The 288,358-nt window shown below is 43.4% G+C and overlaps 1 protein-coding gene across 1 annotated transcript; it reads left to right on the plus strand.

The window, feature by feature from the left end:
* The first annotated feature begins 44,580 nt into the window (after positions 1–44,580).
* Positions 44,581–236,739, plus strand: LOC126285089 (protein O-mannosyl-transferase TMTC1-like). Its single transcript, XM_049984414.1, has 13 exons — positions 44,581–44,697; positions 82,196–82,403; positions 90,975–92,195; positions 103,564–103,735; positions 117,886–118,116; positions 121,347–121,495; positions 128,317–128,675; positions 140,524–140,638; positions 172,065–172,150; positions 180,481–180,737; positions 194,915–195,007; positions 222,614–222,787; positions 236,612–236,739. Exons 2-12 carry the CDS (start codon positions 82,318–82,320, stop codon positions 222,695–222,697), a joined length of 2,853 nt encoding a protein of 950 aa, XP_049840371.1. The 5' UTR covers positions 44,581–44,697; positions 82,196–82,317; the 3' UTR covers positions 222,698–222,787; positions 236,612–236,739.
* The last annotated feature ends 51,619 nt before the right edge of the window (positions 236,740–288,358 follow it).

A 288,358-nucleotide genomic window follows, 5' to 3' on the forward strand; every position in this document is an offset into this window, starting at 1 on the left:
GTTTATTCTTCATGTTTTACCATCCATGTTAATACATATCACTAAACCGAATATCGCACTCAACTAATTTGGGACTGCTGTATCGAGTATAGATTTATGTACCAGGAAGTCGTTTCTGAAAGTATTTGTATGGAGTGTAGCCGTGTATGGAAGTGAAACATGAATGACAACTAGTTTGGACAAGAAGAAAATAGAAGCTTTCGAAATGTAGTGGTACAGAAGAATGCTGAAGATAAGGTGGATAGATCACGTAACTAATGAGGAGGTATTGAATAGGATTGGGGAGAAGAGAAGTTTGTGGCACAACTTGACTAGAAGAAGGGATCGGTTGGTAGGACATGTTTTGAGGCATCAAGGGATCAAAAATTTAGCATTGGAGGGCAGCGTGGAGGGTAAAAATCGTAGAGGGAGACCAAGAGATGAATACACTAAGCAGATTCAGAAGGATGTAGGTTTCAGTAGGTACTGGGAGATGAAGAAGCCTGCACAGGACTGAGTAGCGTGGAGAGCTGCAACAAGCCAGTCTCAGGACTGAAGACCATAACAACAACAACAACAACAACAACGTATCAAAATGGCAGAGATTTTGTTTGTATCGGGTAACAAACTGATGCTATCCGTTTAAATATGAAAGACGTAGCTATAAATTGCTAGTGCGAAACTTGAAATATATGGGACAAAAAGCAATCCGTCTTCAGGCCACAAGTGGCCCATCGGGACCACCCGACCGCCGTGTCATCCTCACTCGGTCATTATGATGGTTTTCTTTGACCGAAGCTGTTACTATTCGGTCGAGTAGCTCCTCAATTGGCATCACGAGGCTGAGTGCCCCCTGAAAAGTGGCAACAGCGCACGGCGGCCTGGATGGTCGCCCATCCAAGTAGCGGCCACGCCCGACAGCGCTTAACTTCGCTGATCTCACGGGAACCGGTGTATCCATTGTGGCAAGGCAAGATATGGCGAAACTACGGATAAAATTCTCCTGACGACTCTATGGCAAATACGGAGTAGGATAACCGTTGCCATTCGAAACAGCTTGAAGTCGTTTCGGAATGGATAAATGCAGGTCGTATATGATTTTCAAGCGAATCATATCACTCTTCATGCAGAATAGAGGCATATGCAGGTAACGATTATGAATAGCACTTACGGCATCCTTCACTCCAGAATAGACCACAAAGGATCGATAATATTGAGATACGGTGACAGGAGACCAGGGGAGATGAGACATTTCATTTCCGTGCTCACAAAACCAGCCATGGACGATTCTGGCTGTGTGAACAGGGGTTCTAGAGCCTTGGAACACAGCGTCAGCCCTGTGGAACAAACGTTGTTCCATAGTTAACTGATGAGCTAACATGATCATATGATCATTGCAGCAGTTGTGTGACCTTGCAGATTAACCACAGGGACCATGGAATACTGCGTGTGGCTGCCCAAGTCGTTACTCATCCCCCAGCCATTTTACACTCGTGCGATGTAATGTCAGCCAGATGTCATAAACACTCATCCTGCACAATGGCAGTCTTCCCTTGATCTTTAGTCCATGTTTCATGGCTTTGGCATCATGTTTTCATGTTACGGCCATTTTCATCATGAGTAGATTTGGAATTCCAGCTCACCCTGTACTTCTGTGCTTCCGGTGCTCTCTCCGTGCGCCGGCCTTTGTGGCCGAGCTATTCTAGGCGCTTCAGTCCGGAACCGCGCTGCTGCTACGGTCGCAGGCTCGAATCCTGCCTTGTGCATAGATGTGTGTGATGCTCCTAGGTTAGTTAGGTTTAAGTAGATCTACGTCTAGGAGACTGATGACCTCAGATGTTAAGTCCCATAGTGCTTAGACCCATTTGAACCATTTCAATCTCTTCGTGCTACTCTGGTGCCAACAGAGTTCATAATATCCAGCTCTGCAATGTATGTTGCAGCTGTTGCCTTCTTATTTTACATCAAAATCGACAGCAGTGGCTGTCTGTTACAGTAACTAAGTATACACTTTCGTCCGGATTTTGAGACAGCAAGTGATACTTTCCCACTTTATTTGCATGTAGTATAAGCCGTCAAGCCAGTGCTTCTTGAAACATCCAACATTTCGGCTACCTGGGTATGGAAGCACCTGCGATACGAGAACCAACATTTTTTTTCACGTTCGAATTCACTTAGCTATGACATAATGCACTCATAAATACACATATCCTCTTTCTCGCCACTGCTGACGCTCGAGACGTATTGACGACATTGCACTGGAGCCGCTCGTGGTCAGATACAGAAGTGCAACCTACAGGCTTGGCTGCGAGCGAGATTTATGTTCAAGAATATACTTCTCGCAGTCTTTCCACATTCTTGTCTAACCCTTGTACACATACAAGGTGATGAAGTTGCCGCTACCGAAGTCCTTTTAGGCGACACGCAGTGTTACACTGCTCTTCAAGAACCATGTGCTAAATTTTCATCTTCTGTCGCTCGCTTCGCGCAAACTTTTGGTCCTATAGAAAATAAAACAGGATCTTTTTGTCTGAAATTGAATGTCGTTAATTTTGTGTTGGGGTTCGTTTTCGCATCCGGGAGCAGTTTCCGAACTATTCAAGAAAAACGTAAAAAAATTGACCTTCAAACGCACCCCCATTCCCACACTCATTCTCCATCAGCCAGGTTTTCTAGTGTGTTGTTCATGACAATCCCTCTTACCATGGTACAAAATTATTTCTCACATTAGACGTTTCTGGGTTTTCATTGGCTGGCCTAATTACGCCATCGGCTTAGTCGATCTCTTACAAATCGTAAAACTGAAGTTTTTTTTTAAATTGTACCTAACCGTTTTGTGAATTTTAACAGCATCTAATCGACAATCAGGTCTTCTACCTACGATACTACCTTGCTCGTAAGGGTTGACTTTCGATCGAATTGTCGACATAATTAGTTTTAGCGTAACTTTTACAGAAGTCGTTTTTCTGTATTGTTCTCAAGGGGAAATTTAAATTACTAATGTTAACGAAACGTTCTTGAAGAGACTGTAAGTAGGCTGTTTATGTGTTTGTACGTTGGCAGCGCTATGTAGCGCTCTGCATTAATAACTCTGACAGCGCTGTGCGCACTCTGTTAGAGGCTCTGTGGCTGGTTGGACTAGCAGTTGGAGGTGAACAGCCAGCAATGATGGAAGCTGGGAGTGAGTAGTCAGCAGCGATGGACGTTACAGGTTAATAATTAGCATTGATAGAGGTTTGCAGTATTAGCGTGAACGTACGATCTGGAGGTGTCCCACTTGGAGACTGAATATTATTCATGATTATATAATTTTTGGAACTGGATGCCGCGGACGATTATATTTTTTTGTACTGGATGTCACATTAGTAAGGTAAAATACATTGTTTGCTTTGCAACAAAATCTTTCCTTTGCTAACCACATGTCTATCAGTAGTCATGCCTTCAGTAGTTTCAATCTTTTATTTACCTGGCAATGTTAGTCCTTGCGGCATTCGTGTACTTCGGGTAATGAAGATTTTTGTGAGGTAAGTGGCTTATGAAATGTATAGGTTGTTGTCAGGATTTCTTCTAATTCAGGGTCATTCTTTTGTATTAATTATTTGAAGTCAGATTATCATTTTTAAACAGTCACATTGCGTTACGCTAGGATATTGTGGGTCAGCGTTGAAATGATTAGAATAAATAAAGACAAAGTAGGCTCAGTTCGTTCAGTTTCACTCAGCAGTTTAAGGACGAGTAATCAACAGCAGTTTAAGCAGGGTCACCTGTATTCAGTTTCACTCAGCGGTTTCAGAATTAAATAACGTAGAAGTTTCACCATCTCAGTGATTTATACACTCCTGGAAATGGAAAAAAGAACACATTGACACCGGTGTGTCAGACCCACCATACTTGCTCCGGACACTGCGAGAGGGCTGTACAAGCAATGATCACACGCACGGCACAACGGACACACCAGTAACCGCGGTGTTGGCCGTCGAATGGCGCTAGCTGCGCAGCATTTGTGCACCGCCGCCGTCAGTGTCAGCCAGTTTGCCGTGGCATACGGAGCTCCATCGCAGTCTTTAACACTGGTAGCATGCCGCGACAGCGTGGACGTGAACCGTATGTGCAGTTGACGGACTTTGAGCGAGGGCGTATAGTGGGCATGCGGGAGGCCGGGTGGACGTACCGCCGAATTGCTCAACACGTGGGGCGTCAGGTCTCCACAGTACATCGATGTTATCGCCAGTGGTCGGCGGAAGGTGCACGTGCCCGTCGACCTGGGACCGGACCGCAGCGACGCACGGATGCACGCTAAGACCGTAGGATCCTACGCAGTGCCGTAGGGGACCGCACCGCCACTTCCCAGCAAATTAGGGACACTGTTGCTCCTGGGGTATGGGCGAGGACCATTCGCAACCGTCTCCACGAAGCTGGGCTACGGTCCCGCACACCGTTAGGCCGTCTTCCGCTCACGCCCCAACATCGTGCAGCCCGCCTCCAGTGGTGTCGCGACAGGCGTGAATGGAGGGACGAATGGAGACGTGTCGTCTTCAGCGATGAGAGTCGCTTCTGCCTTGGTGCCAATGATGGTCGTATGCGTGTTTTGGTGCCGTGCAGGTGAGCGCCACAATCAGGACTGCATACGACCGAGGCACACAGGGCCAACACCCGGCATCATGGTGTGGGGAGCGATCTCCTACACTGGCCGTACACCTCTGGTGATCGTCGAGGGGACACTGAATAGTGCACGGTACATCCAAACCGTCATCGAACCCATCGTTCTACCATCCCTAGACCGGCAAGGGAACTTGCTGTTCCAACAGGACAATGCACGTCCGCATGTATCCCGTGCCACCCAACGTGCTCTAGAAGGTGTAAGTCAACTACCCTGGCCAGCAAGATCTCCGGTTCTGTCCCCCATTGAGCATGTTTGGGTCTGGATGAAGCGTCGTCTCACGCTGTCTGCACGTCCAGCACGAACGCTGGTCCAACTGAGGCGCCAGGTGGAAATGGCATGGCAAGCCGTTCCACAGGACTACATCCAGCATCTCTACGATCGTCTCCATGGGAGAATAGCAGCCTGCATTGCTGCGAAAGGTGGATATACACTGTACTAGTGCCGACATTGTGCATGCTCTGTTGCCTGTGTCTATGTGCCTGTGGTTCTGTCAGTGTGATCATGTATCTGACCCCAGCAATGTGTCAATAAAGTTTCCCCTTTCTGGGACAATGAATTCACGGTGTTCTTATTTCAATTTCCAGGAGTGTATTTAAGTAAAAAAAAATATTTAATTAGTTTCAAGACGAAAAAATGTCGAATGGCGGGAATGGTTCGTGTAGCCGGAAATTTATGTCCAATGTAGGAGGAGTTTTTCTGGCCTAACTCCAGCAAGAACGCAACCCCGTACAAAATTTAACAACATTAAATATCCCTCAAAGGGGACCTGTTCTTTTTTTCTGTAGAACCAATAATTGGCACATAGGGAACGAGAGGATACGAAAATCTCGCACGTGGGTCGAATATAACATGCGGGTTGCATAAAAAGGCATCGGTAGGGGTGACTGAGTTACTCTGTATATTGAAGCAACTAACTTTTTCAAATCAGACTATTTTTGTCCCGTTAAGCTGTTAAAGATTCAGTGCCTTAACCATCCTCAGTTTTCATTCAGGATACTAATAAGGATCGGCAGTAACCACGGGGAAGCGCAGGAGACAGTAGCGTAAGTCTTTTTCAGTTTTTGTAAACAACAAATCATTTATAAAGATTTGAAAGAATACTGTACTCCAAGCATGGTTCTGACGAGAGAGAGCACGAAACAGAAACACTATCAAGCAATAAGCAGCTTTCGTTATCCATCTTGCATGATGGATAGCGACTGGAGTACGGACAGATATTCCGGTTCGATTTCCGGCGGGGTCAGAGATTTTCTCTGCCTCGTGATGGCTGGGTGTTGTGTGATGTCCTTAGGTTAGTTAGGTTTAAGTAGTTCTACGTTCTACGGGACTGATGACCATAGATGTTAAGTCCCATAGTGCTCAGGGCCATTTGAACTATTTTTTACATATTCCCGGAGTCGGAGCTTCAGCAAGAGAGATTGCACTTTAATGTAAAATACTCACCACAATCAGGTCTTCGCTACTGCTCGTTAGATATGTGACAGGCAAAACCTAAGAATCGCAATGTATCTTGAATCGTTAGTGCTGATGTCGAATTTAGAATTCGTTAAAGTCTTCTCCAAACAAAACGTTTAACTGCTTTTCGACATTTATTTAGTCTTACCTGTGTTCCTATAGCTCACGTTTAGTGCTTGTGATTGATGCTATTGAGTCAAAAGATAATGCTTTAACTTAAGACTGAACATTCCATTCAACGAGAGTTTCATAGGTAGCTTTTACCTATCTTTTTCCATAGTAATCTAAACAACAGACATCAAAATTTTCGGCTATGAATGAATGCGGTTGTTTCATTTATTTTATTCCAAATAAACATTTGTTGGAATCTATAACCGTATTTATACAAGCTACTGAATTTTTTAATTTCATACTCGTGTCACTCTTACTTCTTCAGAGCCTCTGCCGCTTGCTGAGAAGTTTTCTTTCTTAACCTATGAATAATCAAATTGTTCTTCCATAGCAATAATCTTCAAATTTTTTAGCATACGCTATGTCCTTAAGTTCCTCTTCGCTTATCAACCACCGATGATCTTCCAGCATGATCTTTCAGTTGCCTATGTTGTTGATGCAAAGCTTATAATTATTGTTGCAGTTTCCCTGAATCTGTGCCGGAATAGATACTTTCTCTCAACACATAATCACATTACAGTGAGTTAGTGTCGCACATAACTTACACGTACACACAATATAAACTTTTCTTTGGTAACTGACAGCTTTATAAGTTTCATTTGAGTAATACGCAAGTTAATATATCATCTCCTGTAACCAAACTGAAGATGAAAACATTGTATATGTTACGATTGCTACCTTCCCTCAAAATTCAATACAGTATAAGACAAAGAAGAGAGACCCAAAACGAAGGAGTCAACCGAATGGGACGAAATTGGTAGACGTGATGCACATGTAGAGACAAAAAAATGATTACGGTCTCAAATAAATCGGATTCTTTACACAAGCAAAAGAGCTTCACATACTGAGCAAGTCAATAGTGCGTTGACCCACCTTTTATCCTAATGGAAGCAGATATTCGGCTTGGCACTGATGATAGAGCTGTTGGTTTCCCCTGAGATATAAGCTGCTAAATTCTGTTCAGTTAGTGCGTTAGATCGTCAAAATCTCGAGCTGGTGGAGGGTCCCTGCCCATAATGCTCCAAATGTTCTCAGTTATGGAGAGATCCGGTGACCTTACTGGCCAAGATAGGGTTTGGCAAGTACGAAGACGAGCAGTAGAAACTCTCTCCGTGTGCGGGCAGTCATTATCTTGCTGAAATGTAAGCCCAGGATGCCTTACCATGACAGACAACAAAGTTCCTCGTCACTTATCAACCAACATCGACCGTCCAGCATGGTCTTGTAGTCTCCTATGTTGTTGATACAAAGCTTCTCATTATGGTTGCAGTTGCCCTGAATGAGTGTCGGAATAGATACTTTCTCCCAACACATAATCAAATTCCAGTCAGCTAGTGCCGCACATAAGTTACACATACACACACTGTAAGCTTTTCTTTGATAAGTGACAGCTTTATAATAGTTTCATCTGAATAATGCACAAGTGAATGTATCATCTCCTGTAACCAAACTGAAGATGAAAACATTCTACGTGATACGATTTCTACCTTCCCTCCAAAGTCAAATACAATATAAGACAAAGAAAAAAGATGCAAAACGAAGGAGTTATCCAAATGGGACGCAAATCGGCAGATGTGATGTGCATGTACAGAAAAAAAAGATTAGTGATTCAAAAAAATCGCATGATTTACACAAGCAAAAGAGCTTCACATATTGAGTAAGTTAATAATGCGTTGAGCCACCTCTGGTCCCTACGAACAAACCCACACACCCATGCCGGAGGGAGAACTGCAACCTCCGCTGGGTCCAGCCGCACAGTCCACGACTGCGGCGCCCAAAGATCGCTCGGCTAATCCCGCGCGGCAAATATCTCTTTCTTCGTCTCAGCAACCCGTATGCATTCTGCGCCTTTAGCAAGATAATGCACAGCCGTGTCATTCTTTAGTTGTGGTAAGGTACATTACACCATCATGAAGGTGCTGCTGTTTGCCCCTAAGGTCTGGTGGTTTAAATGTTATTGTGCGCCTACGCCAAGCCATAGAAGATCAGGAAGAGCAAGACAGGCCGAGAGGAGGAGAGAGAGTTGCTCGCCTTTGACGGACATCCATCTAGTTTCAGTGAGGTGTGGGCAGCATTTACGCGGTTAGGTGGATTCTCCAGTGCTTTCCTTACCTCTACACACCACTGTGCGTGCTGCGTGTTATTAGGTTCCAAATGGTTCAAATGGCTCTGGGCACTATGGGACTTGACATCTGAGGCCATCAGTCCCCTAGACTTAGAACTACTTAAACTTAACTAACCTAATGACATGTCACACATCCATGCCCGAGGCAGGATTCGAACCTGCGACCGTAGCAGCAGCGTGGTTCCGGACTGAAGCACATAGAACCGCTCGGCCACAGAGGCCGGCTATTAGGTTCCGTAGCTAACAATGTGACAAGGCTTATCTGGCAGGATCTCACAACTGGAAGACAAACAACATATGCATCAATGTAAATAAGAGTTGATACGTATTTTATTTATGATCAGTTTAGAAAATGTTAAATTATTGAGCATTTACAATGAAATGGGAAGCCAACCACAGTATTATTCCTTTGAAAGCAACCGTTTTATTCTTGCATCACAGTCAGCTGTAGGGCGCGTTGTGAGCAGGAGACTACGATCGAGTTTCAGGATGAGTGGTCCAGTTTATGTGTGTAGGCGTCACTGAGACAATAACACCTATTTCTCGCACTGAGTTTTCAGGCTGGTGGTCAGTCAGAAAGCATAAGCGAGCTGCATGGAGAAGTGCGCCAACAAGATGTCCCACCTGTCAGACAGCTACATGTTGTGGGTTCTCGCAAAGATCACATCCTGGTCATACATATTGGATCAACAAAGGCTGCTGTACCCTCGTATGTTCACGAGTCTGCCTGGGGGCTGCGCGAATGCTCCACGCCTTGTCGGTATGGAGTTGACAAGTTGCTAATCATCTGTGTTGGCCCTTGGTGGAGGAGGGCTGGCTGAACACCAATCGTGCCATCCGTTATGTCCCAGAGGAAGCAACAGCAGACGATGGCTATGGCATGCACCAAGTTCGCTGGGTCTCGCTGTTGAAGTCAGCAAGAAGGTCACCGGCAGAGTATCATCCACCGGCCTGAAGTCGTTTCACTGAAATACAGTAGATTGTCATTCTCTATGGTTCTAAGGACATAGACAGAATGGCAGAACGTATGAATGTGTGTCTGAGCTCCGAATGCCACGTTATTTAAACGGCCGATCCTACGCCTACGACGCAGTGGGTCTGAGTGTACGAACGTATTTGCATATGTTTACCGGTCACTTCAGCGCTCCTTGCTTAGCTACAGCAAGTCAGCAGATATTCTAGGTAGCCGAGGTCGGGTCTTTCGGCCAACGTTTGACACTGCAGTAGCGTTCTGACGCTTAAATTACGGCCACCACATCGGAAGCAGCGGACATACGGACTTTTAGAAGTCTCGCGTACAGACGTATGACACAAGTGACACCCCATCAAGTGATGTACGTTCTTAAGCCGCGCGGGACTAGCCGAGCGGCCTCAGGCGCTGCAGTGATGGACTGTGCGGCTGGTCCCGGCGTAGGTTCGAGTCCTCATTGGGGCATGGGTGTGTGCGTTTGTCCTTAGGATAATTTAGGTTAAGTAGTGTGTAAGCTTGGGGACTGATGACCTTAGCAGTTAAGTCCCATAAGATTTCACACACATTTGAACATTTTTGTACCTTCTTAAGTAGCACTACGACGTCTGTGTTTGTGCCTTCCTTGATCAGAGATTGAGACAATCCTGACGTGCGTTACGTGGGCGATTCGTATTGTTCACATTCTGATCCGCACATCGACCCAGGCCTGCATTCCCTGTATTCAGCTCGCAAGGTACAACTTTAAAATAAATACAATAAAATTATTCTGGTGTGCAACAATATATTTCTAGAATGTTGTACGTTTTGCTGTACTAGTTACGTACCATCGGTTTAGAAAAATTTATTACAATTCTAATGATGACGCTGAATAGGATACTGAAATGAAATATTGCTCTTTTCAGAATTAGTCTCTTTCAGCTCCTACTCGTTCATTCGCAGAACTAGCATAGATATCAAACTAGAAAGAATTAGCACAAAACAAAACACAGTGACAGATGATGTCGATGGCTGGCAAAGTTATTAAAGGGGTAGAGGTCCTAGTTAAAACGATACCTTCCTCAGGGCGATAGCAACAAGGCTTTCTGACCATATATGAGGTACTGACCGAGATTGTGACCCACCAACTGATTGTCAGTATCACAAAGGTTGATTGAAATAAAGTGCTATGGGTCAGACACGCCCACTGCAATGAAGATTAAGTACTCAGATAAACACTGCTAACGGGCCCCATCTGCCGATATGCTAACCTCTGAACCGCGCAACGGGTGATGTGGAGACTGGCAGTAGGTTCGCGACTGCAAAGGTCGCGGCCGGCGCACGCTCGCGCCGAGATGGGCAGATAATCGCGGCCGGCGTGCCGGAAAAACCAAGACTGTCCTCTGTGGCGGCTCTCTGCCAGTTTGGCGGGTATGCAGCGTGCCTCGGCCAAAGTGCTCAGATCGACCTCTACGGTGGACATCCGCTGAATACCACGAAAGCTTCTCCTCTCTTCCTTCCTCAAATGCAACTTTTCATGGAGTCGCCCAAAATTATTTCCTCTAATAGCCAAACTGCCCTCAGAAATTGCGCCAATGGTGTACGTATAACACCACACCAGAAATCCCCCGTAGGCATGGCATAGCATTACTCCAATGTTAAAGTTGGGAGCCAAAATCTAAGTTCTCCCCAGTTAAATTTGGCGCCAGAGAAAATCGTGTGCATTCCACTCACTCCTGCGGTGCACAATGCTCTCCTCTATAGAGCAAATCACAAAACTCTGTGAGTTGCACACATTCCTTAACACCTCCGTTATTTGATTTTTAATTCTAAAGGGAGTGGAAGGGCTGACCAAATAAAGTGAACATTTCAGTTCCCATGTATCTATTAACTACCAAAAACAATCTCACATAAAAAGTGACAGACACCACTTTGGCAAGATTATTTACGGAACACTCATTACATAAAATCATAAGCAATTTAATAAATCATTATCCAGCTATCTCAAATAAACATTGAGAAACGCCACTCAGGCAAAATATTTCAGAAATTCTCTCACTGCATAAAATCATTAGTAAATTAATAAGCCATTAGCATCGATCTCATATAAAAATTGACAGAAGCCACTAAGGCTGAATCTGACCATAACTTTAACAAAACTGCTCTAGTTAAGACACGTTATTTAAGACCCTTTCAATACCAATACTTTAACATTATATGTAAAATAACGGTGGATAAACAGCATCAATTTTTACACTAATACTTAGAACATATTTATTACAACGTAACTTGGACAATCTTGCTAATTGCTAGACTAGAGAACATTTCAGAGCGAACCACGAAATTATTCAAATGTCCATTGGCTTGTAAAATGGGCTTTTAGGGCATAGGAAGTTACAACTTTGTACAATCATAAACGTGTAACAACAGAAGTTAGGCCGAAACTTGTAGGACCAAATTTTAACCACGAACGGTGGAACCGACTGAGGGAATTAATACTTAACTTAGAACCAAGACGTAGCTACGTTTGTGACCTCACATTGAGTAGGCCACCGAAATGTGAATCCAGCAATCGCTACCGAAGAGGAACACACGAACTCAGGCGAAGTCGACAGCCCGTAAGCCAAACATGTAATCTAAATGGAAGCTCTAAGCTTTTGTTGCCCACCTCCTCAGTTCACTGAAACACAGACCACAGCCGACAATAGGAACCCAAAAAGCTTTTCATAACTTCAACATTCAAGATTAACCAGTACATTAACACTATACAATCAAGGCTAAACAACAACTAATTTCACTCGCAAGTCCTTTCTTTAAGTAAAACAGTACCTGATAAGCAAACGCTAAGAGAGGGAAATGAACCGACACTCACTAGAACTTAATGACACACATATTGGCAACCTTAAGTGGGCCTGCAAAGCTCAAAACTGCAACCTTCAGGAATAAAATTGGTTCAAATGACTCTGAGCACTATGGGACAACATCTGAGGTCATTAGTCCCCTAGAACTTAGAACTACTTAAACCTAACTAACCTAAGGACATCACACACATCCGTGCCCGAGGCAGGATTCGAACCTGCGACCGTAGCGGTCGCGCGGTTCCAGACTGAAGCCCCTAGAACCACTCAGCCACACTGGCCGGCCGTAGAAATAAAAACTCACTTCTCCCACTGAGGACATATTAACATGGATTAACCGATATCGTAAGCAAATTAAACACTTGCTAGTAATAGGTAATGAACTAACATTCTGCAAATACATCAATATTACGTGGAAGCAGAGCACACACTTAGTAAGAGGCATCAAATGAAATCGAACACACATAACAGCAGGCGTCCTGCAACGTCTTGCTGTAGCAAGAGCGACCACAATCACAGTTAACTAAGCGCTCTTAGTAATTAGAGTACTTACTTGGCTGTCTTGATTCTGGGGCGATTTTGCGAATATGTCAGACCATCACTTCACAAGACCTTAACAGCGTGTCCTTCCAAAGAAGCGGTCACATCCACAGCTCACGGGGTTGCCGGAGAATCCACAGCGCCGGCCAACTCCCGCAGCCTCCAGTATAAGGGTTGGGTTGTTTGAGGGAAGATACCAAACAGCGAGGTCATTGGTCTCATAGGATTAAGGAAAGCGTCCGCGCCCTTTCAAAGGAACCATCCCGGCATTTGCCTGGAGGGATTTAGGGAAATCACGGAAAACCTAAATCAGGATTGCCGGACCCGGGGTTAGCCCGTCGTCCTCCCGAATGAGAGTCCAGTGTGCTAACCACTGCGCCACCTCCCTCGATCCTCCAGTATAACCACGTGATAACCGCTGCCCGGCCTAAGGCACTCCACATCCGCTTCTGCCCGCCAGCCAATTGTCGACTTGCGCAAGGCCGCCTTTCGTTCTCAGTGCGTTGTTCCCGTTACTCGCAGTCGGCATTTACTTACATCCCGAGCGGGTCCAAGCCCCAAGACAAACCTCTGTACTAGCAAATCGATCGTACTCATTTCACAGATAGTACTGTCTCCAATCCCGCCACTGCTCATCTGGAATGCAGGCGACTGTCCATTGTCCTGCTGAAGACCGCCCCGCCGTCGTGGGCCGACTTTGTGGAAAAATGACACCACCTGTGCTCACGAGCAAAGCGGCCAAGCTTTTGTAAAGGCCCTGATGCTTTCCTGGAAGAGCCTACGGCTGTTTCTACCACTTCTGCTGCCCTGGCCACGTCTCTCTGCCATCCTCAAAGACACAGAAAAAATCTAGTGCCACGACTATTACTGATAACAGCAAACAAACTCTGCTGTTCCCTGTCACAGCTAAAATTACTCATCCTAATGGCTCATACGAGCTGATGTGGCTGCAGTGCATCTGCAGGGAATATATAATAAACAGTGGTGGAAGATCGCGTGCCCAGAGAGTACCTGGGAGCTACCAACTTCAGAATCATGTATTTTTTTTATTTCGAACTGTAAAAACAATTGTACTGTTATTTCAAAGTCATATACTTTCTCTGATGATGTGTGTATTTCGATTGGATTGACTGTCATGTGTTCGCAGCTACGAGATAACTGAATCAACATGCTACCAAAAAGATCTTCCTCGTTCTCACAGCAGAACGAACTTTGGTATTGGCGTGATCTGAAATCTACTGTCTCCACTAGAACACGGTTTTCGAGGGCCGAGATTTCAGAGAAGAAGAATCGAGAACTGTGGCACGTCTTGCGGACAACACAAAAAATTACAGTGCTGCCTCCTATCAAAGATTTCAGTTTATAAATGTTTACCAGAGTTTTTCATCAATTTCTGGATAACAGATGTACGTGATAGAAACGTTTATGTGACAGTTGGGACCACCTTTGGTAGTTGCATAAGTGTACTTGGATAAAAGATAATTGCTGCCTTCCTTTATTTTTTTACGTTCCTTACTAATTCCAGAATATCTGAACAAGCGAATTAGCTGTAGGTAATGCGTCAACAAAGAAGCAGCATTACGAGTAAAGGAAACAAAGACAATCATTCATGAAATAATCAATATCAGTATTGCTTATGTAAGACTTATTAGCAGCAATCGTAGCATCCAAGCTCAATCGTTAGTGTGTTTCTGTTATTAAATTTCGAGGCTCACCAATAAGCAACAATCTGATTCCCCACTCCAAGTCTCCAAGTCTTTAGACAGTACTACAGGTCAAAAAATCTTTTTGGATTTTTAAAATAGTCTTTACGTTGTGCTCTGTCGCTGTTATAAAAGACGTTTTATGTGTAGCGCAAAAAAGCTGCTAAAATCTCCATTATATTGCAACTGGTTTTAAGAATTTGTGTCATTGTCCGACAGACCTTGGCACAATACGTGATAAGAGTATACAGTTTATTAAAGCAAAAAAAAAAAAAAATTGATGCTAAAAATTTATTACATAATTGACTCCTTAAAGGTTTAAGTGGAGTATATCACATGTCATCTATCCATATAAATAAAATATCGTAAATTTCCAAAAGCGTTTCATCGGTTGCTTTGAAAAAATGTTCAAATGTCTGTGAATTTCTAGGGGATCAAACTGGTTAGGTCATCGGTCAGACTTACGCACTACTTAAACTAACTTATGCTAAGAACAACACACACACCATTGCCCAAGGGAGGACTCGAACCTCCAGCGGGAGGGGCCGCGCAGTCCGTGACATGACGTCTCAAACCGCTCGGTCACTCAGCGCGGCTGATTGCTTTGAAAGTTTGACTCAACTTTGCTATGGGATATGCGCATGTTTTTCCATACCTGCTAGACCATAGCATATAAATTATAATTATATGTGTATTAGTTATAGGGGCAATGCATAAAAACGTACACGCTCTTTTGATTATAATCTTAACTCTCCGAAAGTTCTTCACCGATTGCTTCGAGATTTTGAAAAACCGTTGCAGTCGAATAAGTGGGAGTTTTATATACTTATTTTCAATGTGCAGTTCACATAAAAAATATGAAATATAAAGAGGGGTAACATTATTACGTGAAACCTCGGTAAGTTCTAGACCTGTTTATTTTAAATTTTCATCCAATAGTTAAAGAAACATTTGGATGGACATAGGTTATATATTATCGGATTATTATTGTTGGAATACTACTGCAGAATCTGCATTTGCAGAAATGTACAAGACTCAAGATCCACGAGAGGGGCAAGAGGAGATGAACAGAGGGCTGGGAGGACGCTGATAAATTTGCTGCCGACCGCCTGTAAACTCTCTCGGATGGGCGGAAATTGAGACAGAAAGCAGAAAGGAGTTATGGAGAGGGGTCAGGAGGAAATGCTGAGAGACAGGGAGGAGGAGATGGATAGAGAGAGGAGTAGAAGATGATGGAAGGGGAGAGGTTTGTCGAGGAGGAGATGGATAAAGACAGGGAGAGGAGAAGGGGGACAAACACAGGGGAGAAGGAAATCAATTCTTATATCCAGTTCACACACATACACACACACACACACACACATATATATATATATATATATATATATATATATATATATATATACTCCTGGAAATGGAAAAAAGAACACATTCACACCGGTGTGTCAGACCCACCATACTTGCTCCGGACACTGCGAGAGGGCTGTACAAGCAATGATCACACGCACGGCACAGCGGACACACCAGGAACTGGGGTGTTGACCGTCGAATGGCGCTAGCTGCGCAGCATTTGTGCACCGCCGCCGTCAGTGTCAGCCAGTTTGAAGTGGCATACGGAGCTCCATCGCAGTCTTTAACACTGGTAGCATGCCGCGACAGCGTGGATGTGAACCGTATGTGCAGTTGACGGACTGAGCGAGGGCGTATAGTGAGCATGCGGGAGGCCGGGTGGACGTACCGCCGAATTGCTCAACACGTGGGGCATGAGGTCTCCACAGTACAACGATGTTGTCACCAGTGGTCGGCAGAAGGTGCACGTGCCCGTCGACCTGGGACCGGACCGCAGCGACGCACGGATGCACGCCAAGACCGTAGGATCCTACGCAGTGCCGTAGGGGACCGCACCGCCAATTCCCAGCAAATTAGGGACACTGTTGCTCCTGGGGTATCGGCAAGGACCATTCGCAACCGTCTGCATGAAGCTGGGCTACGGTCCCGCATACCGTTAGGCCGTCTTCCGCTCACGCCCCAACATCGTGCAGCCCGCCTCCAGTGGTGTCGCGACAGGCGTGAATGGAGGGACGAATGGAGACGTGTCGACTTCAGCGATGAGAGTCGCATCTGCCTTGGTGCCAATGATGGTCGTATGCGTGTTTGGCGCCGTGCAGGTGAGCGCCACAATCAGGACTGCATATGACCGAGGCACACCTGGCCAACACCCGGCATCATGGTGTGGGGAGCGATCTCCTACACTGGCCGTACACCTCTGGTGATCGTCGAGGGGACACTGAATAGTGCACGGTACATCCAAACCGTCATCGAACCCATCGTTCTACCATGTTTGGGACTGGATGAAGCGTCGTCTCACGCGGTCTGCACGTCCAGCACGTATGCTGGTCCAGCTGAGGCGCCAGGTGGAAATGGCACAGGACTACATCCAGCATCTCTACGATCGTCTCCATGGTAGAATAGCAGCCTGCATTGCTGCGAAAGGTGGATATACACTGTACTAGTGCCGACATTGTGCATGCTCTGTTGCCTATGTCTATGTGCCTGTGGTTCTGTCAGTGTCATCATGTGATGTATCTGACCCCAGGAATGTGCCAATAAAGTTTCCCCTTCCTGGGACAATGAATTCACGGCGTTCTTATTTCAATTTCCAGGAGTATATATATATATATATATATATATATATATATATATATATATATATATATATATAACGAGCGCTTTCTCTTTTATTTATTCTCCATATAACCAGACTAAGCCACAGCGACGATGGCTGGGAGTAACTAGTTTTATAATATGTTATATATGTAGTTCATGTTATGGTAGCAAGGACGGCTATAAACACAAACATAATACAAAGCAGATCCATGGAACGAGTGGACTATAAGAACATGTCGTCCCACATTAAGACCATTGCATAACATGATTTGCACATTGTCAGAGAGAGCACTTGTTCCGGTTTTGCTGCAGACACAGCAAAGGAAATGGTGCGGCAACTGGAAAGATGCTAAAAATTTGGCGTATGCGACACAGTATGACTCTTGTGGGTGAAACGTCAAATTGCACACAGACTCACCGCCAAATTCTGGCAGTATATGTCATGCACAACTCTAGCCGAATAGTGCGAACGATTTGACCAAAGAGGTAGGCCTGGCTGATCGGTAAGGAAAGCCATCGACATCGCCCGTAGACGACAATATATACCAAGTCGAGGAACTGATCTGCAGCTATCGTAGATTTTCCGATCATGAAGAAGTTCGTGCAACGGATCTCGAATGACACCGTGACTGTCGTAGAGAAACTAAGCAACTGGTGGAGCGCTGCGACCGTTGTTCAAAGAGACTAGGTGACTAACTTTAAGAACAAAATGGCTCTGAGCACTATGGAACTCAACTGCTGAGGCCATAAGTCCCCTAGAACTTAGAACTACTTAAACCTAACTAACGTAAGGACATCACACACATCCATGCCCGAGGCAGGATTCGAACCTGCGACCGTAGCGGTCGCGCGGTTCCAGACTGTAGCGCCAGAACCGCTCGGTCACCAACGGCCGGCAACTTTAAGAACATTTTCATGTACCTGTATCACTTTTAAGTGTACTGCAGCATTCAATTAAAGCTACATGGTCTGCTATAATACTGTATAGCTTCAAATTACTTTTGAAGAACCGTCGTACTACAAGCCAGTAACAGCTACAATTCACACTGAGTCACAAACTAAACGCACTTTGGAGAAAACATCATCAAGTCCGAAACACTACTGAATTGATGCTCCATAGTCAGCCTATATACCAGACAGGGTTTATCAAATTACCATTGTATGTGAAGTACTGAAGTTGTTTTACTCAATACCGACACATTTCATTACGAACATTATTTGCAGTTCTGATGTACACGCTATGATATCAGAACAGAATTTAGGTTTTATAGCATAAAAATATGAAGTAAAAGCAGTGAGCTGGCGCGTTTCTGTTGCCAGTTTCCATCGATCACCATTTTGATCTTTGAGTCGATTTCGATGTTTATTTGTTCAAAATGGTTCAAATGGCTCTGAGCACTATGCGACTTGGAGCGTGGCCGGCGGCTACGGCGCGTTGAGTCGAGAGTACAGATCCACCGCCCATGGTGATTTGGTTTTCCTAGAGGACAAGCTCCTTTGAGTCTTTGATAAGCTACACCTGCCGATTGAATTGGAGTTGCTGAGTTGCTTCGGTGGGTTGCATGAGGTTTAATTGAATATGCCAGTGTACTAAAAATCCTTTGGAATTGTTTTAGTTGTTTATCACTTACCTCGGTGTCATAACTAACTATCTTGACGGCGGTTGAGGAAGTGTGGCTACGCCCAACCAACCGACATGGAGAGTGGTTAACGACATAACTAGAAGTGCAACGATTAGTAAGTCCGGCTCTGGCGTTTCAAGACACGCCGAGATACGTCCTCCAGTCTACCTTGTAGTTAATTTGGTAGTTTGGCGTGTAAACGAGCGCCGAGATAAGTCTTGTCATCTTAACTTTAGAGCATGATTTTTAGTGAACTTATTAATCAAAGTTTAAGGGCTGGCACTGGTCAAGTAACTCACGGAGGCTAATTTGTTTTAATTCAGTTGTGCTTATCACCTGTTCTCTACATAAGATTGTGCAGTTTACGTCTCAGAATATTGTCAGCCGTTGATGTGTGTTGTGTTACAGATAATTGGCAGTGGTCGACGTGAGCAATCTGGGAGCAGAGCACCACGGTGGCAGACAGATATTTAAGGCCCTGTCCTCTCCATTACATCTGGGGTTATTTTGTCACCGTTGCGTGATTCCATCTTTCCGGTGGAGAATTATAGCATCTGAAGTTCAACTGCAGTGCAAAGTTGAGTACATTCCTATATCATTTCTTGTCTCGTGAATCTCTCGTATTGATTTGAATCCTTGGCCTGCTCGCGTGTATCGCTAATTCACACGCAATATTGAAGAAACCTCATTTTAGGGGTATTGTCATATGGTCATGTACTGGTTGTAATCATTCTAAGAACATTGTCGATTAATCAACTGAGTAAGTAAATTTGAAGAGTAGTTTGGTCAAAATTAATCTTTTAATCATTTGTATATAGTTTTGTTTAGGAAAGTTGGCTAGCCAAACCTTAAAAGGTCTGTGTTCTTACCCTTAATCTGTTCCTCAGCTGATGGGAATTGCATGGACATTTGTACTATTTAAGTAAAGATTTGCCTGAGTATATTTACCTAGTCATATTTCAATTTCTAGTTTTGTAGGCCTTGTTCCGGTTAAAGAAATTTATTTGTTATTTGTAAAAGTGATCTGGCCTTGTAAGGCAGTCCCCTGTTTTATTGTGATTTTGTAATGCTTTTGATTGTAATAAAATATGTAGTAACTGCGACGGATTACTATTTTTTTTTTTTTTTGGATATTCGGATGGTTTATTTAGTTTTCTCCAGCCTGTTATCGCAACAACGTATCATTTTTTTTTAAGTTCGAGCGTTGGAACTTAAATAGTGGCAATTATTTATTCACAGTCGATACAAAAGTGTTACATGTTTGCACCTGTTACTGTCCTTCAAAGTAGTCAACAGCGCTGTGTAGAACCTGTCGCCAGAAACGTGGAGGGCGTAGAACACCGTTGGCAGAGCTTGTTCTGTTGATGGTGCGAATGGACCGGCCTGTCGAATCTCTGGAACAGTTCTGAAGCAAATGCCACGAAACCAAAACTGAAACGCCAATCCAACGAATGGCGTCATTGTGTGTCACCGCGAAACTCGAAAGTGCGTCAGAGCCCCAGTATGGCGAAAGTTATAGTGACGCTCGTGTACGACTGTGATGGTGTTATCCTAACGCATTACGTTCCTCCACAGCAGCCCGTCAGTCCACAGCGTTACTGCTCGATTTTGGAGCATCACCTGAGACCAGCTTTGCGAAAGAAGTATCGACACTTACTGTGCAACCCACCCATCAATTTGCACGACAATGAGCGGGCCCATACAACGCCAAGCTGTGGCTGCTGTATTCGGTCGATAGCTCTGGGAAGTACTGTACCATCCACCATGCTTCTGGTATTTAGGTCCTTCTGACTTTGATTTTATTCCAAAGTTGAAGGAACCACTTCGTGGCATTCGCTTCGGAACTCTTTCAGAGATTCGACAAGCAGTAGGCCGCTCCATTCGAACCATCAACAGAACAGGCTCTGCTAACGGTATACTACGCTTTCCACATCGCTGGCAACGAGTTCTACATAAGGCTGCTGACTACTCTGAAGGACGTTAACAAGTGCAAACTCTTCTATATAGATTGTGAATAAATAATGGCCACTATTGGAGTTCCAACCCTCGTATAACATTACTTTTTCTATCATGTAATTAATGCAATTAAACCGAAAGTGTTCAAGTCTATTTAAATTAAATGTCCATCGATTTGCATTATGGAGCCACATACGGTCCGTCTCGCAGCGATGGATGCTACTTCCTGTCCGATGCACTGTTTGAAGTTCGGTTAGACTGTAGAATGTATTCTGATACTGCAGTATCCACGGCAGGCTGGAATATAGAAAGAAACGAGATTCAGTCTGCCACGGGTATTGACGTGAAATAAACATGGCGTACAAATCTGACGAGTACACGGGCATGTTGCTCACGCTCTGCGAATGCCATCACGATGCCAATAAAGCAGCCATAACTTGTGCCGAGAGATATTCTGATAGGAGATCTCCGTCATCCATTACGTTCGTATATGCTGAACAACAACTTCGAGACATAATTAGGATTCTAAGGCACATTGGTAATAGACGAGGACCAGCAATAAGTGAGGACATGTAAATGTTTGTCTTAGCGGCAATACACCACGATCCGCATCTCGGCCTACGAGAAGTTGCTGTAGTCACTGAGTTCAGCCTTACATCTGTCTGGCGAACAGTACACGGTCACAAGTTTCACCAGTACCAAATTGTAGTGACACGGGCTGTATGGGAACGATTTCAGTCACATAGCTGTTTTGTGTGGGTATGCTATGTATAATTTCAATCTAAACACCTTACAAAATGTTACGTAATGAACGCACGAATTACACAGACCAACGATGGAAGAACTATTTTGCTATAGATACCATATTCTTATGCTCTTTAGGATGGAAAATCCGAATATGATACTTAAAAAACTGTATCATTCACCATTTCTTCATATTTTAGAGTTAAATTTATTAAATTAAGGGATTTTTTTAAAAGAATTTAGCAGCTTTTATATAGTTTTAAAAGGAGGTGTAATGAATGTAGATAACGTTGGTAGCTCTGCAGAAAAGCATTTGCTGGCTAAAAAAGGTCGATTCTATTTTAATGTTATCAGTTGGTGTTTCGTTTACTGCCAATCCAATCTTACTATCCCGTTTCCTGTAAATATGCTCACTACGATGTCTGATCGTGGCTGTAAAATCTCTGCTGACAGCTTTTGTTATATTTCTGGTGAATTTGGGATTGGAAAACACCAACGAAACATTACAGACATTGTGAAGAAGATTCACATAACATACTTTGGATCTAAACTTGTTTATCAATATATATCTTGGGCCCTGCGTAAGGTATCTGAAGTGTCTGTTGAAGGTCTGAGAAAATCGTCGAAAAAAGTGAAAAGAGGCTTTAGATTGGCTGTTCCTATGATACGGAGTGACCCAAATCATTCTGATTGCTACTTTCTTAGTGTTGATATTACTGGTCATAATTCGAGAAACAAGAATTTAATAAGCTACCATAATCATCCGTCGGGCATCCGACCAATAGGGCGTCGTGTAGATTTGCCGGTCCCTGAACTATCAGATGATTTAAAATCTATTCCAACAGAAGTATTTTGTGATGTTCAGTCTGATTTAGATGAACCAGATGATGATGAATTCCATTGTAATACAGAGAGTCTACAGCCCAAAATTGTTTACTCGACCAAGCTTAAAGATTTGGCTAGGGATCTGACCTTAACGAAAGAAAATGCTGGATTGCTTGGCTTTAGATTAAAAGGAAAGAACTTATTGGCAGTTGGAGGCAGTATACAGGGTGTTACAAAAAGCTACGGCCAAACTTTCAGGAAAGATTCCTCACACTCAAAGAAAGAAAATATGTTATGTGGACATGTGTCCGGAAACACTTACTTTCCATGTTAAAGCTCATTTTATTACTTCTCATCAAATCACATTAATCATGGAATGGAAACACACAGCAACAGAACGTACGAGCGTGGCGTCAAACACTTTGTTACAGGAAATGTTCAAAATGTCCTCCGTTAGCAAGGATACATGCATCCACCCTCCGTCGCATGGAATCCCTGATGCGCTGATGTAGCCCTGGAGAATGGCGTATTGTATCACAGCCGTTCACAATACGAGCACGAAGAGTCTACATTTGGTACCGGGATTGCGTAGACAAGAGCTTTCAAATGCCCCCATAAATGTAAGGCAAGAGGATTGAGGTCAGGAGAGCGTGGAGGCCATGGAATTGGTCCGCCTCTACCAATCCATCGGTCACCGAATCTGTTGTTGAGAAGCGTACGAACACTTCGACTGAAATGTGCAGGAGCTCCATCGCGCATGAACCACATGTGGTGTCGTACTTGTAAAGGCACATGTTCTATTAGCACAGGTAGAGTATCCCGTATGAAATCGTGATAACGTGCTCCATTGAGCGTAGTTGGAAGAACATGGGGCCCAATCAAGACATCGTCAACAATGCCTGCCCAAACGTTCACAGAAAATCTGTGTTGCTGACGTGACTGCACAATTGCGTGCGGATTCTCGTCAGCCCACACATGTTGATTGTGAAAATTTACAATTTCATCACGTAGGAATGAAGCCTCATCCGTAAAGAGAACATTCGCACTGACATGAGGATTGACACATTGTTGGATGAACCAATCTCAGAAGTGTACCCGTGGAGGCCAATCAGCTGCTGATAGTGCCTGCACACGCTGTATATGGTACGGAAACAACTGGTTCTCCCGTAGCACTCTCCATACAGTGATGTGTGGTCAACGTTGCCTTGTACAGCAGCAACTTCTCTGACGCTGACATTAGGGTTATCTTCAACTGCACGAAGAATTGCCTCGTCCATTGCAGGTGTCCTCGTCGTTCTAGGTCTTCCCCAGTCGCGAGTCATAGGCTGGAATGTTTCGTGCTCCCTAAGACGCCGATCAGTTGCTTCGAACGTTTTCCTGTCGGGACACCTTCGTTCTGGAAATGTGTCTCGATACAAACGTACCGCACCACTTCTATTGCCTCGTGTTAATCGATACATCAAATGGGCATCTGCCAACTCCGCATTTGTAAACATTGCACTGAATGCAAAACCACGTTCGTGATGAACACTATCCTGTTGATGCTACGTACTGATGTGCTTGATGCTAATACTGTAGAGCAATGAGTCGCATGTCAACACAAGCACCGAAGTCAACATTACCTTCCTTCAATTGGGCCAACTGGTGGTGAATCGAGGCAGTACAGTACATACTGACGAAACTAAAATGAGCTCTAACATGGAAATTAAGCGTTTCCGGACACATGTCCACATAACGTCTTTTCTTTATTTGTGTGTGAGGAATGTTTCCTGAAAGTGAGGCCGTACGTTTTTGTAACACTCTGTATACATGTATAGAAAGAGAGAGAGCAATTTTCCAAGTTTTTTCGACAAGGTGATTTAGTGTAATGCTCAGACATTCCAAGTCTAATGAGTGTGTTTGGTATTTAATAAAAAATGGAAGAGTGGAGGCTGTTTATTGATTCATCGAAAATTAGTTTAAAGGCTGGTTTATTTCACAATGCTAACATGTATGCATCTATACCTGTTGGACATTCTGTACGTATGAAAGAAAGGTATGAAAACCTAGAAATAGAGCTAAATAAAAAAGGCTACTCTGCTCATGGTTGGACGATATGTGGCGATCAAACAGCTACATGCATGCTCCTTGGTTAGTAAGATGGCTTTACCAAATTTCCATGTTTCTTGTGTGAATGGGACAGTAGAGCTACGGATCAACACTGCTCAGAAAGAACTGGTCTGTGAGGAAGTCTTGGAAACATGGTCAGAAGATTATTCTACGCAAAAATCTTGTAGATATTTCTAAATATACTCCTACCACCTCTACATATAAACTTAAGCCTAATGAAAGAGTTTGTGAAGGCTTTGCCTAAAGATGGACCATGTTTTAAGTATCTCTGCCAAACGTTTCCACACCTTTCAGTAGCTGAAATAAAAGAAGGCGTCTTTGTCTGACCTGACATTAGGAAAATTGATGTTTGTTGTTAACTGTGAATCCACAATGACCTTAAATGAGAAAGAAGCATTGGTATCATTCACGTAAGTCGCTGAATATGTTTCTATTATAGCTACAATGTTAAATAAGTTTAAAACTTTACGATGTTTAATGAACCTGAAACATCACTTTTTGAACAGCCACTTTGATTACTTCCCGGACAACATGTGTGATGCTAGTGGGGAGCAAGGAGAGCGTTTTCACCAGGACATTAAAGTTATAGAGAAACGCTACCAAGGCCGCTGGAACACCAACGTGATGAGGGACTACTGTTGGTCACTTCACCGACATGTTCAGCAAGCGACTCATCGTAGAATAAGCTACACAAGAATCTTGAAAGAATAAAGAGAAAGAAAATATAAACCCATTCCAGCTGTCAAGAGAAACCTCTGTTAGCACTTATCATTGTTTTAAGTAGCTTACTGTAAATACAAACCATGCTTATGTTGTAACAAAGCATTTCATTAATTTACCGTATAGCATAGCATTTTTATACTGTATAATAAAAAGCATATTTTTCGAAAACTATGGATGATACAAAAAAACTAAGGCTAGATTTGGATTCAGGTCAAAAAAATCTATAAAGATCAACTATCAATGTAAAAATTGATTTTCAAAAAAAGTTTTCATTGCCCTGTATTATCCTCGGTGGGCTGCCGACGTCAGAGAGGGTGGTCCTTTAATGTATAGTTCGCAATCCTTGGAGATACAATCTTCTATCAACATTACTTCGCATGTACTCTGACAGGTGAGATGTATCGAACCTCCGTCATCGACAATTTAGATTCCCTTTTTGAAAATGTCACGCTAGGCACTAGAGATCGAACACTGATGCAACACGATGTCACCCAGCCGATCCTACGCATGACGTTGTGCAAGAACTGGTCGACAGCTTTTCTGGAATATGATTATCATGCCATCGTCCTAAGGAATTGCCCACACACTCTCCAAAATTAACGTCACTAGGCTTATTTTTGTAGGCATATCTAAGGAATCGTGTTTATGTTGCAGAACCCACAACCCTAGGTGACTTCAGAAAGCGAATGAATGAAGTATGTCGCCCTCTGACTCCGGCAGCCCTTGCATGTACAGTGTTTTACATCCACCACCATAACTTTGAGCGTTTAACCCTAACTGAAATTGACAAAAATTTGATTTACATTTATTTGCACAGTTTGACTAAATACATTAAAAAAATTATAACTCGTTGCTGTAAAGGTGTGCAGAATAACTAAATAGACCGTTTTCATGGCTCTGCACAAAGATTAAGAGTTCTTAAGTTTACCTCATCATCTTCTTAGGGCCTTTGTCCCTTTTCAACACGTCAGCCTTGTTACTATAGGGTCGCCAGATGCCTTTCCTGTGCCCACCCCGTACCCCGAAGGATGGAATTAGTGTCCCCCAGCTGTCAGCATCTAGTGTACGCCATGAAATAACGAGAAACTTTTTAAGTGGACCACACCCTACCTATCTAACCCATGTTAATTTAGGCAAGTATTGGACCCATTTTTGAGAAAACTATTTGATGCAGGACCCTAATATTTATACTGTATGTTACATATTGCTAATAGAGTCACCTGCGCGAAGATCTACTTCATTCATTTTATAGTTTTAAGAAACACTTTTTTTAATTTATTACCAAAAATTAAGTTTTTTTGCAGAAAATACTTTTTATGAACTTCCTAATGGAGTAATATTAATGAATTTAGTACCAGAGGTGGCTTTTTATGTTATGCAGAGTCTCTGAAAATTTCATTCATTTATCTATGACAGTTTGTAAGGTGTCAGGCAAATCCAACACCTTACATGAAAACCCTGACATAATAAGCAAATCTACTAGTATGTCACATAGCTCCGAATAAATCGTGACATTAAATTTACCAAAGTAATACGAGTAACGAGTGAGCAAATGGAATACCACAGAGTAACACAAGAATGCCTAAATGCATGTCGTACCTTCCCACCGTGAGGCAGACGCAGTTCCGATGGGAGAAACGAGGACAGAAGCCGAGAGCAGAACCGTGTTAAGCTAGAAAAGAGAGGGGCTGGGCACCCACGCCGCGAGCCTACCTGTACAACTATACAACCCGCACGTTTTGGCGTGAGGCTTTTTCGCGTCTCAGGTATGTCAAGGACAACCCCCAGCCCATGTTAAAAGCTACAGCCCTCCAGAAAAGCAGTATAGATCTTACGATAACACAAAAAGGGCCACTACCACCCGCAAGTTTTAGCGTGAGACTTTTTCGCGTGTCTGTTACATTAGGATCACTCCCCAGCCCATGTTAAAAGATAGAGCCCTCCAGAAGAGCAGTATAGATCCTACGATAACGCTAAAAGGACCACACTAGCTGCAGGTTTTAGCGTGAGACTTTTTAGCATCTCTGTTACGTTGCAAACTTTAAAAACATTGCCCCACCACGAAAAGTATAACGTTTCTCATTGGATAGACAGAATTTTTGTAGGCGGAGCTAAAGGTTAACATTGAGACCCTGATTGGTCAAATGAAAACATAGCCAGATAGTTTTTTTAAACTAACTTCGGAAAATTGTAGTAAGGAGAAGTTAGAAGAGAGTTGGTTCCGAGACGGCGAGCTGGATGGCTGGTGCGCCGGCCGCTGTCGCCCTGACGCTGCCTAAACACGGACAAGGTAATGAACGCACGCGATGACGCATTTTTGAGCGCATAAGGCTTCACTCAGAACTGCAGAAGTCTCATCTGTTACACCCCCTTTTTTTGCGTAATACTAGTGTCGATCGTTAATTAAAACTCATGATGTTCACATTTGCCACTTGAAGTAAAGTTCTGAAACGCGATGATTTTTCTTTTATACAGTTATTGAGAAGCCACATCAGCCACTGTAATTTACGACAAGTTAGATAAGTAATTAAAGATAATTGAGGGTCACTGTAGACCATTTTGATAGTTTTTTCTTTTGTGAAACTTAAATTTAACCTAGATTATAGATGTGATATGGCATAGGTCATCCTTCGATCGATTGTAGAACTTGGAAACCCATTCAGGGAATATTCGTTCACATTTTTGTTGAACGCAGTTGGTTTTTACCATCCTGTATTAAAACATTTCCTTTTATCAATAGGGCAATTTATAAACGATGTTTTGTGATTAGAATAAATTTCCAATGGTAAACTTAACTGCTTTTTCGACGTTGTCTTACCAGCTAACTAAAAATAGGAAAGCCTTGAACCCTTTCCACTAAATTTAGTTAGTATTAAGATTCTTTTACAGGGAGTGCAGTGGAGCTGACGCTGAGATCATTTAGTACTTGGTTATATCATCGCTAGTCTCACTGAACTCTTCTGAATTCTACATGTCATGTGTGGTCTGGCGTCTCCTTACCAGCAACAGGTCCCAGGTTCAAACTAGTTAATTCCCTAAAAACACTCTCAGAGCGTCGTTGCGCGAAAGTGGTAGGGAGACACGATATAGTACAACAGACACCACCATGAATGTTTAGAAGTTTCCGGTATAATGGTGCATATGTACTGAAAATTTTAGTTTGTGAGAAATTGATTTAAAGAAAAAACTTATGAAATTTGTTACTTACAGTTAGTTAAAAATGTCTTGCTGCATATGACGGCCCTTATTTGGGCTCTAGCAGTTCTTCCAGCTTCTTTACCACCTTCCTGGATGTTTGTCTTGCTTTCTTCGCCATGTTAAATGCAGACCTGTCTGCATCGGCTATCCTCATTTTATCGCAATGTTGCAGCCCAGTGATCATATTTTCGCCAGGATTAAATCACAGCTTTTTCAGTACCCAAAATTTTCCAATATTACCACAACGAATGTAGTAACAGTATCATGAACTCCTAGTTTCATTGTATTCGTGCCTACAAATACAACTGTAGGAAGGCGGTTACAAATTATGCTGTTGAAACATTCATTTGGGTTCTGCGTCTGCCCATGCAGACATATTCTTGGAAGGTCAGGATTAGCCAAGTCTCTGAAAGTAGGTTTGATTGTTGTAATAACAGCAGTAGGACGAGAATGCTGATGAGAATAATATTCTCCAATTGCCTGAGCCCTATTGTATTTGCACCACGAATTTTCTCCTGACGGAAGCAATCCATGACATAGATTATCATCAGTAGAAGACTTACAGAAGAATATGGGCCAAACATATCTCTTCAATGCCTCCAGATTTTATTTATTTCTCCTAATTTCCTGCCCACAGTATACCTCCAAGTTTTCTATTTGTTATAGTTAACCAACCCTGCCTGGTCAACAATTTTTTTTGCCTCTCATTTCAACAATTAAGTTTCTCATCCTTGCTCCCAAATGTTTTCGAACATGGCCTACACATTCTATTTTGCTAATAATGGCATCTCCATATGACTTAAGATTTCACCAGATTGTTGTATGCCTTACTGTCACCATCTTCCAAATATTTGGTGTACCGTACGCCTCTTGTTTCTTCGGAGCGATGAAATATTTGTTGTACTTCATGAACTTCCATACCACCACTTATTCCTCTAAAATTAGCCACACACTTGCGTGGTTTGTGTTCATTGACTTTACAACACTTGCAATATTTAGACATTATCTCCACATTCAACACTTTACCGGTGTCTACACTCGTGGCAGTCACTACTCCATTCAGAGAAGTATGTCCTCTTTTCTGCCAGCTTCCATCAAATGCAACTGCAATAACCGAACACCCATTATTTTCTTCCACTGCTTTCATAGCAGCCAGTTTCATGCTTTCCTCACTGATTTCACAGACAGCTTTCTCTAATATTGCAGTCAGTTTTTCAAATTTAGTTGGTGGTTGGTGTAAGTTCATCACTGAACAAAATGTTCTTCCTGGAGCGATGCCTTGGCAATGGGTCGTAAGGCATTAACTAATCTAGTATTGATTCCATAAGGGCCACTTGCATATGGTTTTGAAGAACTCATAAATGAAATCACAGCTGAACATTTAGTGCAAATTAAATACAAATCAATTGCTAGGCCTTTTCTTCCACTTGCACTCTCACAAATTTTCACACTCTGTGACTTACCACACTGTCTACATCGTACAAATTTAGAAATTACATCTGATAAGATTCTCAAACTTATAATAGTTATTTCACCCCTTGTCACTTACAGTAAATTCTTTATAACGTTCTTGAAATGGTGAGAGCTTCTTTGATGATGCTCTTGTTAAAGAATTACAGTTAGAAACATGGTTGCCAGGCGACATAGCCGCTCGTAGAGAAAGCTTTTTAAACTTGTTTCATCTAAACTGTCGTTTCTTCCAAATGGCTTTACGTTTCGTCATCTTCAATAAACATAACAAAACACACGTAAACAAGCACTGCAAACGTAAGTATAACAGCTACCCGCAATCACACATGAACAAAACTAACCACATGTTTGAAAGCGCGTTGTTTACAAACAGCAGAAACCGTTACATTCCAAGGATAGTCGACACACTCGGGAGTAAAAAAACACAACCCTAATGTGCAATGTAGGGGATATAAAGAACTAAAATATATGCAGAAAAGTGGGTGACAGATAGGTTGGCGTGGCACACATGTCTTAGGAAAATGCTCTTTAAATGCTGGCAAAAAAATTATTTTGAATAAAATCCTTTTCAGAGTGCTTAAATAAAACCTTAAACTACCGAAATATGATGAAAACCGAAAATCGATTTATTTCGACCTGAGCCTCGGTGTGGTCCCTCAAATACCTGCAAGTCGTGTAACTGAGGCGAGACGTAAGGACAAGCCCGGTATTCACCTTGTGGAATGTGGAAAAACAACATCCAGTCTGGCTGGCACACCGGCCCTCGTCGTCAAGCGGATGGGCGGATTCTACACTCCTGGAAATAGAAAAAAGAACACATTGACACCGGTGTGTCAGATCCACCATACTTGCTCCGGACACTGCGAGAGGGCTGTACAAGAAATGATCACACGCACGGCACAGCGGACACACCAGGAACCGCGGTGTTGGCCGTCGAATGGCGCTAGCTGCGCAGCATTTGTGCACCGCCGCCGTCAGTGTCAGCCAGTTTGCCGTGGCATACGGAGCTCCATCGCAGTCTTTAACACTGGTAGCATGCCGCGACAGCGTGGACGTGAACCGTATGTGCAGTTGACGGACTTTGAGCGAGGGCGTATAGTGGGCATGCGGGAGGCCGGGTGGACGTACCGCCGAATTGCTCAACACGTGGGGCGTGAGGTCTCCACAGTACATCGATGTTGTCGCCAGTGGTCGGCGGAAGGTGCACGTGCCCTTCGACCTGGGACCGGACCGCAGCGACGCACGGATGCACGCCAAGACCGTAGGATCCTACGCAGTGCCGTAGGGGACCGCACCGCCACTTCCCAGCAAATTAGGGACACTGTTGCTCCTGGGGTATCGGCGAGGACCATTCGCAACCGTCTCCATGAAGCTGGGCTACTCTCCCGCACACCGTTAGGCAGTCTTCCGCTCACGCCCCAACATCGTGCAGCCCGCCTTCAGTGGTGTCGCGACAGGCGTGAATGGAGGGACGAATGGAGACGTGTCGTCTTCAGCGATGAGAGTCGCTTCTGCCTTGGTGCCATTGATGGTCGTATGCGTGTTTGGCGCCGTGCAGGTGAGCGCCACAATCAGGACTGCATACGACTGAGGCAGACAGGGCCAACACCCGGCATCATGGTGTGGGGAGCGATCTCCTACACTGGCCGTACACCTCTGGTGATCGTCGTGGGGACACTGAATAGTGCACGGTACATCCAAACCGTCATCGAACCCATCCTTCTACCATTCCTAGACCGGCAAGGGAACTTGCTGTTCCAACAGGGCAATACACGTCCGCATGTATCCCGTGCCACCCAACGTGCTCTAGAAGGTGTAAGTCAACTACCCTGGCCAGCAAGATCTCCGGATCTGTCCCCCATTGAGCATGTTTGGGACTGTATGAAGCGTCGTCGAACGCGGTCTGCACGTCCAACACGAACGCTGGTCCAACTGAGGTGCCAGGTGGAAATGGCATGGCAAGCCGTTCCACAGGACTACATCCAGCATCTCTACGATCGTCTCCATGGGAGAATAGCAGCCTGCATTGCTGCGAAAGGTCGATATACACTGTACTAGTGCCGACATTGTGCATGCTCTGTTGCCTGTGTCTATGTGCCTGTGGTTCTGTCAGTGTGATCATGTGATGTATCTGACCCCAGGAATATGTCAATAAAGTTTCCCCTTCCTGGGACAATGAATTCACGGTGTTCTTATTTCAATTTCCAGGAGTGTATATTAGGCCGGCGCGCCTACCTGAGTCCAGGAAGCAACGCATTAGCGCTCTCGGCTAATCTGGTGGGTTAAAGTTTCGTAATTTGACCTATTAAATAAAAATCCTTTCACTTTTTATTGTGTAAGCTACGAAGAAAACCGTCTTACGTGAAACATTCTGTATATATTGCTGGCTTAGTCGTCTAGATTACCAGACACTTCATACTCTGCTTGCCATTTTCCACGTTTACTATGGAAGATAACGTCCAGTACTGGCAATAATGATATTCACCTCGTGTGTCCATTTCCACTCTCAATAGTAGAAATAGTCTCGCCAAAATTTCGCAGATAGGGGTCGTATCGCCTGCCGTTAAGAGTTCTTCAAGTACAGTCGAAGCGAATAAAACTTGACCTGCACCAGCAAAACAAGTAATAATACCTGCAATAAGGTATACGCTCAGCCGCTCCTTCTTTTTATCCTGTTGTGCGTAACAGAAACATTGACATTTGGACTGTACCGGTACTAGCTTGCGCGCGCCGTCGGTATCTCGTAAAGGCAATTCCCTCTGTAAGCGACAGCCGACGATAGCCCACTGCATATTCAACAGGAGCGATCCCATCGACGCCAGGCTCCAGCACACGAGATGAGAATAGCAAATCACTAATTAACAAGAATTCTCTGTTAATCGCACAGCAGCCGGTAGAATTACAATTCTGAAAGTCAGTGGAAATGAACAGACACAGTTTCCCTCCACCACAGCAATAAGAGACGATTTGTACGTGGAAAATTTGACACTTGGTACTCACCTATAAAATTAGCTTCTCCGAAACAATTTAATGGGCTTCATTTAGAAGACACTGACAGAAAGGAAACGAAATTTAAAATGGGAAACTGAAATCAAAATAAGCTCACCCCACCACACAAAAAATTAGTCCGCTCTAGGGAAATCATTACAAACACCATTTACTACGGAGTAACACTGTCCTGGATTTTATAACCGCCTGGATGTAGTTAGAAAACTGAGTCCACAAGGTTGTGGTCGTTCTTAGCCTGCAGGTTCAGCTGAGGATCTGAATGCTTAATTCCACCAAACTGCTCGAGTTTTACCCGCTATTCCAACCTGTCCCACAGAGTTTCTATTTGGTTCAAATTGGTGAGTTTTCAGGCCGATCAAGATTTATTAGGCTAGAGGAGTGTTTATAAAACCAACCACAAATTCTTCCAACCTGTCCCACAGAGTTTCTATTTGGTTCAAATTGGTGAGTTTTCAGGCCAATCAAGATTCATTAGGCTAGAGGAGTGTTTATAAAACCAACCGCAAATTCTTCCAGCTCGATCAACTTTGTTCTTGTTGTCTTTATGAGCCTGTAAGAGCAACTGCCTCCTGCGAGAGACTAACTCGAAATATTCACTGCATGCATTTCTCGTCGTAATGTTCTCTCGCTAACCTTCATTCACTGCCTGCAGCAATTCCTGGTGGGATTGAAAGCGCGTTTGATTCATAAGTGGTGAAACGTGTCTCCGGTCATTCTCTGGATCTCTGTTTGATCACCGTTCTGAAGTTGTATTTCGTGGCTCAGTGAGTTACGCCATTATTTGTAGACATGATGAACAGTTCACTATGAAGCACCAAGTGTGTGGGAATTTCTAAGGGTCATCGTTCCCTAGACTTACCCGCTACTCAAACTATGCTAAGAACAACACTCACACCCTTACCCGAGGGACGACTCGCACCTGCGGCAGGAGGGGCCTCGCAATCCGTGACATGGCTCCCCTAACCGCGCGGCCACTCCGCGCAGCACAAAACACCAAAGAAATCTGGCAGCTCCACATACCGTACGGCCATGAGCGTGGCCACACAAGACTGCCCCTTTTCGCCACTGTCACGTCCTTACATTTAGCCATATTTAGGAACAATGTCCGCGGGAAACAACGTACATATATCAGTTATTGCTACAGCGTTACGCTCACGCAGAAGCTGTGTTCGTGCGATTGAGCATGTGATTCGATCACTGCGCCATCTGTTAGGGCTTAACGATTCATTTGTGCATGCGCACACGAATGACTAAGTTTTGGCTGGTTAGCTGGCATTCTCCGTGCAACGTAACTAGTTACGTAGAAAATAAAGTTGGTGCGGCAACATGCAAGAAATGTCAGGCAAGAACCGCAAAACATTATGTCTTGACCATTTTATTTACATTATATTATCATGGCAGTAGTGGGAAAAAGTCATATGGAATTTTAAAATTTTCCTGTGCTATCCGCACGAAATAATATTAGTATTTTGTATATTCGTTGTTGGGCAACTATTACCTGTTTAATGGACCTATGTAAACAGATTTACTTTGTAATAACCGATTTTGGTATGTTTTGAGATCATCTTCAGGTCATAGAAGAGATAATAAACTGGTTGTGATATGTATAAAATTTCTTTTGTAGAATCTGAACCAATTCATGGGTTTACAATTACAAAATCTGTGGATCTATATACCAAAAACAGTTCATTTTTCTGCATGCTGTCGGGAATTGATTCACACTCTCTGAGACAAACCCTATATGTATGACATCCAGGTAATTACTTTTCTAATAACCTGAAGGTGGTCCTTGAACGAAATTGGTTATTAAAATGGAGAACAAGAACGGACCTACAATCATAGTAGGTATTTTTTCAATTCTTTTCGAAGTGCAATGCGGACGCTTTCACGTCCGTAAGATTTATTATCTTTATGGACAGATGTATTTCATCTTAAAGGTGTCAACTTCAGATTGCGGCTACAGTTACGTATTACTTCCTGCCACACAGAATGGAGGAAGTTCAGTTTCTTCAGAAGGCAAACCGAAAATCTGGCTTCCCGCATATCATCCAAAAGTGGAGTGGTGCTAGATAACGTAATTGTGTGCAAGTCTAATACTTCGATCAACTTGGTCAGGAGCAGTTTCTTTGAAATTGGACTGGCGGTGACGGGTTATGGAGGGTGATTAACCGTTTGGGACCTTGCAGTGGCGAACTGTTCAAGCGGGAAGTTGTGAGGCGCTCTCTAAGATAGCGGTGTGTTTTGAAGTAACTTAGAACAGCCATGGGAAAAAAATGTTTTTGTTATTCAGTGATCACGATTGATTGCCACTACCGCCAGTGGACGAAATGGGGCCAGCTGCTGCGTGCACAGTTCTTGTTTCTCCTACGAATGCGACGCTATGTTGTTTTGGTGGATGGCTGCTTCGGACACAAGCTGCCGTCTGCAGTTTATTTTTTTCCTGTGTAGTGACAAAGACTGGAGATTTTAGAGGATTCAAGAAGAAAAATAAAGTGCACATGGAAATCAGTGTCGAAAATTATTATCCACTGAGGCATCAGAGCATTGTACTCATAGGAGATTAGGCCTTTCGCGCAGCAGCTGGCCCCATCTTCTCCACAGTCGTGGTCACGGAATAACAAACAACACTGCGAAACGTTGCCTCTACTGTCCGCAGCGTACAAAGTCACGTTTGTTACCAAATTTGTCGCATCATTTCTGGGATTCCCTGTATAACAAATCGTATATGCGGGGCAGTAAAAAAGCCTGAAAATCTAGTAAAGCAGTTGCAATGCAGGTTGTGCGGGGAAATAATTAAGAAAAAAAATTGGTGCGGTACGGAGTTTCCGAGTTAATTAATTTTGAAGTTAGATAGTCACGCCGTTGTCCATGCGAATTTAAGTGGCCAAACAGAGCTGACTCTGGACTCGCATTCGGGAGGATGACGGTTCAATCCCGTCTCCGGGCATCCTGATTTAGGTTTTCCGTGATTTCCCTAAATCGTTTCAGGCAAATGCCGGGATGGTTCCTTTGAAAGGGCACGGCCGATTTCCTTCCCAATCCTTCCCTAACACGAGCTTGCGCTCCGTCTCTAATGACCTCGTTGTCGACGGGACGTTTAAAACTAACCACCACCACCACCAGAGCCGATGTCATCAGACTAAAAACGAACAAGAGAGAATTACAGATAAGGATAAGCGGCCATAGTAAGACTCATCTACGCTGTGAGAAGAACGCACACCAATTGTATGTGGTGGTCCAGCTGAATTTGCGTGCACAAGAGCTTCATCGGCTAACTTCAATGCTAATTGACTCCAAAACAAAGCAATGTATCAATTTTTTCTTCAGAATTATTTGTCAGGACAACCTCCCCTACAACACAATTACAAGCTATGCAGACTGTTTCTGACTACCCCGTATACCTAAAGAAACAGAGATTAATGTTAACTAAGCAGTGCGCTAGATGACGATCAGTTTGACACGAGAGAGGAAATTCTGACGATGCGGTTAATAATGGAAGCAAGGAAAATTCTGAGAAAAGTATGGATACGCTACAGGGAGACACGGGTCATAAACAATATGAACAACAGCCAAGCGGGAATAATAATAGTAGACGACCAAGAACGAAATGCTCATCTTTAAAAGGGTGTAAGACAAGGACGTAGCTTTTGGCCTCTCTTGTTCAATCTGTATATCGAGGAAGCAATGGTGGAAATAAAAGGAAGATTCAGGAGCGGAATTAAAATTCAAGGTGAAAGGATATCAATGATACGATTCACTGGTGACGTTGCTATCGTGAGTCAAAATTAAGAAGAATTACATGAACTGCTGAACGGAATGAATATTCTAATGACTGTACAGTACGGACTGAAAGTAAATCGAAGACAGAGGAAGGTAATGAGAAATAGTACAAATGATAACAGGATTGATGATGGTCACGAAGTAGATGAAGTTAAGGAATTATGTTACGAAGGCAGTAAAATAACCAATGACGGAAGGAGCAAGGAGGACATCAAAAGAGACTAGTAATGGCAAAAAGGGAATTCCTGGCCAAGAGAAGTCTACTAACATCAAATATCGACCAAAATTTGGGGAAGAAATTTCTGAGAATGTACGTCTGTAGTACAGCAACGTATGGTTGTGAAATATGGACTGTGGGAAAACCGGAACGGTAGAGAATCGAAGCATTTGTGATGTGGTGTTACAGAATGTCAAAAGTTTGTTGGACTGATAAGGTAAGGCATGAGGAGGTTCTGCGCAGAACGGAGAGGAAAGGAATAAGTGAAAAACACTGAAAAGGAGAAGGTACAGGATGATAGGACATCTGTTAAGACATGAGGGAATGACTTCCATGGTACTAGAGGAAGCTGTAGAGGGCAAAAACTGCATACGAAGACAGCGATTGGAATACATCCAGAAAATAATTGAGGAAGTAGGTTGCAAGTGCTACTCGGAGATGAAGAGACTGGCAGAGGAGAGGAAATCGTGGCGGGGCGGCATCGAACTAGTCAGTCAGAAGACCGATGACAAAAAACAGGATGCAGTGCATAATGCCAGAACATAGCTTATCGCTTGATCTGTTGGTAGGGTGGAGGAGGGGGGCGGGTTGGGGGGGGGGGGGGCGGCCGTTATTTGACGAATGCCGATTCGCTATATCTTAGAGCCACGCGAGCAAAGATCGGCAGACTTAAAATCTTTACGTCCACTTCTGGATGTAAATGGGTGAGGCAGGGCGCACCGTGCTCTCTTTAGGTTCTGGGTGAACTAACCGTATGCTTCAAGAAAAATTCCGTGCAAACATATAGCAGTAAATTGTTTGTTTCTGAGTTTTAACTAAATAATTTGAACTGGGAGCATGGGAATAGTCAGTGGGTGCCTAAGCTTCAGTTCGGTGTCCGGGGCCCTACTTGGCGCCCTGGAAGACCTTGTTTCGCACTGGCATGGCTGGCCTATGGAGCAGCCACGGTGAACTGCGTTTGTCGTAAGGAGTCGCAGCAGCTGGAATCTGCAACCGAAGGAACAGACATTCTGAAGAGAGTTCAAGAGTGCTGCGTGGTGTCGGAGCGAATAGCGTGGCAGTGCAGCGAGGACGGTGTGGGGCTTAGGAAGGCGAAGACTGGGTGTGGTCTGCTGTCAACATGCGGGGAATAGAATTGTAAGGATAAGCCTTCTTGTAACTGATATTCTACCATTCTTGTTATGAGATTTCCGGTATTGTGCTACACCATATTGTGAATATCTGTCTGTGTTGTCTGTATGGTGTTTTCCTTGGTGTCGATTTCATTGGATGTCCTTGTGCCTGTTGTCTTGGTCATATTTACTACACTTTGTAAGGTTGATTGGTGAGAGGCCAAACAATATATTGTCTGCCTTGTATTAGGCACAGATAGGTTGACTTTACATTCATTTTTGCCCCTTTAAATGTTTTATTATTGCTGTGGGATAAGAGTCCACTGTACTGGCTATTATGTTACTACATAATATGTCAAGGTCATTTACTAAAACTGAGCGTTATTTCTAGGTTTTCATTACTGTTAATGTGCTGTCATTATTGTGTGGCACATATTGTTAATAAAATTAATTTGTGTTTCTCTACACTCTCATAACCTACAACCACAGCACTCCCTTAAAAATACTGCATCATAACAATACGGTGAGTTTTGCAACACTGTAACCCTCTGACCACAATATCGCAATCATGAAATCTTGTTTGCTCTACATATGTGCTCAATAATTTGGTCTCAAAAAGTCACACCTTATCAAAAATCCCCAGTTGTTGATTTACTGGTTTACAAGCTTCCATGTCTACAGCGACAATTTATCTCTGTGTTAGGGATGCCTGCTGTACTTGTAACGGTCTTAATGGGAAATCCTCTTCCAGTAGCATATCCACAAATTTAAGCCGCGTATCGACATACGGAGACAAACACTGTCTGCTGCTCCAGCCAGACGATGCCCCATGTTAACAGCAGACCACAACCAGTCTCAGCCTTCCTAAGCCCCCGTAGGTATCAACACAGACAATAATAGTCAGAGAGTTTGAAGCTGAGTAAGTGTGAAGGATATATTCTACAGTATGAGCCCACATATTAATTTGTAACTGCAGCTGGTGTCTAGAATAATTTCTACCTTAATCATATACACAGGAGTATAAATATTACGAGAGTGATTGCTTGTGCAAAAACGATCTAAGAACAATTTAAACTTTTCTTGTCAAATAAAAAACCATTTAATTAATAAGTTAAGAGGAACAATTTTCTAATATGCATTTATATGGAGGGGTTTCTTGTTTTGGTGTGCGAAATACTTTCACCAAATGTCTAACAGTATTTATGACATAAACCTAACACGAGAAGAGAGTAAACAAATAGTTACTAGTGAAACTCACCTCTAAAGATATTAGTTAAAAATGTGAGAATGTAGACAGTAGCATTCAGAACACAGCTCTTGGATCAGTGGAACATGATTTAAAACATATAATAAAAAGTGGTAAATAACATGGAATGAAGAATTGGAAAAAGTAATAAGACAGGAAAATAAAGCATATTTAAAACATCTACAAAGAAAAAGTCCCGAATTTAGATCAGAGTGTAATCGAAAATATCAGTTGCTAAACGAGACTGTAACAAAACATACAGAGAAAGTTGATTCATTAAAGAAATCAATCATTTAAACATAGAGGAAAATATGCATTAAACATTAACATAATAAGCTAAAAATAACTGGAAGAACGTTATAAAAATTTGTTGCATGCACAAAACTTAATGGAAAAGCAGAATTGGGTAAAAGTGGGAAAGCGTTAAATGTAGTTATATTAGTAGCATTAAAAGAAGCTTTAGATACAGCGGAAAACAGAAAGGCAGCTGATATAGTGGGGCTTAACAGTGAGTTATTAAAATAAAGCAGAATTCCTAAATTTATGCTATGAAAACAGATACTGTTACTGAATTTTTAAGAAAGGGGATCGAAAAGACTTACCATTATAGGAGAACAAGTGTACATATAAAATACACGCAAATTTTTAACTGTTAGGGTAAGACTAACAGCCGAAAAACTTGTAGCTCGAGACCAGAGCGGATTTAGATTCTGATAAACAACAATGGATTATAATACGTTTATTTCTAAGCCAAATAAGAGAATTTAACAACGAAACGCAGTAGCCTTTATTGATTATGTCAGTAGCTTTCAGATTGAACAGAAGGAAACTCTGGTTAACATTGCTGGAAAATGGAGTACCGTGACACTGGATATATTCTATAAGAAGCATGTACAATGACAGTAAATGTTCAATAAAAACAACAGTAAATATGATGGGCATTATAACTGATGAGTTGCAGAGGGTTGCAGTCTTTCTCCAGTTATATTAAATTTATATATAAATGACATGATTAAAAAATGGATTGAGGAAACAAAAAGCCATAAGACAATAAGCACCAGTACATAAGACATTGATCTAATCTGAGTACCAGACTATGACATATTTACTAAAGCACCAGCAATGATTAACATCATTCCTGCATGCACTCATTATCCTTGTACATATTTCTTTCCAACCAGATCTTCGTCATTTTACAGTAATCGCAGCTGGTGGAGTCTCCTTAAACAACCTTTAACTGAATTCACTATATTTGAAAATTTCTATTTAGAGCACGTATAAATTCTTTTTATACCTGCCACTATCATTATTCTTGTTATTATTATTATTAGTAGTAGTGGTAGTATAATTATTGCAATTACCAATATTAGTGGCAGCAGCTGTGGTAGTACAAGTACTCACAGTACTAAATTTGTTTGTTCTAGTAAAATTACTATCGCACTAGAATAATTTGGGACTGCACTATCGGATGGGCTCAAAAAATTCCACTTGAGAGTGATGTTCTGCAATATATGTTAATGGCAGATACTGAATCACTTGAAAATGGCATAAAAGGCCGAAAACAGGGTCGTAATTAAATTAGTACAGTCGAATGGCAGTGTGTTTATTTAAAAATTATTGTATGATTGTTGCTCAACAACATCAAAAACTGTTTCTCGCACAATTGTTTGCTTACCTAATTTGTTTTTACGTAATACACAAGATTTATTTTTCTAATGAAGTCAGACAAATGTCCTGTTTGGATCATTATGTGACGCAACTGTATGTGGGGAAATCTTCTGTATCTGACACCAATAAGAGGAATTAAACATAACTGGTCTTTTGTCACACCAAAAATAGTTTCGTGCACGATACTGCACACTACCAGTATGTTCCTAAAAGCCGCTTGCATAAATCTGATTTGTAGGAGGTCATGTCTTGGATGCTGTTGACCACAGGGATAAATGATCAAGTGTTCTGGAAAGCCCTCGCCGTACCGACCATTTGTATATCTACGGCAACTGTAGCTACCCCGCAGTACAGAATGAAAATGTAAACATTACACAGTTCCTTCACCCCAGGAAAACTGAGAAAGTCGATTGGTTCTTTCTGAACAGGTGTGGTCTGTGGTGGGCCATATGCGGCAGACGACCCATAGAAATTTTGATATTGGGTACAAAAAGTACCAGTTGTTCTATTCATGGCAAATCCTCGGAGTTTTTACCATAGGTTCGTAAGATAACATTCTCAGAAAACGTCGAAACGTTTCCGACATCATTATCTGTTACCGTGATCCAGAAGTTCAAAGTTACCTTACGTAGGCAGAAAACAGCAAACACTGGTCTTAATCCGTTTTTGCACAGTGAGTCACAACTAGCACAGAAAATAGGTAGATTAAAACTATAAATTCTTTAGACATTCGTCCATAACCGCCATTTTCCGGTTTCGGTGCCAGAATTAATAATTGTAGTGTGGCCACTAATACAAATTCTATTCATTGCAAGTTCTCGAAATTTTTACTTTTAGTTGCTCAAATGATGTGGTCTGATGCAGTGTAGGGCATAAATGTAGTTTCAGCTGACATAGGGCTCTTGATTCACCGTCACTCTTCTGAGGTCATTAAAACACGTTTTTACTAAACATTTTTTCGCCAACAAAGTCTTATGATGATTGGTTTCTGTAAATCCCTATAATGGATGCTTCACGCCTATATAAACATGGCCAACACAGTCCCACAGTGAGAAAAAAACACGCTCAGAAGGTCTTAACATGCCTGAAAGAAATTTAAAATGACTGAGAAAAATTATGCAAAGCATGAAAGATGGCAAATTTGGTAAAACGTTTCTAATAATATGCAAATTATAAGCCTGGCATTTTCAGTGATTTGCGATCAATGAGCGAAATGTCCAGAAAAAAAGTAAAGCAAACGATTTTGTGTGTAACCTTGTACCATGTGTAGTTACTATTCGATTATATATGGTAAAGTTTATAACTGTATATAAGGAAATAAATAAACTGTCAAAACTGTACTGACATATAGAATTGGTTTTGTGTAAGCATCAGAAATAGAAAGGAAGGGGAAGGGTACCTGGAAAATCCTCCTGTTGTGGGGAAGGGGGGGAGGAGGGGGTGGGAGGTGGGGGGGTTGTGGGAAGGCGAATACGCTCCTCTTTAGAACACTGACCGAAACGTGGGAACCAATGCCTCAATCCTCATTCCGCCTTCCTCGACAGAAATTTTGCAGATTTTCTATGCAGAAAGAGTGTGGCAAAGAGACAGCGACGGTGGCAGAAGAGAAGACTGTGCCAGTGGGAGAAAAAGAGAAAGGCGTTAGTGACGATGGGAGAGAAAAAGCTTCAGTGAAAGAGAAAGATGAAAGAAGACGCAGTGGAAGCCAAAGAGAGAGGGGATATTGATGGTCAGTGAGAGACAGTGGCAGTAAGGAGAAAGAGAGAGGAATGGAGATAGAAGCAGTGAGAGCAGAAAAGATAGGAGACAGTGCAAATGAAGAAAACAGGAAAATCGAGGCCATATATGACGTTGGGGAGAGGTGGAGGGGGGGGGGGGGTCTTGAACACGTAGGTATAGCGGAAAGGGCATTCTGGCCAAAAAATTTAAATACGTAGGTGTTGCAGGAAAATAATTTGGACCCCCAGGAATTTTTGAGCAGCCGAGGTATGTTGGAAACAGTGGCATGGGAAAGGAAGACAAAGGGAGACTGTGTAAGCCAGAGAAGAGACAGTGGCAATGCGACATTCTTGAAATCAACAGAAGGAAAAGGAGGCAGTGGAAGACAGACATATACTTGTATAAACAGTGACTGTGAGAAGATTTACCGAGTATGAATCCTTAACTATAAAGAGTGATTGAGTAAATGAGCGCGAATGTGTTCACATGTCAGAATTTTTGCCGAGAAAGGCGTAACGAGGATTCAGGCACCCAGTTCATCAGTCTTGTAATGAGGAGCATATTCTGCCTTTTTGTGCTCCGACATGAGCATTTTTGCGCTATTGTAAGTTATTAATGATGATAGTCTTACTGGATTATGTCAAACGTTACAACAGGTGTTCAACCTGGTCTAGATTTGATTTATAATGAGGTGATTTTACCACTAATGGCAGCTGTCACTGTTGTCATTTCCATTGTTGTAAAGTCAAGCTCAGCTAAAAAGGTTTACCATTGCTTATATTTTATTTCAGTGTCGTGACATGACACCATTTATTTGCGCTTGATAAGCGTGTAAACATCGAGGCTGCTGTGGCAGAAATTAAATCCTAAACAGCCATAACTGTAACGTGAGGTTCTCTCCAAAATAATATCCTTCTCAGACTAGGACAAGTGTTACGGGTGCATGAGCATCGTTTCGTAATAAATGAGAAGCGACACACAGACAAATAAAGGAGACATTGGCTTCCAGCTACCGAATATAAGACAAGGAATTTTTTATACATATTTGTTATTTTCTTAAAACAAGACTCATTGAGATGTCATGCTTGTACGCAGATCGATATTTCACACAACATTTAACACACTATAAATCTAAAATCACTGAGTTCTTTCGTTTAATGTTCCTTAAAAAAATATTATTCTGATGAGTGGGTAAGATACCCAAAACAGTTACTTTTACTTAACTATGAACATTCCCGGTAAACAGAGGAAGTAAGAGAAGATAAATTGTACCACCTTACTTTATATTCAACACATTAGAATGAGATGTATATATATATTCGACAGGGATAATTTACTAATGGCGAGCCTTTGTACGTAATCATGTACGAATTTTCAAACATTAAGTTATTCCTGGTTCACGCGACATAGTCTACAAAAAGTACAAAATAACAGGCACCGAGTGATTTTATAATTAGAGAAATCGAACGAGTTACTGTGTCAGCCATGACAATGCGCATTAAAACCGGTTTCTGATTCACCCAGATATACAATAAGTCGTCCCGAAACAATGACACACTTTTCACAAAGAAAATTTCGGGAACTAGCTCCTCTCACAGCAATAAAAAATTAAATCATCAATTTAAGATCTGAACTCTGCATTGGAAAAACGGAATATATTTCAGTCATATACTTGCTAACTGATGTACGCGGTTATCTCTTTAACTAATGTTAATAGTCATGCAGATCTCCGAAAAGAAAAGAAATTACTGGTTACGGTTTAGAAAAGAGCTCGCATAAATTGTCATGTATCAAATAAGTCCGTTTCTGGAACAAGAATCGAGTATATCAGCCACACGTAACGGACAGCAGTGTTACATGTTCCCTCCTCGGCAGTGGAGACGCAACTGAGAGACAACTGCGCGGCGCAGGCGCGCGAGCGTGGCAGATGAACAGTAGAAAGCGAGTGACGCTGCATTCCGGCCGTATCCCCCCAGGATGGGCGCAGCGCATGCGCTGTGGTATGCACGAGTCCTCGTATATAGCGCGACGTAGCGCGGGTAGCCTACGTCAGAGTGAGCAGGCGAGCGGCGCCGCGAACGTCGGAGGCAGCAACGAGGCGTCGCTACGGTTTTGACGCACGACACGTGGACACATCCTGCAAAAGCTGCGTCTGGCTGCAGCGGAACTGTCAGCGGGCTTCTCTTGTACAGGTATGTGTTTCTGGCAAACGGTTTCAGTTTTCGTTTTGAGTTAGTCATATACTGTTCTTCCTTGCGTCCACCTCGATGTGTATACAATAAATTTTAATTAGTGCACGCTGTTTTGATTTATTAATGCTTCTTGCTATGTATTAGCAAAGAAGAAAATGAAAGTACTGTACTTAAAATTTGTCTAGCCATTGTTCAACCTTTTTAAACTATGTAGATGCCCTACCTGTTGAATGTCATTCAATATTTCCATCAGAAGCAACATATGTTTTGTTTACAATATGTGTGTGTTCTTTTCAAAAACGAAAACATGTGCATACCTGCTATTTGTGAAGGAAATAGTGAAGACTTTAGTTAAAGCTAAATTTTTGTTTAGTTAATGATCTCAACACACATTTTCAGTTAATCTAGATTTATATTTGACGGAACCATAATATTCAGTTACTAACATACTAAAACTAACTAACTTCCTTTAGAAAACAATTTTTGCAGCCGATTGACGTGTAGTTATATTTATAGACAGCACTATCGACAGCAACGAAAACAGTATAGTTGGCTACTGGATTGAATTCAAGGATAAGAACCTATGGAGAACAATACGGTTACGAACGCTTTTAGAAATGTAAAAACATATCCCAGAAGTAGATTATCAAACATAATTTTCAGTGAAATACTTCTTTCTATTGTTAACTAGTACAGTGTGTGAAATGTTTCCGGTAGTTTTTGTCATTCTTAATAAACAGGTGTAGAATTTCTGCACTTTTACATACAGTATTTACTGCAAAAATAAGTGCATTATATCTGTCACAGAGAAGTGCTTAAACATACAGGAATACTCACAACTGTTTTGTGGTATATGCACTCCATCACAAATATCATTGTTAACTGATGGCTAACAGCGTTCATAGATACAACATAAGCATAAAACTGATCTCCAGCATCCAATTTAGAAACACAGGGAGAACTATGCAGCCATAGATATAAATATTTCAATTTGTTCAAGGTAAGTCAAATCTGTTTACACATAAAAGGACAGTAGTAAGTAGCAAATGCAGTCATTTTTACTCGATTTTTACCTGTAACAGTGTTTGATCAGGTAGTGTTTGTATGAGTGTGTCTGTGTGTGTGTGTGTGTGTGTGTGTGTGTGTGTGTGTGTGTGTGTGTGTGTGTGTGTGTGTAAGTACGTATCTGGGTAGGTTTGTTTCAAAACATCATTGTAAAAACATCACGTATTAGGTAAACACATGGTAAACTAAGTAGTGTAAATGGTTGATGAGTAGCGATATTCACCGTTAAAAAAATTATTTTTTGGCACATGAAAATAAGTAAATATTTACTCTGTAGTTTGTGTACACCTATATTCACACGTGTAGTTATGTACATGACCCTCCTAAAACACGCACACACCTTTAGAAATATGAGAAGCTACTTCAAGTGCGCGCGAACTTTATTGTTTATGTAACTTAAGCGTTTGTTTCGTAAATAGTGCTGATATCATAACATAAATTCCTATTGTAGTGAAACAATACACGATTAAATATTGACATAAAACGATCTGTCATTAATGAAACGATCTGTCATAAATAAAATAGTGTGCCATTAATTACACAGACATACAGAACGATCTTCTGACGTGTTCTGATAATATATAAAATGACCGTAGCCCATAGATGCATATGTGCCAGCAACTTAAGGTTATAGAGAATACAATAATAACTCGAAGCTGTTTCGAGATTGTGAGAAGTTCTTTCCACAGCCAAAAATACAAAAATTAACTGTTAGCAGCTCCCTTTGTCTAATGTACATGATGTAGCAAAATCACTTGATCCTTGGAGAAACTCTTAGAGCAGTTCCCCCACAACTCAATGCAGTTTCTTTCTGTATTAGCACCGCTTCATAAATGTTTCGTTTACGAGTTATTATTGAAAAATTTATACTATTTCGCTTTTCACAGGGCAGTTAGCTATTTATAAGTTGTTTACTATATCATCAGTTCACAGCAACTCATAGCAACTGTTCAAAATATTGTGCTTTTGTTTCTAGATATGTGTGAACTCGTCTCATCAAAGACTGTGATACTCTAAAACTACCAGACAACTGCGGATAGGTTCTCCAGAATTCCATGCCCACTGGTACAGTGTATTCACAAATTCATTTTCCATTTGAAAAATTCTGCCTTCTATGATTTCTAAGAAACCAGAGAATTGAGACTAGGCACGTGTACAGGCCATCCATTCGTTTTGACGTCTGTCGGTCAGTGCCTCTCGACAGTTACGAGTATAATTCATGGTGCATATGCCAAATACATCATATGATCTTTCTCACTGGTAGGGACACTTAAATGAGAACACTTGATAAAGTAAGTTACACGTTATTATGGCAGCACAAGTAACTTTTATTGCATGCTACTCTATACTTCAAAATAGCCTGATATGTCACAATGTACGGGGAAGCACAAAAGGCCTGAAAAGCTTGTAAGGGTGTTGCAGCGTAGGTAGTGCTGAGAAATAGTTGTTAACGGTTTCCGACTTAATTAGAATTACACTGACTGCATCTGGCGGTCCGTTTGAATTTGCGCCCGCGACAGCCTGATTCGATGCTAATTAATCCGAAATGGGGCAACGTGTCGAATTCCTTTCTTAACAATTATTTTTAAGTACAAGCTACCCTGAAACACACTTAATATCTTTTTAGTCTGTTTCTGACCTCAATATCGCCATCAAGTCTCTCAAAACAGAGGTAGGAACGTTCTACTAAATGTTACCTTCCGCGGCGACAGAAATCCACTCCAAGATCACGGAGCCACTCGAGAACCCCTGTGTCAGCTTCCTCATCGTTGGAAAATCTTTTTCTCCAAGATGTTCTTCCTATTTGCAAAATATACTATTTGATCAAAAGTATCCGGACACCTGGCTGAAAATGACTTACATGTTCGTGGCAACCTCCACCGGTAACGCTTGAATCAATCGATCAATCGATTTCGGTAGGTTACGCCGGGCACGAAGTCGGCGTTCCAAAACATCACAAAGGTGTTCTATACGATTGAGGCCAGGACTCTGTGCAGACCAGTTCATTACAGGGATGTTATTGTCGTGTAACCATTCCGCCACGGGCCGTGCATTATGAACAGGTGCTCGATAGTGTTGGAAGATGCAATCGCCGTCCCCAAATTCCTCTTCAACAGTGAGAAGCAAGAGGGTGCTTAAAACAGCAATGTAGGCCTGTGGTGCCATAGTGCCACGCAAAACAACAAGTGGTGCAAACCCCCTCCATGAGAAACATGATTACACTATAGCACCACCACCTCCGAATTTTACTGTTGGCACTACATACGCTGGTAGATGACGTTCACCGGCCATTCGCCATACCCTCACCCTCCCATAGGATGGCCACGTTGAGTACCGTGATTCGTCACTCCACACAACGTTTTTCCACTGTTCAGTGGTCCAATGTTTACGTTCCTTACACCAAACAAGGCGTCGTTTGGCGTTTACCGGTGTGATGTGTGGCTTATGAGCACTCGCTCGACCATGAGATCCAAGTTTTCTCACATCCCGCCTACCTGTCGTAGTACCTGCAGTGGATTCAGATCCATTTTGGAATTCCTGTCTGATGGTCTGGATAGATGTCTACCTATTACACATTACGGCCCTCTTCGACAGTCGGCGGTCTCTGTCAGTCAACAGAAAAGGTCTGCCTATTCGCTTTTGTGCTGTAAGTGTCCCTTTACGTTTCCACTTCACTATCACATCGGAAACAAAGGACGTAGGGATCTTTATGAGTGTGGAAATCTCACGTACAAGTGTATGACGCAAGTGACACCCAATCACGTGACCACGTTCGAAGTCTCTGAATTCCACGGAGCGCCCCATTGTGCTCTCCCACGATGTCTAATGGTTACTGAGATTACAGGGTACCTGGTAGTATGTGGCAGCGTAATGCTCCTAATATGAAAAACGTATGTTTTGGCGGTGTCCGGCCACTTTTGATCAGAAAGTGAGAATAGGTATTGTATGCCACAAATTCTGGACTTCCAGATCACCACAACCTATTCTTTTTCAGCCTTGATCAAATTGTTGACACCATTTTCCTACGGATGGACGAAACATTAAAATAGGTCCATTGTAGTTGTTGTTGTTGTCTTCAGTCCTGAGACTGGTTTGATGCAGCTCTCCATGCTACTCTATCCTGTGCAAGCTTCTTCATCTCCCAGTACCTACAGCAACCTACATCCTTCTGAATCTGTTTAGTGTATTTATCTCTTGGTCTCCCTCTACGATTTTTACCCTCCACGCTGCCCTCCAATACTAAAGTGGTGATCCCTTGACGCCTCAGAACATGTCCTACCAACCGATCCCTTCTTCTGGTCAAGTTGTGCCACAAACTTCTCTTCTCCACAATCCTATACAATACTTCCTCATTAGTTATATGATCTACCCATCTAATATTCAGCATTCTTCTGTAGCACCACATCTCGAAAGCTTCTATTCTCTTCTTGTCCAAACTATTTATCGTACATGCATCACTTCCATACATGGCTACACTCCATACAAATACTTTCAGAAATGACTTCCTGACACTTCAATCTATACTCGATGTTAACAATTTTTTCTTCTTAAGAATCGCTTTCCTTGCCACTGCCAGTTACTTTGCTCCACAAATAGCAAAAGTGCTTTACTACTTTAAGTGTCTCATTTCCTATTGTAATTCCCTCAGCATCGCCCGACTTAATTCGACTACATTCCATTATCCTCGTTTCGATTTTGTTGAAGTTCATCTTATATCATCCTTTCAAGACGCTATCCATTCCATTCCTCAAAGTTTTTATTTCTTCTCCATGGCTTTTAATACCTACTCCGAATGTTTCTTTTGTTTTCTTTACTGCTTGCTCAATATACAGATTGAGAGACTACAACCCTGTCTTACTCCCTTCCCAACAACTGCTTCCCTTTCATGTCCCTCGACTCTTATAACTGCCATCTGGTTTCTGTACAAATTGTAAATAGCCTTTGGCTCCCTATATTTTACCCCTGCCACCTTTATAATTTGAAAGAGAGTATTCCAGTCAACATTGTCAAAAGCTTCCTCTAAGTCTACAAATGCTAGAAACGTAGGTTTGCCTTTCCTTAACTTTCTTCTAAGATAAGTCGTAAGGTCAGTATTGCCTCACGTGTTCCAGTATTTCTACGGAATCCAAACTGATCTTCCCCGAGGTCGGCTTCTACTAGTTTTTCCATTCGTCTGTAAAGAATTCTTGTTAGTATTTTGCAGCTGTTGCTTATTAAACTGATTGTTCGGTAATTTTCACATCTGTCAACACCTGCTTTCTTTGGGATTGGTATTATTATATTCTTCTTGAAGTCTGAGGGTATGTCGCCTGTCTCATACATCTTGTTCACCAAATGGTAGAGTTTTGTCAGGACTGGCTCTCCCAAGGCCGTCAGTAGTTCCAATGGAATGTTGTCTACTCCGGGGGCCTTGTTTCGATTCAGGTCTTTCAGTGCTCTGTCAAACTCTTCATCCAGTATCGTATCTCCCATTTCATCTTCATCTACATCCTCTTCCATTTACATATACCGCGAAAATTTAACGGTTAACCAACGTTCGGTTTAGAAGCGAGGCCTCAAGAATCGTTCTGCTCTGCTTCCTTGATTTTTGGAGTACGTTTCCAGATGTGCCATTTCAATCGCACACTGTGAAGCACCCGTTATCTGTACCGCAGCAGAACTGTGTCTGAAGAAACCACGAAACATGTACCCTCTTTTGACAATCCACCACCCTTGTTACACAAAGGTGTAAGCGTGCGGTGACATGCGTAACGTACTTCCTTAAGTCCCCACACATAAAATTTGGAAGAGCTCGTCAGCTGAGAGACTGTCAGTAAAAACATCACTTAAATAAGTTTGCCGACTAACATGACAAGAGTCCGCGGCTCGTGGTCGTGTGGTAGCGTTCTCGCTTCCCGCGCCCTGGTTTCCGAGTTCGATTCCCGGCGGGGTCAGGGATTTTCTCGGACTCGTGATGGCTGGGTGTTGTGTGATGTCCTTAGGTTAGTTAGGTTTAAGTAGTTCTAAGTTCTAGGGGACTGATGACCGTAGATGTTACGTCTCACAGTGCTCAGAGCCATTTGAACCATTTTGAACTAACATGACAAGAAATGTATTTGTTCCCGTAAAAGCGGCCGTTCACAGCGGCCCTCACTTCCGCAAATTAAGTGTTAATGTTTGATCATGCCTACAAATACAGCAAAGCGTTTTTGAAGTAGTAAGAACTGTGTTAACCCTTGTATTGGTAGTACCCAAACATATCCACGTGATTCATCTCTCGTCTACGCGTCCATTACGCACAAAAAATGAAATCCCCAGTAATAAGGCGTGCGAAGGGGGTGTTCGAAGGTACATCTGGAGTAAGACCCGGATCACGCAGTCGGATCCTCTACACCTACGAGTGTAGGACTCGTCTGAAGTATGGTGAGCACAGAAGACAGTGTGCAGACGGCACATCTGAGGAATATCGTCCGACGTGACGTGACGAGCACGGAAAGTGGGTCTTCAAGATACGGACTGCTCTCTTTTACGTGTGGCATAGCACTGCAAACTACCGGGAGACGGTATATGGGCGATATATACTACAGTCAAAATTTCGACGATGGGTTCATATTTCACGACGATAATGCTTGAGCACATTGTGCAAATATGATCAATACAGGTACAAAACCTCCATCCAGCCATCCGTGGAGCAGTATGGCGTTGCAGTTGTGACTCAACATCCCAAAGATGTTCGGCCTCACATGTGGGTCCTCTTCGTTGAAATGTCTTTCCTCAAATTCGTTTGGAGGTTGAACCGTCCATGCCGCATTACACGCCGTAAATTAGACACTTGTGATCCTTTGGTTAAATTGTCAGGCTTATGGCAAGTTTTCGGAATACAATGTTAACATAACATATAATAACAGTAATGGTAACATCAGGAACTAAATTAACGACCCATAAATGATGTAGGCCACACAGTTGCGATTTGGTTAGAATAATGTTTATTCGGAAAGAAAATTAATAGTGTAAGTGATCGTATTTAGAGTTACTGTTACACTCGAGTGCATATCCATTTGACACAGCTCGATCATTCACAATCTCATTGCGAGATACAAGTTATCTACGCGAAAACTTAGAGTTCACACCAGGCGCGCGGCTGCTCACCGCTGTGAGACTAAGTACCGCGACACCATATAATGCGAAATTTTCTAAGTCGTTTCACTTCCTAGCTGCCCAAGGACCGACGGTCCGCTTTCGAGTCTGCATCCGCTCTGTCTTCTGTCCGTCCCCGGCCACGTTTCCCGTGCTCCGAATATCCTCGCTCAACTGACTAGGGCAGTTACCTTTCCTGAAGCAGTCAATCTGATTGGCTGCAGCTTATTCTACATTATTTTACATTTTAACATATTTCAATAATCAAAGCTTGACCACTTTCACGTCCTAAATAAATTAACAATAATATCCATTACATAATAAAAGTTAAATTATTTTACATAATACCAATACAATTACCTTCTTAGCTTTGAATGGCACGGCCAGTAGCCTTGCACCAATGCGCTATCTGATAAATAAATAAAGAACAAAACTAGCTGATATGCACTGAACTTTACAACACATATTCTATTACCTAATGATCGAATAAGGTGTCATGCTGTCATCGTTCAGTGTGTTTTGTGTGGAAGAAATCATGATCTCATGCTTTACTGTAAGTACTGATAATTGAAATTTACTATACCTTTTAAACAAATAAAGTTATAGAGTTGATATTCACAACATTTTTCATTTTAATGATGCGCTTTTATATTAAATGACGATGCTTAATATTCAAGTTTTATTGGGATCACCCTGAAAATTTATGGAGGATGGCAGATTAAAATTATGGTGGCATCATTCCCTGCATTACTACAGAATTAAATAGTTTCTATAATTGTTTCCCTTTATAGCCGATCTTAGATCCGCCATATTTAACACTACTACGTCTGCTCGGCCACCAACGGCTTCTGTTGAGTTTCTCTATGACGTAGGTTCTCTGTCTGTTCACTCTCACACTACAGCTCTTAGGCCTCAATACATAATAGACGCCTCTGAGTCTCTCCAACTCCTGGTGATTCTACGCCGTTTGAGACACACGGTCCTAGACGACAGGGTTCGTTTCACAGTACCTGTTGGCTGACTCCTTAGACCAAATATTTAAATGAGAGCGCAATGCTCGTTATCTCACACAGTTGAAGATAGCAAAACGAAAATCCAAGTTTTCGATTTCGCGTTTAAGAAATCGTTCACGCAAGAGAATCGAACATACCGTCCTTTGCCTATCGACTCCATTATGGACGATATAGAAATAAGCATACCTGACGTACAGAAACAACTGATAGAGTTGGAAACAAGAGTATTCGCGGATGGAATCCTACTTTCGTTTTACAAAGAGAAGTCCACGACATTGGCCCCTTTCATCTCGCCCTGTAGGATTCATGCCCCAGTGCAAAGTCCCAAAGCACTGGAAAAAAATCGTAATTGTCTTCTGTCTATAAGAAGCGTAAATAAACGGAAGGCAAAGATTACACTCTCAATATAGGTTTGTTACAGTATTTTTGAATATATTCTGAGTTTGAATACAACGAATTTGCTTGAGACCGGAAAGCTGATGTCCACGAAACAGTTCGATTTTAGTAAGCTTGTCCTCTGCTCACATGTCATACTTGGAAGGGCAAGAGCCAGATTTTAAATTTCTAGTTTCCAGAAAGCATTTGACATGATACCCCAACTCGAGACTGTTAACGAAGATACGAGTTAATAGAATAGTTTCCCAGATATGTGACTGCCTCGAAGACTTCTGAAGTAATTGCGCCCATTATATTAGCCTTGACAGTAAGTTTTCATCAGAGACAATGCTATAATCAAAAGTGCCCCAGGGAATCTTGATAGGACCGCTGTTATTTTGTACGTACGTAAGTGATCTGGCGGGCAGAGTGGGCAGAGGTCTGCAGTTACTTGCTGATGATTGTGTGGTGTACAGGAAGGTGTCCAAGTTGAGTGACTGTCGGAGAATACACGATGACTTAGACAAAATTTCTAGTTGGTATGATGAATGGCAGCTATCTCTAAATGCAGAAAAATGTAAGTTAATGCGCACAAGTAGGAAAAACAAACGAGAAAGGTTCCGATAAGCATTAGTAACGTCCTGCTTCACATACTCACTTCGCTTAAACATCTGGGCGTAAGGTTACAAAGTGATATGAAAGACAACGATCATGTGAGGAATCTGATAAGGAAGACGAATGATAGACTTCGCTTTATTGGCAGAATTCTAATAAAGTGCAAAAAAGACGCATATACGATGCTAGTACGACCTATTCTTGAGTGTTAGTCTAGGGTTTTTGAATCAGATCCAGGTCGGATTAAAGGAAGACATCGAAGTAATTCAGAAGCGGGCCACTAGGTTTGTTTCCGGTAGGTTCGAGCAACGCGCATGCATTAGCAGTATCCTTTTGCAACGCAAAAGGGAATCCTTGGAAGAAAGGCGATGATCTTTCCCAGGAACGCTACTGAGATAATTTACGGTACCTGCATTTGAATCTGACTGCGAAGCGATTCAAAGCCGCTAATACGTACCTCGCATACGGATCTGGCAGCTTCTGTAATAGGTACCAGAAATGGAGCGGTAGGGAACTGTTTAGGTAGTTGCAAGGTACTGAGATCACAAAAGAGATTATACTAGAAAGGTAACTTATTAAAAAAAAAAGATCTTTTACTATGGAAAAACACGCTATTAGATACAGTCCTTGAAATACGCGAGAGAATCGTGATGAAATATAAATAAAAATATAGGAGATTTGAAGAAGTGAACAAAGCTGCCCTATGTTGTCAGTTCGAAACTAAATTATCAAATAATTCAGGTACTAACCAGTTAATAGGTAATACAAGAAAATCAGTTGAATATTCTTAACATCTACACAAACAGTTTAAGGCCTAATTACAAGTATCTTTCACGACGAAGGGAAAATAAATTAAAGTATTGAGCAGTTGCAGTGCAAATGGTTAACAATGAGTTAAAGGTCAGGAAGAATTAAATAACTGCTCTTAGCAGCTGCGCAAACAGCTTAAGGTGCAATAATAAGTATGTCACATGGCAAAGCCATGTGAATTAATATTTTATGCACACTTTTCACTAAGGGGTATGATACCTCGCCCATAAATATCAATTTACCGGTAACACAAATGAAGCTTAACAGCTCGGAACTACACTACAAGGACGCTTTCTAGCAATTAAGACATATCAAGGGGAACAGAATTAACCGTCGGTGATTCAGGATTTACAGAAATTAGAAACTATTCTGGAAGATCTTAATCTCAGACACAGAGAGCTTTACAGTGGAAAGGCATTGCCGAGAAAAACATCAGGTTAAATGTATACTAAAGGCCGCCTCTAGACGATATCGCTTAGATTTACTCAGAAACGATTTAGAAGAAATCAGTTGATTAAATCATATACTGTTGATATACAAAAGACAAATGCAAGGAGGGCGCTTAATTTGAGTGTCACAAGAAAGCAAACAGCGGTGATAGCCAACCAAAGATATAGATGGAATCAACTAAGCCAGGTGGGCAGCAATGGTAAATAAACATAGACAAGGTAATTATCATTCAGTCGACTAGTTTCGTAATCAGCTGGCCAGCTAATTTAACAAAATAGATACCTTTTCCTCAGATGTATTACAATATCGTTTGATGAATCCCAAAGGGCAAAAGGCAGATTCCATATTTCTAGACTTCCGTAAAGAGTTTGACGCGGTACCCACTGCAGGCTGTTAACGAAGGTACGAGAATATCGAATTGGTTCACAGATGTGTGAGTGGCTCTAACAGTTCTTAAACAATAGAACCCAGACTTTTGTCGTCGACGGTGAGTGTTCAGCTGAGACAAGGTTATCGTCAGGAGCGTCCCTCGTAAGTGTGAAACGATCACTGTTGTTCTCGATATACATAAATGATTTGGCAGACAGGGTGGCCAGCAATCTGCGGTCGTTTACTGACGATGCCGACGTGTACGGAAACGTGTCGAAGTTGAGTGACTGTAGGAACATACAAGGCGACTTAGAGAAAATTTTCAGTTTGTGTAATGAATGGCAGCTAGCCCTAAATGTGGAAAAATCTAAGTTGATGTGGATGAGTAGGAAGAACAAACCTGGAATGTTCGTACACAGTATTACTAATGTCCTGCTTGACCCAGTCAAGTCGTTTAAGTATCTAGGAGTAAAGCTGCAAAGCGACGTCAGACGGATCGAGCATGTGAGAACTGTGGTAGGGAATGCAAGGTTTGACCTCTGTTTATTGGGAGAATTTCAGGAAAGGGAGGTTCACCTGTAGGACGCTGCTCGGCTCTATTTTTGAGTACTGCTCGGGTGTTCGGGATCCGTACCAAGACGGAATGGAGGAAGATATCAAAGCACATCAGAGGAGAGCTGCTAGACTAGTTACAGGTAGGTTAGCACAACACGAAAGTGCTACTGAGATGGATGAGGAAATGGGAATTCCTGGAGGGAAGGTGAAGTTCCTTTAGAGAAACGCTACTGAGGAAATTTAGAGAACCGACACTTGAAGGAGGCAGCCGAACAATCTCCTGCCGCCAACGTACATAGCGCATAAGGACCACGAAGATAAGATACGAGAAATTATTGCTCTAACGAAGGCATATGGACAGTTGATTTTTCCCCTGCGTATTTGCCAATGGAACAGGTCGCACCAGTGTTCAAGAAGGGTAGTAGGAGTAATCCATTTAACTACAGACCTATATCATTGACGTCGGTTTGCAGTAGGGTTTTGGAGCATATACTGTATTCAAACATTATGAATCACCTCGAAGGGAACGATCTATTGACACGTAATCAGCATGGCTTCAGAAAACATCGCTCTTGTGCAACGCAGCTAGCTCTATATTCGCACGAAGTAATGGCCGCTATCGACAGGGGATCTCAAGTTGATTCCGTATTTCTAGATTTCCGGAAAGCTTTTGACACCGTTCCTCACAAGCAACTTCTAATCAAGCTGCGGAGCTATGGGGTATCGTCTCAGTTGTGCGACTGGATTCGTGATTTCCTGTCAGGAAGGTCGCAGTTCGAAGTAATAGACGGCAAATCATCGAGTAAAACTGAAGTGATATCAGGTGTTCCCCAGGGAAGCGTCCTGGGACCTCTACTGTTCCTGATCTATATAAATGACCTGGGTGACAACCTGAGCAGTTCTCTTAGACTGTTCGCAGATGATGCTGTAATTTACCGTCTAGTAATGTCATCCGAAGACCAGTATCAGCTGCAAAGCGATTTAGAAAAGATTGCTGTATGGTGTGTCAGGTGGCAGTTGACGCTAAATAACGAAAAGTGTGAGATGATCCACATGAGTTCCAAAAGAAATCCGTTGGAATTCGATTACTCGATAAATAGTACAATTCTCAAGGCTGTCAATTCAACTAAGTACCTGGGTGTTAAAATTACGAACAACTTCAGTTGGAAGGACCACATAGATAATATTGTCGGGAAGGCGAGCCAAAGGTTGCTTTTCATTGGCAGGACACTTAGAAGATGCAACAAGTCCACTAAAGAGACAGCTTACACTACACTCGTTCGTCCTCTGTTAGAATATTGCTGCGCGGTGTGGGATCCTTACCAGGTGGGATTGACGGAGGCCATCGAGAGGGTGCAAAGAAGGGCATCTCGTTTTGTATTATCGCGTTATAGGGGAGAGAGTGTGGCAGATATGATACACGAGTTGGGATGGAAGTCATTACAGCATAGACGTTTTTCGTCGCGGCGAGACCTTTTTACGAAATTTCAGTCACCAACTTTCTCTTCCGAATGCGAAAATATTTTGTTGAGCCCAACCTACATAGGTAGGAATGATCATCAAAATAAAATAAGAGAAATCAGAGCTCGAACAGAAAGGTTTAGGTGTTCGTTTTTCCCGCTCGCTGTTCGGGAGTGGAATAGTAGAGAGATAGTATGATTGTGGTTCGATGAACCCTCTGCCAAGCACTTAAATGTGAATTGCAGAGTAGTCATGTAGATGTAGATGTAGATGTAGAAAGGAAATGACCAGTGGTGGCTCAGAGTACCCTCTGCCACGCTCCGGTGTATGTACGTAGCTGTTGTAGATGTAGATGTAGAAAGCATTAGATGAAGCCCCTGATAAATAAAACATTAAATAATGGATAACCTCTCCTGTAACGTACATGTACAGCCAGAATCGAACATGTAAAGCCAATACATTAAAAAAATTGAATTTTATCATTATGACGATATTAAAGGGCGACCTGTTTTAATCGTTGAAAACTATTCAGAAAGTAAGACTATACAAAATGCTTTTTATTCAAGCTAACCGGTTTCAACAGTCTCAGCTGTCATCTTCAGGTCTTAACATTTTTTGTAGTAAAACAAGATCATTTTACGCTGAACCCCATGCACAAGATGTCAAGTGGATGCAGAGTTTTACCAGCTTACATCTTGTCCATGAGGTTCAGCATAAAATGAACATGTTTTGCTACAGAAAAATGTTTAAGACCTGAAGATGAGGGCTAAGGCGGTTGAAAGCGGTTGCCTTGAATCAAAAATATTTTGTGTGATCTTGGCTTTTGAATGGTGTGACTGAATTAAAAGAAGCGTGATAAGCACTGATCGAATTTAAAGCGATTGTGATGAAGCACAGGAAGTTAGTGAATTAAGCCAATTGAGCAACCACTAATGGAATGCCGAAACCGTCAATGAATTAGGCGCTGACGAGCATCGAATGAACACTCTTTTCATAAAATCAAGACACTAGATAATATCTCAGGTAGGGAGCTTACAATTAACATTATCAGTAAGAATCATAAACACTACAGCAATAAGAAACTCTATTTTATTAGAATACAAAACACTTTAAAGAACGCTGGCACTTATGGAGTAGGTTAAAAAAATCAGGCATATAACCTACAGAATGATATGACAAAATGTGCATCTTGGACACACCAACAAGTCAGTCATCCTGCTCAATAGCGTGGCGAGTAGACAACAAAATTTATTCACAGATCGTGAATACGTGTCCAGAAAATCGACCAGACAGAGCCAACTAGCAAAACACAAACGAACGCCTTTTGCTCTCAACGGCGGGGCGCAGGAACAACATCCATAACATGGGCATATAACAGGTCCCACAGTACGCTCACTTCGTTAAACAATCGAGCAGCCGACAGCTAAACTCCAACCAGCACGCAGGCGCCAATGGCACTCTACCGGCCGGTCCGCCTTCGAGCTGTATTCGACCCAATAGGGCCTTCACACGTTCGTGGTAAGTCAGAACCTCCAACTGTTACTGACTGCTAGCAGGAAATAAATTCCCACCTGATACAAAACTTCAACAGTTTTGCTCCTCTGTTGTGAGTTATAGAATCCTGACGCTGGGATTTCAATTTCAACTGGGCTGTAGACGTGTAAGTTGATATACACTGAAAAGTCAAAGAAACTGGTACACCCGCCAACACGCAGAAGTGCCGCAACAAGACTCGTCTAATCTAATGTCTTATTAAGTAGTGCTGGAGGGAAACGACATCAGGAATACTGCATGGCTGTCATAAATCCGTAAGAGTTCGAGAGGATGGAGATTTTTTCTGAACATCACTTTCCAAGGCATCCCAGACATTCTCAATAATGTTTTGGAGCCACTATGTAGAAATTCTAGACGTGTGGTGTGTAGCATTGTCCTGCTGAAATTGTCCAAGTGTGTCGGAATGTCACCTGTCAAAGTCTTACCTAGACGTATCAGGTGTCCCATACGACTACAACTGCACACGCCCGACGCAATTATAGAGCCTCTGCCAGCTTTAACAGTACCCTGCTGACACGCATGGTCCATGGATTATGAGGTTGTCTCCATATTCGTGCAAGTCCATCCGCTCGATACAGTTTGAAATTAGGCTCGTCCGACCAGGCTGCATGTTTCCAGTTATGAACAGCAGGATGTCGGTATTAGACGGGCCTAGCCGAGACGTAAAGCTTTGTGTCGTGCTGTCATCAAGTGTGGGTCTTCGGCTCCGAAAGCCATACCGATGATGTTTCGTTGAATGGTTCGCACGCTGACACTTGTTGATGGCCATGCATCGAAATCTACAGCAGTTTGCGGAAGGATTTCACTTCTGTCACTTTGAAAGATTCTCTTCAGTCTTTCTTGCAGCATGTTTTTCCGCCCGCAGCGATGTCGGAGATTTGACGTCTTACCGAATTCCTAATATTCAAGGTACACACATAAATGGTCATACGGGAAAATCACCACTTCATCGGTACCTCGGAAATGCTGTGTCCCATCGCTCGTTCGCCGACTACGATACCACGTTCAAAGTCACTTAAATCATGATAACCTGCCGTTGTAGCAGCTGTACCCGATCCAACAACTGCGCCAGACATTTGTTGTCGCCGGCCGCTGTGGCCGAGCGGTTCTAGGCGCTTCAGTCCGGAACCACGCTGCTGCTACGGTCGCAGATTCGAATCCTGCTTCGGGTATGGATGTGTGTGCTGCCCTTAGGTTAGTTAGGTTTAAGTAGTTCTAGGTCTAGTGGACTGAAGACCTCAGATGTTAAGATGGCTTAGAGCCATTTGATTTGCACCACGTTTACACCACTTCATGACTCGCAATTCAGAGTGCGAAGAGCAATACGCAGTGGCGTCTTCAATAAAAATTTACTACCTCTACACCAGGTACCGACACACCTATCATACAATTCAGGTTCTGTACGTAGAGTCGAAAAACGCGCATCACATATGCGTATTAGGTAGCTGGCTCCCAAGACGCCAGAGATTACACGCACTTCTGATGAGTAGAGTATTAGTTGCCCAAGATGAATGCAACTCTGATAACTAGATGATGAAACATTGCATAGATCCGCAGTCTTTATTTTCTAGGCCTCTATTGAATTGTGAATTCATATCAAGTTATTGCGTAATACTATAGCTATTACTCTCTGTTGAGGCTTATTACTTCTTCATTTGTCGACGAATCTTCCGCCCCCATAGTTCGTTTGCTTATCTGAAAAACCTCCCTCGACGCTTTCCGTAGACAGGGATTGTACAGAAAAATGGAAGCATCTCAATAAATGCATGATTGAATACAGATTGCCTCTTGAATCGTTAAACCATTTGTGAACAGCAGAGGGCCTATAATACTTCCTTGTGGAAAACCAGATGTCACTTCCGTCTGACTAGATGACTTACCGCCAGTTCCTATGAACTGTGACCTCTCAGACAGGAAATCGCAAATCGAATCGCACGATATTCTGTAAGCACGCAATTTAATTAGAATTCACTTGTGAGGGGGGAACGCTGCGAAAAATCTTCTGGAAATAAAGAAATACGGAATCAATTTCAAATCCTTTGTCGATATGACTCATGAATTTATGAGAATAAACAGCTAGTTATGTTTCGCAGGAAAGGTATTTTCTCAACATGTGCTATTTGTCAATAAATCGTTTTTCTCGAGGTAATCTATAACATTCGACTGCAATACATGTTCCTAAATCAAAGTGCAAATCGACGTTAGGGGTGTGTAACTTGCCCATCGTGATACTCTTTGTAGAACAGGGGCCTGTCTGAAAAGGAGATATGCCGCCACACTTGTGTCCAACGTTGTTCGAGAGCCTCTTTCTGCTGCCACGTCAACAAAAGCCGAAACTCTAATAGTCGTACAGTCCGTGATGTTCAGACGTCGTCGAACTGTTTGCGTACACACTTTTCTAGCTGCAAACGAGTCCAGCTACTGAATCACAGGTACGTGACGTTGCAGGGCCATCCCGTTAGTCGAGGAAACAATCTGTTGCCTTCTAGGGAACTAGTCGCTTGGGACACTTGAGATCCTGCATAGGATTGAGTACGACCTCCTGAACCTATCGATTCGATATTCAAGGTGAGATCCCGAGCGACACGGGCTTCAATATCGTGGAACGAGAAACCACAGTCTCTGTCTCGTTAGATTAAGATGGTGCCGCCGTCGAATGCCATCACATGCTGTACTTGAATCACAACACCAACTTCTCACAAACCAACAACATTCATGCGTCACGTCTGATTGATAAACCCTCTGTATAGTTATCTACACTCCTGGAAATTGAAATAAGAACACCGTGAATTCATTGTCCCAGGAAAAGGAAACATTATTGACACATTCCTGGGGTCAGATGCATCACATGATCACACTGACAGAACCACAGGCACATAGACACAGGCAACAGAGCATGCACAATGTCGGCACTAGTACAGTGTATATCCAACTTTCGCAGCAATGCAGGCTCCTATTCTCCCATGGAGACGATTGTAGAGATGCTGGATGTAGTCCTGTCGAACGGCTTGCCATGCCATTTCCACCTGGCGCCTCAGTTGGACCAGCGTTCATGCTGGACGACGTGCAGACCGCGTGAGACGACGCTTCATCCAGTCCCAAACATGCTCAATGGGGGACAGTGCACGGTTGCACTATTCAGTGTCCCCTCGACGATCACCAGAGGTGTACGGCCAGTGTAGGAGATCGCTCCCCACACCATGATGCCGGGTGTTGGCCCTGTGTGCCTCGGTCGTATGCAGTCCTGATTGTGGCTCTTACCTGCACGGCGCCAAACACGCATACGACCATCATTGGCACCAAGGCAGAAGCGACTCTCATCGCTGAAGACGACACGTCTCCATTCGTCCCTCCATTCACGCCTGTCGCGACACCACTGGAGGCGGGCTGCACGATGTTGGGGCGTGAGCGGAAGACGGCCTAACGGTGTGCGGGACCGTAGCCCAGCTTCATGGAGACGGTTGCCAATGGTCCTCGCCGATACTCCAGGAGCAACAGTGTCCCTAATTTGCTGGGAAGTGGCGGTGCGATCCCATACGGCACTGCGTAGGATCCTACGGTCTTGGCGTGCATCCGTGCGTCGCTGCGGTCCGGTCCCAGGTCGACGGGCACGTGCACCTTCCACCGACCACTGGCGACAACATCGATGTACTGTGGAGACCTCACGCCCCACGTGTTGAGCAATTCGGCGGTACGTCCACCCGGCCTCCCGCATGCCCACTATACGCCTTCGGTCAAAGTTCGTCAACTGCACATACGGTTCACGTCCACGCTGTCGCGGCATGCTACCAGTTTTAAAGACTGCGATGGAGCTCCGTATGCCACGGCAAACTGACTGACACTGATGGCGACGGTGCACAAATGCTGCGCAGCTAGCGCCATTCGACGGCCAACACCGCGGTTTCTGGTGTGTCCGCTGTACCGTGCGTGTGATCATTGCTTGTACAGCCCTGTCGCAGTGTCCGGAGCAAGTATGGTGGGTCTGACACACCGGTGTCAATGTGTTCTTTTTTCCATTTCCAGGAGTGTATATAGAGAATGTACAAGGCGTTACATCTACCTACTTGATGTAGCTGCGCTGGAATGTTAGTCGTACAGATACGTCTATCCTACAAGGTCTTAGGAAAGCTCACAGCGCCTGAAACTGATTATAAATATATTTGTTTGTTATAACGGTGATGTTCGACTGCTTCATATTTCTCCACCATATGCACAGCACCCTGCCTGTGTGCAGACAATCGCAGAGAGTTCCATATCCCCTGTCTACTCTCTTATGACACGTAGGTAACCATCCTGGCCGGTCGCGGTGGTCTCGCGGTTCTGGGCGTGCAGTCCGGAACCGCGCGACTGCTACGGTCGCAGGTTCGCATCCTGCCTGGGGCATGGGTGTGTGTGATGTCCTTAGGTTAGTTAGGTTTAACTAGTTCTAAGTTCTCGCGGACTGATGACTTAAGATGTTAAGTCCCATAGTGCTCAGAGCCATTTCTTTTAAGCATCCTGTCTGCTCACCTGCATCCATTCATGTCCATTGTGCCTTTTTACGGATTTGGGCAATTCTAGCAGGGCATTGCTACCGAACAGCTACAGAGCGGCTCCAGGAACACTCTTGTAAGTTTAAACACTTCCGCTGGCCACGAAACTCTCCAGATTTGAACATTATTGAACGTATCTGGGATGCCTTGCAACGTGCTGTTTAGAAGAGATCTCCACCCCTTCATTCTCTTACGGAGTTATATACAACCCTGCACGATTCATGATGTCATTTACCTCCAGCACTATTTCAGACATTAATCGAGTCCATGCCACATTGTGTTTCGGCGCTTCTGCGTGTTGACGGCGGCCCTACAAGATATTCCAGTTTCTTTGGCTCTTCAGTACATTTTTTACAGGTATGAATTCCTTTCACATGTGTTACTACTATTATTGTCACTCTTATTATTACAATTACTGTTATTATTATTATTATTATTATTATTATTATTATTATTATTACTATTGTTATTTTTATTATTATCCATACTAGTGGCAGCAGCAACAGCAGCAGTAGGAAAAGTACTGCCAGTATTAACTTTATCAGTTCGTAGCCGGTATCATTTACTCACATCGTCTTTATGGAAACAAAAAAATTTAATTATATACGTAATTTTTATATTGTTATTTCTTTGGTAATTATAATGTAAAAAAGTACTGTATGTGTGAAACCCTGGTCCGATCTAAGAGAGGGCCTATAAGGCCTAATCAAATAATGTTAAGTGACTGAAAAAAATGTAGGATGCGTCATGACTATATGACGTTTGTTGCATTCCACCTTATTTTAATGGATAGTAGCTTTATTCATTGAACCAACAGAGTGGACCTGAGTTTTATCGAACAGCTGTTGTGTTCTGTTATATCTTCGCATTAAAACCGGAAGAGAAATGTAGCAGATACTGTGACCGTGTTAGGTTCGTGGAAATGAAGACGATTACCAGATATCGAGGGGAGCAATGTTGATCCCTGGGGACTGATGACTCTTTCTTGTATTTGTTACTGGGATGTAATGTGACAAGACTTATCTCGTAGTCTAATACTCGAAGTCGACAGAGGTTGGAAGATTTAGAAAGTATTTAGATGGGAGGAATATGAGGCGATAGATGAGGTAAAGTATCAAAAGGAAAGTTAGGTTAGAAACCTTAGGAGGTTCCTATAAAATTTGTGTGTAGTACTAGGGCTTTCTAGAAAGTAAATTACGATCAGTCGCGAAATGGAAACGACTATGAAAATCCGATAAAGCTTTGCAAAGATGTGTTGGACAGTGCCTCTAGGTAGAATTATGTCGCTCTTTTCATTCCTGAGCTCTTAGTGAGCGCGTAAAGATATTATAGAATAGTGTCTCCCGCCAAGTACGAGGGCCTGGTGAGAATTTTCCCCTGAAGCTATGCAACCAACATTACATAACCGTAGTGCGGTTTCTTCTTCAAGACAATTCTCAGCCTCATTCTGCAGGGGCAATGAACATGTTCCTGCATCGTTTCAATTGGAAATGTTTGGTTACCCACAGTACAGCCCGTAATTGTCTCCCACTGAGTTTCATCTCTGCTCAAACGAACCGCTGACAATGAAGACAACATTTTGGTTCAGACAACGAGCTTTAGGCCAGCGTAGAGAATTGGCGGAAAGCACTGTCGGCTGCCTTCTATGATGAGGGTATTGGGAAGTTGGTATAACGCTACGACGAATGTCTGAGTCAGAGCGGCGACTACGTAGAGAAGTAGCTGAAACGTGAAGCTAACTGTTACAAATGAAACATTTTTGATTTTCACTGTGATTTTCATTTCGCGATCAATCGTATCTTACTTTCTGGACAGCCCTCGTATATGGTATATGTATGCGTTCATTGTGATCTTCGAAAGAAACACTTTACTTTTATTTTACTTTTAATTACTACATCACTATTCATTAATTGCCACGTATTCACATTCGAAAACTTTCACGATGACGGCAGTTTTCCTCCTTCAGATCTCTCTTCCTCATTATTCCAATTTCTCCCGCTCTCCATACTAGTCTCTCCCGTCGACGCTTACTTCTTCCTGGCGGCGACCGTTCCACTATGGCTTTTGGCCAACTTCCTTGCTCAATTCGTCGTATATGGCCATACCATTGAAGAATATTCTTACTTCTTTGCGTGGCTGGTTGTTCCACGTCCATTAGCTTCTAATTTCCTCATGTATTCTCCGCTCTCGCCTGGATGTCCTGGTTAGCATCCTTATTCCGTTCACCTTTACCTTCCGTACTCTGCTCTCTGCCACTGCCTCCGGGTCCATCCTTCTGCACTGTTTGCACAATCCTAATCTTTCTTTCTTTTGTTATTGTCCAACTCCATGGAACATTTAGCTTTTTAATTGCTCCTCTTGCCTGCTGGATCCTGCGTTCCTCGTCTTCTCCACGGCTTCCCGAGGAATGATAATCAGTCCTAAGTATTTAAACTACTTTACATCTTTAGTAATTCCCTGCAGAAGTACTGTATCCCTTCCATCTGCCCCCACTACCAGATACTCTGTTTTACTCATATCCATTCTAAGGCCGACTCGTTTTAATGCTTCCATTAATTTCTTCATCATATACTTGACATGCTCTCTACTTTGCGCTGTCAGTACATGATCATCGGCAAATAATAATGAGCAAATAGTATCATTCTGGAAAGAAAATCCCACATCCCCGTACAACTGATTCCACCGTTCCTATATATATTGCGAATATGTTTTAAACAGGTGGGTGACATGCTGCAGCCTTGTCTAAGTCCTTTCGACGTTTGAAATGTCTCATTCAAATTTCTCCCTATTTTAACTGCTGCGTACGATTGGTGATATAATCTTTGAATTAGGGATATCTGTTGTGTTTCTACACCTATATACTCGATTGATTTCCATTGATCGTTTACGGGTACAGAATCATACGCTTCCTAAAATTTCACAATTATTAGGAGTACTTCCTGATCCTTAGAATACACCTTTTCACTTCTCGAACACTACAAATACCATACATACAAGTTCGTCCAAATGTAAAAACTGCCTGCTTCTCTCGCATCTTTCCCGCAGTCTTATTTTACAACCTGTTTTCCAGTACAGTGGTTAAAAGTCTGTCGCCAGAAACCATGACATTAACAGCTTCCTCCTCCGATTCCTTAATTGACTGTTTCAGAAACCGTGTAGCTCATCAGCACTTCAGTCCTCTTCCGCTACATCCAATCTTAGGTTTAATCTGAGCTGATACAAACTTTTCACACTTTCTTCTTGTAGCAGAGGTATCCTATAATTTGGATCCTCTGTTGTTGTACTTCCATCATCCTCCTCTTTCCCCTCGTGTTTCATCCTGGTCTTAAGGGAAAATGCTTTTGAAGTAACTATAAAATAATCGGAGTAACACTCTATTTCGCGTTTTACCCTTATTATCGCACCTTAATTACTCGCTGTTTTCGCAGTATTACAAGGACTATAATTTATTTTAAGTCCCTTAACGGACTGGCCCAGTTTTACATATATATTTCTTAATGCTTGAATTGTCCATCATAGTAGCAAACTTCTGAACCATACAGAAGTTCATCAACCTCTTTCCATTATCAATTTCTATATCCTCTCCCCACGATCCTACAATGTCTGATTTAATATTCTTCCAATTCGTACGTTTAAATTCCCCATTACTAACATCTCACTTCTGTATTGGTCAATTCACCCTAATCAGCCAATTGCTGCTGAGCGGCAGGGCCGGGCCACATAAGCAACATTCACAGTTTATAACAACAAAACTTTTATTAAACTTTTTTTGCCAAAATAAAATTTTATCTTTTTAAATTTTTGTGGTACTGTAGGTTAGCAAAACATCATTACAAGCACGGGCAACCGCCCTATTCAAACAACAACATTAATCTTTAAACAAGCATTAAGTGATTCGCAAGTTAATTAAATTCTATACACAGTAATGTTCCCAGCAGGAGACTACAGTAATGAGATACACATTAACCAAAAATGGATTTCACAATTTTTTTTAACACAGAATAGAATACAAGCAGATGCACCCCTTCGTGGCACATTTTCAATTAGGTGACGTCACATAGTCACGGGCTAATTCAAGTAGCAGAAGTGGGGCCCACTGGACCCAGACCAGAGGCGATTAGACCCAGAACCCACAGCAAGCGGGCGAGTTGGACAGGGTGCCGCACACAGTACACTATAAGACACAAATCTTTTACGAAATCCTTCACAGATCCAAATAAGGGCCACACGACTCGATTCGGGGAATGCGGCCGAGTCCAGTTCCCACACTACGAGCCAGGTACAGTCTTGCAAACGTGTCAAACACACCACAACCTCTGAGTCGCGCCCCGGGATGCTCAAGCACGCTCGCTTCCGATTCTCACACGCCGCACGGCTCTCCGGCTGTCCCTCTCTAGTGCCACACGCCCGTCGCGGGCAAAAGCCACGTCAAACGGCCCAGCTCAAAGATCACACCATGCCAACCCGGTCGATCAATCGATCCGAGCCGGTACGGCTCAACGTCCTTCTGGACAATCATCAACCACTTCTTATAAGTCGTCGTAGAAATCCCCCTTCTTCTCGACAGGCGCATCTTCGGTAGGACCATACACCACAGTTAATTCCAATTTTATTTCACGAATTTTTATTGTTACACTGATTATCCTTTAAGTCACTTTTTTCCTATTAATTGTTCCTTATTTCCATTTTCCTTTTATGAGAACTGTTGCACATGATTTTACTTTCTTTTCCACTTCACTTCAAAATGGGATATATTTTCCAATTGAAACTTCCTGCCGGATTAAAACTGTATGGCGGACCGAGACTCGAACTCGGGACCTCTGCTTTTCGCGGTTAAGTGCTCTACCATCTGAGCTACTCAAGCACGACTCACGATCCCTCGTCACAGCTTCAATTCTGCCAGTACCTAGTCTCGTAGAGCAGTTTCCCGCCAAAGGCAAAGGTACCGAGTTCGAGTCTCGGTCCGGCACGCAGTTTTAAACTAGCAGGATGTTTCATATCAGCGCACACTCCGCTGCAGAGTGCAAATCAGTTCTTTTCCAGATCTCTTCTTTCTCGTTTCTGTCGTTACCAGAGTATCCGTTTTTAATACTTCCATTTCTTTAATTATATTCTGAACTTTTTCAGCTAACCCCTGGACATTCCATTTTCCACAAATCAGAGTCACTGCTCTTAACTAGAGTCTCTTCCTTTTGAGCCTCCCAGTTTTTTTTTATTTTGTTTGGGAAATGTAGCAAAATCGATTTTTACCCGAGTATGATACCAGCCCCCCGATGAACCCCCAACCTGGACGACTGGGTTTCTGCCTTACGGTTTACTCCTCTAAAGAGGTTTTTTCTAAGGCTCCCTACCCTATGGTTCCCTACCCCAAGCTACCATTTCAACAAAATGAAAACTCAGGATTGGAAAAGATGAGACGTTGTGAGACACTCTTTGCCTGGGATTCTGAACAGAAGCTTGAAGCGAAATGGAGTATATCACGTTCCAGATTGCAAGAAGATTGTACTCGTAGAAGTTCAAGGTTGCAGAAGTCCAGATGATGTTAGAAAAAAGCTGTGAAACCCCAGCTTTCAGCCGGATTTCTGACTCTTGCAAGTTAATAATTTTTATAGTTTGTTAATCTCGTTAAGATTTACTTTCAGTACAGAGCCGTTCTAGCAAGATAACCGTGCCACTATTACCTGCTGAATACTTACGTAGCATATCTCAGGATTATTTGAATAACCGGTACGAGCCGGCCGGTGTTGCCGTGCAGTTATAGGCGCTGCAGTCTGGAACCGCGTGACCGCTACGGTCGCAGGTTCGAATCCTGCCTCGAGCATGGATGTGTGTGATGTCCTTAGTTTAGTTAGGTTTAATTAATTCTAAGTTCTTGGCGACTGATGACCTCAGAAGTTAGGTCGCATAGTGCTCAGAGCCGTTTGAACCATTTTTTTGAATAACCGGTAGGAAACGTGGGTTCAAATGGCTCTGAGCATTATGGGACTTAACTGCTGAGGTCATCAGTTCCCTAGAACTTAGAACTATCTAAACCTAACTAACCTAAGGACATCACACACATCCATGCCCGAGGCTGGAGTCGAACCTGCACCGCAGCGGTCGCGCGGTTCCAGACTGTAGCGCCTAGAACGGCTCGGCCACTGCGGACGGCGGAAGCATGGAGGCAGGGGCGAGAGCGGGGGGGGGGGAGGGGGGGGGAGGGGGGGAGGCCGTATGGTGATCTCCTTCGTCTGCCTGCAGAGAGGTTTATGAGTTACACTCTCTCGTATTTAGCATCAGACAGGCCACCTGTCTCTGTCTCTCTAGTATTTTCCATCTGCCTCAACTCCCTTTAGAGCTCCGCATTCACCCTGTAACATCATTGCCGCTTTTGTAAAATATTTTCGGGCACACACCCCTCTCACACATCCAACTGGTATATGTCAAACTACATTCTAATTGACGGGTTCTTTTATAAACAGTAAAGTGCAATAAACGCAGACATTTTCTTTTAATTGCTAATATTATTTGTGTAGATAGCCAGCTATAAAATGATATGACCGGTTTTGATTGTGTTAACAATCGTCTTAGGATCATAAAATGTCGTTACAGAGTGTAACACGACACATGTTGCACAGTGGAGTATTCAGTGATTAAATTTAATGGCTGTACAACATATGACGTTGTAAATTAAGTTCTTTCACATTCTTTGCCATCTTAAGTCTTACTTATAAAAGTATAGCTTTCAGTCGCCCCTAACTGCATCATCTCTTCTACCAGCCACAACCTACTCGCCGTCCTGAACAAACCCGCAGTAACTGTGTTAGTATAAATAATGCACACCTGTCTCACTTGATTTCTTGTATGGAATTTTGTGTATACTTGTAGTGCATTCTTTCTTAGCGTCCTGTTTAATAGGTCACAAAATTTCAAAGCTAGGCTAGAAATCTACTGAGTGGGATAATCAGAGAGTCTTGAATCTTTGATACTATCTTCTCTGCATATTCAACATTAAGTGCAACATACTTGTGCTCGTACAAATGACACACATGTATGTCACTACATGTCTTGCATCACGTTTTTAAAATCGTACAGCTCGCTGCTATACTTACAGATTACTTTTTCTCAAGCTGTTGTTACGCTTTATGCAGGTTGAGTAGATAGCTAATTGTTATTGTATTTGTTCTTTCAAACTAAAGCACTTATTTGTACTAAATTTCAATTAGACAGACTAATTAGCCGGCCGTTGTGACCGAGCGATTCTAGGCGCTTCAGGCTGGAACCGCGCGACCTGTGGCCGCAGGTTCGAATCCTGCCTCGAGCATGGATGTGTGTGATGTCCTTAGGTTAGTTACGTTTAATTAATTCTAAGTTCTAGGCGACTTATGACCTCAGAAGTTAGGTCGCATAGTGCTCAAAGATATTTTTGAGACAGACTAATTACAGAAAGTTACTTTCTGTGCCAATTATGTATGTGATTTCCTTAGGTTGGTTAGGATTAAGTAGTTCTAAGTTCTAGGGGACTGATGACCTCAGATGTTAAGTCCCGTAGCGCTCAAAGACGTTTTTGAGACAGACTAATTACAGCAAGTTAATTTCTGTGCCAGGTACCCACCCAGATAGCCATGCGTCTTAAAGGGACGCTAGGAAACTTTTTTTTTTTTTTTTTCATTTACAAAGGAATGAATCGTTTTGAACCACCCGCGAACTTCAGATACAATCTGAGACAAAAAAAAAAGCGATGCAAAACGAAGGCATTCGAATGGGACGGAGATCGGTAGATGTAATATATACGTACAAACAAGGAAATGATTTAAATTTCAGAAAAAAAATTGTTAGTTGGGTTCAAATGGCTCTAAGCACTAAGGGACTTAACGTCTGAGGTCATCAGTCCCCTCTACTTAGAACTAGTTAAACCTAACTAACCTAAGGACATCACACACATCCTTGCCCGAGGCGGGACTCGAACCTGCAACCCTAGCAGCAGCGCGGTTTAGGACTGAAGCGCCTAGAAACGCGCGGCCACAGTTGCCAGCTGATAATTTGTTCAACAAAAGAGCTTCACAAATTTAACAAGTCAATAAAACCTTGGTCGACTTGTTGCCCTTATGAAAGCAGCTATTCGGATAGGCATTTGGGCTCAGTTCGAAGAAGGTCTCTTCACTGAAGACAATGATACTATCCAATCAATGCCAAGTCGAATAACTCCTTGCATAAGGCATTATTGACTTACTCTAAATGTGGAGCTGTATTTCCTGAATAAACAAACCAATTTTCAGAAATTCTCAACATTTGTTTGTCTGTACATGTACATCACGTCTACCGATCTCCGTCCCATCAGGGTAATTTCATGGAGGTGTGGCTTTTTCCGTAGAGTGTGAAACGTTAATTATATAGCCTGTATCACAACAATATTTTTCAAAGAGATTCATCCACTTTCACAATACTAATGTATCTAAGACATTAATGAAGACAGAAACACCGGGAGGAGTTAAAGTTAGGCATCGAAACTGAAAATTCACCTCGGTGCTAGTTGTAAGTTGCCGGATGCAGTTGTTCTACTGCAGCTAACTCGCTGATCAAATTTACAAATTTTGATATTCCCAAAACTGCGACAACACTGGGAAAATTTCATTTTTCAGCAGTACATAGCACATATCAACATGATGTCCCAGCTAATCAGAAAGAATATTGACACTGGGGACAGATTCTGCGGACATCTTCACGGAAGCCTTTGAGCAAACGGCCCTAGTTTCTGCTTCGTTACGTCCCAGTTTTTGGCTACGATATATGGACAACACATTTGTTTTCTGGCTTCACGATGAAGCGGAAATTTGCAAACTTCCTCCAGCAAGTAAATGGCCTGCACAAAAATATTAAGTTCACACATGAGACTGATGTGGAAGTATACAGAGCTACAGACGGTAAACTGGGACACAAAGTGTACCGGAAACCAACGCACACTATTCGGTACCTTCACGCGGAGAGCCACCACCACTCAGCTCAAAAGTATTCTGTTCTGCATACGTTAACTGCCCGAGTCTACCGGATAAGCGATGAAAATAGCATCAAAGAAGAATTAAAGGAGCTACAACACACGTTTCGTGCCAACGGCTCTGATGACAACATCATAAGAAAGGTAACTAAAACCAAAGGGAGCAGAACACGAGAAGAAGGCAAAGAAGAGAAGCTTCCACTGGTACACGTACCATATGTAAAAGGCATCAGTGAACGGCTAGGCAACGTCCTCCGCCGACGCGGTTTCAAACCGATTTTTCGTAGCAGTCGCAGAATCCACGAAATGATAGGTTCCACCAAGGATGTAGTCAACAATATTAACACTGCAGGTCTTAACGAACTACGGTGTGAGTGCGGAGCTGCCTACATAGGAGAAACAGGGTGACCTGTTAGCTTACGAGGAGCAGCACACGAACTCTAAGTACGATTACAACAACATAATAAATCGGCGATAGCGGAATACCACCTTGACTGTGGACAAGCTATCAGGATCCAGGAAGCCCGAGTCCTGGCAAAGAGTCGTGGATGCGAGAAGAGCAAAATACGGGAGGCGATCGAAATTATTAAGCAGCCTGACAACATCAACAGAGAAGCTGGCTACAAACTCTTAGCGTCCTGGCTGCCGGCCATCCCAGTCCAACAGGCCGCGAGCGGTAGCGGGGCAGAAGCTACACGGGACACGGACGTATCTGCACAAACAGCTGTAGAGCAACTGTCAGTCCACTTCCGCGCACACCAGGAGGAAAACTCGCCGACCAGAAGCCGATCGCTGATTGGCGGACAGCTACCAATCGTTGACGACATGGACATCCACGAATAGCCTCTTTCCTTCCATCTTCCCTTACGTCATGGCTAGCCAATCATAATAGAGGGCCGGCCGGAGTGGCCGTACGGTTCTAGGCGCTACAGTCTGGAGGCGAGCGACCGCTACGGTCGCAGGTTCGAATCCTGCCTCGGGCATGGATGTGTGTCATGTCCTTAGGTTAGTTAGGTTTAATTAATTCTACGTTCTAGGCGACTGATGACCTCAGAAGTTAAGTCGCATAGTGCTCAGAGCCATTTGAACCACAATAGAGGGTCAATTAAAAGTTTTACAACCGTGACGTCAGACGTCGATAGTCTCTAATAAATAGAAGCACCTATCCCCATGCAAAACCAGTCATTCCCTGAGAAAGGCCGTTGCAATTCGGCCAAAACGTCGGTTTTGGTTTATTATTGTTGTTAGATTTTAGCAATGACGCGACATAAAACCCCGAAGAATTTTAATCTCTATAGCTTGAAAAAGTCTGCTGACCGCGGGTGCAGTTCGTCACATTCTATTCTTCCATGTTCTGGTCTGCTCACGTGATCTAAATTATTACCTCACAAAATTAGATAAGTGCTTTCTGTATCGCCGAAGGGTTAAATTTTTGGGGAAACCAAATAGGTGAAAAGGATGGAAAATTGTGCAGTAACTGTCTCAGTTTGACATTGCAAGACTATTTTTATTACGTTTCAAGAGAACACACAGATGGTTGTGTGGTGTCACCGCCAGACACCTCACTTGCTACGTGGGTAGCCTTTAAATCGGCCCCGGTCCGGTAGTATACGTCGGACCTGCGTGTCACCACTATCAGTGATTGCAGACCGAGCGCCGCCACACGGCAAGTCTAGAGAGACTTCCTAGCACTCGCCCCAGTTGTACAGCCGACTTTTCTAGCGACGGTTCATTAACTAAAAACTCTCTCATTTTCCGAGACGATAGTCAGCATAGCCTTCAGCTACGTTATTTGCTACGACCTAGCAAGGCGCCGTTATCAGTTATTATTGATATTGAATCATGTACCGTCAAGACCGACGTTCGTCATTAATGGATCAAAGTTAAGTATTCCACCAGCTACGTCCGTTGTCTCTAAATTCGAATTTCCTTGTCCTGTTCCAGACCTTACGCCAGCCTGCGTGAGCTAAATCGCGTGCCTTTCGGCCTCCTCTAGTAACACAGTGTTGTCTCTCTTGCCAACCACAACAGGTTGTGGGAGCAACAAGTGAACAAGTAGCTGCTTTAGATGTTTTGTAAAAGTCAGGAAAATAATTAATCTCTACCATTTAACTATTTTCGTTACAGATAACGGAATAATTTCGAAAGATTAAACAAGATTTAAAGCGAAGGAAACAAAATAAGTGCAAATGTGACTAAATCGCATCAGCTCTGAGAGAGTGGCACATGGCTTGCCTTATATACAGGATGGCCAACGGCTTTCCAGCAATGGTAACACCGTTTACCGTTAGATCACCGAAGTTAAGAGCTGTTATCTTGGATGGGTGACTATCCGGTCTGCCGAGTGCTTTTGGAAAGCGGGGAGCACTCAGCCCTTTGAGCAAACTGAGGACTACTTGACTGAGAAATAGCGGCTCCGGTCTCGTAAACTGATATACGCCTGGGAGAACGGTGTGCTGACCAAATGCCCTCTGTACCCGCATCCAGTGACGCCTGTAGGCTGAGGATCACACGGTGGCTGGTCGCTACCGTCGGGCCTTCATGGCCTGTTCAGCCGGAGTTTAGTTTTGGGGTATAAATGCAGGTAATGCCATCAGTAGTACTTTAATAAACAATACCTTCAATGTGATAATTGTTGTTTCTCCGTATGGAACTGTTTTCCCGCAACCGCGTTACATACTTCATTCACTGATATTTTCTGTACGGTCGTTGCTGCACCATCAAGCGCACTACGTCTATCTGTATACACTCACTATTTTGCGTCCACGCATAGACGTTTCAACGAATGACATGCAGCCGCCCCCCTCCATGTTCGACCCTCACAATTTTCGCGCATTTATGATTTGCTCTTCGCACGTGAGCTTCCACGTACAAACCAATCTAGAAACGTATTACTCCCAATATCTACACTCCTGGAAATGGAAAAAAGAACACATTGACACCGGTGTGTCAGATGCACCATACTTGCTCCGGACACTGCGAGAGGGCTGTACAAGCAATGATCACACGCACGGCACAGCGGACACACCAGGAACCGCGGTGTTGGCCGTCGAATGGCGCTAGCTGCGCAAAATTTGTGCACCGCCGCCGTCAGTGTCTGTCAATTTGCCGTGGCATACGGAGCTCCATCACAGTTTTTAACACTGGTAGCATGCCGCGACAGCGTGGACGTGAACCGTATGTGCAGTTGACGGACTTTGAGCGAGGGCGTATAGTGGGCATGCGGGAGGCCGGGTGGACGTACTGAAATGCTCAACACGTGGGGCGTGAGGTCTCCACAGTACATCGATGTTGTCGCCAGTGGTCGGAGGAAGGTGCACGTACCCATCGACCTGGGACCGGACCGCAGCGACGCACGGATGCACGCCAAGACCGTAGGATCCTACGCAGTGCCGTAAGGGGACCGCACCGCCACTTCCCAGCAAATTAGAGACACTGTTGCTCCTGGGGTATCGGCGAAGACCATTCGCAACCGTCTCCATGAAGCTGGGCTACGGTCCCGCACACCGTTAGGCCATCTTCCGCTCATGCCCCAACATCGTGCAGCCCGCCTCCAGTGGTATCGCAACAGGTGTGAATGGAGGGACGAATGGAGACGTGTCGTCTTCAGCGATGAGAGTTGCTTCAGCCTTGGTGCCAATGATGGTCGTATGCGTGTTTGGCGCCGTGCAGGTGAGCGCCACAATCAGGACTGCATACGACCGAGGCACACAGGGCCAACACCCGGCATCATGGTGTGGGGAGCGATCTCCTACACTGGCCGTACACCTCTGGTGATCGTCGAGGGGACACTGAATAGTGCACGGTTCATCCAAACCGTCATCGAACCCATCGTTCTACCATTCCTAGACCGGCAAGGGAACTTGCTGTTCCAACAGGACAATGCACGTCCGCATGTATCCCGTGCCACCCAATGTGCTCTAGAAGGTGTAAGTCAACTACCCTGGCCAGCAAGATCTCCGGATCTGTCCCCCATTGAGCATGTTTGGGACTGGATGAAGCGTCATCTCACGCGGTCTGCACGTCCAGCACGAACGCTGCTCCAACTGAGGCGCCAGGTGGAAATGGCATGGCAAGCCATTCCACAGCACTACATCCAGCATCTCTACGATCGTCTCCATGGGAGAATAGCAGCCTGCATTGCTGCGAAAGGTGGATATACACTGTGCTAGTGCCGACATTGTGCATGCTCTGTTGCCTGTGTCTATGTGCCTGTGGTTCTGTCAGTGTGATTATGTGATGTATCTGACCCCAGGAATGTGTCAATAAAGTTTCCCCTTCCTGGGACAATGAATTCACAGTGTTCGTATTTCAATTTCCAGGAGTGTATAATTACTACTCTCCAAATGAAGTAAATACTGATGTACACTGTTCTCAGTCACTAATAGAAATATCTGCACTTAGACCGCTAGCATCCTGTATTTCTGACTGTTATGAGATACATAAAACCTTTATGTAACAGGCCCTCAATATATGACGGTAAAAGTTATAACTGCGAAATGTAAGCGTTACTACTGCACAAAGTTAAACACTCATCCTATTCTATATACATGCCCTAGGCAAGCGGACAAATATAGGTTTCTCGTCTTTGAGCGCGTGAAATTCATTTACATTAAGATTTATTGAATCAAGTAACATGTTTTGGAAGTGTAGCTCAATATCAGTCGGCAAACAAATAAATCAGTTGTAACGAGAGGACGTAAGCAATAACGACTATAGTTGGTATAAAGCTGGAATCACGTTTTTAATATACGAGTATGTACATCATTCCACAATGAGATTTTCACTCTGCAACGAAGTGTGCGCTGCAGAGAGAAAATCTCTTTCTGGAAACATCCCCCAGGCTGTGGCTAAGCCATGTCTCCGCATATCCTTTCTTTCAGGAGTGCTGTTTCTGCAAGGTTCGCAGGAGAGCTTCTGGGAGGTAAGAGACGAGGTACTGGCAGAGGTAAAGCTGTGAGGACGAGAGTCGCGGTCGGGCACGCAGTTTGCCGGCACGGTAGCTCAGCGTGTCCCGTAAGAGGGTTTAGCTACCCTCTGTAATAAAAAAAAAACTGAGTAAACGGTTCAACGAACAACCTGAACGGGTGTCATGAGACGTCAGCCCCGATCACATACAACGAACAAAATAGAACAAAATGAGATAAAAAAAAGTTGGTAGAGCACTTGTGCCTCAAAGGCAAAGGCCCCTAGTTCGTGGTGGTGGTTAGTTTAACGTCCCGTCGACAACGAGGTCATTAGAGACGGAGCGCAAGCTCGGGTTATTGAAGGATTGGGAAGGAAATCAGCCGTGCCCTTTCAAAGGAACCATCCCGGCATTTGCCTGAAACGATTGAGGGAAATCACGGAAAACCTAAATCAGGATGGCCGGAGACGGGATTGAACCGTCGTCCTCCCGAATGCGAGTCCAGTGTGCTAGCGACTGCGTCGCCTCGCTCGGTCCCCTAGTTTGGGTCTCGGCCCGGCACAAAGTTTTAATCTGCCAGGAAGCTTCATGTACATCATTTATTAATTATTGCGACTGCTATACGTTTGAATCTATAATTTTAGTAGATTAATTTTCATACAATATGTGTTAATAAATTGCTCATTAGAACTCCCATTATATATTTTTCTATAAAATTCTCTGAATGTTCGATGCCTGTCATGCTTAAGGTAAGACTTGAGCCTTAGAAGATATTAGCCATCTCCTTTGTCATGATCTGAGTGTCTAGACCGACGCTTCTCTCTTGTATAGTACAGCTCTGGCATACTTTTGGTTGTCGGACGGGAATTGTTTGGTCAGACACGGATAATGGGCAAAAAGGAGGATGTCTCCTCTGAAAAACTGCGCCTCGCCTCCCCATCCCCCTCCCCTCAACATTTTCGCACATCCAGGGCACAATTGTGGGTGGTAAGAGAACGAAAATCACCAACATTCTTTTGTCAACGCTCCGTACGAAGGGCCCGGTCCCAGAGTAATATTAGCAAAGCAAGGGTGATGGGATGTAGTCGAAATTAATGAATCGATCTGGAGCGACCGAGCTTAGGAAGTGGGACAATACAAGTTATAGATAAGTTCTGTCATTTGAGCAACGAAGTAATTGATGATAGCAGAGGGAGAAGAGACATAAAATGTGGGCCGGCAACAGCAACGTAAAAAAAAAAAAAAAATGGCTCTGAGCACTATGGGACTTAACTTCTGAAGTCATCAGTACCCTAGAACTTAGAACTACCTAAACCTAACTAACCTAAGAACATCAGATACACCCATGCCAGAGGCAGCGGTCGCGCGGTTCTAGACTCTAGCGCCTAGAACCGCTCGGCCACCCCGGCCGGCAGCAATGTAAAAAGTTAACAAACAAGATAAATTTGTTAACACTGAATACATATTTAAATTTTAGGTTTTTTAGTGGAAGTATTTGACTGGAGAACCACCTTGTCCTTAATCCAACGTAAGGCGATAAACGGCTCAGATAATAATCAGACAAGAAGAGAACAAATTGTACACTACGGTTCAGAGTCTGCTTAAACATTAGGGTAAAAGGATATTCTGTTTTATAATATAACCATCTCATGGTCAGCCAGTTGATGCCACAACTATCAACGAGTTTTTCCTGTCCTTCACTGAAATTTCCAACTTGATGAATAATAATGAGTCTGAGGATTTCATTACATTGACGTCAAATACGAGAAACCTTCACTTTGCTTCTCCAACGATGTCCGTCCAATAATTTAGTGTGTACATGTGAGAAATTTTCCCCACTTACTTTTGCTTTCTCCACTAGACCTATCATTAGGTAAGTAAAAGTGTCCTGATGGCAAGAATTCATAATAAGTGGCTGAGACTTCACATTCGCATCTTGACATAACTTCATGAGAGACAATGATATATACCGTTTTGGCTGGTACATTATTCTGTTTTTCCCTCTACTTTCTTTTAAATATTGTACTCGCTGTCCATACAGTCCACTACCACACCGATAACTCATAACTTGGAGGCTACAAGAGATGGAACATTGTGATATGCTGTGAAACCGATAGCAGATTGCAATTTTTTTTACCTTGTGTGCCCCAATGTCAGCGTGTGCCCCACCCGTAGCTCGTAGAACGTCGAGGCGGATATTCGAGTACTGCTTATGTATGGTTACCACAGCTGAATCAACAGTTCTAATTGCTTCATTGATTCGCGCACGAAGGATAGTTGATTGGTGTTGCGTACGGGCTGGCCTTGACGCAACCTGACAAGAAGATGTCTAATGGAATGAAAATATGGAACTATCACGACCCATCTACCTCTCAGAAAATTGTCATACAGCATATTCTGCAAGTTCAGAAATGGTTCAAATGGCTATAAGCACTATGGGACTTGACATCTTAGGTCATCAGTCCCCTAGACTTAGAACAACTTAAATCTAACTAACCTAAGGACATCACACATATCCATGCCCGAGGCAGGATTCGAACCTGCGACCGTAGCAGCAGCGCGGTTCCGGACTGAAGCGCCTAGAACCGCTCAACACAGCAGCCGGTTTGCAAGTTAAACGTCATGGTACAAGAACATTCTGGAAGACAGCGGACGCCTGCAGCTCTTTGGTCTGTGCTAGCGGAAACTGTTCGAGCACGTTCAGGTATACATGGTTTGTTCTGTCAAGAAAAATTAGGTCTAAGACCCTATGGCGTATTAAGCAAAACCAAAGACTAATCTTCGGACAATCGCGGATGTGCTTACGTTTGTTGTGTGGATTTTCGGACCTTAAAATCCCAATCTTGTGGCGATTTACGTGTCCTACAATTTGTAAAATTGCTTCATTTGAAATCATGTACTTTTTCAGGTAGTCAGTGACAGCTTCTATGGAGGCCAACTAGGAATATGCCACTGCATACTGAACAGGTCAATCGTTCGGCTTTAATGCTTGAACCATGTACGCTTCGTTCTCGAAAGGCGTAATCGCTTGTATACGGTGATTCCGTGATGCCGTTACAAACATTCAGGAACGATGAAAAGAGTAAATACATCAACAGATCTGATAAAAACGGGCTCTTAAGCGCAAAATATACACGCCGCCTTCTTCTGGCCTGTCGCCATTGTGATGCACTGAAACATAAAAAAATATGAGATATGTTAAACGCTTTGCAACAAACCGCGGACTCTATCTCTATGTTGTTGTTGTTGTGGTCTTCAGTCCTGAGACTGGTTTGATGCAGCTCTCCATGCTACTCTCTGTGCAAGCTTTTTCATGTCCCAGTACCTACTGCAACCTACATCCTTCTGAATCTGGTTAGTGTATTAATCTCTTGGTCTCCCTCTACGATTTTTACCCTCCACGCTGCCCTCCAATACTAAATGGGTGATCCCTTGATGCCTCAGAACATGTCCTACCAACCGATCCCTTCTTCTAGTCAAGTTCTACCACAAACTTCTCTTGTCCCAAATCCTACTCAATACTTCCTCATTAGTTATGTGATCTACCCATCTAATCTTCAGCATTCTTCTGTAGCACCACAGTTCGAAAGCCTCTATTCTCTTCCTGTCCAAACTATTTATAGTCCATATTTCACTTCCATACATGGCTACACTCCAAACAAATACTTTCAGAAACGACTTCCTGATACATAAATCTATATTCGATGTTAACAAATTTCTCTTCTTCAGAAACGCTTTCCTTGCCATTGCCAGTCTACATTTTATATCCTCTCTACTTCGACCATCATCAGTTATCTTACTTCCTAAATAGCAAAACTCCTTTACTACTTTAAGTGTCTCATTTCCTAATCTAATTCCCTCAGCATCACCCGATTTAATTCGACTAAATTCCATTATCCTCGTTTTGCTTTTGTTGATGTTCATCTTATATCCTCCTTTCAAGACACTGTCCATTCCATTCAACTGCTCTTTCAAGTCCTTTGCTGTCTCTGACAGAATTACAATGTCATCGGCGAACCTCAAAGTTTTTTTTTTTTTTTCTCCATGGATTTTAATACTTACTGAGAATTTTTCTTTTGTTTCCTTCACTGCTTGCTCAATATACAGATTGAATAACATCGAGGAGAGGCTACAACCCTGTCTTACTCCCTTCCCCACCACTGCTTCCCTTTGATGCCCCTCGACTCTTATAACTAGCATATGGTTTCTGTACAAATTGTAAATAGCCTTTCGCTCCCTGTATTTTACCCCTGCCGCCTTTAGAATTTGAAAAAGAGTATTCCAGTCAACATTGTCAAAAGCTTTCTCTAAGTCTACAAATGCTAGAAACGTAGGTTTGCCTTTCATTAGCCTTTCTTCTAATATAAGTCGTAAGGTCAGTATTGCCTCACGTGTTCTAGTATTTCTACTTAATCCAAACTGATCTTCCCCGATGTCGGCTTCTACTAGTTTTCCATTCGTGTTAGTATTTTGCAGCTGTGGCTTATTAAACTGATAGTTCGGTAATTTTCACATCTGTCAGCACCTGCTTTCTTTGGGACGCTATCTCTAACAGTTTCCAAATTATGAATTTTAGAAATGAAAGAGGGATTTTATAGACACTCTGTATATTATGCGTCGTAGTTACACAAAAGACATAAGAAAATTGAAATTACTGACCAACGCATTTCCTAAGTGTGCTTTCCATTTTGTTTGTCGGCAGTCGTCCGCCTCCGTGAGCGCGCCTGTCGCCCCGCTACCCCTGTCGGGGTGTCTGCAGCCAACAAGTGTGGGCGCGAGAGGCAACAGGTAGTCTGCTGGTGTGACGCGGCCGCCCTTATCTAGATGGACGGCACGGCCGCTGCGTGCGCGCTGCTCGCCGCCGCCGCCTACTACAACACGCTGGACGCCGGCTTCGTCTACGACGACAGGTACGTAGTCCACCCGTGTGTACGGAGCTTGTTGCGAAAAAGTGACATGTCGTAGAGAGAGAAAGTCTGTGTCACTTGTTTCTATAATATTTCACTTTGTTTCTACACTACTGGCCATTAACCATTGAAATTGCTACACCCCGAAGATGACGTGCTACAGACGCGAACTTTAACCGACAGAAAGAAGATGCTGTGATATGCAAATGATTAGTTTTTCAGAGCATTCACACACCTACACCTACAACGTGCTGACATCAGGATATTTTCCAACCGATTTCACATACAAAGATAGCAGTTGTCCGGCGTTACCTGGTGAAACGTTGTTGTGATGCCTCGTGCAAGGAGAAATGCGTACCATCACGTTTCCGACTTTGATAAAGATCGGATTGTAGCCTATCGCGATTGCGGTTTATGGTATCGCGACATTGCTGGTCGCGTTGGTTGAGATCCAGTGACTGTTTGCAGAATATGGAACCGATGAGTTCAGGAGGGTAATACGGAACGCCGTGCTGGAGCCCAACGGCCTCGTATCACTAGCAGTCGGATTGACAGGCATCTTATCCTCATGGCTGTAACGGATCGTGCAGCCATGTCTCGATTCCTGAACCAACAGATGGGGACGTTTACAGTACAACAACGATCTGCACGAACAGTTCGACGACCTTTGCCGCAGCATGGACTATCAAGAGACCATGGCTGCGGTTACACATGACGCTGCATCACGGACAGGAGAGCCTGCGATGCTCTTCTTAACGACGAAACTGGGTGCACGAATGGCAAAACGTCATTTTTTCGTATGAATCCAGTTTCTGCTTACAGCATCATGATGGTCGCATCCCTGTTTGGCGACATCGCGGTTAACGCACATTGGAAGCGTGTATTCGTCATCGGCCGGCGTGATGGTATGGGGTGCCATTGGTTACCTGTTTCGGTCACCTCTTGTTCGCATTGACGGCACTTTGAACAGTGGACGTTACATTTGAGATGTGTTAAGAGCCGTGGCTCTACCCTTCGTTCGATCCCTGCGAAACCCTACATTTCAGCAGGATAACATACGAGAGCATGTTGCAGGTCCTGTACGGGCCTTTCCGGCTACAGAAAATTTTCAACTGCTGCCTTTGTAAACACATCCTCCAGATCTCCCACCAATTGAAAACGTCTGTTCAATGGTGGCCGAGCAACTGGCTCGTCACCATACGTCAGTCTCTACTGTTGATAAACTGTGGTATCGTGTTGAAGCCGCATGGGAAGCTGTACCTGTACACGCCATCCACGCTCTGTTTTTACTCAGTGCCCAGGCGTATCAAGACCGTTATTACGGCCAGAGGCGATTGTTCTGGGTACTGATTTCTCCGTGTCTATGCACCGAAATTGCGCTAAAATGTAATCACATGTGAGTTCTAGTATAATATATTTGTCGAATGAATACCCGTTTTCATCTGCATTTCTTATTGGTGTACAAACTTTAATGGCCAGTAGTGTATAATATCCGTTGAATGCCACGGCGTTACACCACCTTACTGGGAGGGCCCGAATGCCTGTATGGTAACACCCTACTGGTCGACGTCGAAGCCAACGTCTTGCTGCATCAATAGCATGCCCTTCATCTAAATACTGCTTCCAACAGAGTGCATCCTTCATTGGACCAAACAGATGGAAGTCGGAGGTGCGACATCCGCCACGCACCTTGGACTACCAAAAGTGATGGACGACTGTTTCAGCACTACCAAGAGAGACGTCCGACTGACCAGCGAGGTGTCTGTGATCCCTCAGTGACCTCGAATGAAAGTGTCCGCAAGTTCCAGGACTACCGGAGCCACAGCTGTGAGCGGCCGGCCGGGTTTGCACGACCTTGTTCCGGTGATGACAGATGCCGCGCCCAAGAACTCACCTTGCTTTCGCTTACTGCCAGGTCTCCGCAGACATTCTGCAAGCGCCTATGAATATCTGCGGTGCTCTGGTCTTCCGCCAAAAGAAACTCAGTGACAGCTCTCTGCTTCGAACGCACCTCTGTTACACAGGCCATTTTGAAGGCTATTGTAAATTCATGAAACTATAGGGGTTGAATCGGGAATATTCCATAATTCCCCCTTCAAAGTCTGAAATATTTCCACCGAAACTTGGAGGGGAAAAAGGTGTTGCATTATTTATTTAATGGTCTTCGCATTTTTTTACTGAAAGGCCTATGACCGAGCGCTTCCAGGCGCTTCAGGCTGGAACCAAGCGGCTGCTACGGTCGCAGGTTCGAATCCTGGCTCGGGCGTGTGTGATGTCCTTCGGTTAGTGAGTTCCAATTGATTCAAATGTCTCTGAGCAGTATGGGACTTAACTTCTGAGGCCATCAGTCGCTTAGAACTAGTTAAACCCAACTAACCTAATGACATCACACACATCCATGCCCGAGGCATGATTCGAACCTGCGACCGTAGCGGTCGCTCGGCTGCAGACTGTAGCGCCCAGAACCGCACGGCCACTCCGGCCGGCTGGTTAGTTAGGTTTAAGTAGTACTAAGTCTAGGGGACTGATGACCTCAGATGTCAACTCCCATAGAGCCATTTTTTTCTATTACTGAGTGACAGACAGAAATACGTAACTGAAACAGTCCACAGATGGTACAGGTATAGGAACACAGTGCGTTGTAAGTTGTAGAATCAAAACTATAGCAAGTGTGTATGTAGGTATGTATGCTACAAGAAATTTCTTCCGAAAACATGGCCTTATTAGAAACACTGATACAAATAAATTTTAGCACAACTGCTTAAAATGTTTCGATAGTCAAAGTTCTCTTAACTTCGACCACCCAAGAGTAGATGCTAGTAAAAGTTACTCACTATCAGAGACAAAGATATCGACAGGAGTGCCCCAGGGAAGTGTGACAGGACTGCTCTTGTACTCCATGCACATTAATCGTTTGACAGATATGGTGAGCAGCATTCTACAACTGTTTGCTGATGACACTATGGTGTACGGGAAAGTTTCGTGGCTGAGTGACTGGTCGAGGACGCAGCATGACTGAAACTGAATTTCTATTTGGCGTCATGAATGGCAGATTTCTCTAAAAATGAAAAGCCAATAGGAAATGCAAACGAGTTTGGAAAACATTCCTGTAATGCTCGAATACTGTATTAGTGGTCTGCTGCTCGAAAGAGAGACAGCGGCTAAATATCTAGGAGTAATGTTGCAAAGTGACATGAAACTGTACGAGCGCGTTTGATAGTTTGTAGCATGGCGAATGGATGGCTTCTGTTCGTTTGGTGAATTCTAGGGAAGTGAAACACATTCTTGGAAGACACCGCTTACTGAACGCTGTGAAATAGAAGTCCATGGGTCGGATAAAACGTGGCGGCAGCACGGTCACAATTCATACCAGACTTCGTTGACATACATTAACCGTTTTACATTACCTCAATATAATTGCTTCGGTCAGCTTTCCCCACTCGGATGGAAGACACCGTACACCGTCAACACATTCATTAAGGATCCCCCCCACACGACACAGACGATGTCCTCCCTTGTGTTTGTGCTACGAAGAGTTACCTTCATTATGGCGAACAGGTCGTAACAGCACTGGCTGATGTCGGCTGAATACAGTGAATGTTCCAGTATCTTCCACCTCCACGTACGCAGGATCTTTTGCACGGGATTCACCGTGTGGCATCGTGCATTGTCATGAAGGATGATTGGAGGCAGTGCGGAAGGAAACACTGTTCTGAGCTCCGATGAAGTGCCAGTCAGCACGTTTCTCGTGTTTTCCAAACATACTTTTCGTGTAGGTGAAGGGGTGTACTTACGTGTTCTTGCTTAAATTGCTCTCACTGGTCAATGTGTTTAGCAAACAGTTGACCAACCACCATTAATGTTACGGTGTCAGGTGAATCGGTATGTATGTAAGATGTGAGGAAAAACTGTTTCATGTGTTTCTAGTTGCGGACAAAACTGAACAATGTGTTTAAATAATGAATTTGTAAAAAATCACTACAGGCGAAAGGATCTGATGATTTTCCTGCCCCCTTCCGTCCGTCTCTCTCTCTCTCTTTCTCTCTCTCTCTCTCTCTCTCTCTCTCTCTCTGCCTCACTTTTCACCTGTAACGATTTGTCACAAATGTATTTATTACGTTACCATGATGTTATTATGTTGGGTCCGCAACTGAAAGCTCATGAAACAGTTTTTAAGAAAGTGGTCATTTAGACACAGTTGCTTTGGCATTAATGGAAATTGGTCAGCTATTTCTTAAGTAAAATGTATAGGAGAAACAACCTGAGGAACAATCACTAAGCACGTGCCTTCAACCACGGATAAGGAATCCTAGTAGTTTATGCTCCTTTGCATATGTTTTAACCTACTCGTGTGATACAGCAATCTAAATTCATTAACTACTTTATCGTTGTTTTAAGTATCATATAATAGGAAACAGTAGAAGATAACCATAATTTATTTACTGTGTGACAAAGGTACACAATAGTTTAAAAAAGTTAACTCAGAAGCTAAGACTGTAAACAAGTTGTAATTTCAAATAGAATATTATAAAAGTTCTGTACATCGAAACAAACTAAGCTTTATGAACGTTCCTCATTAGATAAATCCCCTCTACCCCTCTCCTCCCATTAACTGTGATCCACTTTGAATGTAGTGATGTTATCCGGTAATGGCCTCGTGACACTTCAAAAGTTATTCACTAGTAGTTCCAAACAAGTAACAAATTGAAAATAAATCAGTCAAATGGTTTGAAAACGATTTGTCTAAAAGTAAGAACAAAAATAGTTTAGAGAAATATCTGAAACACCCCATTTGCTTTACGTGATTTCGATCATCATTCGAAGGCGTGTAAATTGCTTCTTTCTTTCTTACTTTTAGACAAATCGTTCCAGAAAAAAATCAGGTCCACTTATACTGATTCTTTTATATATATATTCAAGTTTTGTTCACTCAGAATGATTTTATTATTGTCACATTTGCTTTCCCAGCATCTTCATTTATATATACAGACGTTTTCTTCGAAATGAATGTCTTCTTCCCTCCAGGGATTCTCACTTGAACGTAATAAATACATTTGTGACAAATCATAGCAGGTGAAAAGTGAGGCCAAGAGAGAGAGAGAGAGAGCGAGAGAGAGAGAGAGAGAGAGAGAGAGAGAGACGGACGGAAGGGGGAAGGAAAATCATCAGATCCTTTCGCCTGTAGTGATTTTTTACAAATTCATTATTTAAACACATTGTTCAGTTTTGTCCGCAACCAGACACACATGAAACAGTTTTTCCTCGCATCTTACATACATACCGATTCACCTGACACCGTAACATTAATGGTGGTTGGTCAACTGTTTGTTAAACACATTGACCAGTGAGAGCAATTTAAGCAAGAACACGTAAGTACACCCCTTCACCTACACGAAAAGTATGTTTGGAAAACACGAGAAACGTGCTGGCTGGCACTTCATCGGAGCTCAGAACAGTGTTTCCTTCCCCACTGCATCCAAACTACTGGACAGTAAACAGCAGAAATATGAGAAGAAGAAGTCGAATTTATGCTGCTGCACGCCAGAAATTTTATGGAACTACTGAGAAAGCTTAGAGAACTGGCATTTGAAGCTGACAACAGGAAGATCCTACTGCCGCTAACATAGATTTCGCGTAGGGACCGTGAAGGTAAGACACGTGAAATTACTGCTGATACAGACGCAAGTTTTTCCCTCGCTTTACAAGAGGTTTGAAGAGGAAAAGAAACGACTAGTCGTGGTACAGGGTACCCTCCGACACGTACGGTACGGCGGCTTGCAGGGTATATATGTATGTAGATGTAGATGTAAATGTAGATGTAGAAAATCAGTTCTTATCAATCGGACAGACAGACAGACTGACAGGCAGACAGCAAAGAGATGCGGTAAGGATTTCTGTTTTACAGATAGAGGCACAATACACAAAAGATTAAATATGCGAGGCATATTCGGAACGTAAGGTCCGGTTAGGGGCGAAATGGGTACCACTGTGGAAATCCGCTGGACCTTTGCGCAAACGTGTAGGGCAGCGTCTTCCGTCTGCCTGTCGATCGCTTCACATCGCTCTTTTCAGTTCATGGTCCAAAGTGACCACTTAGATATGCCTAACATAACAGTATGTGGATGTGGTGTAAATTTTGCCTGAAGCTATGCAGCCCACATAACATAAATGTCATGCGTTTCTTTCTTCAAGACAATTGTCAGCCGCATTCTGCCGGGGCCGTGAAGACGGTCCTACAGCATTCCTCCGTTGTTCGTTTCTGCTCACACGAACTGCTGCCTACGAAGACAACATTTTTGCACAAACAGTGAAAGGGAGATCAGCTTAGAGATGTGGAGGAAAGCATTGGCGGCCGCTTTGTGCGACGAGGATACTGGAAAGTTAGTACAATGTCACGACAAATGTCTGAGGCCGCGACCTTCGTAAGCGACGGAAGCGACCGAGACCACGCAATAGCTCCAGAAGACGAAACACCACCGTAGGCATGGTTACGGAAGTGTCTACGTTAGCGACATCAGTGGCGCTGCGTGTTCTCTGCTACAACTAGCGAGATTTTAATTCAGACGTGTTAGAATATTGCCTCTGCAGCACGCGCAACACAGAGTGACAGCTACGAGTCTTCTCGGCAAAGCAGTGGAGCGGACACGATGGCAGCTATGAAATACTCATCAGCCGATTTTAAAAAAAATATTCAATGAAAAAATTTTATTCTTCCTCATCTTAGAGCTTGATATCTTTGCTCGCTAAAGATCTGAATTATTTTCGGTACTCGTCATGTACCAAAGTTAGGATTTTCTAGAACAGAAGTCGTTAGGAAGGCAAACGAGGAATCTGTAATATCTTGCTTCATGGAAAAAAAATTGAAAATAAAAAATTAAAGAAATCGGTAAAATATTTTGTGAAATAATGTGAGTAAAATAAAAAAATAGATGAGAGGAAAGTTTTACCTGCTTTTTAATTATGCTCGAAATCATGGACAGAAAATGAGGTGCATCCAGCGTTTCCTTAATACTTTTTTTTTCGTACTTCAAGGCAAATCATTTTCCAAAACATCTGACTTTCTTTCCAAAACATTGTGTACTTTACTTTTACAGAATATTTGGATTAACTGATTCGCTTGGCCTTAACTCTGACTGCTGATGAATTACGTTCGCAACATCAAATATCTGGAAAATTTCGTGATTGCTCATCGTCGTTTGTTAGGAATGTAATGCGTGTGACATAATGGGATAGGTGTGTATACACTTAAAGATCAAGACTTTGACAAGACCTTAAAAATATACATATTGATGCAGTGTAAGCAGTATACATAAAACGTAGTACACAGAATTGTAGGAAGGAGCTCGGATTGGACCCAGAACCCTTTCGTAAGAATATTCACAAGTCGTGTACGGTACCGTTACACCAGTCTTATTTTGTGTGCGCATTCTTTATACTTCCGATAGTCAGTCATTCTTCCGTATTTATCTGCATTTGAAAGTTCTTGATCATGCGAAAGATCGTATTTAATTTATTGATGAGATAAACGAATGCTCCTCTGCTCATTCACGTTTATTCAAAAATTGTTATGGTAATACTCGCAGTTGATAGTATAAATTATCAAATTTCCCATGGAAAATGGAAACGCCGAGTGGCACTCTTTCGAGTTGACGGCACTTCGCTGTCTTGCGTCTCCACAAGGATGAAACGATGACGATAAGGACAACACAACACCCACTTCCTGAGCGGAGAAAGTCCCCGACCCAGCCGAGAATCGAATCGGGGCCGTTAGGCGTGACATTTCGTCGCTCTGACCACTCAGCTACCAGGGACGCATATGAGATTCTCCATGAAGATTCCTCTCTTTGTCAGTTTCATGCACACCATTTCTTTGCTCTTTATTTCCCTAAGTAAATATAACTTAGTAGTCTTACTCCCCAACGTCAGTATTCTACAGTTTAGGGGCACCGTTTTATAGAAAAAGCTTGTCGGCTCTAAGCACCCGTCTTGTAGCGGAAGATGGTTGCTCGCACACAGGACACCCGAGCTTTCCGGCCGGTGCTGTCCGTTACCGCTAGAGTGTAGCGTATCCAGACGTCACTCGGTGTCGGTCGCTTCTAACGCTTACGTAGGACACGGCCTACGTCGGAGTAGCGACTATTCAGAGAGGTAGCCGGAAGATGTGGCTAACTGTGGTGAATAAAAAACTTTTGATTTTCACTGTGGTTTTCATTTCACGACCTACCGGACCTTACTTTCCGAAGACCTCTCGTATTTCTGTAAAAGTAGGGATCATGTTGATCTGTTAGACGAATTACTTGTCCATTTTCTGCTCTTTATTTGGCTACAGGAATTGGTAGAAATATTTTCCCCCAAATCACAAATTATATTTTTCTTATTTTCTGATGCAAATGAACCTCTTCTTATAATACCAGACTTGCGCTGGTCAATTTGATACCGCCTTTGATGCGTTTCACATTTTCGTTTGGCTATGATAATGCGTACGAAAAGGCACTGTCTTATTTTCTCTCCGTTGAAACATCTGACGCCCGTAAAGTTCCGCGGGCATTACAAAGCCGTTTCGGTGCCACACAGACGGGCCATCCTCGGCAACCCGGACGTGACGGGCAACGAGACGTCGCTGTGGCGGCTGGCGACGTCGGACTTCTGGGGCACGCCGCTGCGGCTGGCCGGCTCGCACGGCTCGTGGCGGCCTCTGGCGGTGCTCAGCTTCCGCGCCAACCACCTGCTGGGCGGCGGCTGGCACGCCGCCAACGCCGCGCTGCACGCGCTCTGCGCCGCGCTGCTGGTGCGCGTCGCGCGCCGCCTCCGGGCCGCCCCCGGCGTCGCGGGGGCGGCGTTCGCGCTGCACCCGGCGCACTGCGAGGCCGTGGCCGGGCTGGTGGGCCGCGCCGACGTCGCCGCCGCCGCCTGCTGCCTGCTGGCGCTGCTGTGCTACGCGCGCCACGCCGACCTGCGCGACGCCGCCGACGCCCGCCTCCGGCGCTGCCGCGGCTGCGGCGGCCCCGTCCACCGGCCGCAGGGCTGCTCCCTCCGGCGGGCGCTCGCCGCCGCCAAGGGGCTCCTCGGTAGCGCTCTCTGCTCGGCGAGCGACCGCCTCTCTTGCCAGACCCGCAGCTCCACTCACTCCACTGCGACCGGCACAGTCACGATGAACGGCACTGCTTATAAATCCGGCGACTGGTTGGGACCAAGTTCCAAGTCAGCGCGAAACGACATCGTCACTGAGTCCAATGACGCCAACAACAACACCAGTACGGACGCACACGCTTGTCAACAGGCTCCTTTGAAAACATCCGTTGACTTCGATACACCGCCATCGAAAGCGATCACGGCACAAATTACTCGCATTACCGCCTCTCACACCACCTGTTGCAAACAACCTCGCACTTCAACGCAACACTACAATGGAACTGTTCCTCTCGCCTCTTGGTCGTCAACCGAACCGACGGAAAATGACGTCGCCGAAGGCAGTGATGCGACACGAGACGCTAATCACAACACTGAGTTCGTCACTTCATCGCCGTTGTTTTCAATGAGCCAGAGGCGCTACGAGAACGCCTTCGACAATCATCTTGAAGAAAAGGTTGTGAGACGCAGCCTCTTCAGAGCCAAAAGGGAGGCGAGCGGCAGACTCGCAAGTAATGTGTTGAGAAGGAGGTGGAAGAAGTGTTTCAAGGACAAAAATTTAATCACAGACAGCGGTGAAGATCAGAAACGGCTTCTGAAGACGGCAGAGAGGAACACCTGTTGCACAGCGGAGGGCAGCAACAAGGAAGAGTCGCACTCCTGTCGGTAAGTGACTACCTGCAGAATATACAGGGTGTTTCAAAAACGACCGGTATATTTGAAATGGCAATACAAACTAAACGAGCAGCGATAGAAATACACCGTTTGTTGCAATATGCTTGGGACAACAGTACATTTTCAGGCAGACAAACTTTAGAAATTACAGTAGTTACAATTGTCAACAACAGATGGCGCTGCGGTCTGGGAAACTCTATAGTACGATATTTTCCACATATCCACCATGCGTAGCAATAATATGGCGTAGTCTCTGAATGAAATTGCCCGAAACCTTTGACAACGTGTCTGGCGGAATGGCTTCACATGCAGATGAGATGTACTGCTTCAGCTGTTCAATTGTTTCTGGATTCTGGCGGTACACCTCGTCTTTCAAGTGTCCCCACAGAAAGAAGTCACAGTGGTTCATGTATGGCGAATAGGGAGGCCAATCCACGCCGTCTCCTGTATATTTCGGATAGCCCAAAGCAATCACACGATCATCGAAATATTCATTCAGGAAATTAAAGACGTCGGCCGTGCGATGTGACCGGGCACCATCTTGCATAAACCACGAGGTGTTCGCAGTGTTGTCTAAGGCAGTTTGTACCGCCACAAATTCACGAAGAATGTCCAAATAGCTTGATGCAGTAATCGTTTCGGATCTGAAAAATGGGCCAATGATTCCTTTGGAAGAAATGGCGGCCCATACCAGTACTTTTTGAGGATGCAGGGACGATGGGACTGTAACATGGGGCTTTTCGGTTCCCCATATGCACCAATTCTGTTTATTGACGAAGCCGTCCAGGTAAAAATAAGCTTCGTCAGTAAACCAAATGCTGCCCACATGCATATCGCCGTCATCAATCCTGTGCACTATATCGTTAGCGAATGTCTCTCGTGCAGCAATGGTAGCGGCGCTGAGGGGTTGCCGCGTTTGAATTTTGTATGGATAGAGGTGGAAACTCTGGCGCATGAGACGATATGTGGACGTTGGCGTCATTTGGACCGCAGCTGCAACACGGCGAACGGAAACCCGAGGCCGCTGTTGGATCACCTGCTGCACTAGCTGCGCGTTGCCCTCTGTGGTTGCCGTACGCGGTCGCCCTACCTTTCCAGCACATTCATCTGTCACGTTCCCAGTCTGTTGAAATTTTTCAAACAGATCCTTTATTGTATCGCTTTTCGGTCCTTTGGTTACATTAAACCTCCGTTGAAAACTTCGTTTTGTTGCAGCAACACTGTGTTCTAGGCGGTGGTATTCCAACACCAGAAAAATTCTCTGTTCTAAGGAATAAAACAAGTTGTCCACAGCACACTTGCACGTTGTGAACAGCACACGCTTACAGCAGAAAGACGACGTACAGAATGGCGCACCCACAGACTGCGTAGTCTTCTATATCTTTCACATCACTTGCAGTGCCATCTGTTGTTGAAAATTGCAACTACTGTAATTTCGAAAGTTTGTCCGCCTGAAAATGTAGTGTTGTCCTAAGCATATTTCAACAAACGGTGTATTTCTATCGCTGCTCGTTTAATTTTTATTGCCGTTTCAAATATACCAGTCATTTTTGAAACACCCTGTACATACAATACTGTTATCTATGCTGCTAATAACGTTTCCACAGAAATCCGCCTTTTCATTCTTCAATGCTCCACATACTTTCCCCATATCACAAAATACAGGGTGTTCCGAAACTATTCGTTCAAATTAATACAGGAGGTAGACAACATCGTGACATATATATATATAGTTAATGTACATATTGCTCCTGGCGGCGATTTTTGATGCTAGAGACGATTTACGAGTGTCGTGACAAAAAATAAAAACACCTACAGTCGTGCTTATGATTTTATTTTATTTTGTCGTACCAGTTTTGACGCTTCCTTGCATCACCTTCAGGCTGATTTGGTGAGGTAGAGGTTGATATGATACCCATGCATAAATCATGAGTTGCCTAACTTACTGGATTCGCAGATAATGCGTCAGGACTCCAACCACCAACTGTCAACGGACAAGGGAACCATTCAGATACGACATCCAAAGATATGTTGGATGCATGGGGATCGTATCAACCTGTACTGCATCAAAACAGCCTGAAGATGACGCAATGAAGCGTCGAAACTAGTAGCAGCAAAATAAAATAAAATCATAAGGACGGCTGTAGGTGTTTGTATTTTTTGTCACGATATCAAACGGCTGTCGTCCCAGAGACGTCCTGCTACAATGATGCACATACAAGAGATTTACACGTAAGTCAGTTTAGCATGCTAATTACAAAAGTGGCATTCATAGCTACTGCTCCAGTGCACACAGTAAATTGTCGCGTGCGTTCGAAGATTCCTGGCGTGTCAGCAATGGTACCAGCAGCGACGGCAATGCTACAGACGAGATCTTTTTGTGTTCCTACGGCGCTTTCACGTACCACCTGATTCATAACAACCCAGCGGATGAAATGCTGGCACGTGAGGACAGGTGAGCTCAGTGGCCAGACAACAGGGCCACTTCGGCCCATACATTGATTCCCGAACGTGGCTATCAGATGATTTCTGACAACAATGCTAAAATTGCCTGTCGCTCCATCGTGTTGGAAGTATATCCCTTATCTAACATTGAGAGGGTACATACCTCAGAAATTCTGACAACACCTGTTCCTAACATAGTGCAGTTCTGAAAGTCAATACCCACTCAGTGACACCAACACAACAGCTCACGTCAGCTTTCCTAAAATTGCAAATCGACCTCAGAGCTCATCCGTTCCTAATTGAAATATATTTTCTTTTTTCTGTACCTCCTGTATTAATTTGAAAGAACATTTTCGGAACATAGTATTTTCCTACTATCGCTCCTCGAAATACAGCTAACATTTGCCAGATTCAAGGACCTTTAAAGACGGTACGATGTGTTGAAACTCAAGGGGCCTGACAGTAGGTAATCTATATACATATTACGGTTCCTCGAAGCTTCAGGATTATTGCCATAGGAACAAATTCTTATTGGCACTTACACCCAAATCTTCAGCGGCTGATCCCGGCGGATGTTCGAGTCCTCCGTCGGGCATGGGTGTGTTTGTCCTTAGGATAATATAGGTTAAGTCGTGTGTAAGCTTAGGGACTGACGACCTTAGCAGTTAAGTCCCATACTATTTCACACACATCTGAACATTTTTTTGAACCCATGTCTCCAGATGTTAAACACTGAGATCGGTACCAAACGCTGTATATTGACAGAGTATGAACCAAAACTCCGATTTAGTTCGTGCTATGTGCTGTCGTCAAGCGAAACTGGCGTAAACGTTACTTAAACGTAACACCAGAACTACGGACCACATTAAAAGTATAACTGTGACGATTTAACAAATATTTCTACCGTGGGGAGGTTGGTACAGCGTTACAGCTTCGTACCTTGGGTTCTGTGTTCGAACCCCATTACCAACAAATTTTTTAACTGTGTTATGCGTGAAAGTGTTAGATGGGACGAAGTGTTTATGACATATAAAAGGGTATTTCGGAGCTTACAGTAATGTTCTATTGGCAATCTGTTTTCGTTTTTTTCGTTTTTTTCGTTTTCGTTTCTTTTTCATGAAGTAGTAAACCTATGTGGTACATTTGTAGTTTCATGGTATGCACAATCAGAACAGAAATACAGAGAAACAATTAATTGCATCACACACGCAGAAGTAATAATAATAATAATAATAATTAATAATAAACAAAATAATAAGATCAATAATAAGTACATAACGTTCAACAAAGGAAGCGAAAGAGCACTGCTACAAAAGCGGAAAAGTTTTCTTACATGTCAAGAAAATGTTCCATATAACAGTTTCCAGCGTATAAAGTTGAAAAAAATTGTCTTCAGTGGGGTCTGAGCGCTCTACTACCTCACCCAGGCGATATCTACAATACTGTCACTCACAGATTCGCTTTTCCTGTGCTCCGTAGCTCTGGTGAAACTTTTAACTAACTTTTACGACCTTCCCCACTACGAGAACTCACAGAAGGAACTAAATTGGGGTTTTGACTGATACTGAATCAAAATACGACGTTTAGTACCGATCTGAGTGTCTGAAATCTGGAGGTTTGGATGTTAGAAGCAGTCAGTTCACTGGTAGGGCACTTAGAACTTTCTTAATAAATTAGTTCTTCTTTTTAATTTGTCTTATTATATTCTGCAACGATGAGGTGAGCATGAAGTCTATGGTGTATGGATACCTTCACAGTATTTTGGATACAAATAAGCTATATACAAAACAAGATACATTGTATATTGGTCCTCCTGGCAAATGTGAGATTTAGCACATAAAACGTGTCACATTAGGCTCTTCATATCCGTACCTTTTTATCATCATAAACTAAAATAGGCTATAAAATACTTTAGATTTCTTTGTAGCTTTGTTGACAAGCATGCAACACCGTCTGCACGCTCACTTACCGTCACTAAAAAACTGTCATAACTAGGTTAAACATTTCATTGCATTTGGCGCAGAAACATGAAGTATTTACCTGTTTTTATGTCAACTTACAAGGAAATTTTATGTATATGCAAACATTGGAATTAGACGTCGTCAAATCAGTATTAACTGTAGTTAACATACATTGCGCGCAAAGTACAATAACGTGTCACTATGGTTACCAGATGTACGGAAAATTCTCGTCGTGCCTTACACTCTCACCTGCGGCCTAACTCAAGAAGGAACACAGGAAAATTCTTGAATGATCGGAACCATGAGGAATTTCATTATTACCCTCCACAGTATTAATGGATTCTCAGAAGAGACGATGAATATTACGTACTAGGAACTTCGTAGGTACTCTAATACTCCCTGTACTTGGCTACGGTGGTGCTTTTATTCAAGCACTTCCGTACGAAAGTACATGCAGGCGAGAGCTGGGGGTGGATGCTTGTGCATGGCACATCTGCGACGTACGCTTTCTCGACCATATCACACTAGCCTACGACCAGTTTTCATGGCTAGGCGCCGACAAGAGTAGACACAATCGACGTCTGTGTTTGCGCTATCATCTTCTCAGTCATTGTACTATCTCTTATTTGTCTTCAGCTCTCTGCTCTCTGAGCAGCACAGCAAAAATGCTCGTTCTCAACAAAATAAAATTCTCTCTGTACCGTCACCTTGCTATCATGTTTTATAAATAATTTTCTGTGTCTGATCTAGCTAAATAAGCAACATACAAGGTGAACCAACTAAGCCTTGCACCGCAGATATTGCGGAAATGGAAAATACTATTGATGAGTGCTTTCTACACAAGTGATTAGTAGTCTGGCGTTCGTGTAGTTGGCCAGTAAACAATTTGCGGTAACACATAGAATGTGCATTTTTGGGTAGCCATACACTTTTTTTTAAATGGAACATGTCTGTTGATATTAACAAACGTACTGTAAATTAGATTGACAGTGGTGTTTGTTGCAGAACTCTAATGTGTCGCTTACGAGATGTCGTATTTTGATAAGTTCCAGCACCGACACTTGTACAGTACTTGTGGTGCCACACAGGTGCATAGACGAATTATGAGGATCCCGGCCAATAAGGAGACAACTGACTATCAAATGACACCCAGAAGCGGTAAGATACGCTTCCTGTCTGGTGTGAAACGACTGCTGCACGGGCGCTAGCATTTCAGCGGAGACTTCAGAGCAGGACACAGTAATGCGTCGTAGCTTATCTTCAGGTATAGTTGACATCTCATTGTGGATAGTCTCTGTTGGCAGGAGAGCCAACACCGTTACTAAAGGAGGCCGAAATGCACGCGTTTCAGCTCACGCAGGCTGGCGTGAGGTCTGGAACATGACAAGGGAATTAAAATTGAGAGAAACGGTCGTAGCTGGTGGAATACTTAACTTTAATCCATTAATGATGAAGGTCGGTCTGGACGGTACATGATTCCCAATATCAATAGCAACTGATAATGGCTCTTTGCTAGGTCGTAGAAAATAACGTAGCTGAAGGCTATGCTAACAATCGTCTCGGCAAATGAGAGCGTAGAAGTCAGTGAACCATCGCTAGCAAAGTCGGCATTACAACTGGGCGAGTGCTAGGAAGTCTCTCTAGACCTGCTGTGTGGCGGCGCTCGGTCTGCAATCACTGATAGTGGCGACACGTGGATCCGACGTATACTAACGGACCGCGGCCGATTTAAAGGCTACCACCTAGCAAGTGTGTTGTCTGGCGGTGACATCGCAGTCTCTTTCAGTTTTCCTCATACAAAAATTCTACGCGCGTCAAACCCGGTGAACGAGAAGGCAAAGGGACATGTTCTCAGTGCCCAACGCAAAGAAATGGCTCTAAGCACTATGGCACTTAACATCTGAGGTCATCAGTCCCCTAGTCTTAGAACTACTTAAACCTAACTAACCTAAGGACAGCACACACATCCATGCCCGAGGCAGGGTTCGAACCTGCGACCGTAGCAGCAGATCGGTTCCGGACTGATGCGCCTAGAACAGCTCCGTCACAGCGGCCGGCTGTCCGATGCAAACGACTTGGAAACAGCTGCAGTACTTCGTACACTTTGGGCTGAACAGCCGTCATGTTGATATCACAGGTTCCTCCCAGGCTTCAGAGGAACGTCTTCCAGCATCCATGGAAGATGGTGTGTAAAGAGGCTACGATTCGTGCACGTGTAGTGTTCCGACTGTGAAAAATAGGCCTACGAGATGATGGTTCATTGTCCCACACTACACGTTTACATTCCATGCGCGCTAACGTTCCACTTAATGAAGCCAATGGAACTGTCAACAGAGCACTAGAGCATAATTCTGTGGCTTATATGATCATGATACATCTGAAGTGTCCTATCGTACTACCCATGTACAGAAATTAAGACAATTCTGATAATCGTTTCCATGCAGTTCTTCATGGAGACAGATATGATAGGAATGGAACCTGTGTTGATGGAGAATGCTACAGTCGCAGGTTCGAATCCTGCCACTGGCATTGGTGTCTGTGATGTCCTTAGGTTAGTTAGGTTTAAGTAGTTCTAAGTCTAGGGGACTGATGACTTCAGACGTTAAGTCCTATAGTGCTCAGAGCCATTTGAACCATTTGATGGAGAATGCATAGGACACTTTACTGACTGTTATCACTTCCTCGTGCGATTGCGCGGCAGCTAACGTACGGATCAACTGCAACAGAAGCAAAAACATGAATTTTGCCCTCTTCTAGCGTCACTTGTTTTCTTCTGCCACGCTTCTAGGTTTGGAATACACTTTCACGTAACTGGTTAAAGTGAATGATAAATACCTGTCGAGATTGTCTGTTGGCATACCTTGCCAGGTACACTGTACAAGAACGGACTGCGTTCTTCCTACACTCTGCATACACCATGAGCACGTCGGCTTTCTCTGCATTGCTAAATCCCGCCATCCACTGACGACCTGCTGCTGGGACTGTCACATAGTAACTACCGACTCGCTATGAACTCAACCAACACATAAGTACACCGTAAGGGAACATAACAACATTGTACTTATCAACTACGTAGATTCTACAGCACGAACAAGTGGCGGTGTGGAAACTTTTCATAATACGATGTCTCGTAAACAGCATGTACTAGAATCCTGCAACGAACACCAATGAAATTTAATTTACCCTAACTTTAGCTCTTTAATGTCAATACAAATTGTTCCATTTAAAATTTTGCATGTTTGCACAAAAATACGCTTTCTATGTATTATTAATTAACTAACAATAAGTGACCCAATCTGTGGAAACCTCAGATCAATAGCACTTTACACTTTCGCAATATTTACGGAGCAAGTTTATGGTATACAAAAATGTATAATTAAATACCATCAAAGCTTTTAAGGCCATTTGTAATATTCGCTAGTAAATGTTCCTCTTCTATATTCGTGGTCCATGAAGCTTATTTCTTCTTAACGTTTCGTCCAAAGATGTGTTGGGCACCTTCAGAGGCGCTCCTCTTCCAGTAGAGTCTTGGCGACTAACGACATGCATAACGGGGAGATGTGGCATGACTCACGGACATAACCTTTGTCAAAAGCAAAACTTGTCTATTCAACTGTTGTCTGTCCATTTTTTAAAGCTGGAGCCGTTAAGAATGTCCCTATGTTTATATAGTTCCGTTGCTTCTCTATACAGTTCTGGTTAATATTTCGTCATTGTAGATTTCTTTTTTCGGAAAACCTCACGTTATGGTATGCTGACTTCCCGTTATGATATGCTGACTGAAGTGCTTGCTGCACTACACCTGATTGTTCTAGATTCCCTAATCGCAAAAGACTTTTGTGCTCCTTCAGATGTCCATCCATGCTTGTCTCCATAGCTCCGATGTGAACCTCACGACACAGGCATGGAATCTTATATAACCCGCATGCCGTCAGAGGAGGACGTTTATCCTTTACTGATGTTAGGACCATAGATTTTTTTTGCGGGGGCGGAGGGGATTCTGAAAATTATTTTCAATTTTATATTTCTGGAAAATCTTACCGATGTGTATTAGTTACTGTATTCTGTCATCATTATTTTTAGCGTTTACGTAGCTCAGTCCGTAAGAACGGAACCAACATAGGAAAACTTTGTCATCCATCAGTCTGTCTCTCCAATTATAAAAAACCGTTTGTCTCAGGAACGCGTAAACGCGTCAAGATGACATTTAAGTGTAAAAAAATGTAACATCAAAGTCAGTGCAATCAAAAGCGAGAGCCCACGAGGGTGAATCGCTGCGTGGTGTGGTAACTGGGATCTTGAGCTGCAGCACCGTGTAGATCCCTCTGCTGGGGACCTGTTGTTGTTGGTAAGAGCTTTCTATCTGAGCTCTTAATATTCATATACAATTAGTGAACTGTGTGGAATAAAATCGTCTTAATTTCTGAACGATTTGCGCCAGGACGTTCAAACTACGCAATTGACCGCGGTGCGTGTTTTGAATTAATATGTGCGCATGCATGCTTTCGTTTAGCGACGAAGCCTACTTTTATTTGGCTGGGTTCGTCAGTAAGCAAAATTGGCGCGTTTGGGGGACTGAGAATCAGCATTTCGCGATCGTGAAGTCTCTTCACCCTCAGTGGGTGACGGTGTGGAGTGCAGTGTCCCAGTCACGTAATTAAAGGTGCGATATTCCTTGATGACATGTTGCCTCCCGAACGGTACGTGAAGGTTTCTGAAAATGATTTGTTCCCCTTTATCCAAAGCAACGCTGGTTTCGAAAAGATGTGGTTCATGCAAGACGGAGCTAGACCCCATCGAAGCAGGGGAGTATTTGGAGTCATGGAGGAGCACTTTGGGTACCGCATTCTGGCTCTGGGGTACCCAGAGGCATCAATTAACGCCCCCCCCCCCCCATCTCACCGGATCTGACCACGTGCGACTGCTTTCTGTGGCGCTATATTAAAGACGAGGTGATCATCTGAGCTCAAAATAGCCATTCAGGAGGTCATGACAGCATCGATATTCTGGCACTTCATCGGGTCATGCAGAATTTCGCTATTCGTCTGCTCCACATCATTCCCATTGACGGCAGTAGTATCGAACGTGTTATAACCTAAATCCGAACATACACTCCTGGAAATTGAAATAAGAACACCGTGAATTCATTGTCCCAGGAAGGGGAAACTTTATTCACGCATTCCTGGGGTCAGATACATCACATGATCACACTGACAGAACCACGGGCACATAGACACAGGCAACAGAGCATGCACAATGTCGCCACTAGTACAGTGTATATCCACCTTTCGCAGCAATGCAGGCTGCTATTCTCCCATGGAGACGATCGTAGAGATGCTGGATGTAGTCCTGTGGAACGGCTTGCCATGCCATTTCCACCTGGCGCCTCAGTTGGACCAGCATTCGTGCTGGACGTGCAGACCGCGTGAGACGACGCTTCATCCAGTCCCAAACATGCTCAATGGGGGACAGATCCGGAGATATTGCTGGCCAGGGTAGTTGACTTACACCTTCTAGAGCACGTTGGGTGGCACGGGATACATGCGGACGTGCATTGTCCTGTTGAAACAGCAAGTTCCCTTGCCGGTCTATGAATGGTAGAACGATGGGTTCGATGACGGTTTGGATGTACCATGCACTATTCAGTGTCCCCTCGACGATCACCAGAGGTGTACGGCCAGTGTAGGAGATCGCTCCCCACACCATGATGCCGGGTGTTAGCCCTGTGTGCCTCGGTCGTATGCAGTCCTGATTGTGGCGCTCACCTGCGCGGCGCCAAACACGCATACGACCATCATTGGCACCAAGGCAGAAGCGACTCTCATCGCTGAAGACGACACGTCTCCATTCGTCCCTCCATTCACGCCTGTTGCGACATCACTGGAGGCGGGCTGCACGATGTTGGGGCGTGAGCGGAAGACGGCCTAACGGTGTGCGGGACCGTAGCCCAGCTTCATGGAGACGGTTGCGAATGGTCCTCGCCGATACCCCAGGAGCAACAGTGTCCCTAATTTGCTGGGAAGTGGCGGTGCGGTCCCCTACGGCACTGCGTAGGATCCTACGGTCTTGGCATGCATCCGTGCGTCGCTGCGGTCCGGTCCCAGGTCAACGGGCACGTGCACCTTCCGCCGACCACTGGCGACAACATCGATGTACTGTGGAGACCTCACGCCCCACGTGTTGAGCAATTCGGCGGTACGTCCACCCGGCCTCCCGCATGCCCACTATACGCCCTCGCTCAAAGTCCGTCAACTGCACATACGGTTCACGTCCATGCTGTCGCGGCATGCTACCAGTGTTAAAGACTGCGATGGAGCTCCGTATGCCACGGCAAACTGGCTGACACTGACGGCGGCGGTGCACAAATGCTGCGCAGCTAGCGCCATTCGACGGCCAACACCGCGGTTCCTGGTGTGTCCGCTGTGCCGTGCGTGTGATCATTGCTTGTACAGCCCTCTCGCAGTGTCCGGAGCAAGTATGGTGGGCCTGACACACCGGTGTCAATGTGTTCTTTCTTCCATTTCCAGGAGTGTATGTAGTGACGTTTACATGTTGAGTAAAGTGTGTGAATGCCGCAGTTTGTAACTAACTTACATTTTTTTCCTTCAAATAGTTCAATAATTGCCATCCTGTGTTTGCCTCTGTTGTCTCCAAATGTCTCATTAATTTTCCTTGTCTTTCCGCTAGTGCATGCATATCCACCCTTGCACTTCTCGCCTAGTCACTTCTGCTTGGCCATTTTGCACTTCCTAGCAGACCCATTCTCTGTACGTCTCTATTCCCTTATTCCTGCTGAATTTTTAATTGAGGTCGGTTAATATTTTGTTCAGGTTTGGACTAAAGTTTAGTTTTCAGTTAATAACCAAACTTATTAGCCCAGACAGGTAGTGGAAAAAGACGCTGGTGACGTAGAGACGCCAGGCTACTGTGCGTGCGCCACTTGTTGCCGGCAGGAACAGAGCCAGAGGCGGCCCGCTGCTGCAGCTGGTGGCGAGCGTCCTGCTGAGCGCATGCGCGCTGCTCTTCAAGGAGACGGGCATCGCGGCGCTCGCCATCTGCGTCGCCTACGACGTGGCGCTGCTCGCAGAGAGGGGCGTCGCCGGGCCGCGGCAGCTGCTCGCGACTGTCAGTACTCAACACTCATCTTTCAAACAAAGTCGCCGCCTTAGCGAGCCTTCTTTTTTTGGCTTTGGCTTTTAGCTAGAGTTAGCTAGTTATATGTTTAATACATGATCTGAATGGTTCTATTATCAGAATGGGGCGGAATGAGTCAGTTCGCAGGATATATATGTACGATTAGTGTTAAAATTAATGAACACATTACCAATTTCAACCCTACTGATAGCTCTATACGTTTCTTGTTTTTTTTTTTTTTTTTTTTACTGGCTACTAGTTTTATATAAGTTTTTTTTTATTTTTTTTTACTGATTACTAGTTTTAAAGTAGAAATTCGTTACTGATAAGAAGCAGATAGCAGAAATGGTTTTAAAATTAGATTTAAAATTTTCTTCGCTACTTGTCAGGAATCTTATTTTCTTGCATATTGAACTCTTTTCTGTACCACTGACAGCTCGAAGTGGGTAACAAAGCTCATTTTACGCTCTAATGTTGTACATGTGGACAACTTTGCTCTTCTCAAAATGCGATAGACTATTTGCGACGAATTTTATTAGCGAATATATGCATTGCAACGGCGCAGATAAAATGCCTAGCTCCTTGAAAAGGTACCTACAATACCGGCCATTAAATTTGCTACACCAGGAAGAAATGCAGATGATAAACGGATGTCCATTGGACAGATACATTATACTAGAAATGACAAGTGATCACATTTTCACGCAATTTGCGTGCATAGATCCTGAGAAAACAGAACCCATTACAACGACCTCTGGCAGAAATAACGGCCTTGATACACCTGGGCATTGATTCAAACAGAGCTTGGATCGCGTGTACAGGTACAGCTGCCCCCTCAGCTCATCAAGAGTAGTGACTGGCGTATTGTGGCCAGCCAGTTGCTCGGTCACCATTGATCAGACGTTTTCAATTGGTGAGAGATCTGCAGAATGTGCTGGCCGGGGCAGGAGTCGAACATTGTCTGTATCCAGAAAGGCCCGTACAGGACCTGCAACATGCGGTCGTGCATTATGCTGCTGAAATGTAGGGTTTCGCAAGGATCGAATGAACGGTAGAGCCACGGGTCGTAACACATCTGAAATCCACTGTTCTAAGTGCCGCCAAAGTGAACAAGAGGTGACCGAGACGTGTAACCAATGGCACCCCATACCATCACGCCAGGTGATACGACAGTATGGCGATAACGAATACACGCTTCCAATGTGCGTTCACCGCGGTGTCGCCAAACACTGATGCGACCATCATGATGCTGTAAACAGAACCTGGATTCATCCGAAAAAATTACGTTTTGACATTCGTGCACCCAGGTTCGTCGTTGAGTACACCATCGCAGGCACTCCTGTCTCTGATGCAGCGTCAAGGGTAACCCCAGCCATGGTCTCCGAGCTGATAGTCCATGCTGCTGCAAACGTCGTTGAACGGTTCGAGGAGATGGTTGTTGTCTTGCAAACGTCCCCATCTGTTGATTCAGGGATCGAGACGTGGTTGCACGATCCGTTACTGCCATGCGGATAAGGTGCCAGTTATCTCGACTGCTAGTGATACGAGGCCGTTGGGATCCAGCACGGCGTTCCGTACTACCCTCCTGAACCCACCTATTCGATATTCTGCTAACAGTCATTGGATCTTGACCAACACGAGCAGCAGTGTCGCGATACCATAAACCGCAATCGGGATAGGCTACAATCCGACCTTTATCAAAGTCGGAAACGTGATGGTACGCATTTCTCCTCCTTACACGAGGCATCGCAACAACGTTTCACCAGGCAACTCCGGTCAACTGCTGTTTGTGTATGAGAAATCGTTTGGAAGCTTTCCTCATGTCAGCACGCTGTAGGTGTCGCCACCGGCGCTACCTTGTGTGAATGCTATGAAAAGCTAATCATTTGCATATCACAGCATCTTCTTCCTGTCGATTACATTTCGCACCTGTAGCACGTCATCTTCGTGGTGTAGCAATTTTAATGGCCCGTAGTGTACATTACGTTCGTGGGTGAAAACCATGTATTGTTGTCACTGCTCGCTTATGTGCAATCAATATATTCTTTCTGAGTGATGAACTATGCCAGATGTCTCAGGGCGGCATTATTGCAAAACATCCCAGGAGGGTGAGAGGTTTGTTTTCAAGATTAGCAATTATACGAACAGCAAAGGTGGCTAAATTGTCTGAGAACCTGAGTAATATGCTTCTTCCAGTTCAATTTTTCATCAATATGTACACTCAAAAATTTGAAACTTTCTGCCCTATATATCGGCTTCTGCTCATGTACTTCATCAGTTGTTGGTATGATTCTATTTGATGTACAGAACTGAATGTAGTGTGTTGTTTCAAAATTTAGGGAGAGCCCATTTTCAGAGATTCACTTACTGATTATTTCGAAAATATCATTTTCCATTGTTTCTTTACTTTTTCTCTAATGGGATTTATTATAACAGTAGTATCGTCTACGAAAAATACCAGTTTTTCTTGTTGACTGTTAAATAGAAGGCCATCTACAATTATAAGAAGCAGGAGTGAACCGAAAATTGAAACATGTGGGGCTCGCTTATTAATTATTTCCCCAAACACTAAAATTTTCTTCCTTTTCGACATTGTTTGAATTACTGAGCACAAATTTTGCATTCTGATTGTCAAATATCATTCAGACCAGCTGTTTACACATCCAAACGCCTTGGGAATGTAAGAAAAAAATACCAACTGCCGATACATTATTATTTAAAGCTCGCACTGTTTGATGAGTTAATGTATAAACAGCATTCTCCCTTTGCTGTTTTGATGAGAGATAGCTGCTACACTAGTTAGCAATGGTTGATGAGGTATGGTTACCCGTTGCATGAAATTAGTTTGCTGGTTTGGACACAACTTACATTTGAAATTAATTTGATTGATATCTCTTTTTGTTACCTCATCACCTTCCCAAAAAAGGTTATCTCGAACTTGAATTTGGTGAAGATGACTGGGCACTGAACTACGATCAATCCGACTGTTTTTGAATCATCAGCCTTGTGGCTCAAATGGGTCTGAGCACTATGGGACTTGACATCTGAGGTCATCAGTCCCCTAGAACTTAGAACTACGTAAACCTAACTAACCTAAGGACATCACACACATCCATGCCCACGGCAGGATTCGAACCTGCGACCGTAGCGGTCGCGCGGTTCCAGACCATCAGCCTTGTGACTGGCCTGATGTAGTCCGCCACGAATTCCTCTCCTGCGTAAAACCTTTTCATCGCAGAGAACCACATGCAACCTAATTCCTCGACTATTGGCTGCATGAATATCAAGCTCTGTCTTCTTCACAGCTTTTACACTCTACGGCTCTCTCCAGTGCGTGAGAGGTTGTTTCCTGATCTCTTAGCACACGTCCTGTCATCCTGTCCCCTCTTCCAGTCAGTGTTTTCCGTATGTTCCTTTCTTCGTCGATTCTGCGGAGAACCTTCTCGTTTTTATCAGTCCACTTAATTTTCAACATTATTCTGTAGCACCACATCTCAAACTCTTCGACTCACTTCAGTTCCGGTTTTCTAATTGTCCATGATGTACCACAAACGTACATTATGGAAAATGTATTTCTCAGATTAAGGCCTATGTTTGATACCAGTGGACTTCTCATTGACACAAATGCGCTCTTATCCTTTGTTTGCTTTTTATGTCCTTGCTTCGTCCGTTATATGTAATTTTGCATCCAAAGTAGGAGAACTTCGTCCATTTCGTGACCACCAATTTTCGCATTAAGTCTTCTTCTATTTTCAACTTCTATTTTCATTTCTTTTGCATTTCATTATCTTTGTCTTTTCCGGGTTTACTCTTAGTCCGTATTCTGCACTCATTAGACTGTTCATACTATCCAACAGATCATGTACTTCGCCTTCACATTCAATGAGAGTAGCAACATCATCGAATCTCATCATTGATTTCCTCTTACCCTGAATTTTATTCCACCCTCGAACCTTTCTTTTATTTTCATCATTTTTTTAGATTTAGAGATTGAGCAGTAAGGGTGGAAGGCTACATCCCTATCTTAGACTATTTAAGTATGACAACTTAGTTCTTGATCTTCCAGTCTTATTGTTTTCCTCTTGGTTCTTGTGCATATTTCATATTATCCGTCTTGCCATTCAACTTAATGTTATTTTCCTCAGAATTTCAAACATTTTGAATCATTTTACGTCGTCGATCGCTTTTTCCAGGTCGACAAATCTTGAAAGCTTATCTTGTTTTGTCCTCAGTGTTGCACCCACTATCAACCGCAACGTCAGAATTGTCTGTCTGGCGCCTTTTCCTTTCCTAAAGCATAACCGATCGCCATCTAGTTGATCCTCACGTTTCTTTTCCACTCCTCTCTTTATTATTCTTGTCAGTAGCTTCAGATTTCGGAATCTCTGTCTGACTATGATATTATACATCGGGAACCTTCCCGTGTCTCCGTGTTTCTTCCTAGTATACGTCCTCATCTTGCGATGTTTGAACAGAATATTCACTATTACTATCTGAAATTTATTGTCGAACTCAATTATTATTTCACCCCTCTCATTTCTACTGCGAAACCCATATGTCGTGTAACAATTTATTCTTGCTTTCCCCTACAGTAACGTTCCTATGCCCCATGACTAATCAATTTTCATCTCAGTTTACGTATTGTATTACCCGTATCATATCCTCATTTCCTTTCTCTATTTCTTTATCTCGTGTTTAATACCATTTCGAAGTATACCTGAACTATTGTTGTCGACGTTGCCTTGTTGTCAAATTTGATAAGAACAATCCAGTCACTGAGATGTTCACAGCAGCTGACTATCTGGCCTACTTTCCTATTCATAACGAATGCTACTACCGTTATACCAGTTTCTGCTACTGTTGATATTACCTTACATTCGTCTTGTCTTCTTTCTAATTCACGTCACTGACTCCATTTATAACAACACTACGTACGAACTTCGTATATTCTATGCTCCGCCTCGTAGAATATTATCCTGCCGTTGGTTATTCTATCTTTTCCTCGTTGTCTCCTCCCAGAGATTCGAGTAAGGGACTAAGCCGGAATCTTTTGCCAGTGGTGAGATCATCATATCACTTTTCTCATTACAAGCCACATTCCTTGTGGATACACATTATGTGTCTGCGATGCAATTTATTTCCATTGATTTTCGCATCGCCATGCTGTTGATCACTACTAATTAAGGAACATACTACATTTTTATTTGCCTTAATTGTGTGGCAACATGATTTCGAGGAAATAATGGTATGTTCACTGGTGTGCAAAGCTTCACGGAGGAAGTTATTTTCAGATGACGTATCAGTGCCAAGTAACGTAGCTCGCTGAAACTTCGCATCATACGTAGGAAGAGCTGTTACAATGCTCTGCAGAAGGTAGCTCTATTAAATATGCAGTAAGTCTTACAGAAATGTCACTTACATTCAGAAACGTTGCTTAATCTTAAGTCACAGCGATTTATGGTCGTCCCCTGCACATTACTAAAGGCGAGGCGGTACACGGTCGTTAACAAGGTGTGTGTTGGCCACAGACAGCACTGCATGTTCTGCAACGCGCTCCCGTACTGGCCACATAGTTGATTAGCAGTTCTTGTGATACGGTATTTACATTCCTCCACCAATACGGTTGACAGTTGCTGGACGGTCATTGGAGCATATGGACATGCTGCAGTATGTCTGTTCAATCCATCCCACATGTGCTCGATGTAATTTATGCATAGAGCATGTCAGTCATGCGCCGAATATCTCATCGCTCCAAGAGCTCTCAAAGCTGCCAACACCACCGATCTTCGATGGCAGGCTGTAGTGTTATTCATATACGCAGCAGATATGTGAGTACAACTCACGATCCAAGGGTTCCACACGAAATTTAATTATGTACATAGATAATAGCAAAACGTTTGTGTGGCGTAGAGGCCGGGTGCAGGTCTTTCTATTGGACGCCTCTTCAGTGACTTTCGTGTCCGTAACCTGTCCCAATTATGCAACCGGGAATGGGGAACCTAAAGTTTACCGTGTAGTCCGAAACCTCGCGTTGTTTTTGGTGCCTCCTCACATAGTTAGATGGTAAAGGTTAGATTATAACTAAGACTGAAACATCCGTGTCCAGCCTCCCCGCTTCCACGCACCAGGGCCGACGTGTATACAGATAGTTTACCTTTTGTTTTGACAAGTGAGGTCAGCATCAGAATATTGTATGACATAAATCGTATATTTTGATTGCATTCGAAGCTTAGGTTTTTGCACTGCCAATACACGATACACCTTAGTAAGAAAATAAAGTAAACTTCGTCCTAATAGGCCTTGGAAAGCACAACGGTACCGACCGGCCACCGTATCATCCTCAGGCCACAGGCGTCACTGGATGCAGATATGGAGGAGCATGTGGTCAGCACACCGCTCTCCGGGTCCTATGTCAGTTTCCGAGACCGGAGTCTCCACTTCTCAGTCAAGTAGCTCCTCAGTTTGCCTCACAAGGGCTGAGTGCACCCGGCTTGCCAACAGCGCTCAGCAGACCGGATGGTGACCCAGAAAAGTGCTAGCCCAGACATACAGCGCTTCACTTCGGTGATCTGATGGCAACCTGAATACAGCTTAGTACCTGACATAAATTTCATTCCGATAATCTAGAAATGGGTTTTTAATAGAACAGACAGAAAGACGGAAAACAAATGCAATAAAATGTTATATAATTGTTGTTGTTGTGGTCTTCAGTCCTGAGACTGGTTTGATGCACCTCTCCATGCTACTCTATCCTGTGCAAGTTTCTTCATCTCCCAGTAACAACTGCAACCTACGTCCTTCCGAATCTGTTTAGTGTACTCATCTCTTGGTCTCCCTCTACGATTTTTACCCTTCACGCTGCGCTCCAACACTAAACAGGTGATTCCTTGATGCCTCAGAACATGTCCTACCAACCGATCCCTTCTTCTAGTCAAGTTGTTATATAATATTAAATCAACGATTTTATAATTTTTTCCTTTATTTGTACTTTGAATTTTTGCTTGTTGTAAAACGTAATACTTGTAGGACAACGGGAAGTACCCAAAAGTTTTTGATAAGTGATTTTGCGACTGTCGGAATTTGTGACATAAATGGCCGTATCTTTCAACTGCATTGACATAAAAGCTTTAGTACTCCACACCAACAAGGGACCGTAGTATGTGACATAAATTTCGACTTTATATCTCCGCCCGTTTCTAAGAAAAAGGGATTTCAACAGTCGAACACTCCGACAGACAGACAGCCAGACGGTCAACAAAGTGACCCTGTAAGGTTCCGATTTTATCGACTAAGGTACGGAAAGCTAAAAATGAAGTCAGGGCTGAATACACCCTTGAAAAGACGCACGTGGGGAGGGCCTGTAGTGCCACTATAACGTTGACCTGTGAATGTGCCGTGTTGGAAGATTCTGAGGTGCCTATGTCCATGCAACATTATACCTCCCTACACCAAAACAATCATGTTCGATAAAGTTCCTGGGCACATTACGTACTACCACCTGTCACCATATGAGGGTACGTCCAGAATCAGAATCGCTACTCAGACTGAACCTGCTCACTACCGAGACCAGCACACGATCCCACTCCCATCTGGTTCAGTCCTTGGATCCCAGGCCTTTTAAATAAGATTAATGGCCACTCTAGTCTAGCGATGTCGTTATCCTGAAGGAAGTCATTCACAAGATGTGCATGATGGAGGCTCGAACGGTCGTGCATGAGCACGAATGCCTCGCCAATATGCTGCAGATATGGTTGCAATGTCGGTCAGAGGATGGCATTCACGTATCGTGCACCCGTTAGTGTGCCTTTCATGACCACGAGCGGCATACTTCGGCCCCACGTAAAACATCAGGGATCCTCCACGTTGATGTACTTGCTGGACAGTGTGTCCAAGGCGTTCAGCCTGATCTGGTTGCCCCCAAACACGTCGCCGACGATTATCTGGTTAGAGGCCTATGCGACACGCATCCAAGAAGAGAACGTGGTGTCAATACTCAGCGGTCCATTCTGCTTGTTGTTGAATCCAACTGTACCCCGCTGCATGGTGTCGTCGTTGCAAATATGAACCTCGTCATGGACATCGGGAGTGAAGTTGCTCATGATGCAGCCTATTCTGCACAGTTTGAGTCGTAACACGATGTCCTATGGTTGCACGAAAAGCAATATGGTGGCGTTGCTGTCATAGTTCCTCCGAACCATAATCCGTAGGTAGAGGTCATCCACTGCAGCAGTAGCGCTTGGGTAGCCTGAGCGAGGCATGTCATCGACAGTTCCTGTCTTTCTCTATCTCCTCCATGTCCGAGAAACATCGCTTTGGTTCACTCTGAGACGCCTGGACACTTCCCTTGTTGAGAACTCTTCCTCGAACAAAGTAACAATTTCCCAGAGCAAAGTATTTATCCATTATATTGCCTTTTACTACATACTGATGATTTATATTAATCTTCCCATTGGTGGCTTGTTTGACATAACGTAACAAAGAGGTCTAATGATGGGAATAAGCTGGTTTTGATTGCACCATTTTGAGTTGTGGTCTTTGTAACTCATCGATTATTTAATTACATTAATGTCAGCGTGTTCCTTCATCCACCTATGATTTACCCTTCTTCCTTGGCGGCTTTCATAATGTTCATTAACAGTGAAGTAACTTTCTTGAGAAGCGCTGGTGTCTGCATACCTTGGAGCAAGCGTTTACAATCAGTTAATATCAAAATGTTTTTAATCTGAGGCTCTGTAAGAAAAGAAAAGCTGCATATATAGCTGTGGCTTCTGCACAAAAACTGTAAGTCTCGGTTAGAAATGAACACAGTTTCGTGTAACGTTTATTTGGACTAAGGAAGACGATACCCACTCTGCCGATATCTGTGGGTTTGGATCCGTCTCGTTAGGTAATCGTACAAAAACGTTTTAAACAGTGTAAGCACCTAGTATCTGTCTTACGCTTTTTATAAATGTAGGATAAAGCACTTGAATAGCAGGAAAAATCCTGTACATTGTAGTTTTTGGTGAGTTAACGGAATCAACGTCTGTTTAAATTTCATACAATGTACATAAATATTTAATAGAAATTAAACTTCATACGTCATACGAGTAAAAATTTGATGGCATTAAATGAGTAGCGGCTACGTAATGAAGTAATGATGTAACTCTATGAGATAGAAATCACATTGTTACTTTCTTGTTATACACTCCTGGAAATGGAAAAAAGAACACATTGACACCGGTGTGTCAGACCCACCATACTTGCTCCGGACACTGCGAGAGGGCTGTACAAGCAATGATCACACGCACGGCACAGCCGACACACCAGGAACCGCGGTGTTGGCCGTCGAATGGCGCTAGCTGCGCAGCATTTGTGCACCGCCGCCGTCAGTGTCAGCCAGTTTGCCGTGGCATACGGAGCTCCATCGCAGTCTTTAACACTGGTAGCATGCCGCGACAGCGTGGACGTGAACCGTATGTGCAGTTGACGGACTCTGAGCGAGGGCGTATAGTGGGCATGCGAGATGCCGGGTGGACGTACCGCCGAATTGCTCAACACGTGGGGCGTGAGGTCACCACAGTACATCGATGTTGTCGCCAGTGGTCGGCGGAAGGTGCACGTGCCCGTCGACCTGGGACCGGACCGCCGCGACGCACGGATGCACGCCAAGACCGTAGGATCCTACGCAGTGCCGTAGGGGACCGCACCGCCACTTCCCAGCAAATTAGGAACACTGTTGCTCCTGGGGTATCGGCGAGGACCATTCGCAACCGTCTCCATGAAGCTGGGCTACGGTCCAGCACACCGTTAGGCCGTCTTCCGCTCACGCCCCAACATCGTGCAGCCCGCCTCCAGTGGTGTCGCGACAGGCGTGAATGGAGGGACGAAAGGAGACGTGTCGTCTTCAGCGATGAGAGTCGCTTCTGCCTTGGTGCCAATGATGGTCGTATGCGTGTTTAGCGCCATGCAGGTGAGCGCCACAATCAGGACTGCATACGACCGAGGCACACAGGGCCAACACCCGGCATCATGGTGTGGGGAGCGATCTCCTACACTGGCCGTATACTTCTGGTGATCGTCGAGGGTACACTGAATAGTGCACGGTACATCCAAACCGTCATCGAACCCATCGTTCTACCATTCCTAGACCGGCAAGGGAACTTGCTGTTCCAACAGGACAATGCACGTCCGCATGTATCCCGTGCCACCCAACGTGCTCTAGAAGGTGTAAGTCAACTACCCTGGCCAGCAATATCTCCGGATCTGTCCCCCATTGAGCATGTTTAGGACTGGATGAAGCGTCGTCTCACGCGGTCTGCACGTCCAGCACGAACGCTGGTCCAACTGAGGCGCCAGGTGGAAATGGCATGGCAAGCCGTCCCACAGGACTACATCCAGCATCTCTACGATCGTCTCCATGGGAGAATAGCAGCCTGCATTGCTGCGAAAGGTGGATATACACTGTACTAGTGCCGACATTGTGCATGCTCTGTTGCCTGTGTCTATGTGCCTGTGGTTCTGTCAGTGTGATCATGTGATGTATCTGACCCCAGGAATGTGTCAATAAAGTTTCCCCTTCCTGGGACAATGAATTCACGGTGATCTTATTTCAATTTCCAGGAGTGTATGTTGAATGTGTGATGTGCGTTACTGATTCCATTAAATTTTGAACGTTTGCGAAAGTTTAGATTGCAGAACATTGATATTTCAGTCGTTCCTGCAAGAGACTTAGCGTAGCATAAAAGGCATCCTCAGGCCTATAGAAGAGTGTAATACGTCAGTTATGCACAAACATTCATCTGCAACCAAGATCTGTTCCCAGTGGCTTTTCCATAATATGCTCAAGGCTCATAGACTGTCTCTGGTCAACTGCTGTACTGGAATGCTCAAAAAAATTGCACTGGAGGAGTGCAAAATCCGTATATCACACCGTACAGCAGAGGAAACTTATTTTTATATACTCATACGAACTGGAGAAATAAGCAGCTATCATGTCCCTGCGTGGTCGAAGACGAACCATATTCAACAAATGTAGTTCGTCAATGAGGAACCTCCCACAAATTGGCTGTTTGTTTCTTTAGTTACAATGGGCGCGACTCATTCATTTGCACTGATCTAAGAACGGGAAATGTAGAATGGTATCGAACTGCTTGGATCACGTCATCGATGATATCAACACAAGCAACTGCATACCTCTCACCACCCTGCATTATGACAATGTTTTCCCTTACGTCAAACAGACAACTATTTTATTATGTAAGGAAACTTTCTTCCAAACTCATATTTTTGGGTTCCAAGATCGGAGCACAAAGAATGTTTCCAGAGCTGGCTGGATCGCAGGCAAAAGTGCATAAATTTTAAAGGCGAACATGTTGAGAAAAAAAAGTGATTTGAAGTACTAGATACTTTTCTCTAATTGCCTTAAGATGCGACATGAAGTCGCGCCGTAACCCGACAACCGTGACGTAACTTGCCAGACTTATCCCAATGCTGAATAGGTCTACAGTGTAACTGGTCACTTGCTGTTTCAAAAATTCCAATTTGTTGATGCATTTCAGATACAGCCCAGCAGCCGTATATCAGAAATAAAAGTCTTCATATAGAGTATGGAGTCACATGCATCTGTCGTCAATAGAAATCTGTGAACGGCCACCGCATGGAGGGGTGGGGGGATTGTACTGCGACAGCCGACGTGTAACACGCACTACTTGTAGACTACAGCTAAGGAGTCTACAAATGACCATATTAACGTATTACGAGGTGAGGCTATAAAATAACTGGATTATTGCTGTGAAATGTTTTATTTGAAAAAACAAAGCTATTTAATTATTGTCGCCCTCAATATACTCCCCTCCTCCATCTCTGCAAAACTCTATGAGAATTTTCCATTGATGATATAGTGCTGGAAATCTTCCCCTGAGAGTTCCTTAATGTCCGATGCCACTTTTCCTTACACTGCTTCAACACACAGAAATCTTGCTCGTTTCAAAGCAGATGTGACCTTGTGGAGTACATAAAAGTCACATAGTTCTAGGTGGGGCGAATGAGAATTGTGTAACAACTAGATACCGTACTTCGCTAGAAGCCTCTTCACAGACAGTGCTGTATGACCCCGCGTGTTGTCTTGATATAGGGCCCATGACTCGTTCTTCCACAATTCGGGTGGTCCTTTTCGTACTTTCTAGCAGACCTGAGCAAGAACCTTAAGACAGTAATGTCAACAGCTTGATCTTCAGGAACCGACTGAAGATACACAATTCTATGGCTATTGGAAAATCATCATTGCTTTGAATCTCAATCTGCACATTCTAGCTATTTTAACTTTGGTGAAACTGTGCCCTTCGCTCATGGACTGTCGCTAAGTTTCTGGATCATAAGTGAAAAACCAAGAATGGTCGCATGTTTTCACTCTTTCCAGAAAATTAGGACCATTTTCAGGTGCATTCAAAGTCACAGTACAAACATCTTCACGAACTACTTTTTGTTCGATCCTGATAATTTTCAGCAGAGTCACGTTATATTGGTTATGCAAAATTTGCCTTATGCACTCTTTTTCAATTCCTACAGTTTCAGAAAATGACCTATGGCCAAACCTAATGAGATTAGGTTGATGCTGAGGGGCGCCACGGGCATGAGTCATCTTCAACGACTTCTCGGCCGTTATGAAAACCTTGAACCACGCAAAAACACTGGTACGTGATAAACAGTCTTTGCCGTATACTTATTTTAGTGAAAGATAAATTGCAGGAACAGTTTCATGTGGAACTTTATGGTAATTCGTTGCTCTTTACGTATCATGTTTCCGGCAAATCAAAATAACAGCCCTTACACTAACGAAGGCGACCACCACACTATTTCGTCTACAGACACCAGATATGCTACTACCTTCGATTGAGAAGGGTTCACTCTTCACAGCTGTAGATTGGTCGTGTTTGGCGCATGCGTACTTACTCTGTGACAGCATTAGTCCCGTTATTTAATATCCACAGCTCGTATGTCAGTATGACTAGTAATTCGACGTATATAGGCGTTTAAAGTAAATTGTTTCCGTGTAAAGTACCGAAAATAAATAGTCAAAAACAAATAATCACTCATGCAAAACAAATCCGACCACGTACTTCCAGAAGAAAATATCGCACAACGAAACACTGCTAAGATACGTAGCGTAACAGAAAACGATGCTTACTTCTAGGGACGTGTGTCATGTAGGAATTACGTGTGATTCACCTAAGAAATGTCCGTCAATACTTTCTAAATACAATGAGTTATTTTTGGGAGGTATTCCACAATCAGTTCTGGCGGCCTTCTTCCAACAACCACTGACGATATTCTTGTATTCACCCTAATCTCTATGTACTCTGACGTGCAGAGAGCTGAAGCACAACCGGCCGGTTTGCCCGAGCGGTTCTAGGCGCTTCCGTCTACGGTCGCAGGTTCGAAACCTGCCTCGGGTATGGAAGTGTGTAATGTCCTTCGGTTAGTTAGGTTTAAGTAGTTCTGAGCTGTAGGGGACTGATGACCTCAGATGTTAAGTCCCATAGTGCTCAGAGCCATTTGAACTATTTTTGCAGTTCAATGACCGTCTGTCACGGTTACTCAACACACAGTTTCGTCCGCGTTGTGAATTAGCAGATGATGTTTGTGCTATTTCGCTGTAGGCAGTATAAATCTTCCGTACAATGGCTTTTGAAACACCAAGTACTTTGGGGCTTCCTTGGTTGCGGAAGCATCCACCGTCTCAGCAGCAATTATTTGCCCAGAATTCACTTACCTCTAACGTAGTACTACTACCCAGAAACTCATCATTCTCACCACGACTGGCACTTGCAGATTATGGAGGACATCGCGCAGGTGCCATTCATGGTCGACTTCAACAGCGCAACTTGTTACGTTTGCTAGCAGCTGAACTTGGTTGCAGCATGAATTTCTTCGGTGTTTCCGTATTTCTGTCCAACCCCTGCAGGTGTAGACGTAGAGGGGAGTGGCTGTAGTGACGATTTCCGTGACGCGGCCCACAGCGCCGCGGGCGTCGGGCGCTGCGGTCTCTGTGCGTGGCGTCGGCGTCGCTGGCGGCGCTGGCGGCGGCGAGGCTGGCGCTGGCGGCGGCCTGCGGGGGCGGCGGGGGCGGGGGCGGCGTGCCGTGGTCGGCGGCGGACAACCCCGCGTCGCGCGCGCCGCGGCTGCTGACGCGCGCGCTCTCGCTGTCCTACCTGCCCGCCTTCAGCTGGCTGCACCTGCTGCTCTGCCCCACGGCGCTCTGCTTCGACTGGGGCATGGCGGCCGTGCCGCTGCTGCACTCGCCGCTGGAGCCGCGCGCCGCCGTCTCCGCCGCCTTCTACGTCGGCCTCGCCCTCGCCTTCCGGGCCTGCCTGCCGCACCGGATCGCGCAGGTAACCCCGTTTGTGGCAGCACATCCGCCTTGCCAGCCCGCGGGCCCCCTATCGAGACGTAGAGATCCGTGCGGGTTCGTATACGTGGATATACCTGCACTGTGGCTTCTGCCAATATGAAGAAGTATACACTGCTGATCAAAATCATTACCGTCACCGCCTACCACGTTACTGAATACCGCCTGTTGACATTGTGGCCACAGGATTTGGTCTGGAAATTACGTAGGCGGAGTACAGGGAACTGGCCCACACGGTTAGTCGACGGTCTAACTTCCTCCCGGGCAGGAAGGCATTCCCGTCCCCGGTACGAATCCGTCCGGCGGATTTGTGTCGAGGTCCGTTGTGCCGGCCAGCCTGTGGATGGTTTCTAAGGCTGTTTTCCACCTGCCTCGGCGAATGCGGGCTGGTTCCCCTTATTCGGCTTCAGTTACACTATGTTGGCGATTGTTTCACAAACATTTTATCCACATACGCGTACACCATAACTACTCCACCACGCAAACTTTGGTGTTACATTCTCTGGTGTGAACCATTCTCGTGGGGTTCACTGGAGGCCGAACCGCACAATACCCATGGGTTCAATGTGTGGCGGCGTTGGGGTGAGTGGAGTGCTGGAGCCTGAAATCTCCTGGCAGATTAAAACTGTATACCGGACCGAGACTCGCACTTGGGACCTTTGCCTTTCGCGGGCATGTGCTCTACCAACTGAACTACCCAAGTACGACTCACGACCCTTCCTCACACCTTTAGGTCTGCCACTACTTCGTCTCCTACCTTCCAAACTTCACTGAAGCTCTTCTGTGAACCTTCGCAGAAGAGCTTCTGTGGCGCATGTGACGTCACACTCTATAGGGATGGCAAATTATTATCGTCACGTCAGAATTACGTTAATTAGAGATTAAGGAGCCTTTGAGATTAGCAATAATAGTACGACACGAATTAATTTTGACATTAATTTTAAGCCTTGGCGGGCGAGACCTAGTAAACAGACACTAATGATGGCCCATTATTTTTGCTGGCTGTAATTGCAATTAATTCAGAACGCAGTAATTCTCGCCAAGATGACGTAAGGGCAGCCTTTTATACCAAATTTGAACGGCCCTTCGCGCATGAATACACGAGAGAGGCACCGGAGATACGGTCCGCCTTTACGCAGTCGGTTGTTTTCTTCAAAACGCGTGACTTAATAAGCCTGTACAGCAAGATCTCAACTTCATCGGGACCCGAGTTCATCTGGCATCAAGGAGTCTTTCCGAGGCCAGTTCGGCATGCAGGCTAAATGATCCTAGCGTGTATGCGCCATGTTGCGATCGTGAACAGAGTTCTACAGACACAACAAAGGCGATAAGTCGGGGAAACAGTTACTGATCTCGTTGCTCGCTAGTAGCGACAATCAGATCACCCGGAATTACAGCGGCAGCTCATAATTACAAGAGCATACACACCACCGATATCTCCACGCCGCTTCAAGGAAATCTGACACGTTATACTGTCATGTATGTTCATTATAAATGCTTGTCTCGTTCTCCACCAATTAAATATTCTGTATCTTCATTTTGTACGTGTCCTCTGATTTCCTATCTACATGGTTTTTCTTGAGTGATAGAGTGTGGTCTACTATTCCGGTAATAATTGTTTAGTAACTATGCACATTTCTGCTGGTTGCAAAATTCTACCAGACAACTTCCGCCAGTCCACGTTCCATCATTTGCCTTGTGCTCTTGCTCCTACGAGCGATTTATAGTGCTGTCAAAATTAAATTTTCGTCTCCCTTAACTAATTAGGTAGTGGAAATCCTGGCTCTCTTGTCTACGTTTACTATGTAGCTTACCCACATTCTTCTTTTCTTGTTAATTTTTAGACATATTCCCGTAGCAAAACTATCGCATTCTGTATTGATAACAGTGTACTGTTGTGGCCAAAAGTCCTGTTCTTCCTGTTATTTCACTTCACTAATTCCAACTTCATTCATGCTGTTCTAAGATTACCATTAACAAACATCTAGGACTTGTACAAGGCCCTGAATAGATAGTATTTTGTGTTGGAATCCATAACCAGAAAAGTACGCTTTCTGTGCTACAACCATTTGAGAACATGTTGGTAACATGGTAACGTGACCACTTTTATACGTGATATACTAGGCGTGACTCAGTACATCTGCGCTTCGCAGCACAGAAGCATAATGTTGGTGTACTTAGCCATGTTTATGTAACACTTATAGACAGGTGAATGGGAATCGAACTAGGTCAGAGAGGCAGGATAGGCCTCAAATAACATGATCTGATTCTGTATTCTCTAACATACCTACATAACAAACATGTTTTCAAACGTCTGTAGCACCAAAACGGTACGTTTCCGGAAAAGAGTTCCGATTCAAAATATGGTCTACTCAGTTATCCCTACAAGGCCCGAAAGTTTATAAGGGGAATTTACAGCACCCTGCATGTCTTCAACCTACCCAACTGACTTTTTAAATTCTCGAAGATACACTGCGACCCCTAGAACATCAGCTTTGTTTCTCCTGATGACAACATCTTCCTGAGTAATCCCTGAGTGAGGCACTGTTATACCTACAGAAAGTGTTAGTCAGAGGGATGCCATCGTCATTCAGCCATACAGTACATCTGCAGTTCCTCTGGAAATATTATGGCTGTAGTTCCCACTTGCTTTCTGCCGTTCACAGTACGATCATAGCAAAGCCATGTTGTCTAATGTTACAAGACCAGATCATTAGGTCATGCAGATACTTGCCTCTTGGATTATTGTAAAGACTGCCGCTGCTCTTCAGGAACGCATTGTACATTTGGCCCCTACACCACATATACCCCTCCGCCGTTGTTGCATCTACGTTACGGCCATCTATATCGTAGAAGCGTGTAAACTACTCTATCTCGGTAAAGTCCATGCTTCATGGGAAGAGGTCGGGACTTAGAGGAAATATTATTATATACTCTGATAAAGGTCAATTGCCCTAGCGCCCAATTGTTTGTATTTTACATACTTTTGGCATCTACAGACCATAAGAATTTCATGGAATGTGAGCGAGTTGGTGAGAGCATACGAACTTGTACTTTTGTAACGATTTAGTGATTTTGACAAAGAGGAAAAAGCGATTTACAGGGGTGGCGAGAGAGATGGACACTGGGAAGCCATGGCAACATAAATAAGGGGAGCTTGGAGTGGCGGGCCCGCCTTCTCGTGCTGAGCACTGTACCTGCCTGCTGTTGCAGCGAGCGATCGAACGCCGGCGGCTGGCGCAACAGGTGTCGCCCGTGGAGAGCCAGAGGCGGCCTGCAGCCTGCCCCTCCAGTCGAACCAAGGGCAGCCGCTGCTGCCTGCTTGGCGGCGGCGCCGACACGCACGCCTGCGCCGACAACAGGTGAGCGCAGACCGGAAACTCTCAGTTGCCTTCCCTCCCAGTGGTACTTCATTAAGAGCTGTAGCATGTGCAACCACAAATTTTTCTCATACTCAGTGCCTGATGACAATACCCGTAGATCAAATGCATTTTTCCGTTCCTTTGGTAAATCTTACAAAATCCCCTGCAACTACTCAGTCCATTCCCGTTAATGTGACTATCGCCTATGCTCGACGTGAACCATTCGCAAACGGCAGGTGGCAGCTGTAGTAGTGGAGGGTATACGCCATGTGATCTAAAACAGGCTGAAAATAACTTACAAGCTGGTGGCGCTCTCCATCGGTAATGCTGGAATTCAGTATGGTTTTGGCCCACACTTAGTCTTGGTGAGAGTTTCCACTCTCGCAGGCATCAGGCGCAGGAATGTTTCTTAGGGAATAGCAGCCCATTCATTACGGAGTGCTGCACTGAGAACAGGTATCGATGTCGGTCGGTGAGGCCTGGCACGAAGTCGGAGTTCCAAAAAATCCCAAAGGTGTTCTATAGAGTTCAGGACTCTGTGCAGGCCAGTCCATTATAGCGATGTTATTGTAGTGTAACCACTCCGCCACAGGCCGTGTGATATGAACACATGCTCGATCGTGTTAAAAGATGCAATCGCCATGCCTCAATTGCTCTTCAACAGTGGGAAGCAAGAAGGCGCTTAAAACATCAGTGTAGGCCTGTGCTGTGATAGTGCCACGTAAAACAACAAGGGGTGCTAGCACCCTCCATGAAAAACACGACCACACTATACGACCATCGCTTCCGAATTTTACTATTGGCTCTACATGCGCTGGCAGATGTCGTTCACCGGGCATTCGCCAAACCTTCACGAATAGGTATAGCGTAAGTCAAACGTTCGAATTAGAATGGAAACCCCACGAACACAAATTTGCTGTGCAGATATGAAATATAAACTCCGTTACTCGCTCGTTACACTTGAAGGACAAATGTTGAATGGACCGAAACGAGCCGCCGCATAACAGAGTAGTTGCCTGCTAACTTCGAAAGAAGGTAGATACGGTCCCTAGCGCAACTAATAACATCGTCGAAAGTCAGCGCGGACGTGATAGCTTTGGTACACTCTGTTAAACAAACTGAAAAATGTAGGCGGTACAATTGGAGAGCGATCCGCCTTCACCAACATGCATAAGCAATTCATTAATAGCATATATATATATATATATATATATATATATATATATATATATATATATATATATATATTATTTTTTATTATTAGTTTTTTGTAATTCATATATATATTATATATTATTAGTTGTTTGTATATATATATATATATATATATATATATATATATATATATATTTTACAAAAAACTAATAATAAAAAATGTTGCATGGTGCGAGATTCGATCAGGCGACCTTCGGATTACGATCCCGAGCGCTTACCGCTGCGCCACGACGCTGTAGAAAATTATTAATAGTAGAGAGTATTTCACCCCTACGGTTTCTTTTAACTGTCGATTTTCTCGACAACGGCTGAGAAGTGCTTTGCCACATTACACCTCTGGCCATGAGCTTTTATTATGCGCAGTATGAATCGAATCTGAATTTCACAATTGTCGGCCTCCCCTTGTCACAGTGAGGGGCAATGTCCGTTCTCCCCTGCTGTCGGCCCCAGACTCCCGTACTCGCACTCACTCCCTCGTTAGGACCCGCTCCGACAGGAGGCGCTCGCGATCGCACATAGTGCCAACCTCAACCAGAGGCGTAATCGAAAGCGTCTTGCTCCCGAGAGCGGCGCCACGACTCAACATTAATGTTTACCTTAAAAAACGGTTCGACTGAAAACCACAGTTCCTCACTTGAAATGGTTGTGATATGCAAGAGCCAGTCTGCAGGTACATGATAGGAAATAACTTGTAAATTTTTTTTAAGGACTATCGGACCAAACTGCTGAGGTCATCGGTCCATAGTGTTACACCCTACTTAATCTAACTTAAACTAACTTAACGCTAAGAACAACACACACACACCCATGCCCGAGGGAGGACTCGAACCTCCAACAGGGGGACCCGAGCGGACCGTAACCAGGCGCTGCAGCCCGCACGGTTACCCAGCGCAACTACACGATAGGGATGCAGTGCTTAAGGTTAGAACAGGACGGAAGCATCTCCAATGTTAGTCAATCTGGGCAATGAGCAAGCAATGAAGGAGAGCAAGTGGAGCTTGGGAAGGGAATCTGAAGTTCACGGAGAAGAAATGTGAATTTGAGGTTTGGTTGTGACGTTTTAATTATATCGTACAATCAAAAGTATTTGAAAAAGGAGGGAATAAAGGGCAACAACGTGAAATATGGGAACGAAAGTGAGCTGTATGATGCGTCTGTTAATGTGAATGGCTGTCTCATATACACTATGTGATGATAAGTATCCCCACAACGATTAGTGGACATTAATATTAGGTGTGCCCACCCTTCACCTTTGTGACGGCTTGAACTATGATGCGGACACTATTAGTCTGTGGAGGAGTGGCAGCACACTCTTCTTCGAGATCCGAGATCAGAAAAGACGTTGGGCGGCGGGTTCTAAGCAAAGTCGACGTTCTAACTCTTCTGAAAAGTGTTCCATTTGGTTCATATCGAGACCAGACCATTTCAGAAGTATTGTTGTCCACAAATTCCCTCACACACGCTACTTTATTACAGCGCGCATTGTCATTCTGATAAAATCTTCGTATTTAGCGTTGTTTTAAGCGCAATAAGTGTGCCATACCCTAAACACGAGGAAGATAATCTCCTCTGTACTTCAGTGTTCTCACTACAAACGACGGCACGTAACGTTCTCCCGATATTCGTCAGTCAAAACCCTGTCATCTGATTGCTACAGGCTATAGTGTGACTCATCACTCCAAATAACTCGTTTAGAGTCATTCACTTGCCAGTAACGTCTCTCTTTATACCATCTCAAGCGGTCGCTTAGCACCGACAGCGGAAACAGGTTGCCTCTTAGGTACTGGTCGACCATTGTACCCCATTTTTGTAGCCACCTACGCACATTGTCCTAGCTAGACTGTTGTCAGCACTTTGTAACTCCCGAGTAACTCCTTCCACTGATTTCATACGATTTTTCATAACGACCCTCTGCGAAGCTGATAATCCCCCGCCCGTCAGTACATGAGCTTTACCTTGTCTTAGTTTAGCTGAGATTGTCTCCTCGCTTTCCCACTTCACAATCACATCAACAACAGTGACTTGGACGCCTTCAGACGTTTTAATTCTCCCCAAGGGATCTTTTATTCAGTTGATATTAAATGACAGTCGACATTCGCAGTAAATGAGCTCTCCTGCCCGACACAGTCGGCTGATACAGCTTCCTGCTGACAACACTGTAATCTCTACCTTTTTTCATACTGGCATCTCCGCCACCTGTGACGTTTTGCGGTCAATTTCGCTTTGTACAGAGATGTCCGGATAGTTGGGATCTTTATTGTTACTTATTACCTGACAGTAGAGATCTTTATTGTTACTTATTCATGATTGTGCCTTAATTTCAGAATAGGCAATAAATTCCCAAGATTATCCCAGTACTTCGACTGGCATCACATAAAGTTTTAGACGGATATCGATCTTAGACGATTTACGAGGGCTATTCTGAAAGTAAGGAACGAGAGGTCGCGAAACGGAAACCACAGTGAAAATCAAAACTGTTTTATCTGCAACAGCTAGCTACGACTTCCAGCTACTTATCTCCACCGACGTCGTTCCGACTTCGACGTTTGTCGTAGCGTTGTACAAACTTTCCAGTATCATCGACATAGAATGCAAACGCCAGTGCTTTCCGCCTATTCTCTGCGCTGGCCTACAACTCGTTGTCTGTGCCAAAATGTTGTCTTAATAGCCCACGATTCATGTGAGCAGAGATGAACCTCACAGGGAGACAATTACGAGATCACTTCCAATTTAAAACGATGCATGAGCATCTTTATTGCCCCTGCAGAATGCGGCTGATAATTGTCTTGAAGAAGAAAACGTAATACAGTTATGTAAGTTGGCTGCATAGCTTCAGGCGAAATTTCTCAGGAATCCCTCGGACTCGGCGGGAGACACTGTTGTTTTAGGTATCTTAATGTGCTCTCTGTGTGCTTAGAACTAAAAAGAACGACGTAACGCTGTCGACGGGCATACTAGAGACTCTGCCCAACGCACCTGTGCAAAACTTCATCGGATTTCCACTGTGGTTTCTATTTCGCGACCGATCGTTCCCTACTTTCCGAATAACCCTGGTAATATAATATGATATTACTTTACAGGTCTTCCTGCAAGAGGGGAACGTGGCGAAAATGGGCCGTTAAGTTGAAGACCACAAAATTTCCCGACAACTGGTTTAAGAACCTAAGTATCCTTCCCACCACTCCTTCCTTTAGGGTGTGACTCTCCCACATTTCGCAGACGAGGACGACAGTTCACAGTGCGAAGAGCAATAGGACGGCGTTCTTGACAACGTTCGACATTGTTGCTGTCGCCCCCTCTCCTCTCCCGGCATTTCAGCGCTACTCTAAGGACATTGTGCCCTTACAACTCCCATTCAACTTGATCTGACCATTTTGGAGTGTATTACGACCGCAGTTTTTCCTCTAGTATACAGGGTGGAATCAGTAGGGACCATTCAAAACAATTCTATGAAGTATGAACGTTATCCGAAGCAGAAAATAGTGTATTTGCTTTTCTGGCTCTCCTGTTCCAATCATTCAGTGGCGTGACCGTGAAAGGGGGATGAGGGGTGGTGGGTGCAACATTAACATATTCGTGAATCAAGATCCAAAGGGTCTATCTAAGATCCACCAATTCGGAAATATATCCAAATATACCGAAGAAAGGTCCACGGGTGGTGCGAGGGTGTTGCCGAACTGGAAGGTATTGGAGGGACCATTTGAAGTTTTTTTCATGCCTATGGTACCATTTCACACCCTGTTGAGTACGTCAAACGAGGGTTTGAAGCAGGAGAGCCGATGAAACATTAAACCTCCTGGCTGCATTGGATCACATTCAGATTTCGTCGAATGGTTTTTAATGGTCCCTAGTGGCTCTACGCTGTATACCAGAGCAAAAATACGGTGGAACTACACTCCGAAATTGGCAGATAATGTTCAGTTGGGTTCCAGACCCTCGATGTCCATAGAATAAGGTTTAAAGGCCCAGGGGTTGGCAGCAGTGCCGAACGTTGTCAAAAACGTCTTCTTTTTGCTCATCGCACTGCGAACTGTACCTTTCATCGTCGAAATGCGTGATAATCAACTTCCCAATGAGAGGAGTGGCTGCATTTATGGCGCACCCTGAGGCCCTTACGTTTCGACTGTGTGCGACGGTGTGTTTCTCTTCCGAGGCCGTCCATAAGAAAACCGCTTGATTTCAAATCTGCGTGTCGTGGTTCGAACTCTACGTTAAAAGGCGTCAAAAGAAGGGTGAAATGTGGGTACGTGGTATGTGACACTCCTCCCCTCTACAAACACGTCCACGATGGCACAATTGTATTGAAATTTGGTGGGAATGTGACATCATTAACCCAAGTTGCAGCTCACATGAATTTCTGAGCTGTGCCCTTTCACTCGCTTGTGTTGACACCTGGCTGTTTGTGCATCGCCTAATGTGAGTGACATAGCAGCGCTCGACGCTCTCTCACCATTACAGAGGAAGGCTGTGGGCTTTGAGCCATATTGGAAGACAATTATGGGGTTTCGCAAAAGTGATTCTTTACTTTTGTTGCATAACGAAATTTTCACTGTTCATGTAGTACAACTCCAGCATCACACATAATCCTGATCTGATGAAACCATCACCTGAATCTGTTAATGTCTATTGTGCATTACGACAGACTTGGGCAATTCTAGCAGAAGAATGCAACACCCCACACGTCCAGAGTTTCTACAGAGTGGGTGCAGCAACCCTCTTCTGAATTTAAACACTTCCGCTGGCCACCAAATCCCAGACATGAACATCGAGCATATCTTGGATGCCTCGCAACATGATTTTCAGAAGAGATATCCAGCCTCTCGTACTCTTACAGATTTATGGACTGCCCTGCAGGATTCAGGGTGTCAGTTCCCTCCAGCACTACTTCGAGTATATGCCTCGTCGTATTGCAGCACTTCTGCGTGCTCACGGCTTCCATAGACGATATTAGGCCGGTGTACCAATTCCTTGGGCTTTCACTGTAATAACATGTTGTTCAATGGCCAGGTTCAAGTAGGCAGCTTGCATGACTCTAAAGTACCCTAGTTATACAACCGAGGTAAGGGGGCCTATGTCCCAGTGTGTTTGGCCTTAGGATAATTTAGGTTAAGTAGTGTGTAATCTTAGGGGCTAATGACCTTAGCAGTTAAGTCCCATAGGATTTCACACACTTTTTAAGGGGGCCATTAGTATACATGAAATATCGTTTCCAGCGAATCTTTCTATCATTAAAAAGATGTAGTGTATGATAGCTTTAAGACAGACTGATAAAATCTCTGGAACAACTGGGGTTCTATCCTTTCAGTTTACAGGCCACACTTCTTCATTTTATCAGCCACAAGGCCAATGTTGTATGTGAGTGCACTTAAAAGGTTCAATCCTTACAATTTTGGATGGAGCTTTGAAAATATAAAAAAAATTGTAGCCACATACGTATCTTAAAATTCTTCCCAAATTTTTGTCCATTTATATACAAAAATAGTTTCATGAACTCAGGTAAATCTTTATGAAATACTCTTCATTTTTTTCTATGTGGGGATACAGTGAACGCAGTCGCTAACCTCAGGTAGTGTGGGAGTAGTGAGACTTGTCGCATTCTGGCACAGCGGCAGCGGCCCCTGTGGCAGAGGTGCTCTGTTGGTGAGCCTGTCGCTGCTGGTGGTGCCGTTCCTGCCAGCCACCAACGTGGCGCGCTACGTGGGCTTCGCGGCAGCGGAGCGCGTGCTCTACCTGCCCAGCGCCGGGCACTGCCTGCTTATCGGCCTGGGCTGGCAGCGCCTCAACCGCAGGTCGCACCACCACCACCAGCAGCAGCACCAACACCACCACCACTGGGGGTGGCTGTCAGGCTTTGCGCTGGCTGCCACACTGGCCAGTCTCGGAGCACGGACTGTACTCCGCAATAGGGACTGGTACGACGAAGAGAGCCTCTTCCGCTCTGCACTTCACATCAACCCACCCAAAGGTGAGTCTCCTTTCTGGGCCGCCCCATTGACTGAAGCTTTTATTGTCCTACAGCAACTAAACAGACACATCTTGCCCTTTCACTTCACCAGAGCCTCCTGTCACATATAACAGATATCCCACAACAGAATTTATGTGACTTACATGTATGTGGATGAACTACATGTTTTGCGATACTGGTCAAACAGCAAGGTACATCACAATTATTACAATCAATAGTTTAAAAACTAGTCCATAAGCAGTCATCTAATGTCAAAACTGCAGTTCAATTTTATGAAACACAAATAATGATACAAGAAAACAGGAAATGGCTCTAAGCACTGTGGGACTTAACATCTGAGGTCATTAGTCCCCTAGACTTGGAACTACTTAAACCTAACTAACCTAAGGACATCACATACATCCATGCCCGAGGCAGGATTCGAACTTGCGACTGCAGCAGCTGCGCTGTTCCGGACTCAAGCGCCTAGAACCGCTCGACCACAGCGTCCAGGTTATATAGGAAAGTAGCCACAAAGGATCTGCTGCATAAATCCTTTGCACTGTCTACAGGATACAAGAATCGTGTGCTTCTATCTCACCTTTGTGATCTCCTTTCCAATCTACGTGGCTGTGCAGGATACCATCCTTGGTATAGTAGGGCAGACAGGCTCATTGCTATTGATATCAAACGGTTAGTATCACTGTTGCAAAACATAAGTACTTCAATGTACATACCAACAAAGTATCTTCGTATCCGTCAGTACCATTAACACTTCCGCTGGCGCAGAAATGGCATCATGATGTTACACCTGGTAAAATACTAAGAAAACTCAAGATCTATGAAAATAGCCTCTCTGTAAAGTAAAATGGGTGACGATCTCCGCCGGTCGAAGTGGCCGAGCGGTTCTAGGCGCTACAGTCTGGGACCGCGGGACCGCTACAGTCGTAGGTTCGAATCCTGCCTCGAGCATGGATGTATGTGATGTCCTTAGGTTACTTAGCTTTAAGTAGTTCTAAGTTCTAGGGGACTGATGACCTTAGAAGTTATGTCCCATAGTGCTCAGAGCCAACTAACCCATTTCCTTTTATTTCATTTATTTATTTTTTATGATCCTCGGATCTGCCAAGAACAGCAACTTCTAACTTCTAACAGCGTGTTTCAGAGCACTTGTTTAACACACACTTTTTAACGTTTTGACCTAATGCAGTGGGAGTGCGATCATCAATAGTGGACAGTCAATCAATGGAAACGTGTCATGGTCAGATGAATCACATTTCTTGTTACACAAGGTCAGCAGACTTGTCTGGCTACAGCATCATCCTGTTTGAAAGAGGCACGAAGCTGTGGCCATAGGCTAGTGGGGCAGTATTATGGTATGGAGATATTCACCTGAGCTTCCACACGACATTTGATAGTAATCAAATGCTCCTTTACGACTGTGGACTACATGAACAATATTATACAATAATTAATGCATCATACCTTCCCCAGCAGTCACGTTGTCTTGCACTAGGACAACTGTCCATCTCACAGTGACAGCATTGTGTCACACTGGTTTCAGATGTTTGATAGTGAACTCATATTCTTGTTTTGGTCATCAGTCTAAAGCTGATGGAAAACATCACGGGCGCTGCTGGGAGCCAGCTTAGTGACCACAAACAACCGTAGTCATTGTAGCTTAGACCATTCTGTAAAGATGCTCCTAGATATTAAATTGTCCTGAGTGATATTGATGACGTTTCACAGATCATCTTGTCGAAAGGTGTTGCATCCTCCATAAATTTACGAGCGTTGTATTATTTTTATTTGTGTCATTGTACCAACAGATGATCATAATCACGTTTGCCTGTATGTGATACCAGTTACCAAATTTCACGTCTACACTTAGGCAGCTGAGTAGTCTACGAACGGTTTTAGCGAAAAAACGGAGGGAAATTTCGATTTATGTGGGACAGCTCTTGACTACCATAGATAACTCAATCGTGGTTGAATACTTTCTGCAGTACCTTCAGTAGGTTTAATTTATTCTTATTTTTTGCACGACTCTGTCAGTGAAATTAAAACGATTGTCTACAGGTTTTTTACGTATGTTGATACAAACGTACTATATTTCTTTGATTTACACCCAGTTCTCTTTTCGTTTTCTCTTAAAGAACAACTTATTGAGCAGCTTGCCACAGGGTAATGTTCTTGCCCCAATTTTCTTCAATATTTGTATGAAGGACCAGCCCCTCCCAGATGGTTCCAAGTGCTTTATACATGCAGATGATCGAGCTATTTCAACGCACAAAACTCACTTCTATTATAGAAAAAAAGTATGGGAAATGCTAGCTGAATTAACCGACTAATAGAGAGACAATAAATCGAAGCCTAAACCATCATAAAGTCAGGTATGTGCCTTAGATCTGTAGGGCAAATAAGCTTCGTGGCAATTGCAAGTAGCTTGGAATTACGGTTTTGAAGAATGGACACCTGCGACCATCTGGCTCTTATTCGCCCACAATGACGGACATCGTGTATTTCCATCTGTCTGAGTGTAAATATCATCGATAAGTGTGAGAACGGTTTCTGAATGTTTCCCTAGTGTTTATCTTAGACGAGACGTGTCTATCAGTGTGGAGCACTTACCTAGTGGTACGTGGGAATAGCGACTAGAAATCGCATCCAGGCTGCCAGCTCACCGAAATCGTCATAAATCCGCGAGGTGGAGTAGATCCGGCTATTGCACACCACCCTGTGTCCTGGAAGTGACACGTTAGCACGATTGGTTACTTGGGTCGGTAGTAGTTTAGAGGAGGTTCAGTTAGATCAGTGTCCAACAGATTACACTACTGGCCATTAAAATTGCTACACCACGAAGATGACGAGCTACAGACGCGATATTTAACCGACAGGAAGAAGATGCTGTCATATGCAAATGATTATCTTTTCAGAGCATTCACACAGGGTTGGCGCAGGTGGTGACACCTACAACGTGCTGACATGAGAAACGTTCCCAACCGATATCTCATACATGATCAGCAGTTCACCGGCGTTGCCTGGTGAAACGTTGTTGTAAGGCCTCGTGTAAGGAGGAGAAATGCGTACCATCACGTTTCCGACTTTGATAAAGGTCGGATTGTAGCCTATCGCGATTGCGCTTTATCGTATCCCGACATTGCTACTTGCGTTGGTCGAGATCTAATGACTATTAGCAGAATATGGAATCGGTGGGTTCAGGAGGGTAATACGCAACGCCGTGCTGCATCCTAACGGCCTCGAATTACTGGCAGTCGAGATGACAGCCATCTTATCCGCACGGCTGTAACGGATCGTGTAGCCACGTCTCTATCCCTGAGTCAACAGATGGGGACATTTGCAACACAACAACCATCTGCACTAACAGTTCGACGACATTTGCAGCAGCATGGACTATCAGCTCGGAGACCATGGCTGCGGTTACCCTTGAGGCTGCATCACAAACATGAGCACCTGCGATGGTGTACTCAACGACGAACCTGGGTGCACGAATGGCAAAACGTCATTTCTTCGGATGAATCCAGGTTATGTTTACTGCATCATGATGGTCGCATCCGTGTTTAGCGATATCGTGGTGAACGCACATTGGAAGCGTGTATTCGTCATCACCGTGATGGTACTGGTTGCCATTGGTTACACGACTCGGTCACCTCTTGTTCGCATTGACGACACTTTGAACAGTTGACGTTAAAATTCAGATGTGTTAGACCCGTGGGTCTACCCTTCATTCGATCCCTGCGAAACCCTACATTTCAGCAGGATAATGCACGACCGCATGTTGCAGTCCTGTACGGGCCTTTCTGGATACAGAAAATGGTCCACTGCTGCCCTGGCTAACACATTCTCCAAATCTCCCATCAATTGAAAACGTCTGTTCAATGGTGGCCGAGCAACTGAATCGTCACAATACGCCAGTCACTACTCCTGATGAACTATGGTATCGTGTTGAAGCTGCATGGGTAGCTGTACCTGTACACGCCATCCAAGCTCTGTTTGACTCAATGCCCAGGCGTATGAAGGCCGTTATTACGGCCAGAGGTGGTTGTTCCGGGTACTGATTTCTCAGGATCTATGCACCCAAATTGCTCGAAAATGTAATCACAAGTTAGTTCTAGTGTAATATATTTGTCCAATGAATACCCGTTTATCATCCGCAGTTTTTTCTTGGTGTAGCAATTTTTATGGCCAGTAGTGTACAACACATTTCTCTTCCCCAAAAATAAGAAAAATTTCTGCAGTCTAACTTCCTTTTTTTTGAAGCTTGTTGGTGACTGATGGACCAATTCTGTTCTTCATGATATTTCCGACAGATAGTATTTGATATTACTCTAACATTTTAAATGAAGGCAAAATTGTAAATCGACTCCTGCTCCATCGAGGTGATAAAATATGAACTCCTACGGCTATCCTACAGCTGGCTCTCGTGTAGCATATGAGAAAACATGTTTCAACAAATGTTCCAGTATAATATATTTGTCCAATGAATACCCGTTTATCATCTGCATTTCTTCCTGGTGTAGCAATTTTAATGGCCAGTAGTGTAGTAAGTAGGTGCATCAGTGGTTCACACAAGCATTTACAAAAGCACTGTATCACCACCAAAAAGTATGTATTAGCTAGAAATAACATCCTTCGCAAAGCGAATGGATCGAGTGGGGTACACAGCCGGAGACGTTGAGAACTAGTAGCCTGGCTGTGTGCAATTCTGCTGCAGGATATGCTCGTCCTCTTTGGTACGGGTCCAGTGATGTTGAACAAGTTGATATTTCTCTGAATTAAACTTGTTGACTCGTCCATGAAGGAGGTATCTAAATTGTTTGTCTCACGTGTGCATCCTTTGTATGGATATCAACCTGCGCTCCAACGAAAGAGGTCTAAAGGACGTCCCGTTCATTTAACTGAAAATCTGAAAGAACCTCCTCAGCCTGCAAGGTTAACATTAAGGAGGACGGAAAATACTCACTATGCTGGCTGGATGCAACCAATCGAACATCTTCTCCCAGGACATGAAGAACATTGGTCTGTATAGAAACTGTTAAACAGACTTCACACTGGTGTTGACACTTACAGAATGCGTATGTTACAGAGAGGCTTCCCTGGCCAATCTAAGCTCTGTGACTGGGACAGAGTTAAAACCACAGCCCATTTCATGAACTGCAGTAAGTGCTGTTTGAGGCGCACAGTGTAGATCATGATTTACACTACTTCATATAGTTTACATGTTCTGTCATTAAGTACGGTTATACAGTACAATTATTATTTTCATCATTGTTTGTTTCTGATAAGAATAAAAGGAAGCTAAAAACACTTTCCGTTCAATCCCTTTTTGTTTTCGTATGTTTCTCCTGTGTTTAATGCTTTCCACTTTAATAGCAATCTATATCAAAACTATAAAGCATCATTTATACATACATTGCGAGAATGTATGTGCAAAAAATTTGTAAGTGTATTGTGTAGCCGGCCGCGTTGGCCGTACGGTTCTAGGCACTTCAGTCCGGAACCGCGTGAGTGCTACGGTCGCAGGCTGGAATCCTGCCTCAGGCATGGATGTGTGTGATGTCCTTAGGTTAGTTAGGTTTAAGTAGTTCTAAGTTCTAGGGGACTGATGACCTCAGATGTTGAGTCCCATATGGCTCAGAGCCATTTGAACCATTTGTATTGTGTAAACATGAGGCAACTCCTCCATACAAGAAATGCAGTGACTACTCCACAATTTTAAAGTCTAACTAAAGTGAATATTTGTCTACATAAAAGTATATAGCGTAAATACAGTTATTTGCATATACAGTGATCAGCCAGAAAATTATGACCAACTACTTAGTAACCGGTACTTCCACTTTTGGGGAGGATAACAGCGAATACGCGTCGTGGCATGGAAGCATTGAGGCCTTCGTGGGTCGCTGGAGGGAACTGGCACCACATCTGCGTTCATAAATAACCTGATTCCCATAAATTTCTGGGAAGTGGGCGATGTGTTCGATCGTGTTCATATCTGGCACGTTGAGGGGCCAGCACATCAAATGGAATTCGCCACTGTGTTCCTGTGTTCCTCGACTCACTTCATCAAACTTTCTGATATGGGGCATTACCTCGTCGAAAAATGCCGCTGCCATCGGGAAAAATGATGGTCCTGAAGGAATGTACGTGGCCTGCGACCAGAGTAAGACACTCCTTCGCCGTCATGGTGCCTTACACAAGCCTCACTGGACCCATGGACGCCCACGTGAATGTTTCCGAGAGCAAGATGGAGCCACTGCCAGCTTGTCTCCGTCCCGCTGTACAGGTGTCAAGGAGCTGTTCCCCTGGAAGACAACGCACTCGCGCCCTCCCATAGGCATGTGAAGAATTTACCGGGATTCATCAGACCATGCAACACTCTGCCAGAGTGCCAACGTACAGTGCCGATGGAGAAGTGCCCATTTGAGTAGTGGTCCCGATGTCGTGGTGTTAACATTAGCACATACGTGTGTCGACGGCTGAGGACGCCCATCCTTACGAGTGTTCGGACACACTTGTAGTCTGCCCAGCATTAAATCCTGATGTTAGTCCCACCACAGGTTGCCCCCGGTGCTGTTTTAGCCATCTGTCCAGCCTAGTCATCCTACATATGTAATGAGCAGTGGCCGCCCAACCACACAGACATCTGGAGCTGGTTTCACCTTCTTTTCGCCACATGTTGAAGACACTCCCCACAGCACACATCGAAGTCCCTGCGAGTCGTGCAGCTTCAGAAATGCTCGTGCCGAGCCTCCAGGTCATCGCAATCCTCCCTCTGATACTTTACACACACAGGCAGCTCACTCACTGATACTACATGCACAGTGCGTGTGTCGGACCAGCAATCATACCTTATCAAATGACTCTGCTATCGTCTGGACTGGTCTATACTGATATTAGATAGGTAGTTACAATGATCAAGCTGAACAGTGAAGAAATGGAAAAGGAAATGCATTGTATTTGTTTTGTGATGAGAATAACTTAGTAGCTGACTTCCACCGAGTACACCACCATAAAAGTTACAACATCCGTCTACGGTGTTTGTTCTTTAGGAAGTCCTCATGTCAAGTGCATGCCTTTTTCAATATTTTTCAAATGGTTCAAATGGCTCTAAGCACTATGGGACTTAACATCTGAGGTCATCAGTCCCCCTAGACTTGTTGTTGTTGCATTTCCAGTCCTGAGACTGGTTTAATGCAGCTCTCCATGCTACTCTATCCTGTGCAACCTTCTTCATCTCCCAGTACCTACTGCAACCTACATCCTTCTGAATCTGTTTAATGTTGTCACCTCTTGGTCTCGCTCTACGATTTCTACCCGCCACGCTGCCCTCCAATATTAAATTGGTGATCCCTTGATGCCTCAGAACATGTCCTACCAACCGTTCCCTTCTTCTGGCCAAGTTGTGCCACAAACTTCTCCCCAATCCTATTCAATACTTTCTCATTAGTTATGCGATCTACCCATCCAATCTTCAGCATTCTTCTGTAGCACCACATTTCAAAAGCTTCTAGTCTCCTCTTGTCCTAACTATTTAACGTCCATGTTTCACTTCCATACATGGCTACACTCCATACAAATACTTTCAGAAATGACTTCCTGACACTTAATCCTATACTCCATGTTAACAGATTTCTCTTCTTCAGAAACGCTTTCCTTGCCATTGCTAGTCTCCATTTTATATCCTCTCTACTTCGACCATCATCAGTAATTTTGCTCCCCAAATAGCAAAACTCCTTTACTACTTTAAGTGTCTCATTTCCTAATCTAATTCTCTCAGCAACACCCGACTTAATTCAACTACATTCCATTATCCTCGTTTTGCTTTTGTTGATTTTCATCTTATATCCTCCTTTCAAGACGCTATTCATTCCATTCAACTGCCATTCCAAGTCCTTTGCTGTCTCTGACAGAATTACAATGTCATCGGCGAACCTCAAAGTTTTTTATTTCTTCTCCATGGATTTTAATACCTACTCCGAATTTTTCTTTTGTTTCCTTTACTGCTTGCTCAATATACAGATTGAATAACATCGGGGAGAGGCTACAACCCTGTCTTACTCCCTTCCCAACAACTGCTTCCGTTTCATGCCCCTCGTTTCTTATAACTGCCATCTGGTTTCCGTACAAATTGTAAATAGCCTTTCGCTCCCTGTATTTTACCCCTGCCACCTTTAGAATTTGAAAGACAGTATTCCAGTCAACATTGTCAAAAGCTTTCTCTAAGTCTACAAATGCTAGAAACGTAGATTTGCCTTTCCTAAATCTTTCTTCTAAGATAAGTCTTAAGGTCAGTATTGCCTCACGTGTTCCAGTATTTCTACAGAATCCAAACTGATCTTCCCCGATGTCGGCTTCTACTACTTTTTCCATTCGTCTGTAAAGAATTCGTGTTAGTATTTTGCAGCTGTGGCTTATTAAAGTGATTGTTCGGTAATTTTCACATCTGTCAACACCTGCTTTCTTTGGGATTGGAATTATTATATTCTTCTTGACGTCTGAGGGTATTTCGCCTGTTTCATACATCTTGCTCACCAGATGGTAGAGTTTTGTCAGGAAAGGCTCTCCCAAGGCCGTCAGTAGTTCCAATGGAATGTTGTCTACTGAGGGGCCTTGTTTCGACTCAGGTCTTTCAGTGCTCTGTCAAACTCTTCACGCAGTATCGTATCTCCCATTTCAGCTTCATCTACATCCTCTTCCATTTACATAATATTGTCCTCAAGTACATCGCCCTTATATAGACCCTCTATACACTCATTCCACCTTTCTGCTTTCCCTTCTTTGCTTAGAACTGGGTTTCCATCTGAGCTCTTGATATTCATACAAGTGGTTCTCTTATCTCCAAAGGTCTCTTTAATTTTCCTGTAGGAACTATCAATCTTACCCCTAGAGAGATAAGCCTCTACATACTTACATTTGTCCTCTAGCCATGCCTGCTTAGCCATTTTGCACTTCCTGTCGATCTCGTTTTTGAGACGTTTGTATTCCTTTTTGCCTGCTTGATTTACTGCATTTTTATATTTTCTCCTTTCATCAATTAAATTCAATATCTCTTCTGTTACCCAAGGATTTCTACTAGCCCTCGTCTTTTTACCTACATGATCCTCTGCTGCCTTCACAACTTCATCCCTCAAAGCTACCCATTCTTCTTCTACTGTATTTCTTTCCCCCATTCCTGTCAATTGTTCCCTTATGCTCTCCCTGAAACTCTGTACAACCTCTAGTTCTTTCAGTTTGCCCAGGTCCCATCTCCTTAAGTTCCCACATTTTTGCAGTTTCTTCTACAGGTCATAACCAATAGATTGTGGTCAGAGTCCACCTTTGCCCCTGGAAATGTCTTACAATTTAACACCTGGTTCCTAAATCTCTGTCTTACCATTATATAATCTATCTTCCATGTATACAACCTTCTTTCATGATTCTTAAACCAAGTGTTAGCTATGATTAAGTTGTGCTATGTGCAAAATTCTACCAGGTGGCTTCCTCTTTCATTTCTTAGTCCGAATCCATATTCACCTACTACGTTTCATTCTCTCCTTTGCCCTACTACCGAATTCCAGTCACTCATGACTATTAAATTTTCGTCACCCTTCACTATCTGAATAATTTCTTTTATTTCATCATACATTTCTTCAATTTCTTCGTCATCTGCAGAGCTAGTTGCCATATAAACTTGTACTACTGTAGTAGGTGTGGGCTTCGTATTTATCTTGGCCACAATAATGCGCTCACTATGCTGTTTGTGGTAGCTTACCCGCATTCCTATTTTCCAATTCATTATTAAACCTACACCTGCATTACCCCTATTTGATTTTGTGTTTATAACCCTGTAGTCACCTGACCAGAAGTCTTGTTCCTCCTGCCACCGAACATCACTAATACCTACGATATCTAACTTTATTGTATCAATTTCCCTTTTTAAATTTTCTAACCTACCTGCCCGATTAAGTGATCTGACATTCCACGCTCCGATCCGTAGAACGCCAGTTTTATTTCTTCTGATAACGACATCCTTTGAGTAGTCCCCGCCCGGAGATCCGAATGGGTGACTATTTTACCTCCGGAATATTTTACCCAAGAGGACGCCATCATCATTTAATCATACAGTAAAGCTGCATGCCCTCGGGATAAATTACGGCCGTAGTTTTCCCTTGCTTTCAGCCGTTCGCAGTACCAGCACAGCAAGGCCGTTTTCGTTAGGGTTACAAGGCCAGATCACTCAATCCTCCAGACTGTTTCCCTTGCAACTACTGAAAAGGCCCCCTAGACTTAGAACTACTTAAAACTAACTAACCTAAGGACATCACACACATCCATGCCCGAGGCACGATTCGAACCAGCAACTGCAGCATCATCGCGGTTCCGGACTGAAGCGTCTAAAACCACTCGGTCACAGCGGCCGGCCAATATTTTTCATGTATATGTTTTGTCACCTAGTTGTTTTCTAATTTTCAGTTCAGTGTATGAAAAAGATTGCTATTCAGTTTCTCTGTATGTTTATGTGTATGTGTGTGCTTGAGAGAGAGAGAGAGACAGATGGAGACAGAGAGAGACTTTCTTTCCATTCCTGTAAATCCCTCAGTTTCATAGTCTTGGATTACTGCCTCAGAAAAGCTATGAATTCCTCGTAAGAATTATTCATTACATATTTTAGCCTGAGGTCCACCAACTAGTATCGTAACCAGTTTCTACTCATTACGAAGTCATCATCAATCATCAGAAGTCATTACATATTGTAGCCTGAGGTGAGTCAACAAGTATCGTAACCAATTTCGACTTATTACAAGTCATTATCAGAAGATGTCTTCAAAAATAAAGAAAAACGATGATAGAAAAATACTAGGGAACAGAATGACTGAGGAAACATACTTCCATACACAACTATACCTGTTTCAATACGTTGTATAGTAAGTCGTCAACTGAACAGCCTCGAAAAGGAGCCGACAGAGGAAAATTTCTGATTTTTGGAAGAGAAGACTACGGTTAAATACGTAACAATACAAACCTGTTAACTGTCTAATCGCAGGCATAAGATTTAAATTAATGGATATATAGAGCAGATAACGAGATAAATACCTTTAAAATTGAAAACTGATAAAAATAGTATGTAAGTATTCATATATATAAAATATATGTATCCTAGATGCTCGACAGACCACGCAAGTGTGCAGACGGGATTTGCACAATAACTAACTTGTTAAGTGGCCGTCGCAAATGTACAGTGAACAGAATGTTTTAAATCAAAATACTACAAGACAAGTACGAGCCGGTAGCACTGGGATCCTCAACAAACGAAATAGCGAAAAAGAACACAGAGAGAACACATGTTAACAAGAAAATGCTTTGTTACGGAAACAGTTTTGTTCTTTTAACTATTGATGTTAGTATTTCCTTTTTTTTTAATTAGTGAATATTTCAATCTGGTGTGCCCTAGTGGCATCCTTTAGGAATATAATGTCAAGCATTAATATGATTATCTTAGCATTAAACATTTTGTCCGCATTTTCTTCTTTACAGTTATGACCTAAAGCTGTTTTATTACCACCAACGTTGCAATGTGTCCTACTATTTTTCTTTCTTTTTAAACAGAGCATTCACCTATGAAGTGATGTTAAATCTGAACCAGTAATGATACCACTGAGGCGCCTTGTCACAGTCTGCGAGGCTAAGTTAGTTTAAATTAGATTAAGTAGTGCGTAAGCTTAGGAACCGATGACCTCAACAGTTTGGTCCCATAAGATCTTACCACAAATTTCCAAAATACCATTTGAGTAGCCTGAGGCTGAGATACATGTAGTGGAAAGACTCTGAGCTTCAGTTGCAGACGATGAACATTTGTGGTGCGTTGCAGCGTACGGCAACCTGGGCTGCGTGCTGAGCTCTGCGGGCCGCCTGGAGGAGGCGGAGTCGGCTCTGAGGCAGGCGCTCAAGCACAGGCCCAACATGGCGGACGTCCACTACAACCTGTGAGTACCGCAGCGACAGCAGCAACGTCACACGTACCGGCGTTTCGTTTCCGATTCATAAAACTATGTAATTTTTTATTCCGTAGAGACACACTCGTACGAATAACTGCTACTATCGAGAGTAAACATCGTTTGAAGTACTTAAAATAGTTTGAAGTTCTGGAAGTTGCACAGTCGCCTATTCAGTGTCCATGAGTATTGGTGCCATGTTGACTGTACTGCATCCCACAGCTGTTGAAGTGTTTATGGAGGATGTTGCACGCAGTGGCCGTACCAAGTGCGGTGTTCCGATATGTGCACCATTCGAATTTGAAGTGAGGTACCTCGGGACGTTCCCTTGGATGTTCTCCATATGGGCTGATTGTGGCATGGGTCACTATTCCTGCAGTACACTTCCAACGACTTGTTGAGATCATTCCGCGCAGAGTTGTGCGGTATGCCGTGCAAAAGGATATCCGACACGGTATTAAGAGATAAAAATGGTTCAAATGGCTCCAAGCACTATGGGACTTAACATCTGAGGCCATCAGTCTCCAAGACTTAGAGCTACTTAAACCTAACTAACTAACCTAAGGACATCACACCCATCCAAGCCCGAGGTAGGATTCGAACCTGCGACCGTAGCAGTTGCGTGGTTCCGGACTGAAGCGCTTAGAACCACTCGACCCCAGCGGCTAGCATTAAGAGATGTACCACAGCTATTGTCACCTCATCGTAAATTGTAACGTGTTGAAGTACTATTGTATTTCTTGTCAAGGTAGACTGCGACTCAAATTGGAGTTCAGTTACGTAAGGGATTTAATCAGTAAATTTTTACTAATTAGTGCATCATTTCTCAATTAAATCACTTGTGGTTCGCAATCATATCAGTGCCCAAAGCACAATATTTCGGCAAACGACCGCGTTGTCGTCATCAGATCATCAGATGCGCTGATGAACTGAGTGATGGGGGACCAGCGCCACGCTTTTGGCTCTTCCAGCTATCCCTCTGACCGGCCCGCTCCACCGGGCGTCAGCTCCCATAATTCCTAACCCCATTCCTCCAGCCGACATAGTGTTCCGACGTAGATTCGCGCCCAGGTGCGCGTGCTGGTGACATCTCTGCTGTTCCTCCACTTGTCCCCGAAGTCAGTTCGATGTCTGGTACCTCTTTTTCTCTTCGTGATCATCATAATAACAGGGTCCCGCCTCTTACTAAGGATGTACCCACCCGTGAACTGTTTAAAGTAGACTGGGAGAAGCTGAACGGCATCCTTCGTCGCGACTTGAGTTAAAAAGTTTTACAGGTACGTAAAGGTAAAATCTGTAGCGGAAGCAGGTGACCATACTGCAACTAGAGTGCAGCCCGTCTATTCTCCTTGGTATTAGGAAAGGGCGAGGTGGCGAATACACTGTCCTGGCTGCCTTTTACATCTGAGAAAAGACCGTGGTACTCACACTGACAGCAGGTTGAGTGGACAAGGAGGGACTGGAACGTGGGAAAGTGGCCGCCCTAATCTGAACCTGGGGCCTCCAGTGGCAGAATCCAGTGCTCTACCCGCTGAACGACCACGGCAACAGACAGAGCGTAGTTCCTTTTACATTTAGTGCAGTTTATTTCATCATGAATGGGAATGACTTACGAATGGGACCTTAAAATCACGTTGTTAAAGTAGAAACGGAATCAAGTCACCTCTCTGCAAGTTGTTCATTTTAACTGAAGACACTTAAATACACTGAAGAGCCAAAGAAAGTGGTACACTTGCCTAATATCGAGTAGGGCTCCCGCGAGCATGCATAATTGACGCTAAGCGACGTGATGTAGACTCAACTAATGTCTGAAGTAGTTCTGGAGGGAACTGACACCATGAATCCAACAGTGCTGTCCATAAATCCGTGTATCCCAGATAAGCTCAATGACGTTCATGTGGCCAGAAACGCAAAAGAGTGTTCCTGGAGAGAATGTGTAACAATTCTGGACCTGTGGAGTGTCGCATTGTCCTGCTGGAATTGACCAGGTCCGTCAGAATGCACAATGGACATGAATGAGTGCAGGTGATCAGACAGGATTTTTACATACTTGTCACCTGTCAGAGCCGTATCTAGAAGTATCAGGGGCCCCGTATCACTACAACTGCACAGGCCCCACATCACTGCAGGGCCTCCACCAGCTTGAACAGTCCCTTCCTGACATGGAGTGTTCATGGATTCATGAGGCTGTCGCCATACCCGTACATGTCCATCCGCTCTACACATTTCGAACCGAGACTCGTCGTACCAGGCAACATGCTTCCAGTCATCAACAGTCAAATGTCGGTGTTGACATGTGGGCCTTTCTGCTTCGAAAGCCCATATTGATGATGTTTTGATGAATGGTTCGCACGGTGAGGTTTGTTGATGGTCCAGCATTGAAATCTGCAGCAATTTGCAGAAGGGTAGCACTTCTGTTACGTTGAACGGTCCTCTTCAGTCGTCATTGGTCCTTTTCTTGGAGGATCTTTTTCCGGCTGCAGCGATGTCGGAGATTTTTTTGTTTTACCATTCGTGAAACGGTCATACGGGAAAATCCCCACTTAATAGCTACGTCAGGCGTTCTGTGTCCCATTGCTTGCACATCGACTACAGCGCCATGTACAAACCCACTTAAATCTTGATAATCTGACATTGTAGCAGCAGTAACCGATCTAACAACTGTGCCGGACACTTTTTGTATTACATAGGCGTTGCGACAGTAGCGTAGTATTCTGGCTGTTTATATACCTCTGTTTTAACACTCATGTCTACACCATTTTCTCTGGCACTTCAGTGTATTTTGAAAACTACACATATGTCCAAAAAATTTATGATTCCAATTTATTTGCCTCGGAGAGGGACACCCAACGATACTAGACTCTACCCACCACCCCATCCCGTGCATGGGTGGCGGAGGTCAACTCTGAAATCCTCAATGGAACCACCGTTTTCTATTGCGGATTGCGATTCTTCGACAAATTTACATACGTTATATTTAAAGCATTTTCTTAGTTTCGCACAGATAGAGCTGCAATCGGAGGAGTACAAATGGGTTCACAGTTGTAAGTTACGACATGCTACCGAATGGTCCCTGAATATCCATTGGTACGCGGGACTACACCTCCATGCTGCGAGGGTAGGACATGCCAGTATTTCATAACTTCTAATTGCAAACGCCATTCGCAGAGTTATACTCCTCGGATACATGGAACAGGGGCCACTCGATGCGCCGCCATGGCCGTGTAGTGAGCTACGAAATATCATGACAGGCAGTCCGCTGTGACCAGAGCTCATGTGTCGTAGAAACGTAGAAGAAATAGCGGATGTAAACATTACAATACATGCGCAGTGTCTGTTGCCTGCACACGTATCAGTCATTTGGAGAACAGATGTGCAAACTGACGATGAATGTTACTACCACAGAAGAAATAGTTGAAATGATCCTGATTTACGGAGAAAGTCGGAAAAATGTTGAGGCTGTTGTTGCCTTGTCTGCCGAGCGTTTTCCAAAGGAAGTTTGCTCTCGCTCGTTCTTTTACAAGGTTGTGAACGCCTATACGCCCGATGGCAGTGTACAGACCGGCAAACGGTAACGAAGCAAATGTGTTACAGGAGAAGCTAATGAAATATCTGTACTAGCGGCAGTATGACACAACCCACAGATACTCGCCCGATAATTACGCTGCCACTCTGGTACGTCCGTAGGTAGTATCGTTACAGTATTGCATCGTCATATGTATCATCAACACCACGTGTGACTGCGTCAACAATTTCTTAGTGCCGATTTAAATGGTTCAAATGACTCTGAGCACTATGGGACTCAACTGCTGAGGTCATAAGTCCCATAGAACTTAGAGCTACTTAAACCTAACGAACCTAAGGACATCACACACGTCAATGCTCGAGGCAGGATTCAAACCTGCGATCGTAGCGGTCGCGCGGTTCCAGACTGAAGCGCCTAGAACCAATCGGCCACACCGGCCGGCTGGGGCCGATTCCCATAACAGAGTAGTAGTTTGTGAATGAGCGCTTAAACAAATGCAAACGACTTCTATGTTCTGTGCGGGAGTGCTGTATTCCGATGAGTCTACATTTACAAACCATGGTACTGTTAACCGGCATAATATGCATTACTGGACTGTAGACAGTCCCACCTGGTTTCGGCAAGTTGACCGTCAGCATCCTTAGACGGTTAACTTATTGTGTGACATCAAGGGGGATTGAACACATTGGACCGTATTTTATCGACGGCACGTTGAATGGACGCAAATATCGAACGTTTTTGGAACAGCAATTACGTGTACTACGGCAGTATGTTGCCCTGGACGTTCGGCAACGTATGTGATTTCAGCATAATGGTTGCTCGGCGCATTTCTCAACTGAAGGACGGGAGGTATTAGACCGTGTTTACACGGATCGGTGGGTCGGCAGAGGTGGCCCTATTAATTGGCCTGCTAAGTCGCCCGATTTGACATCGCCAGATTTTTTTATGTGGGGATATTTAAAAGATAAGATGTACCAGGAAGTACTAACAGGCCACGGAGACATGTTGGACCGCATTAGAAACGTTTGTGCTGACATTCCATCAGATATTCTCCTGTCCAGTGTAGGGTTGGTTCTCATGGTTCTGAGCACTATGGGACTCAACTGCTGTGGTTATCAGTCCCCTAGAACTTAGAACTACTTAAACCTAACTAGCCTAAGGACATCACACACACCCATGCCCGAGGAAGAATTCCAACCTGCGACCGTAGCAGCCGCACGGTTCCGGACTGCGCGCCTAGAACCGCGAGACCACCGCGGCCGGCCCAGTGTAGGGTTATTTAAAAAGCGGATCACTAAGTGTACTGAAGTTGGCGGCACTACGATTGAACACTTGCTAGAGTAGCGTCCGCTTTGAGCCACTGCCACACTGGCGCCTCAAGTAGTCCCCTGTTCGATGTGTAGGAGTAATGCAACGTTGCGAGTGGCGTTTCCAGTTAGAAATTATGAAGAAATTCTTCCAATCCATATGTGGCATACAGCAAACCAGTGCTTAATAGTATTGGTTAAAACAGTCTTGGTGGCAATTTTAGTTTTTTATTTTTCAACTACGCGTTTCGCCTTATTTAGGCATCTTCGGGTTATCTTAATTTGGTATTTCTTAGAAGGATCCTTTAGTTAGTGTAACCAAAGAGCATCGTCGGATATATCGGGCCAACATCGTGTTCGTTAAACTGAGTAAAGACTTTCCTAGATGGACGCGAGTGACACCAAGACCTGCATAACGCGTTCCCGTTCTCAGGAGCGTTAGTCTCTAAACGAATGTAATGTTGGCGTGATATATTCGACGACGCCCTTTGGCTACACTGACTAAAGGATCCTTCTAAGAATTACCAAATTAAGATAATCTGAAGGTGCCTAAATAAGGCGAAACGCGTAGTTGAAAAATAAAGAACTACAATTGCAAACCAAGACTGTTGTTAACCGATACTATAAGTTATGTAATACTGTCCTGCCCTACCCTGTTAGCATGGAGGTGGGGGTCGTATGGGCAACTTGATATCCAAGATCCATTGAGTAGCATATCGTAAGTTACCACTGTGTACCCATTTCCATTCCTCCGATTGCAGAGCCATCTGTGGCGAAACTAAGAAAATGCTTCAGACAAAACGTATGTAGATTTTTCCGTTGAATAGTAATCTGCAATAAAAATCGGAGGTTTCTATGGAAGATTCCAAAGTTGGACCCCGCCACCAACGCGGGAGTGGAGGGTCCAGCGTGGTGTCGTTGGATGTCCCTCTCCGAGATAAATAAATGGAAATTATAACTCCTTTTGCTGTGTTGTGTAGCTTTCGAGATATTTCAGTGTCTGCAGTTGAAGTGAACGTCATGTGTATACAGGGAGTTTCCGTAAGAGCGTGTAAAAATTTAACAGGACATAGAGGGTGCTACACTTAACAATTTGAGGCAGGGAACCTGGGGTAGGACGAGCCAGCTTAAGGAAATAATAGGAATAAAATCACATTACTGTGTCGTATTGTATTTATATTAGTTAACTGCAGAGACCATCACTGACACAATGGCCGTACTATTTGTACTACATCTTATAAAATGCTCTGAAACATCAACGTAAGCATGACAACGGCGAACAAGTTTCTTACGCAAACTGATAATTGTCGGTGACGTGTTTCGAGTCGCATCACAGACAGCCACAATTTCGGCTATTAGCTCCGTCTACTGGGGTGTCATACACGAGTGACTTTATATGGACCCGTAGGAAATGATCAAGGGAATTCGAGTCATGTGGCCTCGGAGGTCATCGAATAGGACCGCCCCTTCCAATCTTGCGACCACGAAATATTGTATCGGTACTGTTCCGTCATATTGTACTGTAGTGTCTGAATAACACTAAGTAATGAAAGGGTCTGTCGTTGAGTCACAGCACGTACTGTCGTGGGACAAGTAAAGTAAACAACACCTGCGTCATGAATTCCTGGTAATCAGGCTCGTCCTATATGTTTGCTTCCAGTAAATAAAGAATGTACACGTAAATAAACACGTAAATAACAGCACAGTGAGTGGAAATCTGTACCCATATTAGCTGTAAATCAGCTGAAAAACAGTAATGCTAGACAAAGCGGTAGACCAGTTTACTTCCATATTAAGCTGGCTTCTCCGAGCCCACGTACCCTATCCCACATTTTTTCACGGTCTTACGTAAGCACCCTGAATAAGGAAATGTGCTGACTGATTCGCTGTCTGATAATCACCCCATCCCAACTGCTAAGGGTAGAAACTTGGGATTTGGAGAGGTGATGAAATAACACTGCGCCTTCATGCTCAAATGTAGTTAGAAAATACAACAACGTAATTGTAAAGATCTATTATTATAAGATAATCCTTTAATTACTGGGAAGTTTCAAATGGTTCAAATGGCTCTGAGCACTATGGGACTTAACATCTATGGTCATCAGTCCCCTAGAACTTAGAACTACTTAAACCTAACTAACCTAAGGACATCACACAACACCCAGCCATCACGAGGCAGAGAAAATCCCTGACCCCACCGGGAATCGAACCCTGGATGGGAAGTTTCCAGTTTGCGACTATGATGCTGTGGTATTGAACTATGATATTCAGCTCACATATTACAATGTTCACAACTTGGAATTATGGCCAATAGTTATTTAACAGAACGTCTGCTAGGAGAACTTCGTTTTCATCCAGACCACTAATGTAGCCGTAAATATACACATCAAACGCGCTAGTAGGGACTGTATTGACTTGGATCGTTGTCTGGACATTAGTATCGTGAAGTTCTATGGACACTGCTTCATTATCTGTAACAGTCAGGCGCGCTAGGGAATTTCAAGAAGACGTTATGACGTTTCAGCAGAGACGCGAAAGTCAGATATGCGCCGTTACTTCACAGACGACTCCTCTACGGACTCATGTCTACCTGAAAGCTTTTGTTTATAGGATCGGGTACTGTTATCTGTGTCAGAACTCTCTACTACACTTAAGCATAAAGAAATTCATATAGGCATGCGTATTAAAATATGTAAACAGACAGAATACGGCACTGCAGTAGGCAACGCCTACACATAAGACAACAGGTGTCTGGCGCAGTTCGTATATCGCTTACTACGGCTACAATGCCAGGTTATCAAGATTTAAGTGAGTTTAAACGTGGTGCTACAGTCAGCGCACGAAAGAAGTGACACAGGATCTCCGAGGTACAGATGAAGTGGGGATTTTACCGCACGACCAATTCACGAGTGTACCGTGAACATCAATAATCCGATAAAACATCAAATCTCCGACATCGCTGCGGCCGGAAAAGAATCCTGCAAGAACGGCACCAACAACGATTGAAGAGATTCGTTCAACGAGACTGAAGTGCAACTCTTTTTCAAATTGCTGCAGATTTCAATGCTAGGCCATCAACAAGTGTCAGAAAGCGACCCATTCAATGAAACATCATCGATTACGAAAGAGTGAAGCGATGTCGCCACGAATGTACATAAGAAGGAAGAGAAAATTCAGTGAAATACAACTGAGGCGCTCTGGCGCGTCGCTATGTTGTCTAGAGGCAGAAAAATATTGCTGGATACGAGAGGATGGCCGATCTGATGAGAAATGTAAAAAAGTGTGTGAGACTACAGAAACGAGAAATAGTGGAGCTTCACAAGGAAATATACTATCTAATTGCTCTCCAAGAGTCTGTAACCCCAATATTACCACAAATAAGTGGAGGAGGAGTATTAGTAATAGTTTTAGTGTTAGTGACATAATTTTAAGTAGTAGCATTAGTAGCTATGGAAAAACGATCGAGATCGTGGTTGTAGTAAGTTTTTAAATCGGGATAGTTCAGCAGTTTATTATTGTAATGAAAGTAGTAATAACAACAATAGACATGAAACACGTTACTTTACAACGTATACCAAACTGAATTTACCAACAGTTTTTTTAATTAGATTTTCGTGTAGAGTTACGGGTTGTAGAATACTGGCCGTCATACTCATAGTCAACAGAAAGCTGGAGGACTATTGCAAGATGTAAGAGAACATAGAGGTATCGACATAGATCGTTTCCTGGTGACTGCAAAGGCAAACCTGATCATTAAATAGGAGAAAGAAACTATTATGACGAATAATCTGAAAGACGAAATTTTTAAACTCTGTCTTCTGCAGTAACACAGCGTTTGGAGACTATTTCAACAGCGACGCGCGCATTATTTGCAAAATAAATTGACAGAAAATAATGTAAATACACGATAGGAAATCGTAAAAGAATGTGTGAACAAAGTGGCGATGTGGCAGTAGGGAACAAAAGTAAGTTTACGATGAAAAAAGTGGGAAAATGTGAAACGAAGATGTAGCAAATTCTGGAGAGTACAGCAGAAAAACGAATTAATATATACTTATTTTGAGGACATTGCTAGACGACGGTAACAATCACTTAAATAAAGGAAGACCGAATAATTTCACAAAGACCGTTCATGACGTAAAATCAGTTGGATATACTACGCAATCTATATATTTGGAAAATACCAAAAATTTAAACCCTATGCTATGGCTTTTAAGGGAAAATGCCACGAAAGTTTTAAAATAGTGCTAAATTGAAAATCATTTGTACTGGTATCTCGCTGTCAGTTATTAGGACGTGATATAATGTACGAGTATGATAATATAACCTTCAACAAGTTAAACAGGTTTCATATTGTATTGAGCGCTATACACAGAACATTAGCCAATAAAACCAAGAAAGACAGAATTATCCAAAATGACGACAATACCTTTACTCTGATATGGAATTGGTATCTGGACAATAACTAAGAAAAACCAAAGAAGGATACAGCCAGCTGAAACGAAAGTTTTAAGGAAAGTAAAATGACACCCTCTGAAAGATCTAATAAAGAATTCTGAAATAAGGAAGTAAATAAATATTTTTGTATAAATGAAAGAAAGGAATATGGAATAAGAAAATGGAAACTTATCTTGAACGAATGGGGAAGACAGAGTAATCAAACATATAGACCTAAAGGAAAGAGAAATACAGTAAGACTACGGAAAAGTTGACTTTTTTGTAGAGGCAACAGTCTACACATCTGGTTCTTGAAATTAAGAGAAAGAAGCATTGTAAATTCTCTTATAATGGTAATTATAACAGTAGGTATAAAGGATTGTAAAATTAGTCATAGTAACTTGAATCCACTAAAACCTATGGTTCTTTCTCTGTCGCAGTAAAGGAACACCAAACTGAGAGTGGAAACAGATGTCATAGGAACAGTACATGCAGCTGAGTAACATATAGGTATTCATCTACGTGGTACAGCGGTAGTATAAGAAAGAAATATAATAATAATAGTGTAATAGATACTGTAGATTTAATTTAGTGTTTAGAATGAAAAACAAATGGCCAGGAGCGAGTAGGACTCGCACATTGAGGATTCATGAGTCCACTCGAAGCGAAAATGGCTGCGAAAGCATGCTTGACCTTTTAGCAACAAATAATCCTGGACAAGTTGTGAGTACCGTGACGAATACAGGGATTAGCGACCACAAGGCAGTAGCTGCTAGGCTGAATACCGTAACTCCTACAACCATCAAAATGTACATCTATTTAAAAAAGGCTGATAAAAATGCCCTTAACGCCTTTTTAAGAGAGAGTCTGCACTCCTTACGATCTGATCATGTAAGCGTAGAAAAGTTGTGAAATGATTTCAAAGAGATAGTATATACAGCAATTGAGAGATATATACCACATAAATTAGTAAGTGATGATACTGATCCCCAGTGGTATACAAAATAGGTCAGATAGCTGTTGCAGAAGCAACAGAAAAAGCATGACAAATTTAAAAGAATGCAAAATCACCAAGACTGGCAAAGTCTTGCAGAAGTACGAAATATAGCGCGTACTTCAATGCGAGATGCTTTCAATAATATCCACAAGGAAACTCTGTCTCGAAACCTGGCAGAAAACCGAAAGAGATTCTGGTCATACATAAAGGACACCAGAGGCAAGACGCAATCAGTACCTTTACTGCGCGATAACACTAAAGCAGAGTTACTAAACACGATTTTCCGAAGCTCCTTCACCAAAGAAGGCGAAGTAAATATTCCTGAATACCAATCAAGAACAACTACCAAGATGAGAAACATAGAAATAGATATCCTCGGTGTCGCAAAGCAGCTTAAATCAGTTAACAAAAGCAAGGCTTCAGGTCCAGATGGTATACCAGTCAAGTTCCTCTCGGAGGATGCAGATGCAATAGCTCCATATTTAGCAGTTATATACAACCGCTAGCTCACAGAATGTTCCGTAGCTAAAGACTGGAAAATTGCTCAAGTCAGACCAATACCAAAAAGGGAAATAGGACTAATCCGCTGAATTACATGTCCATATCACCTACGTCGATTTTCTGTATATATAACGTTCGAATGCATATACTGCATTCGAACGTTATGAAGTACCTCGAAGAAGACGATTTTTTCAGACGTAGTCAGCACGGATTGGGGAAACATCGTTCTTGCGAAACAGAACTAGCTCTTTATACTCATGAAGTAATGAGTGCTACCTACAGGGGACGTCAAATTCCATATTTTTAGATTTCCAAAAGGCTTTCGACACCGCTCGTCACAAGCGTCTTCTAACGAAACTACGTGCCTACGGAGTATCGCCTCAGTTGTTCCACTGCATTCGTGAGTTCCTGTCAGAAAGGTCACAATTCGTAGTAATAAAAGGAAAGTCATTGAGTAAAACAGGAATAATATCCGGCGTCCTCCAGGAAGTGTTAGAGGCCCTCTATTTTTCCTGATCTACATTAACGACGCAGGAGACAATCTCAGTAGCCATCTTTGATTGTTTTCAGATGATGCTGTCATTTACCGTCTTGTAAAGTCATCAGATGGCTAAAACGAATTGAAGGGTGATTTAGACAAGGTTTGTGTGTGGGGCAGAAAGTGGCAATTGACCGTGAGTAAAGAAAAATGTGAAGTTTTTGATATGAGCACTAACAGAAATCCGCTAAATTTCGATTCCGCGATTAGTCCCATAAATTATAAGTGTCTAGATTCAACTAAATACTTAAGGATTGCAATTACAAATAACCTAAACTGGAAAGATCACATAGATAATGTTGTGGGTAGAGCCAACCAAAGAGTGCGATTCATTGGCAGAACACTTAGAAGGTACAACATGTCTACTAAAAAGAATGCTTACACCACGCTTTTCCGATCTAATCTGGGCTATTGCTGTGCGGTGTGGGATCCGCATGAGATGGGACTGACAGATGACATCAAAAGAGTACAGAGAACTGCAAATCGTTTTGTATTATCGCGAAGTAGGGGAGATAGTGCCACAGACAGATACGTGCATTGGTGTGGCAATCATTAAAACAAAGGCATTTTTCGTTGCGGCGGGATCTTCTCATGAAATTTCGATTAGCAGTTTTCTACTCCGATTGCTAAAACATTCTGTAGGCACCCATCTACATAGGGAGAAATGATCATCACTACAAAATGAGAGAAATCAGGGCTCGCACAGAAAAATGTAAGTGCTATTTTTCCCCGCGCGCCGTTCGAGAGTGGAACGATAGAGAGCCAGGTTGAAGGTGGTTCATTGAACCTCTGCCAGGCACTTTATTGTGAATAGCAGAGTAATCACGTGGATGTAGATGTAATTTAATTACGTATTTAGGCAGTTCCGCGAATCGAGGATATCGACAATTTTTGCGTGTTATCGGCACTCATACCAGTGGGGTACAGGTACCAGTGATTACAAGACTTCCTAGGATGTTTTAATTTTTCACGTTTGGAGACGGATAACAAATGAGAAAAGAAATTTTTTTTCGTATGACAAAATTAAAAACAAACTATTTTCTAATTTTTCCTTTATTTCTACTGTGGAAAAAACTTCATCCTCGCCAACTTTCGTCATTTTACGTCAAGTTGAGGTACCCTACAGGTTTTAACTACTGAACTTGAATCAAAGTATGTGACGTAAATTGCCATATCGTTTGACTGCATTAACTTAGAAGCTAACTTTACACCGCCAAGGGACCACAGATCTTAGTATGTGACACAAATTTAAGTTGATACGTCTGTCTGTTCCTGAGAAAAGGAGTCTTAACACGTGGACTGATAGACAGGCAGTCTTACAACAAACGACAAAAATATTATACTACGTGTGATATCATTATAAATTAATCATCCTCGATTTTTTTTTTACTTTGGCTGTAGTGTGAAACCTTGCTTTCTGACAAATTTCATGATTTTAGATCAACGGGAAGTACCGTGCAGGGTTTGGTGATTGAGTTTGCAAGTATCAAAATATTTGACATAAATGGCCATATCTTTCGGTTGCATTAACTTACAGACTTCACTTTTCTACACTGCAAAGGGACCGTAGACTTTAATATGTGACATAAAATACTATTTGATATTTCTACTCGTTGCTGAGAAACAGGGTTTAAAACAGTCGGACAGACAGACAGACCGTCAGACTGAGAACCGAGTGACCCTACAACGGTTCCGTTTTTACCGACTGATTTACGTAAATATAAAATAAAGAAAAAATAGATAGATCATCATAAAGATTCACATAAATGTAATTATTCTGAAACGGTCCATTGTTGTCATGAGCAAAGTGGATTATGATGGCCGCGCTGGATTTGCCGAGCGGTCTAGGGCGCTGCAGTCACGGACTGTGCGGCTGGTCCAAACGGAGGTTCAAGTCCTCCCTCCGTCATGGCTGTGTGTGTGTTTGTCCTTAGGATAATTTAGGTTAAGTAGTGTGTAAGCTTAGGGACTGATGACCTTAGCAGTTAAGTCCCATAAGATTTCACACACATTTGAACATTTTTCTGATTATGATGAGGAGACATTTAAATAAAAGCACTCTCTGTATTGTTGAAACCGGAAATGATTCTATTACGGTTCTGTGATTATCTCTGAGTTTAGCTACATAGTCCTTCCAATGTAGCGAATTCCCAGAAGTAATGTGTTTCTGCCATGGGGCTGGGTATTTGTGTTGTCCTCATCATTTCGTCTTCATCATCATTCGTAATAGTGGCTAGATTGTCTGACCTCCCATTTTGGTCCTCTCTTCTTTTTCCCTTCTCTCTTCCCCTCTTCCTTCTTGCTTCGTCGTACCGCGACTATATCTCAGGGTTTTCAACACAAAAAGGGAGGGAGAAATGGGGCACATGTATGTGGTTGATCACGATGACGTAGTGCTATGTGGGAGTGTCACCCTTATCTCCGTTTTTAGAAGATTGATGACGGAAGCAGGCATATCCCTCTAAAAGAAAAAGGTAAGTGCACTATTTTTGAAAAGAGGTAAATAGTAGTGTAGACTCTAATGTCTGTCTTTCTACCAAACTGAAGGAACACGACACAGTTTGTAAAGTTTCGATTTCGGATGAAGTTTAATGATCCCAACGAACTGAAACAAAACTCATTCGTTCCAAGTGTCATTCAAAACGAGAGTACATAGTTTCCTGGTGTGTATGTAGTGGTCACAAATAATTGAAATGATCGTTCCGGTAATTCTATCACAATCTGTTTGTGGGTTGCTAAGCAACGTATCAACTAGCTGACTATTCCGTGATTAATATCTGTCGTATTCAAACAGTAAATCAACTCACACTTGCTTTAAGCGTCAAGAACACTTACTATCCATTTCGATAATTCTTTTATAAGTAAGTTAATGTCAAGAAATCACGGTCAGTGTCACTTAATCTTTCACGCGACTATAACGCGCGATGGCCTACCGCGTATCTGACACTTCGCGCCGAAATTTCAAAGCCGCGCGTGATTTTTTTTTTTTTTTGTAATAAAGTTTGGCCGTGGTTCCCTAGAATATTTTCTAAACTAACTCCAGGTTGTGAATCATCAGTTATATGTCCATTCATAAGAATTACAGAGGACACGCACTCGATTACGACTTGTCCGCGCACTCGAGCAGCTCAGAAGGTATCATCCTTCTCAAAGAGAAAAAAATATCACGCATAACGCTGCATTGCGATCTGCTATGTCATAACACATTTATATATCTCATAAAAACTCATTACCTATTGATCCTAAAACATATTGTACTTAATGAAATTTTTTACTCCATAAATAACTAATAAAATTTAGAAATGATTTACAGTTATACTGTGTCAGTCACTTACCAAAAATTTCACAAAAAAAAAAATCTCGACTTGAGATGAAGTCATTGGTTACTACTACCTGCACTGACTCTCCTACTCTCACGTAACACAAGGCATACACGACTCTAATGAACATCCCCACAAGATTAATTCCTAAAGATTTCGAGGGCTATACGGACGATTACCCGTGTATTGCCGCAACTGGACTGCGTAAAAAAAAAAAAAAAAAAAAAAAAGCTTGTGTGAAAAAATTGGGACTTAGTACGGACTGCAATGTAGAGAAACAATTAAAATCGCTCAAAAGAGGAAAGGCCGCGGAACCTGATGGGACATCAGTTCGATTTTACACAGAGTACGCGAAGGAACTTACCCCCCCCCCCCCCCTTTCTTGCAGCGGTGTACCGTAGGTCTCTAGAAGGGCGTAGCGTTCCAAAGGATTGGGAAAGGGCACAGGTCATCCGCGTTTTCAAGATAGCGATCCCAGCTTCCTCAACCAAATTAAAACGTTGCATTAGGAGGTGTCTGCTTCGTGCAAAAGGTCTTGAGTTCATATTGACGACAACAAATAATTCTTCATTACAGACGTTTATTTACAAAACAAAACTGACAGACTTCACAGACTCAACAACTGACTCTCCGAGCTAACCGCACTGCATATCGGAACTGGCAACTGACAACTCCTTGGTGTGTTAATATCTTTCCAAACAATGAGAGTCTTTGACAATGTTTTGTTTACAATACGATAGCAATTCACGACTTAAAACTAAATTAGACATTACAGAATTTTAGTACAGATTAAAGTAAGTAAAAGGATCAGTACATATAAATTCTTACAAGCATAATTTCCAAATAGATTTTACAACATTTTTCTACCAGCTTCTGGATAACCTTCACCAGATTTGTACCGATGTTTCCATAAATATCTTGACATTTGATTCTGGATATTTCTTGAGTAATTTAGAACAACTATTTATATGTAAAATGATTTAATTCTTGTTTCAAAACGTAAATAAATCTGTTTAGCAATATTTCTTGATACAAATCGTCTTTCGAAATTAGGTTATGAAACAGTTTTCACAAGTTTTCGTATTTTTGCGATCATAATATAGAATTTCTCCATAGAAAGTTCCAGAAGTGTGCATTAAACGTTCTTTTACAGACTTTCTCTTTAGCTGGTGAGTTTTTAAAAGTATCTTGTCCATATTATACGAAATAACTTAGCTCAAAACTGATAATTTATACAATTAATCAGAGCTACAGCAAACAGTGAGTCTTTCTTTTACAAAATGAAATATAATTACAAAATTGAATGAAAATAGGTTACTAACACTAATATATATTTACATTATTTCTATTTTTGTTCTTTCTGTGCAAAATGTCCTAATATTGACACAGTACAATATTTAAACATCACCAGAGTTTCCCTTTACATTTTGCATATCTGTATCGACATCATATAGCAGATGGCCTGGGCTGGCTGATCATAACGATAAAAAAGGTTGAGCCAGCCACTATGCAACATACTAAAAACGCCAGCCTAAAAGACAAGGCGAGAAGGACACGTACAGGGAAAAGACCAACACCAAACCAAACAAAACAAAATGCAAAGAAAGAGTGGCGAAGAGGTAAAAGAGACGGAGTGTGGTGGCCTGGGAGAGAAGGTCAGACGCCCAATCTTAGATTGCACGACAAAAGTCCCTCTCGCGAATGAAACGTAAAACTAAATCGGCCGTTGAGGCATTGTCGCCTAACACCGTAGGTAGGGTGCTGGGAAGGTTAAAAGTCCGCCGCAGAGCAGCTAAAATGGGGCAGTCCAACAAGATAGGGACGACAGTCGTACAGGAGCCATAGCGACACCGACGTGGGTCCTCACGATGGAGAAGGTCACCATGTGTTAGCCAAGTATGGCCAATACGGAGCTGGCGAAGGACTACATAGTCCCTGTTAGGGACTCGAATGGATGACCGCCACACATTCGTTGTCTCCTCGATAACACGGAGTTTATTAGGGGTACTGGGAGTGCGCCATTCAGTGTCCCAGATCACGAAAACTTTGCAGCGGAAGACGGATCTGAGATCAGTCTCCAGCAGGCCGATCTCCAGAGTTGTTATATCGGTAGATTCTTTGACCAGGCTGTCAGCAAGTTCATTGGTCAGTATCCCGATATATCCTGCGTTCTAGATAAAGTTCACTGAACGTCCACTTTTCCCGAAGGCATGAAGAGACTCCTGGAAAGTAATTACCAAATGATGTCGTGTGAAGCACTGGTCTGGAGCTTGTAGCCTGTTTAAGGATTCACTACAGATGACGAAGGACTCACCGGCGCAGGAGCCGACATTTTCAAGAGCGCGACAGATAGCGATCAACTGCGCAGTGAAAATACTGCAACCATCCAGCTAGGAACGCTGTTCAGTATGGCCAACTTGAGCGTAATCGAAGCCAACAAGACCGTTGACCACTGATCTATCTGTGTGGACTATTTCTGAGCCGGCCGTGGTGGTCTCGCGGTTCTAGGCGCGCAGTCCGGACCCGTGCGACTGCTACGGTCGCAGGTTCGAATCCTGCCTCGGGCATGGATGTGTGTGATGTCCTTAGGTTAGTTAGGTTTAAGTAGTTCTAAGTTCTAGGGGACTGATGACCACAGCAGTTGAGTCCCATAGTGCTCAGAGCCATTTGAACCATTTTTGACTATTTCTGAGCCCTCGAACTCGCTGAGAAGAGAGAGAAATTGCCGGCGGGAGGGCATGCAATAACATCGTGATGGTACGCATTTCTCCTGCTTACACGAGCCATCACAACTACGTTTCACCAGGCAACGCCGGTCAGCTGCTGTTTATGTATGAGAAATCGGTTGGAAACTTTCCTCATGTCAGCGCATTGTAGGTGTCACTACTGGCACCAACCCTGTGTGAATGCTCTGAAAAGCCAATCATTAGCATTTCACAGCATCTTCTTCCTGTCGGTTAAATTTCGCGTCTGTAGCACGTCATCTTCGTGGTGTACCAATTTAAATGGCCAGTAGTGAACCTTTCCTCAGGAAGTATAAAAGCCAAATTCCCAGAATTTAGCATAGTTCTTAAGAGATACTTACTCTGTACTCCTGTGCAGCACTCTTCTGTTTTCTTTTCTCTGAGAAAAGTTCTCCTTTAAATTTGAGAAAAATATAGCAGTCATGGGTAATGCCAAACTGAAACATTAATTTCAAAGCAACTATAATTTTAAACACACGACTTATTAGCCTTTTATGCAGATGTAACCTGTGAAACTCCAGTTTTATTGATTAGTTTACGAGAAAAGGAACATTATAGAAAATGGTAATTAGAAACTCAGATCGTTCTAACTGTGTGTCGAGGCTCATTTTCAAACAAACATTGCAGAGAATATTCGTTTAAGTAGAAGAATGCATTTTGCCCTACATCTGTACTTAGTTGTCTTATCTACAAGGGTTGGAACTTAAATAGTGGCAACTATTTATTCACAACCGATACAAAAGAGTTACATGTTTGCACCTGTTACTGTCCTTGAAAGTAGTCACCAGAGTTGTGTAGAACCCGTTGCCATCGACGTGGAATGTGTTAATAGAACCTGTTCTGTTGGTGGCGCGAATGCAGCAGTGTAAAGTTATGGTGATTCTCGTATACGACTGTGATGGTGTTATCCTAATTCATTACATTCCTCCACGGCAGACAGTCAATGCACAGTATTACTGTTCGTTGTTGGAGCATTACCTGCTACCACCTTTGCGAAACAAGCGGAAACACTTTCTGCGCAACCCACCCATCATTTTGCACGACAATGCGCGGACGCATACAGCGCAAGCTGTGGCTGCTCTGTTCGGTCGATGGGAGTGGGAAGTACTGTACCATCCACCATACTCCCCGGACTTAAGTCATTGTGGTTTGATTCCGAAGATGAAGGAACCACTTCGTGGCATTCGCTTCAGACCTGTTCCAGAGATTCGACAGGCAGTAAACCGCTCCATTCGCACCATCAGAAGAGCCTCTGCTAACGGTATACTACGCCTTCCACATCGCTGGCAACGGGTTCTACACAACGCTGGCGACTCCTTTGAAGGACAGTAACAGGTGCAAACATGTAGGTCTTTTGTATCGGTTGTGGATAAATAGTTGCCACTATTTTAGTTCTAACCCTGGTATCTGGCACACAACCACATACGCCCATTTGTGCCCTATCCAGTACATCACACTATACAAGCCGATCGTTAGCGTGACGTACCTGAATGGACGGAAGTGGGCAAACATAAATGTAAATTTTCACCTTATTTTATTTCGTGACTACTACATGAGACGACAACTTTCTGTTTGAGTGGTATTTTAGTAATTGCTGTTTTGCTTAATGATCTATAAATGTACAAGCGGATGATTAGAGGCTGACTCTCGAATCGCTTTTCTGATTGCTTTCATATTTCTGATATGTTTGAAGTCGACATAAATACAACGAATAAAGAATTTACGAGGTTTGTACGTTATTTCGTAGGATTTTGTGATGTCGTGCGTTCAGTATATAGTAAAAATACACTGAAGGAAAAATCCACAACACCAAAAAATAATTAATACAAAGTAATTAACTTGGGGAATATATTTCTCTAGGTGCCAGATTTAAGTGATTAAGATTGCAAGACCAGAAGTTAATGTAAGCGTGAGAAAGCGATTGCAAATGTGATATCCCGGTAGTTTAATAATAGGTGAAACAGCCAGAATGCTGAATGAAAGCACGGAAACCCTCATTTATTGTGTTGTACAGGTAGTTTGTGGGATGGAGTTCCATGCCTGTTGCACTTGGTCGGCCAATAAAGGGAAGGTTAGTGCCGGTTGTGGAAGATGCTGGAAGAACCATCCGATGATTTCCCATATGTGTTCGATTCGAGACAGAACTGGTGACAGGCCAAGCCAAGACAACATGTCGACATTTTGTAGAGAATATTGAGTCACAACAGCGGTACGAGGGAGAGCGTAATCCTGTTACAAAACAGCCCCTGGAATGTTGTTCATGAATGGCAGCACAGCAGGTCGAATGAACAGACTGACGTCTGGACAACCACACTGGTCTCCCTGCAGTCAAACGAAATCGCATCCCAGATCAAGACTCCCGCTGTAGGTCCAATGCGTCTAGTACGCAGAGAAGTTGACTGCAGACCTTTAACTGACCTCCTTCTGATTAACACACGGTCATCACTGGCACCGAGGCAGAATCAGCTTTCATCAGAAAACACAACAGGCCTCCTACCTACCCTACAATGAGCTCTCGCCTGACACCACTGAAATCGCCAATGACAGTGGACTGGGGTCAGCGGAATGTACGCTAGAGGGAGTGTGGCTCCGAGTTGTCTTTGAAGCAACCGATTTCTAACTTAGTTTTGTCACTGTGGTGCCAAATGCTACTAAAATTACTTCTGCAGATACAATAAAATGCGCCAGAACCATTCGCCGAACACGATGGCCGTCCTGAACCCAGTCTTCTTGGAACTGTACATTTCTGGAAACCAGCACTGCTAGCTATAGTGTCTACATTCCTGCCACGTCTTTCTGCAATATCGCACAAGGAACATCCAGCTTTTTGTATTCCTATTACAACACGTCGTTCTTTGTGGCCCTAAAGGCGTCCTTGGCTAATATCAGCTAACCACGTCCAGTCTCAAAGGTAACTAACGCTCACGAACGTTGCGGACTGTATTTGAGAAAACCTAACTTGCATTCTCAAAGTGGCGTTAGCAGCGCCATTTTTATACGATTAGCGCGAAATTCGAAGAGACATCATCGTTCAGGTGTATAAATGCGCCTATCAGCTTCCGTTTATACCGCACAAAAAACCTTTTTGGCATTGCAATTTTTTTTCTATCAATGTATGTAGGCATTCTGAACTGTTGGTAACCCAGAAAACGGTTGCGTCAGAATTATGTCGACGTAGAAATATCAATTTTATTTCCATAAAATGTAGATGTTTTCGATATATCGTGGCATCTCAGTGGGCGGCCCGCTGTGTAGATGGTTGGCAGCTGCACCTGTGCCTCACTTGGTCGCAGATAATCCAGGAATTGTCCCTTAGTCTGGAATGGCATTGCATTTTTTGCAAACTCTGTTCACTGACCAAAATTATTCCCTGACCAGATACGGGCAGTCAGATTGATATACGTTGTGAGCTCGCAAACTGCGTGTGGGCTGTTGTTCAGGTGCCTTTGAATTCTATTCTGCTGTCCCTGTACATATATTTATTCCATTATTGGGTTTATTATTGACAGATTGACTCGTTCAGAAGAAAGTGCGATATTCATTTTCTGTATATTAGGAGGAAAAAACGATATAGATAATAGTTCCCTAAGTACTATACAAAAGTTGTGGGGTATTGAACAGATTTCATTTTCAGTAGGCATTTAGAAAAACAGAAGAAATAGTCTGATAAACACTGAGTATTCAAATGCATGTCGAAGGGTTTCCTTGCGTCACACTACTTCTGTTACGTTCAGAAATTTTTCGCACTTGTTGTGTTATGTATTCAAACGATCCCTCACTCTTTTTCGTGTTTCATATTTTCTTTGGTTCTTTCGTTCATAAATTCTCCAATCAGAATTTTGTAATCTATATATTGACTCGTTCCATGACAAGTAGTTCTTGTTCCCTTGGGCTGCAAAACGTATTAGGTGAGTGAAATAAACAAATGACGCTCTGTTTCCGTATCCATACAAAATCTCCGTTTCCCCCTCTATTCCCCACGTAGATCAACGCTTTAGTTGGAATTGTCGAGACTGCGTGTTATCTTGATAAGGGTATCTCTTCTCCTTTTGACGTTCACCAGTTTTTACTGATTTTCGTCACCGACATGCTGCAGGAACGCTTCATGTTCCATATACTTCCATTATTACATTCCTTCACAGGGTCTCCCACCAATCGCTGGCATCACGTAATGTGTAGCAAAATGTTGGTGTGATATATATCTGCACGCGAGTACATTATAGCGTAACTGAGAGGCATACAGGTTCCGTCGCAATTAGTGCCTTTCGTGTGTGTGTGTGGGGGGGGGGGGGGGGAGGGGGAAGGGGGGAGTTAGTGAGTTGCCTGTGTGATAAATTGATTCCAGCCACTTTACAGGGATCCGAGCACGGACAGCGCAATTTCTTAGTCTTCGCTTCGTGGAAGGTCAGATATTCCGAATATAGACAAATTTCGTTTTCACATACCCTGTGGAACTTCATTTAATTTTATTAAATATATGTTGAAGCTAAATTTGTTATCAAGAACGTTCCAGTTTTAACAGAAATACGCAAATTCAGAGTTACTGAAACTGGGCACAAACACGAATTCAGAAATTTCATCTCACTGTTGAACTACACGACTACAATCTACGTACAAACATCAACTACTGAAAAATCTGTATTTGTTTTAACTGGCGTGAGGACTGTAGCGAAAGGTACTGGATGCAAGCAATGGAGTTTTCTATTGTGGTGACTGGAGAAATATCATTTTACAGAAACTTGCAGCGCTGGTTTGAAAATACTTTCATCGTTTTGTTTTTACCTGCTCAAATTTCCTTTATAATATATGCCTTTGTATTCGCTTTCTCTGCGGGTTGTTAAGTTCGTGAGTATTGAAAGGCCAAATTACGAACATTAATAAGCAGAAGTGTCATCTAGAAAATTTGTGTTTATTACCTAGCCATTTCTGCTAGGTAATAGGCATTGTTGAACCTAAACGGTGACGTTGTGAACTAGATAAAACATATTCGCGATAAGAAAGATTTGTATATAACGAACCATCTGGTTAAGACAACTTTACTGAGCTTGGTGTCGGAGTCTCTGTCTAATTTCAACAGTGCAGCGACGTATATATTTCCGGCGCAGCATTCATTATGAGTGTAGGATAACATGGAACTATATCCATTTGTCGGACCTATAGAGGTAGCGATTGATGACAAGGTATTCGAGATCTGTAGAAGTGGTGTTCGTACCTGGACGATGAGATTTGTTTTACGTGTTTTCCCAAACGATCGTACGTTTGGAATGACATGATCGATTTCCTATCCTCTCCTGATTCTCTTCGGGTCATGGCCCAAACTACGAGGGTTGCAAGTTAGGGGCAACTATTTATTCATAACCGATGCAAAAGAGTTACATGTTTGCACCTGTTACTGTCCTTCAAAGTAGTCACCAGCGTTGTGTAGAACCCGTTGCCAGTGATGTGGAAGGCGTAGCACAGCCTGTTCTGTTGATGCGAATGGAGCGGTCTGAGGTTATGGTGATTCTCGTGTGCAATTGTGATGGTGTTATCTTAGAACACTACGTTCCTCCACGGCGGACCGCCAGTCCACAGTATTACTGTTAGTTTTTGGAGCATCACCTGCGTCCAGGTTTGCGAAAGAAGCGGCCACACTTTCTGCGCAACCCACCCATCATTTTGCACGACAATGCGCGGACGCCTACAGCGCAAGCTGTGGGCTGCTCTGTTCGGTCGACGGGACTGGGAAGTACTGTACCATCCACCATACTCCCCGGACCTAAGTCCTTGTGACTTAGATTTGATTGTGAAGATGAAGGAACCACTTCGTGGCATTCGCTTGAGAACTGTTCCAGCGATCCAGGTAGAAGACCGCACCATTCGCACCATCAACAGAACAGGCTCTGCTAACGGTATTCTAAGCCTTCCACATCTCTGGCAACGGGTTCTATGCAGCGCTGGCGATTACTCTGATGGACAGTAACAAGTGCAAACATGTAACTCTTTTGCATCGGTTGTGAATAAATAGTTGCCACTATTTAAGTTCCAAATCTCATACATCCTAATCTCTGTTATTCCTTTTCTATGGGAGAAGACGCTAGTGATCCAGTTCAATACAGTTGATTAATCTTCTCCGTCCTCAGCTGCTGCACAGCATTTTTTGCAAAGCAATGTAATATGTGGCTGGTTGTCGGAAGTTTTATTGTGAATACGGGTTGTTTCATTATAGCGGATCTTTTCTACATTACAATTACTGGTAGATGACTTTACCTCAGATATCACTGGAATACTGGGACTTGCGTTTTCTGCGTCGGTTATTGAGAACATCGCCATTAGAAAATCCCAGGAAGTTCTGGTCTTACGTTAAATCAGTAAGTGGCTCGAAACAGCATATCCAGAAGCACCGGGATCATGATGGCATTGAATCAGAGGATGACACGCGTATAGCTGAAATACGAAACACCTTTTCCCAAAGCTGTTTCACAGAGGAATACCGCACTGCAGTTCCTTCTGTAAATCCTCGCACAAACTAATAAATGGCTGACATCAAAATAAGTGTCCAAGGAATAGAAAAGCAACTGGAATCACTCAACAGAGGAAAGTCCACTGGACCAGACGGGATACCAATTCGATTCTATACAGAGTACGCAAAAGAACTTGCCCCCCTCCTTCTAACAGCCGTGTACCGCAAGTCTCTAGAGGAACGGAAGGTTCCAAATGATTGGAAAAGAGCACAAGTAGTCCCAGTCTTCAAGAAGGGTCGTCGAGCAGACGCGCAAAACTATAGACCTATATCTCTGACATCGCTCTGTTGTAGAATTTTAGAACATGTTTTTTGCTCGAGTATCATGTCGTTTTTGGAAACCCAGAATCTACTCTGTAGGAATCAACATGGATTCCGGAAACAGCGATCGTGTCAGACCCAACTCGCTTTATTTGTTCATGAGACACAGAAAATATTAGATACAGGCTCCCAGGTAGATGCTATTCTTCTTGACTTCCGGAAGGCTTTCGATACAGTTCCGCAGTGTCGCCTGATAAACAAAGTAAGACCCTACGGAATATCAGACCAGCTGTGTGGCTGGATTGAAGAGTTTTTAGCAAACAGAACACAGCATGTTGTTCGCAATGGAGAGACGTCTACAGACGTTAAAGTAACCTCGGGCGTGCCACAGGGGAGTGTTATGGGACCATTGCTTTTCACAGTATATATAAATGACCTAGTAGATAGTGTCGGAAGTTCCATGCGGCTTTTCGCGGATCCTGCTGTAGTAAACAGAGACGTTGCAGCATTAGAAAATTGTAGAGAAATGCAGGAAGATCTGCAGCGGATAGGCACTTGGTGCAGGGAGTGGCAACTGACCCGTAACATAGACAAATGTAATATATTGCGATTACATAGAAAGAAGGATCCTTTATTGTATGATTATATGCTAGCGGAACAAACACTGGTAGCAGTTACTTCTGTAAAATATCTGGGGGTATGCGTGCGCAACGATTTGAAGTGGAATGATCATATTAAATTAATTGTTGGTAAGGCGGGTACCAGGTTGAGACTCATTGGGAGAAAATGTAGTCCATCAACAAAGGAGGTGGCTTACAAAACACTCGTTCGACCTGTACTTGTGTATTGCTCATGAGTGTGGGATCCGTACCAGATCGGGTTGACGGAGAAGATAGAGAAGATCCAAAGAAGAGCGGCGCGTTTCGTCACAAGGTTATTTGGTAACCGTGATAGCGTTACGAAGATGTTTATCAAACTCAAGTGGCAGACTCTGCAAGAGAGGCGCTCTGCATCGCGGTGTAGCTTGCTCGCCAGGTTTCGAGAGGGTGCGTTTCTGGATGAGATATCGAATATATTGCTTCCGTCTACTTATACCTCCCGAGAAGATCACGAATGTAAAATTAGAGGGTTTAGAGCGCGCACGGAGGCTTTCAGGCAGTCGTTCTTCCCGCGAACCATACGCGACTGAATCAGGAAAGGGAGGTAATGACAGTGGCACGTAAAGTGCCCTCCGCCACACACTGTTGGGTGGCTTGCGGAGTATAAATGTAGATTAGTCTTCTCATGATACATTCCACCGCCGAGGGAGTCGAATGATTAACACGTTTTTTACTCAAGAAAATTCCCCGTTAGGTCAAGTCATACTAGAGAGACTGTAGCGTGCAGCAGCCTAGCTGTGGGGGGACCGCACTCCGCATCTACACGGTTCGATAACTATCGAACACCCAGTACACATCTTGACACTGATTTTAAATGGACATTCCATTCGGAATGGGATGCGTGGCGAATAGTTCCAATTGAAAGGATGAATTAATATCGGAGAAGTATTGTCTTCTAGAGGAAGTCCGTTCATGTTTCGTCGGAAGATACAGGTACGGACGTCGCAATCCCCTTGACACAACAGATCCGTGCGAAGCCGCGTCATTGCAAACAAAAGGACGTAATAAAAAGAGCGAGAAAGAGTTTATGATTATTGTCGACGCTAGTTTCTTCGATCGTAAGGAACTCTTTTCAGGGCGTTATAAGACAGATTTTAACGCGCGTCTTTGCATAAGACAGAAAAGATAAATTTTCGGCGGTAATACGAATATTCATGTGTATATTAAGATTGGAGATTTAAAGTATATTGAAGATATAATGAGTGAAAATATATGGTTGTTTGGAATCATTAATGAAGTATTTGATAGTGATACATGTCGGTCAGGTAGAAATGTTCTACAAGACGTTAACAAAAGTGATGTGCAGACCACCACAAACTGTAAGTAATCGTCATTACAGTTTACTCTGCGTCTCTGCCGTAGGGCACTCGGATGTCTGCTGTCTTGTCCTTCCAAAAACAATGGTTCACATGGCTCTGAGCACTCTGGGACTTAACTTCTGAGCACATCAGTCCCCTAGAACTTATAACTACTTAAACCTAACTAACCTAAGGATATCACACACATGCATGCCCGAGGCAGGATTCGAACCTGCGACCGTAGCGGTCGCATGGTTCCAGACTGAAGCGCCTAGAACCGCTCGGCCGCTCCGGCCGGCTGTCCTTTCACAAGCGCACGTTAAATGTTACACACAGTTAGCCAGATATGTTTAGGTTGTGTATCGCTAAGAACTCTGTACGCAGAGCTCTCGCTCGTGTGTGGATCTCTCTCGGCTGATTGCCTCTTCCCCCACTATCACGCTACGCTGAGTGGGAAAAGGGCGAAACTGCAAAAACATGCCATTAGATGGCAAAGTAGTCTATCGAGAAACATTGAACACTTTACATGTGGCTTTTTTTTCATATTTCTCTGCAGAATATATCGCAAACACACCAATTTTCACTGTAAAAAACTTTTTTTGGTTCTCTGAAAACATAATAAAACTTATATCAGGCAGAAACTAACGGCTCATGGTCAGTCAGAAATAGTTTTGCAGAGTTTTCTCACTCATAATGGTACGTAATCTTGAATTCTTAAGTTTCATAACCGAGAAAAGGTCTTTCGGAGATTTATTTTTCTCGAAACATCGATATCACATTTGCAGCCAGATTGTGGGGTGCAGAAACTCTTCCCAAGGGAGTCTACGTAAAATTCTTTGACAGTTTTAATGTTACACACTTTTTTTTTTACATTGCATACCTGTCGGTCCCATCTGTATGTGCACAGAGGTGCGTTCAACTGAAATTGCAAATGGCCTCTCAAACAGCTCAAAACCAGATGTGAGATTGGCATTGTCTTTAAAACGTTTAGAAAATTGCTCCTGAAATTCCTTCAGCGTCGCCGTGAATTCTTTAAAGTTCGCATTTTCTTTAATACCAGAGAGCTTAGGAAAATGGACGGTGTTTTCTATCAGTAGTTGTCCCTTCCACAGTGTATAAACTTTCATCATCAAATTTGAAATAAGTATCTTCTCACCGTGTAACGTGTTACTGATGGCGTCCATGTATGCAACCAAGCCCAGTGAAGAATGCGACGTCTGTAGTCCATTCTAATTTTACGACCTGTTTTCTTTTTCCCTTCAGTAATTCTATAACAATGGGTCTTACGCAGAAAAAAAATTCCAAGGATGATATTCAACCTAACCAATGCTCTTCGTACCAATATGTACGTTTCCATACTCTTCATTCGTTTCCAACAAAAAAAGTTGAATCTGACGGCACAATAATGTACGCAGTTTCAAAAACGTTTCTACCGTATTCATATCGCCAGTCTCGTCATTATCACAGAGAACTTATTGATGTATCAAACAATGAGTACCGAACAAATCATGTGTCAGTGTGGTAATTTTCTACTGTTTCATCATCAACTACATCTCTAAACTCTTCGTCCATAATGTTATAACATATGCTATAGTAAGATTACGGTGTCCGTTGTTTATGTTTGCTTAATAGATACTGAGAATTCTCAACGTCTTTCCGACAAAACACTGTGATTACCGTTAATTTTTAAATTTTAATGACAACAGAGAGATAGACTACCTCTTTTTGAGTAACGGTCACTGGACCTTCGAACTTCCTCTGTATCACGGGCAAATAACTAGGGATAAAAGCACTGCCCACAGCGAAAATTGCCGCAACAATGACAGAGGGAACAGTGTCGCATCGCATAGCTAAATCACATCGTACCGAGTGGTGCAGGGAAAGACCGACAAAAGCAGAGCCGATTTTAAGGGAGACAAGGTCTAAATGGTAATGGCGGGACAAGCCGAGTTTCGGATCGCACGCATGTAGCACCTTATGTACCCCGACAGGAGTTGGATGTTTCATCAGGATAACGGGTAATCATTAAGAGGTCTTTGCAAGTCTAAAAATCAACAAGCATTTATGCGGTGCTCTCCAGTCATATACACAGTGTGCAGGGATCAGGGCACAAAGATGCTGAACCGGCAAACTAAGCTGACACAGGGTGCAATGGCTGTTGTGAACGACAATAAATGGGAAATGCCTTTACGGTCGCTCCCTCCGCTCACCTTGCCCAGCGTTACCTTACATTAAGTGTACAGTAAATCAACAGCGAATCCTTGCCGAACACACTTGTCTCGAGTTCCTGATGGGTGGAGGGGTACAACGTTACATATACAAAATATTTTGCGTCTACAGACCGACGTTGTATGTAAGTGCTTTAAAAAGTGTAGGAGTCTGTCTCAGGAGCGTTCTACATCAACATCTACGTGATTAATCTACTATTCACAATAAAGTGCCTGGCAGAGGGTTCAATGAACCACCTTCCAGCTGTCTCTCTACCATTCCACTCTCGAACGACACGCGGGAAAAACTAGCACTTAAATTTTTCTGTGCGAGCTCTGATTTCTCTTATTTTATCGTGACGACCATTTCTCCGTATGTAGGTGGGTGCCAACAAAATGTTTTCGCAATTGGAGGAGAAATCTGGTGATTTAAATTTCATGAGAAGATCCAGTCGCAACGAAAACCGCCTTTGTTTTAATGATTGCCACTCCAATTCACCAAGCATGTCTGTGACACTTTCTCCCTTATTCCGCGATAATACAATACGAGCTGCCCTTCTTTGTACTTTTTCGATGTCATCCGTCAGTCCCACCTGATGCGGATACCACACCGCACAGCAGTACTCGAGAATACTGCGGACATGCGTAGTTTATGCAGTCTCTTTGGTAGACCTGTTGCACCTTTTAAGCGTTCTGCCAAAGAATCGCAGTCTTTGGTTTGCTCTACCCACAATATATCCATGTGATCGTTCCAGTTTAGGTAATTGTAATCCCTAACTATTTTGTTGAATTTACAGTCCTCAGATTTGTGTGATTTATCGCGTAATCGAAATTTAACTGATTTCTTTTAGTACTCGTGCAAATAACTTCACACTTTTCTTTATTCACGGTCAATTGCCACTTTTCTCACCATATAGATATCTTATCTAAATCATTTTGCAAGTCGTTTTGATCATCTGATGACTTTACAAGACGGCAGACAATCTAAGACGGCTACTCAGATTGTCTCCTACGTCGTTAATATAGATCAGGAACAATAGAGGCCCCATAACACTTCCTTGGGGAACGATGGATATTACTTCCGTTTTACTCGATGACTATGACCTTTCTGACAGGAAATCACGAATCCAGTCGCACAACTGACGCGATACTCCGTAGGCACGCAGTTTGTTTAGAAGACTCTTGTGAGAAACCGTGTCGAAAGCCTTCTGGAAATCTAAAAATATGGAATCAATTTAACATCCCCTGTCGATAGCACTTACTACTTCATGAGTGTAAAGAGCTAGTTGTGTTGCACAAGAACGATATTTTCTGAATCCGTTCAACTGGTTCAAATGGCTCTGAGCACTATTGGGCTTAACATCTATGGTCATCAGTCCCCTAGAACTTAGAACAACTAACCTAAGGTCATCACAAAACACCCACTCATCTAGAGGTAGAGAAAATAACTGACCCCGCCGGGTCTGAATCCGTGCTGAGTATATGTCAATATATCGTTATCTTCGAGGTACTTCATAATTTTCGAATACAGTATAAGTTCTAAAACAGGACTGCAAATCGACGTTAGTGATTTAGGCCTTTAATTCAGAGGATTACTCCTACTTCCCTTTTTGGTTATTGGTTTGAGTTGAGCAATTTTCCAGTCTTTATGTACAAATCCTTCTGTGAGAGAGTGATCGTATATAATTGCTAAATATGGGGCTATTTTATCAGCATACTCTGAGCTGAACCTGACTGGTATACCATCTGGAACGGAGGCCATGCCGTTATTTAGTGATTTAAGCTGTTTTGCTACGCCGAGGATATCAACTTCTATGTTTCCCATTTTGGCAGTTGTTCTTGATTGGAATTCAGGAATTTTTACTTCCTCCGCGTTCCGGATATATAGGGCGGAGCAAGCCAAAACTTCTTTTCAAATGTCCTCTATTGTATGTTTTATGTCTTTCGGCTGAAGAGCAGAGAATATGCTGCTGCCAGCTCGCCCCGATGGTATAACTGAAATACAACAAAGAAAAAAAAAGAAAACATCGGGACAATTCATACCACTGTGCTTAGGAGCCCATCAGTGAGAGCCCGGTCGGGAGACACCGCCGCGCGACCTTCGAATTTCCAGAGATATGCCGAGAGTACCTGTTGGCCAATTACACCGAACGTTCAACCGCCGTTGTTAGGGATTATCAGTTACTTAGTCTTCGCATCGCAGTACGTTTACTCACTGTGTGCTCCAGCCGTAAGCCAGTTAGTGTCTGAGAAGCTATATTATTTTTTATTGAGAGGAGCTTCTCCTTTCTTTTTAAATCTCTCTGCTGTATTCGTAATAAACCCTTATTTTTGACTACTTGTGTCTTATTATTGCTTATGAAGCATCTGCTCGAGGAAGATACAGCACTTTGATTTCGAATTGTTTCATTGCATTAGATATTTGTGGCACTCAGTATCATGGTATGTATTGAGTTCGGTGGTAAATAAACCGTGTGGTGACACGTTTCTGAGGATTATGAGCGTTAGTGTTTTATGGCAAGCATACAGTTTATAAACTTTTAAGGAGTTTCATTCTTCACCTGAGTAGATATTAGGATTTTCGTAGATTTTATAGTCAGTTGTTACGGCTGAGAAATGGTGGGTTCTATAGAAGAATATATAAACTATTTGATAATAAACCCTGTTTCACAACACAATCCTACCTAATCATCTGCTTCGTGCTCAGTAAATTTTAATGCAACAATGAAGATTTTAGTTACCCATACCGTTTTTTCGTTTCTTCCTGTGCTCTGGTAAGTTCTGCAGCACACATAAAACACGTATTGGTGAGCTGAGAATGAACCGACAAACTTATCACATATTAATTAATTGTAAACCCCAACTAGGTTGTCCAGTAAATTTGTGACATACATATGCTATCTTAGAACCAATACATTACAGACAGAAGTGCTGATGGCATCAGTAATACGATGGGGATTGGAAATGTCCTGTATGGTACAGTTTGTCACTGGAGTTACGAAGACTCTGACGTAATTGGCTTGGATGGGATTTTTGCAGCTATGCGGGATTAAACACAGTTATGATCAGCTAGCTTCTCTCTACTCCCGGCCATTACCTTCCCCTTTGTTTGTGTTGCAGGGGCAACCTACTGCAGGCCAGAGGCCGCCCGGAGGAGGCGGAACGCAGCTACCGGCTCGCCATCCACTACCGGCCCTCTCTCGCAGGTACGGCGACACTCCTAGACGTAGACGAAGCGATTCCAGACTGGCCAAGTATTGCCAGCAAGCAAACAGCAGGCCGGGCCGGGGTGGCACCTTCGTAATCTCCGAGCCTTAAAGAGTCAAATACACTGAAGCGCCAAAGAAACAGCTATAGGTATGCGTATTCAAACACAGAGATATGTAAATAGGCAGAATACAGCGCTACCTACATAAGACGGCAAGTAACTGGTGCAGTTGATAGCTCCATTACCGCTTCTACAATGGCATCTTACCAAGATTTAAGTGGATTTGAACGTTGTGTCATAGTCGGCGCACGAGCAATGTGACTCGCCAACTCCGAGGTAGCGATGAAGTGGGAATTTTTCCATACGCCCATTTCACGGGTGTACCGTGAACATCAGGAATCCGGTAAAGCTTCAAATCTGCGACATCGCTGCAGACGAGAAAAGATTCTGCAACAACGGGACCAACGATCGCTGAAGATAATGGTTGAACGTGGCAGAAGTGCAGCCCTTCTGCAAACTGCTGCATATTTCAGTGCTGGGCCATCAACAAGTGTCAGCGTGCGAACCATTCAGCTGAACATCATTGATATGGGCTTTCGAAACCGAAGGCCCAATGGTGTACCTTTGATGACCACATGACACAAAGCTTTACGCCTCGCATAGACACCGACATTGGACTGTTGATGACTGGGCACATGTTGCCTAGTCAGACAAGTCTCGTTTCAAATTGTATCGAGCGGATGGCCGTGTACGGGTATGGAGGCTTTTTAATGGTGTGGGGTATGTGCAGCTGGAGTGATATGGCAGCCCTGATACGACTCCACCAGGTGACACATATGTACGGATCCTCTCTGATTACCTGCATCCATTCATGACAAAAAATAATAACACCTACAGCCGTCCTTACGATTTTATTTAATTTATCGCTACCAGTTTCGACGATTCGCTGCTTTTCAGGCTGTTTTAATGTGGTAAAGGTTGATATGGTCCCCACGCATAAACCATTAGTTTAAAGCATTAATGGATTCGCAGATAATGTGTCATCACTCCAATCATCAACTGTCAACAGTTGAGAGTTGACGGTTGGAGTGCTGACACATTATCTGCGAGTCCAGCAATGCTGGCAACTGATGGGCCATGCATGGGGATCGTATCAACCTGTACAACATCAAAACAGCCTGAAGATGACGCAGTGAAGGGTCGAACCTGATAGCGATAAGTTAAATAAGATCATTAGATGGCTGTAGGTGTTTTTATTTTTTGTCACGATAGTAAACAGCCGTCGTCCCAGAGACGTCCGGCTAAAAGGATGGACATGTAAAATACATCCATTCATCTCCATTGTGCGTTCCAACTACCTTGGGCAATTCCAGCAGGACAATTCGACACACCACATGTCCAGAATTGCTACAGAGTGGCTCCAGGAACACTCTCCTGAGTTTAAAAACATCAGCTGGCAACCAAATTCCGCAGACATGAACATTATTGAGCATATCTGGGATGCCTTGCAACGTGCTGTTCAGAAGAGATCTCCACCCCTCGGACACTTATGGAGTTATGGACAGTCCTGCAGGATTTATGGTGTCAGTTCCTTCCAGTACTACTTGAGACATTAGTCGAGTGCACGCCACGTCGTGTTGCGACAGTTATGCGTGCTGCCGCGGGTCCTAAACAATGTTTGGCAAATGTACCAGTTTCTCTGGCTGTTCAGTGTACTTTATGAAATGGTAAATGGTATGTCTATAATTAAGGAAATAAATGAATATAAGAAACATTTTATGCGACTTTGAATTATATTCGAAACGATTGACAGCAAATTAGGTCTCTCTAACATTTCTGTAAACTATTTTATTTCTTACTTTAAGAAAAATCATTTCACAGAATTACCGACCGTTATGTTTTTAGTTTTTTTTTAAGTTTCGAATTTTGTTTATAAAGATATATAAAGCATGAAACATAATATATTTAAGTATTGATAAGTATTCTGTTGTTGTTAAAGCTATATACATCAAGAGAAAGCAAAGAAGATTCATTATAATCTGTGGCTTTATTTTCGCTTTATTTCTTCAAAGAAAGAATTTCACAATTCCTACATCAGTATCCCTTTTTAAGATGAAAATAGCTAGGTCTTGAAGAGATTAACTTTTTGACATTTCATTTACATAGCTGCCAGCACATTATTTTTTATTAATTACCCAGATTTCTTTATGCAGCGATTATATATACTGCGTTGTTTCTACGTACAAATGATGTAGCACACCCATATTTTCATTCTTGCACCACTTGTTAGCAACGGAAGCATGCTACTTGACAAGTGAAATGGCTGTCATGATATGTTTCTACGATTTTCAAATGCACGTACCCTGCGAGCCCGTGCCCTCCCCTTGAAAAATATCTCCAGCGCAGAATGCCCTCTGATGAGCAGTTCGGCAGATTTTTTCAGCATCTGAGGGACACAGATGCCTTTGTACCTCTTTAGCAGTAGAAGGCCCCGCACAGACCGCACGCCTGACATGGAGGAGCGTTTGTTACGCTCAGTGGGAGGTGTACTGTACGATTAGCAGCACTCTCTTTTTTTGGGGAGGGGGGCGGGGAGCGTACGTCATGAACAATCGTTGTACCCATATCATCTACAGAACGTTCAGTCCCTACAGCCACAGGACCATCATGGCAGAAGGCGTTTCTGTCGCGGCTGTTTCAAAAGTGTGTCGCAGATCCATTGTTCACATAGAAGATTTTATTTACGGAATGAGGCAGGGTTCACAAGAGTTGGTGTTGTGAACGTCAATTACCATCATGTATGGGCACATCAACACCAGTTCTCAATCAGCGTAGTGACAGACCTACATGGCGATATATTGATAGGTTCATACGTGCTACTACGAAGGTTAACTGGGTCGCATAATCTGGACTTTCGAATAGAAATGTGGTTCACGCATCATGGCGCACCAGCACACTTTCATCACAAAGTGCACGAACATCTGACGCAGACATTTCGGGACCATAGGATTGGTTGATGGTTGGGTGGGGAGGGGGATGGGGGGGGGGGGGCGGTGCATCTTGTTTGCCAGCTCGTTCCCCAGACCTCAAGCCCCTAGACTTTTGTTTATGAGGACATTTGAAGGAACTGGTCTACACCACGCCAATGAACGACGTACAGACACTACACGGTCGCGACTTTAATGCGTAGTAGCAGGAGCAATAGCAAATGACTGTACTTCGAAGGGTGCGCCATTCCTTATGCCGAATGGCTGAGGGGTGCATTGTCATGAATTAACGCCACATTGAACACCTCCTGTTAACATGTGTTCTTGTTTCGATGAGTACTACCACCTCTCAAAGTATCCGACACTTTTTTTTGAACACGCTGTAGTTTGATAAGACTAGACATCACTTTGTCGCTTTCACACGCCTCCTGGACACATGCCATTCTTTCGTCGGTACTGAAAATTCTCACAAACATTTCCATCTGTTCACCAATTTAATTTTTCATAATGACACTGGTTACCTTCAAGCCACTGAACACTTTTTTGCAAACTTAGGCATCAGTCTGGTCTTTTTAATGCCCAATTAGTCTATTTCCCATTCTACGCGGGACTATGAAACTCCTGACAAAAATCCACTGCATCACTCCTAGGAAGTCTTGTATTCGCCGAAACATTTTACCACGAAACAGGGAAGAAAGTATAATTACACACTCCAGCATTTTTACAAGTGGAGTACGTGCGCGCTGTTTATCTGTACGCAGTGCACTGTTTAGCTCAAGACGTAAACACTGACAGGTTATTTCTGTTCGAAATCACTGTTCGCACGATAGCACTGTCACAACAGTTATTGACGGTGTTATGTCTATGAATGCATGTTCCGTCTGAATAAATAACTACTCTTTTTAGTTCAAATGCTTCAGTTTTAGAAAGGCATCCAATTTAGCATGTCTTTTGATTACATTTAGTCTCGTTTACACGTATTAACAAGTTTATTCTCGAATATTTTAAATCTAAATTTCATACAAAGAAAATAATCTGTCAGAATTTTCTTGCTAGCCTTGAAGGCAAGTTCAGTGAGATACAGCTGTGAAATTTTGACAAAACTGATACTTCTTTGTACTGTTTATAGTATGACAGAAATATCGCTTTCATTGTCCGTATCGCCAATGCAGTATTTATTGTTTGCACTTTGCTTCTATCTCTTTCTGCCAGATACTTTAGTGGCTCCTCCAGTAATTTACATACCGGCGACTTATTCAACACTAAAATGTATTCCTTCACCTTTTCCGTCAGAACTGTAAGTCGCTGGGCCAACGAGATATACCGGTCCTGCAGTGAACTTGGACGTCACATTAGTCCGGCTTGTCCGCCACACTTCGCGAACGTTCGGCTCCGTGCTGTACCCACATGAAATCAATAATTCACTGAAGAGATACCGACTTATGGTCTTAATTTTCTCGTGTGTTATCGAGAACTTTCATGTATTTAAACACGCAGTCAAGAATTTATAACTCGTCTGAAGTAGCTACTCGCTCCCCACCGTGGATGGCTGCAGTAAGACGTACAGTGTCACGTGCTGTGACGTACGTGCCACAGTCTGTCTTTCTCGTGGGCCATGCTTCAGTCTTTTCTCATTTAGTGTCATTAACAGCAAGCGGTTTCGGCTATCCACGTACATATATGGAGAGTTCGCTTTCTTTGATCGCAATGCGAGCTAGTGAGGCATGCTGCTTTCAACTGGAACGTGGCTGTAACTAAGCAAGGATCCCAAGTTATTCGTCGGATAAATATTCAAAATCTCTGATAATTTACAACTGAAGTACTAAGTTGAGCACGCTAAGAAAGTTTTATGTCAACAGTAGAGAGTGCAAAATTTAGCTCGATCCATCTCAATGTATCTAAATCGATTGGTTTGCACTTTATGATGAATCAAGTGTCATGGTAAACAATTTACATGATTTCGTCTTAGCTTCACATCTTGTTGTGGTATTAGTGCAGCCATTCAGTCGTGTCTCAGGGTTTAGTGCAGGCATTCAGCCACGTCTCAGTACAAAACGTTAATATCTTCACCCACAGAGCGTAACCATAGTTAGCCACAGATGTAAAACATCGTTACGACAGCCGTCGCCTCCTGCTGCAAGAGGAGGAACTGACATACCGTGCGCTCTACGCCTCTCACATGGATATAGACCAGCCAAGCGGTAAGTAATCATTATTCCGTGCTGTATGAAGTGCTGAGTATCTCACCATATCGCTATGAATACAGCGACACTGCTGTGTTTCCAGACTGTCTGGCTTACGCTAATGGTGCACTTTCAGTGTGACGCTTACGACGATTCCTGATCTGTTTGCAGTTTACGTATACTTTACACATGACAAAAAAAATCTGTTCGGCTCTTGTACCAGATTCTGAGACAGAGGTTGGCTGCGGAAACTATTACAGAAGTCTCGCATAGATGTCAACACTAAATTTGGAACTTAGGTAAAACGTTGTCAGTCGTAGAGAACATATGTCTTCTAAAACCAGCATATTGTTTTCGTTGTAAACAATTGCAAGCTGACTTGTTTTTTGGGGCCATGTGAATTTGTTCTGCCTCTTATTAACTTACTTGGTATAAATCTCTCACTTGCTGTGGACACTACTTCATTGAATTTAACACATTCAACACTGCTACCTCTCCCCTTTGATTTCGTAGGTGAACTGGCGATTTTATATCAAATTACTCAATAGTCTAGCGCCTTAGAGGCCCAACTCTAGCATCATTTCAAGGACCATACTCATAGATTATGAGATATCCTTGCATACCCAAATGTTCTCATTAGTACTGGTGTATTAGTGTTGCCAAAAACATGGATGAACTCCCTCCTGGTAAAGGTCTTACGCTTTGTCTCAAAGATTTCAAGTAGAAATTAAAACAAAAAGTAACTCGACAAGTGCAGATTAATTTTATAACAAAAATTGAGTACATGTAATTTACGCATAATTTACTTCCAAATATTAGTCTTCAAAATACTGTGGTACACAAAGTTCAACATCGCAATATTGCTAATACAGTTTGCTTCCTTTCTTTATCCTCTTGCCAGTTTCATTCTTTCCTTAGTCAGAGCAAACTTTACAGAAGTGCGTGACATTCACATTGTTGACAGTTTGTGGCACCTTTTCTATAAAACGACGACCAAAACTTCTACCTAGCCTAGTGTTTGGGGTTGGTTCCAATGATCGAATATCTGCTCCTGCAGCTACCAAGTCCATTACAACTTCATAAATTCCGCTAGAGATATCTTCTGCTTGATGGTATACATGTACAAAATAAATCATTCACCTCACCGCAGATAATAGCAAAACGGGAAAGAAAAATTTCTCCAGCACTTGATTGCTTTTCTTGTTAATGGGTAGTAGCTGTAAATCTGATTGGCATTGTCTATAATAGTCTGGATTTGTAATTCTCATAAAACCTCCTTTTGAACATACAGAAACTTCTGTAGTAGTGGGCTGATGTTTTGTGGAGTGGCAATATACACTACTTGCAATTCAAATTGCTACACCACGAAGATGACGTGCTACAGACGCGAAATTTAAGCTACAGTAAGAAGATCGTGTGATATGCAAATGATTAGCTATTCTAAGTATTCACACATCGTTGGCGCCGATGGCGACACCTACAACGTGCTGACATGAGGAAAGTTTCCAACCGATTTCTCATACACAAACAACAGCTGCCCTGCGTTGCCTGGTGATACGTTGTTGTGATGCTTCACGTAAGGAGGAAAAATGCGTACCATCACGTTTCCGACTTTGATAAAGGTCGTATTGTAGCCTATCGCGATTTTGGTTTATCGTATCGCGACATTTCTGCTCGCGTTGGTCGAGATCCAATAACTGTCAGCAGAATATGGAATCGGTGGGTTCAGGAGGGTAATACGGAACGCCGTGCTGGATCCCAAAGGCCTCGTATCACTAGCAGTCGAGATGACAGGCATCTTATCCGCAAGGCTGTAACGGATCGTGCAGCCACGTTTCGATCCCTGAGTCAACAGATGGGGACGTTAGCAAGACAACAACCATGTGCACGAACAGTTCGACGACGTTTGCAGCAGTATGGACTATCAGCTCGTAAACCATGACGCTGCATCACAGACAGGAGCGCCTGCGATGGTGCACTCAACGACGAAACTGAGTGCACGAATGGCTAAACGTCATTTTTTCGGATGAATCCAGGTTCTGTTTACAGCATGACGATGGTCACATCCGTGTTTGGCGAGATCGAGGTGAACGCACATTGGATACTGGCGTATCAGCCGGCGTGATGGTATGGGGTGCCATTGGATACACGTCTCGGTCACAAATTGTTCGCATTGACAGCACTTTGAACAGTTGACGTTATAATTCAGATGTGTTAGACCCGTGGGTCTACCCTTCATTCGATCCCTGCGAAACCCTACAGTTTAGAAGGATAATGTACGACCGCATATTTCAGGTCCTGTATGGGCATTTCTGGGTACAGAAAATGTTCGACTGCTGCCCTGGCTAGCACATTCTCCAGATCTTTCACCAATTTAAAACGCTTGGACAATGGTGGCTCAGCAATTGGCTCGTCACAACACGCCAGTCACTACTCGTGATGAACTGTGGTATCGTGTTGAAGCCGCATGGGCAGCTGTACCTGTACACGCCATCCAAGCTCTGTTTGACCCAATGCCCAGGCGTATCAAGGTCGTTATTATGTCCAGAGATGGTTGTTCTGGGTACTGATTTCTCAGGATCTCTACACCCAAATTGCGTGAAAATGTAATCACAAGTTAGTTCTAGTGTAATATATTTGTCCAATGAATACCCGTTTATCATCCGTATTTTTTCTTGGTGTAGCAATTTTTATGGCCAGTAGTGTACAACACATTTCCCTTCCCCAAAAATAAGAAAAATTTCTGCAGTCTAACTTCCTTTTTTTTGAAGCTTGTTGGTGACTGATGGACCAATTCTGTTCTTCATGATATTTCCGACAGATAGTATTTGATATTACTCTAACATTTTAAATGAAGGCATAATTGTAAATCGACTCCTGCTGCATCGAGGTGATAAAATATGAACTCCTACGGCTATCCTACAGCTGGCACTCAATTAGCATATGAGAAAACATGTTTCAACAAATGGAAAAGTTATGTCCATATGGGATAAGAGCACCATCCATATGGCTGACACGTGGTAGTCAGTGTGGCATGTGTGCATATAGGTGTATACGTTAGGCCACATTTTGCCAAAGAATCCATAGTTAGTATATTCATACATATAGGGATTTTCAGTGAGCAAGTAGTGAGACTTTATAACCTGATGGTGTGACAGCGGCGTACGTGTCGCTGGGGCAGCTGCTGGAGGCTCGGGGTCGGCTGCGGGAGGCGTCGCAGGTGTACGAGGACGGCACCCAGCTCGACGGCGAGCGGCTGCGGGACCCCGCGGCGCACCTGCAGGCCACCCTCAGGGCGCTGCTGAGGCTGGCCCGGCTGCGGGCCCAGCAGGGCGACTGGCAGGCGGCGGCCGACACCTGCAGGCAGGCGCTGCTCAGGCACCGCGCTGCCCAGCTGCAGGGGCTGCTGACACAGGTAATGGCGCAGCAGGGAGCTGACCACTTAGTAAACAAGCGCTGGTCAGGCACCGCGTTGCCCAGCTGCAGGGGCTGCTGACACAGGTAATGGTGCCGCAGGGTGCTGAACACTTAGTAAACAAGTGCTGCAAAGGTACCAAGCCACGCACGTACATGAGTTGCCAACACAGGTAGCAATGCAGCAGAGAGCACACCACTTAGTAAATAGGCGAAGGAGCTGCCAACACAGGTAATGGCACAGTAGTGAGCAGACCAATTAGTAAACATGTGCTGCTCAGACACCACACAGAAGCTACCGACACAGGTAATGGCCCAGCAGGTAGCAGACTACTTCATAACCAGAAGCTGAACAGGCCCCAGGCCACCCAGTTGCAGGAGCTGCCAACAAAGGTAACTGTACTTGAATACTCAGTAACCAAAAAATGCGTAGTCACCCAGCCATCCAGTGCAGGACTTAACCAGGCAAATAATAGCATTCCAGGCAGCTAACTACTCAGTAAGAAGGCTATGATCAGGTGTCTGACCATTCAAGTGAAGGGGTCTTCCAACACAGTTAATGACTGAGCAAGGAACGGACCACTTAGTAAACAGGTTGTGGCAAATTTTATCTCAAGCAACCCTTAATTATTTTTGGTGATTCATCTAGAGTCCACCAAATGGCCTACATGAACGCATGTGCACTAACAGTTTGTTATTGACCCAAGTCAAATATCTGACAAAAGGGATGTATACAGTATCCCATCACAAACGCTGTAGCTAACAAAACTCTGAAATATTTCAAGTTTCTGAAAGTGAAGGATCAGAGTAGAGATAACGTGACTGCACATGACGTCTAAATTTTCAGCTCGCAGAGAACATAAACGTTTTCCATGGAGCGACCTACTCATGGTGAATTCACCTAAGGAACTTCATTCAAATAACATGAAATTGCCCAGTATTAAATTTCAAATGCATTAATTGCAATTAAAATTCTGTCATCTCCAAACTACACATTAGAAGATCACTAATGCCACATAATATTTTGCATATTCTGAAATTCTCTTGCACAGACTGTTCATCACACTGTTTCATGATTGATCTGAATTCACTAACATTCAGCATAAAGTATGTATTGGATGTGATGCATAGGCATTTCCATTATAAGGTTCAGAACAGAACTGACTTATAATAATATAATGTATTTCATTTATTGAGAAAATAAAATCAGGTGATCCTTTGTAGATGTCAGAGAGCACACTGCTAATACCCCAATGCTGTAGGTCTGTCATCTGCATTGATGTCGGTATGACTCACGCAAGTGACAGAATTCCACAACATTTTAATATATATTAGGATAGATAAAAATAATACCAGTGGATTGTTGACCTCTCAACAGTAATATTATATAAACATCTTCATAATTAAATCATGTACTTACTGATTCAAACATAAATGGGCTCCAGAGGCAAGCTATTACAAGGTGCTGCTCAGGCGTGAAGGTGGTGAAATGTCAGGGACTGCCTATGTATGTAACGACTCAACAGAGAACTGACTACTAAGTAAACAACCACATGGCACCTTAAAACAAACAGGTAATGTCAGAGGCGATATAATCGCTCAGTACAATGGTAGCACCACAAGAACTTTAGTGTCTGAATGGCGACAGGCACAGTACGAAAAGAGCACTGTGTACTTCAGTAACATGAATAGCAAGGTGCATACAAAGTACATCAGGCGTCTCATTGTTAACTTGGCAAATGTTCATAGTTCAGACTGTAATATCTTAGCCAGTGGCATTCCAAAAACCTTGCACCTGCTTGGAAGTCACTAATACTTCAGACAGAAATCCCAATAAATAAAAATTGAAACACTAAGTGACAGCCGTATGTGGAATCGACCATATTTAATCTAAATAACGAGCTGTTTCCTTAGTGAGAAGGCAGCCTGCAGGCATTGTGCAGGCACAGTGCAGGGGCTGTTCAAAGAGATAATGGCTCACTGGGAAACTAGTCAGTTAATATGGAGACTGCTAGCACTGCTGCCAATGCACCCAGTGGAGGCACTGCTGGTGCAGTTAGTATCTCAAAAGAGAGCTTACCACCTGGTATGCAAGTTGCTGTCAGGTGTTACTCTCACGCTAGGTTGTTGCAGCACCGTTCACCGCCAACAAACGGAACTCCTCAGTAGGCAGCTAATCACTGGGAAAGCAAGTTGATAGTAAGCAACTATTGACAGGGGTTCCTTACACGGATAGTGCCTGAACAGGAACTGGTCACTTAGTAACCAGATTGTTGGCACTGTTGCTCAGAGAGAAAGCCACTGAGCTGTAGTGACTGCCAACTTAATTAAGGCCTCGCCGGCAGAGACTCTCTTCTCTGCAACCAGACTACCTAAAAGCAATGCTTATGCACCACGCCACTGTGCCATAGATGCTGCCCGCCTTGGTAACGTCTAAACAGGGACGTGATAGAAAGTACACACTTACCACATATGAAACAGGGTACCAGCTGGCGCTGTGCGTGTTCCAGGCCGCCAAGTGGAGGAATGCCTCAGCAGAGTGCTTGCTTTTCAGAAACAAAACTGCCAGTAGAAGCTGCTCCAAACATGTAGTTGTGATGACAGAGATGGCAACACCACAAAAGGGAGCAGGTAATTTAGTATACACGATGCCTGCAGGCGCCAGGCAGCCACCAAATCCTTCATGCCATGGCTGTTGCTCAGCCAAGTATGGCCGTTGTAGCACCGGGGCTGCCCAAGCTGGTGAAGCATCAGCAGTGAGGTTGCTGCTCATTAAAAATTTGTTTCTACAGTATAGAAATGTGAAAGTTTATTTGAACCGCATTTTCGCCTCGAAAATCGAGTTTAACTACATGTAACTGTTGTTAATACTGAGAGAACTTTTATGATGTGCAAGATGCAGTGTAAACGCCAAACTGATAGTACTGATGGTGTCTGTTAGAATATTAAGCTGTTATATCTATATCCGTATATACCTTGATTCAAAAAATACCTTCAGTGGTTAGTATGATTTGCGGGATATCAAACTGAGCATTTTTCTAAGGAACCCCAGTTCGGAAACGCATACCATACATGCTGATATGCGTCGTATTTTGTAAATGATGGCTTCAGGTTTCTGCAGTATGTGTTTGGGACACTGTTTAGCGATAAGTGTAAAGTGCCTTTGAAAAGCATACTGTGTTCGTGAGAATGATAAATTAGCCATTTTCAAGTCAGAATTAATTTTCAGAAAATTATGTTTCGATGACGTCGAGCTTAAGGGTTAGACAATGACAGGATATTTTGAAATGCTTGTATTTCTCATTTCTTTAATAAACCAACAAGAGCGTAACACCGATTCTACATTACAACACGACTTTAAGGTACTGTACTGAAACCAGACTGCATTATGTACATCAAAAGTTCAGTGACAGACATAAGTAATGAGAAAACTATGGCTATGCAACCAGTAGTTCAGCTGCACCTATATTCCTGTGATAAAGTATTCGTCTGGTGTCACACAAATACTACACACTACAGTCTTTGTAGTCCCGAGGAAAAACTGACAAACAGGGACATGGGCGTCCTTAGAAATTTATTCGAGTAGTTGCGAGTTTCTGAGGCTGCCATGTTTACAAGTGAGTTTACAAACTAAATTTGACACGAAACATACCAAACGCATTGAGTGTCACAGGTCTGACTCATTATATTCTGAGACTCACCCAGACACACTCGTGTTAGCTCGACACTTCCAAGACTCTACAGAGCGCGGTGGCACAGTGGTTAACACACTGGACCCGCATACGCGAAGACGACGGTTCAAATACGCGTCCTTCCATCCTGATTTAGGTTTTCCTTGATTTCCCTAAATCACTTAAGGCAAATCCTGGCATGGTTCCTTCGAAAGGGCACGGCCGCTTTCCTTCTATATCCTTCCTTAACCTGAGCTTCTGTTCCGTCTCTAATGACCTCGTTATCGATGGGACATTAAACGCAAATCTTTTGCTCCTCCTCCTCCTCGGAGATTCGTGGAGAACTGCTGGCCCCGAATCGAATACAGCTGGCGGATTAACAACGAGTCTGGGTCTGGTTTTTAGTCGATTTCCCAGGAGATTAATTTGATACCTAAAAAGTGAAAATGTTTCATTAAAGTATGCAAAGCATCTCTTTGTTTATTACCAATAAGGAAATGGATACCGACTTTTCGATTTAACAACATAAAATTACGTTCATCTTCTTGTGTAGTCAAATTGTATCCCTATATGATTAAATATAATGCGGACGACTAGTGAGACAGTAAAGACAGAAATATTCGGAAAAGGTATATTTGTTCAAATATTAATAACGCTAGTTTGATCCTGAGAACTCAAAATCTGAAATTAAAAAAAAATCCAAAAGTATAAAAGAATCATGTTGGTTACTAAAAAAGTAACTAGCAGACGGCCTGCGATTGATTACCGAACTTTAATATCACGTACCATTCTTCGGTTGTATACGGAACGTCACATCAGATAATGGTAATGTGACTTACTGTGTTATTTTCATGCCTTCTATTTTTCAAAGTTGGATGACATAAACTGAATGACATCGGTTTTCCAAGCTTAGCCGACCATTCTAAAAGATTCTGAAATCAACCGCAAATTTTCCAATGAAACCGATACTTTGACTGAACTAAGGTGTACTCATCTCTCCAGTTCCAACATTTTTATGGAGTCATGATAACTGGACTACTGAATTCCTAGTTCTTTTCCACCTTGAAATTTCTCCTTTTCATCATTTCGTAGCTCTGACAATAGTATTCTATATTTTATATTGAAGCACTTGGGAACATTTATGAAGTATATATGAAAAGATATTGTAAAACCACGTTTTTTCAGAGTCTACTACATTCGCTCCGCCATTTTAAAACAGAACGTGGTATAAGCAAATGGGTCTTCTTTGACCATTGTCAAATGATAGACGACTGCTAGACACATTTGTTTTGAGCTGGGAATAGGTCTCGGAATCCGTGCTCCATTGTGTGAGAGTGGTCTCTTTCTGGTCTGTTTGATAGGGTTCTGTACGAGGAATAGTAGAGAACATATTGGTGTTGGAGGAAGAACTATTTTGGCTACATTCTGTAAATTTTCATATTCGCCACGACTATAAAATTCCTCGAAAACCTCCGCCGCAGACAGGAAAATTCATGTTTTCATTTTCTGCTTCACCAGCCTAATTACTCATAAAACGTAAGCTGTAAAGTCGTTGCTAAAATCGCAGTATTTTCCACCTCGGCAACGTTAGATCTACGGTATAGTAGCATCACATACGTCCATACCTAGACATGTCTTGGAATTTTGTAATTAATAATGCGTCTATTCTTCCGATTCCGGAAGGGGCCAACTGCTTCCTCTAAGCCTGCCTCTCCTCTTCTCACGCCCCACACCCTCCAAATTCCTTGTGGGTGCCTATAAACGGATCTGGTGGCCGTTGTCGCAGCGTAACAGGTCTCACTCTACAAATACGTTCACATTGAATCACTTATACAGAGAGAATCACGTCTACCAAAAAACATCTATTGTCTGTGATCACAACTCCACAACTAGGTCTGTAAATACCGCTGACAAATTGTACTCACCGTGGGTAGTCCACTACTGTGGCCTGGACTTGCTGCAGGCAGTATGTGTCCAGCTCTTACACCCTGGCAAATATCACACATTAGCACGAGTTGTGTCCAAACGTTTGCACCAGTTGACGAGTGTTTTTAGGACGGTTCTCCTTTCAAGTGTTTCTCGTCAAAGGTAACAGATTGAACGTGGACAGCCGGCTCCAGTTCTTTCCACCTAATATCATATACACCGATAAGCCACAACAATACCACCACTGCCTACCACGACGTTGGATTCTGCCTGTTGTCGTTGCGTCCACATGACACGGTAACAAAAATATGTAAGCGGAGCAGACATGGACAGGGGATCACCCCAGCGAAGCTATGGGCTGCAAATGGGGGAGTCCATGGAGATAGCAAGTTTGACAAAGAGCAGATTATTATTATGCACAGTCTGTGAATGAGTATTCCAAAAATATTCACTCTGCAACATGACATGTACTTACGTGACCATATACTTATGCAGTACCTTAGTGAGTCAAATATTTGCTACAACTTACTCTGTACCTCGATACCCTGTATCTTGATGCGCAAGTCTCATAAAAAAACTTACAGCTACTTTGTTCCAAGCTACTTGTTCGCTCCAGAATTCTTGGTATATAAACTTAAAACTAAAACACCACTGTGATCATAAACTATTCAGTCAAACCTTCCAAGTACACCCTGTGATAACATTGCTAGTCGTCAGTTGATGTGTATGTCCTAGCTTGCTTGTGTATTGTGTCCACAGTCACAAATGTAAACAAAGATAGTGAAATGCTCTGATTAACGTAGCTGCATAAAACATAGTTGCTTTACCTAATCGTGTTACTTCTGTTTACCATAGATTACTTATCTCACTCGTATGTACAGGTAGATATAAAGTGTTATACTGATACATGATACTGATACATGGTGGAATTTCCTCAAGTCTCTGTGTGCACAGAGTCTTTTTTTTTTTTAGCATTGTGAGGGTACGCAAGTAAATAACGTCCGTCATGCGGAATATGTACAATAATGTATACCTTATTTGCCACTTAGCCTTTTTCACATGGGTCTTAAGTAATACCTTTTCTCTAGTCACATATCAGGTAATACTATGTAGCTATTTATCAAAGTGTTTCTTACAGCGATCAGCTTGTTCTGTAATAGAGATTAATACCAGTCTTACCTTTTTTCATCTTGATACCTTAGCCAATTACTACCATGGCATCATGGACCACCCCCACGGGTATCCATGGCCACATTGGGGTGCATAAAGAGGCCACTTTTAGTTTAACGCCCCATTATTTTTGTCCGTAGGTGTTTCGTTTGTCACTTGTATAATATTCACTCCCGGCGTGTTGTTCCTCTGTTGCGATTTCCGATCATGATTTTGCCCTGAGTTTATAGGCGTAATGTTACTTTGCGCTTGGGACTGATAGTGTTGATTACTAATCGAGCACTGCCACTGTACTTTTCGTGGGTCAACTGTGTTTTCGTTGCTGAATTGAGGCTGAAAATGACTGTAAGCGCTGCCTCACTGACTTCCGTTATCGTTTCTATTTCAATTTCATTTCCGTTTACCGGTGTAACCAGAGTAGTTTCTATCACCATTATTTCTTTTCCTTCTATACCGTGGGTAAAAATTTTGGCTATACTTATCACTAGAATTGCTTCCCGAACACGGGCCTGGCATATGCGCTGCTGCGGCGGGATTGACAAAAGCCGGTCATGGCTCAGGCGCACACGCTACATTTTTGACGCCGTACTACGGCTGGCGCTGCGCAGGATGGTTGCCACCACTGCTGCGGAAATTGTTTTGGTTGGTGTGGCTGTCTTGCATCTTCATTAATTAAGTCAACAGAGTCAAAGACAGATAGAAGGTACTAGAAATTGCTTCCGGCTACTTGTACTAGCTTTTCCCGAATAGTAAGCGGTAAATTAACTTTCAGAATGCGTAAGACGTCAGTGTGTGTCACTGTTCTAATGTCTGACAAGTTTCTGACATTTCCGTCGCCAATTACGCTCCATCGACTTGGATGTAACTCATCACATATTGTATATTTTGGTTTTAGGACCAAGTTTTAGGCAATACTTTTTTGAATGATTTTATTAAAATTTCAGGATGCCCAGACTTCTTTTAAGGGATAAAGAAATTTATGGTGCTTAATAAGACTTTCTTCTGACAAAACCGGTGAGAAAGTGGGTTCAGCCATCTGCTGTATCTTTCTTTCATCACGGTGTCGTTGGTTACCGTACATCTCATAGTTTAGTGAACTCACATGTACGTTTGGGGTAGGATAGTCACTAATTGCACTATCGCTCTTACCTGTGGGTATGTTGTCAAGCCTTTCTTCTGCGTCTTGGTGTCGTTCTTTCATTGTACTAAGTTTCCTGTTAAGTTGTTCGACTATTTGATTCTGCCAGCATGTTCAGTCCTGTGTTAAAGTGTTCTGTATCTGGCTTATGTCAGTTTTCAGTTCAACTACACATGTTTTTTGTGTAGTGTATATTTGTTCCATTGTGTTACTAATCGCTTTTTGCAACTGTTTCTAGGGTACGGTTCATGTGTGTGTCTTTTTCTTCTATAAAGTCCTCTAACTGCTGTTTTTGCTGTTTTGTCATGTTCTCAACTTGATTTATAGTTTCCTGCATTTGTGTATTGATCTCTGTTTGTTGTACACTCATGGCATGTGAATTTTCAGTTAACGTACGTATCTGATTGGCACATACTTAACTGCGGTTTTCAAATTATCAATATGCTGATTCATGGAATTTAAATAATCACATACCACTTCTATTATCTGATCCGCTACCTCTCTTTTTAATTGTCAGTTTTGTTGTCAGGTTATTGTGCATTCAGTAAGGCTTTTTACATCACCGTCTAACTTGTTCATTTGAGTGGTTACACTCCCTATCTATGTTGTGACTTGTGTACCTGTGTAGTGAGATTGATTATCAGCATTATGACATTTCTATCTGTGTATTCATTTGGGCTGTTACATTCCCTGCCTCTGTTGTAACATTGTCTACATTGCTTATCTGTGCTGTGACATTTTCTGTCTGTGTATTCATTTGGGCTGTTGCATTCTCTATCTGTGTAGTGACATTGCTTATCTCTGCTGTGACATTTCCTTTCTCTGTATTCATTTGGGTGGTTATCTGAGTTAGAAATTGTGATAGCAAATCAGTATGCAATACTCTAAACATCTGAATAATGTCTGGCTCTACTGGACCTTGTACGTTTACGCAATCTGAAACTGTTTCCAAAGATGACATATTATCGTCTGTCGCTTGAGATTGAGTACCACAAGTCGCTGCGACTGCGTTATCAGTATCCAGAATGCTTTCTACTACTATGTTAGACATAGGTTGAGCAACTGATTCCTCATCGGAGAATTACCTATCATTTTGGTTTGTGATCTTAATTTCACTATAGCTGTATACAGCCGTAAATCAGCGTGCAGCTGAACTTCACTACTATTGCGGCTCGTACTACACGTAAATAAATCACAGATGACGTCGCGCTGGTTCGTGAAATTCAATGTACTAAAATATGTCTTTGGTGAACAGAAGACTGATAAGTGACTACTACGAACGCAATCCATGAAAATGATCCGCCATCTTGTGATACATTCACGTATAATATATGTACAAAAAAATCTACAAAACTACCTAAAAAATAAATTTTGAAAAAATGCGTGCTACGCAGTGGGTGTCGCAAAAATGGAATTCTATCCCACATTTACGATCAATCAAAAGCGTAGTAGTGCTGTTCCTCTCACCTTACGTATTTTCTTTTGCCAGTCGGCTTTCTTGGTAGTAGGTTTAACGTTTAACATTCGAAAACTTCCGTCTTTTTAAAAAAATTTTGCTAAATATTTGTAAAAATTATGAACTGGTTTCGGTAATAGTTTTCTTATCTGATACGCAGTTGGAGTAACATGTAACAGAAACAGTTGGTTGTAATCACAATAATGGATGGCATAAAATTCAGTAAATATTTAAACTTAAAACTTGTACTATTTTTTTAAACAAAGACCCTGTCACTCGGTCGCCATTGTAACCGCACTCGTTAAATTGTTAGAAGCTTAGTCAGCCTGTGTCGTAATTATGAAATGACAGATAGTATAAATGTCGCAAAATAAATATTTCGCGTGAAGCGCCTTTGCGACACAGGGAAAGGTCCATTGTGGAAACTAAGCCACTGAATGTTAAAAGTAATGTTATTAAGAGATACACCCGACTGACTACACTAAATAAGAGTGCACGTACATTCGCGAATGAGTGGTTCAAAAAAGAATTAATACTATAAAGGGAAAGGGTCATCAGCATACTTACCTTGGTATGCACTCAAATGTATGCGAACGTACGATCGGGATAGAGGAGCGTACGTTCTTGCTCCCCGTGGCCTGGATAAAAAGAATTGTGGAAAAATACCTTTATTCATTTAAGAAATATAATAATCGGACTTCGTAATTAAATGAAAAGAAAGACTGCAGGTTCTGATTGTCGTGGCAAATATGACCTAAACTTTGAAATTAACATTGGCGGCCGCCAAGGGAAAGAGATGAACACATTCACGTACTTCTATTGTTGAGCAGCGCCACCGTGAAGATCGTGCCTCCATCTAAATTCTCCATATGAAATTAAAATAATAATAATCTTCCAGAGCTACAAGAGCTGGGATCCATGGTAACGTAAATGAGAAAGTCGTTTTCTTTGGGCAGTTGCTGTCATTATTAAGCACAATATCACCAGGACATGAGAACAACGAAAGGTAACTGTTACTAAAACTAATAAACGAAGAGCGTTAATCTTCTTTTGTCCGTCAGTGTTAAATACTTTTTAAATGAATCTTTGATATTAGTGTCTAATAATTATCTATACATTTATCAATAAGAAAAAATTTCCCAGTTCTTTTATATCTTCCATCAATGCAGACCTGTAATTTGTTGATATGAAATTTGTATTGCAGAACTACCTTTTATAACAATTCTTGTAGGCCATTTCTTATAATAATTTTTGAATGTTATGTATTTGACTATCAGTGAAACAGTTCTTTGTTTATTCCCTGTAGGCATCACGAAAATACAGTGTCTATTGACCGAAAAATACGAACATTTTGCTTGCACCAGGCACACCGGACAAAGGAAAAATTGATGTATCCAGGCACTTCGCAGTAACCACTAATTTTATTTAGACAGAACTGGAATGGGTTCAGAAATGACCCCGCCCGATGTTCTGCATATTGCGCTGCATACCAGGAATACTTCATCAAATTACTACAGCGTGGCGAAGGAAACTGGTAATGCAGAAATGACTGGAGCTTCAGAATACTGTCCTATTGATAAAACTGAAGTGAGAGAGGTATCGGAAATTATGTTGTCTGATAATTTCCTGAAAAGTGCTTTCCACTCTCGAAAATATTCTTTATCGAGAGATTGAGTCACACTAGTAGTTCCAGGCTGAATCCACTTTACATGTACAGATTTTTCGTCGTCTTCCACTAAAACAGAGGCGTCGTTATGTCCAGACCATGAATCCAACAAAAATAATGGAGTAGTTTCTGCAGCTGGTAAGAATACGTTTAGAACGAAATCTTGAAAACTATTCTTTCCCATTTTTCCAGATTGTGATATGTCGATTACAAGATTTTTGTAACTAAACAGTAATTTTTTTTTAATTTTCGGTCCTAATTTGCCTTTCGCTTCTTAAAGACAGATATACAGCTACAGTAAACCACTCATGCTTATCACTGGCATTATCATCTATGAATATGTCGTTGCATTCATTGATTGGATAACCGACTCCTTCGTTTCTTCACCCGGAAACGATAAAATGTGTTGTGCACCCAGCTCTTTCACGAAACCTGCCTGATCAGCATTACAAACAGCAGTTGCGGGAAGAACAGTTAGCAAATTCTCTACAGCATTGTCTATCACTGGCAACTGCTCTACACGTTTACGTAAGGTAAACTTGGTAAGTTCGTGACTTTCCTATTCTGTATGATTCCTTGAACCTGCGTAGCAAGATTGACGAAGCCTGGAAGTTAGCAATTTTCGTGTCAGATGCAATTCGGAGGGCCCAGACTCGTAGATCTCCATGGGTAACGGTGCATAGCCTCCCACGACCAGTTCTAAATCTTTCCAAGTTTTTCATTCAGATGGTTTTGGGATTCCGTTTGGCGATTATTACTTACGTCACGTAATTAATTCTTCCATTTCTACAGTTCACGCTCCGATTTTACGAAACGGAAACGCCTGTGCATACTGAGTAACACAAGCATTTCTTCCCTTCGTTTCTTTCCCTTCGTTTAACTAATACTTCACTGTCTTTTCTTTGTCGCTGAAAGCTGTTGCAGTACGGTTTTTTTAAAAAAAAAAGCTTGTAAGGTATTATTCGTCAGAATTTTACTGGCACAGCTGACGCCGTCAGATCCACAATTCATGGAATTGTCTAAGTTATTTCATATTTCTTCTAATGTATCCAGAGTTTCAACGAAATATCGGTATCATGCGAATGAATGTCAAGGAAATCAACTAACAAATTACACATATGTATGTCGTCAGGAGAAGAAGGTGATTTCGACTGGAAACCACGTTCATATTTCATCATTGCTAAATTTATAACGTTAATTGGATTCCACATCACAGTGAAAACGTAAGAAAAAAAAGGTACTATTAGCAAGTATGCCTTACGAAAGTACAATAGCTTCATCTGTATTGTCAATACTTACCAATACAGCAAAAAGCAACTGATAATTTTTAATAGATGTTATATAATTCGAGAGAATAGTAACTGTGTACTCTACTGTCAGAGAAATTATCAATGAGCGGTAACCTGAAACGTCCTTTAAAAATTCCAATCGAGTTGCGTCGTGTTTCCTATTTACAAATGAGGCGACCATTTCCAAAGGTTTCCTTGTCCACTAATTTGACAATTTTATGTTTTGGTGGCAATGGATGGTGTATGTGTGTGTGATGGGGAGGGGGGGCAATATGTGTGTGTGGGGGGGGGGAGAGGGGGCAATGGATGGTGTATGTGTGTGTGTGTGTGTGTGTATGTGTGCCTTGTTGCGCATGCGCAGTTGCTACATCGCCAGTAGAGGTGTATATTTCTACCGTCACCTGGCGTGCTATGAATTTGGCAATTTTCAGCTATTTTTTTAGGTACTTTCAGTATCTCTAGGCAGCTACAATGTTGGCGGTGCATTTCTTTTAGTTGTCTTCTACCGGTGTAAAAAAATTCATGGTTGGTTTCAACATGTTATATTGGACCATTCCCTTGTCAGTCCGACCCCTACACACAGGTCACTAAGTGCTGTTTTGACCGCAATGTACGGGTTCTTCACAGCACGTTAGTGCCCTGTGTTGCCCTGATCACTTCACACTTGTATACAATGCCCCCTGGACCGTGCCTTCTCGCGTCTGAGCGGTGTCATAAACCTGCCTCGCAGAATCATTTGCTAAATGTCAATCGAGGTGCCAGTTGGTCCATTAATTCCTACCTTCCAGCCACACCAGCGCGAAATTTACAAGAATATCCCAAATCCACACCTGTAATTATTCACAGTGCAGCATAATGTTTTGGAGCGGCACGGTGTTGTTGCTTCTGTCGTTATGCTATGGGGAGCTATTGAGTGCAATTAACGGCTGGTAGCGATTGAGAGAACTATGAAGACACAACGGTACATCATAGACATTCTGCATGTCTTACTCTCATGTACTATCATCGTGGTACATTTTTGCATGGTATGTGAAATGTTTGGTTGATGTGATATACTCACATGGTCAACAAACTCTCCATACCTGTACCCGATACAATGTGTGTGAAGAGAGCTCGGAAGTCAACTGCTTACCAGGGCTAGTATCCAGAATATCAAGGACCAGTTACAACATTTGTAGGTCTTGTTGTATCAGGAGACACCCTTCACATCCGAGTCAGTGTATGCATTCAGAACGGAGGGGGTTCCGCGACATAATAATAAGTTGGCTGATTTTGCCACGTACTTCGTAAATTGAGTTTGTAATCATTGAAACACCATCACACATCTTCTCACCCCAGGAAATTCATTTATTTCCCTCGTCCCACCGAAAATGTTAATTTCTTTTATTCTAGCCAGTCCACTTGTCCACTGTCACCGAAGCGATCAGTGAAGTCTGAGCTTGTCACAGCTCAGGGACGCAGTTCTTGGTGGAAAAAGTATCAGATGCATATAAGAAATTGTGTTTACATACAGTACTTAGAAAGAGACCTCCAGTGCAACAATGATACCTTGAATTTTGTCTTATCAGTGCAACCAACAAGCTCAAATAATTCCATCATGCCATAATTCGGTATTGAATGTAATTTTGCCTTGCTATCTTTAGCGAAAAATTCTCTTATTTACGATACGAAGCAACAGGTCTTTCCAATGAATTAATATTTGCTATCATAACTTTTTGTTTAAAAGCTAAAAATTATGGTTCAGCAGTATTGTTTTTGTTTTCGCTTTTTTGTTTATTTGAGCAGTTTTATTTATCTGTACAGCAATACAAAATGGAGAAGTATAAGCGTGCGTCTGATTGTGTTCCTGGCCGATGTTTCAGACAGTTGGACCACTGGTGGACGAGGCACGGGAAAGGCTGGTCAAGTTTCAGCAAATGGCAGATAGCAGCAGTAAAACACCTCACCTACACACCGTAAGTTATGCTCATTATTTTAGGACGAAATACATTTACAAAAAATCAAAACATATGAAACGCCATATTTGCTTGGGAAACTGCTGGCCCGCAACAAAAGCTCGGTGTAGATGAAGTACGAACCATTACAGCACGAAGGTGCTCAATCCATCAAAACAGAAGTCGACCTACTGAATGAGTAGTTTGTGATTTCGAGCGTCATGTTGGCTTAGAATCGGTTTAATAACCAACGGTACTCCGGTACCCCAACCTCAGCACGATTCTGTAAAAAATCGAGCTTCCATGGATAAAACAGCTCCAAACATATACATACATGACTTAATTGTATCATGCCTTTAAAGTGAAGTTATACCTCTTAATTAATAGATTACTGCGTTATTTTAAATTTCTGAGTTCGGTAAGTGATAATATGAAACTCTGAAAAACAAAATTTTGTTGCATCTGGAAGTGCAAACTTTATCTATTCTAACGGCTAACTAACGGTCATAAAACATTCATTCAACTTTATTTCTCGTGTGTTAAACTTATCAGTAGCTTACGTACTTGAATATTCAAACTGATTGTGCGATAGTTGCAGCACTTAACTGCGTAATACACTCCTGGAAATTGAAATAAGAACACCGTGAATTCATTGTCCCAGGAAGGGGAAACTTTATTGACACATTCCTGGGGTCAGATACATCACATGATCACACTGACAGAACCACAGGCACATAGACACAGTCGACAGAGCATGCACAATGTCGGCAGTAGTACAGTGTATATCCACCTTTCGCAGCAATGCAGGCTGCTATTCTCCCATGGAGACGATCGTAGAGATGCTGGATGTAGTCCTGTGGAACGGCTTGCCATGCCATTTCCACCTGGCGCCTCAGTTGGACCAGCGTTCGTGCTGGACGTGCAGACCGCGTGAGACGACGCTTCATCCAGTCCCAAACATGCTCAATGGGGGACAGATCCGGAGATCTTGCTGGCCAGGGTAGTTGACTTAAACCTTCTCGAGCACGTTGGGTGGCACGGGATACATGCGGACGTGCATTGTCCTGTTGGAACAGCTAGTTCCCTTGCCGGTCTAGGAATGGTAGAACGATGGGTTCGATGACGGTTTGGATGTACCGTGCATTATTCAGTGTCCCCTCGACGATCACCAGAGGTGTGCGGCCAGTGTAGGAGATCGCTCCCCGCATACGAACATTATTGGCACCAAGGCAGAAGCGACTCTCATCGCTGAAGACGACACGTCTCCATTCGTCCCTCCATTCACGCCTGTCGCGACACCACTGGAGGCGGGCTGCACGATGGGGCCAGAGCGGAACCGTAGCCCAGCTTCATGGACACGGTTGCGAATAGTCCTCGCCGATACCCCAGGAGCAACAGTGTCCCTAATTTGCTGGGAAGTGGCGGTGGGGTCCCCTACGGCACTGCGTAGGATCATACGGTCTTGGCGTGCATCCGTGCGTCGCTGCGGTCCGGTCCCAGGTCGACGGGCACGTGCATCTTCCGCCGACCACTGGCGACAACATCGATGTACTGTGGAGACCTCACGCCCCACGTGTTGAGCAATTCGGCGGTACGTCCACCCGGCCTCCCGCATGCCCACTATACGCCCTCGCTCAAAGTCCGTCAACTGCACATACGGTTCACGTCCACGCTGTCGCGGCATGCTACCAGTGTTAAAGACTGCGATGGAGCTCCGTATGCTACGGCAAACTGGATGACACTGACGGCGGCGGTGCACAAATGCTGCGCAGCTAGCGCCATTCGACGGCCAACACCGCGGTTCCTGGTGTGTCCGCTGTGCCGTGCGTGTGATCATTGCTTGTACAGCCCTCTCGCATTGTCCGGAGCAAGTATGGTGGGTCTGACACACCGGTGTCAATGTGTTCTTTTTTCCATTTCCAGGAGTGTATGTTCGAGGTTCTCCGCTGCCTGTGATAACATCACCCCTGCAGATGGCGGGTTGTGTTAATTCTTCACGTAGCTGCGAAGCGACCGGGTGAGAGGGATGCAGAGGTACTGGGGTTCCGTCGCGTGGACGGCCGGATGTGGCCGAGCGGTTCTAGGCGCTACAGTCTGGAACCGCGCGACCGCTACGGTCGCAGGTTCGAATCCTGCCTCGGGCATGCATGTGTGTGATGTCCTTAGGTTAATTAGGTTTAAGTAGTTCTAAGTTCTAGAGGACTGGTGACCGCAGAAGTTAAGTCCCGTAGTGCTCAGAGCCATACCGTCGCTTGAGACCACCCCGCACTGGAAAGCAAGTTTATCTCCGTCATTCGCCTCTTCCTGCAGAACAGTGTTTCGAGACTGCTGTGTCTCAGTGTACATGGCGAATGTAGACTCCCAGGTGGTAGTAATTAAAGTGCAGCTATTCAAGGAGGTCCGGTGTGGTCTGTATGGCAGAGACGATTGGTGGATATGCTAATGCAGTAATGCGGAACCGATTTACTCGGGGAAAGAAATGGTTCCAATATCGTTCGCCAGGTGCAAATCTGGCGCTTTACAGCATCTCGTTGACAAACTGTGCAAGGAGTGTTTAATAATAAAATCAACATTACGCCTTTCTCACTTGGTTGACCTGTTCTGCCTTCATATGGAAACATTTAAATAAGTCATTGTGGCGTTCACAGCACCAAATTTGCACCTGCTGGCTAAAATTGTAAATAATTTTTTTCCATCGTAAATCGGTTCCACATTAGCGCATTAGTAAATGTACCAAGTGTCGCTGCAATACGATGATACCAAGCTACTGTGGATCTCTGTTAGTAACTGTAAATCAGTTATAACCACTTGATAGCAATAACGGTAGTGAAAATGCACTGCAGATTGACGACCAACTGAGGCTGCTGCGCCTTTCAAACAAAGGAAATAGAATCTTTCAACACTCAGAGACCATATTACCGCCACACAGCTAGTTTACGTGGAGTGGTGTGGTGTGTGTGGGTCTGTGGGGGAGGGGGGGGGGGGTACAACTTCCTTTGATCAAGTGTGCCGACAGTGCTTCGTCATTTAATTTACCCTAGTGTTCAATACCGTCTCGCAAAGAAGTTATTTAACATACTCTCCTGGAAATGGAAAAAAGAACACATTGACACCCGTGTGTCAGACCTACCATACTTGCTCCGGACACTGCGAGAGGGCTGTACAAGCAATGATCACACGCACGGCACAGCGGACACACCAGGAACCGCGGTGTTGGCCGTCGAATGGCGCTAGATGCGCAGCATTTGTGCACCGCCGCCGTCAGTGTCAGCCAGTTTGCCGTGGCATACGGAGCTCCATCGCAATATTTAACACTGGTAGCATGCTGCGACAGCGTGGACGTGAACCGTATGTGCAGTTGACGGACTCTGAGCGAGGGCGTATAGTGGGCATGCGGGAGGCCGGGTGGACGTACCGCCGAATTGCTCAACACGTGGGGCGTGAGGTCTCCACAGTACATCGATGTTGTCGCCAGTGGTCGGCGGAAGGTGCACGTGCCCGTCGACCTGGGACCGGACCGCAGCGACGCACAGATGCACGCCAAGACCGTAGGATCCTACGCAGTGCCGTAGAGGACCGCACCGCCACTTCCCAGCAAATTAGGGACACTGTTGCTCCTGAGGTATCGGCGAGGACCATTCGCGACCGTCTCCATGAAGCTGGGCTACGGTCCCGCACACCGTTAGGCCGTCTTCCGCTCACGCCCCAACATCGTGCACCCCGCTTCCAGTGGTGTCGCGACAGGCGTGAATGGAGGGACGAATGGAGACGTGTCGTCTTCAGCGATGAGAGTCGCTTCGGCCTTGGTGCCAATGATGGTCGTATGAGTGTTTGGCGCCTAGCAGGTGAGCGCCACAATCAGGACTGCATACGACCGAGACACACAGGGCCAACACCCGGCATCATGGTGTGGGGAGAAATCTCCTACACTGGCCGTACACTTCTGGTGATCGTCGAGGGGACACTGAATAGTTCACGGTAGATCCAAACCGTCATCGAACCCATTGTTCTACCATTCCTAGACCGGTAAGGGAACTTGCTGTTCCAACAGGACAATGCACGTCCGCATGTATCCCGTGCCACCCAACGTGCTCTAGAAGGTGTAAGTCAACTACCCTGGCCAGCAAGATCGGATCTGTCCCCCATTGAGCATGTTTGGGACTGGATGAAGCGTCGTCTCACGCGGTCTGCACGTCCAGCACGAATGCTGGTCCAACTGAGGCGCCAGCCGTTCCACAGGACTACATCCAGCATCTCTACGATCGTTTCCATGGGAGAATAGCAGCCTGCATTGCTGCGAAAGGTGGATATACACTGTACTACTGCCGACATTGTGCATGCTCTGTTGCCTGTGTCTATGTGCCTGTGGTTCTGTCAGTGTGATCATGTGATGTATCTGACCCCAGGAATGTGTCAATAACGTTTCCCCTTCCTGGGACAATGAATTCACGGTGTTCTTATTTCAGTTTCCAGGAGTGTAGTAAAAGACTAATACTACAGTGTTCATTCACATCTCACCATCAGTCACTCCACACACTATACACACATTATTTCATAGTGTAATATTCACACACTATCAGCAGACGTTAGCGCAGAACTAACGAAGTTTTATTTCCGTGTTGCACACCGCAACTTGGCATTTGCTTCTCTGACGAAGTGAGTAAATGTCAGTGTATAATGAGTAAGACTTTGACCTCAAAATGAAGGTAGGATCGTACTAGTACAGATGTAGGTATAAGATTTTCCAGGAAAGATATATTAAAGATACATTGAGTGCACCAAAATTTCGAGACACCACAAACATATTACTTTGGAAAGAATTACCTTCCATTTAAGGATATCGTAATTGAATAGTATAAGACTTTTTGAATTTTTAACGTGGATCACTTTTAACAAATTATATCTGGTTTCAGTCTACAGCGGCCATCTAAAGAAACTACGACGGAGATGAGTAAAGCTTTCATTAGCCCTAGGTTACTGATCCCTGGTATATTTACAGTTGCAGTAGGGTATGAAATAGGACTTTTTGGGTTAATTTCGTGTGTAACATACCAATAGAAGTACTGGTAATTCGATAATGAATATGTAGCTGCAATGTTACATCCCCACCCCACCCCATTAATGTTCTGCGGTTAAGACATGAAACAAAAGCAAATATTTTCACTAGTTCTACCTGCAGCTAGTCAGGTACTACTAACATATATATTGTTCATACATATGGGCGGGAATTATACAGGATCTTTCAGAAGTGACTGTCAATATTCAGGGACATTGCAGGAATGGTCATTCGAAACAAAAATGTTAGGTAAACATTGGATCTAAAACCCATACCTTAAGAAGTATGAGGAATTATTGATCTTGTATACTGTGACACATCTCTCTTCCACTCCAAGATCTTTTCTTTCCGTATTTTGGGAGTCGTAGTACGGAGAGCAACAAGAAAAAAACTTCCAGTAAACATGTGCTTAAAAATGCGTATTTAAAGAGCCATGAGTACTTTTTCATCTTCGCTACTTCGAAGCACAACTCTTATTATGAACGAGTGCTCATAACTTTAAAGGTATTCGTTTTAGAGCACATGTTTACTGGACATTTTTTTCTTGCTTTAGTCCATACTACTACTGCCCAAACTATTGAAAGCACAGAGCCTGCAGTAGAAGAGATCATAGCTCTTACGGTATCCGTTATAGAGCCTGTGTTTACTTGAATTTCTTGTATCGAATGATCGTTCGTGTTATACCCCTGAATACTGATAATCACTTATGAAACACCCTGAACACACTGTTAAGACAAAAAAGCGATGCGCCGCAAAGAAATTATCCGAATGGGATGGAAATCGGTAAGTATGATGTGTTTACATGTACAGACAAATATATGAAACTTCTTGACAGATTAAAACTGTGTACCGGACCGAGACATGAACTCGGAAACTTTGGCTTTCGCGGGCAAGTGCTCTACCATCTGAGTTGTCCAAGCACGACTCACGACCGTGCCTTCAGAGCTTCAATTGTGCCAGTACCTTGTCTCCTACCTTCCAAACTTCACAGAAGCTCCTCTGTGAACCTAAGAAACTATCACAACTAGCACTCCTGGAAGAAAGGATATTGCGGAGACAGGGCCTAAGTGGGCCTGGGGAATGTTTCCGGCATGAGGTTCTCAACTGAAGGAGTCTCTCAAATTGAGTAAGTCCGTTATGCTATGGTTCACCCCTAGCAATTATGCAAGCAGTTATTCGACTTGACATCGGTTGATAGATTTGTAGGATGCCCTCCTGAGGGTATCCTGTACTCCATAATCAAAGTTTTATGGGTTTGGCAAAACAATTTCCTCTTTGGGTCATTTGCGTCACTGATGAGATGCTTTAGTTCAGATGGTTCAAATGGCTCTGAGCACTATGAGACTAAAAATCGGAGGTCATCAGTCCCCTAGAACTTAGAACTACTTAAACCTAATTAACCTAAGGACAGCACACACATCCACGCCCGAGGCAGGATTCGAACCTGCGACCGTAGTGGTCGCGCTACTCCAGACTGAAGCGCATACAACCGCTCGACCAAACCGGCTGGCAGATGCTTTGGAATCCAGCTCGCCCAGGAGTTCCATGCTTAAGGAGCACCGTTTGCGTTATTTCCATGCAGACAGTTTTCATGATTGCGGCATTTGGTTCCTCAGTGACATTTTCAGTTGTCATCTTATTTCTCATCACAATCCCCTTCTGTCGCCGTCTGTCGCGATCACTCAACACACATTTTCGCCCGCATTGTAAGAGGACGGATGATATTTTTTCGCTTTCCATGAATGCGATATAAATGTTTGGTATGGTTTCAGTTGAAACGCCAAGAAATTTGGCTAGCTGTGTTAGTAAGGCACTGACCATACAGCACGGCGTAATCTGCCGGCTTGGTCACCATCTGCATTTATGTTCAAGCATGCATTTCTCGCGGTCTTGCCGTATTGTTGTCCAGCCTCTGTACATGTTTTATTATTACACTGTCCGCCCCCGATAGCTGAGTGGTCAGAGCGACAGAATGTCAATTCTAAGGGCTGGGGTTCGATTCCCGGCTGGGTCGGAGAATTTCTTCGCTCACGGAGTTGGTGTTGTGTTGTCCTAATCATCATCACTTCATCCCCATAGACGTGCAAGTCGCCCAAGTAGCGTCAACGGTCTACCCGACGGGAGGCCCTTGTAACACGACGTTTACATTTTATTAATTATTATACCAGCGGAGGAACCCAGCCTTGCCCCGGTATATTTTTATAGTTGTGTTTCCACCCCAGAACCACGCAGAGTCTGGCCATGTGCTTCATGTTTGTGACCTATCTCCTGAAATATTTATCGTACAGTGGTATAATTATGAAGGTACATTCCGCGATGTACGTGGATACTGCCTGCGACATCTGTTGCGAGTAGAATTAGTAGTGAAGAGGTAACAAACTGAAACGTCATGCATGATGCGTCAGTTTCTTGCGCATTGTTTATGACGTCATATGTCGTAAACTATGTGTCTTACAATGATATAAGTATCCACTTTCATTCAGTGGTATATGTGAATACAGTTTGTAAATTGTGTTGCGAATACAGTCAGCAGAAAAAAAAACACTTTAACTCCACCGTAACAGCCCAGTCGGTACTGACCGGCAGCCGTGTCATCCTCAGACCGCAGGCGTCACTGGATGAGGTTACGGAGAGGCGTGAGGCCAGCACGCCCCTCTCCCGGTCCTTAGCTTACTAGGCCGGAGCCGCTACTTCTCAGGTAGCTCCCCAGTTTGCCTCACAAGGCCTGAGTGCACCCCGCTTGCCAGCAGCGCTCAGCAGACCGGATGGTCACCCATCCAAGTGATAGTCCAGCCCGGTAGCGCTTACCTTCGCTGAGAACCGGTATTACCACTGCGGCAAGGCCGTTGGCAGGTAGTAGTAAGGTGCTTTTACCGTAAGAACAGTGGAAATGTAGGAAGCGATAAACACTTTTCGTTTCATTATTTTGTAGGGGTTGCGAGTGAGAAATAGCTTCGTTTACCACATGTCGCTAACTGCTCTTTTTGACAAGTGCTGAATAAAGTCTGGGGAGTCACGTGTTGCCATCTGCGCTTCTTCTTCACCCCCACCCGTTTGACAAGTAGGTGGTTCTTATACCCACAGCGACGGTCGCCTGACAGTAACGTACATTTCTATCTTCTTTCTTTTGCTTGTGCCTTTGTCCCTCAGGTACGCAAGGTCAGTATGGTTAATCGGATTTGGCAATGTTAGATTAAGGGGTGGCCGGATACCCTGCCTGCCACCACCCCGTACACCCCAGGACGGAATTAGTGTACGCCAACTGCGACTAGTGTAATCCATGGAATAATGCGAAAGTGTTGAGATGTCTGCGATCCATGTAACTGAGGCGAGACGTAGGGACCAGCGCGGGATTCACCTACGTGGATGTGGAAAACCGCCTAAAAACCACATCCAGGCTGGCCAGCACACAGAGTAATTGAAGGAACTTGCCTCCCCTTCTTGCAGCGGTGTTCCGTAGGTCTCCACAAGAGCGAAGCGTTCCAAAGGATTGGAAAAGGGCACAGGTCATCCCCGTTTTCAAGAAAGGACCTCGAACAGATGTGCAGAACTATCGACCTATATCTCTAACGTCAATTGTAGAATTTTGGAACACGTATTACGCTCGAGTACAATGACTTTTCTGGAGACTAGAAATCTACTCTGTAGGAAGCACCATAGGTTTCGAAAAAGATGATCGTGTGAAACCCAGCTCGCGCTATTCGTCCACGAGACTCAGACGGCCATAGAAACGAGTTCCCTGGTAGATGCCGTGTTTCTTGACTTCCGCAAGGTATTCGATACAGTTCCCCACAGTTGTTTAATGAACAAAGTAAGAGCATATGGACTACCAGACCAATTGTGTAATTCGGTTGAAGAGTTCCTAGATAACAGAACGCAGCATGTCATTATCAATGGAGAGAAGTCTTTCGAAGTAAGAGTCATTTCAGGTGTGCCGCAGGGGAGTGTCGTAGGACCGTTGCTATTGACAATATACAAAGATGAACTTGTGGATGACATCGAAAGTTCACTGAGGCTTTTGCGGATGATGCTGTAGTATATCGAGAGGTTGTATCAATGGAAAATTGTAGTGAAATGCAGGAGTATCTGCAGCGAATGACGCATGGTGCAGGGAATGGCAATTGAATCTCAATGTAGACAAATGTAATGTGCTGCGAATACACAGAAAGAAAGATCCCTTATCATTTAGCTACAATATTACAGGTCAGCAACTGGAAGCAGTTCCTTCCATCAACTATCTGGGATTACTCATTAGCAGTGATTTAAAATGGAATGATCATATAAAGTTGATGCCAGACCGAGATTCATTGGAAGAATCCTAAGGAAATGCAATCCGAAAACAAAGGAAGTAGGTTGCAGTGCGCTTGTTCGCCCACTGCATGAATACTGCTCAGCAGTGTGGGATCCGTACCAGATAGGGTTGATAGAATAGATAGAGAAGATCCAACGGAAAGCAGAGCGCTTCGTTAGAGGATCATTTAGTAATCGCGAAAGCGTTACGGAGATGATAGATAAACTCCAGTGAAAAACTCTACAAGTGAGGCGCTCAGTAGCTTTTGCTGAAGTTTAGAGAACATACCTTCACCGAACAGTCAAGCAGTATATTGCTCCCTCCTACGTATATCTCGCGAAGGGACCATGAGGATAAAATCAGAGAGATTAGAGCCCACACAGAAGCATACCAACAATCCTTCTTTCCACGAACAATAGGAGACAGGAATAGAAGGGAGAACCGATAGAGGTACTCAAGGTACCCTCCGCGGAGTATGGATGTAGATGTAGACCGTCATCGTTAATCCGCCGGGCGGATTCTATGTCGAGCCGGCGCGCCTACCCAAGTCCACAAAGCAGCGCATTAGCGTTCTCGGCTAACGTTGCGGGTTGCCTAGCAGTAACGTATATGTGTATCAAATTTCGGCGATATCGGTCCTGTGGTTTAGGAAGAGGAGTAGTACTTACACAAAAACACACACACACACACACACACACACACACACACACACACACACACACACACACGCACGCACACACATACATACATTTGTATGAAACGTACAATTATTATAATTGTTTACTTGTGTTACACTTTTATCAGACACCGCCTCTGTCTTGTCTAAATAATTCCTCAATATTCAAAGGATTAGCTGAAAATGGAAATTGGACGACCGATTCTTCCCTATAACGTACACGGCAGACTATTCGGAATCACAGGGACCGAGAAAAAAACCGCAGACTGCGCTCTGATATTCCATTCATCGTATAAGCAACGATACGCGAAACAAAAGCTGCGCCCTAAAATGATTGCGTTTCCCGTCGTCGCTGGCACGGTCAGCTGCTCACGGAGCCGGCAGCCGGCGCCGCCGCCCATAACACGCCCGACGCACATCCCGCGCCGTCCCAGTGCGGCTCGCATGACTTTCCGCTGTTCTCCCAGGTGGAAAGAATCGCCGCCCGGAAATGGATTTCCCGCGGAGCGGATGAAGCAGATCAGAAATACATTGCAGACCTCCCCGAATCAGATTTCCCCGCGGACGTAATGCACTGAGACCGTGTCTGGGCGGACACGCGGTATTGATTTCTGCTGGGGCCACACACTGAAAGGCAAACGTGAATCCGGAACGATACTTGCTGTTTCCTTCATCACCGGGGTACCGCCCCATCGCCTGCAGCATTCGCGAACAGCAGTTCATACGTGTCCACTGGTCTCGAGATGATGGGTATGCTCGTCTTTGTCAATTCGATAGTGCTTCGAGGAACTCTCATTTTCTTGTCAAAAAATCGTGCCCACTCCGACAGAGAATTTAACTGTGGTACTAACAAGCACTTTGTATATCTTTTTGAAATACAAGTTTCATATAATGATGATGATGTTCAGTTTGATGGGCTGTCAACTGCGCGGTCATCAGCGTCTACATCTACATGCATACTCCGCAAGCCACCTGACGGCTTGTGGCGGAGGGTACTTTGAGAACCTCTACCGGTTCTCCCTTCTATTCCTGTCTCGTATTATTGGTGGAAAGAAAGATTGTCGGTATGCCGCTGTGTGGTCTCTAATCTGTCTGATTTTATCCTCATGGTCTCTTCGCGAGATATACGAAGGAGGGAGCAATATACTGCTTGACTCCTCGATGAAGGTATGTTCTCGAAACTTCAACAAAAGCCCGTACCAAGCTACTAAGCGTCTCCCCTGTAGTCTTCCACTGGAGTTTATCTATCATTTCCGTAACGCTTACGCGATTACTAAATGATCCTATAACGAAGCGCACTGCTCTCCGTTGGATCTTCTCTATCTCTTCTATCAACCCTATCTGGTTCAAAAATGGTTCAAATGGCTCTAAGCACTATGGGACTTAGCACCTGAAGTCATCTGTCCCCTAGACTTAGAACTACTTAAATCTAACTAACACAGGGACATCACACACATCCATGACCGAGGCAGGATTCGAACCTGCGACCGCAGTAGCAACTTGATTTCCGACTGAAGCGCCTAGAACCGCTCAAGCAGTAGGCGAACAAGTGTAGTGTAACCTACTTCGTGATGACTGTGTGGATTGTGATGTCCTTAGGTTAGTTAGGTTTAAGTAGTTCTAAGTTCTAGGGGACTGATGACCATAGATGTTAAGTCCCATAGTGCTCAGAGCCATTCGAACAATTTTTTTGTAACCTACTTCCTTTGTTTTCGGATCGCATTTCCTTATAATTCTGCCAATCAATCTCAGTCTTTCTTCTGCTTTACCGACGATCAACTTTATATGATCATTCCATTTTAAATCACTCCTAATGCCTACTCCCAGATCATTTATGGAATTAACTGCTTCCAGTTGCTGACCTGCCAGTTAAATGATAAGGAATCTTTCTTTATATGTATTCGCAGCACATTACACTTGTCTACATTTTGATTCAATTGCCATTCCCTACACCATGCGTCAATTCGTTGCAAATCCTCCTGCATTTCAGTACAATTTACCATTGTTACAACCTCTCGATATACCACAGCATCATCCGCAAAAAGCCTCAATGAACTTCCGATGTTATCCACAAGGCCATTTATCTATATTGTGAATAGCGGTCCTACGACACTCCCCTGCGGCACACCTGAAATCACTCTTACTTCGGAAAACTTCTCTCCATTGAGAAAGACATGCTGCGTTCTGTTATTTAGGAACTCTTCAATCCAATCACACAATTGCTCTGATAGTCCACATGCCCTTACTTTGTCCATTAAACAACTGTGGGGAACTTTACCGCACGCGGAACTCAAGAAACACGGCATCTACCTGTGAACCCTTGTCTATGGCCCTCTGTGTCTCGTGGACGAATAGCGCGAGCTGGGTTTCACACGATCGTCTTTTTCAAAAGCCATGCTCATTCCTACAGATTAAATTTCTACTCCCCAGAAAAATTATACTCTTACATAATACGTGTTCCAAAATTCGACAACTCATCGACGTTAGAGATATAGGTCTATAGCTCTGCACATCTGTTCGACGTCCGTTCTTGAAAACGCGGATTACCTGTGCCCTTTTCCAATCCTTTGGAACGCTACGCCCTTTTAGAGACCTACGGTACACCGCTGCAAGAAGAGCGGCAAGTTCCTTTGCATACTCTGTGTAAAATCGAACTGCTGTCCCATCAGGTCCCGCGGCCTTTCCTCTTTTGAGCGATTTTAATCGTTTCTCTATCCCTCTGTCGTCTATTTCAATATCTACCATTTTGTCATCTGTGCAACAATATAGAGGGGGTACTACACTGTAGTCCGTACTAAGTCCCAATTTTTCACACAATTTTTTTTCTTTTTCTTTTTTTTTTTTTTTTTTTTTTTACGCAGTCCAGTTGCAGCATTACACGGGTAATCGTCCGTATAGCCCTCGAAATCTCGAAATCTTTAAGAATTAATCTTGTGGGGATGTTCATTAGAGTCGTATATGCTTTGTGTCACGTGAGAGTAGGAGAGTCAGTGCAGGTAGTAGTAACCAATGACTTCATCTCAGTCGAGATTTTTTTTTGTTAAATTTTTGCTGAGTGACTGACACAGTATAACTGTAAATCATTTCTAAATTTTATTAGTTATTTATGGAGTAAAAAATTTCATTAAGTACAATATGTTTTAGGATCAATAGGTAATGAGTTTTTATGAGATATATAAATGTGTTATGACATAGCAGATCGCAATGCAGCGTTATGCGTGATATTTTTTTCTCTTTGAGAAGGATGATACCTTCTGAGTTGCTCGAGTGCGCGGAGAAGTCGTAATCAAGTGCGTGTCCTCTGCAATTTTTATGAATGGACATATAACTGATAATTTACAACCTGGAGTTAGTTTAGAAAATATTCTAGGGAACCACGGCCAAACTTTATTACAAACAAATCGCGCGCGGCTTTGAAATGTCGGCGCGAAGTCTCAGATACGCGGTAGGCCATCGCGCGTTATAGTCGCGTGAAAGATTGACACTGACCGTGATTTCTTGACATTAACTTAATAATAATTATAAAAGAATTTTCGAAATGGATAGTAAGCGTTCTTGATGCTTAAAGCAAGTGTGAGTTGATTTACTGTTTGAATACAACAGATATTAATCACGGAATAGTCAGTTAGTTGGTATGTTGCTTAGCAACCCATAAACAGATTGTGATAGAATTACCGGAACGATCGTTTCAATTATTCGTGACCACTACATACACACCAGGAAACTATGTACTCTCGTTTTGAATGACATTTGGAACGAATGAGTTCTGTTTCAGTACGTTGGGATCATTAAACTTCATCCGAAATCGAAACATTACAAACTGTGTCGTGTTCCTTCAGTTTGGTAGAAAGACAGACATTAGAGTCTACACTACTATTTATCTGTTTTCAAAAAGAGTGCACTTACCTTTTTCTTTTAGAGGGATCTTCCTGCTTCCGTCATTAATCTTCTAAAAACGGAGATAAGTGTGACACTCCCACATAGCACTACGTCATCGTGATCAACCACACATGTGCCCCATTTCTCCTTCCCTTTTTGTGTTGAAAACCCTGAGATATAGTCGCGGTACGACGAAGCAAGAAGGAAGAGGAGAAGAGAGAAGGGAAAAAGAAGAGAGGACCAAAATGGGAGGTCAGACAATCTAGCCACTATCACGAATGATGATGAAGACGAAATGATGAGGACAACACAAATACCCAGCCCCATGGCAGAAACACATTACTTCTAGGAATTCGCTACATTGGAAGGACTATGTAGCTAAACTCAGAGATAATCACAGAACCGTAATAGAATCATTTCCGGTTTCAACAATACAGAGGGTGCTTTTATTTAAATGTCTACTCATCATAATCAGAAAAATGTTCAAATGTATGTGAAATCTTATGGGACTTAACTGCTAAGGTCATCAGTCCCTAAGCTTACAAATTACTTAACCTAAATTATCCTAAGGACAAACACACACACCCATGCCCGAGGGAGGACTTGAACCTCCGTTGGGACCAGCCGCACAGTCCGTGACTGCAGCGCCTTAGACCGCTCGGCAAATCCCGCGCGGCCATCCACTTTGCTCATGACAACAATGGACCGTTTCAGAATAGTTACATTTATGTGAATCTTTATGATGATCTATCTATTTTTTCTTTGTTTCATATTTACGTAACTCAGTCGGTAAAAACGGAACCGTTATAGGATCACTTGTTTGTCAGTCTGTCGGTCTATGTTTCTCATCTTGGTAGTTGTTCTTGATTGGTATTCAGGAATATTTACTCCGCCTTCTTTGGCGAAGGAGCTTCGGAAAATCGTGTTTAATAACTCTGCTTTAGTGTTATCGCGCAGTAAAGGTACTGATTGCGTCTTGCCTCTGGTGTCCTTTATGTCTGACCAGAATCTCTTTCGGTTTTCTGCCAGGTTTCGAGACAGTGTATCCTTGTGGATATTATTGAAAGCATCTCGCATTGAAGTACGCGCTATATTTCGAACTTCTGCAAGACTTTGCCAGTCTTGGTGATTTTGCATTCTTTTAAATTTGTCATGCTTTTTCTGTTGCTTCTGCAACAGCTATCTGACCTATTTTGTATTCCACTGGGGATCAGTATCATCACTTACTAATTTATGTGGTATATATCTCTCAATTGCTGTATATACTATCTCTTTGAAATCATTTCACAACTTTTCTACGCTTACATGATCAGATCGTAAGGAGTGCAGACTGTCTCTTAAAAAGGCGTTAAGGGCATTTTTATCAGCCTTTTTTAAATAGATGTACGTTTTGATGGTTGTAGGAGTTACGGTATTCAGCCTAGCAGCTACTGCCTTGTGGTCGCTAATCCCTGTATTCGTCACGGTACTCACAACTTGTCCAGGATTATTTGTTGCTAAAAGGTCAAGCATGCTTTCGCAGCCATTTTCTCTTCGAGTGCACTCATGAATCCTCAATGTGCGAGTCCTACTCGCTCCTGGCCATTTGTTTTTCATTCTAAACACTAAATTAAATTTACAGTATCTATTACAGTATTATTATTAAATTTCTTTCTTATACTACCGCTGTACCACGTAGATGAATACCTATATGTTACTCAGCTGCATGTACTATTCCTATGACATCTGTTTCCACTCTCAGTTTGGTGTTTCTTTACTGCGACAGAGAAACAACCATAGGTTTTAGTGCATTCAAGTTACTATGACTAATTTTACAATCCTTTATACCTACTGTTATAATTACCATTATAAGAGAATTTACTATGCTTCTTTCTCTTATTTCAAGAACCAGATGTGTAGCCTGTTGCCTGTACAAAAAAGTCAACTTTTCCGTAGTCTTACTGTATTTCTCTTTCCTTTAGGTCTATATGTCTGGTTACTCTGTCTTCCCCATTATTCCAAGATAAGGTTCCGTTTTCTTATTTCATATTCCTTTCTTTCATTTATACAAATATATTTATTTACCTCCTTATTTCAGAATTCTTTATTAGATCTTTCAGAGTGTATCATTTTACTTTCCTTAATACTTTCGTTTCAGCTGGCTGTATCCTTCTGTGGTTTCTCTTAGTTGTTGTCCAGATACCAATTCCATATGAGAGTGAAGGTATTGTCATCACTTTGAATAATTCTGTCTTTCTTAGTTTTATTGGCTAATGTTCTGTGTATAGCGCTCAATACAATATGAAACCTGTTTAACTTGTTGAAGGTTAGATTATCATACTCGTACATTATATCACGTCCTAATAACTGAAAGCCAGATACCAATACAAATGATTTTCAATTTAGCACTATTTTAAAACTTTTGTGCCATTTTCCCTTAAAGGCCATAGCATAGGGTTTAAATTGTTGCTATTTTCCAAATATATAGATTGCGTACTATATCCAACTGATTTTACGTCATGAGCGGTCTTTGTGAAATTATTCGGTCTTCCCTTATTTAACTGATTGTTATCGTCGTCTAGCAATGTCCTCAAAATATGTATATATTAATTCGTTTTTCTGCTGTTCTCTCCAGAATTTGCTACATCTTCGTTCCACATTTTCACACTTTTTTCATCGTAAACTTACTTTTGTTCCCTACTACCTCATCGCCACTTCGTTCACACATTCTTTTACGTTTTCCTACTCTGTATTTACACTATTTTCTGTCAATTTATTTTGCAAATAATGCGCGCGCCGCTGTTGAAATAGTCTCCAAACGCTGTGTTACTGCAGAAGACATAGTTTATAAACTTCGTCTTCCAAATTATTCGTCATAATAGTTTCTTTCTCCTATTTAATGATCAGGTTTGCCTTTGCAGTCACCAGGAAACGATCTATGTCGATACCTCTTGTTCTCTTACATCTTGCAATAGTCCTCCAGCTTTCTGTTGTGTATGAGTATGACGGCCAGTATTCGATCTACAACCCGTTACTCTTCACGAAAATCTAAATAAAAAAACTGTTGGTTATTTTCAGTTTGGTATATTTTGTAAAGTAACGTGTTTAATGTTCATTGTTGTTATTGCTACTGCCATTACAATAATAAACAGCTGAACTATTCCGATTTAAAAACTTACTACAACCACGATCTCGATCGTTTTTCCATAGCTACTATTGCTACTACTTAAAATTACGTTACTAACAGTAAAACTATTACTAATACTCCTCCTCCACTTATTTGTGGTAATATTTGGGTTACAGACTCTTGGAGAGCAATTGGATAGTATATTTCCTTGTGAAGCTCCACTATTTCTCGTTTCTGTAGTCTCACACCCTTTTGTACATTTCTCATCAGATCGGCCATCCTGTCGGATCCAGCAATATTTTTCTGCCTCCAGACAGCATAGCGACGCGCCAGAGCGCCTCAGTTGTATTTCACTGAATTTTCTCTTTCTTCTTATGTACGTTCGTGGCGATATCGCTTCACTCTTTCGTAATCGATGATGTTTCGTTGAATGGGTCGCTTTCTGACACTTGTTGATGGCTGAGCATTGAAATCTGCAGCAATTTGAAACAGAGTTGCACTTCAGTCTCGTTGAACGAATCTCTTCAATCGTTGTTGGTCACGTTCTTGCAGGATCTTTTTCCGGCCGCAGCGAAGTCGGAGATTTGATGTTTTATCGGATTATTGATGTTCACGGTACACTCGTGAATTGGTCGTGCGGTAAAATCCCCACTTCATCTGTACCTCGTAGATACTGTGTCACTTCTTTCGTGCGCTGAATGTAGCACCACGTTCAAACTCACTTAAATCTTGATAACCTGGCATTGTAGTCGTAGTAACCGATATACGAACTGCGCCAGACACCTGTTGTCTTATGTGTAGGCGTTGCCTACCGCAGTGCCGTATTCTGTCTGTTTACATATTTTAATACGCATGCCTATATGAATTTCTTTATGCTTAAGTGTAGTAGAGAGTTCTGACACAGATAACAGTACCCGACCTATAAACAAAAGCTTTCAGGTAGACATGAGTCCGTAGAGGAGTCGTCTGTGAAGTAACGGCGCATATCTGACTTTCGCGTCTCTGCTGAAACGTCATAACGTCTTCTTGAAATTCCATAGCGCGCCTGACTATTACAGCTAATGAAGCAGTGTCCATAGAACTTCACGATACTAATGTCCAGACAACGATCCAAGTCACTACAGTCCCTACTAGCGCGTTTGATGTGTATATTTACGGCTACATTAGTGATCTATATGAAAACGAAGTTCTCCTAGCAGACGTTCTGTTAAATAACTGTTGGCCATAATTCCAAGTTGTGAACATTGTAATATGTGAGCTGAATATCATAGTTCAATACCACAGCATCATAGTCTCAAACTGGAAACTTCCCATCCAGGGTTCGATTCCCGGCGGGGTCAGGGATTTTCTCTGCCTCGTGATGGCTGGGTGTTGTGTGATGTCCTTAGGTTAGTTAGGTTTAAGTAGTTCTAAGTTCTAGGGGACTGATGACCATAGATGTTAAGTCCCATAGTTCTCAGAGCCATTTGAACCATTTGAAACTTCCCAGTAATTAAAGGATTATCTTATAATAATAGATCTTTACAATTACGTTGTTGTATTTTCTAACTACATTTGAGCATGAAGGCGCAGTGTGATTTCATCCCCTCTCCAAATCCCAAGTTTCTACCCTTAGCAGTTGGGATGGGGTGATTATCAGACAGCGAATCAGTCAGCACATTTCCTTATTCAGGGTGCTTACGTAAGACCGTGAAAAAAATGTGAGATAGGGAACGTGGGTTCGGAGAAGCCAGCTTAATGATATATGGCAGTAAACTGGTCTACCGCTTTGTCTAGCATTACTGTTTTTCAGCAGATTTACAGCTAATATGGGTACAGTTTTCCAGTCACTGTGCTGTTATTTACGTGTTTATTTACGTGTACATTCTTTATTTACTGGAAGGAAACATATAGGACGAACCTGATTACCAGGAATTCATGACGCAGGTGTTGTTTACTTTACTTGTCCCACGACAGTACGTACTGTAACTCAACGACAGACCCTTTCATTACTTAGTGTTATTCAGACACTACAGTACAATACGACGGAACAATACTGATACAATATTTCCTGGTTGCAAGATTGGAAGGGGCGGTCCTATTCGATGACCTCCGAGGCCACATGACCTGAATTCCCTTAATCATTTCCTACCGGTTCGTCTAAAGTCACTCGTGTATGACACCCCAGTAGACGGAGCTAGTGGCCGAAATTGTGGCTGGCTGTGATGCGACTCGAAACACGTCACCGACAATTATCAGGGTGCGTAAGAAACTTGTTCGCCGTTGTCATGTTTACGTTGATGTTTCAGAGCATTTTATAAGATGTAGTACAAATAGTACGGCCATTGTGTCAGTGATGGTCTCTGCGTTTAACTAATATACATACAATAGGACACAGTAATGTGATTTTATTCCTATTATTTCCTTAAGCTGGCTCGTCCTACCCCAGGTTCCCTGCCTCAAATTGTTAAGTGGAGCATCCTCTATGTCCTGTTAAATTTTGACACGCTCTTACGGAAACTCCCTGTATACACATGGCGTTCACTTCAACTGCAGACACTGAAATATCTCGAAAGCTACACAACACAGCAAAAGGAGTTATAATTTCCATTTATTTATCTCGGAGAGGGACATCCAAAGACACCACGCTGGACCCCCCACTCCCACGTGGGTCGCGGGGTCCAACTTTGGAATCTTCCATAGAAACCTCCGATTTTGATTGCAGATTACTATTCTACGGAAAAATCTACATACGTTTTGTCTGAAGCATTTTCTTAGTTTCGCCACAGATGGCTCTGCAATCGGAGGAATGGAAATGGGTAGACAGTGGTAACTTACGATATGCTACTCAATGGATCTTGGATATCAAGTTGCCCATACGACCCCCACCTCCATGCTAACAGGGTAGGGCAGGCCAGTATTTCATAACTTATAGTATCGGTTAACAACAGTCTTGGTTTGCAATTGTAGTTCTTTATTTTTCAACTACGCGTTTCGCCTTATTTAGGCACCTTCAGATTATCTTAATTTGGTAATTCTTAGAAGGATCCTTTAGTCAGTGTAGCCAAAGGGCGTCGTCGAATATATCACGCCAACATCACATTCGTTTAGAGACTAACGCTCCTGAGAACGGGAACGCGTTATGCAGGTCTTGGTGTCACTCGCGTCCATCTAGAAAAGTATTTACTCAGTTTAACGAACACGATGTTGGCCCGATATATTCGACAATGCTCTTTGGTTACACTGAGTAAAGGATCCTTCTAAGAAATACCAAATTAAGATAACCCGAAGATGCCTAAATAAGGCGAAACGCGTAGTTGAAAAATAAAAAACTAAAATTGCCACCAAGACTGTTTTAACCAATACTATTAAGCACTGGTTTGCTGTATGCCACATATGGATTGGAAGAATTTCTTCATAATTTCTAACTGGAAACGCCACTCGCAACGTTGCATTACTCCTACACATCGAACAGGGGACTACTTGAGGCGCCAGTGTGGCAGTGGCTCAAAGCGGACGCTACTCTAGTAAGTGTTCAATCGTAGTGCCGCCAACTTCAGTACACTTAGTGATCCGCTTTTTAAATAACCCTACACTGGGCCGGCCGCGGTGGTCTCGCGGTTCTAGGCGCGCAGTCCGGAACCGTGCGGCTGCTACGGTCGCAGGTTCGAATTCTTCCTCGGGCGTGGGTGTGTGATGTCCTTAGGCTAGTTAGGTTTAAGTAGTTCTAAGTTCTAGGGGACTGATAACCACAGCAGTTGAGTCCCATAGTGCTCAGAGCCATGAGAACCAACCCTACATTGGACAGGAGAATATCTGATGGAATGTCAGCACAAACGTTTCTAATGCGGTCCATTCATGTCTCCGTGGCCTGTTAGTACTTCCTGGTACATCTTATCTTTTAAATATCCCCACATAAAAAAATCTGGCGATGTCAAATCGGGCGACTTAGCAGGCCAATTAAGAGGGCCGCCTCTGTCGAGCCACCGATCCGTGTAAACACGGTCTAATACCTCCCTTCCTTCAGTTGCGAAATGCGCCGAGCAACCATTATGCTGAAATCACATACGTTGCCGAACGTCCAGGGCAACATCCTGCCGTAGTAAACGTAATTGCTGTTCCAAAAACGTTCAATATTTGCGTCCATTCAACGTGCCGTCGATAAAATACGGTCCAATGTGTTCATTCCCCACGATGTCACACAATAAGTTAACCGTCTAAGGATGATGACGGTCAACTTGCCGAAACCAGGTGGGACTGTCTACAGTCCAGTAATGCATATTATGACGGTTAACAGTACCATGGTTTGTAAATGTAGACTCATCGGAATACAGCAGTCCCGCACAGAACATAGAAGTCGTTTGCATTTGTTTAAGCGCTCATTCACAAACCACTACTCTGTTATGGGAATCGGCCCCAGCCGGCCGGTGTGGCCGATTGGTTCTAGGCGCTTCAGTCTGGAACCGCGCGACCGCTACGGGCGCAGGGTTGAATCGTGCCTCGAGCATGGACGTGTGTGATGTCCTTAGGCTAGTTAGGTTTAAGTAGTTCTAAGTTCTATGGGACTTGTGACCTCAGCAGTTGAGTCCCATAGTGCTCAGAGCAATTTGAACCATTTAAATCGGCACTAAGAAATTGTTGACGCAGTCACACGTGGTATTGATGATACATATGACGATGCAATACTGTAACGATACTACCTACGGACGTACCAGAGCGGCAGCGTAATTATCGGGCGAGTATCTGTGGGTTGTGGCGTACTGCCGCTAGTACAGATATTTCATTAGCTTCTCCTGTAACACATTTGCTTCGTTACCGTTTGCCGGTCTGTACACTGCCATCGGCCGTATAGGCGTTCACAACCTTGTAAAAGAACGAGCGAGAGCAAACTTCCTTTGGAAAACGCTCGACAGACAAGGCAACAGCAGCCTCAACATTTTTCCGACTTTCTCCGTAAATCAGGATCATTTCAACTATTTCTTCTGTGGTAGTAACATTCATCGGCAGTTTGCACATCTGTTCTCCAAATGACTAATACGTGTGCAGGCAACAGACACTGCGCATGTATTGTAATGTTTACATCCGCTATTTCTTCTACGTTTCTACGACAGATGAGCTCTGGTCACAGCGGACTGCCTGTCATGATATTTCGTAGCTCACTACACGGCCATGGCGGCGCATCGAGTGGATCCTGTTCCATGTATCCGAGGAGTATAACTCTGCGAATGGCGTTTGCAATTAGAAGTTATGAAATACTGGCATGACCTACCCTCGCAGCATGGAGGTGTAGTCACGCGTACCAATGGATATTCAGGGACCATTCGGTAGCATGTCGTAAATTACAACTGTGAACCCATTTGTACTCCTCCGATTACAGCCCTATCTGTGCGAAACTAAGAAAATGCTTTAAATATAACGTATGTAAATTTGTCGTAGAATCGCAATCCGCAATAGAAAACGGTGGTTCCATTGAGGAATTCAAAGTTGACCTCCGCCACCCATGCACGGGATGGGGTGGTGGGTAGAGTCTAGTATCGTTGGGTGTCCCTCTCCGAGGCAAATAAATTGGAATCATAAATTTTTTTTGAACATATGTGTAGTTTTCGAAATACACTGAAGCGCCAGAGAAAACGTTGTAGACATGTGTGTTAAAACAGAGGTATGTAAACAGCCAGAATACTACGCTACTGTCGCAACGCCTATGTAATACAAAAAGTGTCCGGCACAGTTGTTAGATCGGTTACTGCTGCTACAATGTCAGATTATCAAGATTTAAGTGGGTTTGTACATGGCGCTGTAGTCGACGTGCAAGCAATGGGACACAGCACCCCTGACGTAGCTATTAAGTGGGGATTTTCCCGTATGACCGTTTCACGAGTGTTAAAACAAAAAATCCAAGAAAAGGACCAATAACGACTGAAGAGGACCGTTCAACGTAACAGAAGTGCTACCCTTCTGCAAATTGCTGCAGATTTCAATGCTGGACCATCAACAAACCTCACCGCGCGAACCATTCATCGAAACATCATCAATATGGGCTTTCGAAGCAGAAACGCCCACATGTCAACACCGAAATTGACTGTTGATGACTGGAAACATGTTGCCTGGTACGACGAGTCTCGTTTCAAATTGTGTAGAGCGGATGGACATGTACGGGTATGGCGACAGCCTCATGAATCCATGAACCCTCCATGTCAGGAAGGGACTGTTCAAGCTGGTGGAGGCCCTGCAGTGATGTGGGGCGTGTGCTGTTGTAGTGATACGGGGCCCCTGATACTTCTAGATACGGCTCTGACAGGTGACAAGTATGTAAAAATCCTGTCTGATCACCTGCACTCATTCATGTCCATTGTGCATTCTGACGGACCTGGTCAATTCCAGCAGGACAATGCGACACTCCACACGTCCAGAATTGCTACACATTCTCTCCAGGAACACTCTTTTGCGTTTCTGGCCACATGAACGTCATTGAGCTTATCTGGGATGCCTAGCAAAGTGCTGTTCAGAAGAGATCTCTATTGCGCCTGTTCTCACGGATTTACGGACAGCACTGTTTGATTCATGGTGTCAGTTCCCTCCAGAACTACTTCAGACATTAGTTGAGTCCACATCACGTCGCTTAGCGTCAACTATGCATGCTCGCGGGAGCCCTACTCGATATTAGGCAAGTGTACCACTTTCTTTGGCTCTTCAGTGTATTTCAGTGTCTTCAGTTGAAATGAACAACTTGTAGAGAGGTGACTTGATTCCGTTTCTACTTTAACAACGTGATTTGAAGGTCCCATTCGTAAGTCATTCCCATTCATGAAAAAGTAAACCACTAAATGCAAAAAGAACTACGCTCTGTCTGTGGCCGTGGTCGTTCAGCGGGTAGAGCACTAGATTCTGCCTCTGGAGGCCCCAGGTTCAGATTAGGGCGGCCACTTTCCCACGTTCCAGTCCCTCCTTATCCACTCAACCTGCTGTCAGTGTGAGTACCTCAGCCCTTTCTCAGATGTAAAAGGCAGCCAGGACAGTGTATTCGCCACCTCGCCCTTTCCTAATACCAAGGAGAATAGACGGACTGCACTCTAGTTGCAGTATGGTCACCTGCTTCAGATACAGATTTTACCTTTACGTACCTGTAAAACTTGTTAACTCAAGTCGCTACGAAGTATGTCGTTCAGCTTCTCCCAGTCTACTTTAAACAGTTCACGGGTGAACTACCGACTGTAAGATACACGTGGGCGCCGCGCAGAGTGGCAGCGAACAATTGTGGCCCGCTGAGATGGCGCAGTGTCATCCCTAAACACTCCCTCGTGCTTTGGAAACATCAAGTCCAAGAAAGGCTGCAAATGATCTCCAGTGAGACGAACATAGCCATTTCCAGTCAATCATCGATTCCGTTGGATCCTAGGACCCATTGCATTCAATGTAAAAGCAGATCCCACCATTATGGAGAGACCAGTAACTTTCACAGTAGCTTGTTGACAACTTGGGACCATTGTTTCCTTGAGTCTGCACCACAATCGAACCCTACCATGAGCTCTTACCAAATGAAATCAGGGCTCATCTGACAAGGTCACGGTTTGTCATTCGTCTAAGGCATAGCCGATGTGTTCAAGAGCCAATGCGAGCTGCTGCTGGCGATATTGTGCTGTTAGCAAACGCACTAGCGTCGGCTCTCTCTGCTGCCATATCCAATTAACGCCAAATTTCACCACACCATCCTAAATGATACTTTCGTTATACGCCCTATATTTATTTCGGCTGTTGTTTCATGTAGTGTTGCTTGCCTGTTAGCACTGGCAACCCTACGCAAACGACGCTTCTCTTGATTGTTAAGTGAAGGCCGTCGGCTACTGCGTTGTCCTTGGTGACAGGTATTCTCTAGACAGTCTTGACACAGTAGATCTCGGAATATTGAACTCCCTGACGGCTTCCGAAGTGGAATATCCCATGCGTCTAGCTCCATTCCGCGTTCAAAGTCTGTTAAGTCCCGTCGTGCCGTCATAATGACGTCGGAAACATTTTCATATGAACCACCTGTGTACAAATGACAGCTTCGCCAATACACTGCCCTCTTATGCCTTGTGTTCGTAATACTACAGCCATGTGTACACGTGCATATCGCTATCCCATGAATTCTGCCACCTCGGTGTGTAGTACGCTTGCACCTTTTAAAGTCACTCGTCTCTGTAGTGAGTTACGAGTTCTTTCCACCACCACCGGATCATCTCGAAAATTTGGACAAGACTGTACCACTCGGTGCTCCAATTCTTCATTCCTACACATCCTCTGCACTTCACTTCTGAGATGGCTACAGACAGAAAAATCCAGATGAATGGAGTCAGGTGATCTTAGAGGCTACGGTACTAACCATCTTGGGCCATATTGGCGCTTTAGATGTCACGTTATATCAACGGCAAATTTGCTGAGTTCTCATCACTCCTTTATCACATATAGAAACTCTTGGCCATGAATGACCTCTCTGCGAAGAAAAGTGGTCAAATAATTGCATGCTCCTTTACGCCACACTACACGTTGACCTTTGACATTTCTCGTTGACACTCCATGACCCCATGAGGGTGCTCACTACGCCGAATTCACGCTTTTGTACGTTGATCTTTCCACTGAAGTGAAATATTTCCTCATCGGAATCGTAACCCTAGCCAGAAAGTTGTTGTCTAATTCGGTGTGCTGAAGAATATCTTCGCCAAGTGTTTATGTTTATTGTCGGATTCCACCTCATACGCTTTGAAGATTGTGCCACTCTGGATAGTTTATTTTGGGACAACAGTCTCATTTGACGCCTACGCTTTTCGTATGCCTGAAATGAAACTGGCGGTCTCCTCTGATGATCCTGATTGTCCAACAGCATGCCTCTTAGCTACAGATCCTACCTTGAATAATGCTCTTTTCCTCGCCTTGATTCTCTTGGTATCGGAAGAGTATCTGTGGCACTCTGCACGGAAACCTCACTGAAACGCGATAAAGTACTCTAGTTCTGCATACGGCCACCCGGTTTGTGCTTTTTCGGCACTCGTTGCGATTTTCAGTTGTGTAACAGTCTTTCAGATTCTTCAGTGCCCACTTACTGAAACAGAAAACTGGGGACACGTGAGGAGGACTCGCGCTATAAGGGCTTCGTACAAACTTCATGACTTATATGTCCGCCCCGATAGCTGAGTGGTCAGCGTGACGAATTGCCCGGGTTCAATTCCTGGCTGGGTCCGAGATTGTCTCTGCACAGGGACTGGGTGTTGTGTTGTCTTCATCATCATTTCAGCAGCATCCTGCGCGCAGGTCACCCAATCTGTCGTCGAATGTAATAAAACCTGCATCAAGGCGGCCCGACCTACCCCGCAAAGGGCCTTCCGACCAATGACGCCAAACGCTCATTTCCATTTCCTTACTGTATATAATTAGTTAATTTATAGCTTTATTATGTGTGAGTTAGGGAGTATCAAAACGAGTGACAAATGATCGTATCTTTTGACTGCATTGACCCCGAAGCTTATATTTTTTATCCCGAGAGGGGATGGTAGAGTTCAGTATTTAACACAAATTTTTGCGTAATACTTTCACACGTTCCTGAGAAAAAAGAGTGTTAAAACACTGACAGACACAGTGACGGACCACACAGGGATAAAATATTTTTTATGAGATATAGTTACAACGTTACCAATTTCGGATTCTTTCCTTTATTTGTACAATGAAGCCTTGCTTCTAGGCTAATTGCATGATTTTAAATCGACAGGAAGTACATTATACGTTTTGAAAAGTGACTTTGCGGGTTTCAAAACATGTAATATAAATGCTCGTGTCTATTGATAGCACTGACATAGAGCTTAAATTTTTTATACTGCCATGGGAGCGTAGACTTCAGCATGTGACATAGATTTCAACGTGATGTTTCTACCGCTCCTTGGAGAAAGAAATCTTAACAAACAGACACCAAAGTGATCGTATAAGAGTGTTGTGTTCACCGATTACGTACAGAACTCTAAAAAGAATTTTAGAAAATAAACTTGATATAAAGTTGTAAAGTTTCATAGGTAATGTACCGCACAAAACATTTGCTCGGGTTGTTTATTATGTGCAGCACAAGTGTTTCAAACTGGGGTTTTCGTCTCCGACAGCATGTACCTTCTTTGTGGTCGTTGGTTGTCCAGGGTTGCACCTGATGATGATATCGTAGTCTTAAAATAAAAGTCTGCGATCAAACATTGTTTTCTATACAATAGGTAAAAGCTGTTGGGGGGGGGGGGGGGGGGGGGAAACTGACGAACCCTAGGACAGTGTCTCTCCCACACCCTCGGATCCGCGTCTATTGGCAGAGTCTTGTACAGCACCGCGTTAATTCTCTCCGCCTAAATTCTCGCCCGTTGCGGTGTTAGGCAGCCGTTGTAACTTGCTTACGGACTTGGGAGCGCGCCTCAGACCGCCGGCGCTGCAGATCGGCGCTGCTGTAAGCCGCATCCGTTTTCGCAGCGCCGTCGCGTTGTTTCGGCGAAGTTGGCTCCGCGAGCAAGTTGCGCAGGTGAAAGCGGGGGCCAAGTTGTACCGGGCCGAGGCGCCGCATCGCTTCCGTTGCGATTATGCAGATGCGTGCGGCTGGCGATAGACTCGGCGGTGAGTGGGCTGTCTGTCGTGCGCAGGTGTCGGCGGCCACGGCGCAGGCGGGGGTGGTCCAGCCGCAACGTCAGAGGCGCAGGGCGGCCGGGGCGGCGGGGGCGGCGTAGGCTCGTCCGGGTCGCCTCCAGCTGCCGCTGGAACCGTGGGTCGGCGCCTGCCGCTGCGACATCCCGCTACACACCGCTCTGCCAACGAACGTACGTCTGGAGCTCTACAGTCGGAAACACACTGTCTGATTGGAAGTACCCGAACATGTGTTGGTGGATATTAACATGGCGGTATTTCCACCTTCACCTTTATGATGGCTTGAACTCAGCTGGGGACACCTTCAGTCAGTTGCCTGAAAGTCTGTGGAGAAACAACGTCGATTCTGATTCTAGAGACGAGACCAAAGAGAGCAGTCATGTTGGACGCTGCAATCAGGAGCGTAGTCGAGGTTCTAACGCATCCCATAGGTATTCTACTGATTTCACGTTGGTCTTGGGGCAGACTAATCCGTTTCAGAAAGGTTATTGTCTACAAACCATTCCTTCATAGATGCTGCTTTTGCAAGGTGGATTGTCATGCTGATACGAGAGGCATTCATTAGGTAATGCAACGCTTTCCTTTTGAAAGCGGGTCTTTTCTTTTCAGGATTCCAATACAACATGGCACTCCCCACTCTTTTGGCTACAAAATTTCCGTTAAATGTGTCGGCATTACTCCATCTAACTGGATGAGCTTGTACCATTCTACTGGTTGACGTAGGTGTCATGTTCTTGCTGCATCATTATCTTCCCGTTGCTCTTTATGTCCGCTGCTAGGTAGCGAGGAACCCCGAGTGCACACACCTATTAGTTCTCCAACTAGTGGTCGAGTCTGTTAGCACTACAAACAGAGATGTCCAGTTGAGCAGCGAAGTATTTGACTGCGATTTGTCGGTCACCTCGAATGAGAGTGTCCACACTTTCCAAAACCGTAGCCGGCAGGCGAGAGATCGGAAAAGTTTGTGTGACAGACGCCTCGCCCAACGATTCATTGTGCTTTTGTTCAGTGCCAGGTCTCCGTAGACATTCTGCAAGTGCCTACGAACATCTGCGATGCTCTGGTTTTCTGTCGGAAGAAACTCAATGACAGCTCAGTGCTTTGTATTGTCCTCCTTTACAGACGACATTTTGAAGGCTACGTGTAGAACAGCCACTGAGCGCAAGTTCATGGAACTACAGCGGTTCAAACTGGAATATTCCACGATGCCAGGATCTTTCCCATCAGATTCCTAATGTTTTCAACTAAATCTCGCAGCGAACAAAAAATGTTGCATTACTTAGTGAAGATCCGTCTCACAAATAATAATCGCCTCCAATCTGTACACAATACAACACTCTTCTGCAAAATTTGTTCATTACCTTAGAAATTTAGCGCTTTATTCGCCACGAAAAGAGCCCCACACCGTAACATCATCTCCTCTGTTCTTCACAGCTGGCACCAAACTGCATTTACGCATTCGCCACTTATAAACACCTCCATCGAAATGGCACTGGTTGCAGAATGACTCTTCACTTGTTTCCAGGCATCCATGTCCAAAACCCCAAGCATCGTTTGGCAATGGGTACGGAAACAAGTAGCTTACGGGCTTCTGCTCGACCACTGTATGCCATTCTTTTCACGTTCCTACACACACTGGACTGGTGCTACTACTTTGCAACTCACTATTGAATCCGTCCATTTCGTTTGATATTTTACATTCACCCTCCACAGCGCTCGAGCATCTCTGTGAGTACTTAAGTTCTGTCAGGTTCTGCTCAACTGTCGTCGTTCTTTCCCGTTTCCACTTCACAATTGCTTCACCAATCGTCGACTTGTGTAGCTTTAGAACATTACTGTTGGCTAAAAGATCGAGTTAGATATATTAAACTCACTGTAATTTTAAAAGGTAGTGTGAACAGAATTTTTATCGTTTTCGTATCGAATCTATGTTTATAACTATTTTACTGAAATGGTTGCGGAGAACAGACAATATGGATGACAAATAGGCGCGAAAATAATACTACTTTCCCAGCAAAATTTTTAAGTTTATAAAATAATTATATTACATGTCATTTAGTTGCTTTACATATTGGTCCTGACATTGCTCTCTTCCTGTCAGGAATGTTTCTGAGTTAATGAATATTTTATTTAGGTTATATTAAGTAATTGAATATAATCATTCACTGGCATGTTGTACTGATGTACTTTCACACCATGTGTCGTCAGCATAATCACTCTGACACTTTTGTTTGAGTAATCTGACTGGCTTTATGCTGCTCGCCAGAATTTTACGTCTGTGGCAACCTTACAATCTCGTGTGGCAACCTACGTCCTCGATTACTTGCTGGGTGTATTCAACTCTCCGTCTCCCCCTACAGTTTTTACCGTCTATTACCAAGGAGGTTTTCCATGGTATCTTAGCACACATGCCCCATAACCCTCTCCCTTCGTTTTGTCGTTGTTTTCCATGCGTTTCTTTCTTCGCCTGTTCTGAGTAGAGCCTCCTCATTCCTCATTTACCAGTCCACCTACTTTTCAATATTCTTCTAACATCTCCCCTCAAATGTATCGATTCTTCTCTGGTTTTCCCAAAGTCGGTGATTTCCCACCTAAACTTAAGTTTTCAGAAATTTCTACCTCAGATTAAGACTTATATTTGACTAAGATTCTCTTGGCCAGGAATGTCCTTTCTGTCTGTGCTAGTCTACTTCTTACGTACTTCTTTCTACGTCCGTCTCTAGTTTTTTGCTTTCAAGAAAAAATGTTCAAATGTGTGTGAATTCCTAGATTGACACACTACTTAAACTAACTTATGCCAAGAACAACACACACACCCACGCCGAAGAGAGGACTCCAACCTCCGATGGGAGCGCCGCGCAATCCGTGACATGGCGCCTAGAATCGCACGGCCACTCTGCGCGGCTGCTTTAAACACAGCAGAGTTATTTATGTTCTTGTACTTCTTGATCACCACCTTCGATGTTAAGTTATCGGACTGTTCATTCCATTCAGTACCTTCTGCAAATCTTCTTCGCACTAACTCAGGGTAGCAAAGTCATCAGTGAATATTATCATTGATTACGTTTCATTTAAAATTTTAATCCCACTCTTGAACATTTTTTTTTATTTCTGTCATTGTATTTTTGATGGACAGATTGAACTGTAGGGGCATAAGGCTGCATCCGTGTCTTAATTCCTTTTAATCCGAGCTCTTCGTTCTTGGTCTTCCTATGTCATTGCTTGCTCTTGGTGTGTGCATAACCCTTATTATTGTGTGTCACCCGTGTTTCCTTATACCTTACTCCTGTTTATCGCAGAATTTCTGTCCTCTTGCACTTTTCCATACTGTCGAAAGATTTCTCTAGGTCGAGAAATCCTATGACGGATTCTTGATGTTTCTTCACTCTTGCTTCCATCATCAAGCGCAACTTCAGAACTGTATTCTGGTATCTTTACGTTCCCTGAAGACAAATCGACCGTCATCTGATAGATCCTCAATTTCCTCGTCCATTATTTTGCACGTAATTCTTGTCAACAGCTTGGATCCATGAGCCTTGAAACTAATTGTACGTTATTTTTCGCACTTACTTGCTCTTGCCATCTTCGCAATTGTGTGGATGATGTTTTTTTCCGAAAGTCTGATTGTGCGTCGTCAGTCTCTTAGATTCTACTCCAACTTGAGTAGCCATTTGTTGCCACCTCCCCCAGTGATTTTAGAAATACCTATGTAATGTTATCTAACCCTTGTGCCTTATTTAATCTGAAGTCCCTCTGAGCTCTTTTAAATTGTGATTCAAATACTGGATCCGCTATCTCTTCCATATCAACTCCAACTTCTACTACGTCATCAAAAAATTCCTTCTCTTTATAGATGGCTTCATTGTACTTTAGTCAACTATCGTCTTTCTTCTCTGCGTTCAACGACGGAATTGCTATTTCACTCTAAATGTTACGCCCTTGCTTTTAATTTCACTGAAAACGCTGTTTTAACTTTTCTATATGCCGAGTCAGTTCTTCCGCTCATTTCTTTCTAGATTGTAACAAAATTTTCCTGCAACCATTTTGCCTCAGTTTCCCTATAGTTCCCATTTGTTTAATTTTCTAAATGAATTATATTGCTGTAGACCTGTTCCTGTCTTTCCCCGATTATTTTTGTATATACTTTTTTCGTAGATCGATTGAGGTATTTTTCCATTACCCAAGTTTTCTTCCCTGTTACCTTCCTTTTACCTATGTTTGTAGGTCTAACTTCTGCGACTGCTCTTTTTAGAGATGTCCACACCTTTTCAAGTATACTGCCTACTGCGTTATTTCTGGTCGATGCATCCACATCTTCACCGAACTTCAGGCGATTGTCTTAAATAGCACTCTGCTATTCTTTATTACTGAATTATGATCTCAGTCTACATCTGCTACTGAGTATACATCACAATTCAACATCTGATTCCGGAATGTCTTTCTGACAGGCATCCTCCCTTCTCGCCGAATATCATGTAAGTACACCTCCTCCTCTTGTGATTTTTGAATAGATTATCCTCAATTACCATCAAATTTACTGCATAAATCAATTCTTATTTCTTTCTCTCCTACTCCAACTGCCAAGCCCGCAGTCTCATGTATTCCTTTCTTCTATTCCCTCACCTGTAGCCGCATTCCAGTCCACCATGATTGTTAGATTTTCACCTCCCTTTACACACTGAATTATCCATTCAATATCATCGTTCACTTTCTCTATCTCTTCATTGTCTGCTTACGATGTCAGCATGTTAACCTGAACTGTCGTTGTCGGCACTGGTTTTGTGACGAATCTTATGAGAAAAAGCCTACCACAGAACTGTTCGCAGTAACTCACTCTCAGCCCTTATTTTCTATTCATAAGAAATTCTACTCCTACTATACCGTTCTCCGCTGGTGTTGATGCATTCGTCTGACCACAAATCCTCATCTGCTTTCCATTTCACTTCACTGACCCCCAGGATATCTATACCGAGCCTTTGGATTTCCCGTTTCAGATTTTATAGCTTTCCTGCTACATTAAAACTTCCGCTGTTGCAAGCTCCGATTCGTAGAACATTATACCTTCAATGGTTATACAATACTTTTCTAACGGTCACCTGCACCTTGACAGTCCCCTCCTGGAGATCCGAATGACAAAGTAATCCAGGATCCTTAGCCAATTGTGAGACCATGACACTTTTTCAGTTACAGGCCACATGCCTTGTGGATACACCTTACGCATCTCTTAATGCAGTGGTTTCCATTGCCCTCTGTATTCTCATGCCGTTGGTCGTTGGTTACATCCGTCTTTTAGGGCAGTTACCCTCACCAAGAACGAGAGAGTGCCCTGGCAGAACGTGGGTGACTTCTTAGACTGGAAGTTTTCGTCCGTCACTGTTGATGACTTTTATTCAGAAATTAAGCCGTGTCTAGATTGGAACGCTGCACCAAAGTCGTTTTTATTATTTGTCATATTATTTGTCATAAACGCAACCCTTGACCACGGACTCAGTCGCTGTGGTATGTGATGTAACTGAGACATAAGGGAATCACCACACATCAGTTCATGCTGATAATTTGAATGAAGTAGGCATTTACAAAACTTGTCACTATGAATTACATCTACTCTTGTCTTCCAGTAAATGTTATTACAATTTGGCTTGTACACAAAACAGGTAATCGGAACCCCTTGATGGTTTCCCTCGCACATACCCGTAATAGTACAAGTATTACATTCGTCTGGCATCAAAAAGGCTCATGTTTTCTGATATGAAAATTCAGGGAAGTATTACGAAATGGTAATGAGCAAAATTCATTTCATTTTGCCGGGATCGATTAGCTAATAACATTTTAGATACAGTCGACCTTTCAGGAATGAAAGTCTGCAGACAATTGGAACTATACACGTTGTATAAAAACATGTGGCAGGAACTTTCTTAATTTATTCTTGTCATCAAAACATTACAAAAGTTCAGATTAAAAGTGATCTGAAACTTCTTGTTAGGAACGTATGAAAGGAATTCGCCTTGAGATCGGAGATGTGTAATTCACCTCAAACATAAGCTTCTACTCAGTTTGTTGTATACAGTATCATGGCATTTGTTTTGCTTTGTCAAATTGTCATTTGTTCTGTTTTACAGTACCCTCCATCACGGCATATCATAATGATGCAGTCTCTGTCTGCAGACATGTATAGCACGTGCGGCCTAGTAGATGGATATGCAGACATATGTACTTTATGTACGGTGGAAGACAGTTACCTCGTACAAGAACGTTTGTACGCTGCAGCGACGTTTGCGAGTGACAGGTTCATTTGAAAAGAGATTTGCAGATGGTAGGAGAAAACGCGGTACGAGACCACCGGTGTTTGAAGAACTGATTCTTCATATTGTAGTTGATGCTCCGTCAATTAATATAAAGAGAACTGCGAGAATTGAAGGTGTTGCCCAGTTGACGATCTCGAACATTTTGCATGAAAATCGTATGTAACCGTATCACCTTGAACAAGTGCAAGGATTTAAAAGAGGCAGACCTTCTACATCTGCATCTACATATACGTGATTACTCAGCTATTCACGATAAAGTGTCTCGCAGATGGGTCAGTGAACCACCTTCAAGCTGTCTGTTTACTGTTCCACTCTCGATCGACGTGCCGAAGGAAAGGGCCGTAATTTCTCTCAATTTATCATGATGATAATTTTTCCCTACGTAGGTGGATGTAAACGCTCCAATTGACGAATCGTGTCTGTGGCACTATTTCGCCTATTACGCGATAATACAAAACGAGCTGCCCTTCTTTGATCTTTTTCGATATCATCCGTCAGTCCCACCTGATGCGGATCCCTTACAGCACAGCATTACTCCATAATAGGGAAGACAAGCGTGGTGTAAGCAGTCTTTTTAGTAGACCTGTTCCACCTTCTAAGTGTTCCGCCAATGAATCGCAGTCTTTGGTTTGCTCTACCCACAACATTATCTACGTGCTCGTCCCAATTTAGGTTATTTGTAATTGTAATCCATAAGTATTTGGCTGGTTCAAATGCCTCTGCGCACTATGCGACTTAACTTCTGAGGTCATCAGTCGCCTAGAACTTAGAACAAATTAAACCTAACTAACCTAAGGACATCACATATCCATGCCCGAGGTAGGATTCGAACCTGCGACCGCAGCGGTCGCTCGGCTCCAGACTGTAGCGCCTAGAACCGCACGGCCACTCCGGCCTGCCCCTAAGTATTTAGTTGGATGTACAGCCTTACGATTTGCGTGACTTATCGCGTAGTCGAAATGTAGCGGGTTTCGTTTAGTACTCATGTGAATAACTACAAACTTTTCTTTATTCAGTGTCAATTGCCACTTTTCACACCATACATATATCTTATCTAAATCATTTTGCAAATCATTTGGTCATACATAGACTTTACAAGACGGTAAATGAAGCATCATCTGCAGACAATCTAAGTCGACTAGTCAGAGTTTCTCCTGCCGTTAAGAGGAGATGGAGGTGCCTATGCTGCCCATGTTAAAATCACTAAGTTTGAGGAACATTTATGAATAAACTACCAAATAGAAAAATTTGAATTTTTTTAACGTATAGAGTGGTTTAGTATTGCAGTTATGACAGAGGGATTTTGGAGTATCTTTTCTAGTTTCCTTCCAATTATTTTCTTTATTAATGACCCAATTTTTTTACAAATAATTGCTTTATAATTAAACTGAAATGTAACTACTGAACATATTGCAAAATGGCTGTGTTACAATGTAAGTTTGACCACTAGAAGCGCTGAATAAAAATTTCATCTGTCTAGCTTGAGTGGATTTTGAGAAAATGCTCCTTATATTCGAAAAATTCTAATTTATGGGGAATGGCTATCAAAGTTTCTCAATACATTCCTGCACTATAGGCTGTAGTATCAGGGTCTTCTTCTTCATCCTCCAAAAGCTTCCTCTTCTGTCTTCTTTTTTGGCCTGTTGTTCCATCATACTTCATATGCCTTTCTCTTCTTTCTGCTCCTCTTATCCTTTCTCTGTCAATATTTCGTAGTGCTCGTACAGTGTTCACCCCAGCTGTAAATCCTAATGCCTTCAGAACTTCACATTTCACACTGTTACCTTGGTTGTAGGTTCCTATTGCATCATAAATGCCAAAGTGCAGTGTTTTTATGGTTACAAACACCCTTTTAGGAATCGCTTTCCAACTCAAATTGTTCAATTATGGCTGTGCTAAGTCATGAGAAATTGGTTTTATAGCATTTATCACAGCTGCTGGCAAACCATGTTTGTGATCATAGTCCTTTTTTGCATTATATTTGCACCAGGAATATTTTGGGCACAGGCTGTGTTGAGGGTATTCATTGGAAGAGGCAGTATGAAGAAACAATGCTCACACTGCTTTTCGCCTGTCACTAACATTACTATCATTTTGCCTTATAGCATACCCATCGTATCTCTGTAGACTTTCAATCACATCATCAGTAAGCCTGCCTCTCCCTCCTATTGTCTTTCCATCATTGAGCTTACCTGAACCCAAAGTTTGTTTGAGCCTTCGAAACCATGCACCCATACACTTTTGCACATGCCCAATACATTCCAACTTTTCAACTACAAATTCATTTCGATAAGGTTTCAGTTCCTCTATAGTCTTGAAACCTTTGGAGTCACCATTCTCAAGGTAGTATTTGTGCCTAACGTTGTATCTGGGAACTGAACGTTCAAATATTTGTTTCACTCCATCCACTTCCATTGCTCCACTTGATCCACTAAAATTTGCCTCACAGGTTACACTGTGCTCTCCTTTGATTTTATTTCTGCACCTAAAATGTTTTGATAATATTGCAACATCTATCACTTTTGCACCATCACCACAAGTAGCGGTTACAACCCCATTCATGGATTTATGACCCCTCTTTAGCCAGGAATCATCTAATGCCACTACCAAATCCCTACAACCACTGTTCATTTCTACAGATTCCTCCACTGCTTCCTTCATGTTTTTCAAAGCCACATCTTCAATAGAGGATCCTACCAGTTCACAGTAGTACCCAAATTTGCTTGGAGGCGATGGCAAGACCGAAGACCATACACAAGTCCAACATTCACATCAAACACTCTAGATCGTCCATTTTCACCAAAGAGACTGGCATGTGAATTGTAGAAAGTCACTTGATACTTGCAACATGCACAGATTATCTTCATCTCACAAGCTAAACCAAAGTGCTTTGTTATCTCTAGTCCCACTCCTACACTTGAACACATTTTGCACAGAACAGTTTCTTTCAGCACAGAAGATAATAATCCAGTATTCAGTACTTCGTTAATATCATCACTGTCACTAACATACTCACGAAATCTGTCAGTTCCACCAGTCAGCTTCTTGCTAGAAGATGTCACAATGCTGTGGCCGGCCATGTGTTACTTAGCAGAAGAACGCACCGTTTCAGTAATTGTAGTTTTGCAACTTGGTATTAGTGTTAATTTTCTTTTTCCTGCGTTCTTCCTCTTCTTGTATACACGGTTACTAAAACGTGGCATCGTAACCACAACAACGCTTTACACAAGAAGTATAACACTACCAACAACAGGCGCAACACTGAACTAATTCAAAGCGGTAAACAGCAAAGAGACGATGTTCCGCGCTCTTAGCGCTTCATTTGTCAGAGAAAACAATGTAGCCAACCCTTGCACACTCGCTGTATGCGTAACATAAGGCGCTGTAATCGTAACAGGCCGAGAAAATCCTAAGCAGTTCGCCAGGAAGTCACGAGAGGGTGTTAGATGCATTTCCTCTTTAGCCGTGGGGGAAAATGGTAATAACTCCATTTCTATGGCGAGTAGAACAATAATTCAAAGTTTACATTAAAGAGGAATGTTCCAATTAATTATCGGAATCAAAAAAGAAAATCGTAATTTTTTGGATTGGACCACCTCCGGCTCCCCTTAATTACGACCAGCAATAATAGAGAGCCTATAGCACTAGTTAACAAATTTAAACTTTTTTTGCATCTGGTTTGTAAATGAGTGGATTTACCTAATTTTGTGGTGCTGAATACACTGGTAAAATTAGTTTTTCTGTAAGACGTTACATTTCCTATATACACAGCAGAATAAAATATTGTAATAGCGAAAATTGACACAATTAAGTCAAACAAAAATACACATACAGAACGTTTGAAATCAATACTGTTTTGTATGTATATATGGGCATGATGCCAAAAAAGGTCCAAATTAGTTCAAAAGATATTTTCATCTTTAATGGTCTTTGATTTTTTTTTTAAATGCGACGACAGAGATCTTCTTTCGTTTGCTGTTTCATCACTCTCCCTAATAGGACCCCAGCAGTAGTTATCCATCATCGAAGGCCTTGTTAACGGTGTTCGATGTAAGAATGTCTCGATGAAAGCGTTCACTAAGCTCATCGTTTACAGCTCCCAAATTTTCCAGGAAGAAATCAAGGTGAGAACGTAAAATGTGAATTTTAAGTGACATTCTGCACCCCATATTCTTATAGTTGTCCAATAGATTATTCACAATAGTAATATAGTTTTTGTCTTTTCTGTTACCCAAAAGCCCTTCACAATTGCTTTAAAAGAAGTCCAAGCAGCTAATTGAATATCTGTGAGTTTGGTATAAATGGATGGATCTTTCAGCAACTTTCTTATTTGTGGCCCAACAAATATAACCTCTTTCAGCTTTGCCTCACTTAGTTTGGGAAACTTTCTTTGAAGTGATTGGAGACCTCACTTTCTTTATGCAGAGCTTTTACAAACTTCTTGATAAGGTCCAACTTGATATGAAGGCGAGGCAAAATTACTTTATCAAGCTGAACCAACGGGGTATTGTTCACATTTACGTTCCCAGAAAGACATGACTTCCTTGTAGGCCATTCCTTGACTGTATAGTGGTTCTTGGTGTCACAGCTGTCCCAAGGGCACAAAAAGCAGCAGTATTTCGTGAATCCAGCGTGTAAACACGTAAGGAGTGCAATAACTTTTAAATCACAACAAAGCTGCCATTCATGATCCTTATATCTGATTGCATGTAGCAGCAAAGCCATGGTTTCATAAGTTTCTTTCATGTCCACTGCGCAAGCCAAACTTAGCGATGGAAATGAATTCCCATTATGCAGTACTACTGCCTTCAAGCTGGTTTTACTGGAATAAATAAACAGTCACCACTCGTGTGGATTATGTTGTACACCTATCTGCATCACCATACCATTGACATCTCAACATAGACACATTGAATCCTGCATATTGAAATATTGACCGAAAGAAGCACCTCTTGATCTCAGCTTACTGTTTATGTTCAATACTTTCTGATTCACTTGATATGGTGTCTGGTTCTGTCGCTTTAAATTTACAGACAAGTAGTAAGACAAGGGTGTTGGCCCCACATTCCATTGTTGCCAAATTTAGTCAATATGGCGGCGAAAGACATCATCCAAGATGGTGGCCTGTAGGCTTGGAAACAGTGTATGACATCATCCAAGATGGCGGATTTGGGAAGTTTGAACTTTGGAGGGAAGATAGGTCAATTGGGCTACCTCCACTAACCTAATCCTCCAGATAAACATTGGCAGGAAATTGAAATTCCATCAGGATAATGCGTCACACCACGAAAATGGCGGGAAAATAGACCAATTGGGCAATGTCCGCTAATGTAACACCTCACCCCCTAGAAAATGGCGGTAAGTTTCAAACTCCAACAGGATAATGTCTCAAAAGCTGTACTTGTCTTTACTATTATAATTTACTATGATTTATTATTATTTATTATCATTTATTATAATCTATTATTATTTATTATCATTATTTATACCATGCACGTGTGTTCCCTACGAAAACTGGAGTCCAACTTTGTTAGTTCATACCCTTGCCACAAGAGAGGCCTCCATAACGTTATTCAAAAAAATGGTTCAAATGGCTCTGAGCACTATGGGACTTAACATCTGTGGTCATCAGTCCCCTAGAACTTAGAACTAATTAAACCTAACTAACCTAAGTACATCACACACATCCATGCCCGAGGCAGGATTCGAACCTGCGACCGTAGCAGTCACGCGGTTCCGGACTTAGCGCCTTGACCGCGAGACCACCGGGGCCGGCCAACGTTATTCAAGATGGCGGATTTTGACGGGGAAAATAGGCAAATTGGGTTACCTCCACTAACCTAACCTCCTGAAAATTGGCGCGAAATTTGAATTTTGGCGGGAAAATAGGTCAATATTGCTATGCTCACTAACCTAACTCTCCATAAAAAATTGGCGCCAAATTGAAATTCCAACAGGATAATGGCTGCAAAACCGAACTTGTCTTTATTATTACTCATTGTTATTCATTACCATTTATTATCATTTATTATTATTATTATTATTATTATTTATTATTTTTGTACATCGCTCGACAATTCATAGTTCTGCGACCCTACTCATTGCCCTACACCGACCTTCAGAGTGGAAATACCATACTTTGCTAATATTTACTATTAAAAACAGTCTTGACCACGATTTATTTATTAATTAAATAAATCGTGCGTGATCAAGACTGTTTTTAATAGTAAATATTTGTAACTCATTTGATCACTGCTACTCCCATAATGTATTGAAAAGTGCCATACTTTGCATCTCACGGTCTACTGGAAGCTTCACTCATAGATCTGTTATTAGCTAACATTCAATTAGAACGAACCGTACCTAGAACATAGCATTTACTATGGATCCTCAGGGTTCTGCTACCTTGAAACGCCGTACATTCATAATACTCAAGTTGCAATAATTCTGTAGCCACCAATGTGACATTCCCCGTCATTTCATTACAAGAAATCATATAATTAACGACGAGTTTTATAGTGATTCTCAGTTTTCTTACGCATAGAAACAGCTTCAGCTGAAAGCCAATATGGCGTCTCGTGAGTCTGTACTGAAGAGAGATGGCACGACGCCTACGAGAAAGAGAGGCCGCAGCGCTTACGTCACGAAGGTAAGCCTGAGCTCGTTCGCTCGCTCAACTCAGCAGACAAACTGCGTTTCTACATCTGTTAATTCGTAACTACGTGTGTACATACAAGCGAGAACTGCGTCTTATACTGGAATCAGCTATTATGGAGTCTTACTGTTATTAGTACTACAATGGACGGAAGTCCATAGGCGTCCTAATAACTTGCTACGGCTGTACTGGCGTCAATAAAATTAAAATCAAGCCAAAATGATTATCAGCTGCATAGGGCAGCAGTTCTGCTACGAAATGAGGTCTAATAAGCAGAAGTGACTAAATGCTATAAACAAGCCGTTGTAACACTTATATGGAGTATCGATCTTAAATTGAATTTTATCGTGGTATTGTCCATCAGTAAGACTACACAACAGCTGAATTCCGTTTCTTATTAGTGCGTACACACCCAGCTGCGAGTTAACAGCTTCAGGAACGCATTTTGTGTGTTGAGCTCAGCGAGCGAATTCAGGCTAATCTTCCTGACCTACGTCGCGAGGCCTGTCTTTCTCGTGAGCCTCAGGTGGCGTCCATATGACGGTGGTGGCGTTTTTCTGTCTCACTAGTCGACGTTCAAACGCACGTTCAGAATATCTGTTGTGCTATATATTTCTCTGCACTTTCGGAAAGACTTCTTAGCGTGCTTTTTCCACGCTATGACGTCAGCAACTTTGCACGCTCATCGTCAACGTTTGAATTCAATGCCCATGTGTTGTCGGCTACAGCACGAACAAATCTTGTGAGTTCAGGATGTAGCGCCGATGCCAGCCGACGTAGCTAAGCAGAGGTGCTTGCACAACAGTTCTGATGATGAGGGCTTAATCTTCGAAACACCTAAATTCTAGTGTTTTCATTCTGTGAGTAGGTAGCTCAAACGACGTTTTAACATTGTGCCAACCTCATTTATTGTAATGCATTTTGATTACCGTGAAGGTGGGGATTAGTATCAATCCCTACTCGCCAGCTTTGTAAATAAACATTCATTTTGTGTCTCTTTAGTCTTGAATCAAAATCGCTTGTTTTCTTCATTTCAGTTTGGGAACAGTCCGATGTTGTGAGACTGGACGCGGCGCCTCAGTGTATTCCGGCGTCACAACGAGTGCGGGCTTGGTGAAGACAGTGTTTGATACTGATGGACGCTTGTAAAAACAGTTGTTGCCTTGTATTCATATTGTAATATATTTCAAGTTGCTCTATACAAAACGAATTTTCTTTATCTATTGAATCACACAACTCCCACTGTTGTTAGGTATAAATATTGGATTTGCCTATTTACTCTGGTATTTCAAAGAAAAAGTAAAAAATTTTATGTATATCGCAGGTGACGACTTGTAGGTACACTTCATGTTTGGGCGGCCATGGTGTCCTTAACAATTACAGGTAATGTGGGTGTGACGCCCTCTTTTACACATGTATGGAGTTTTATTGGGTCCAATCGCATTTCCTTTATTTAAAAGCACATTGATGATCACCGAAAAAGAAACAGTAATTTTGTTTACAAAACGGTTGAACAAGATCACAGAGAGTTTTCATGTTTAAAAACCTTTTGTAGCACATTATTTGACGCCTTATTCTATTTCCATGTCTTTTCCCATACACAGTTTTCCGATCTGTAACGCACTGCAGTACACTAGCCAAAGACATAAATAGGAGACAAGGAAGCATCTTTCCCATACTGGCCAACAGGGAAATTTCGTAACTGTCACACACCATACAAGCTAGGCAAAAGAAACAGGACTCTTCCTTTCATGAACTCGCTGAAGTGCATTAGCAAAAGATATAAACAGGAAAGAAGGAAGCATAATTCCCATACTGGGCAACAGCGATATTTGGTAGAGTTCACACACCGCACAAGCAAATCACTGGAAAGTAGGGCTCTTAAAAGCATGACGAAGGATCGACAGATTTCCAGCCAGTGAGAACTGTGTACAGCAACAAAAGCTGGGAGCAGAACCAAGAGCAACACATCATTTTACGGTGGAAGTCCTGTTCAGTACATTAAGGCAATAAAAAATTGGTTATTTTCGGAAATTAGAATCTACTACTCGAGCGATTTCAGGAGTTCTATCGGACAGACCTGTTTCGGAGGACGTCTGCAAATCCAGGAAAACAGTCTAAACCTGGGCGATGGTATGTACGAATCTCTACGTCTCACGGACGGACAGATCGAGCTGAGTTTCACAACATGGCTGTTCCAAGATGTTACTGTTTCTGTTTCGGCTGGTCCTACAACAACTGAATGTGCTTTCGCCAACACTCCAAAAACGCTGGATCCATAACGGCCGCAATGGACAATATAAGCACGAAAAGTACCTCGCGAAACGCTCGGAACGAGCCCGGAGAAATACGAAGCGTAGCGTCCGCGAGAAACACCAAATCTCACCTTAAGCGGCGAACAGAGTGCCCGAGAGCACAGTCAGGCACAAACAAGGAAATACAGACGCGGTACAGTGTGAAGGATTACCTCGCGTAAGCGAGCGAACGGAGATCGAGATAAAAAGAAAATCGGGCTAGCTTTAGGCTGGACTAGAAATACACGGGGTCACGCGAAGAAGGCTATGCCGCGTAAAGGCTCTACCCAGTGCATGCAACCTGCACGTCACTGTCGTTGGAATCTTGAATCATTTCGACTCTCAACAGTGAAACAATCATCGCTCCTCTCGGCAGCCTGGAGGAAATACCATACCATCAAACGCATCTCATAGTGTTGGCCTCTTTTCCAAGTTCCATCATGAACTTCACGAGGGTCGTTCGTAAGTAACGTAACACATTTCTTTACTCAGCCTATTTCGGCTAAAAAAAATGTGGACTTTGTTGTTAGACATCGTGGAATATTTCCGCTTCAGTCTCTCTAGTTTCATGAAGGTGGCAGCGCTGTAGGTAAGACTTCAAATGGTGTCTATAACTGAGGTGCGCTCCAAGCACACAGCTATATTTGACTTTATATTAGTGGAAAACCAGAGCTTCGCAGATATTAAAAAGGTACTTGTACTATGTGTACGGAGACCTGGCAGAGAAAAAATGCACGGTGAGTCGTTGAGCGAGGTGTCTGTTATCATCGGCACAAGGTCGCGCAAACCTGTGCGATCTCGCGCCTGCCGGCGGGCCTCAAAAGCTGTGACTCATGCAACGTTGAACGTGTGGACACTCTCATTCTAGGTGATCGATGGATCACAAACACCTCGCTGCACTGCTTGACGTCGCTGCTGGTAGTGCTGACACACTCGTCCACCAGCAGGGGTACTCATAGATGAGTGCTCAAATGGAAAGGAATACAAAACTATAGCGAATATTGGAATCTTAGCAATACTGCACCAAAACGTACTATGATTCTTTCAAAATGATTCAAATGTCTCTAAGCACTATGGAACTAGCCTTAGGTTTAACCAACCTAAGAACATCACACATATCCATGCCCGAGGCACGATTCTAGCCTGCGATCCTACCAACCGCGTAGTTGTGGACTGAGCGCCTAGAACCGTTCGGCCACAGCGGCCGGCAAAGATGTGTGCCCGGTGTGTTCCTCTCCGCCTAATACCTTCCGACTTCCATCTGTTTCTGCCAATGAAGGACGCTCTCCGCGGGAAGTAGTACCTGGATGACCAGGAGGTTATTCACGCAGTAAGACGTCGGCTGCGACGTCGACCAGTGGGGTGGTACCAAGAGGGCACACAGGCTCTCCAAGTAAGGTGGTGTAAGGCCGTCTCATTAAACGGAGATAATGTTGAAAAAAAGGTTATGTAGCTAAAAGAGTAGAGCATAATATTGTATATCGGAATCCTGAATAAAACTAACTTGCTTTCAGAAAATAAATGTGCTGCATTACTTACAGAACACATATGGTATATTACAAAGAATAGATTTCAAATGTTCCGTGAACACTTTAAGTTTCTACATTCCACGTAACTAGAGCAGGAAAGTGGCGTCTATGTATCGATAGAAACATGTGGGTTTCAAGGTGGTGGATTCTCATACCTTTGCTTTGAACTGTTCCGTGTGTAGCCCCACCACCGCACGCAGTAAAGGGCTACCCAACGCCTCGCCATTGGTTTGCTAGTAATATTTTTCGTCGAAAGGGCAGTCGGTTTACTTCAGAAAGTGCCTAAAAAGTTCTATGAAACAATCTTCCTCCTTAATCTATTTGTAGAACCGACGGAAAGTCTATGCCTGAATTTCTCGGCGAACGTGTGTACGAAACAGTTTGCGAATAAAATCCCAATGTAAGGACGTTCTACACATGTTGCTAAGGAAGGATCTCCCACATTAAGACAGAGGTGGAAAGAATCCAGGTATAAAGATATTTAAACCATTACTTTAGTTACAAACACAGTTGTAAAAACAGAATAACGATGGAACAAGACACATAACTCAGCACCCACCTATCCAACATTGCAGTCTGAGGCCGTTATGCTGAAATCACCTAAGAGTGTACCTTAGGTCATTTTGTCAAATGGCTTGGTAGTCTCCATATATTGATTGTTTTCTGCCCCTTGTGTATAATCTTCCAAAACTAAGCTGATTCAGAAGAAGGCATGCTTGCGTAGAAAAACCTCGTCCCCTGTCCGTTTTCAGCAAAAAGAAAATCCAGGATCCTGCAACAACCACCTCCTTTTTTTTAGCATTTTTTGACCTTAGTGTTTTGTATACCCCGCAGATCGTACGTCTTGCTTAAACTATCCTATTTTATTAGTATCTCTATCACCTTTAGTCTGATACACCCCTTTATTTCTGTGTCTATTAGCCAAGATAGATGGGCAAACTCGTTCGTCTTTGGGAAATAAACCGCTGTTGATCGTTCCTTTCTGGAAACCGTTCGTTTTTACTCTTTCACTGTACTTTTTGTCTACTTAATTGTGCTTGCCAGATTCATTGCAGATAAAATTCCAGAACAAATATCAAGTACGTACAAATATTTCTTCAGCATGATAAATTCATTGATTACCTCATACAGACAGGTTGTTCACATCGATTTCCTTAACTTAATGCGTCACTAGAAACTATGTCATTACCCGTCTGGCATGATGGGCCAGTGAGCGCAGAACAGAGAGAGACCAGAGTCCTTTGAATGGAAGTACAGATTAGAGAACCTCTTTATGACTCAGTACACATTATCCCAGTCGCCATTCACTTTCGAGGGAAGTACAGAGTCTTGGTTTTCAGTTCGTTTATAGAAAATCATATATATCTGCATCTGTATTAATAGCATCTTTTACAACGAATTTAATGAATCTTCAATGTGCCATTATGTTTGTACGGGAAGTGAGATGTATTGGATACGTCACAACTTCCGATGTAGGAGACGAGAAACATCGTACTAAAATTAGAAATTTTGTATACGAAACCGGGGCAACTAGACATATATGCAGGGAGATGGTTGTACTGTTATGTAAAAAACTAATGATTTAAATAAAAAGCTGTTCAGCACGAGTTCCATGGACAGCTGTTTCTGCCCTTTTCTGTAGTAAGTTAAATGACAGAAATCCCTGTAAAATTATTAGCATTGATCTAGTAGTGAACTTTTATTTTCAAATGAACCTCACTGGGAAATTTATCTTTTGAGAAATTTAACACGTAATTTAGTGGATTGTTGATATTCATATTCGTTTCACTCTCGCTGTTGATGACTTTCTGTGCTCGTTCAGAAGTTCCTATTTCTCATCACTGCAAAAAAACAAGACTTTTTTCCTAAACCTTCACAATATAGCGCGCATCATTGCTTTGAAGATGTTTACAGTTGAAAAAGATTACCAGTTTTTGATTAGTCATCAGTTGAAAAGGATTCTCAAGTTTCATGCATGGAATCAATCATCACTATTTGAGAAAGAGAACTTCTGAACGAGCACGGGCAACCATTGACAGACAAGAGTGAATCGAATGTGAAAATCAACAATCCAGAAGATTATGCATTAATGTTCCCAAAAGACACATTTTACACTCATATTTATATGAAAATAAAATAAAAGTTCAGTACTAGATCAATGCTGATAATTTTACACGTATTTCCGTCATTTAACGTACTAGAGGAAAGGGCAGGAGACAGCTGTCCATGGAACTCAAGCTGAACGGCTTTTTATTTAAATCATTAATTTATTTCACAACAATACAAAATACGGCTACTTTCAGAGGTGCGTTTATGTGAATGGAAAAGATTTCAGAGCAGTCTCTCGTATTTACCTTGCAGGTATGAGCTATATAATAGAATCATATTAATAGTTTTTTAAATTCATTACGAATTCTTATCTCGAAGAAGCTCTCTTAGTCTATCTTTCCCTGCTCCAAAGGCTTCCATCATGCAATGTGGATGGCGAAAATTTGTGTTCTGTGCTGAAGCTGAATTACGGCCACAATGAGAGACTGCACTTTATTCTATTCGTATATTACTTACCAGTACGTAAGGCGAAGCACACTCCTATGCCGCTTCAGTAGCCAAAACACTGCATTTAGATTTCAGAATTCTTTCGAAACTTCACACACACACACACACATTATACACATATCAGTTCGTTGATACTAGTACCTAGGGTCGTGGCGTGTGGCTTTACAAAAACTGATAAATCATGTATGTTTCTAGTCCCTTGTCCTCTCGCCTCCATCTGATGAATCAAAAAGAGAACAGCCACTAGACTGAATCATGAAGCAGAACCAACAGACGAAAATGTATAAAGATTAAAGCAGGATTCGACAAAATCCCAAAAATTATGACTAGTGGAATTGAACAGTTCGTTTATAATAAAATGAGAATACCTTTAAACAGATTTGATTGTCGTGACAAGTATTTTAAGACAGATTCTTCACAGTGACGCAAAAATGAAAATGTAGACGGTCTGTACCTAGTTTCTAAACTAAAAGTTGTAAATTATTCTGCTTAGAGAGGCATCAAGCTCACGGATCACTGTAATAAATGATTTAAAAAAGGAAACAGGAGCTATATATACTTCAGGTTGTGTAATTTGCCTCACACAGTTAGTAAATAGTAAGTTTTTGGTTGTATTATTAAAGATAATATAGAAGTACGGTATTAATAATAAGTTGAAAGTAAACAAAATCTTTCGTTGAAAAGCTACTTCTGAACAATATTTTTGGAGACAAAAAGTATAATTTTCTGTTGTACTGCCACTTCCCCTATTTCCATTGAGCCGAAATCATGCACATCACATTTTTGTGCGAAGAAAACAAGTTACGCATATCACAGAGAGACAACCAAACTTGAAAAACAATAACCTCCCTAAGTGCCAAGTTTTATTTCTTGAAGAAATGCGAAAATCATAAGTTTTATGTCTTGCTTACACTACAATTAATAATGATTAAATGTTATCTTAAAAACTAGCCGTTAATCAGTCAGATGAAACTTAAAAATCTGACTGCTCGTTTTCTTTGGCGAAACAAAAAAAAATCTTCCCTTATGATAAGGATGTGTTCTACAGTCTGTCAAACCGACGACGAGATTTCTCTTTTTGTTGGCTGCAAGCTATGTAACTATTATATACAACTTAATTTTTATGTAAGTTATATAATTATAAAAAGGTTGAACTGAAGCGAGCGAATACATAAAAGAACGAAAGCGACAGAACGAGACCAAGGTGGGAAAGAGGAACAGGGGAACTAGTGCGACGAACGAGAGCAAAGCGGGAACAGGACCGGCCGAAGTGAACTGTGAACGGCCATTCCCGGGAGAGAGACAGACCGCGACCGCAATGAGTGCTGAACAAATTTACCAGGAACGAGGCCGACTGCAACCTAGGTGAATTTTCAACGTCTATTCCATAGAAGTACTTCCTCGGTCTATTCGTTCACATTAGTGAACCATTCCTTGAATCCATTCGATCGCGCAAGATCCACCTTAAGTCGTATCGTACATCTGTCCGCTCCTTGCAAGCCTGTTCATCTCAGATGTCACACACCTCTTTGACAGTATCTCCATCACCCGTGATGTCGTGTGTAGTGCAGGTACTGCTAATTCAATGTACGGGTGTACCGAAGGTTACAGAACGAGCTATGCAATACGTTCTATTGATTGGAAGAAAGCGCAGGTCCTTCCCTATAGACACGTTGCTGACGTTAGTATTGTTTAGAATTTTGGAATATGTTTTATGCCACCAATCAAGACACTCCTGAGGACCGAAAATCTCCTTGGTAGGAACCAACATGGATTCCGCAAACGACAGTCTCATGTATGGGCACGGGATCCAGAAGGCAGTAGATACCGGAAGCCATGTCAGTGCCTTGATCTTTGAGTTTCTAAAGATGTTCGGTACAGCCCTGCACTGTTGGTTAATGAACGAAATGCGGAATGTCAGATGAACTGTATGACGGGATTGAAAAGTTGCTGGAAAAAGGAACACAACATATCGTTCTTAATGGAATCATCAGACGTAAAATTATCTTCAGGCGTACTTCAAAGCAGTATTACAGCAGCATTACTTTTCAAAATATATATAAATGACTTAGAGAATAATGTCAGAAGTTCCTTGGTGCATATTGCGAATGAATTTGTTGAATACATGTTAAGTCTCAAGGCTATAAAATTGTAGCGAAATGCTGTGATACTACGTAAGCAAACATAAAGTAATGGCAGGAAGACTCTTTATTACAGAAAAATCAGTATATTTTATTTATTTATTTATTTATTTATTTAACCTGATCAGATTAGGGCCATCAGGCCCTCTCTTACATCGGACCAGTGTTCCACACATGCAGCATTTCACACATCAGAGTTACATCGTGACCATAGTTTAAATGAGAATATTAGCTTACTCTAGTGACAATAGAATAGAGAGTAGTGACTAAGACCTGATAAAGTAAATGCGGCAGTATTTTTACAACAGGTGCTATACATAGAGATTATGACAAAAGCAATAATAATAACAGTAAAAAAATGTAATGATAAACATGACTAAGGCCTAATAAATTAAATGCTGGCAGTATTTTTACAGCAGATGCTATACATACAGATTATGATAAAAGCAATAATAAACAATAATAATAACAGTAAAAAAATGAAATAATAATGACAAAACATGAGAAGGATTGGCAATAGTAATGAAGGTTTGTGCAGATGTGTGTAAAGTAGATGTTTACTAGTTTAGCATGTTTTGGGGAATGGAGATTTAAGGAGGTGAAAAGAGGGAAGTAATGAGGTGAAGTGCATTCATGTACAGAGGAAGGCATTACTTTTGCTTAAGTAGATACGTCATTAACTGTTTTTTGAAGCTGGACATGCTTTTAAGTTCTCTAACATAACGAGGGAGGTTATTCCAGAGTCGGGTTCCCGCTACTGCAAAGGACTTGGAGAAGGTGACTAAGCGATGCAGTGGAACGGAGAGGATTTTATTATAATGGGAACGTGTGTTTCTGTCATGTTGTTCCGACATGAGCGTTAGGGACGAGGAGAGATATGAGGGACAGTGTACATTTATGAGGCAGTAGATGAGACAGAGTGTATGGAAATCTCTGCGTTTGTCTGCACGCAGCCAGGACAATTTTGCATATGCTGGTAAAATGTGATCAAAAAGTCGAACGTCACAAATATATCGGACGCAGGCATTCATGACCAGTTCTAGACGTCGGGAATTTTCCTGAGAGAGGCCTTGTAGGATAATATCGCTGTAGTCAATGATTGGGAGTATAAGCGTTTGTACTAATTTCTTTTTCAGACCGAAAGGGAAGAGTTTTTTATATTTTTGTAGGACATGAGGAGATGCTGATGCTTTTTTGCACACTGCAGTTACGTGCTCTGTCCAATTTAGATTTTCATCTATTATTACTCCCAAACTCTTTGCTGAGGGAGAGAAGTTAATAATTGTTCCATTTAGGATAAGAGGTGGTACGGATTCCCGATGTTTTGGGCTAATGAGCTTAGAGTGACCAACAAGTACCGCTTGGGTTTTAGATGGGTTTAGTTTTAGACCTATGTCCTGTGCCCATTTTGACAGTGCATCGAGGTCAGTATTGAAATTTTCAATAGCTTTCTTGAGATTGCTTGGTTTCGCACTTAGATACAACTGAAGGTCATCAGCATACATATGGTATTTGCAATAGGTCAGTACCGATGACACATCGTTGACATACAGAGAGAAGAGTATAGGACCTAATACTGAGCCTTGGGGAACGCCTGACACTACCTGCCGCCATTGTGATTTTATATTCCCAGATAGGACGCGTTGCTGACGAGACGTCATGTATGAGCGAAACCATTGCACTGCACTTCGTGAGAAATTTAGACCGCTAAGTTTGGCCAGTAAGATGTCGAAGTCGACAGTATCAAATGCTTTGCTGAAATCTAAGAAGCAAATAATAGTCGCTTCTTGTCTGTCCATGGCAAGTTTCAGGTCATCTGTCACCTTTATCAGAGCAGATGTTGTGCTTCGATGTTTACGGAAACCTGATTGGTATTCGTCTAATAGGTTGTTAGTAGTGAGGTAGATGGTGAGCTGGTCATGAACTATATATTCTAAGGCCTTTGATAGTGTAGGAAGAAGGCAGATGGGGCGGTGTTCAGAGGGTGCTGTGGCTATGTCCTTTTTAGGCAGTGGCTTAATTTGTCCCAGTTTCCAGCCCTCAGGGAAAACACTTGTGATTAATGAATCGTTGAAAATGTCTGTTATAGAGGGCAGTAGTTGGTCAATAATAAGTTTTACCATCTGGATAGTGATACCATGATGTCCAGTTGATGCTAATCTAATCCGGAGTATGGCTTTCTTGACATTACTACAAGTGACGTGCTGTAGATAGAACTTTTCTTTGCTACAGTCGTTCAACCCCATGAAGTAATCAATGATTCTCTGGTTTTTTTGCTGTACAATTTTGGTTGTAGGTAACGTGAAGGAACGGTTTAGTTCTTCAGCTGGGACCATGTGATTTTCTGCAACTTTTATTTTGCCTAAACCGAGACTACGAAGATTTTTCACAGGATAGCTGATCTACATCTATTGTCAGCTAATGTACGGGCATGTCTGAGCTTAGCGTTTCTCACCGCTTAACTGACTTTGTTTCGTTTCTGCTTGTATACAGCATGATTTTCAGGTGTAGGGCGTATCTTGTATGCTCGATGTGCAGCATCTCTGAGATTCATGAGTTGTTTTAGTTCATCAGTCAGCCAGGGTGCAGGTAGCCTTTTTACTTTTATGGTCTTTATTGGAGCATATTTGTCATACAGTTGAGTAATTTTGTTAGTGAAATCCTGGAGTTGGTCGTTTATGACCATGAGGGGAGTCGAGGTCATCCCCCAAACTATTTCTTGTGCCTCAGTTTCGAGTTCAGGCAAATTTATGCGTTTGAGGTCTCGGTATGTAGACAGTTTTTGTTTCTTTCTAGGACATTCTAGTGAATCCGTCATGGAAATGATGTCATGGGCAGACATGCCAGGCGCAGATATTTGAGAGGTGCGGATAATTCTGTTCGGACATTTCGTTGCAAATATATCAATGAAAGTGTGACTGGTAGCCGTGTGATGAGTAGGTGCCAGCTCAAGTAGCGTCATATTTGAGGAAGAAAGCATAGGCAGGTACATCCATTATACAGGACGACAACTGCTGAACTATATGAAATAAAATAGTCATAACTTCCGAACGGTTTGCCTTAGGACGTTCAAACTGCACGATTGGCCGCGGGGCATGATGGGAATTATTATGCGCAGTGTTGTTTGGTTTAGTGACAAAGCCTACTTTTCATTTCGATCGGTTCGTCAATAAGTAAAATTGGCACATTTCGGGAACTGAGAATCCGCATTTCACGATCGAGAAGTCTCTTCACCCTCAACGGGTGACTGCGTAGTGTGCTACGTCCAGACACGTAATAATGGGCGAAAACCCCATGGAAGCAGGAGAGCGTTCGATGTCCTAGAGGAGCTCTTCGGAAACCGCATATTGGCTCTGGGGTCCTCAGAGGCGATTGGCGGCCATATTCTCCCGATCTCAACAAACGCTACTGCTTTTTGTGGGGCTAAAATAAAGACAATGTTTACATCAATAACGCCAAAACCATTGTCGAGCAGAAAACAATCATTCAGGAGGTCATCGACGGCATCGATGTTCTTACACTTCAGCGGGTCATGCAGAACTGTGATATTCACCAATGATGGAAGGCATGTTTAACACGCCATAACCTTAATCCGAACATCTATAGTAATGTTTACATGTTGAATAACGTGTGCACGCCGTAGTTTGTAACTTCAAATGTTCGAATGTGTGTGAATTCCTAAGGAACCAAACTGATTAGGTCACCAGTCCCCGAGACTGACACACTACTTAAACTAACTTATGCTCGAAACTCCGGCGGGAGGGGCCGCGCATTTCATGACATGACACCTCAGACCGCACGGCCACTCCGCCGTTTGTAACTAATTTACGCACATAGTTCAATAAATGTCACCCTGTATCTCTGGAACTAAACGTACAGAGCGATTTAATGTGGAATGACCACATAAAACCTATCGGAGGCAAGGGAGATGCCAGGCTAAGATTCATTGCAAGGATCCAACAAGGAGGTAGCTTACAAAATCTTCGTTCGGGCAATACTTGAATGTTGCTCTCCAGTCGGGGATCGGTACCAGGTAAGACTGACAGACGGAATAGAGAAGATTCAGGGAACAACAGCTGTAATGTACGAGTATCGTCGTTCCGTGACTGTGGGAGGATAGTGGATGACTTAGACAGATTGTCTGCTGTGATGAATGACAGCTTTCTTCAAACGAGGAAACCGCAAGTTTTTGCGCATCAGAAGGAAAAATAATCCTGTAATATTCTATTACAGCATTAATTTGGTCACATAAATAGCAAGGCGTAACACTGTAGAGCGGGATGAAATAGAATAATATGTAAGATCGGCACCAGGATGCTGAATGATCGGCTTGGAGAATTCCATGAAAACAGCAAACAAGAAGACGCAGAAAATACTTGTGTTACGTATTCTTGGGGATTGATCGATTGCTGGGAATCCCAGTCACCATGTCAGATTAAAGGTGTAAAGGGAAGGAATTCAGATTTCTCACCGAGAGATTTGATGAATACGCGAGTATTACGTCAATGCAACGTGCACTCCAATGGGAATCGCTGGAGAGAAGAAGTAGTTCTTTTCGTAGAACACTAATGTGAGAATTTAGAGTATCGATATTTCTTACAGACTGCAGAACTATTCTGTTGCCACCGAGGTACGTACGTCCCGTGCAAGGACCCCGAAGAGAGTAGAAACTGGGGTTCGATCGACTGACGAGAGAAATGAAAAGGAAAGGCAAGCAGTAGTACAAGGTACTATCCGCCATCCAACGGATGATGGCTAGTGGAGTAAGTACATAAATGTAAACACGATTTTCTCTACAAATGTTGTTGACTGGCTATTTAATGACGTTACTGCGATTGGCGGGGGCGTTCACCGGTGTGCTAGTGGCCCTTTGTTTGTTTTCATGTTTGCGTCCAACGCCGGTGGCGACGATGGTAGCACCGGAGGCTGGCAGCCTAAAGCCGTTGTCGCGATTAAAAATGTTCAGGCGTCTACAAACGTGACTGCCTCTCTAAGTTTGAATTTATATTAGTATGTTGTTTCTGCTAAAACACGATCGATACTACAGTTTCTATCTCGGCTGCGTGTAATTTTTTTAATAAAACCGCAACAGCTGCTGAATAATCCTTTACTGCTACAATCTGTTTCACCACCAAAAGTTGCACCATAGCTATATCTGAATAGAAGTAACAGACTGGAGGCAAAATTAATTTCTTTCACAGGAGGTCAACTGAATTAAATATTTCACTTCAGTGATGTTTAGATACTAAATACACAAAATGGACAATAACCTACAAGAAAAGCAGAATACTTACATTCAGAAAGTGTAAAGCGAAACGAAGAGATTATTGGACGTCCCCATCTCTCTCAGTTAAGCTGTATTAGAATGTCTTTAACAGGAACAATAGCCAAAATAAGAGTGGCGGAATGAAGGAGATGGCTCTGCTAAATGCTCCAAGTTCTAGAAAGAAAGATGAAGGGTAATATAATAAAATATATCACAGGGCCAAAGAATGGATAAAATTCGTAGGAGTCTGATGTGTCTTGCTCACCCAGAGGTAAATAACAGTCTTATAGTGTGCGGCTTTGAAATGTACTATACTGTGAAAGAACTACAATCGTATAAACTGTGGCAGAATACTTGAGCCAATAATGAAAATGATACGGGTGGAAAATAGTCAAGAATGGAAAGGAAAACAAATTAAATAGAGGAATAAAAATCTTGGGTCTCACCGTATGCAGCCAACGTATCACGGTGAGAACAGGCACCGGCTGATACCAGGTGAATCCTGGTCGCACGAAATTCTGTCAGTTGACAGGGAAGCACGAAACAGATACGCCATAGCGGTAAAAATGTGTCAAAAACAGCAAACAGTCAAACCTCAAAAAGAACGTTGGGCTGAGCCAAAACATTGATTGTGTCATATTAAAAGTCAAAAATATGTCAAGTAAAATGGTAACATACCAAACATAATAGACAAAAAATTATTTATTGCGATGTAAACTGTCAATAGTAGCAAGTGTATTGTTTTGACTTAGCTCCGTTTGGCTCTTAAACGTATGTTTCACATTGCGCACAATATAGAATGTGATGCTGACTGCGATCTACGTTTACCTGATTACTCTGCAATTCACAGTTACTTGTTTGACAGAAGTTCATATGACCATTTTCACACTTTCTAGACAATTCCACACTCGAACATTACGTGGGGAAAAGGAAAACCTAAATTTCTCCATGAGATCTAAACTAAAGTGCCAAAGAAACTGGTATAGGCATGCGTATTCAAATACAGATATGTAAACAGATAAATTTGGTGTTGCCGTCGGGAGCGCCTACGTAAGACAACAAATGTCAGCCTACAGCTGTTAGATTTGTTACTGCTGCTACAATGACCGGTTATCGAGATTTCAGTGAGTTTGAGCGTGGTGTCACAGTCGACGCACGAGCGATGGGACATAAACTGCATCTCCGAGGTAGCGATAAAGTGAGGATTTTCCGGTATCACCAATTAACAACTGTGCCGTGAACATCAGGAATCCGGTAAAACATAAAATCTCCGACATCCCTGCGGCCGGAGAAAGATCCTCCTAGAACGACGACTGAAGATTATCGTTAAGTGTGGCAGAAGTGCAACCCTTCCGTAAATTTCTGCAGATTTCAATGCTGGGCCATCAACGTCGGCATGGGAGCCATTCAACGAAATACACTCCTGGAAATTGAAATAAGAACACCGTGAATTCATTGTCCCAGGAAGGGGAAACTTTATTGACACATTCCTGGGGTCAGATACATCACATGATCACACTGACAGAACCACAGGCACATAGACGCAGGCAACAGAGTATGCACAATGTCGGCACTAGTACAGTGTATATCCACCTTTCGCAGCAATGCAGGCTGCTATTCTCCCATGGAGACGATCGTAGAGATGCTGGATGTAGTCCTGTGGAACGGCTTGCCATGCCATTTCCACCTGGCCCCTCAGTTGGACCAGCGTTCGTGCTGGACGTGCAGACCGCGTGAGACGACGCTTCATCCAGTCCCAAACGTGCTCAATGGGGGACAGATCCGGAGATCTTGCTGGCCAGGGTAGTTGACTTACACCTTCTAGAGCACGTTGGGTGGCACGGGATACATGCGGACGTGCATTGTCCTGTTGGAACAGCAAGTTCCCTTGCCGGTCTAGGAATGGTAGAACGATGGGTTCGATGACGGTTTGGATGTACCGTGCACTATTCAGTGTCCCCTCGACGATCACCAGAGGTGTACGGCCAGTGTAGGAGATCGCTCCCCACACCATGATGCCGGGTGTTGGCCCTGTGTGCCTCGGTCGTATGCAGTCCTGACTGTGGCGCTCACCTGCACGGCGCCAAACACGCATACGACCATCATTGGCACCAAGGCAGAAGCGACTCTCATCGCTGAAGGCGACACGTCTCCGTTCGTCCCTCCATTCACGCCTGTCTCGACACCACTGGAGGCGGGGTGCACGATGTTGGAGCGTGAGCGGAAGACGGCCTAACGGTGTGCGGGACAGTAGCCCAGCTTCATGGAGACGGTTGCGAGTGGTCCTCGCCGATACCCCAGGAGCAACAGTGTCCCTAATTTGCTGGGAAGTGGCGGTGCGGTCCCCTACGGCACTGCGTAGGATCCTACGGTCTTGGCGTGCATCCGTGCGTCGCTGCGGTCCGGTCCCAGGTCGACGGGCACATGCACCTTCCGCCGACCACTGGCGACAACATCGATGTACTGTGGAGACCTCACGCCCCACGTGTTGAGCAATTCGGCGGTACGTCCACCCGGCCTCCCGCATGCCCACTATACGCCTTCGCTCAAAGTCCGTCAACTGCACATACGGTTCACGTCCACACTGTCGCGGCATGCTACCAGTGTTAAAGACTGCGATGGAGCTCCGTATGCCACGGCAAACTGGCTGACACTGACGGCGGCGGTGCACAAATGCTGCGCAGCTAGCGCCATTCGACGGCCAAGACCGCGGTTCCTGGTGTGTCCGCTGTGCCGTGCGTGTGATCATTGCTTGTACAGCTCTCTCGCAGTGTCCGGAGCAAGTATGGTGGGTCTGACACACCGGTGTCAATGTGTTCTTTTTTCCATTTCCAGGAGTGTATCATCGATATGGGCTTTTGGAGCCGAAGGCCCACTCGTGCCTGGTCGGACGAGTCTCGTTCCATATTGTATCGAGCCGATGGACGTGTACGCGTATGAAGACAACCTCATGAGTCCATGGAACCTCCATGTTAGCAGGGGACTGTTCCAGCTGGTGGGGGGGGCTCTGCAAACGGCCGCGGTGGTCTCGCGGTTCTAGGCGCGCAGTCCGGAACCGTGCGACTGCTACGGTCGCAGGTTCGAATCCTGCCTCGGGCATGGATGTGTGTGATGTCCTTAGGTTACTTAGGTTTAAGTAGTTCTAAGTTCTAGGGGACTAATGACCACAGCAGTTGAGTCCCATAGTGCTCAGAGCCATTTGAACCATTTCGGGTCTCTGTAATGGTGTGGGCATGTGCCGTTGGTGTAATATGGGACCCCAGACGACTCTGGCAGATGGCACGTACGGAAGCATCCTGTCCACCTGCATCCAGTCATGTCCATTGCGAACTCCGACGGGCTTGGGCAATTCCAGTAGGACAATGCGACAACCCACACGTCCAGAATTCTTACAGACACTCTTCTGAGTTTAAACACTTCCTCTGGCAACCAAACTCCCCAAAAATGAACATTATTGAGCGTATCTTGGATGCCTTGCAACGTACTGTTTAGGAGAGATCTCCATGGTGTCAATTCAGTCCAACCCAACTTCAGACATTAGTCCATTCCATGCCATGCCGTGTTGCGGCACATCTACGTGCTCGGGGGGCCCCACACGATATTAGGCAGGTGTATCAGTTTCTTTGGCTCTTCAGTATATGTTTTCTCCTATTTTATTACGATGGCCTTTGTTCCTGTGTAGGAGCGTCTCAACAAAATATTTTGGCAATCGGAAGAGAAAATCGACAACTGAAATCTCGTGGAAATATCTAGTCGTAACGAAAAACGCCTTTGTGTTATCCATTTCCATTCCTACTTGCGTATCTTAATCGTGACACTCTCTCCATTGATTCGCGGTAGGAAGAAACGAGCTGCCCTTTTTGAAAAGTATTTTGATGTCTTCTGTCAGTCCTATCCGATAAGGATCCCATATCGCGTAGCACTCCTCCAGAAGACGATGGACAAGCGCAGTGTACATCTATATCTACATTGATACTCTGAAAATCACATTTAAGTGCCTGGCAGAGGATTCATCGAACCACCTTCACAAGTCTCTATTATTCCAATCTCGTATAGTGCGCTGAGAGAATGAACACCTATATCTTTCCGTACGAGCTTTGATTTCCCTTACTTTATCGTGGTGATCGTTTCTCCCTATGTAGGTCCGTGTCACAAAAATATTTTCGCATTCCGAGGAGAAAGCTGGTGATTGGAATTTCGTGAGAAGATTCCGTAGCAACGAAAAATGCCTTTCTTTTAATGATTTCCAACCCAAATCCTGTATCATTTCTGTGACACACTCTCCCATATTTCGCGATAATACAAAACGTGCTGCTTTTCTTTGAACTTTTTCGATGTACTCCTTCAGTCCTATCTGGTAAGGATCCCACACCGCGCAGCAGTTTTCTAAAAGAGGACGGACAACACAGTGTAGGCTGTCTCTTTGCTAGATTTGTCTCACCTTCTAAGATATCTACCAATGAAACGCAGTCTTTGGCTCACCTTCCCCAACAACATTTCCTGTGTGCTGCTTCCAATTTTAGTTGTTTGTAATTCTGTTCCCTAGGTATTTACTTGAATCGACAACCATTCAGATTCTGTCATTTATCCTGTGGCTGAAACTTCTCGAAATTTTTTACATTCGCTTGTGGAGGCTTTAACACTTTTTTTTGTTAAGGATCAGTTGCCACTTTCCACAGCTTGTAGATGTCTAATTATTTTGCAATTCGTTTTGATATTCCGATGACTTTACTGGACCATAAATAACAGTATCATCTGCAGACGATCTACGAACGCTGCTTACATTCTGTCCTAATTCGTTGACTGAGTATGATAACAGCAACGGGCCTACAACTGTCTCTGAGCGAGCCTCAGATATCACATTGGTTTCATTTGATGACTTTCCATCAATAGAAACTGTAACCTTCGTGACAGCAAATCACGAATACAGTCGCTCCACCTAGAGCTACCTTGCTGAGCTCTGGTGATGGAAGCGATGTTTCTTCTGTAGCTTGTCGTCACACGCCTTCATAGGTGGGATCTATGCGTGCACAGATTGCGCGGTGCCTGAACAGTAGTCAGTATGCGGTTAGTACTAACAGTCGTAACTGTGATGATGTGTATCACAGAGCTCCGACTCGGATTTCGCACGGTCGCTACACGATAAACGTTAGTTTTAACCTGTTTTCCTGCGTTTACTGCTTTTTCTTCGTCTTTAAAGAATGGTAGAGCAAATACTGAAAATTCTCCGATAAATAGAACCTTTACCTAAAGGAACCGGATAGTCGTCTCTAGAGGTTCTTGGAAATCCTTGGATGAAATAAAAATACTTACTGACTTCCAAAGATCCCACAAAAATATACTCATAGGCAAAGATATACGACACTATTTCACTCTCGGAAAAAAAAAAAAGTAAGTAGCTTGTGATAGTGGTGCGTTCTAGACGTCGGATAGTTTTAGCATACAAATTACGAACAGTGCAATTGTGCAACTTTGCCTGTGTTTGGCCGTCCTATCTACCATCCTATTACTCACATACTTCGAAATTACTCGGGTTGCCAGATCTTGATATCTGATGCTGTGGTTTATAATGGAAACAAGACTAATGTAAGTCGTGACACGTTCATAAGATTTATCGACCTAGAAAAAGCATTCGGCAAAGCAAATATAGAGCAGTTGTCAGGAAAATAGGGTAATCGCATGGAAGGATGGGTAAAATAAAAAATATGGACAAGATCCAAGAAGAATAATTGTGGAAAATCGAAAAGTAAAATCTCGAATTAGAAAGTGTGTATGCAGAGATGTTGTCCTCCCCCTATACTCCTCCCCACAGTGCAGTCTACACGTCGAAGAAGCAACGAGGGAATGAAAGAGGAGTCTACGAATTGGATTACAATTCCCAGTGAAATAATACCTGAGATAACATTTGCTGATGATATTGTCACCTTCAGTGACAGAGACGAAGAACTGCAAATGTTAAATGGACTAAACAGACTATTGAGCTCACGCTGTGGGTTAGGATTGAACCGAAGACGACGAAAGTAACGGAAATACTACTAACGATAATCTTAACGTCACAATAGGTGAGCACTGAAAAACCTCCGCTCTAGCAGCCATGCTATGGAGGCTGACATAAACATGAGGCCCGCGGTTGAATGTGTGCAGCCGCAGGCACACAGGGCACGACTCTAAATATTGCTCACCTTCCTTGTTCCTTTCGCAGAGGATCACGTACGGTCGTGGTTCCGTTTGTGACTGGAACTGATCTGGAAAGAAGCTAGGTTAGTTTCCAATAAGGAGCACACAAATTCGATTTAAGGGATGCCGTTAATTTATTCTACATTTCGCATCTTGCCACAACATTATTCAAAACACAGACACGAAACGTTACACAACAGTCCACATCACGGTTTTGTAAGTCACGAACTTAACTCGCTAATTATTATGTCTATCAAATGGTTCACATGGCTCTGAGCACTATGGAGCTTAACTTATGAGGTCATCAGTCCCATAGAACTTAGAACTACTTAAACCTAACTAACCTAAGGACATCACACATATCCATGCCCGAGGCAGGATTCGAACCTGCGACCGTAGTGGAAGCTCGGTTCCAGACTGTAGCGCCTAGAACCGCTCGGCCACTCAGGCCGGCCTATATATATCACAGCACTTCTTAAGACAAACAGTTATTAATGAGTCTGAGGCATATTTTTAGCAATGAAAGCACTACAGCTCATACTATTAACAATTGTACTCTGTGGCCATGCACGCACGACCGCTAAAATCAGCGTGTAGCCTATTCGATCTTCCTTTCCGTATTTTATGTGAATGTCACTTGTTATCTTAATGGAGTCAAAATTTTAGAGAAATGATAGCTCAATGTCACTTGTGTAACGTAGTCAAACCCAACAATGCCCTTCAACAAGGCTGGTTGAATTCTGATCGAGAGTCCTCTCCTATGCACAAACTCTATACTGATTATTTGGTGCCTTAACCTCGAACTATGTGTGTGTGTGTGTGTGTGTGTGTGTGTGTGTGTGTGTGTGTGTGTGTGTGTGTGTGAAATCTTATAGGACTTAACTGCTAAGCTCATTAGTCCCTAAGCTTTCACACTACTTAACTTAATTATCCCAAGGACGAACACACACACCCATGCCCGAGGGAGGATTCGATCCTCCTACAGGATCAGCCGCACAGTCCATGACTGCAGCGCCTGAGACCGCGCAGCTTTCCTCGGACAAAAAGGGGTCATCGATATGTACTCGTTATGATTGATACATTTTCTAGGTTTACTTGGCTCCTTCCGAGCTGTAACGTAACCGCTACATTCACGATTGATCACTTGACTAGTGTCTTTATTGTTTCCGGGCCACCTAAGCAGCTGGTTTGTGATAACGTCCCTGTCTTTCTTTCTGGGACCTCTAAGGCCTTCTGCTTTCAGAATGGTGTTAAGCATGTCACCCCCCCCCCCCTCCCTCCCCCCGTATTATCCCCAGTGGTCCTTTGCGGATAGGGTTAATTGGAATATTAGGTCCGCTTTGAGTATTGTCAGAAAACACCCAGGAAATGGGATTCCAGTCTTTCCTGTCTCAGTTCTGCCTTTAATACCGCCATTCATGAAGCCTCGTGAGTTACGCGTGCATCCTTGATCTTTTCCTACCAAGTTCATTCCCTCTTTCCAACTAGTGAGGAATTCAGGATCTTGTTCCACATGACGTTAATCTGCGGGTCATCAAGGAAAACTGGAACCGGGCCAGGCGTAATATGCTGAGAGCTCATAATAAGCAAGCCGAACGTTATAATCGTAATCGGGAAACCTTTAAGGGTAGGCCGGAGGACCAAGTTTATGTCCGCAATTTCCAGGGGAGGCAGGTGGGCGGCGGTAACCTTAGTAAATTTACTCCTCGTTTTCTGGGGCCTTGCACTGTTATGCGTATATTGGGCCCAGTAAATCTCTTGGTTAAGGACAACAGCTCACGCAAGCAATATCTTGCTCACCTTAGTCATGTTAACTTCAAGTAGCTCAGGATTTGAATTAATCCGTTCCTGGGTTATGATTGAGGGGGGCGCGGGGGGGGGGGGGGGGGGGGGGAAATTGAGCCGTGCTCACTCCGAAGTATTCGTTTCCTGGAACTTGGCTGTCGATCTGTGTTTGGTTTCCCGCCGTTGTGGCTATGCCTTAGTTATTCCTCCTTCTACGTGTAGCAGCAGCGATGTGTATCAATATTTGGAATGTGTACCATCTTTGGTCTTGTGCATATAGTTTCCGGGTAGGGGGTGTATTGGCAGTCGGTCGGTTGGTGCAGACCAGGGAGGTCATATCCGTGCAGTGCAGTTGGCTGGGTCTACTGACGGTCCCTGTGCAGTGTCGGAGTGCGTCTGGAGCTGTCCGATCGCTACGAGCTTCATAGCTCACCGACCTATGACGTCAAAGTTGAGTGGTGTGTTAAGAACCCAAGCCAAGTCTGTTCTTGTTGTATCGTTCGTTTCGGTGGTTGCTGTTGGGGAGCTTTTCCTGTGAGTAACACCGAGTGTTTGTAGTGGTGAAATCGAGCCGCTGTGCCGTGGAATTAACTATTTTGGTTCACTACAATTCAAGTGATCCAGCGGAATTTTCTGCCTTGTGGCCGATAGTGTTTTGGTTACCTGCTCTGGCCACTGACGTAAATTCAGGCAGCGTTCTTTCCTCACCTGTTGTCGCTGTCCAACATGGTGTGTAGTTTTCACAGCTTAATAAATATTTCATTGTGGATAATCACGTCCGTAACAGTTGGGTCTTTGAGATTTTATATACCGATTGGTGGCTAGCAAGTCGTTTGGTCGGTCGGTCCGTGACTGTCTCTTGGTTGGATTACCGACAGATCAACTGTTGTTGGGCCCACAACCTGTCTCACCTACAGGGTGTTTCAAAAATGACCGGTATATTTGAATCGGCAATACAAACTAAACGAGCAGCGATAGAAATACACCGTTTGTTGCAATTTGCTTCAGACAACAGTACATTTTCAGCCAGACAAACTTTCAAAATTACATTAGTTACAATTTTCAACAACAGATGGCGCTGCGGTCTGGGAAACTCTATACTACGATATTTTCCACATATCCACCATGCGTAGCAATAATATGGCGTAGTCTCTGAATGAAATTACCCGAAACCTTTGACAACGTGTCTGGCGGAATGGCTTCACATGCAGATGAGATGTACTGCTTCAGCTGTTCAATTGTTTCTGGATTCTGGGGGTACACCTGGTCGTTCAAGTGTCCCCACAGAAAGAAGTCTCAGGAGTTCATGTCTGGCGAATAGGGAGGCCAATCCACGCCGCCTCCTGTATGTTTCGGATAGCCCAAAGCAATCACACGATCATCGAAATATTCATTCAGGAAATTAAAGACGTCGGCCGTGCGATGTGGCCGGGCACCATCTTGCATAAACCACGAGGTGTTCGCAGTGTTGTCTAAAGCAGTTTGTACCGCCACAAATTCACGAAGAATGTCCAGATAGCGTGATGCAGTAATGGTTTCGGATCTGAAAAATTGGCCAATGATTCCTTTGGAAGAAATGGCGGCCCAGACCAGTACTTTTTGAGGATGCAGGGACGATGGGGCTGCAACATGGGGCTTTTCGGTTCCCCATATGCGCCAGTTCTGTTTATTGACGAAGCCGTCCAGGTAAAAATAAGCTTCGTCAGTAAACCAAATGCTGCCCACATGCATATCGCCGTCATCAATCCTGTGCACTATATCGTTAGCGAATGTCTCTCGTGCAGCAATGGGAGCAGCGCTGAGGGGTTGCCGCATTTGAATTTTGTATGGATAGAGGTGTAAACTCTGGCACATGAGACATTACGTGGACGTTGGCGTCATTTGGACCGCAGCTGCAACACGGCGAACGGAAACCCGAGGCCGCTGTTGGATCACCTGCTGCACTAGCTGCGCGTTGCCCTCTGTGGTTGCCGTACGCGGTCGCCCTACCTTTCCAGCACGTTCATCCGTCACGTTCCCAGTCCGTTGAAATTTTTCAAACAGATCCTTTATTGTATCGCTTTTCGGTCCTTTGGTTACATTAAACCTCCGTTGAAAACTTCGTCTTGTTGCAACAACACTGTGTTCTAGGCGGTGGAATTCGAACACCAGAAAAATCCTCTGTTCTAAGGAATAAACCATGTTGTCCACAGCACACTTGCACGTTGTGAACAGCACACGCTTACAGCAGAAAGACGACGTACAGAATGGCGCACCCACCGACTGCGTTGTCTTCTATATCTTCCACATCACTTGCAGCGCCATCTGTTGTTGAAAATTGTAACTACTGTAATTTCGAAAGTTTGTCCGTCTGAAGATGTACTGTTGTCCCAAGCATATTGCAACAAACGGTGTATTTCTATCGCTGCTCGTTTAGTTTTTATTGCCGTTTCAAATATACCGGTCATTTTTGAAATACCCTGTAAGTGAACGTCTATACTGTTCTTTTCATGAGTGTGTTGCGTTGCTTTTTTCATTTAGTGGGCGTTCGGCCACTGAAAACTTAAAGGCTAAGGAATTTTAGAATTTTTTGAAATTCAACTGTGGACCCTCAGCCGCTTAAAGCTTTATTCTCAACATTTCCCCTTAAGCGAAAACATTCTGCCTGAAAAGATTATGGTAATGTATTTAAAAATTTTGAAATTTAATTTTGGCCCTCAGCCGTTTGTATTGCACTTTGTATATGTTTGTCCTATCCACTATTGCCTTGAGGCTCTCTGCCTAGCTGTGATTTTATTTGTAATTTTAACGGCATGTCTTCAGTCACTTGAAATTTTTCTTGTCGCTTTTAAGATTTCTTATTTGGAGGTCTTCAGCTGTGAAAGAAGTGGATTTTAAAAATCGTAATGGTTCGGCTATGTGCCATTTTGGTTTAAAGGCGTTATTAAATTAAAATTTTGAAGTGAAACTGACCGACAACTTATTTGGCCCTTTCCACAATCCTAATAACCTGTCCTGCCCAGCGGGTTTAGTGGGCGTTTCATTCACCTTAGCACTTCAGACATTATTCGAGTCCACACCACGTCGTGTTGTAACACTTCTGCGTGCTCGCGGGGCTCTACACGATTTTAGGCAGGTGTATCAGTTTCTTTGGCTCTTCGGCGCACAGCATAGCTATACGTCTGCACGTCGATTTTGCTAAATGGGGACAAACTACAGGAAATGTTTCCTGATCAGAAAAGTAGCAAAACGGTCATGGAGACAAAAGTCTAGAAATGTTTTCCAAGAGAGGTACACCCACTTCACGGTGGAGATAACAGATCCTTGACAGTGTAGTTTCAATGATTGGAAGCACACATTAGTATATGAAACAAATGGCCATCTTCTGCCTATGTTAGTGTTTTATTTCCACACATTGAGGCTGAACCGGTGTTGATGGCTCACTGGCTACAATACCGTGGGGATGCTATGTAGCCCATAGATCGCTCTAATGAAGGTAGACGACACCGCCTCTCTTGAAAGCAATAGGATAGGTGACAGAAATCCCAGCGCCACAGTAGCCGGTACGACAAACGACCAACAGAATCCTTCGCAGTAAAGGCAAATCTGTAGGTAAGTAGGTCTGCACATTATACAGGTGACTACTGTCGTGCAGAATGTTCCACGCGATTGCCTGGCTTACCGCATGATGGCGCCTCATGCCTGGTGATAATACCGGAACACCGACAGATATCTTTTATCTTCATCGTCAAATGGGTGTACCTGCCTTTAACGCAATCCTGGCCCTATGTCCTTATGCTCCTTATCTTTTTACTGATAGCTTCCCATTGTTTGTTCCTATTTAGCAAATTCATCCTGTATAATGAACGATTTTAAATATAACACTATGCTTGCCCCAATGTTTCTGCTTTTCAGACACAGAAGGCTGGTACTAAAGTGAACTACGTCTTGACGAACACGGTTCTTCACGTTTGTGCTCCATAGCAGTTTTCACAAGACACCGCTTCTAGTAACAAAAACCCTACTCCCATTTGCCCACATCTATCACATTTCTGGTTCAAATGGCTCTAAGCACTATGGGACTTAAGATCTGAGGTCATCAGTACCCTAGAACTTAGAACTACTTAAACCTAATTAACCTAATGACATCACACACATCCATGCCCGAGGCAGGATTCGAACCTGCGACCGTAGCGCTCGTGCGGTTCCAGACTGTAGAGCCTAGAACCACTCGGCCACACCGACTGGCACATATCTGGTATCGCCAAGTGCTTTGCATAGAGGCCTCCAAGCGCGAGAACTGTTTCCCTCACACATAGATAGATTTATTGAATCTATATGAAAATGCTGACACACAACCACATTATAACATAAAATTCCTAAATGGACAGAGAACTCGTAGTGGTAACGTAGCGACAGTAGACTTGTTATCACAAGTATGGCCACCTCCAGCTACTGAACTGCCCACGAGAGACGCCTTGCATCAAGACCACCTCACTCACCTGCACCGAAGTCACTGCATGGCTGGAGTTGCGCATTCTAACAACACGGACAACCGCCTGTCTAGCGTGCGTCAATGCCGACGCAATTCACTGACGATCGATCTGTATCAGTTTGTAAAAGTAGTTGTATACACACTTTACAGGGTTAATCTGATCTCAACTGGAAACTGGATTGAAACTTCCCATTTACTTGCAAGATAACAAAGCCTTGAAATTGTTACTTGAATATAATGGCACTCAGGTCATCAACAGCATTTTTTGGCCCGAGAGACGTTTCCAGAAAGTAAAATAAAATAAGATTTCTAAATAATAAGGTTAGTGGGGATAAAGTACTGAGATTGTTTAGTTACTTGTCGTTTCCATGATCGCTAGGAAGTGGAACGAGTCAACTTCACAGTTACGATGCAAATTCTCAGTAAAATTTACGTGACATACTACTTATTGACATGAATTTCTAAGGAATCCTTTTCTCTTTTCTCTCTTCTAAAAATGGTTCAAATGGCTGTGAGGACAATGGAACATCTGAGGTCATCACTCCCCTAAAACTTAAAATTACTTAAACATAACTGACCTAAGAAAGTCACACATATCCATGCCCGAGGCAAGATTCAAACCTGCGACGGTAGCTGTCGCGCGGTTCCAGACTGAAGCACCTAGAACCTCTCGAGCACAGCGGCCGGCCCCCTTGACGATCTTAAAAGGGACCTACATGGAGGTCGTGGTTTGATGGGTCGGATTATGATTGGTGCACGTACACCCCTGCATGTATATGACAGAGAAACTGTATCTGATCAAGTGTATCGGGGCGTCATTTTGCACCAGTATGTCTTGATTTTCAGGGATTCTGTGGGTCCCACCTTCCTCCTGATGGATGATAACGCACGGCCCCACCGAGCTGCCATCGTAAAGGGGTACCTTGAAACAGATGATATCAGGCGAATGGAGTGGCCTGCCGGTTCTCCATACCTAAACCCCATCGAGCACGTCTGGGATGCTCTCGGTCGACGTATCGCTGCACGTCTTCAACCCCCTACGACACTTCAGGAGCTCCGACAGCCACTGGTGCAAGAATGGGAGGCTATACCCCAGCAGCTGCTTGACCACGTGATCTAGAGTATGCCATATCGTCGTGCGGCTTGTGTACATGTGCATGGTGATCATATCCTATATTGATATCGGGGTACATGCGCAGGAAACAGTGGCGTTTTGTAGCACATGTGTTTCGGGACAGTTTTCTCCAATACCGTGGACTTACAGATCTCTATCGTGTGTGTTCCCTATGTGCCTATGCTATTAGAGCCAGTTTTGTGTAGTGCCACGTTGTGTGGCACCACATTCTGCAATTATCCTTAATTTATGAGCATGAATGTAGAAACATCAAAGAATGAGGAAGCGAAATGCAAGGTCCCTCGATCACGAGACATGAATTTCAACACGCCGTCCGGAGTCGCAGACTACGAAAAGCAATCGATATTCGTCTCACCCCTGCAGAACTGCTGGAAAATTTAGGCACCAACACGAAAGACCAATAATACACACTAAAAAACGTCTACTACGAAAGAAGTATGATATCATACAACTTCATACAATAGAGAATCATTACCGTATCTAAAATAGGAATGACAGGTGACAGTGATTATTGTAGAACTTTATCTATGAGATCATTTATTTATTTATTGTACGATGTTGAGATTTTATCACACGCCTCCAAGACATGAAAACAGTTAACATCAGTAAGGAAAGAAGTAGGATAAGTATATTACAGAAGACAAATTTGGACTTATTGTACGCAGATGAAGGAGAGAAGAAATTTTTGCCTTGTGCATGATATTGGAAGGGCGGATAGATATGAATAGATGTAAGTTTCTTCCCATCATTCACTTAGAAAAAGATTTTGACATTGTAACGTGGGAACGTATCTTCAGAACTATGAAGAAATCGGGGTTGATACGCAGGAATAGAAGAATCGTTAATTAGCCGCATCAGTACCAAGAACAAAACTATCCCTCAATGATGTAGAGGAAAAGGCCAGGATTAGAAAAGTAGTTGAACAAGGATGTACCCTAACACCGTACATGTTTAATGTGTTCACTGAAGATGGTATTCTGACCACGAAGCATAACAAAAAGTTAACAAAAGTCGATAGTGAAAGGATACACTATATCATATTCTCTGATGTCTTTTTAATAGTTGCTAGAATCCAAGAATAAATGAATGGAATGCTGCATATCTTATCCGACAGTCAAACTATGGTAACAAACGGAAAAGGAAAGTAATTTAAAGTTATCTCGGAAATTTTTTTATCTCGGAAAATGTTTGCTGCAAGTGAAGAGAAGGACTGCTTTGACGAAACGGTTATTTATGACCAGCAAAACCATTTCAGCAGAAAATAATGAATATGTACGTCAATAAATCCTTTCCATTTCTGTGGAGTACGCTGCTCTAGGGAACTGGTAGTTGGATTCTGGAATAATTGCGAAAGAACTGAAGTTATCTGAATTTGGGTGTGGCTGAGAATAAGAACTAGTTCGACAAATAGAAAAATCAACCTTGAAGTCTTAGGGGAACTCAACGAAGAGAGAGGAGATTTTTAAAAGAAACGCAAAAGTGAAAAGAAATTGTAGAGCGTATCACCAGACACAACTCCTTTATCATGAGGCGTAGAACATTACTCTGGTGACGGTGGGGGGGGGGGGGGGGGGGGGGGGGGTAAGAAATATTGCATTGCTACTACAGTATCGTAAACTAAATTTATTCAAAGAAATTCATAATTTATAGATTATGCATTGGTTCACAGTTATTAAAAGTCCAATTCTATGTTATAAACCAAATTCAGTACAAAATAACCATTTTTATATCCTACTGCAATCTTAAATATTACGAGGGTTTAGTAATCTAGTAATGGGAGAGGAAGGAAAAGGACGGCCTACGAAGAAGTATTTGAAAGACATCGAGAAGAGAATTACACGGAAAACGAACAGCCAGTGAGCCAGTGACAGAAGAGAGTTGCTGAACCGAAAATGCGCTAGTTTTTAGAATATCAGTATACGTGTATGTTTAATTTCCCTCACACACACACACACACACACACACACACACACACACACACACAACACATCACATAACAAGCAAATTATTACATATTCAGAAATTCTTCTGTGAAGTAGAAGGAGTTTTTAAGCAGATATGACTTCATTTTTAATGTTACTGATTTTTCCCTCGTCAGTTGCTATTGTTATTGTATTAATGACTATTAGGCTAGGGCCATCTATATGCAACTCTGTGAGGGCAGCATTTGTTTTGCCAGACGCATTTAGACTCTTTTGATTAATATCATTAATGGCCTTAAAGACATCACACATTTTAATTTTTATGCAAAACTTCCAACCTTCATTTCCTCCCGTCGTAACTTACATGTATAACAGTAGAAAATGTAACTTATAAGTGCTGGAAACAAACGAAAATAGGTATGTACATTAGGCCACTGACGATACCTTCATAAAATGAGGAAAAACTCTTCTGGCAAAAGAAATATACTTTAGCGGAAAAACATTGCGTTACTAACAAAATATTTTATACCTACTACCTGACTAATCATAGCGCCTTCAAGCCCTATGACTACCAGTTTGCAGCCCCACCAACAAAGGGAATATGTAATTACACGAGCTTGAGCTAAAATCACGCAAGTCAAACACTAGAGCATTTCCACAGATATAAATCTCATCTTGCACGAGTACTAACCCCCCCCCCCCCCCCCCAGTTTCATCTCGTTACGGGCACGTGAAAGTTTGTGCACTTCACAGAATGACTAATTAACCGACTGCAGCCGGACAGGATGAAATATTTACCAAAGAAGCGCGGTAGTTAGCCGCTCGCTAACGAAGCGCTTTCCCCGTGCAGCAGATCTCCAGGCGACAAAGCGAGGGGTCTAGTTGCGCTATGCCGCCACCAGCGAAAACTCGTTAACTCGCTGAACGTCGGCTCCGCCCTCGTTTGAGAGCTTCGGTGCTTCGGCTCTTCCACGCAGAGCATCCCCCTGCCCCGCTACTCACAACACAAGAGGTGGATGCCCTATCAGGACTCTTGGGGGCCTGTGTTCACTTCAGGAACAACAGGCAACACACGTAGTAGGCTTTGCGCAGCGGTCAACAGAGGAAGAAGCAGCCGCCCGCTTCGTGAGCGTTATTAGCTTTTTGCATGTATATTAGCTTTTTACCAAATATGAATATATTTACAGGGAATCACCAGCAGCTCCAGAGCCGTGCTAGTCTCCATACAGGAGCTCAGTTGCTACCTTGACAAGCTGTATGGGTAACTTGTTAGAAACTGACACCACCTTGTAATCTAAAAGAGTATGCTAAAGCACAGTTTTACATGGCATACGTTGCTAGGCTAAGAAATAATTGTCATGTAACAAATAACATCTTGAAATGTATCGAAGGGCATAATTTTATAAGACTATTCATGTAAAAGTGTTTGATGATAGGGACTAATACAAGCATGGCACAAATGTGATGAATTTTATAATTAATAGGCATATTATTTTAAATATTATAATATGTAATTTATCCAATAATTATTGTCCGTTTAATCATAAGTCAATGTAACATTTACATGCTGAAAGGATAAGTTATTTTAAGGTGAATTTCATTAAATTACGTATTAATAAATTATTGTAGGCACATACTACATTCTTTGGGTTGATTAATCTGCATATAAATATGGATTTACATTTGTAGTGTTAAAGAAAAAATGTACCAAAAGAAGATAGAAATATCTAATAAATTTTAACGCAGTACTTGTATTAGTATTTGTAAGGACATTCAATTTTTAAGCATGTAATTCAAGAAACTTTGAGTGGGCTTTCACATGGCAATTTCTTCAATTTACCTCACATGTTTTTCTTGTCTTTCCATTTCCTTAAATTAATTATCTGCAGTTGGGTCTTGTGTACAATGAAATATTTTTAGCTTCTCTTTAATTAGTTAAATTTTAAATATTAGTTAAATTTTATGTAACATCATTCATTACGTTATCAACAGATTGATTTCAATTAACCCTCTTCCATATATATATATATATATATATATATATATATATATATATATATATATATATATATATATATATATATATATATTCACGGGGGCATTTTTAAACATTTGTGCAAGCACAAACCTTTTTCAACGTATGTTGACTTCGACTTACTTTTTATTCAATGGCCTGTCTAAGAACAGGCAGGGAAGCCAATTCTCACCTACTGTTGCCAATTTTTTCTGGGAGAGCTCGAGGAATGTGCCTTGGAGACGACAGCTTTGAAAGCTGCATGTTTTTTTCAGATTTGTAGACGATACTTTTGTTGATTGGCCGCATGAGAATTTGAACGACTTTCATACCTGAATTCAATACATCCAAATATATTGGTTTCACGGTGGAGGTTGAAAAGGATGACTTTCTTTCCCTTCCTTGACGCATTCGTTAGGAGGAAGTGGGATAGTTCGTTCCGGCACGTCGTTTACTGGAAGCCCACTCACACTGACTTGTATCTGCAGACTGACTGTGGCCACAATCCGGCTCGATGTGGAGGGGTACTTTGTGCCTTGGTTGACGAAGCCAGTGTCGTCTCTGAGCGTGTCAGCCAGTTCAGCCCCTTTCGAAGTCACTTTCGGTCAGAATAGTTATGGTGAAAGACAAATCAAACATGCGTTGCTCTACCGATCATCTGTGCACCAGGTGAGTGACAATAATACCGAGGTGGTACCGAAGTCTAGGTCTCTTTTAATTATTTATTTTTGGTCGTCAGTCTACTGACTGGTTTGATGCGGCCCGCCACGAATTCCATTCCTGTGCTAACCTCTTCATCTCAGAGAAGCACTTGCAACCTACGTCCTCAATTATTTGCTTGACGTATTCCAATCTCTGTCTTCCTCCACAGTTTTTGCCCTCTACAGCTCCCTCTAGTACCATGGAAGACATTCCCTCATGTCTTAGCAAATGTCCTATCATCCTGTCCCTTCTCCTTATCAGTGTTTTCCACGTATTCCTTTCCTCTCCGATTCTGCGTAGAACCTCCTCATTCCTTACCTTATCAGTCCACCTAATTTTCAACATTCGTCTATAGCACCACATCTCAAATACTTCGATTGTCTTCTGTTCCGTCTTTCCCACAGTCCATGTTTCACTACCATACAATTCTGTACTCCAGACGTACATCCTCAGAAATTTCTTCCTCAAATTAAGGCCGGTATTTGATATTAGTAGACTTCTCCTGGCCAGAAATGCCTTTTTTGCTATAGCGACCCTGCTATTGATGTCCTCCTTGCTCCGTCTGTCATTGGTTATTTTACTGCCTAGGTAGCAGACTTCCTTAACTTCATTGACTTCGGGACCATCAATCCTGATGTTAAGTTTCTCGCTGTTCTCATTTCTACTACTTCTCATTACCTTCGTCTTTCTCCGATTTACTCTCAAACCATACTGTGTACTCATTAGACTGTTCATTCCGTTCAGCAGATCATTTAATTCTTCTTCACTTTCACTCAGGATAGCAATGTCATCAACGAATCGTATCATTGATATCCTTTCACCTTGTATTTTAATTCCACTCCTGAACCTTTCTTTCATTTCCATCATTGCTTCCTCGATGTGCAGATTGAAGAGTAGGGGCGAAAGGCTAAAGCCCTGTCTTACACCCTTCTTAATACGAGCACTTCGTTCTTGATCGTCCACTCTTATTATTCCCTCTTGATTGTTGTACATACTGTATATGACGCGTCTCTCCCTATAGCTTACCCCTACTATTTTCAGAATCTCGAACAGCTTGCACCATTTTATATTGTCGAACGCTTTTTCCAGGTCGACAAATCGTATGAAAGTGTCTTGATCTTTCTTTAGCCTTGCTTCCATTATTAGCCGTAACGTCAGAATTGCCTCTCTCGTGCCTTTACTTTTCCTAAAGCCAAACTGTTCGTCACCTAGCGCATTCTCAATTTTCTTTTCCATTCTTCTGTATATTATTCTTGTAAGCAGCTTCGATGCATGAGCTGTTAAGCTGATTGTGCGATAATTCTCGCACTTGTCAGCTCTTGCCGTCTTCGGAATTGTGTGGATGATGCTTTTCCGAAAGTCAGATGGTATGTCGCCAGACTCATATATTTTATACACCAACTTGAATAGACGTTTTGTTGCTACTTCCCCTAATGATTTTAGAAATTCTGATGGAATGTTATCTATCCCTTCTGCCTTATTTGACAGTAAGTCCACCAAAGCTCTTTTAAATTACGATTCTAATACTGGATCCCCTACCTCTTCTAAATCGACTCCTGTTTCTTCTTCTATCACATCAGACAAATCTTCACCCTCATAGAGGCTTTCAATGTATTCTTTCCACCTATCTGCTCTCTCCTCTGCATTTAACAGTGGAATTCCCGTTGCACTCTTAATGTTACCACCGTTGCTTTTAATGTCACCAAAGGTTGTTTTGACTTTCCTGTATGCTGAGTCTGTCCTTCCTACAATCATATCTTTTTCGATGTCTTCACATTTTTCCTGCAGCCATTTCGTCTTAGCTTCCCTGCACTTCCTATTTATTTCATTCCTCAGCGACTTGTATTTCTGTATTCCTAATTTTCCCGGAACATGTTTGTTTTGACTTTCCTGTATGCTGAGTCTGTCCTTCCTACAATCATATCTTTTTCGATGTCTTCACATTTTTCCTGCAGCCATTTCGTCTTAGCTTCCCTGCGCTTCATATTTATTTCATTCCTCAGCGACTTGTATTTCTGTATTCGTAATTTTCCCGGAACATGTTTGTACTTCCTCCTGTCATCAATCAACTGTATTATTTCTCCTGTTACCCATGGTTTCTTCGCAGCTACCTTCTTTGTACCTATGTTTTCCTTCCCAACTTCTGTGATGGCCCTTCTTAGAGATGTCCATTCCTCTTCAAATGTGTTACCTACTGCGCTATTCCTTATTGCTGTACCTATAGCGTTAGAGAACTTCAAACGTATCACGTCATTCCTTAGAACTTCCGTATCCCACTTCTTAGCGCACTATGTTTTGAATTTCAGCCTACTCTTCATCAGTACTATATTGTGATCTGAGTCTATATCTGCTCCAGGGTACGCCTTACAATCCAGTATCTGATTTCGGAATCTCTGTCTGACCATGATGTAATCTAATTGAAATCTTCCCGTTTCTCCCAGCCTTTTCCAAGTATACCTCCTCTTGTGATTCTTGAACAGGGTATTCGTTATTACTAGCTGAAACTTGTTACAGAACTCAATTAGTCTTTCTCCTCTTTCATTCCTTGTCCCAAGCCCATATTCTCCTGTAACCTTTTCTTCTACTCCTTCCCCTACAACTGCATTCCAGTCGCTCATGACTATTAGATTTTCGTCCCCCTTTACATACTGCATTACCCTTTCAATATCCTCATACACTTCCTCTATCTGTTCATCTTCAGCTTGCGACGTCGGCATGAATACCGGAACTATCGTTGTCGGTGTTGGTCTGCTGTCGATTCTGATTAGAACAACCCGGTCACTGAAATGTTCACAGTAACACACACTCTGCCCTACCTTCCTATTCATAACGAATCCTACACCTTTTATACCATTTTCTGCTGCTGTTGATATTACCCGATACTCATCTGACAAGAAATCCTTGTCTTCCTTCCACTTCACTTCACTTCACTGACCCCTACTATATCTAGATTGAACCTTTGCATTTCCCTTTTCAGATTTTCTAGTTTCCCTACCACGTTCAAGCTTCTGACATTCCACGCCCCGACTCGTAGGACATTATCCTTTCGATGATTATTCAATCTTTTTCTCATGGTAACCTCCCACTTGGCAGTCCCCTCCCGGGGATCCGAATGGGGGACTATTCCAGAATCTTTTGCCAATGGAGAGATCATCATGACACTTCCTGAACTACAGGCCACATGTCCCGTGGATACACGTTACGTGTCTTTAATGCAGTGGTTTCCATTGCCTTCTGCATCCTCATGTCGTTGATCCTTGCTGATTCTTCCGCCTTTAGTGGCAATTTCCCACCCCTAAGACAAGAGAGTGCCCTGAACCTCTATCCGCTCCTCCGCCCTCATTGACAAGGCCGTTAGCAGAATGAGGCTGACTTCTTATGCCGGAAGTCTTCGGCCGCCAATGCTGATTATTTATCAAAATTTAGGCAGTCGCGGGGAATGAACCCGGGACCGAAGACGTGTTTGATTATGAATCAAAGACGCTACCCTTTTTTTTTTTTTTTCAAACAAGCTTTGTTATTTATGGTTGTTTTATTTTATTATTTTTATTATGTTTTTTTTCTTCACCAGGAACAGGGTAAATGAACAAAAGATCTTTATTGGTACAAACTTAAATACAAGAAAAATGCCATCCTTCCGGCGAAAATAACACAAGACATGATACTCGTATAAGGTGAGCAAGTTTTTTTAGTATGAACAAGGTGTAGGAAAAAAAACTAATAATACTGATGGAAGCTAAGAGGTGTAAAGCAATTTACAGTGGAGTGAGGGAAAAACCAGTGTTTATCTGGTGTAGTGCATAAAAGAAAGGAGGCGTGTGTCCATGCGCCTACTCCACTATGGGTTACAATGTAGAAAGCAGCGCGAGGGGTCTCAGATGTCAGCAGGGGGGGGGGGGGGGGCGGGAGTGCTGTCGGCGTGTGGTACCATCCAACTGAGCGGGGGTTACGTAAAGATCGCGTGTAGGTAATAAGCGAAGAAGGCGCGGTAGCGCGGTCGCTGTTCGACTTCGCTGTGGGCGGTTTGTAAGTACTGCCAGAAATCAAGGCGTGATTTGTCGCCATCATTATACATGTAGGTGATGGTCCATCCCTTGACCCATACAATCGCATGATTTTTGGAGGCGGGGAAATAAGTATTCTCAGGATGGATAAAAGTCCATAGATCAATCGAGTCCGGCGGAACACGGAGGTAACAGGCAACGAACTGTCGGGCAAGTTTCCAGACGTCACTGGTGGCAGCACAAGTCAGTTGATGGACATCGTCATCCATGAGGTGGCACATGGAGCAGAGTGGAGAGTCCTTTAGTCCTATGGCGTGAAGACGATGATTTGTGGCGAATTTTTCATTTGCGACCTGGTACCATGTTGTCCGTACTTTGGAGGGAAGAAAAGGATGGTGGATGTGACGCCAAACCGTGGGCCACCGCGTGGACGGATGTCGCAGTTCGATATTGTTGCTGGATATGGAACGAAGGAGTGGGGTGTAAAAATCTTTAGGTCGAGGAGAGCGCGTGGTCGGTAAGTGTGTGTGAGCATAACTGAAGTCGACGATGAAATCAGAAATGTGCGTCAGATGGTGCTTGATGTGTCCGACTGGTACTGGTGGTGTTATGGTCGCGGGCACAAGAATTTCCAGCAAGCTGCGCGTAAGGGAGGTGCCCCCGTGCCACTGTTTGTGCATGGTGGACATGTACAAGGACGCCACGCGGAGTCGCACATTGACAAGACCGATGCCACCCGCTCGCGGGGGAAGGGTGAGCGTGTCGTAGCGGACCTTAAACAGCGTACCGGCCGTAAGGAAGTATCCGAAGGCAGCCTGGAGGCTGCGTCCAGTAGTTGATGGCAGCAGGAGGACCTGTGCAATGTGGACCATTTGGGATGCCACATGTTGATTGAGGTATTGGACACGTTGTAAAGAATCGAGTCGTCGGAGAAGATTTTGTCGCACCGTCGTGCGGATGGTTTGGAGAGCACGCCGAAAATTGATGGCAGCGGAGCGGCGCACGGTGGAGGTGAAAATGATACCAAGGTATCGTAGTTTCTGTACACACGGGAGAGGTGCTAAGTCGTCGTGTGAGAGGCCGCGTCCAATGGGCATCGCCGCGAATTTAGTCACATTCATGTTACTGCCCGCTGCAGTGCCGTACGTTGATATCAAATCAAGTACCGTGTGTGTTTCACTCCGTGAGCGGATCAAGAGGAGGAGGTCGTCCGCATACGCACGACATCGAAAACTGTGCTGTCGCAAAGTGAGACCAGAAAGGTGGCTCGTCAGAATCCCGATGAGTGGCTCCAGGCTGATGGCATAGAGTAGGGTCGAAAGTGGGCAGCCTTGCCGTACGGAACGTCGGATCGCCACTGGTCCCGCCACACGGCCATTAACCTGAATCAGCGATTCGGCGGTGCCGTACAGGCGCCGGATTACGTCGATAAAGGCTGGTGGAAAACCCATGCGGTTCATCACGGAGAACAGAAAAGGATGCCGCACTTTGTCGAATGCGCTGTCAAAATCAATGGCAACCACTGCGGCGCGGAGTCTGCACGCCGCTGCCAGTGCAATTAAATCGCGACATTCTCCTGTGGCCGTTTGTATATTAACTGAGCCGCCCGGAGTTGTCTGTTCCGGGGATAGAATGCTAGGCAGGACCTTGCGGCATCGCATTGCCAGGAGGCGTGTAAAAATTTTACAGTCTGCGTTAAGCAGAGTCAGGGGACGGTAATGTGCTGTCGTCACACCTGGTGTCGGTTTGTGGATGGGTATAATAATTCCCGTGACGAAGGACGGCGGTACGCCGTTCCCCATCGTCAGCAGTTCATGAAACATCGTTGTCCACCGTGACGCCATTAGTGTGAAGAAAGCGCGATAAAATTCTATCGGCAATCCGTCGACGCCATTAGTGTGAAGAAAGCGCGATAAAATTCTATCGGCAATCCGTCGACGCCAGGTGACTTATTCAGAGCACCTTTTTTTGATTGCATCGTGGATTTCGTCACGCGTAATGTGCTCCATCAGCTCATCCGCTTCGTCGCTGGTGAGGGTGCGAGTTACGTGTGGTAACACAGACTCCTCAGCGTGGTTGTTGGTAGTCTCCTCCTGGTACATTGTGCGGTAGTGGTCGACAAAGGCACTGACGATTTCGGCCTGGCAAGTGACGTGCTGGCCGCGACAGGTTGTGATCTCGGTGAAGAGTTGTTGTCGCCGATGTTTCCTATCGGAGGCGATATGATACATGGTCGGATGTTCCTGTTCCGCCGAATATTGATATCGGGTTCGCACCATAGCCCCCTGCAGTCGACGGCGGGTCAAAGTTACAATTTGGGCCTTAATCCTGCTGCGTTCCCTCTGGGTGTCGGGTGTGGGCGGTTGGGCGTCCAGGTCGCGGAGAACGGCGTAGAAATAGTCGGTAGTGTGCCGGCGCCACATAGCAACTTCCTTTCCATACTGAATCAAAGTACGTCGAATGACAGGTTTGGCATATTCCAGCCACCAGGTCAAGGTCGTGCAGTATTTAGGTAAGCGACGTTCACAGGTGGCCCATGTCTTGGTGACACGTTGAAGACATTCGGGATCATGAAGATGGGAGGTGTTTAGCTTCCACGGTGCACGACTACGCCAGACCACTTGCTTGGGGAAGAGAATGTTGCAGATGTAGGCACAGTGGTCCGAAAAGGCCAGGGGCCAAAGTTCTGCACCTTGGACTGCAGGTGTGAGTTCCCGAGAGACGTAAATTCTGTCCAGGCGGCTCGCGGAGTGACTCGTCTGGTAAGTATGTCCAGGGGCGTCGCCGTGCTGAACTTCCCAAGTGTCGCGGAGCAACAGATCTCGGACGACAATACGCAGTTCTTGACAGGTGTTGTAGTGGGGCACTTGATCTTTAGGGTGCAAGACGCAATTAAAATCACCCCCAAACAAGTAATGGTCGCAGCGTCCAAGAAACAGAGGAGCGATTTCTTCTGAATAGAAGAGTGCCCTGTCGCGTCTGCGGGTGGAGCCCGACGGAGCGTAAATGTTGACGATACGCGTCCCCATGACGGTGACGGCCATGCCTCTGGCAGATGGAAGGTATGTGATATCGGCCACTGGAATGCCTTCTCTGGCGTAGATGCCTACGCCGCGTCCCAGGTGGTCACCAGGAGAAGGGTAAGTGTTATATCCCGCGACGTCTGGAAGTGTGGCCAAGTGTACTTCCTGTAGTAGTACTATATCGACGTCTGACGCCCATATCATCTCTCGCAGCAGTTGAAGTTTCACGGGTGAGCTGATGGTGTTAGTGTTGATCGTCGCTATTCGGTAGGTTTGGAGCCGTCCCCCGCCGTGAAGGGGAACTCCACCGGCGGAGGATGAAGAGGGGCGAGGCAACGGCGAGTCGTGCCGTGCGCCACCTGACGGCGTTATCAGCGGCGTAACGATGCTTCCGTCTGGGGTAACTCTGTCCCCAGCGTGTGGTCCGGGTCCTCATCGACGTCCTCACTCCACACCATTGAGGGCGCTGTCGTTGTGCTGGTCGTACGTTCCACTTCGGTCGTAGAGGCGGAGGACGTCTCGGCGGCAGTAGCATCGGTGGAGTCCATTGGTTCAGGAGCACCTGAGCGAGCCAGTAGAGTTGGCATCGAAACATCCACAGTCGGCGTCATGTTGTCGTCATTCGTATCGTCGTGTAGGTTCTCTGAGGCCTCGTCGTGTCGGACGGCCTCTGGAGCATCAGGGGGAGGTGATCCGTCTCGTTCCGAGACCGTACGACGTCTCCTCTTGCGCCTCTTAGGTGAACGTTGTCTGCGGGTTCGTCCCTCTGTGTCGGAAGACGGAAGGCCGTCGCGGGAACGTCAAATGAAGGGGTGTCCATATGTTCAGACTGGTGGGTGTCGGAATTCGTCGCTGTTGGTAGTGGCGCCGTAGTAGCGTCTGGCTTTGAGCGCGACGTGTCGGCCCCGGCGGTATCCATAGCAGCTGGAAGGGTCACCGTTACATGGTCCGATGAGCGGCGGCCGGTGGGAGGAGAAGAGAGTGCCGATGCGTAGGTGATCGGTAAAATCGTCGTCGGAGCCGTAGGTGCCACGGTAGCGCCTGGCAATTGGGTGATCCGTCGCTGAAGACACTCAGATCTGAGATGGCCTTCTTTTCCGCACCCGGAACAGGTCTTGGGTTGGCCGTCGTATATGACAACCGCTCGGCACCCGCTAATTTGCAGGTAAGATGGCACGTGGCGATGGAGGTCGATGGTGATCTGCCGTACACCGTTAATAACGGGGTACGTTTGGAATTGCGCCCAGCGTTCGGCAGTGTGGCCATGTACAGTACCATAGGGGCGGAAAGCCGCGATAACGTCTTCCGCCGGTAGCTCGAAAGGGAGTTCGAAAACTCGTATGGTGCGCATTCCTAAGCCGGCATGGTCGACAGTGACCGCTCCGACATTGCCGTCGGCGTGACAAAAGCGTAATCCATGGTTGGTGTCACGAAGTATTCTTTCACACACCGCGTCGTTGACAACTTTCACGTACACAGTACTGCTTAATATGGACAAATGGATGCCCAAGATGTCGGAAGCTGGGATCTTAGCAACGTCGCGTAGGAAGCGTTCCACTTACAAGGCCTTTGGTCGTGCGTAATCGTTGCAGAAGTTGAATCGTAAAGTTGATTTTCGAAAACGATTGGCCATGGCTCTAGTTCACGTAAGCGACACGTAAGTGACGGCCGCTGAAATGTAAACAACAGCGAGCGCGCGCGCTCCGCAGGCGGAAACAACAACACGTCCGCACTGCACGGCGGCGAAAGCCGGACTGACCCCTAGACCACGGGTAAACCTCTTTGCCTTACGCAGGTAATATTGCATACAGGATTGGTAGTATTTCACGGAAATGTGATGATAAGGGCCCTTTTACGATCCGGGAAGTGTTAGTTGAGTTTGGTAAGGCGGGTGTCTATAGTATTCCTTGCTGTTACAGCATGTCATACATGGACAGGCTATCAGGACTGTGGATGACCAGTGCACAGGGTATAAGCGGGAGACACTCGCAAATCCTCTATTCCAAAACATTTCCTTGGCAACGGTCATCCTATGGAATACAACAACATGGATGTTCTGGCGTGCGTTTCCAGCTTTTGGAAAGCTGTTAAATTAGCAAGGAACCTTGTGAATAGAGATGGTAGTTTTTCTTTAAATTCTGCATGTAATCCTTCTTTCTCCCTTGTCAAAAAAGAGAGGGACAGAGTTTACGCTACCTCAGCTGTTGATAATTAAATTCACTATCGATAACACCTGGCGTCGGTGAACTCTGTTACTTGTGTTTATAATTGTGTGTGTGTGTGTGTGTGTGTGAGTGGTGTGTGTGTCATCTTTCCGGAGTTTCTCAGAAAATTGAGGTCTGAGAATCGAGGTTTTAAATTCACTTGCACAGCGCTTACTTGCTGCAATTACGCCTCGAAAATGGCAGGGTGTCCCCTGTCGAAATATCGGAGGTTGTCGACGGTGGCCTCAAGTATTCTATTATACAAAAAATAAATTTGATTTGCAATAACATTTAATACTATGCGTTTGTAGTTATGTTCTGAAATTCGTAGACAAAACTTGGAATTTCTATTTAGCACTTTATATTAATCGGGATTACATGACATCTATTATAAAGGTTGAGGGAGGTAACATAGGCCACCTCAAATACATCCAGAGCAAATAAATTACTGGCCATTAAAATTGCCACACCACGCAGGTGACGTACTACAGACGCGAAATTTAACCGACAGGAATAAGATGCTATGATATGCAAATAATTAGCTTTTCAGAGCATTCACACAAGGTTGGCGCGGTGGCGACACCTATAACGTGCTGACACGAGGAATGTCTCCAACCGATTTCTCATACACAAACAGCAGTTGACCGGCGTTGCCTGGTGAAAAGTAGTAGTGATGCCTCGTGTAAGGAGAAGAAATGCATACCATCACGTTTACGAAGTTGATAAAGATCGGATTGTAGCCTATCGCGTTTTATCGTGTAGCGACATTACTACTCGCGTTGGTCGTGATCCAATGACTGTTAGCAGCATATGGAATCAGTGCGCTCAGGAGGGTAAAATGATGAATCCAGGTTCTGTTTACAGCATCATGATGATCGCATCCGTGGTTGGCGACATCGAAGTGAACGCACATTGGAAGCGTATATTCGTCATCGCCATACTGGCTTATCACCCAGTGTGATGGTATGGGGTGCCATTGGTTACACGTCTCGGTCACCTCTTGTTCGCATTGACGGCACTTCGAACAGTGGACTTTACATTTCAGTTTCGTTACCACCCGTGGCTCTACCCTTCATTCGATCCCTGCGACACTCTACATTTCAACAGGATACTGCACGACCGCATGTTGCAAGTTCTGTACAGGCCTTTTTGGATACAGAAAATGTTCGACTGGTGCCCTGGCCAGCACATTATCCAGATGTCTCACCAACTGAAAACGTGTGGTCAATGGTGGTCGAGCAACTGGCTCATCACAATACGCCAGTCAGTACTCTTGATGAACTGTGGTATAGTGTTGAAGATGCATGGGCAGCTGTACCTATACCCACCATCCAAGCTCTGTTTGACTCAATGCCCAGGCGTATCAAGGCCGTTATAACGGGCGGAGGTGGTGTTTCTGGGTACTGATTTCTCAGGATCTATGCACCCAAATTGCGTGAAAATGTAATCACATGTCAGTTCTAGTATAATATATTTGTCCAGTGAATACCCGTTTATTATCTACATTTCTTCTTGGCGTAGCAATTTTAATGGCCAGTAGTGTACACAGTGCAGTTTTCGCCAAGTTGTAGTGGACAATATGTCGAGTTTTCTGACCTTCCAAAGAAATTTTTACCGTTTATAGTCTACGAATTACGACACAGACTTTGTTATTTTTTCTGATAATCTATATTTTTTCCGGCGCATTCGAAAGAAGCTCCTGAGAGGGCATCAACGATATAACGTATATGGGAGTTGATCCAATAGTATTAAGATCATAGCGTCTAAAAACACTGTTCCGCCTTCAGGAGAAGAGGTCCCACGAATGTCTATCCTGTTATACCAAAGGTAAACAAGCATGTTACTCAGGTATAGTTCTTACGTTTACCTGGAGCTGAAACCGATCAGTCTGTATTCTTCCGTTGTAGCAGTCAAATAGTTAGTTTTTAAAATTATTGAGATATTCGCAATTTGCACAACAGTCGAAAAGGTGAAAACTGGTCATGGCAAATGTCGCCTAATTGTTAGAGCAGATGTGCGGTTGTGTGCCGGAGAGTCTCTAGATCGTCGCAAGCACTCACTATCTGTATTTGCAAATACGAGGTATGTTCTGAAAGTATGTTCCGTTTGGTTATATAAAACAACGTGTTCAGAAACAGAAAAAATTTTTATTGTACAAAAATCTAGAACCGTTAAACTACTTTTCTGCATAGCTTCCGAAATTGTGTAGACACTTGTCTTATCGTGCCACAAGTTTTTTTATACTTTCCCCATAGAAAGTTGCCGCCTGTGTATTCAACCATGTGGTAACATATTCTTTCAGCTCGTCATCGTCGTTGAAATGTTGAGGACCAAGTTAAGATTTTAGGTGTAAGGAGAGACGAAAGTCGATAGGAGCGAGGTCCGGGCTGTACGGAGGATGATCAAACGCGTCCCAGTGAAACTTGTTTGGTCGCATTCGCCGTGTGAGGTCGGGCATTATCGTGAAAGAAAAGGACACCTTTTGGCAGTAATCCTCGGCTTTTGTTCTGTATTGCGCGGCGCAGTTTCTTAATGGTCTCGCAGTAACAATGTGCATTGATTGTTTGGCCTCTTGATAAGAAATCAATCAGAAAAATGCCCTTTCTGTCCCAAGAAGCGGTGCACATGACATTTCGAGGTGACAAGATTTGCTTAGGCCTAACCTTCGTTGGGGATGAAGTGCACCTCCATTCCACTGATTGCCGTTTTGTTTCAGGGGTGTCGTACGATACCCAAGTTTCATCCCCCATGACTATCCGAGAAAGAAAAACATCGTCTTCTTCATTGTAGCCTGTCAAAAACTGAAGTGCACTGCCCATCCGTCGTTTTGAGTGTGGTTCAGTAAGAATTTTGGTTACCCAGTATTCGAAATTTCAGTTTTTCAGTAACAATTTCATGAACCAGTGATCGTGAGATCTGAGGAATTTCAATAGCAAGGGCACCAAGTGTAAACTTACGGTTGTACTTAATCTTCTCTTCAGTTGCGTGAACCAGTTCATCAGTAACTACAGACGGGCATCCACTTCGTTCTTCATCGTGCACTTGATCACCTGTATGACCAATCTGCTAACCATTGAATCATTCATAGCATTTTGTCCGTAAGACTCGCAGATTTGCCGTTTAACTTCCTTTGGTTTAACTTTCTTTGCATTAGAAAAGGAACCACAGATCTGATTTCACACGCGGTGGACTTTAAATTACGGCTGACATTATAAAGAAGCACTACAAAGCACACGTCGGCAGCAGTGATCAGAAAATGGCGTACATGTCTTCTCCTTGAGTCAGAGTAACTGCCGCCCGTACCCGGAACTGCGATTGTAGCGCTGCCGTAGATAGAAATGGAACTTACTTTGTGGACGACCCGCGTATTAAAGTTCCAGAAATTCGAAGTTTGGAGAATAAATGTTTCCAAGAAAAAAGAAGAGGAAGTGATGAAATAAATGAAAGTAACATTTTATCAGCAGAAACACACAATCCAGATGTCACTAAGACATCGCAGTACTTCGACAGGGATTAGGCAAACAAGTATTCTGCGAACACAAAGTTGCTTCGCATTTCATACTTTTCAAGTTCTGCTGCATCTACAGCTTTGTGGCAATTACTTTCAAAATTGGCTGAAGTACTTCGAATGCTGTTTACGAAAAATGGGAAGTCATGCAGTTATTCTATGCAGAATTTTGTTTGATGAAAAAGCTTCCTTCACAAACCAAAGGTAAGTCCATCTTCGCAACATGCACTACGTTGACTCAAAGTAAATGATAAAAATACTCTTGGTCTATCAGTATTTGTTGCTTGTTTTTCAAGACTTGTATCATTGTTTCCCGTTTTACTGGTGTAAATATAAGTATATTCAAATATCTCGAGCTCCTAAGACATATTGCTGCCGCAGTTATTGGAAGACATCTCACTGGACATGAGGCAATCAGTGTGGTACCAACAGTACGGATACCTCCGACCCCTATCCACTCTACACCTGTTTTGACAGATCCTATTATGAGAATACACGGACAGCAGTGGAACCGTCGTCCAGTAAACTCTAACTGATATGCACTCTCCCAAGCTTAAGACGTCTATACTTTAATTGCCAACGAAAATAAAACAAGAGGTCTGTTAATCAACTCCGACTACTCCCGAAGGCATGAAAGCCGTATTACACTGGCTCGTGATACCGTTAACCTGCCGTTAACATCAGATGAAATTTAAAGGCAAGTATTGTCCCTCGCTTTATAGTGGACATCAGTGCTTGACGCTAACATTTTGAGTTTTTGGTATGACAGCCGTGACAATCAACACATGAACCGTAATTGAGTTACGTGCTTGCTTACATGTAAAATAACAGGGCAGATGTCTGTGGAACCTCCTCTCCTGACGGCGAGACTGGTTTCCGACGCTGTTATCTTGATACTATTTAATGCAGTACCATACATATTATGGTGTTCACATTCTCTTACAAGCTACTTTTAAATTCCATAGGAAAAAGTATGTATTTCCGTTAGGAAGAACAAAATCGATATCGTAATTCGGTGATTACAAACGATTAAAGTTACTTGATAACATTAGTAACCTACACATATTGTCCGCCATTACTTGGCGAAATCCGCACGTCGGTGTATTTATTCATTACGAATGTTTTTGGTGGCCTGTCTTAGCTCGTCACCCTATACATGTTAACCAGCTGAAAAGGTCACACTCACAGGGTATTTTTTCCACTCGTTTCCACAAGTGGAAATATATGCGCTATTAACCATTTACTTTGTACAGCATATAAATTATTCAAAAGTACGTGGTCTGTTCAGTAAATAATGATCATAATTTTTATTTTGACAACATGCCTTATAATCATCATTTTGATGGTCCTTCTCAAAGTAGTCTCGCATGAATGCATTTGTCCCTAGCGTTCGTGCCAGTCTTTAAATACATGCTGAAAATCATTTTTTGAGAGGTCCTTCAAAATCGCCTCTGCAGCCTTCACCACTGCTTTTGATGATTGATAATGCCTCCCACCAAGGCGTTCGTTTCTTCATGTTAGGAAACATAAAAAAGCCACATGGGACCTAATCCGGGCTATAGGGAGGATGTGGGACGCACTTTACACTGATTTTTGTAAGATATTCAGCAACAACATTGGCAACATGCGGCCGCATATTATCGTGGTACAGCATCCAGCCTGCTTCATGGAAATGTCGGCTTTTGCACATGTTATGGACTTTTAATGTTTTCAGGACATCCCTGTAGTATTGTGCTTAGTGAAGTGTGTGCAGGTACAACATGCTGATAAACCATTCCATGAATATCAAAGAATGAGATGACTATAACTTCCCCAGCAGAAGCAACCACTTTTGCTTTTCTGGGGGTTGGTGATGAAGGAAACTTCCACACTGAGCTTTGCTGCTTGCTCTCAGTATTAAAGTGATGAAGCCAAGCTTCATCAGCAGTGATTATTTGAGAGAAACTTCGGATCTTCCTCTAACATCAACTTTAACTGCATGCAGACCTGCACGCGAATGTCCTTTCGTTTGGGAATCAATAGTCTTGGAACCGATCGCGCCCAAACATGTGTTATGTGCAATTTTTCTGTCACCGACGTGTGGGTGGCACCCAATGAAATGTCCAGTATTTCAGAAAGTGATCTTAAGGTAGTTCGTCGATCTTGTCTCACAATGACAGCAGCAGTGTTGATGTTTTCTTCCGTAAGAGCAGTAACTGGAGCACGGGGCCACCTTAGCTGGAAATCGATTGTCTCCCCTCTTTAAACATTTTACACCATCTTCGAGCAGTGCTGCAGGGAAGAACAGACTCTCCATAGGCCTCCTGTAACTTCGCATAGGCCTCACCTGAAGATTTGTTGAGACGAAAGCAGAATTTCAAAGTCGCATATTGTTCCTTGCGTGTTACCTCCATTGCAGCGGTAGGCGATACTGAACATTTCTGACCTTTCCTGCCTCTCACAGGTGGGAACCAGGAGTACCAACAATGAAACTAATACGGCGTGTTTCTTGCACACTAAGCTAAACTTTCGCGCGAGAAATTATGACCATAAAAAACTATGATCATTCCTTATTAAAGAGCCCTCGCATATTCTTCTAAACTACAGAATGTGCTTTACATTCGGATGCAAAGATGGATAAGTTTCTTGGTTATTAAATGCACAAACACACAGCGAATAGTTATCTGTGTGAGGAAAACATTGTTTCAAATTTTTCCACCGCATTAGTATGCTTGCCCTTGTGCTTGATTGATAATCGTACTGTGCGCTAAACTTACGAAATTTGAGCCTTTTAAAGTTGAATGGTAAATTAGTTAAAATTAGTGGAATTCGTAGTAAAAATACTGACCTGCCCTATTTTTCCAATTAATATTTTATGTTGCTCAGAAGATTCTTTCTGAGGGCATAGAGGGACCACTGAGCAAATTTACGAATTCTGTTGGCAAGTTTATGGTTCCATCTTGGTTCATCATTGCATCAGTGGATTTAAATATCTTTTTCTTCCCCTGGTGTCATACAGTGTATTTGATGATTTGTTTGTTGAAGTAGGTCTTTTTTTGTTGTTAAAGTCGTTGACTCACACTACCATTCTGAATTGCACGTACTGTCTCTCTATAAGTGGTCATATTTCTACGTAGAAGCCACTTGTGCCTCAACAGTGGGAGAGAGGTCGGTGTGGTGATACAGAGAGAGGCCATGGCACAGCAGCTGTATACCGGTACATATGGGAACTCTTACCTTATACTGTCATCCAAAGGCAGCCTGACTCCGTTTCGACCATCTGTTCTTTGAACGCAAAGAGACCCATAAGATGCTCTTCCAACCAGACGAAAGGGGTGTTAATGTTTCAGCCCTGAAAATTACTTTGACTCACTCTGACAGAATTTTTTGTTTCTAAGTTGTTGTTTTTTTTAATTATAAGCGTACTGACAGTTTTTCCTATATACAGGGTGAGTCATAAATGAGGAAAAATATGTCGAGGACCGAATGCTGCTATGCGTAACACGTAACGCACCGTTCTCCTCGGTGTAGTGTGTACGTAAAACAAAAACACCTGTTTACCATCGAACGATATACTGACGAGCCTCACGATCATGACATGTCATTCAGCCATAGATACAACATATGACACACCAATGAGCTGATGTGCACGTTCCAGCGTTTGAAAGATACGAGAAAGAACAAATCCCATAGTAATGTATGTGAAATTGTATCAGAACTTGTGAATCACACGTTGCCGGCGGTAACGGAGTGTAAAGTCCCATGTTTGGGAATGTGTGTCCTGTAAGCGGAAAGAGTGGTCAACGGCGGAAGTAAAACCGCGGCGCGCATGACATGTTTACAACACCTCTGCGCTGCTCACTCTGCCCGATACTCGCCGTGTCGACGGCTGATAACGGCCGCGTCGCAGTGTTATTACAGTACCATGGCAAGTTTCAAAAACGAGGAATACGCCGACGTCCACCTCATCTACGGGCTTGCAGATGGAAGAGGTGACGTTGAAAGGCAACTGTATCACGAGATGTTTCGTACCCGGCGCCTTACATCAGCAATAACGTTTTACTCTTTGCACAGGCGCTTGAGGGAGTATGGCGTATGTGTAGTACCTTCAGGATTTAGTGGTCGTGGCCGACCGTTGATGTACACTGCGGACGACGAAGAAAAAGTGTTACTAAATGTTGCGGAGGACCGAACAATAACCACAAGGTCTCTCGCCACTGCGGTCGGAATTTCACAACCTACTGTTATGCGGCTACTCCATAGAAACCATTACCATCCCCTTCGTATGCAGGAGGTACAGGTATTATTGCCGGACGACTGCCAGAGAAGGCTGGACTTCTGCAACTTTATCCTCCGGCGTCAGACCCACGACCAGCATTTTTCGCGAATAACGCTGTTCACCGACGAAGCCCACTTCACCAAGGAGGGTATAGTGAAATCGCAAAACTGACACGAGTGGGCGGATGAAAACCCCCACAGCACAGTGATACGAGGGTACCAACAACAATGCGGTGTCAATATCTAGTGTGGTATTATTGACCACCATCTCATAGGACCACATGTGCTACCACAAAGGCTCACAGGAGAGCGGTATCTGCATTTCCTGGGTGCTACATTACCGTAATTATCGGAAGACGGTCTGGCCTCTCGTATGAACTTGTGGTACATGCATGATAGTACCCCCGGTCACTTCAGCGTCACAGTGCGACGCCACCTGAACAATGCCTTCGCTTCGAAATGGATCGGTCGTGGAGGCCCTGTAGCATGGCCAGCAACGTCGCCAGTCCTGAATCCACTGGATTTCTTTTTGTGGGGTCATCTGAAATCTGTGATTTATGAAGGAGAGGTTGTTGATGTCAACACCTTTCAACGCAGATTACAACATGCCTGCGATATTGCGCAAAGAGATACAGACGTGTTGGATCGTATTCAGCAATCCTTCCGGCAAAGAGTTCAATTTTGCAACACACATCGCGTCCGTAATTTCGAACAGTACTTACAAACCGCCACTGCAGCTTCTGGTCATGTGTTTCTATGTTAGTTTCGATTCGTACAGCTGTATTGTATTCGTTTGTATTAACTGCCACATACCTGTAAGCTGTATTTTGTATTCTCCATCTATGTACTCGTTTCTCAAAACTAAGTCTGGGACACAAAAAACAAATTGTAAACATGCATGTACAGTAGTGCAGCCCCTCCTCACGTTCCTTTCCCTATGCCAACTAGCCACGGCACATACTATCGGCCAGCGTAGCCGGCAGAAGATAGATGTGGGCGCTGTCATTGTTCGCAGTGTCACGCAGAACGTCGCTTGACGCGGCATGCCTCGCCGTCTCGTGAAGGGCTAGACTACCTGCAGCACTCGCATGTTGTGCAGCGTTGCCGATTTGTCCCCTTGGCCAATGTCGGCGCACAGCAACACCCAGAAGTCCACTTCATTTCCAGATTTGTACCATTCAATTGCATTGTCATTCATTGACGTAGGAACATGCGGAAAACGAATTTTAGCTCAGTGTGTGACAATGTGCACGACATATTTTTCCTGATTCATGACTCACCCAGTATAACGTAAGATTGACGCGATAGCGAGGAAGCCGTCTTTGTCATCAATGACACCATAGTAGTTACTCCTCTTTCTAACATACCGTAAACGGTGTAACTCAGGGGTGGCCCAGATTCTGGCACACAGCGCTCAGACGTCCTTCACATTTCCCCCACTGCCACACCGCGCTGTCTGAGCGTGACGGAGGGGGAAGGCAAAACACTGAATGTGCCACATGTAAATGTCAGTTCAGTCGTACTGCATATGATTTGGTTTGATATTTCACATTTCTCAACAACACGGATCACAAGCAAAATAAGTCTTCAATATTAATTAATTATTTTTGCTGTGCTGAAGACATAATACGTTTTTTATCTGGTTCAAACTTTCGGCATACGGGCAGACACAGACAATTCTCTTTAAGTTTCACACTCAAGTTGCCCTGTACTTGTAATTTATTTAGTCTCATAATCGAAGAAAGGCTTTTGACACAAATATGCCGTTCGAAATATTGTAGCAAAAAATGGTTCAAATGGCTCTCAGCACTATGGACATCTGAGGTCATCAGTCCCCTAGTCTTAGAACTACTTAAACCTAACTAATCTAAGGACATCACACACATCCATGCCCGAGGTAGGATTCGAACCTGCGACCGTAGCAGTCACGCGGTTCCGGACTCAAGCGCCTAGAACAGCTTGGCCACCGCGGCCGGCGAAATAATGTAGCACTTTCGGAAGAGATGGAAAATTTATCTGAGAAAAGAAGTATAGACTACCTGGAAGTGTTAACGTAAAAAGGGTTGTAATTAAAACTGGAATTATCCCGCAGGTCAGTCATTCAACTGGAATGGCAAATGATCTGAAAAGCAGATATAATATTGACAGCGACCTCAAAATCCTTACAAAACTATCGTAATTCTTGCACGGCCATAATGAAATCCTGAACCTCGTGCTTACCTTAACGCCAGGGCGCTTAGGGAACTGTGTCGACTTTGTCAGAAGATGTCCCTTCTACAACGCGATTTTCTTTGTAAATGCATCCACATCACATCATAAGGAAGTTACCTTGCAATACCTTACTGCAGACATTGTGTAGTCAAGAACATCTTAAATGCATATACTGCAATCCACTCCGGAGATCCTACTTTTCGATCCTGCACTCTTTCTTACTTCATAAATACATCAATAGTGAGATTTAAATCAAAAATTTGTTCCTGGCATTCTTCTTGGCTTCACCAACGCACTATGAAATAATAAACAAGTTTCCATACTCTTTGTTAAAACTGTTGCAACTGAATATGGAATAATGGGTGCGACTTCAGACATCTTACTGTTTGAAACTTCCTGGCAGATTAAAACTGTGTGCCCGACCGAGACTCGAACTCGGGACCTTTGCCTTTCGCGGGCAAGTGCTCTACCATCTGAGCTACCGAAGCACGACTCACGCCCGCTACTCACAGCTTTACTTCTGCCAGTATCCGTCTCCTACCTTCCAAGCTTTACAGAAGCTCTCCTGCGATACATGCAGAACTAGCACTCCTGAAAGAAAGGATATTGCGGAGACATGGCTTAGCCACAGCCTGGGGGATGTTTCCAGAATGAGATTTTCACTCTGCAGCGGAGTGTGCGCTGTTATGAAACTTCCTGGCAAATTAAAACTGTGTGCCCGACCGAGACTCGAACTCGGGACCTTTGCCTTTCGCGGGCAAGTGCTCTAACATCTGAGCTACCGAAGCACGACTCACGCCCGGTACTCACAGCTTTACTTCTGCCAGTATCCGTCTCCTACCTTCCAAGCTTTACAGAAGCTCTCCTGCGATACATGCAGAACTAGCACTCCTGAAAGAAAGGATATTGCGGAGACATGGCTTAGCCACAGCCTGGGGGATGTTTCCAGAATGAGATTTTCACTCTGCAGCGGAGTGTGCGCTGTTATGAAACTTCCTGGCAGATTAAAACTGTGTGCCCGACCGAGACTCGAACTCGGGACCTTTGCCTTTCGCGGGCAAGTGCTCTAACATCTGAGCTACCGAAGCACGACTCACGCCCGGTACTCACAGCTTTACTTCTGCCAGTATCCGTCTCCTACCTTCCATCCCCCAGGCTGTGGCTAAGCCATGTCTCCGCAATATCCTTTCTTTCAGGAGTGCTAGTTCTGCATGTATCGCAGGAGAGCTTCTGTAAAGTTTGGAAGGTAGGAGACGGATACTGGCAGAAGTAAAGCTGTGAGTAGCGGGCGTGAGTCGTGCTTCGGTAGCTCAGATGGTAGAGCACTTGCCCGCGAAAGGCTAAGGTCCCGAGTTCGAGTCTCGGTCGGGCACACAGTTTTAATCTGCCAGGAAGTTTCATATCAGCGCACACTCCGCTGCAGAGTGAAAATCTCATTCTGGATCTTACTGTTTGTTCCACAAATTTCATTAAGTGTTCATTGACTGCAAATTTAGCAAAAAGAGCTCCACGATTTACAGAATAATGAATACCGCCTGTCGATCGTTGTAATTTTTTGCTCTTTCATTGTGATCTAAATGTT

This window comes from Schistocerca gregaria, chromosome 8 (assembly GCF_023897955.1).
Source record: "Schistocerca gregaria isolate iqSchGreg1 chromosome 8, iqSchGreg1.2, whole genome shotgun sequence".
Lineage (NCBI taxonomy): Eukaryota > Metazoa > Arthropoda > Insecta > Orthoptera > Acrididae > Schistocerca > Schistocerca gregaria.

Coding starts and splice junctions, on each gene's coding strand:
- LOC126285089 (XM_049984414.1), top strand. CDS start 82,318: ATGGACGGCACGGCCGCTGCGTGCGCGCTGCTCGCCGCCGCCGCCTAC. Junction 121,496..128,316: donor CACGCCTGCGCCGACAACAG/GTGAGCGCAGAC, acceptor ATTCTGGCACAG/CGGCAGCGGCCCCTGTGGCA. Junction 140,639..172,064: donor GCGGACGTCCACTACAACCT/GTGAGTACCGCA, acceptor TTTGTGTTGCAG/GGGCAACCTACTGCAGGCCA.